The sequence below is a fragment of the Felis catus genome, chromosome X, assembly GCF_018350175.1.
Source record: "Felis catus isolate Fca126 chromosome X, F.catus_Fca126_mat1.0, whole genome shotgun sequence".
Classification (NCBI taxonomy): Eukaryota; Metazoa; Chordata; class Mammalia; order Carnivora; family Felidae; genus Felis; species Felis catus.
Genome location: NC_058386.1, coordinates 32,635,802 through 32,924,159, shown reverse-complemented (window position 1 = coordinate 32,924,159; position 288,358 = coordinate 32,635,802). Strand labels below are relative to the sequence as shown.

The window sequence follows — 288,358 nt, the reverse complement described above, 5'->3', positions numbered from 1 at the left end:
CTGAGAGAAGAAAGTGTACAATTGAAGGAGAAAACTGTATTTGAATATTTTGTAAGGGCACTATGCATGTCCAGCATGGTGACCTAGGAGGTCACTCCCATGTCTATGGGAAAGTGAGCCTAAAGGCTCAATTATATTATCATTGTTGCCCAGGGTGAGCTTGTCCCAAAAGATGCTCTGCCATACCTGCTTCTAAGACCCCCATGTTCCCACCCAGAAGCTCAAACATTAATGTTTGCGTATTTTATTTTATTTTATTTTATTTTATTTTATTTTATTTTTTGTTTGCGTATTTTAGTAAATAAAAAGTCTTCGTGTAATGTTGAAGATTCCCTTTAATCCCTGCCTTATCGCATTCTTCAGTTCTTTGTTAGAGGAAACCACTGTGATGAATTCTACACCATCTTTTTTTTTTCTTATAATTTCCCATGCACACCCACCCACATTCACCAGGGCCCCACCTCACACCACCCAACCCCCATCTGCCTATAGTTTAGAATGGGAAGATTAATTTTGCATTTTCCGTGGTCCCATGGAATAACTTCTTCTTTCATCTATGGAAATCCTGAGCTGTATGTGGATGAGGCATGGGTGGGTGGAGGGACTCCTGGATACCTGTTTTAAAATTTAAAAGGTTAGGGGTTTGCACACACGAATGAACCAGAGACCTTTATTTATTTAGGAACCAAATAACTTTATTGAAACCAAATAACTTCATTTATTTATGGCAAAACTGGAAGAAAAAAAAACTGGAACGTTTTGCAAGTGCAATACTGCAAAATGCATGCTCGGCATGGTGACCAGGGGAAGTCACCATGCACCCTGTGGCTATGGGAAGGCAGTCCCAACTCAGTTCTTGTCGCTGTTGCCCAGGGTGAGCTTGTCAAAGAGGTACTCTGCCAAGCCATCTTCCGGGGCCCCCATCTTGCGCAGGCTGGTGATGTAGCCCCCCAGCTCTTTGATGAACTTGACTTGCTCGTGCAGGTAGTTGGTCTCCAGGAAGCTGCACAGGTGGGCGTCGTTCTTGACGGTGGCCAGCTGGTGCAGGTCGAGCAGGCTCTGGTTCACGGTCTTCCCCAGATGAAAGGCGCACTCCATGGCCTTCAGGCCGCTCTCCCAGTTGTCGCGGTTAGGCTTCATGATGTTGTGGAGGCGGATGCGGCCCCCACGCTGGTTCTGCAGCTGCATCAGCTTCTCGACACGCTTCTTCTCCTCGTGGGACTGGCGCAGGAAGAACTTGGAGAAATTCTCCAGGGCCACGTCGGCGCGGTCGAAATAGAAAGCCATCGACAGGTACGCGTAGGAGGCGTAGAGCTCCAGGTTGATCTGGCAGTTGATGGCGGCCTCGCACTGCGGGTGGTAGTTCTGGCGCACTTGAGAGAACGGCGCGGTGGCCATGGCTGGCAGCACTGGCACCAAGACGAGGGCGAAGGTGACTCCGAAGCGAGGACTCCGGATTGGGCAGCGGCAAGGCCCAAGGCGGCGGCGGCGGCCTCGAAAATTGCCCAGCTTGAATGGCGAGAGGAGCCAGAGGCACTCAGTGGCAGCGGAGACCACTAGGCAGCGTCCGTTGGGCTCGGACGCGGCAGCAGCTCTGGGACAGGACCGGAGCTGGGGTCCGTTACAGGAAACGGAGGCGAGTTTCCGGTTTGGGGGAAGGGGATAAGGGGTGGGGCGGGGCCGCGCATGCTCTGTTCTAGGTTCAGTTGGAGCCTATGTGAGGCAGGGACACCCTGCGCTGAGCACCTGGTGTTTAAGTTTTTAATTTTGCGATAATATGTCTATTTCCCAAATACTTAATTTTGTTCTCCAATTCCTTCTACTGCAGCATGTTCTTATTTTATAAACCCACTGTCTTGCAAAATTCTAAGAATATGAATTTGAACTTTTTTGGTAAATTTCTATTTCTTGTAAAATATAAATACATGTGTTTGTCATCATCTTTTTTACTTTCTTGAAATACTTCAAACTTTGCACATTCATATTTAGCAATAAATGACTTATTTTATTAGCCTAGGTAATTAGCATGGGTCTGATTTACAGTCATGATGTCCATTTCACTAACAAGTTTCTCCTATGAATAGGGAGGATGGAGCATGTCAACCAGGGAGTGGTCTTCTCCTGTGGGAGTAGATGTCATGGAGCTTACAGGTAGGATAGATACTATCCCCAATGCCCAAGCATGGCATTTCTCTGACACCAAAAGGCTTGGGTAGATAGATCTTTCTTCTAGGTAGAAGTATTCTTTTGTTTTGTTTCATTTCTGCTTTGCAGGTCTTCAGTTGTCTAACGCCTATGCTAACTTGGTTTCCCTTTCTGTTCAAGTAACTCACTGTCATGGGAGTGTAGTTTAAAGAAGTCAAAGTGGTTCATTTGCCACTGTGGCTTTGTTCAATGCAAGGTTGGATGAAGGTCAGAGTGGGGGTAGGGGGGGTGGGGGGAAGATCTGTTGTTCAGAGATCAGCTCTTTAATCTCATAGTCCACCCAGGACCTCTGCTGGTCCTTGATTCTGTTCTTGAGCCTTCTTTGAGTGTGCTTGACTTTCTACTGCAGGTATTTTAACTTCTCTGGTGTTATCAGTCTGAAAGCAACTCCTGTTTCTATCTTCCAAGCATTCTTCACGACCTCTGGTTTGCTAACTATATTCATTCTGGCTTGTGTATGTGTACATAATTGTCTTTGAGTTTAGTCCACTCCCATTATTCAATTACCGCTCTTTACTTTTTAAAAATATGCTTATTTTTCAAATAATCAGTGCATTCACATAGCTCAAAAAACACACAGTTCTACTCTCTGTAGGCAACTGGTGGGGTTTACTTGTTATAGTTCTGACTTGTTATAGTCAGGGAAAAAAACGAAAAGAAGAAATAATGTTCATGTTTAGAAAAATCATAGAGACATAAAAGAAAGGAATCTTTAGAAACTTATTCTTTAGAAGCATATTATTTTTGAGTGCACATGGAGCATTTACCAAGACAGACCATACTCTGGGCCATACAACAAGTCTCAATAAACTTAAGTGGATTCAAATCATGCAAGATATGTTCTCTGACCACAATAGAATTAAACTAGAAATCACGAAGGTATCTTAAAAAAATCCCCAAATATTTGAAAACTAAGACATATACTTCTGAACAGTCCATAACTGAAAGAGACCAGGAAGTATTAAAAATTATTTGGAACTCCACGTGAGTAAAGCACAGCATATCAACATTTTTTGAGATGCAGCTAAAACCAATGCTTAGATGGAAATTTATAGCACTAAATGCCTGTTTTGGGAAAGAGTAAAAGTCTCAAATAAGTTATCTAACTTCCCACCTTAAAAATCCAAAAGAATGAAGAACAAGATAAGTCCAATTAGGCAGAAGTAAGAAAGAGTTTGTCACAAGTCAGGAAATATTTTGTAGCCTGGGACAAAACCAAAATGTTGAGAACTTTGAATAAAGCAAGGGTAAAGCATGTATACTCTTATTAGGCATTGGCCCTATGGAGAGGCCAGCAGGTCAGCTATGGGGTCTGTGGGTGGGCTGGTCATTTGGAATATAGGTCTAGATGAGAAATCTCTTTATACTGTATGGTGCCAAAGGATGCTGGATCAAAGCCATGGGGCAGAATGAGGCTTCTTGATAGGTTCCTGGCCAGGGTAAATTAAGGTGGCTACCCAAGGCTTTGTCCTTTGAATGACTTGTACCTGTATGCCTAGAACCAAGTGACTGAACAAGAAGAGCCAATTCAAAATCAAATGTTCTTTTTGTCAGTTGCCTTCCTAACTTCCTGCCCCTAGGAAACAAGATGGATATCCAACAAGCAGGCTAAAATTGCCCTTGAATAAGAATACTCCTTTCTAGACTTTCCTTGATATTTTTTTAAAATTTGTTTTTATCTGTGTCACAGTGTTCAGAGAGAGAGAGGAGAATTATCAACATGATTTCACTGGGCTCTGTGCTGGCCCACTCACTGGAGAGTAACTACATATTTATATTTAAAAAGTGAAAAAGAATAGATAAGTGCTACTGCTCTATAGAGGTGGAATGTTGGTTTCTTCTCAGGCCAAGTTTGGCACCGAGTATGAGTTTAAAAGAGGTATGGTGGTGATGGTGGTGGTCATAGTCGTGGTTTAGCGCTGGCACGCGTGAATGCGTGTGTGTAGGACAGAGTCACTTTGTTCTCTTTTGACAAAATGGAGTCCAGAGAGCTCTAGAGAGTTCAATTCAACTGTCTTAAGACCTGTGATAAGGCCACAGAATTTAGTTAACAAGTCAAAATTACTTAGAGATTAATCATATGTGCCCATCATAGCTGAGAGTACGTTTGCCTTTCTTTCAGTCTCTCTCCTTCATTCTTAGTTTCACTCTCTTTCTCTTTAGTGAGTAACTAGAGATCCAGAAAATGGCATGATTTGAGGAAAAATGGAGAACTATTTATTTAGCAAGAGAACAACCTAGGGAAAGTGGAAAATTTTTTTTTAATATGAAATTTATTGCCAAATTGGTTTCCATACAACACCCAGTGCTCATCCCAAAAGGTGCCCTCCTCAATACCCATCACCCACCCTCCCCTCCCTCCCACCCCCCATCAACCCTCAGTTTGTTCTCAGTTTTTAAGAGTCTCTTATGCTTTGGCTCTCTCCCACTCTAACCTGTTTTTTTTTTTCCTTCCCCTCCCCCATGGGTTCCTGTTAAGTTTCTCAGGGTGGGAAAGTGGAAAATTTTAAATGTTACAGTATCAAAACGAGACAAGAAGACCACAAATAGTGCTAAGGAACAGCTGTAAAAATTATGAACAAAATATTAGCAAACTGAATTCAGCAACATATACAAGTGATTATATACCACAACCAAGTGGTATTTATTTAAGGTTTGCAGTGCTGTTTCAGCATATGACGATAAATCAATGCAATATACTATTTGTTAATAGAATAAAGGACAAAAACAACATCTCAATAAATGCAGGAAAAGAATTTGAGAAGATCCATCATATTCTTATGATAAATATAGCTAACAAACTAAGATTAGAAGGAAACTTCCTAATCCTAAAAGAGACATATACAAAAACCTACAACTAACATCATACTTGGGGTCAGAAATGAAATTTTTCCTCTAAGATTAGGAACAAGACAAAGATATCTCACCACATCTATTCAACATTGTACTGGAATTTCTAGCCAAGTAAATTAGGCAAGCAAAAGAAATAAAAGGCATTCAAATAGGAAAGGAAAAAGTAAAACTATTTTTATTTGCACATTACATATAGAAATCCCTAAGGATTCCACAACAAAATTTATAAAATTAATAAACAAGTTCAGCAAGGTTTTAGGATACAAAATCAATACACAAAAATCAATTGTTTTTTTAAGTTTATTTATTTATTGAGAGAAAGAGAGAGAAAGAATGAGCGGGGGGGGGGGGGGCAGAAGGAGAGGGAGACAGAATCCCAAGCAAGCTCCGCACTGTTGCCATGGAACCTGATGTGGGGCTCAATCTCACGGACTATGAGACCACGAACTGAGCCAAAACCAAGAGCCAGACGCTTAACCAACTGAGCCAGCCTCATTTGTGTTTTTATTTTTTTTTTTAATTTTTTTTTTCAACGTTTATTTATTTTTGGGACAAAGAGAGACAGGGCATGAACGGGGGAGGGGCAGAGAGAGAGGGAGACACAGAATCGGAAACTGGCTTCAGGCTCTGAGCCATCAGCCCAGAGCCTGACGCGGGGCTCAAACTCCCGGACCGCGAGATCGTGACCTGGCTGAAGTCGGACGCTTAACCGACTGCGCCACCCAGGCGCCCCCTCATTTGTGTTTTTAAACACCAGTAATGAACAATCTGAAAGTTAAATTGAGAAAACAATTCCATTCTCAATAGCATCAAAAAGAAGAAAATACTAAGAAATAAATTGTCAAAAGAATTGCAAGATTGTACACAGAAAACTACAAAACATTGTTGAAAGAAACTGCATGAGACCTGAATAAATGTAAAGACACTCCATGTTCCTGGATCAGAAGACTTAATATTGTTAGCATGACAACTCACCTGCCATCATCAATGTTATTTATTCCATAGTCAAAATGAATCCTGCTGTCTGTCATCTTTTTAATTTTACCAGTTTATTCTCAACCCTGACTATCTCATATAAATTCTTAAAAATACAGCTTCAGCATGAGTTTATACAACAAATAACTCATATATATCAAATACCGACATATCCAGTCATACCTGTATATTGTGCACATTATTTATACTCCTATAATACCTGGGGTCATGCATTAAGAAACATTTAGTTTCTTGCACTCCTTTATTCAATATTCACGACCCAGAATCAGATGGAAATCTTCAAAGCAATCTAAAGATTCAACACATCTCTAAAAAAACAAAAAACAAAAAACACCAAATTCTTTTGGGTTTTTATTATTATTTATTTATTTTTCTTTGAAAAAATTAAACCACACTTAAAATTCATATGGTAATGAGAAAGGACAAAGTTGGAGGACTCACACTTCCTGATTTCAAAACTTACTACAAGGCTATGTTAATAAAGACTGTGTAGTACTAGTCTAAGAGTAGAAATGTGAATCAATGGAATAGAATTGAGGACCCAGAAATAAAACTATGCATTTATGGTCAATTGGTTTTTGACAAGGTTGCCCAAGACCATTCAGTGGGTAACAAATGATGGCTGCATTCAAAAAAATAGACTGACACCTACCTCACACCATATGCAAAAAATTAACTTATAAATGGATTATAGACTTAAATGTAAGAGGTAGCGCTATAAAACTTACAGAAAAGATAGGAGTAAATCTTTATAGCCTTGGGCTAGGCACTGGTTTCTTACATATGACTCCCAAAACATAAGAAACTGAAGTAAAAGATAGGACTAAAGCAAAATTAAAGGCTTTTGTACTTTGGGACACCGGGTAAGTGTCCAACTTCAGCTCAGGTCATGATCTCACGGTTTGTTTGAGCCCTGCATTGGGCTCTGTGCTGGCAGTTCAGAGTCTGGAGCCTTTTTCAGATTCTGTGTCTCCCTCTGGCTCTCTACCCCTCCCCCGCTTGCACTCTTTCTCTGTCTCTCAAATAAATAAACATTAAAAAAATTAAAAGAAAAAGAACTTTAAAAAAATAAAAAAAACTTTTGTGCTTCAAAAGATAAGGAAAAGACAATGCAGAGAATGGGAGAAAACTCACAACTAAGCAATGGAAATCAAATAATCCAATAAAAATGAGCAGAGGGTTTGGATACACATGTATTCAAAGAAGACATGCAAATGGCCCATAATCACATTAAATGGTGTTTAACATTAATAGCCCCCAGGAAAATTCAGTCAGAACCACAATGAGAAACCTCTTCACCCACACTAGGATGGCAATAATAAAAAAGATAGACAACAACAAGTGTTGATGAGGATGTGGAGAAATTGGAACTCTCATACCTTGCCAGTGGGATTGTAAAATTGTGTGAAACTTAGAAAACAGCCGGCAGTCCCTCAAAATGTTAAACATATGTTACCACATGACTCAGCAATTCCACTCCTAGGTTTATATCCCAAGAGAACTGAAAACCTATGTCCCTCCAAACTATTGTACACAAATGTTCTGCCAGCATTATTTATAAAAACCAAAAACGGAAAACAACCCAATTGCCCATCAGCTGATGAATAGATAAACAAAATGTGGTATATCCATACTATGGAATATTACTCAACAACAAAATAATTGAACAAAGTACTGATACGTGCATCAGTAAGGATAAACCTTGGAAACATGCTGAAATGAAAGAAGCCTATCACCAAAAGCTGCATACAGTATGGTTCCCCTTATATGAAATGCCAGAATAGACAAATCCATGGAAAAAGAAAGTAGACTAGTATTTTCCAGGGGCTGGAGGGAAGAGGAATGGGGAGTGACTTCTAATGGGTACACATGGGTACATGGCCTCTTTTGAAGATATGAAAATGTTTTGAAATTATATAGTCGTCATGGTTGCACTACTCTGGGAATATACTAAAAACATTGAATTGTACACATTTAAAAATTATGTGTCATATAGTTATCATAATAGGGCTGTTATTTGAAAAAAGGAACAGTGTATCAGCCAAGAAGCAGGCTATATGATGGAGATCAAATTCAGAGTAGTGACTATACAGGTCATTTGTCATGAAAAGTTATTATTTTCATGTTTGGGCAATATTGAAGGAAGCAAATTTGCATGATGATGGCTTCTTATCTACCGCCCAAGACTATGAAAAGATGAAAAGGGCATTCACAAAAAAGGGTTTTATGTTCCATAAGGGAAAAGGAACTTGTCTGAATGAAATCCACCAACAAATTCTCATTAATTTCTGTTTGTGAGGCTCTGTTCTAGCTATCGTGTGGAGGACAGAAACCCTTAAGAAACAATTCCTCGTCTATAAATACTGTCCTTAACATGCATTGAATTGGACTTGCACGCCACAGATGTTCTAGATATTTATTTTTTTAAGTTTTTATTTAATCCCAGTATAGTTAACATACAGTGCAATATTAGTTTCAGATGTGTAATATAGTGATTCAGCACTTCCATACATCACCTGGTGCTTATCACAAGTGTACTCCTTCAGTCCCATCACCTATTCAATCCATCCCCCGCCTCCTGCCCACTTCCCCTCTGGTAGCCATTACGTTGTTCTTTATAATTAAGAGTCTGTTTTTTGGCTTATCTCTTTTTTTCTTTGTTCCTGTGGTTTGCTTCTTAAATTCCACAAGTGAAATCACTTGGTATTTGTCTTTCTCTGACTGACTTATTTCACTTAGTGGAATACTCTTTAGCTCCATCCATCTTGCTGCAAATGGCAAGATTTCATTCTTATTTATGGCTAATATTCTGTTGTATATATGTACCATTTCTTCTTTATCCATTCATCACTTGATGGACACTTGGGCTATTTCCATAATTTGGCTATTGTAGATATGCTGCTGTAAACATTGAGGTGCATGTATCCCTTTACGTTAACATTTTTTAATGTTTTTATTTTTGAGAGAGCGAGAGAGTGGAGGAGGGGCAGAGAGGGAGGCGGACAGAGGATCTGAAGCATGCTCTGCGCTGACAGCAGAAAACCCAATGTGGGGCTTGAACTCAAGAACCACAAGATCATGACCTGAGACAAAGTCTGACACTTAACCGACTGAGCCACCCAGGCACCCCTAAATTAGTATTTGTGTATTCTGTAAATAGTGTAATTACTGGATCAGAGGTTAGTTCTATTTTTAACTTTTTGAGGAGCCTCCATACTGTTTTCCACAGTGACTACACAAGTTTTCATTCACACCAAAAGTGCACAAGCATTCCCCTTTCTCTGCGTCCTTGCCAAAACCTGTCGTTTCTTGTGTTGTTGATTTTCACCATTTGACAGGTGTGAGGTGGTATCTCACTGTAGTTTTCATTTGCATTTCCTTGATGATGAGTGATGTTGAACATCTTTTCATGTGTCTGTTGGTCATCTGTATGTCTTCTTGGGAAAAATGTCTATTCGTGCCTTCTGCCCATATTTTAATTGGATTATTTGTTTTTTGGGTGTTGGGTTTTATAAGTTCTTTATATATTTTGGATACCAACCCTTTATCAGATATGTCATTTGCAAATATCTCCTCCTCTTCCATAGGTTGCCCGTTAGTTTTGTTGATTGTTCCCTTCACTGTGCAGGAGCTTTTTATTTTGATGAAGTTACAATAGTTTATTTTTGCTTTTGTTTCCCTTGCCTCAAGAGACATAACTAGAACAAGGTGGCTACAGCCAATGTCAAATAGGTTACTTCCTGTGTTCTTCTCTAGGGTTTTATGGTTTATGGCCTCACATTTAGTTCTTTAATCCATTTGGAATTTATTTTTGTGTTTGGTATAAGAAAGTGGTATAGTTTCATTCTTTTGCATGTAGCTGTACAATTTTCCTGACACCATTTGTTGAAGAGAGCATCTTTTTCCCATTGGATATTCTTTCCTGCTTTGTTCAAGACTAATTGGCCATATAGTTGTGGGTTCATTTCTGGGTTTTCTATTCTGTTTCATTGATTTCTCTCTTTTTGTGCCAGTACCATACTGTTGTGATCGCTACTGCTTTGTAATGTAACTTGAAGTCTGCAATTATGATGCCTCCAGCTTTGCTTTGCTTTTTCAAGGTTCCTTTGGCTTTTTAGGGGCTTTTGTGGTTCCATATAAGTTTTAGGATTATTTGTTCCAGCTTTGTGAAAAATTCTATTGGTATTTTGATAGGGATTGCATTAAATGTGTAGATTGTTTTTGGTAGTATAGACATTTTAACAATATTTGTTCTTTCAATCCATGAGCATTAAATGTCTTTCCAATTCTTTGTGTCATCTACAGTTTCTTTCATCAGTACTTTATAGTTTTCAGAGTGCAGGTCTTTTACCTCTTTGGTTAGGTTTATTCCTAGGTATCTTAATGCTTTTGGTGCAATTGTAAATGGGATTGTTTCCTTAATTTCTGTTTCTGCTGCTTCATTATTGGTGTATAGAGGTGCAACAGATTTCTGTTCATTGATTTTGTATCCTGCAACTTTATGGAATTTGCTCATTAGTTCTAGTAGTTTTTTGGTGGTCTCTTGGGTTTTCTATATAGAGTATCTTGTCATCTTTAAATAGTGAAAGTTTGACTTCTTCCTTACTGATTTGGATATATTTTATATCTCTTTGTTTTCTGATTGCTGAGGCCAGGGCTTCCAGTACTATGTTAAGTAATAGGGGGAGAGTGGACATCCTTGTCTTGTTCCTGACCTTATAGAAAAAGCTCTTAGTTTTTCCCCATTGAGGATGGTATTAGCTGTGGGCTTTTCATATATAGCCCTTATTATGTTGAGGTATGTTCCCTCTAAGCCTACTTTCTTGAGGGATTTTATCATGAATGCATGTTGTACTTTGTCAAATGCTTTTTCTGCATCTATTGAGAGGATCATGTGGTTCTTATACTTTCTTCTAGGTCCCTAATTGTTTCCTCTACTTCTTCCAGCCTGCTTTTTATAGCATCAAACCTGTTTCCAATCTCATTTATTGTATTCTTCATCTCTGTGGTAAAGGTCTCTTTTTAACTCTTTTATCTCTGTAGTAAAGGTCTCATCGATGTCCTCTATTTCTCAAGCCCAGTGAGTATCCTTATGATTGTTGCTTTAAATTCTCCATCAGGTATGTTACTTATATCTCTTTTGCTTAGATCTTTGGCCATAACCTTATCTTGTTCTTTCATTTGTGATAAATTCCTCTGTCTTGGCATTTTTTCTAAGTTTCTGCCTTCTTCTCTGTGTTAGAAAAGCCAGTTATATATCCTGCTCCTGAAAATAATGGCCTTAAGAGAAAAGAAGTTCTGTAGTGTGCAGAGCATGATTCTTTAGGGAGTGTCTCCAGTGTGTGCTGCATGCACTATGCTGTGGTATTTTGGCTGTTGTGTCCTTCAAGCCAGTCATCTGCAGGTTCTCCCTGCCTGCTGTGAGTAGTTTTTGGCCCCTGGCCTGAATGTTGTGAGTTTTAAGTAGGTGTGCTTTGGTTTGCTCGGGAAATGAGACTTAACACCAACTCCACCATATCTGAGGCCCTGAAGAATTCTCTGGTCAGGTGACATGGTGTGGGTAGGGATGTGTGCTTGCCTTCTGGGGAAGTGGCCCACCATGCTGGGCCTGAGGCAAGCTTGACTGAGAAGGGCAATCCTGCCAGAGCACAGTGGGTGGGGTTTGGTGTAAGCAAGTTAGGCAGCCAGCGGCAGGGCTGCACTGCTTCCTCCAGGTGGCTCTGTGTTTATGGCTGGGGGGTTGGGGCAGGAAATGGCACCAGCCAGCTCCCTCTTCCTGGAGAGGTGTCTCTATGAATGCTGCCCCCCAGGGTCATGCTCCAAGAAGGGCAAATAATTTCCCTTCTTTGTGTCCCAGGCATTCTTCAGATTACTGTTTCCACATTGTCTGCCTCCAGGTTGTTTGCCTGCCTTCTCTCCAGGAGCAGTGCAGTGCCCTCCAGGTTCTATTCCAGGAAGCCCACTGACCTTTAAAACTCTAGGCTTTAGGCCCTGGTTGCAAGAACTCAAAAAATGCAGCCCCTCTCATTTTCCAAGCCAGTGGCGTTGTCCTTGTGCCTTCACTGTGTGCTCCTCTCTCTCTTGCGCTTCTCCCCAACCACAACTCCCTCCCCTCTGCAGCACCTGCAATCTGTTTCTCCCCTAAACCATGTTTCTGCACTTCCTACCTTCTTTGATGTTACTTCTTCTTTCTCTTTAGCTGTGGAGTTTGTTCTGTCAGTCTTCAGGTCGATTTCTGGGGTATTTATGATGATTTGATAGTTATCTAGTTGTGTTCATGCTGATGAGGGAGTGTGGGGCAAGCTGAGGGAAAAGTACAGGCTAACAGCAGCACCCCGCCCCTCCCCCCACCCCAGGTGGGATACTGAGATATGTGTGATATTCCTCGGATGCTCTTGGCTACCTAAAAACAGAGGAAAGGGGTGTAACTGCTTGCCATGGTGATGTGGGAAACTAAGGCAAATGAAAAATTAAATTCCCTTACTGCCTACAGCCCATTGACAAGTCCTTGAAACAGGCAGAGTGACCTCCCTATAGGAGCTCAGCTGCCTTGATGATGACACTTTGCTAGGGGCAAAAGGGAATCTTGGCTTAACATTATCCCAACCTCCAGGATCCTGTAAGTCTACTTTAACATATAAAAATTCCTTTGGAAACTTCCTTTATCTCAACTCCCCCAAGATATATGCTGGCAATCATACTCCAAGCTTATGACCCCTGATATACATCTGAAGGGTCTCATGACTGAGGTTTTACTAAATGGTTATAAATGGTGTTTTCCTAAAAGCACCTAGCCTCTCAAGGTCCTAGAAAACTTGCTTCCAAAATTCCTTAGAGACTTACTCTATCCCTGACCCCCTCCCAACCTGAAGGGTATATAATCCCACTCAAACCCCAGTGCTGCTCTTTCTGCCCATAGGTCCTGTCCCCGTGCTTTAATAAAATCACCTTTTTGCACCAAGGACATCTTCAAGAATTCTTTCTTGGCTGTCGGCTCCGGACCACCCCACCATTACCCCCTACACCTCATCAATGTGATGATATGAGCCTTGGGTCCTTCTCCTACTCTGCTGCAATCTTCAAAATGCACCCCCCCCCCCATTCTTGATATTTACCTATTTATTCATTTATTTATCTTTGACATTCTTTACCCATCATCCATCTTGAACAATGGCTCTTGGTGGCCACTAGATGGAAGCCTAACAACACTCACATTTTCAAGTGAGTTTTTGGAAAATCACTTGATTTGTTCAAACTAGGTTTGTGGTATGAACAAAAGCTGTCACTGGCTTTTAAAATCTGAATTCTCATCTCTATTAATTGCTTAATTTCCCAGTGTGAGTGATTTATTGATGTTGCTGTCAGTCACTGGAATCATCGAAGCCATAAGTCAGTTTAGGCATGGTACAGATTTGGAGACCCAAGATGGACTGAGACTAGAATCTTACCATTCGCCTTTTCCATGTCACTCCTGAAACTCTGTTGTACTCTCTTTTCCCTTATGGCAGTTTATATTATTTACTCACAATTATTTCTTCCTTCCCTTCCCGCATACTTTCCTAACTCATAATTTTGAGTGTCTCATGTCATTTGTTTTGGTTAATGCTATGTAAGAAGACATAAGGTTTGCCAAATTTGACCAAAAAATGTAAATGTGTTTACATGTTTGGACTTGGCCTCTTATGTTTCTTGAATCCACCACTTGAAGAGCATATCCTGGGCATCTTGAAGAATGAGGAGACGTGTAGAGTGGACATGAACCCAACACAACCAAAGTCAATCCACAGCCAGGCCTAGCAAGTACCAGCTGAGTCCTTCAAAAATAATTCTGTAGACCTGTGTGAATGACATTTCAAAGTTGTTTGTTAGATAGCTTTCCCTGCAGCAAAATTGCCTAAGACAACTCCCCAAAATGTAAGAGTTTCATACCTAGTTCTTTTACTAATGTAGTCCTCCCGCACGGAATGATAGTAGCCAAAATTTGATTACTCTTAGCTGTAAACATATAATGGCTGTTAGTCATTTTCAGGTTCCAATTCACTTCAGTAAATGCTTTAATAAAACTTTGTCAGAGAGCAAAAGTTTAACTTTATGTAGTTTCCATGACCCAATTACCATGAAAACACTAAGCTTCAAGTAGCACCATAACCTTCTATGATACTTGCAAAGAAAAAAATACCTCCTTAAGTTCAAGTTATTTGGCTTTAGTTCCTTACAGGTTGTGTCTAGTTTGTGTCTTTTATAAAGTAGCACGTGGTAGACAGAAGCATAACCTCCCAAAGATGTCTACACCCCAATCCCTGGAATTTGTGAGTATGTCAGTTTACATGACAAAAAGGATTTTGCGTATATGATTAAATTAAGAGCTTTGAAATAGGGAGATTGTATTAATTATATGGGTGGGCCAAATATTATCACTTGAGTCCTTAAAAAGGGAGAAATTTTCCCAGTTATGGTCAGATGAAGATACAATTATGAAAGAAGAATAGTCACATAGATGAAGCATTGATGACTTTGAAGATTGAAGAAGAAGCCTGGAAGCCAAGGAATTTGGGCAGCCTCTAGAAGTTAGAAAAGGCAAAGAAATAGATTTTACCCAGAGGCCTCCAGAAGGTGTTAAGCCCTGCCTACACCTTGATTTTAACCAGTGAGACCTGTGTCAGACTTCTGACCTATAGAACTAAAACAGATATTTGTGCTTTTTAAAAAAAAAATGTTTATTTATTTATTTTGAGAGAGAGAGAGAGAGCAAGTGTGGGAGGGGCAGAGAGGGAAAGAGAATATCCCAAGTAGGCTCTGTGCTCTGAACACAGAGCCTGATGCAGGGCTCAATCCCATGACTGTAAGATCATGACCTAGGCCAAAATCAAGAGTTGGTCACTTAACCAACTGAGCCACCCAGGCACCCCTGTTTTTTGGTTTTTGGTTTTTGGTTTTTTTTAATGTTTATTTATTTTTGACAGAGAGAGAGACAGAGCATGAGCAGGGGAGGGGCAGAGAGAGAGGGAGACACAGAATCCGAAGCAGGCTCCAGGCTCTGAGCTGTCAGCAGAGAGCCCAACGTGGGGCTCGAACTCACAGACCATGAGATCATGACCTGAGCTGAAGTCAGAAGCTCAACCGACTGAGCCACCCAGGTGCCCCTGTTTTTTGTTTTTAAAAATAATTATTTTATTTTAGAGGGAGCACAAACAAGCAGGGGAGAAGGGCAGAAGGTGACAGAGAGAACCTTAAGCAGGCTCCATACTCAGCGTGACGCCCAACATGGGCTTGATTCCATGACCCTGGGATCATGACTTGAGCCAAAATCAAGAGTCAGACGCTCAACCACCTGACCCACCCAGGCGCCTCTGTGTTACATTAGTTTCAGGTGTACAACATATTGATTCAATAATTCTATACTCAGTGCTCACCATGTAAGTGTAATTACCCATCTGTTACCATAAAACATTATTACAGTGTTAATGACTATATTCCCTATGGTGCACTTTGCATCTCTATGACTTCTTTATTTTATAACTGGATGTTTCTACCTATTAATTGCGTTTATCTATTTCACCCATCCTCCCACTCATCTCACCTCTGGCAACCCCAATCTGTTCTCTGTATTTCAGAGTCGGTTTGTGTTATTTTTAGATTCCACATATAAGTGAAATTACATGGTATATGTTTTTCTCTTATTTCACTTAGCATAATACCCTCTTGTCCATCCATGTTGCCACAAATGACAAGCTCTCTTTATTCTTTTTATTTTTTATGGCTGTGCAGTATTCTATTATGTATATATACCACTTCTTTTTATGCATCTTCTTTATCCGTTCATCTGTCAGTGGAACTGCACTTGTTTCCATGTCTTGGCCATTGTAAATAATGCTGCAATAGACATAGAAGTACATATATCTTTTTGAATTAGTGTTTTTGTTTTCTTTGTGGAATCACTGGGTCATGTGGTTAGAAATTTGCATTGTTTTTAAGTTACGAAGTTTGTGTTAATTTATTACAGAAGCACTAAATAACCAATACATACAGCAGTCTTTCTCTCAAAGGGATAGTTTTTAAAGTACTAAGAGCTTCTTAAAAGGCACTGATCTTCGAATCTCTTTATTGTAGAAAATGCGTAGATGAAATAAAATTTTGCTGTATTGAGGATTTTTATGTGGGTTTTTTTTTCCTTTTAAGCATTTTCTAAAGGTAAAAAACACATTAGAAACATTTAGAGTTGTCTTTTATGGTATCTGTCTCAGGATATGAAGTCCAATTCTGCAAATAGCAGTGGATCCTTATTTTTCACAGATTCTATCATTTGTGAATTTAACTGAATTTATTTATAACCTTAAATACTTTTGACACTTTCATAGGATTCACAGATGCAGAGTGGCAAAAAATTTGATGTGCTCAAGTTCACATGTCCACTCTGCCTTCTTCTTTTCTGGATTAATAAAATGAATTTATTATGAAACCAATCAATGGGAATAATAAGTCTCTTCTAACTAATACAAAGCAGTGTAAGCAGAGGTTACATTTGTCAGTTGCATTCCTGAATATCCACTACAGAATTCCATTTATCTATCTATCTATCTATCTATCTATCCATTTTTGAGTATAGTTGACATACAATGTTCCATTAGTTTCAGGTGTACAATTTAGTAATTTGACGTGTATACATTATGCTATTATGTTCACCCCAAGTATAGCTACCATCTGTCCTGTTACATCACTTTTAGAGTATCATTGAGTATATTTCTCATGCTCTGCTTTTTATTCCCTTGAGTTATTCATTCCATAACTAGTGGCCTGTATCTCCCTCTCCCCTGACTTATTTTGCCCAAACCACACCCCTCTCTTCTTTGGCAACCATCAGTTTGTTCTCTGTATTTATAGTTCTGATTCTGCTTTTAGTTTGCTTATTCATTTTTTTAAGATTCCATTTATGAATAGAATCATATGGCATTTTTAATTTTCTGAAGAATCTCCATACTGTTTTACAAGTGGCTGTACAAATTTACACTCCTGTCAACAGTGCACAAGTGTTCCTTTTTCTCCACATCCTCACCACTTGTTTCTTGTCTTCTTGATTTTAGCTTAACAGGCATGAGGTGATATAACTTTGTAGTTTTGACTTGTACATCCTTGGCGATTAGTAATGTTGAGCATCTTTTCATGTATCTGTTAGCAATCTGTGTCTTCTTTGGAAAAATGTCTATTCAGGTACTCTGCTCATTTATTAATGAGATTGGGGTTTTTTGTTGTTGAGTTGTATAAGTTCTTTATATACTTCAATTATTAACCCCTTATCAGAAATACCATTTGCAATTATCTTCTCCCATTCAGTATGTTGTCTTTTTGTTTTGTAGGTTGTTTCCTTTGCTGTGAAAAAGCTTTTTCTTTTGGTGTAGTCCCAATAGTTTGATTTTGTTTCTGTTTCTAGAAAAATGTTTTGTATGTAGAAAAATGTCGCTATGGCTGATGTCAAAGGAATTACTACCTATGTTCCCTTCTAGGATTTCTATGGTTTTAGGTCTTTAATCCATTTTGAATTTATTTCCATGTATGGTCTTCAAAAGTAGTCCAGTTTCATTCTTTTACATGTAACTGTCCAGTTTTCCCAGCACCATTTATTGAAGAGACTGTCTCTTCACCATTGTATATTCTTGCCTCCTTCATCATAGATTAATTGACCATACATATGTGGGTTTATTTGGGGGTTTTCCTTTAGTCTATGTGTCTATTTTTGTGACAGTACTATTCTGTTTTGATTACTACTGCTTTGTTGTATATCTTGAAATCTGGGATTGTGATACCTCTAGCTTTGTTCTTTCTCAGGATTGCTTTGGTTATTCGGGGTCTTTTGTGGCTCCATACAAATTGTAGTATGTTTCTAGTTTGGCAAAAAAAAATGCTGTTGTATTTTGATAGGAATTGCATTGAATCTATAGATTGCTTTGGGTAATATAGACATTTTGACAATATTGATTTTCTCAATCCATGAGTATGGAATAGCTTTCCATTTGTTTGTGTCATCTTCAATTTCTTTTATCAGTGTTTCATAGTTTCCAGAGTACAGGTCTTTCACCTCTTTGGCTAAGTTTTTTCCTAGGTATTTTATTCTTTTTGGTGCAACTGTAAATGATGTTGTTTTCTAAGTTTCTCTTTATGAGACTTCATTTTTAGTAAATAGAATCACTACCAATTTATGGGTATTAATTTTGTATCCTACCACTTTACTGAATTCATTTATTACTTCTAGTAGTTTTTTGGTGGAATTGTTAGGATTGTCTATGTACAGTATCATGTTACCTGTGAATAGTGATGGCTTAACTTCTTTACCAATACAGATGCCTCGTATTTGTATTTATTTTCTGATTGCTGTGGATAGGATTTCTAGTAATAAGTTAAATAAAAATGGAATCAGTGGACATCCTTGTCTTGTTCCTGACCTTAGAGGGAAAGTTCTCAGTTTTTCACCATTGGGGCTGATGTTAGCTATGGGTTTTTCATGGATGGACTTTATTATGTTGAGGTATATTCCCTCTAACCCCATTTTTTTAGAGTTTTTATCATAAATCATTGATGAATCTTATCAGATGCTTTTTCTGCACCTATTAAGATGATCATATGATTTTTATCCTTTGTTTTATTGAAGTGGTGTATGATGTTGATTGATTTGCAAATATTGAACCACCCTTGTATCCCAGGAATAAATCCCACTTTATCATGGTGAATGATCTTTTTAATGTAATGTTATATGCAGTTTGCTAATATTTTGTTGAATAACTTTGCATCTATGTTCATCAAGGATATTGGCCTGTAGTTTCCTTATTTTGTGGTGGCTTTGTCTGGTTTTGGTATCAGGATAATGCTGGCCTTGTAGAACGTACTTGGAAGCTTTCCTCATTCTTCTATTTTTTGGAGGATAGCTTGAATAGGATAGGTATTAACTCATCTTTAATTTTTTAAGTCTTTATTTTAATTCTAATTGGTTAACATACAGTATTATATTAATTTCAGGTGTACAATATAGTGATTCCCACAATCCCATATGTCACCTGGTGCTCATTACCACAAGTGCACTCCTTAACCCCTATTACCTATTTAACCCATCCCCACCCACCCACTTCCCATCTGCTAACCGTTAAGTTCTCTCGTTTTTTAAATGTTTATTTATTTTGAGAGAGAGAGAGGACAAGCATGGGAGGGGCAGACAGAGAGGAAGAGAGAGGATCCCAAGCAGATGCTGTCAGCACGTGGAGCCCGATGTGGGGCTTGATCCCACTACCACAAGATCATGACCTGAGCTGAAATCAAGGGTCGGATGCTTAACTGACTAAACCACCCAGGTGCTCCCATCAATTTGTTCTCTATAATTAAGAGTCTGTTTCTTGATTTGTGTCTCTTTCTTTTTTACCCTTTGTTCATTTGTTTTGTTTCTTAAATTCCACATATGAGTAAGATAATATGGTACTTGTCTTTCTCTGATTTATTTCACTTAGCATTACAATCTAGCTCCATCTATGTCATTGCAATGGCAAGACCTCATTCTTTTTTTTAAGCTGAACTGTATTGCTTCGTGTGTGTTTGTGTGTGTGTGTGTGTGTGTGTGTGTGTGTGTGTGTGTGTGTGTACACACAACACATCTGGCTGGAGGATTATCAACTTTATTGATTTTTTTCAAAGAACCACCCTCTGGTATCACTGATCTATTTTAGTTTTGATATCATTTGTTTTTGCTCTAATACTTACTATGTTCTTTCTTCTGGTTTGGGGCTTTGTTTTTCTTTTTCTGGCTTCTTTAGGTATAAGGTTAGGTTGTTTATTTGACATTTTTCTTGTTTCTTGAGGTAGACCTGTATTGCTATGAACTTCCTTCTTAGAACCACTTTTGCTATATCCCAAAGATTTTGGGCCATTGTATTTTCATTTTCATTTGTTTCCATGTACTTGTTGATTTCTTCTTTGATTTCTTGAATGAATGATCCATTGATTCTTGAGTAGTATGTTATTTAATCTCCATGTATTTGTGCTCTTTTCAGATTTTTTCTTGTGGTTGATTTCTAGTTTCATACAATTATGGTCAGAAAGGATGCATGGTATGACTTTGGTCTTTTTGAACTTGTTGTGACTTGTTTTGTGACCTAATATGTGGTCTGTTCTGGAGAATGTTCCATGTGCACTTGAAAAGAATGTGTATTCTGCTGTTTTAGGTGGAATGTTCTGAATATGTATGTTAAATCCATCTGGTCCAGTGTGTCATTTAAAGCCACTATTTCCTTGTTGATTTTCTGTTTGGATGATATGTCCATCAAGGTAAGTGGAGTATAAAGTCCCCTACTGTTACTGTGTTACTACTGATTATTTCTTTTATGTTTGTTATTAACTGATTTATATATTAGGGTACTCCCATGTTGGGTGCATAAATATTTACAATCATATCCTTTTGTTGAAATGTTCCCTTTATTATTATGTAATGTTCATCTTTGTCTTTTGTTACATTCTTTGTTTTTAAAGTGTATTTTTTCTGGTATAAGTATTACTACCTTGGCTTTCTTCTGACATCCATTTGCATGATAAATATTTCTCACTTTCAGTCTCCAGGTGTCTTTGGTCTTAAATGAGTCTCCTGTAGGCAGCATATACAAGGGTTTTGGTTTTTCTCCTGTCACCCTGTGTCTTTTGATTGGAACATTTAGACCATTTACATTCTAAGTAATTATTGAGGGGGGCACCTGTGTGGCTCAATTGGTTGAGCATCCGACTTCAGCTGGGTCATGATTTCACAGTTTGTGAATTCAAGCCCCACATGTGGGCTAACAGCTCAGAGCCTGGAGCCTGCTTCGGATTCTGTCTCCCTCTCTCTCTGCTCCTCCATTCATGCTCTGTTTGTCTCTCAAAAATAAATAAACATCAAAAAAATGAAAAAGCAATTATTGGTATATATGTATTTATTGCCATTTCATTCTTATTTTGTGGTTGTTTCTTTAGATTTTCTCTGATTCTTTCTTGTCTTCCTCTATTTCATGGCTTTATTTATTTTTATTTTTTTTTCAATATATGAAATTTATTGTCAAATTGGTTTCCATACAACACCCAGCGCTCATCCCAAAAGGTGCCCTCCTCAATACCCATCACCCACCCTCCCCTCCCTCCCACCCCTCATGGCTTTATTTAGTGATAACTTGGGTTCTTTTCTCTTTATTCTTTGCACATTTATGACTGGTTTTTGATTTGTGGCTGCTATTAGGTTTATATATAATATATTCTGCATATAGCAGTCTGTATTAAGTTGATGGTTGCTTAACTTTAAACCCATTCTTGACTCCTTTCCCCCACCCTCGTCTTAGGTATATGGTGTCATATTTTACATCCTTTTATTTTATGGATCCCTTGACTGATTTTTTCAGAAATATTTTACTGCTTTTGTGGTTTTTTACTTATCATACTCTCATTTGTGATCTTCCTTTCCACTCAAAGAGTCCCCCCTAATATCTCTTTAGGGCTGGCTTAGTGGTCATGAACTCCTTTCATTTTCATTTGCCTTGGAAACTTTTTATCTGTCCTCCTCTTCTGAATGGTAGCCTTGTTGGATAGAGAATTCTTGGCTGAAGATTTTACCTTTCAGCACTTTGAATATATCATGCCACTCCCTTCTGGCTTGCCAAGTTTCTGCTGAAAAATCTGCTGGTAATCTTATCATTTTCCCCTTGTAGGCAACATTTTTCTTTCTTGGTGCTTTGAGATTCTCTTTTTATGTTAATCTCTGACATTTTATGTGCAATGGTGAGGTCCTCATGGTCATCTTGTTTGGAACTCTTGCGCTTCTTTTACTTGAATGTCTATTTCCTTCCCCGGGTTAGGGAAATTTTAAAGCTATTACTTCTTCAGATAAGTTTTGTACACCATTCTCTTTATTCTTCTTCTGGTACCCCTACAATGGGATTGTTTGTTTGCTTAATATTGTGCAAGACATCTCTTAATCCTCATTTTTAAAAATCCTTTTCTCTTTTTGCTGTTCAGCTTGTAGGCTTTCCATTACCTTATCTGCTTCTAGAGTGCTGATCCATTCTTCTGCATCCTTTAATCTACTTTTGATTCCCTGTAGTGTGTTTTTTTTTTCTTTCAGTTATGTCATTCAACTTTTATTGGTTCTTTTTAATATTTTGTCTTTATTGAAGGTCTGAGTTCTTCCATTCTTTTTCCAGCTTGGTGAGTATCTTTACGATCATTACTTTAAATTCTTTGTCAGGGATATTGCTTATCTTTGTTTCATTTAGTTTTTTTCTGAGTTTTCTTTTTGTTCTTTTTTTGCAGCATATTCCTCTGTCTCTCTGTTTTGCTTGATTTTCTGGGTTTTATTTCTATGGGTTATGTGGAACAGCTACTTCTCCTAAAGTTGAGGGAGTGGTCTTGTATATGGTGTCCTCCATGCAGACTGTGTGTGATTGGAGACTTTTGCTGGCTAGCTGGAGCTTTGGCTGTGTATGCTAATTACTCTTAAACCTTGTCTTTTTACAGAGAGAATAAGGAAAAATAATAATAAAAGAAAAAAGAAAATAATAAAAGATGAGGAAGGAGAATGAGGAAAAAACAAAAGAAAAATGAAAAAAATAAAAGCAAAATAAGACAAATTTTTAAAAGTAAAAGAAATAAAAGTAAAAGCTAAAACATACACACACACACACACACACACACACACACACTCACAGCTTGTTTTATATGCCCTAACATCACAGGGCAGCTGGTGTGGGCTTGTGGATCCTGGGCTCACTGAGATCACAAGCTCACTGTGAGCCAGACCCTGCTCTGGTCTGAGCTTTTGAGGAGGAGGGGGAGCGAACATTCCTTCCCTTCTTCAGCCCTTTTAAACCATGGCTTTTTTTTCTGTGTCCCAGCATGTCTAGGGCAGGTGTGGGCTTGTAAACCCTGAGCTCACTGAAGTTGCAAGGTCGTTGAGACAACTGGCTCAGCCCTTTATGGCGTCCAGACTCTGCTCCCGTCTAGGCTGGGAGGGAAGGTGGGGTGGGAATGTAAACTGTGTGGTTCTCCAATCCCTCTGACCTGGAGAGCTTTCCCATAGATCCTCTGCCACTTGGCAGAGTTGTAGAATTGTCTATTTTATACGCTAGTTGTCCCTTTAAACTGAAGGTTTTTTTCTGTACCCAAGGACAAAGGGATCTGTTCCTGGTCCCTCAGTACTATTCCCATTGCTATTCACAGTGTTTTGGGGGTGGGGGTTCCCTTTGTTACCATTTCTTCATCTTTCTTATTCTCTTGCCATTCTCTCTGTCTTTGGTTATTCAGTATCTTTTCGGTCAGCCCTCACTTCTTCTTCAGGAGGAATTTTGTTAATAGGTGTAATTTGGTGTGTTCTGTGGAGAAGGTGAGTTTCAGGGTCTTCCTACATTGCCATCTTGAACCGGAACCCCCACTCTGCCTTCTTGATTCAGCTTTCATACTGAAAACAAGTGTTCTTTTCATGGTCTATTTTACACCAATTTTTTGTCTTGTTTGTGGGTTTTTTGGTGATTTAGCTGGTTAAAGTGGCCCCCAAATATAGTGCTGAAGGACTATCTAGTGTTCCTAAGTGCAAGAAGGCTGTGATGTGCCTTACAGAGAATACATGTGTTATATCAACTTCATCAGGAATTAGTTACAGTGCTATTAACCGTGAGTACAATGTTAGTGAATCAATGGCATATGTTAAAATAAGTTATGTTTAAACAGTAATACACAGAAAACAAGGTTTTGTATTGTCTCCTTGACAAAAAATATTGTGGCCAAAGAGACTTGCAGCAATTTAACCTTGTATATCCTCTAGGAGCGATGGCTTAATGTCCACTAATTTAGTGTTTACAGAGACTTTGTAGAATATAACTACTGCAAAGGACAAGAAATCAACTGTATTTAGCTGAATAACCTTCATTCGCTCAGTGTCTTCATTTCTGAGTAGTAAACTTGGGATTATAGTTTTGTTTCAGGTTTTTTTCTTCCTCTTGGGTCTAATTTTTCCTCACTTTTTACTGAAGTAAAACATACATACAGAAAGGTACACAAACATATGTGCAGGGGCGCATGGGTGGCTGAGTCGGTTAAGCATCTGACTTCAGCTCAGATCATGATCTCACGGTTCGTGAGTTCGAGCCCCGTGTTGGGCTCTGTGCTGACAGCTCAGAGCCTGAAGCCTGCTTCGGATTCTGTCTCCTTCTCTCTCTGCCCCTCTTCCTCTCATATTCATTCATTCATTCATTCATTCATCCTCTCTCTCAAAAATAAATAAACATTAAGAAAACAAAAGTGCAAAGCTCAGTACGTATTTCACAAAATAGATATACTCGTGCAACCATTAAGCAGATCTCAAACTGGAACATTTCCAATACCCCAGAAGCCCATGTCTTATTTCACTTCCCACTCACCTGGGGATGGGTAAGGTGAGCGTGCCCGTGAGCTCAGCAGGCCTCTCCATCATTTCATGACATCTGTGTCCTCCTCATGAGCCCGGGGTGGGCAGCAGGAAGGCTCAGCATAGCTGGTGGCCTAGGATGGGTGCAATGAGTAATCATATTGCAGGCCCCTTCCCGAGAAACAGACTCTGAGATGGCGAATTCTCACCAGAACTTTATTAGGAAGTGATTTTTCAATCAAGCTTATGTGGGGAGTGAAAGAAACAGCATTGGACAGAGGGAGGTGGGTCGCAATGCAGTCACAGTACAGACCTTCGCTGCCCCCACAGAGTACTTCGAAGCTGAGATGGCTCTGCAGAGTTGCCCCAAATTGCCCCGGTGAACTGGACCTTAGTACATTCACGTAAAACATCACTGGATGTGCACTAACATAAAGAAAGCATGACCTGAAGAAAAAGAGCTTTCTCTGGTCTAGGGAGATTGACTCCTAGAGAGGGCTGGCCGCTGAGGGTGGTCAGCCCGCAACCTGGCAGCTCTGAGGAGTAAGCGTTTTAGTCTCAAAGGCAAATGTGAGTGGCTCAGCAGAATGCCCACTACAAAGCTTTCTCCTAAAAGCATAGACTAGTTTATCATGTTTTCGAACATCACATAAATGGAATTATACAGTTTCTTTTTTTGTGTGTCTGGCTTCATTCACTCATGGCACGTTTGTGGAATTCATCCATGTTGTAGTACGTAGCAATAGTTTTTTCGTTCTCATTGATTATGAAGATGCGACAAGTTAGTTTCTTGGAGGGGGATAGATTTCACATCTTTATTCCTTTAAAACCTCTGTATTTTTCTTTATAGAATTTTTTAAAACATTTGTAAAGTTTTGAAATAAAAAGGATATATATGCTTACGCTGTACAACATGATATTTTGACATACATATACATAGTGAAATGATTATTACAGTCAAGCTAATGAACATATCCATCTCCTCACAGTTCCTGTGTGTTTGTGCGTGTGTGTGCGTGCGCCTGTGTGTGCACGTGTATGTGTGCGTGTGTCTGTGTGTGTGTGGTGGGAGCACCTAATATCTACTCTCTGTCAGAACATTTTCAGTATGTAAAAGAATATTTTTAACTATAGTCCCCCATGCTGTGCATTAGATTCTAGACTTATTCATCCTACATAAGTGCAACTTTGTAACCTTTGACCAACATCTCCCCGTGTCCCCCACCTCCCCACCTCTGGCAACCACAGTCCTACTCTCTGCTTCTATGTATTTGACTTTTTGAGATTCCACATGTAAGTGACATCATGCATTATTTTTCTTTCTGTGTCTGAATTATTTCACTTAATATATGTCCCCCAGATTCATCCATGTTGATGCAAATAGCAGGATCTCCTTTTTAAAGCTGTGTGAATATATATTTTCACACTCCATAATTTCTTTATCCGCTCATATACCAATGAACATTTATTGATCTATCATGCTATTATTGATATTTGGATTGTTTCCAATTGGGGAATGTTAAGAATAACATTGCATATAACTTTTGATGAAGCTATTCATACATTTTTGTTGGGTATATACTTAGGGTTAGAATTGCTAGGTCATAGGATACAGCTTCAGGACATGTTACCAGTTCTTCAAGTGGTAGTGTCAGTTTACACCCCCACAAGTAGCATAAAACTATTTTATTTGCTCCAAATCTTTTCCAGTATTTGATATTATCAATCTGTTCTCGTTAACGTGCTAGTCTTTCTTAGGAATGCTGTTGCTGCAAGTGTCCTAAATAAATCCAACATAAGCACAAAGGAGAAGTTGGTGGAAAGGCACTGAGGTATCTCCTATAAGCCTTGAGGATCACCAAATCTAGGAATCACCACCAGAATCTTCTCTTCCTATTGCAACTTTCGTCTATGTTTCTCTATGCCTAGAAGCCTAATTTTCTGTACTAGGTTCTTCCACGTGGTGGGGAGCATGGTTTCCAATATCTTGTAGGCTCAAGCTTTCACCCCCAAAGAAAAAGCTCTCTAATTTGAACAGTCCTTTCCGTTCATTTTTAGGGTACTCAAAAATAACCACTGTATCTTCCAATCTGATTTTGAAACCAATTATTAGACATAGAACTCAGATGACTAAAGCATAAACTTTACATTTGTAGCTAACTACATTTCTAATACTTTACAGTATCCCAAATTAGACAAATTTATGGTGGCAGCAACTATGTTTATCAAACCCCATTTCCTTTTTCTTTTGGCCACATAACTGGACTTTATGGCCTAGCTTCCCATATAATAATGTTGAGCCTTGTTCTGAGTTTTGGCTAATGGAATATGGGGAGAAATGGCATGTGCCATCATCAGGTGTAGTTTAATAACAAGCCCTCTGCACAATCCTTTGGCTTAATCGAGAAGAGGAAAAGATCTGAGATTGTGACATATACACAGGATGGAAGGAGCCTGCGTCTTTGAATGACATGTGGACAGTATTTCCCCATCACCTTGACCACCAAACTGCACTGGACTTTGATAAGAACAAAAAATGTGCTTGACAAGCCAGAGAGATTTGGATTGTTTTTTACATTTTTGTATTCTCACTAATGCTCACAGTTCTGTGAGGTGGGAATTGTTTATGATTTTCCAGCATGAGGAAACTGAAACCTACATTATAAATTACTTGCCCAAGATGACATGGAAGCTGGATTAGAACCAGATCTGAGTTTCAACTGTACCCTTAGTGACCTGAGCCACCCCTTTCATAAATGGGGTATAAACAGGGCACTGGGCCATAGACTTCCGTGAGGCCTCTCCCAGCATAAGTAATGTGAGAACAGACAGGTACAGACACAGGCAGGGAAAAGCTGCTGTGATTCCATAGAGTAGCGCAGGAACACCACACGCCCCCGCCCCAGCTTTCTTGGGACTGTCCTAACCTTCAGCAAGGCAGGTCTCTCCTGTTCAGCCACATAGAATAGTCTCTCTTTGCTCAGTTTCTACTAGAAAATGAGTGTAAGTTTTTAAAACTCATGAAGGGCTCTAGTTTGAGAATGAAGGATACTTTTCCTCAGAGGGGGCTGCCAAGCCTTTGGCCATGGGTAGGATGAGGGAAATTTAGGTTATGTGGGCTCTTCTCTCATGTGCTGGCTAGAACATCACCCTTTTGTGTTACTCTTGATTTCAATACTCTGTTCATGTTTGATAGGTGGCCATTTCTGTGTATGGAGTGGCTTTCCACCCTTCATTTGGGAAGATTGATATTTTATTGTCAGGGTAGAGAAGAGATTTGGATTGCCTTTCCTTGTAGAACTAAAACTAGTTTTCTAGAAAGTTGTTTAGCCCCCTGTTCCCAACCTGTTGTTCCTTGGTCAGTTGAGCTAATAACCATTGCTATTTGTGAATCTTTGTGAATGCTTCTTTTCTTTTCTTTTCTTTTCTTTTCTTTTCTTTTCTTTTCTTTTCTTTTTTTTTTTTTGAGAGAGAGCACACGCAAGCGAGGGGGAGGGGCAGAGAGAAAGGGAGAGAGAAAATACCAAGCAGTCTCCATGCCCAACATGGAGCCCGATGTGGGGCTCAATCCCATGAAACATGAGATCATGACCTGAGCCAAAATCAAGAGTCAGATGCTTAACTGACAGAGCCACCCACACGCCCCTGTGTATGCTTATTTTCAACAAGAATGTAATTTTGTGAGGTCTCGACAATATTTTCTTCCCTCTTCCCCCTGTAAACTGTTTAGTGCACGTAATAGGTCTCAAATAATTGCCTAGTGCATATACCTACCACTTGGATTACCTAAACCCACACTTGAAATATGGCCCACAAGTGCCCACTGTCCGTTTTTAGTCTAGGAGTGAGGCATGGGGGTGAAATGGCAAAAAAATTTTATGGCCTGCTCTCAGCATTTACTAGCTCCCATTACACTCAAGCTCAATTCTTGCAGAAATGAACTCAAGGAGCAGTGGAGATCATCACTGGTCCTTAATACTCTCCTGACAGTTATTTTGTGATTGAGCACATGCAGTTCAAGTATTCCATACTGCAGTTGTACTTTCTATTCTGGAAGGACTTCAAATTATTCTTCGGTTACATTTGGCCAGAGATGGTAGCTTTCTTGTGGAGAGTTCTAGATTAGCAATGGCTCCAGTGACCTCCTACTGCTTATCAAATGATCAGTTTCACCCAAAGAGGAGTGTGGAAGAAGCACTACAGAAGAATGGTGAATAGCAAAAATCTTGGTGGTAGGGGCTGCCCTGCATAAAGGTGCCACATCTTATTTTACACCCTCGAAGGCAGAGATTGGTTTCAAAAATGGCTCAAAGAATAGGATTATCTTCTAAAGAAATAAGTATGCAATATGATTTTTTCCTTTATGATTTTTTAAGAAGAAAAATATTTCTACTTTCTTATAACATGTATTTGTCAAGCTATATAGGACAGTTGTCCTAACCTTTGGGTTGTAGTCCTTGGTAGAGCTTTGTCTGAGGACATATAATGGCTCACCAGGGACTGCTATTTTCATTAATACGTAAATACTCTTGTAATTAAGAAAATACAAATCTATTTTAAAATTTGTTGCTGGCAACTGCCCATATACCCAGGTGTACCCTGGGGTCATCTGAAGATAGTTCTTTATGCTCTCTGCCTTAGAGATTTCTCTGTCCCCAGGAATGAGCTCAGTTCATGTATGGCAGATCAGAAGGGCTGGGGAGTATTTAATGCCCATAGGAACTACCCTCATACAAGGAAGAACTGTAGTTGGTACATAAATACTCCAGGTTCTTTGCCATGGGAGGGATAATTCTTAGGTGCATAGTTCATAGTCTCTCTGAGACTCCTCATTAGGATTGAGTCCCAGTTGCCTACAGCAGCAATGTGCTCATGAACTCACTGTATTAGACTTTTTCCCTTCCCCGCCCTACTTCTTTATTCTCCTATTGTTTCTTGGTGTTATCTCAAAAACAAACTACTTGGAATCAAATCTTTGTTTCAAGGGTGTACTTGAGGGAACCCTAAAACAAAACATTATTCTTTACTAGGAAATTTTCCTTATTATGGGCCTTCTTATGACAACCATTACTCTTTATTCTGTGTGTGTGGGCAGGGGTAGTGGATATGAATCTTGTTTTAGTTTAAGAAGGAATCCCTAGGGGTGTCTGAGTGGCTCAGGCAGTTAAGCATCTGACTTTACCTCAGGTCATGATCTCGCAGTTTGTGAATTGGAGCCCCGAGTCGGGCTCTGTGCTAGCAGCTCAGAGCCTGGAGCCTGTTTCAGATTCTGTGTCTCCCTCTCTCTCTCTGCTCCTCCCCTGCTCATGCTCTGTCTCTCCTGGTCTCTCAAAAATAAATGTTAAAAAAAATTTTTTTTAAAGGAGTCCTTAAACACAGTAAAATTAGGAGTATTGACTCAGAGAAAAGTGACTCTTTTGTCCTCATGAGTGTTCTAACACCTAAAACTCTTTTGGACATGAAGTTTAGCGATGTATGGATATCTCTGCTACTAATACTAAGTAAACCTTGCTCCCTCTCTTCCTCTTCCTCATTAACTGGCTATGCATTTTTTAACAGCCCTCTAACAGACCGCCCTCTAATATACACGAGTGCTGGCCAATTAAATTCTCTTTCAGAAAGAGAAATACATATAACCACCTATACCATAAATGCCATGAAGGCAAGGTCACCATTGTTTCAACAACACCCAGAGCAGGGCATGACACACAGTAGCAGCTCAATAAATATTAGATTTTTAACAAATGAATTATTTAACAAATGGACAAACCAACTGACTAATGAATGAAATCATATGCTCTGGACTTGGTGTTGGTCGGGACAAAGCAACATCTCTCTCAAAATGTAAACTTCCACATGTCCTGGCACCCAATAGAAATCCGCACTGATTTATTTTTCTTCTTCTCCCTGTGTCCCCAGATGGCTGCATCACCCTTGACAGGTAGGTGAAGGTGGTTATAGCACGTGGGGATGTTTCTGGGGCAGAGAAAGCACTCAACCTGGGGCTGCAGCCGCACGCAGAGTGAGTCTGTGCACACTGATTTTTTTTCCCGCATACATTTCCTTGTTTAGTTTTGATCACAGACCAAGTAGACTGTTAGCAGTGCTGGAAACACCTTCAGCGACAGCAGTTTGTATAATTGAATGGCTGGAGAACTTTACTGAGTAGGTTTTCTAAGTAAGAACGCTTCAAAGATAGACCCTAACATGAGTGCAGGATTGAAGCTCATGAAACCTGAATGTGTATGGAGAAAATTAACTAGGCTTCTTTGTTTTTCAAATTATGGAGTGAAGAGTCACCCTTGGAAGCTTACAAAAGATAGTTTCGTTCAGATTAAAGAGAGCAATGCATACTTTACATAGTAGACAGGAAATGTGAAGGACATATTTTCCCAGGAGAGTGTGCGGCTTCAAAATATTCATGATTTGAATAAACCATTAGATGAACTCATGGGTAGAAGATTACTGAGACAAGTAAAGGAGGTTTCGGGCATGATCGGGCTTTTAAAGTCAATAAAGAGAGAAAAGTACGAAATAGGGTAAAACATCAATTTGGTGCCATTAATATCATCTGGAATACTGGTTGGATAGTGTGTAGTTTTTCATATGTTATGTTGCTATGTCCTGATGAAAGTGATTAATAATACATACCTTTTTGCAAATGTGATAAAAGGCTATGAAAAGTATGTAGAGAATGAGGTCATTGAGGACATGTATGAAAGTAGCCGTCAGTCTCTGGGCCCACATGCTGGAAATGAGTCACATTATCGGATCATATACCAAACCCTTGGTATTAACTGCCCACACTCTCTTCAGTAATCACCATCAAACTGTGTCATAGAATTTAAACTTTGGGTCTGGGGTTGTGCAGGAAAATGTCACATGATAACATGTGTTGGGGAGAGGAAGGGAGGGAGAAAAGGGTGGTGGTAGTGATTGAGGAACCTGAACTATATTGTCTCTGAGGAGAGAATAGATGGGAGAAAAGCTGCATAGAGTCTGAAGTCATGGTTCACATTTTATCAGTTGGATCCCTTAATTATGTTCACAGATTAGAAACAAAATACACTTTCTAGACTCTTCCATGTTAGGAGACAAGGTTCAAATCATATTTCATTGTTTCCAAATTCAATGCTAACTTTTTTAGTCAATGGTGCCGTATGGAATAAAATTGTTGCTTTGTAAAACTGGGAAATGGTTTAAGTAGCCATGACCTACACGATACATTTGTTGTTTAAGGTAATAACTTGTAAAGTTACATTTTTGAATTTTTTTAAATTTTTTAATGTTTTTTTTTTTTATTATTTGAGAGAGAGACAGAGTCGGACAGCAAGCAGGGGAGGGGCAGAGAGAGAGGGAGACACAGAATCTGAAGCAGGCTCCAGGCTCTGAGCTGCCAGCACAGACCCCGACACAGGGTCCGAACCCACGGACCGTGAGATCATGACCTGAGCTGAAGTCAGCCGCCCAACCGACTGAGCCACCCAGGTGCCCCATAAAGTTACATTTTTAAGTGGGATGTCAAATCATTGCCTCTCATCAGCTTTTGAAGTCTTAATTGCCAAAGGGAATTGTTTTGAGTAAAGTTAATTTTGGAAGTTAAATTTAAATAATTTTTCATATTGTCAATCAATAATTCCCCCAAAAGCATAACCATATGTTTCTTATACATAAAAATAAAAGTACACACTCTTCTATTTTCTTCAAATGTCTAAAGTAATTTTTGCATACAAGGAAAGATTTATGTATTGTTGTTTTTGTCAGGAATAGAAAAATGTTTTCTCAATGTTAAGTTATCCAACAATGGTGGCATATAAATATTTTAAAAGGCTACCAGGGAGAGTTCTGTAATCTATAAAAAATGGTACAAATACTAGAAACTCATTTCTTATGAGGTGTATAAATGTGCGGGAGAACTAAGCAGATTTTATTCTCAAGTTATATTACTTATTTTAAATAAGATTTATGACCTTAGAACAGTGCTCTATAAGGACCTTAACAATAAATATAAATATTTAAAGTTGTTTTGGCAATACTTTGTGATGACACTATACCTGCATGAAATAGTATGTTTTGTTCTATCTATATGTGCTGTGGGGAGGTAGGAGGAAACAATTATTCCTTGATTATGGTCAATTTCAATTGTGCATAAAAATAGAATATTACCATAAATTCCCTAGTTCCTGTCTTCCATCTTCAACAATTATTAGTTCATGGCATTATTTCTCCCCTTCCTCCCTTATTATTTTGAAGAAACTATGAGATATCACATCATTTTACCCACAAATATTTCATTATGTATCTCTAAAACTGAGAACTCTTTGTTAAATCAAATAATACCATGGGACCTTTAAATGTGCATTTAAAAATTTTGTATTTATAACTAGAAAGGCAAACTGATCTGTTTCAAAGATGAAAACTTTGTTGCAGTTAGATGGAGCGCCTGGGTGGCTCAGTCTGTTAAGTATCGACCTCTTAGTTTTGGCTCAGGTCATAATCTCAGGGTTCGTAGGTTCAAGCCCTGCATCGGGCTCTGTGGAGACAGCGCAGTACCGGTGTGGGATTCTCTCTCTCCTTGTCTCTCTTCCCCTCCCCCATTTGCTCTATCTCTCTCTCAAAATAAATAAACTAAAAAAAAAAAAATTAAAAAAAGAGTGTCTTACTCTGGATGAATGATTGTTGCTAAGAGATCATTTCATGTAAATCGGCAGTTCCATGAGAAACGGCTCTAAAGAACAATGCACTGCAGTCAGCAAAGGGTCATGGGCTGTGCTTTCCCTTTCTTATTGGAAAAATAAAACTGCAGACTTCATACCAGTAAACATGGAGGTGATGAAGTACTTGCTCAAATTTCTTTTATATTTGCTATGTCAAAAGAAAAAAAAAACCCAAGAATTTCTAGGTCCCCTTTGTAAATATTAAGAAGACCAGTATCTTGCAATACTGGTCCAGTCATAAATATATTCCAGGAAGACTGGCTCTTAAGAGTTACATATTTCCATCCCAAGTACACAAGAGCTATATAAAAGTGAGTCTTAATATTACGGGTTGGTGAAAAAAAATACAATTGACCTTTCAACAACGTGGGGGGTTAGGAGCACTAACCCTCTGCATAGTTAAAAATATGTGTAAAACTTGTTTTTTTAAGTTTATTTATTTATCGAGGCAGAGGGAGAATGAGCAGGGGAGGGGCAGAGAGAGAGAGAGAATCCCAAGCAGGCTCCACACTGTCAGCGCAGAGCCCGATAGGGGGCTCAATCTCATGACAGTGAGATCATGACCTGAGCCAAAATCAAGAGTCAGACGCTTAATTGACTGAGCCATTCATGCACCCCAAACTGTGTCTAACTTTTGACTCCCCCAAAACTTAACTGCTAATAGCCTACTGCTGACCAGAAGCCTTACAGAAAACATAAATGGTTGCTTAACACATATATCATATCCTTACCATAAAGTAAGCTACAGAAAAGAAAATGTTATTAAGAAAATAAGAGAAAAATGTATTTTTCAATACCATAAGGTTATGCTAGATGTTATACTTATTACTAGCACTAGACATCAAAAATGAAAAGATAATGTGAAAAAGAAATTCATATTTGTTTACGGGTATATCATTCATATACTGATAATGAAGCAGCAAAACAATTGCTTTACAGTAGCCTAGTGTAGTTTTATTTATTTTTTTTTTAATTTTTTTTTCAACGTTTATTTATTTTTGGGACAGAGAGAGACAGAGCATGAACGGGGGAGGGGCAGAGAGAGAGGGAGACACAGAATCGGAAACAGGCTCCAGGCTCTGAGCCATCAGCCCAGAGCCCGACGCGGGGCTCGAACTCACAGACCGCGAGATCGTGACCTGGCTGAAGTCGGACGCTTAACCGACTGTGCCACCCAGGAGCCCCAGTGTAGTTTTTTTTAATCCACTTGATTTTATTTGAAATAATACAAGAAATTTCTCTACATTTTTTTTTTTAAGTATTGAATTTCACACATGGTTGTAACCAGTCATTGTGAGGCAGTTATCATGTTGTGGTGATCTGGAAATGTTTTCACTTGTCAGAATGTTACAGACTCTTTTTTTTTTTTTTATTTAACTTTATTTTTTATTTTTTAAAATTTACATCCAAATTAGTTAGCATATAGTGAAGCAATGATTTCAGTAGATTCCTTACTGCCCTTTACCCATTTAGCCCATCCCCCCTCCCACAACCCCTCCAGCAACCCTCAGTTTGTTCTCTATGAGTCTCTTTTGTTTTGTTCCCCTCCCTGTTTTTATATTATTTTTGTTTCCCTTCCCTTATGTTCATCTGTTTTGTCTCTTAAAGTCCTCATCTGAGTGAAGTCCTATGATTTTTGTCTTTCTCTGACTGACTAATTTCACTTAGCATAATACCCTCTAGTTCCATCCACGTAGCTGCAAATGGCAAGACTTCATTCTTTTGGATTGCCGATGGCCATCTGGATGTCTTCTTTGGAAAAGTGTCTATTCATGTCTTTTGCCTATTTCTTCACTGGATGATTTGTTTTTTGGATGTTGAGTTTGAGAAGTTCTTTATAGATTTTGGATACTAACCCTTTATCTGCTATGTCATTTGCAAATATCTTCTCCCATTCTGTCAGTTGCCTTTTCGTTTTTCTGATTGTTTCCTTTGCTGTGCACAAGCTTTTTATTTTGATGAGGTCCCAGTAGTTCATTTTTGCTTTTGTTTCCCTTGAAGCCTAGTGTAATTGATAGGATTGCCTTATGGTAGCCTAGCCTATACACTAATGAGTGAATCTTTATAAAATGTTATGGCATGCAGTACAGTATTATAGTCATATTCATGATACAGTATTGGAAACATTGTTACATTTTAAAAAATCCTCCTGTGATGATAGGCTGATACAGTTTCTCCAATTATGAGGGGAGGCATACTGTATGGTAATATAACTCTTTGAAAGCAAAGTTATAAAACAGTAGGAAAACTAACACACTATTCTTTTTATATTAAATACCACTCACCATATGCCTATGGAAGGATAGGTTGTCCACTTCCAAGTGTCGCACACAGTGTTCTACATGATGAATGCTTAGATCATGATGATGACAAAAACATACTTTTCTTGTGGTACAGTTATTAGATTTTCACAAGAAGACACTTACATATGCAACAGCTAAGTTTATTAACTGTACAGCATGGTGATTTTTTTAAAATTTTTTTAACGTTTATTCATCTTTGAGAGACAGAGAGAGACAGAGCATGAGTAGGGAAGGGGTACAGAGAGGGAGACACAGAATCCAAAGCAGACTGCAGGCTCCAAGCTGTCAGCATAGAGCCCGACGCGGGGCTTGAACTCACTAACTGCAAGATCATGACCTGAGCCAAAGTCGGACACTCAACCGACTGAGCCACCCAGGCGTGCCCAGCATGGTGATTATTTACTATCCATTAAGTAGAAGTGGATCACTGTAAAGATCTTCATCCCGGTCTCCGTGTTGAGCAGGCTGAGGAGAAGGAGGGGCTGGTCTTGCTGTCTCAGGGGTGGCAGAGGCAGAAAGAGGGAGGAGGTGCAAGAGAAGGCAGGAGACACAGGCACACCCAGTGTAAGTTTACAGAAACACATCGTAATTTCTGACATTTTTTTTTCTTTTTCGTGTCTCCAAAACTGTTTCTGTATGACACCAATCCTTCTTTCAGTGTTCCCTCTCGTAATTTTGCTTTCCAAAACAAGTACCTATATCATATGATAAAATAAAGGAAATTTTCAACATTTAATGTTTGTGGGTCCTGCTCATGGGGTCTCATGGAAGGTATATTTTAACATTTACCAAGGTCAGAATGATTTGGCAAAACATCAGAGCGTGGGTGCTCTTTCTGCCTTGAGCACACATTGTAGGTCTGATTTGTTGACAAATGACCTACAAGAGAACATTCCAAACATAAAGAGAAGAGTAAAACCTCCCTGGTGCTAATGAGACTGAAGTCATACAGATCTGCTCATGCTAAAAGCTTAAAGTAAGGTCTATAACTTTCTGGAATGTCTTATGTTATGGTGATTTGTAACTTTTTACGTAGGAAAAGTACATAACCCTACACCAAGTGTGCCTTCCCCGAAGCACTCTTTTCTTTGTGAGGATTGTGTATCTCGGACGGCTGCCCTAACTTGGACTCGAATAAAGCTCACTTCTTTTCTTTTAGAGACTCTAAAAGGTTTGTTCTTTTTGTGTGGACACACACAAGGGTCCATGTCAGAAAAGAAGTCAAAAGCAGTCTTGAATAATTGAAACCCTTCTGCCAGACTGTCTAGCATCGATTTGTGTCCTGGCACCATTACCTCTACATTTCTTCCTCGTTGTCTGGCATTGTCTGGTTTGGAAGCACTCATGTCCTGCAAGTCGTCTTCTGTTAATTCCTCTGGGGTGATGTCTGTTAGGTCTTGAATTTCTCCAAGTTCCAAACCTTGAAACCCTTTACTCCCCACAATTTTTGTTACAGACACGATCTCTTTCATGATTTCCTTGACTGGCTCTGTATAAATCCTATAAAGTCATGCAAAACACTGAACACAGTCCTCTCAAGCAGGAATTTATTGTCTTGGGCTGGATGGTTTTCATGGCTTTTCCTGTCATAACAATGGCATCTTCAATAGTGGAATTCTTCAAGATGTTCGGAGTTCTCTACCATAGTGTTGATGATCCTTCCCGTGGTGTATGTGTGCAATGAGCCGTAAGTGTCCTTGTGACCCCCTGATCCAGAGGCTGAATTAGAGATGTTGCGTTTGGGGGCAAGCAGACCATTTTGACACCATTGGTGTCAAACTCATGGGGTTTTGGGTGGCTGGGGCCATTGTCCAATATCAAAGGAACTTTAAATGGCAATCTCTTACAGGCTGGGTACTTCCTGACCTCAGGGACAAGCACTGATGGATCCAGTCTACAAAAAGGGTTCTCATTGTCCGGTCCCTCTTGTTGTACAAGTAGAAGACTAGCGGCCAGTGTTCATCTTTCCCTTCAAGGTTCCGGGGTTAGAAGCTTTATAAATAAGGACACTCCTGATCATAACTGCATTTGCACGAAACAGCAGTTAGCCTATCTCTTCCTGCCTTAAATCCTGGTGCTCATTTCCTTACTAATAAAGCATTTTTTTTTCTAGCATAGGGCACTTTTGTCTGTTTAAAAACCTATTCAGGCAGATAGTCTTTCTCCTTAATAATTTTCTTCATGGTGTCTGGGAACTCATCCGCTGCCTCTTTGTCGGCAAAAGCTGCTTCTTCTCTCTTGTCTGGACATTTTTTAACCAACTGAGCCATCGGACGCCCCTTATCCTGACATTGTTTTTTAAGCCAAACCTCTTTCTAAAATTATCAAACTATCCGTTGCTGGCATGAAATTCTCCAGCTTTAGATCCTTCACCTTCCTTTTGCTTTAAGTTGTTGTAAAATGACTTTGTTTTTTCCCAAATCCTATTAGAATCCATAGGTGTGCCTTTCCTACAGCAACCCTGTACCTACATAAAAGCTACATTTCAATACAAGATAAAGATATTTTGCAAAAAGCGCAGGGTTTTCACACCTGCTGGCATTGCTGCAGTCATGGCTTCACAAATTTCCTTTTTTATTTTTACAATGATCCTTCTGCTGGATTCATTTATCTTGAAAGAATGGGCACCTGCTGCTGCCGACCTCAATTTACAGTATATATCAAGCAATTCAACTTGTTGGAATGTCATAGCTTTTCTCTGCTTCTCGGGAACACTTCCAGCATCACCGGTGCCACCTTGTATGGATCCCATGCTGTTATTCAAGGTTTGAGGTATTGCATTAAACATGATGAAAAATACATGAGAAACACAAGAAACCACTTTTTGCCGTGATACACAATTTACTGGAGAGATAAACTGCTCACATGGAGACGGTTAATAGCTCATGGTGTTTTAAGTGAATACTCGCAACACTTGAGCTCATGACAATAGCGACAGGAGGTGGCTGTGACACTGTTACAGTCGTACAATCTGTACTACAGTTACTTTTATGCAGTTATGATTTAATATTGCATCTTTACATTTGTTTCCATTTCCCTCAACTGCAAATGGTACCATGTATGTTCTGTAAGTGTGCATAAGATTCAATAAATGTTCATTTTTTATAATAGATTTATATATTTTATGATAGTAAATGATAAAATAGGCTAATATCTATATTTAGTGCATTCCTGGTAAACCTACCTTTTTATGAATTTTTGATATGTCCCTAACACATGGTTTGTCTGAGAGATTTTACAAATTGTCACAAATCTCCAAAAATTTTTCCAATATATTTATAGAAAAAAAAATCCGTGCATAAGTGGATCCATGAAGTTCAAACCTATGTTGTTCAGGGGTTAACTATACTATGAAAACCCAGTTTTTAAATTTTTCTTGAAATAGTCATACCTTATTTAACTATGATTGGCAGTTATTTTAGAATTATCCTTAGGTGTTTGACATACTCCTTCTACATGAAGCATATGAATATATTAAGGTTGAATCATATGGAATTCTTTTGTAAATCAGAATACTTTAAGTATTGGCAAATCCATGTAGCTCAATGTACACATCAGTGACCATTTGAGGGAAAGCCTGGCATGTCTTCTCAATCTATATCAGTGGGAAGTCTGCTGATATTCTTATAAAATACCACTTTTCATCTGTTAGTAGCATATCTTTATTTCCTAATTAGTTCATAAACTATCTCCTAAAAGCAGAATTTACAAATCCAAAGACTCTATATTTGAAAGCAAAAATCACAGCTTAGAACCTGAGAAGTGTAGCCCTAGATGAGACTTCAAAGTCTATCTTATTGTGGTAAGTAAACATTGCCAATTGTCCCCCAATATTTTTTCTATCTCTTCTTTGCACTTCATAGAAGTTCCAGTATTTAGCTGGGCACGAGGCTACCCAGTACAAACACTTGTATGCCATGTATCTCTTGCAGCTAATTGGGCCAGGTAACTAAGTTCTGACCAATGGGATGTGAACTGAAGTAATAAGTTTTCTCCCCTTTCCAATTCCCTTTATCTGCTGGGTGGAATGCAGAGATGGTAGTGGACCATGTAGGCGAGGACATTGCCTTACAAAGGGAATAGCAAGATGGGAGGCTTCTGGGGCCCTGTTACCACACTACCCGCTGATGCTTGTACCTTGACATCTACATGAGAGAAAGAGATAACTTACCTCCTACCTAACATACCAGTCCAATGCTCTCAGTGTGCAGGTGACAAAACAGACTCAGAGAGATGAACTTGCCCACAATCACTCCGCCAAAGTGTGGCAGTGCTTAGAGTCTAATTGAGGCCTTCAAGATCAGTGCCTGTTTTTTCATCCTCTATTGTTTCTGTGAAAATGAGGCCGCTTAAACATAAGAATTACATGTAAAAAAGTCACTTTGAAATGTAAACTGCATTTGTTTATTGTTGATAATGTTCTTTCACTAAGAATGGAACTTTGAACTAAATTAGAAGATGATTTTGCTCAAACACAATGAAATATTAGACATTAACTTCTTTAGCTTCACTGCCACATGTAAATTTCATTTTACAATTGCCCTTCCGAAGTTTATAGCATTGCATTTAAATTTCTTTGATCATAAAAACAGAACTAATGGATGGTAGAATACGCTTGTAGGATTTTTAAGCGCTACAAATGGCTCAGCTTGCTCTAAATAGCCTGAGGGCGATAATCAGGATGAAGTTGTTTCTGTCAATTTTGGGTGTGAGTTGGAGAAGTCATCCAACTTTCTCCCTGAAGTTGACATTGTCTCTGGAGTTAGTAAATTTTGGTAGTCAAGTGTTCCATTTGTTGTTTTGTTTCAGGTAAATGAACATGTATGAGTTTATAAATAATAAACCATAGTCATAATCAAGGACTTCTGAGTGTCTAAAATAGTTCAATTTTTCAAATGAGTTTGAAAGTGGTGGCAGGAACTTGAAATTATACATTAGTGGTGTGTGTGTGTGTCTGTGTGTGTGTGTGTATGAGAGAGACAGAGAGAGAGAGAGAGAGAGAGAGAGAGAGAGAGAGCGAGCATTGGTGAGGAGGCTCACAGGATATGTTGTACCTTTATGCAAATGGTTCAGGAGGCAAAGGAAGGCAACTTCTCTCTTAATAAGATGTCTAAAATCCTGGAAGATTTATACATTAGCCCTTAATTTCACACCCCAATTTAGGAATAGGAAAGTAGACTGAAATGTTGCAGGCATTCCAAATTATACCGTATTAGAGAAATTAGTTTACTGATTGGCAGTCCTGCAAGTCTCACTCATTTACTAAATTGAACTAAAGTTTATTTGGTTTAAACAAACAAACAAACAAACCAAAAACTACTGTAACACAGGTTTTCTTTGAAAGTGGTAACAGCAAAATTTGTAAATAACTTCCTTATAGGGGCACCTGGGTGGTTCAGTCAGTTAAGCGTCTGACTTCAGCTCAGCTTATGATCTCGCGGTTGGTGAGTTCGAGCCCCACGTTGGGCTCTGTGCTGACAGCTCAGGGCCTGGAGCCTGCTTCAGTTTCGGTGTCTCCCTCTCTCTCTCTGCCCCTCTCCTGCTTGTGCTCTGTCTCTCAAAAATAAATAAATACACATTTTTTAAATAAAAAAATAACTTACAAAATAAAATTCTAAGGAGATAGGGACAACCTTAGAAAAGTTTCAGGGCAGAATCTAAACTAGTCTCAGCACATGTGATTCAGGACACCGAAATTATGAGAAGTAAAAACGTCTCTGTGTAGAGACTGTATAGTGGGTTTACCCAACAGGAGAAAGGAAACAAGAAGGTGATGATAATGGTGTCTGTCTGGTCTAAGAGAAGCATTCTGGAAACTAACCCAACTTTTCATTGTTTCCAGCTCTGAGGCTGTGACATCAATAAAGGGAAAAAAATTTTTTTTGATGAACATTATAGCCAGACCTCAAAGGAACACCTGTAGTCTCCTGTCCATAAAATGGCAAGAAGCTGAGCATGAAGTGATTTCTTTGGTTACAGAAGATCCACAGGCTGCCTCTTGCATCCAAAGAAGTGAATCAAACCTTGGGGCAAAAAGTTGGGAATCTGAGATTGCAGAATAAAGAGAAACAAGTTCCAGAGGCACCCCACTGGCACATGATAAACTCAATTCATTCAATAGTGAAAATACTACTCTCTGTAAAAATGGCACTTTTTGGCAGACAGTTACATAATGCTATGTTCTAGTCCTGTTTATGTTTCTGATAAATGTTGATTTTGTTAGTTTAAACTTAAAATATAAACAGCCATACTCTAATGTTGGAACTCACTCAGAATTCTAAGAATCAGTGATTCGGGCATGCATGTGGAAGTTTAAAATTAATTATGATGATAAAAATTGAGGAGTCCCATGCCAATTTATCTACCATTTATCTGACACAATTTTTAATTTTAGTAGCATAAGACAGTAGGGCTGCACACAAAAAATAGGTGGTTTGGAGGTTTCCATAAAAAACATATTTGATGGGGTACCTGGGTGGCTCAGTTGGTTAAGCAGCCAAATTTGGCTCCCGTCATGAACTCACGGTTCGTGAGTTCAAGCCCTGCATCAGGCTCTATGCTAACAGCTCAGAAGCCTGGAGCCTGATACAGATTCTGTGTCTCCCTCTCTCTCTGCCCCTCCCCTGCTTGCTCGCTCTCTCTCTCTCTCTCTCTCTCTCTCTCTCTCTCATAAATAAACATGTAAAAAATGCTTTAAAAAAAAAGAACATATTTGATTCCAGTTACTAATTGCTTCTGCAAAATTTTGTAGGCTTCTACAAATAGCATGTAATAAACAACATCCTCATTAAATGGTGAGTGTTATTAAATGGACTAAAAACAAAAGGGGCTTAGGATAAAAAGATACTTAGTGACTGAGAAATACATGGAGAATCATAGGGTTATAAGGGATACTAATGGTCATCTGGTCTAGTCCCTTTATTTTTTTTTTTTATATGAAATTTATTGACAAATTGGTTTCCATACAACACCCAGTGCTCATCCCAAAAGGTGCCCTCCTCAATACCCATCACCCACCCTCTCCTCCCTCCCACCCCCCATCAACCCTCAGTTTGTTCTCAGTTTTTAAGAGTCTCTTATGCTTTGGCTCTCTCCCACTCTAACCTGTTTGTTTTTTTTTTTCCTTCCCCTCCCCCATGGGTTCCTGTTAAGTTTCTCAGGGTCCACATAAGAGTGAAACCATATGGTATCTGTCTTTCTCTGTATGGCTTATTTCACTTAGCATCACACTCTCCAGTTCCATCCACGTTGCTACAAAAGGCCATATTTCATTTTTTCTCATTGCCACGTAATATTCCATTGTGTATATAAACCACAATTTCTTTATCCATTCATCAGTTGATGGACATTTAGGCTCTTTCCACAATTTGGCTATTGTTGAGAGTGCTGCTATGAACATTGGGGTACAAGTGGCCCTATGCATCAGTACTCCTGTATCCCTTGGAAAATTCCTAGCAGTGCTATTGCTGGGTCATAGGGTAGGTCTATTTTTAATTTTCTGAGGAACCTCCACACTGCTTTTCAGAGCGGCTGCACCAATTTGCATTCCCACCAACAGTGCAAGAGGGTTCCCGTTTCTCCACATCCTCTCCAGCATCTATAGTCTCCTGATTTGTTCATTTTGGCCACTCTGACTGGCGTGAGGTGATACCTGAGTGTGGTTTTGATTTGTATTTCCCTGATAAGGAGCGACGCTGAACATCTTTTCATGTGCCTGTTGGCCATCCGGATGTCTTCTTTAGAGAAGTGTCTATTCATGTTTTCTGCCCATTTCTTCACTGGGTTATTTGTTTTTCGGGTGTGGAGTTTGGTGAGCTCTTTATAGATTTTGGAGACTAGCCCTTTGTCCGATATGTCGTTTGCGAATATCTTTTCCCATTCCGTTGGTTGCCTTTTAGTTTTGTTGGTTGTTTCCTTTGCTGTGCAGAAGCTTTTTATCTTCATAAGGTCCCAGTAATTCACTTTTGATTTTACTTCCCTTGCCTTTGGGGATGTGTCGAGTAAGAGATTGCTACGGCTGAGGTCAGAGAGGTCTTTTCCTGCTTTCTCCTCTAAGGTTTTGATGGTTTCCTGTCTCACATTTAGGTCCTTTATCCATTTTGAGTTTATTTTTGTGAATGGTGTGAGAAAGTGGTCTAGTTTCAACCTTCTGCATGTTGCTGTCCAGTTCTCCCAGCACCATTTGTTAAAGAGGCTGTCTTTTTTCCATTGGATGTTCTTTCCTGCTTTGTCAAAGATGAGTTGGCCATACGTTTGTGGGTCTAGTTCTGGGGTTTCTATTCTATTCCATTGGTCTATGTGTCTGTTTTTGTGCCAATACCATGCTGTCTTGATGATGACAGCTTTGTAGTAGAGGCTAAAGTCTGGGATTGTGATGCCTCCTGCTTTGGTCTTCTTCAAAATTCCTTTGGCTATTCGGGGCCTTTTGTGGTTCCATATGAATTGTAGGATTGCTTGTTCTAGTTTTGAGAAGAATGCTGGTGCAATTTTGATTGGGATTGCATTGAATGTGTAGATAGCTTTGGGTAGTATTGACATTTTGACAATATTTATTTTTCCAATCCATGAGCAGGGAATGTCTTTCCATTTCTTTAAATCTTCTTCAATTTCCTTCATAAGCTTTCTATAGTTTTCAGCATACAGATCCTTTACATCTTTGGTTAGATTTATTCCTAGGTACTTTATGCTTCTTGATGCAATTGTGAATGGGATCAGTTTCTTTATTTGTCTTTCTGTTGCTTCATTGTTAGTGTATAAGAATGCAACTGATTTCTGTACATTGATTTTGTATCCTGCAACTTTGCTGAATTCCTCTATCAGTTCTAGTAGACTTTTGGTGGAGTCTATCGGATTTTCCATGTATAATATCATGTCATCTGCAAAAAAATGAAAGCTTGACTTCATCTTTGCCAATTTGGATGCCTTTGATTTCCTTTTGTTGTCTGATTGCTGATGCTAGAACTTCCAGCACTATGTTAAACAGCAGCGGTGAGAGTGGGCATCCTTGTCGTGTTCCTGATCTCAGGGAAAAAGCTCTCAGTTTTTCCCCGTTGAGGATGATGTTAGCTGTGGGCTTTTCATAAATGGCTTTTATGATCTTTAAGTATGTTCCTTCTATCCCGACTTTCTCAAGGGTTTTTATTAAGAAAGGGTGCTGGATTTTGTCAAAGGCCTTTTCTGCATCGATTGACAGGATCATATGGTTCTTCTCTTTTTTTGTTGTTAATGTGATGTATCACGTTGATTGATTTGCGAATGTTGAACCAGCCCTGCATCCCAGGAATGAATCCCACTTGATCATGGTGAATAATTCTTTTTATATGCCATTGAATTCGATTTGCTAGTATCTTATTGAGAATTTTTGCATCCATATTCATCAGGGATATTGGCCTGTAGTTCTCTTTTTTTACTGGGTCTCTGTCTGGTTTAGGAATCAAAGTAATACTGGCTTCATAGAATGAGTCTGGAAGTTTTCCTTCCCTTTCTATTTCTTGGAATAGCTTGAGAAGGATAGGTATTATCTCTGCTTTAAACGTCTGGTAGAACTCCCCTGGGAAGCCATCTGGTCCTGGACTCTTATTTGTTGGGAGATTTTTGATAACCGATTCAATTTCTTCGCTGGTTATGGGTCTGTTCAAGCTTTCTATTTCCTCCTGATTGAGTTTTGGAAGAGTGTGGGTGTTCAGGAATTTGTCCATTTCTTCCAGGTTGTCCAATTTGTTGGCATATAATTTTTCATAGTATTCCCTGATAATTGTTTGTATCTCTGAGGGATTGGTTGTAATAATTCCATTTTCATTCATGATTTTATCTATTTGGGTCATTTCCCTTTTCTTTTTGAGAAGCCTGGCTAGAGGTTTGTCAATTTTGTTTATTTTTTCAAAAAACCAACTCTTGGTTTCGTTGATCTGCTCTATAGTTTTTTTAGATTCTATATTGTTTATTTCTGCTCTGATCATTCGTATGGTATTTGTCACTCTCAGCCTGACTTATTTCACTTAGCATAATACCCTCTAGGTCCATCCATGTTGTCACAAATGGCACAGTTTCATCCTTTCTTATGGCTGCATAATATCATACATATTTTTGTTAAAAGATGTGTACATAGCAAAAATAAATTGAGAGGATAAAACTGGAAAATTTTGTGTCTGCTGTGGTTGTAGTGCACAAATATTCTCTTACAGTGTGTATCGTATCTTAAACTGTGTCCAGAGTATACCAGATATCTTACTGTTTTGAGCAAATATTTACTTCTCTAATTTAAACGTGGATACTTTTACCAAAACTGGCAGCCTAAAACCATACATAAAGATATTTTTAAGTGCTATACCTAACATTAAATTTTCCTAGTTTAAAACCATGAACAAATAAGCAAATACATATAAAAGAACAGCAGTGCTACTATAGGAAATATCCCCAGACTGGCAACTACCCAAATGCCCATCACCAGTAGAATGTATAAATAAATTGTATATCCACACAATGCAACATGATATGGCAATGAGAATAAATGACCTACAACTACACACAATACGTGAGAACATTTGAAAAACATAATGCTTCATAAATGGAGTCAGTCACCAAAGAGCACACATTGTATTGTTTCTTTTACATAAAGTGGAAAAACAGGATCTGAAAACAGTGACAGGGAGGGTTAGTGACTAGTAAAAGGCATGAGGATGGGGGGCTCTGGGATGCTGGTGAGCAGGACCAGCTATATAATTTGCAGGACCCAGTACAAAAGAAAAATATAGGACCCTTGCTAAAAATTACTAAGAATTTCAAGACAGCTGCAGTAGAGCGTTAAATCAAGTGCAGAGACCTTGTAGGTATGGGTCCCATGCAACTGCACAAGTCAGCATTCATGAAGCCTGCCTGAAGGTAATGTTTTTAATCTTGATCTGGGTACTGGTTTCATGGATATTTATTTCATAAAATTCAGTGAGCTGTGTATGTGCCTTTTTCTGTATGTATGCTCTACTTCAATGAAAAGTCAAAATACACAAAATGACCAAACAAGGTTTTGGATGGAGGCCCCCAAATCCCACTCACAAACACACTCTTCATGGATTACTGAACACAGGCCCTGGTCTGCTGTCCACCCTTCTTCTTTAACATTTAGATGGCTTTGCTAGCAGTAAAATTTACCTTTCTCTCAAATCAGATGAAACCTTTCCACCTAACAGATGACCACAGTTTTCTATGGAAACATTTTAAATACCCAAGAATGTGAGGAAAGTGGGAATTAGAACTAGAACAACCCTCAGCCCCTTCCTCAATGGCTGTACACTCCCAGGGACTACACTCTGGCAAGATCCAAAAGACCTTAGAACAAAACAGCCTCAACACTTCCTCTGAAGAATTTCTTTTAGCGTTTCCTTGTTTTGCTCGGTTTCATCTAAGGTAGTAAGTTGGCATTAATATATTTACATGTGGGGGTACCTGGGTGGCTCAGTTTTGTCGGACACCCAACTCTCGATTTTGTCTCTGGTCATGATTCCACCCAGGGTCATGGGATCGAGCCCTGCATTGGGTTCTTCACTGAGCGTGGAACCTGCTTAAGATTCTGTCTCCCATGGGGCACTTGGGTGGCTCAGTTGGTTACGCATCTGACTCTTGACTTCAACTCAGGTCATGATCTCACATTTGTGAATTTGAGACCCACATCTGGTTTTGTGCTGACAGTGCAGAGCCTGCTTGGGATTCTCTCTCTCTCCTTCTGTCTCTCTGCTTCTCCCCCCCTTACTCTTCTCTCCCTCCCCTCCCTTGCATGTGTACACTCTCTCAAATAAATAAACTTAAAAGGATTCTCTGCCCCTCTCCCTCACTTGCACTCTAATAATAATAATAATAATAATAATAATAATAATAATAATAAATAAAATATAATTACATGTATACTGCCAGTTTTATATTCCCCTCTCTTTTTAATTTTAGGGAAAATATGAATTTTGTCTCACAATAATTTCCTTCCTGACTGGCTTATAATGATTGTCAGTGGCAATTGCTCAGTAATTAAAAGCAGGTGATATAAACCAAAGAGGTGTATATTTAAATTTTTTTAGTGTTTAGTTATTTTTGAGAGAGACAGAACATGAGTAGGGGGAGGAGCAGAGAGAGAGGGAGACACAAAATCTGAAGCAGCCTCCGGGTGATGAGCTGTCAGCCCCGAGCCCGAAATGGGGCTCGAACCCATGAACTGTGAGATCATGACCTGAGCCAAAGTCGGATTACTTAACTGACTGAGCCACCCAGATGCACCAAGAGATGTATGTTTGTTAGAGATATTTTCAGCAGAAATTTTCATTCTTTAGTAGTGCTAGTCACATCTCATCATTGAAAGTTAAAAACAAACATAAAAAAAAAAAAAACCCTCTGGAGTGGCTGTCTTTGTGGACACTTGATATTTTTTGAACACTATTTCTATATGTTGGTGATTTCCCACTGATTCAGGCCAGAAACCAGAGCTCACCTTTCTGGCTTCCATTGTGACTACAGTGTCCCAAGATTAGCTCCTATCAATGAGATGCAGTCAAGCAAGGCCAGTTAGGAAGAGAGCTTTGTAAGGAAGGAAGAGGAGTACAGAATGGCCTTGCCTGACAACGGAACCTCGAGTTGGCAGAGGTCTCCGTGCAAGTGTTGCCTGTCAGCAGATGAGTTGCTAGCTGTGGAACCTCCAAGCCTGATTCTCTAGCCACCTCAAGGAATCTATAAGCTGCCTTATCTCCTTTAATAAATCTCTTTTCCTAAAACAATCTGGAGAGGGTCCTGTTGTTTGTAGCCAAGAACCCTAATATTCTCTCACTCCCTGGCTCTGATATAAATATCAGACATTGTTGTCTTTTACCATCAAACCTTTGTCCATTATGTTCCCAGTGCAGGAAGCAATCCTTGAAGAACACTGAGGTGACAGAAGGTCTCTCCATTTGTTTTGTGGCTCTCTTTAGAATATGAGGTGCCTGTTGCCCGTTGGTTTCTAGCGTGGCGTCCTTACTTGCCAATTCTTAGAATGTCCTAATTGGCATCCTCATATAGCTGAATGTGCTCTTCTCATAGGTGTTACCACATTGTCCTTGGTTATTCTCTTGGTGGTGGCCCTTATTACATGGCGAGTGCTTCAGGGACAGGGATTGTACCTTGCTCAGCTTTGATCACTTGGGTCTCAGGTTAAGGCCCAGCACATAGTAGGTGCTCAGTAAGTGTTAATGCCTCTCAGGGCAGACATAAATCTATCAAAGTAATTTCACTTCGTTTGATTTACTAAACATCTGTGCAAGTTGAAGTTAAAAAGGGCAGCCGTTTACCAACCTGGGGGAAATAGGCCACGACTCTACTCTGAGGATGCTTCTCTTGTGCTACTTGTTGTGGACATCAGTCTATCAGAGCAGTCTCCCTTCCTCCCCCATCTGTAAAACTTCTGTTATATGAGACACGTAAACCTTATACAACCCATATTAATCCCATTTAAAAGGGAGGAAGAGAAGTCCTGTTCTCTCTTCCCTCGATTACTTCATCATACTCTCATTTTTTCTAGTCATTATGGTTTGAAAATTAATTGGAGTTGTGTAAAATTGGCACCATTTTGACAGCCTCTGTACATTCATTCCCAGTTTATGAGCTAATAAACCCACTGACTACATTGGTGAACTATGAAAAGGTGCCCCACTGCAGTTTTCTGATTTCGGGTGGGTTATAAACTTACTTGTGCAAGTTCACTGTTACTCCCCTACCATGTCCATGTCAGCTTGCACCAATGTAAGTGGAGCCATAACAAAGCCATGATCATATGTGTGTTCTCTTAATGAACATTTCAAAAACCGACACATTTGGTAGTGGATCAAAGCCAGAGAGAGCTTTGCAGAGTGGTAATTAATGTGTGTAATCTGTGTTGCTGGATTTCCCCCAGGTTGGTAAACGGCTGCCCTTTTTAACTTCAGCTTGCACAGATATTTAGTAAATCAAACTGAATGAAATTACTTTGATAGATTTACGTCTGCCCTGAGAGGCATTAACACTTACTGAGCACATACTATGTGCTGGGCCTTAACCTGAGACCCATGCAAAGGACCTGATGGCAGAAACTGGAGAAAGAGAAGTCTAGAGTGCATAAAAAAATAATAGCTATGGAGCATCACACATTTGGAAAGCCTTATGTGGACACTGTGGCCTGAGGTTTATGCTTTCTCTGACTCTCAGAAAATTTATAATCCATACTTATTTATAATAGTATACACTAGGGGGCGCCTGGGTGGCGCAGTCGGTTAAGCGTCCGACTTCAGCCAGGTCACGATCTCGCGGTCCGTGAGTTCGAGCCCCGCGTCGGGCTCTGGGCTGATGGCTCAGAGCCTGGAGCCTGTTTCCGATTCTGTGTCTCCCTCTCTCTCTCTGCCCCTCCCCCGTTCATGCTCTGTCTCTCTCTGTCCCAAAAATAAATAAACGTTGAAAAAAAAAATAAAAAAAAAAATAGTATACACTATACTATCTCTTCTCTTGTTATCTTAAACTCCTTTTCAACCTTTGATTTGCTATTTAAAGTCTCATCTCCATAACTAGACTATAAATTCTTAGAAAGTAGAATACATCAATAACAAGAATAAATATTTATTTGGGTATCTCTTATATACCAGGCAATAATCTAGGTGTTTTCCTTATGGCATTTCTGTAACAAGCCAAAGACGTGCTATTACTTGCATTTTGTAATTTTTTATTGAAGTATAATTAATAGACATAACATTATGTTATTTTGAGGTATACAAACATAAGGATTCAATGTTTGTATATATTACAAAATGATCACCCCAGTAAGTTAAGGGTTAGTAAGATGTCTGGTTAACCTCCATCACCATACATAATTAAAAATTTGTTTTCTTCTGATGGGATCTTTTAAGATCTCCTTTGCAGCTTTCAAATACTCAATACAGTATTATTAACTGTTGTCCTCATGTTGTACATTATATCCCCATGACTTATTTATTTTATAATAAATAAGTCTGTCTGACTTATTTCACTTAGCATAATGTCCTCACAGTCCATCCATGTTGTCACAAATGACAGAACTTTTTTCTTTTTTTGGCTAAATAACATTCCACTGTGTGTGTGTGTGTGTGTCTGTGTGTGTGTATCATATTTTCTTTACCCATTTATCCATTGATGGACACTTAGGTTCTTTCCATATCTTGGTTATTATAAATGCTACAGTAAACATGGAGTGCAGATATTTTTTTCAAGCTTCTATTTTCATTTTCTTTGAAGAAATACCCAGAAGTGGAATTGCTGGATCATTGGTAGTTCTATTTTTAATTTTTTGAGAACCTCCATACTGTTTTCCTTAGTGGCTGCACCAGTTTACCTTCCTACCAACAGGATTGGTGGCACGAGAATTCCCTTTTCTCTGTCTTCACCAAACTTATTTTTCGTCTTTATAACAGCCATTCTAACAAACATGAGGGAATATCTCATTATGGTTTTAATTTGCATTTCCCTGATGATTAGTTTTATAGAGCATATTTTCACATGCCTGCTGGCCATCTGTATGTTGTCTTTGGGAAAATGTCTATTCCGATCCTCTGCCCATTTTAAAATCAGATTGTTTGGTTTTTTGCTTTTTAGTTGCATTAGTTCTGTGTATATTTTGGATATTAACCCCTTATCAGATACGTGATTTACAAATATTTTCTCCCATTGGGTAGGTTGCCTTATCATTTGGTTGATTGCTTCCTTTGTTGTGTTTTGTAGTTTGATGTAGTCCTACTTGTTTGTTTCTACATTTTTCCTTTGCTTTTGGTGTCAAATCCAAAAAAAATCATCACCAAGATGATGTCAAGGAGCTTACCACCTATGTTTTCTTCTATGAGTATTATGGTTTTAAATCTTACATTCAAGTTTTAATCCATTTTTAGTTGATTTTTGTGTATGGTGTAAGATGGTGTTGTAGCTTCATTCTTTTGTATGTAGCTGTCCAGTTTTCCCAGCACCATTTATTGAAAAGACTGTCCTTTCCCCATTGTATATTCTTGGCTTCCTTGTTATAAGTTAATTGACCATATCTGTGTGGACTTACTTCTGTGCTCATTAAGCTATGTGTCTGTTTTTATGCCAGTATCATACAGTTTTAATTACTATAGCTTTGCAGTATAGTCTCAAATTGAAGACGGTGATGCCTCCACCTTTGGTCTTCTCTCTGAAGATTGCTTTGGCTATTTTAGGTCTTTTGTGGTTCAATACAAATTTTGTGATTGTTTATCTGTTTCTGTGAAAAATGCCATTGGAATATTGATAGGGGTTGTATTGAATTTGTAGATTATTTCAAGTACTATGGAAATGTTAACAATATTAATTCTTGCAGTACATGAGCATGGAATATTTTTCCATTTTTATCTTCTTCAATTTCTTACATCCGTGTCTTACAGTTTTCAGTGTACAGGTAGTTTATCTCCATGGTTAAATTAATTCCTAGGTTTTGTTCCTTTTGATGCAATTGTAACTGAGATTGTGTGTGTGTGGTTTTTTTAAAGATTTATTTATTTTTGACAGAATGAGCACAAACAGAGAAGAGGCAGAGAGAGAGGGGGACCGAAGATCTAAAGCAGGCTCTGTGCTACAGCAGCAAGCCCGATGTGGGGCTCAAACTCACAAACTGTGAGTTCATGGCCTGAGCCAAAGTCTGACGCTCAACTGACTGAGCCACCCAGGTGCCCCATGAGATGGTCTTTTAATTTTTCTTTATGACTGTTTGTTGTTACTGTATAGAAATGCAACAGATGTTTGTATATTGACTGGGAGTGCTGCAACTTTACTGAATTCCTTTATTAATTCCAACAATTATTTGGTGGATCTTTCTTTTGGTGGTTTTCTCTATATAATATCACGTAGTCTGCAAATAGTGAGTTTTACTTCTTCCTTTTTGGTTTGAATGCCTTTAATTTTACTTTTCTTGCCTAAATGCTCTGGCTAGGCTTTCTAATACTATGCTGAAGAAAAGTGGTGAGAGTGGGCTTCCTTGTCTTGTTGCTAATCTTAGGAGAGAGCTTTCAGCTTTTTACCATTAAGCATGATGTTAGCTGGCCTAGTTTATATGGCCTTTATTATGTTGAGGCCTAGTCCCTCTATACCCACATTGTAGAGAATTTTTATTGTAAATTAAATCTGAATTTTGTCAAATGCTTTTTCTGAATCTCTTGAATTGATTATATAATTTTGATAATTCATTTTGTAACATAGTATATCATATTTACTGATTTATGGATGTTAGATCATCCTTGCATCCTGGAATAGTTCCCACTTGATTACAGCATATTATCTTTTTAAAGTATTTTTGAACTCAGGTTGCTAATATTTTGTTGAGGATTTTTGCAGCTATGTTCATCAGGGATATTGGCCTGTAATTTTCTTTTTTGTGATGTCTTTATCTGAGTTTAGTGTTGGGGTAATGTTGGCCTTGTAAAATGGGTATGGAAGCATTTTTTCCTCTTCAATTATTTGGAATAATTTGATAGATACTAACTCTTCTTTAAATGTTTGGTATAATTCACCTGTGAAGACATATGGTCCTGAGCATTTGTTTTTTAAGAAAGTTTTTAGATTGCTTATTCAGTTTCATTATGTGTAATCTATTCAGATTTTTTACTACTTCATGATTCAGTCTTGGAAGGTTGTGTGTTTCTAGGAATTTACCCATTTCTTCTAGATTTTCCCATTTGTTCACATATAATTGTTCATAGTAACCTCTTATTTTTTAAAATTTTTTAATGTTTATTCTTAAGAGGAAGAGAGAGAAAGCGAGCACGAATGGGAGAGGGGCAGAGAGAGAGGGAGACACAGAATCTGAAGCAGGCTCCAGGCTCTGAGCTGTCAGCACAGAGCCCGATGCGGGCTTGAACCCACAAACCGTGAGATCATGACCTGAGCCCAAGTCAGAAGGTTAACCAACTGAGCCATCCAGGTGCCCCCATAGTAATCTCTTATGATCTTTGTATTTCTGTAGTATCAGTTATAACTCTGTCTTATTTCTGATTTCATTTGTTTCTCCCCTCTCTCTTTTTTCTTGGTGAGTCTGGATAGAGGTTTATCGATTTTGTTTATCTTTTCAAAGAACCAGCTTTTAGTTTCATTGATCTTTTCTATTGTTTTATTAATGTCCATTTCCCTTATTTCCACTGTGATCTTCATTATTTCTTTAATACTAACTAAGGAAGTTAGCCTACTAACTTATTATTTTTCTAGTTCCTTTAGGTACAAAGCTATATATTTATTTGGGATTATTCTTTCATGAGATAGACCTGTATCACTGTGAACTTCCCTCTTAAAACTGCTTTTGCTGCATCCCATAGGTTTTGGAAAGTTGTGCTTCTGATTTCATTTGTCTCAAAGTATTTTTTGACTTCTTCATCGACCCATTGATTGTTTAGTAACATATTGTTTAGTCCCCATGCTTTTGTGTTTTTTTGGTTATCTTTTTGTACCTGATTTCTAGTTTCATATCATTGTGGTCAGGAGAAATGTTAAAATACTTTCAATCTACTTAAATTTATTGAGACTTGTTTTGTGGCCTAACATGTGATCTATTCTGGGGAATGTTACATGTGCACTTGAAAAGAATATGTGTTCCATAGTTTTTGAATGACATGTTCTGTATGTATCTATTAAATCTACCTGCTCTAATGTGTCACTTAAAGCCAGTATTTCCTTATTGATTTTCTGTGTGGATGATCTATCCATTGATGTAAGTGGGGTGTTAAAGGCCCCTTCTGTTATTGTATTGCTGTCACTATCTTCCTTTATGTCTGTTAATATTTGTTTTATGTATTTAGGTCCTTCTGTGTTAGGTGCATAATTATTTATGAATTTTATATCCTCTTCTGGAATTTACCCTTTTATCCTCATGTAATGCCATCTTTGTCTTTTGTTACAGTTGTCCCAGAGTATGCCATGCCTGACTGCCTTGGCGGAATGGCTGGAGCTGGAGTGGGTGTGGGCTGGGGGTGTCCCAGTGCATTTTGCGCTGGGATAGTCTTGGTGAAATGGCTTGGTCGACACTGTACAGGGGAGTCCTGGAGCATGCAGTACTGGAGTCGCCTTGGTGGGATGGCTGGAGCGGGGGAGCTGGCATGGGCAGAGGGTTGCCTTTGGGGGACGGCTGGAGCTGGTGTGAGCTAGGGACTTGGGACTTACTAGGGTGGCCCTAGCAGGCTGGCTAGAGTGCCTGGAGCCTGCTTCCATAACACTTGTCAAGGCGAAGATGAAACATAAACATTGGAACTTGCCAGCGCCTCCAACCTCAGAGAGAATTTCAACAGCTCCTCCACCATTTGGCAAATGCTCTAGGGTTAGTAAATGGATATCATTCATTTATGGTCTAGTTACCCTTTAAACTGCTATTATTTTGCTGTGTCCCAGGGCAGGCAAGTCTGTACACAGGTGCCTCAGTAATAGCATCACTTTGGGGATGAGGTTCCCATTGTTACTATGTTGCCTTTTCTCCCACTCTTCTCTGTTGTTTGTTGTGCAGAAGGTATTCAGTCAGCCCTCGTTCTACTTGTGGAGCACTTGCTTTATGTTTAGGTGTAGATTCAATGTGTCAATGGGAGGAGCTGAATTCAGGGTTTTCCTACACTGCCATCTTGGACTGCCTCCAATATAACTCTTTTTATAATTCACTTTTTACTAAGTCTTCTTTAAGTATTTGATGTTGTTTCTTTGTTGTGTGCTTATGTTTGGTTTTGAGATTCCTTGTTAGACATTCTACTGTGCAAATTTAGAAAGCTTGATAGGGCCAGGGTTGGGGCAGCTAGTACTCCAGCTGGTAGTGAATTTGGAGAGAGTCCGCTCATATTTTTGGTGTAGTGCTGGTTTTCTGGGTTTGAATGCTTCTTGTTCTTCCTGGGTGTGGGCTGTGGGCACTGTCCCCAACCACCTGGCTTGAGCTTCCACACGTACTGCATTCATCTAAAAGCTTTTGCTTCAATTGCTACTGCAAAGCATTGAGAGTAGGAAGAGGCTATGGGCAACAGTATGTGTTCCTCCTGTAGTACCCAACTAATCACTCTCTTCATTTACTCCAGGCTTCCTGTTATTCATGATATTTGCTACCTCTGAAAGCGGAGCAGCTATTCTAGCACTCCTATCCTGGGCATTTTGGGTTGTGATTTCCATCTTTTGTTTTGTTCCATCTAATTTCCACATTTCAAGGATTCCTTGCAGTTTCTGGTATACTGAGGGCAATGATGCATGGTTGTAGAAAACATACAAACAGAATAATAAATTATAAAATGCTAAAATCTCCTGAAATCCTACCACCCCAAACTAACCATAGTTATTATTTTGAAGCTCATTATTTTTTTTTCAAATTTTTTTAACGTTTATTTATTTTTGAGACAGAGAGAGACAGAGCATGAACGGGGGAGGGTCAGAGAGAGAGGGAGACACAGAATCTGAAACAGGCTCCAGGCTCTGAGCGGTCAGCACAGAGCCCGACACGGGGCTCGAACTCATGGACCGCGAGATCATGACCTGTGCCGAAGTTGGACACTTAACCTACTGAGCCACCCAGGCGCCCCTGAAGCTCATTCTTGTAGTCAGCATTCCATGCATGCACACATGTACACACAAACACACCACGTGCACAAATTTTTCAAAAATGGCACCATGCTTTTCTGTAACCTGAATTATTTTACTTACAGTGTATTTGCCTAGGGGCACCTGGGTGGCTCATTCAGTTAAGCATCAGACTCTTTTTTTTTAATGTATTTATGTTTATATTTATTTATTTTTGTTTTTTAATGTTTATTTTTTAAATCACAATATATTTTTTTCAGGGATAGAATTTAGTGACTCATCACCTACATATAACACCCAGTGCTCATCCCAACCAGTGTTCTCCTTAATGCCCCTCACCCCTTTAGCCCTTCCCTCCCACCCAACACGCTGCCAGCAACCCTCAGTTTGTTCTCTGTTTTTAGGAGTCTCTTATGGTTTGTCTCCCTCTCTGCTTTTATATTATTTTTGCTTCCCTTCCCTTATGTTTATTCTGTTTTGTATCTTAAATTCCACATATGAATGAAATCATATGATATTTGTCTTTCTCTGACTGACTTCGCTTAGCATAATACACTCTAGTTCCATTCACATTGTTGCAAATGGCAAGATTTCATTATTTTTGATTGTCAAATAATATTCCATTGTGTATATATATGCCACATCTTCTTTATCCATCATTCGATGGGCATTTATTTGGGCTCTTTCTGTACTTTGGCTATTGTCAATAGTGCTGCTATAAACATTGGGATGCATGTGCCCCTTCAAATCAGTATTTTTATATCCTTTGGATAAATACCTAGTAGTACAATTGCTGGGTTGTAGGGTAGTTCTATCTTTAATTTTTTGAGGAACTTCCATACTGTTTTCCAGAGTAGCTCCACCAGTTTGCATTCCCACTATCAGTGCAAAAGGGTTCCCCTTTCTTTTCATCTTTGCCAACATCTGTTGTTGCCTGAGTTGTTTATTTTAGCCACTCTGACAGGTGTGAGGTGGTATCTCATTGTGGTTTTGATTTGCATTTCCCTGATGATGAGTGATGTTGAGCATCTTTTCATGTGTCGATTGGCCATGTAGATGTCTTCTTTGGATTAGTGTCTATTCATGTCTTTTGCCCATTTCTTCACTGGATTATTTGGTTTTTGGGTGTTGCGTTTGATAAGTTCTTTATAGATTTTGGATACAAACCCTTTATTTGGTATGTCATTTGCAAATATCTTCTCCCATTCCATCGGTTGACTTTTAGTTTTGCTGAATGTTTCCTTCACTGTGCAGAAGTGATGAGCCCCAATAGTTCATTTTTGCTTTTGTTTCCCTTGCCTCTGGGGACATGTCAAGTAAGATTCTGCTGCAGCTGAGGTCAAAGAGCTTGTTGCCTGTTTTCTTCTCTAGGATTTTGATGACTTCCTGTCTTACATTTAGGTCTTTTATCCATTTTGAGTTAATTTTTGTGTATGGTGTAAGAAAATGGTCCAGGTTCATTCTTCATGTTGCTGTCCAGTTTTCCCAGCACCATTTGCTGAAGAGACTGTCTTTTTTCCATTGGCTATTCTTTCCTGCTTTGTCAAAGATTAGTTGGACATACATTTGTGGGTCCATTTTTGGGTTCTCTCTTCCATTGATCTAAGTGTCTGTTTTTGTGCCAGTACCATACTGTCTTGATGATTACAGCCTTGTAATACAGCTTGAAGTCTGGAATTGTGATGCCTCCAGCTTTGGTTTTCTTTTTCAGGATTTAAGCATCTGATTCTTAATTTCAGCTCAGGTCATGATCTCACAAGTGTGTGGGATTGAGGCACACATGGAGCTCTGTGCTGACAGCCCAGATCCTGCTTGGGATTCTCTCTCTCACTCTCTGTCCCTCCCCTACTCATGCATGTGTGCGCTCTCTCTCTCTCTCTCTCTCTCTCTCTCTCTCTCTCTCTCTCAAAAATACAAACTAAAAAAAAAAAAAAAAACAAAAACAGTGGACTTGTCTAAATTTCAAGCCTGTATCTTTGTGTTCATATATTTTATATCATCCAGGACAATGCTACTTAAAATGCTGGTCTGCAAACTCTAATAATTATTTGCAACAAGATAACACCTTAGCCCACTATGTGAATCAAATATTTCACCAAGCACATTGTTTAATTTAACTTACATATTTTTGGAAGCAAGACTTTATCAGTGAGAGAAACAGTGAATTGCTTTATATTCTGGTACAAACTTACTGTGTTGGGGACCTTCAGATAAGCATTTAAGTAGTCATGATAGAAGCTCAGAAAATTGTTTATTTCCAAAAAAATACAGGGCAATGAAAAAATCTCATTTTTGGATTATACATGACCTTTTCTTTCTTTTTTAAAAATTTTTAATGTTTATTTTTTTATTTTTGAGAGAGAGAGAGAGAGCAAGAGTATGAGCGGGGGAGAGGCAGAGAGAGAGAGTGGGAGACACAGAATCTGAAGCAGGCTCCAGGCTCTGAGCTGTCAGCACAGAGCCCGATGCAGGGCATGAGCCCACGAACCGCAAGATCATGACCTGAACTGAAGTCAGACGCTTAACCGACTGAGCCACCCAGGCGCCCCTGTACATGACCTTTTCTAACCTATACTTTGCCATTTTCCCTATTTGGATCATATTTACTTGTCAATTTGCTTATAAAACTTTCTTCTGGATATCTTTTTTCAACTTGCTTTAAATCCCAGTTTGATTTCCCTGGAATTTCCACCACTACTCTGGGAATTTTTTTAAATAAAATTTTGCATTTTTCTTACATGAATTTCATTTGTTATGATTTCCTGTGCTTAGGTTGTAAAGAGTATGCACCGTTTATCACTTCAACATAATATCCAGAAATTACCAAAGGCAAAAGGTCCTTTCTATCTTCTGGAGCAAAAGTAGTCTCCTACCTAACATTACTTAGCTTGCCTTTTGAATTGCAATAGTTTTTAGAGCCATAATATGATATTATGCATTGCAAATATCTAAGAAATGAGTCATGATATAAGTGTTTTCCAGGCTTAATTGATCATAAAATTTTTTAAAAGATAAATGTATCTCAGACCAAATGTTTCCCAAATACACAATATGAGAAATGCTGCCTTATGCCAAAAAAGTTTATGTTAGAAATCCTGTCTCTTCATTATGAACTTTCATTGGCCCCACTGTTATAGAAAAAGTACTCACACCTTTTTTTAATCAAATTTTGCTTTTAATAAGGAAAAGATGCCCAAGCACTTTACCTTCTATGTGTCAAACATGTTATTTTTAGTTGATGGGAATGTATTATGTGATCCTTTCATTTGTGAGGTAGGGGTAAGAAGCCTTCTCAGAAGCTAAAAAGCATACCACTAAGGCCATGACCCACTTACCACCTACCCCCAGAGTCATCCTGTTCAGATAATTGGCCGAAGTCAGGGATCATTTATATTCTTCTCTTTACCTCTCTCTTTGTTTCCCTGAAGATATCTAGCCCATCAGGTTGTAGAAGATTGTCACCTTTGAACCTTGTTGAGCATCAACTCCATGGCCTGAAGTAGTCAACATCACATAACCCTTTTTGAGGGTAGATGGAGAAGTCCAGATAGTCTAAAATGTAGCAATTCCATGTCTCAGGAATGAACATCTGACAGGTGATGTGACATTTATGGGAAAATAAAACAAAAATCTTCACATGTGCCCCCAAGAGAAATTGCTGAAAGGAATAAGAGTGCTAATTTATCTTCAAGGGAATTACTAAAAAAAAAAAAAAAACCTGTGAGAGCAGAGGTTAGAAAGATTATAATCCTTTTAAAATGCCAAGGTTGTTAGTTGACAGAGTGTCCAGAGGTTAAATGCAATCCAGGATAAAGAGAGAGGACTTCCTTGCTTGAGTCACTGAAGAATATAAACATCTTCTCTTAATATAAAGCAACTTGTTTGGCTGGAAGAAAAGTTACTCCCTGCCTGTCTACACTGCCAAAAGTATCTTGTATATTACTGAACTGAGGTCAAAAGATAAGGCATTCACCTTCCTATCACTGGATTTTTCTCTAGCAGTTTTTATCCAGACATAGAGTTTACAAAATAGTAGCAAAATAGCCTAAGGGTTATTAAAAGCAGAAGCTTTAGAGTCAGCAGCCCTGGGTGTGAATTCCGTATCTGTCCTTCACTATGAGTTGACCAAAGATGGCAGTTTGAGACAAGCAAAAGGAAAGTTTCTTCCTGAAATTTACTCCCTAGCCTCAGCCATCTTAGTATTGTTTGAAGTCCAGGTTGACTCAGATGATCAGATGTTTCTGAACCATGTGATTTATGATTTTCCTATCTGTAAATATTTCAGTATATATTTATAAAAGATGAGAACTTTAAAAAAATCCCTAACCACTGTTTTGGTTATCTACTTGTGTATAATAAATTATCCCCCAAATTAGATCCTTTTTTAAAAATAAGAACCTTTATTTTTATTTTATTTATTTTTTTCATCATGATAAGTGTACTTTTTAATCCCCATCCTGTCTTTGACCCCCCCCCCCCATCTCCCTTTTGGTAACCATCAGCTTGTTCTCTATAGTTAAGTGTCTGTTTCTTAGTTTGCTTCTCTTTTTTTCCCCTTTGCTTGTTTGTTTCATTTCTTAAATTCCTCATATGAGTGAGATCATGTGGTATATGTCTTTCTCTGACTGGCTTATTTCACTTAGCATTATACCCTCTAGATCCAATCATATGGTTTCATGGAATGGAAAGATTTCATAAAATGGAAAGACTTTCATAAAATGGAAAGATTTTATTCTTTTTTACAGCTGAGTAATATTCCCATATATATATATATATATATATATATATATATATATATATATATACACACACACACACACACACACTGCATCTTCTTTATCCATTTATCTATCAGTGGCCACTTAGGCTGTTTCCATGTTTGGCAATTGTAAATAATGCTGCTATAAACATAATGGTGCATGTATCCCTCTGAAGTAGGGGTTTTGTATTTTGGGGGTAAATACCCAGTAGTGGATTACTGGATCATATGGTAATTCTATTTTTAATTTTTTGTGGAACCTCCATACCATTTTCCACAGTGGCTATACCAGCTTGTATACCAGCATTGCAAGAGGGTTCCTTTTTCTCCACATTGTCACCAACACATGTTGTTTCTTGTTTTTTATTTCTGCCATTCTGACAGGTGTGGTGATAGCTCATTGTGGTTTTGTTTTGCATTTCCCTGATGATGAGTGATGTTGAACAGGTTTTCATGTGTCGGTTGGCCATCTGGATGTCTTCTTTGAAGAGATGTCCGTTCACATCCTCTGTCCATTTTTAATTGGCTTATTTGTTTTTTTGGGTGTTGAGTTGTATCAGTTCTTTATATATTTTCGATACTAACCTTTTATTGGATATGTCATTTGCAAGTACCTTCTCCCATTCCATAATCTACCTTTTAGTTTTGTTGATTGCTCCCTTTGCTGTACAGAAGCTTTTTATTTTGATGTAGTCCCAATAGTTTATTTTTGCTTTTGTTTCCCTTGCCTCAGGATGCATAGCTATAAAAATACTGCTGCAGCCAAGGTCAGAAAAATCACTGCCTTTGCTTTCTACTAGGATTTTTGTGGTTTGGAGTCTCAAATTTAGGTCCTTAATGCATTTTGAGTTTATTTTTGTATATAGTATAAGAAAGCAGTCCAGTTTCATTCTTTCACATGTAGCTGTCCAGGTTTCCCAGTACCATTTGAAGAGACTGTATTTTCCTCATTGCGTATTCTTGCCTCTTTTGTCATAGCTGTTAACCACATAATTGTAGGTTTATTTCTGATCTCTCTATTCTGTTCTATTGATCTATGTGTCTATTTTTGTGCCTTTACCATGCTGTTTTAATTACCACCACTTGGTAATACACCTTGAAGTCTAGAATTGTGATACCTCCAATTTTGCTTTTCTTTTTTTTTTTTTTTCAAGATTGCTTTGGTTATTCAAGGTCTTTTGTGGTTCCATACAAACTTTAGGATTATTCGTTCCAGTTCTGAGAAAAATGCTGTTGGTATTTTGATAGGAACTACATTAAATCTGCTGATTGCTTTGAGTGGTATAGACATTTTAACAATATTCGTTCATCCAACCCATGAGCATGAGCATGGAATGTCTTTCCATTTCTTTGCATTGTCGTGAATTTCTTTGATCACTGTTTTATAGGTCTTTCACATCTTTGGTTAAGTTTACTCCTAGATATTTTATTGTCTTTGGTGCAATTTTAAATAGGATTATTTTCTTAATTACACTTTCTGCTGCTTCATTAGTAGCATATAGGAATGCAACAGATTTCTGTACATTGATTTTGTATCTTATGACGTTACTGAATTCATTTATCAGTTAGTAGCTTTTTTGGTGGAGTCTTTAGAGTTTTTTATATATAGTATCATGTCATCTGCAAATATTGAGTTTTACTTCATCCTTACCAATTTGGATGCCTTTTGTTTCTTTATGTTGTCTGATTGCTATGGCTAGACTTCCAGTACTATGTTGATTAAAAGTGGTGAAAGTAGACATCCTTGTCTTGCGACCTTTTCCTTAGGGGAAAAGCTCTCAGTTTTTCCCCATTGAGTAGGATGTTGGCTGTGGGTTTTTCATATAAAGCCTTTATTATGTTCTGGTATTTTCCTCTATACCTAGTTTGCAGAGGGCTTTTATCATGAATGGATGTTGTACTTTATCAAATGCTTTTTCTGCATCTATTGAAATGATTGGATGGGTTTTACCTTTCTCTTCTTGATGTGATGCATCACTTTGATTGTTTTGTGAATGTTGAACCACCCTTGCATCCCTGGAATAAATCCCACTTGCTCATGGTGCATGATTTTTTTAAATGTATTGTTGAATTTGGTTTGCTGATATTTTATTGAGGATTTTTTGCATCTATATTCACGAGAGTTGTTGGCCTATAATTCTCTCTTTTCTTGTGTGTGTGGTGTCTTTATCTGGTTTTGATATCAGGGTGATACTGGACTCATAGAATAAACTTGGAAGTTTTCCTTCCTCTTCTACAAAATTTAGATCCTGAAAACAACTGCCACTTTATTATTTTTAATAATTCTACTGGTCAAAAGTTCAGACACAGCACAGCATGATGACTTATCTTTGATGTCAGCTGCAGCAGAATTCATGTGAGGATTTGAGTGGGCTAGAATATCCAAAATGTCTCACTCATATGTCTGGCACAGTGGCATATTTGTCTGGAAGGAGGAGCTCAGATGGGATGCTGGGGTGGGTAGACCTCTCTCTTTCAGTGTAATCTCAGAGCCTCTTCCTCTCTATGTGGCCTCTCTGTGTGGTCTCTCTGTGTGGCTGGTGCATGTTATCACTCTGGTGAGGCAGCTAGACTTCTTACATGAAAACTAAGGGTCGCCCAAAGTATGGAAGTGGAAGCTTCCAGGGCTTCTTGAAGCTTAGACACTGAGCAGGCATAGCATCACTTCTGCCACATTTGAATGGTTAAAGTAAATCACAGTTCATTCTGGATTCATTGTGGGAGGAACTACACAAAGGTCTGAATACCAGCAGGTGAAGATCATTGGAGCCATCTTTGGACACTATCTACCACAACCACAGTATCATTATCAGACTCAAACATATAAACAGTAATGTCTTAATATCATCAAATATCCAATTACAGTGTATGTATTTCTCTCTGTTCATGTCTTAGCTTATGTTCTGCCCCAAACAGACAAAAAGCTCTGTGAGGTAGTTTATTTGCAAGCTGATCCCAGGGAGCAGGAATGATGTATAGAAGAGTGTTAATGGGGGAAGAGAAGGCCAAAACAAGGATGTATAATTAAGTTGGCCATTGCTAAAGGTAACAGGTATGTGATCTTGGGAACCTTCTAAGTTGCCTCATGAAATGCATCTTAGAACTGTCTGCTTAAGGGACATATAAGAGAAAGAATTGTCCAATAGCAACTCCCATCTTTCATTAGTCAAGATAATTCCACATGTTTTATTTGTCTTATGCTTGCAGTTTGTACTTGCTTGAGTTGTCCCATGATTTAGCATCAGAGAAGCCCTTTGCAGGAGATGAGACACACACCGCATACTCCCAAGTAATATTCCATTGTATATATTTGCCACATCTTCTTCATCCATTCATCTGTGAATGGACACTTGGGCTGCTTCCATAGCTTGGCTATTGTAATAGTTCTGAAATAAACATTGGGTGAAGATACCTTTTCTAATTAGCGTTTTCATTTTCTTTGGGTAATTACCCAGTAGTGGGACTATGGGTCATATGGTATTTCTATTTTTTAATTTTTGGAGGAACCTCCATGCTGTTTTTCCCTATTCTCCACATCCTTGTTTTCTTTTTCATTCTGGCAGATGTAAGGTAATATCTCATTATGGTTTCAATTTGCATTTCCCTGATTATTAGTGATGTTGAGCATCTTTTCATGTGTCTGTTGGCCATCTGCATGTCTTCTCTGGAAAAATGTCCATTTGGTCCTCTCTCCTTTTTTTAAGAATACATAATTTATTTATTTAAGTTCAAGTTAATTAATATACAGTGTAGTATTGGTTTCAGGAGTAGAACCCAGTGATTTATAACTTCCATACAATACCCAGTGCTCATCCAAACAAATGCCCTCCTTAATGCCCATCACCCATGTAGCCCATCCCCACACCCACCTCCCCTCCAGCAACCCTCAGTTTATACTCTGTATTTAAGAGTCTCCTATGGTTTGCCTCCCTGTTTTTATCTTATTTTTCCTTCCCTTCCCCTATGTTCATCTGTTGTGTTTCTTAAATTCCACATATGAGTGAAATCATATGATATTTGTCTTTCTCTGACTTATTTCACTTAGGATAATACGTTCTAGTTCCATCCACACTGTTGCAAATGGCAAGACTTCATTCTTTTTGACTGCCAAATAATATTCCATTGTGTATATATACCACATCTTCTTTATCCCTTCATCAGCCGATGAGCATTTGGGTTCTTTCCATAACTTGGCTATTGTTGATAGAGCTGCTATAAACATTGGGGTGCATGTGGCCCTTCGAATCAGCATTTTTTATCCTTGGGATAAATACCTAGTGCAATTGCTGGTTGTAGGGTAATTCTATTTTTAACTTTTTGAGGAAACTCCATACTGTTTTTCAGAGTGGCTGCACCAGTTTGCATGCACATGCATGCACACACATGCACACACACACACACACACACACACACACTCACACACACACAACCTAGCCATAAAAACAAATCAAATCTTGCCATTTGCAACAACATGGATGGACCTAGAAGGTATACTGCCAAATGGAATAAATCAAAGAAAGACAAAAACCATGTAATTTCACTCATGTGCAATTTAAAAAACAAGACAAAGAAAAAATACACAAACCAGACTCTTTTTTTTTTAATTTTTTTTTCAACGTTTATTTATTTTTTGGGACAGAGAGAGACAGAGCATGAACAGGGGCGGGGCAGAGAGAGAGGGAGACACAGAATCGGAAACAGGCTCCAGGCTCTGAGCCATCAGCCCAGAGCCTGACGCGGGGCTCGAACTCACAGACCGCGAGATCGTGACCTGGCTGAAGTCGGACGCTTAACCGACTGCGCCACCCAGGCGCCCCCCAACCAGACTCTTAAATATAGAGAACAAACTGCTGGTTACCAGAGGGGAGGTTGGTTAGAGGATGGGATTTTGACTCCCTGACTTACTAGCTGTGTGGTTCCAGACTATGACACTCACTATCTTGAAACCATTTTCTCACTTGTAAAATAAGGATGATCCATATATCGTAGGGTTGTTGTGAGAATGACACAGATAATGTCTGGAAGGAATCAGAAACAGTACCTCACATATAGCAGGCACTTGGCAAATACTGAGTATTTAAAAATAAGGGCAAAAAGTAGATTTAATTTTGAATGAAGTTGAAAAATACCATCTCCTTGTAGTCGTTTCATACTTGTTAGATGAATCATAACTAACAGAATGTCCACAAAGGAACTTAAGCAATAAAGTTAACTGTGTTTATCAAGAAGCTGGAGATGGGGGTGGGGTGTGTGGAGGAAATGTCATAGTTTATGCCTCTGGATAAATTATAATAGAGCTCTATACTGGGTTCTATAATTCTCTTGGCTTTATCCTCATGGTTACAGGGTGGCTGCCCTTGCACTTGACATTATATCCTCACACCAGCATCACAATCAGAATGACAAGAATAGGGTAAAATGATTTCTTTTTGCAAAATTCATCACCTTTCTCAGGCAAGTAAAGTTTTTTCAGAAATCTAGGCTATTTCTATTTACATCTTAGGTCAAAACTTAGTCATGTAGTCAACCCTAGAAGCACAAGAGGCTCTGTAAAGTATCTTGAAATAGGAAGAAAACTTTCATGATCAATTTAGACTAATATGATTTATGCCAAGGAACTGGGCACATTGTTACTTCACAAAAACCAGGGAACACTCTTAATAACAAAGAAGGGGTGAAATGGCTGTTGGATTAATCAGCAGCATCTGCCCATACTCTCTCTGCTGAGATAATGGATTAAATCACTAGCATTTTAGATGTAATTAATTCAAGTAATTGCTTTCTTTTATACCAAAGGGTGGTGGTTGTAGAGAAATTGATGGCAAAACTGCAAAGAGCATATTGAAGATATAAAGGCAATTAAAATGTTAAAAATATTTGGCAGTTTTAGGGGCGCCTGGGTGGCTCAGTCAGTTAAGTGCCCGACTTCCGCTCAGGTCATGATCTCACGGTTTGTGAGTTTGAGCCCCGCGCTGGACTCTGGGCTGACCGCTCAGAGTCTGGAGCCTGCTTCACATTCTGTGTCTCCCTCTCTTTTTGTGTCTGTGTCTCCCCTCCCCAGCTTACACTCTGTTTCTCCTTCTCTCTCAAAAAATAAACATTAAAAATTTTTTTAAAAAAATATTTGGCAGTTTTAGATATATTTAGAGCCTGTTATGATGCACAAGGGTCAGCAAACATTTCCGTAAAAGACAAGATAATAAAAAGAAGACAAGATAGTAAATATTTTAGGCTTTGTGGGACATATGGATTCTGTCTCACCTACTACCTTTGTGGTACAAACCCAGCCATAGCATATAAATGGTCATGGCTTAGTTCCAATAAAATTTTATTACAAAGACATATAGTGTGGGGTGCCTGGGTGGCTCAGTTGGTTAAATGTCCAACTCCAGCTCAGGTCATGATCTCACAGCTCGTGAGTTCGAGCCCTGCGTCAGCCTGTGCGTTGACAGCTCAGAGCCTGGAGCCTGCTTCGAATTCTGTCTGTCTCTCTCTCCTTGCCCCTTCCCCATTGGTGCTCTTTATCTCTCTCTCAAAAATAAATAAACATTTAAAAAAAATTTTTAAAGACATAGAGTGAAAACCATAGCAAATTATTTTATGTATATCAACAAAATTATTCTAAAGTTGGTATAGAGAGGCAAAAGACCCAGACTAGCCAATTCTACAGTAAAATAGAAGAATAAAGTTGGAGAACTGACACTACCCAACCTCAAGACTTACTGTAAAGCTACAGTAATCAGGACAGTGTGGTACTGGTAAAAGAATAGCCAAATCATTTAATGAAATAAAATAGCCCAGAAATAGATCCATATAAATATAATCAACTGAACTTTGACAAAGGAGCGAAGGCAATACAATGGAGGAAAGATAGTCTTGTCAAGAAATGGTATTGGAAAAACCGGACATCCACATGCAAAAAAATGAATCTAGACACAGACCTTATACCTTCACAAAATTTAACTCTGTGATCTAAATGTAAAACACAAAATTATAAAACTCCCAGAAAATAACATAAGAGAAAACCTAGATGACCTGGAGTATGGCAATGAATTTTTAGAGACAAATGTAAAGACACAGTCCATGAAAGAAATTATTGATAAACTGGATTTCATTAAAATTAAATTTTTCTTCCCTGGAAAAGACAATGTTAAGAAAGTGAGAAGACAAGGCACAGACTGTGAGAAAATATTTGAAAAAGACACATCTGATAAAGGACTATTACCAAAATATACAAAGAATACTTAAATCTCAACAATAACAAAACAACCAACCTGATTTAAAAATGGTCCAAAGTCTGGGAATGCAAGCTGGTGCAACCACTCTGGAAAACAGTATGGAGGTTCCTCAAAAAATTAAAAATAGAACTACCTTACAACCCAGCAATAGCACTACTAGGCATTTATCCAAGGGATACAGGTGTGCTGTTTTAAAGGGACACATGCACCCCCATGTTTATAGCAACACTATCAACAATAGCCAAAGTATGGAAAGAGCCCAAATGTCCGTCGCTGGATGAATGGATAAAGAAGATGTGGTATATATATACAATGGAGTATTACTTGGCAATCAAAAAGAATGAAATCTTGCCATTTGCAACTACGTGGATGGAACTGGAGGGTATTATGCTAAATGAAATTAGTCAGAGAAAGACAAATATCATATGACTTAACTCATATGAAGACTTTAAGAGACAAAACAGATGAACTTAAGGGAAGGGAAGCAAAAATAATATAAAAACAGGGAGGGGGACAAAACAGAAGAGACTCATAAATATGGAGTACAAACAGAGGGTTACTGGAGAGGTTGTGGGAGGGGGGATGGACTAAATGGGTAAGGGGAACTAAGGAATCTACTCCTGAAAGCATTGTTGCACTATATGCTAATTTATTTGGATGTAAATTTAAAAAAATAAAAAATAAAACAAGTTTAAAAAAATGGTCCAAAGTCCTTAACAGAATCCTCACCAACAAGATATAAAGATGGCAAATAAGCATATGAAAAATGGTTCACATCATATGTCATCAACTAAATGCAAACTAAAACCGAAATGAGATATAACTACATACCTATGAGAATAGTCAAAATATAGAGCACTGCCAACAGTAAATGCTGGCTAGGTTGTGGAACAAAAGCAACTCTCATTCATTGCTGGTAGGAATGCAAAATTGCATAGCCACTTTTGAAGACAGTCTGATGGTTTCTTGTAAAACTAAACATTTACAATATGATCCAGCATTTATGTTCATTGGTACTTACCCAAAGGTATTGAAAACTTATGTCCACACAAAAACCTGCATGTAGGTGTTTATAGCAGCCTTATTCATAATGGACAAACCTTGGAAGCAACCAAGGAATGTCTTTCAGTAGATGAATGGATAAATAAATTGTGGTACATCCAGAAAATAGAATATTAATCAGTTCTAGAAAAGCTATCAAACCATGAAAATATATGGAGGAAACTCAAATGCATACTACTAAGTGAAAAAAGCCAATTTGAAAAGACTATGATTATATAGTATAATTCCAATTATATGACATTCTGGAAAAGGCAAAAATATGGGGACAGTAATCAAAAACAGTATGGTTTTGGCACAAAAATAGGCACATAGAACAGTGGAACAAAATAACCCTGCAATAAACCCACACATATATGGTCGATTAATTTATGATAAAGGAACCAAAATATAAAATGGGGAAAGAAGTTTCTTCAGTAAATGGTGCTGGGAAAACTGGACAGCATATGCAAAAGAATGAAACTAGATCACTTTCTTAAACCGTACACAAAAATCAACTCCAAATAAAGACTTGAACATAAGACCTGAAACCTTACAAATCCTAGAAAAGATAGGGAGTAAGAGCCTTGACATCAGTCTCGGTGATGATTTTTTGGATTTGATACCAAAAGCAAAAGCCACAAAAGAAAAAAATAAACAAGTGGGACTACATCAAACTATAAAGCTTCTGCACAGCAAAGGAAACCATGAACAAAATGAAAAGACAGCCTACTAAATGGGTGAAAATATTTACAAATCATATTTCATAAGGGGACAATATCCAAAATATATAAAGAATTCATATAACTAAGAAGCAAAAGTACAAACTGTCCTATTAAAAAATGGTCAGAGGATCTGGGCTTCTGGCCACCTCAGTTGGTGGAGCATGTGACTCTTGATCTCAGGGGTGTGAGTTCAACCCCATGTTGGGCATGGAGCCTACTTAAAATTAAAATCAAATCAAATCAAATCAAATCAAATCAAATCTCAAATAAATACAAAATAAATCAGCTGTCTTTAAAAAAAAAAAAAAGGCAGATGGGGCACCTGGGTGGCTCTGTCGATTAAGCATCCAATTCTTGGTTTCGGCTCAGGTCATGATCCCACTGCTTGTGAGTTCAAGCCCCACATTGGGCTCTGTGCTGACAGTGCAGAGCCTGCTTGGGATTCTCTTTCTACTTCTCTCTCTGCCCCTCCCCCGCTCTCTCTCTCTGTCTCTCTCAAAACTAAATAAACTTAAAAAAAATTTTTTTAATGGGAAGAGGATCTGAATAGACATTTTTCCAAAGAAAATACCCAAATGGCCAACAGACATGTGAAAAAAGATGCTCAGCGTCACTAATCATCAGGGAAATACAAATCAAAACCACAATGAGATGTCACCTCACACCTGTCATAATGGCTATTGTCAAAAAGAAGTAACAAGTGGGGCGCCTGGGTGGCTCAGCTGGTTAAGTGTCTGACTCTTGATTTCGGCTGACGTGATCTCATGGTTTGTGGTATCTAGCTCTGCAGTGGGGCCTGTGCTGACAGTGAGAATCTGCCTGGGATCCTCTCTCTGTCTCTCTCTGCCCCTCTCAGCGCAAGCACTTTCTCTCTTTATCTCTCAAAAATAAATAAATAAAAATTTAAAAAAAAGAAATAACAAGTGTTAGTGAAGATGTGGAGAAAAGGGAACCTCTGTGCATTTTTGGTGAGAATGTAAACTAATGCAAATTTCTTCAAAAAAATAAAAATAGAACTACCATATGATCCAGCAATCCCATTTCTGGGTATTTATCCAAAGAAAAGGAAAGCAATAACTGGAAAAGATATTTATGCTCCCATGCTCATTGAAGAATTATTTATAATTGAAAGGATATGGAAGAAACCTAAATGTCCGTTGATGGATGAATAAAGAAAATGTGATTTTATATGCACACACAACAGAATATTATTCAGCCATAAAAAGAAGGAAATCTTGGTATTTGTGACAAGATAGATGGACCTTGAGGGCATTTGACTAAGTGAAATAAGTCAGGCAAAGACAAATACCATATGATTTCACTTATATGCAGAATCTAAAAACAAAACAAGCAAAAACACATCAAACTCATAGATACAGAGAACAGAGTGGTGATTGCCAAAGCAGAGGTGGAGATTAGGGGATGGGCAACATGGGGGAAGGCGTTCAAAAGGTCCAAACTTCCAGTTATAAATTAAATCAGTCAGAGACACAGTGAACAGCATGGTGACTGTAGTTAATAATGCAGTACTGTATATTTGAATGTTGCTAAAATTGTAAAATTTTAACGTTCTCATCCCCCACCCAAAAATCTGTAACTGTGTGGTTTGGGATGTTAACCATACTTATCGTGGTGATTATTTCACAATATATACAAATATTGAATCATTGTGTTGTACACCTGAAACTACTATAATGCTATGTCAATTATATCTGAATGAAAAAATATGGACACAGTAAAAATATTAGTGGCTGCCAGAGGTTTAGAGGGGAGAAGGAAAGAATAGATGGAACACAGAAGATCTTTATGGCAGTGAAAGTACTCTGTGATACTATAATACTGAATACATGTCATTATACTTTTGTCCAGACCCACAGAATATACAACACCAAGGGTGAACCTGAATAGAAATTATGACCTTGGGTCAATATAATGTGTCAGTGTAGGTTCATCAATTGTAATAAATTCACCACTCTGGTATGGGATGGTATTAGTGGTGTAGGCTGTGTCTATGTAGGGGCAGGGCAAATCTCTGTGCCTTTCAATTTTGCTATGAACCTAAAACTGCTCCAAAATATAAAGTGTTTAAGAATATTAAAAAAAAATCCAGATGGTGGCTTGGATTTGTCTTGTAAGCCATAGTTTGGCAACTCATAGTCTAAGACAAACCGGTTTGTGATAAAACTAAATGGGTAAAATGGGGTGTGTGTGTGTGTGTGCGCGCGCGCGCGTGTGCACGCACGCATGTGCATGCACGCATACACGCAACAACAAAATGAGAGGTTTACAATTCAATAATAGCTGTTGAAGATGCAGTAAGTTTTTATTATTTTTGGTTCAGTACTTAGGTGAGAGTATGATTGAGTTTAAAGCGAGGCATCAGGATTATTTTCTTGCTCCCCAGGTGATTTCAAGCAGCAGTCAGGTTTGACAACCAGGATGTTAAAAGTACCACTCAAAATTCAGTGTTCATATTGATCACCTGGGCTCTTGTTAAAGGGTAGATTCCGATTCATTTGCTCTGGGGTAGGGCTTAATACTATTGCGGTTCTAATCAGCTCTCAGGTGAGGCTGATGCTGCTGGTTTACAACACATTTTGAGTAGCAAGGTGCTCATGCTGGTTTTAATTGCCTGGGATGTCTAGATCCTGTGCAAGAAATTGATGTATTTGGTCTGGGATGGGTCTGGGGCACTCAGATTTTTTAAAGCTCTGCAGGTGATACTTATGTACAGCAAAACTTGAGAATGTCCATGGCAACGTGCATGGAGATTTTATCATTTTTAATTATTTTATCAGTAGCCCCAAGGTGGTCTCCTCTTCCCATCCTGTCTCTCCCTGACACATTCCACTCCATTTCAGGTCCAAACATCCGATCAGGAGTAGCACTTTGTCCTATCTTTTCCATCTCTGAAGAGTGGAATGTTAGTTAAGTTGGAAAGAGGAGGCTCAGGCAACCTGGGTTTGGGAAGAATACGCAAAAAATGTTGAAGGGGGCGATTTAAGGGGAAGGCTGATTGAAACAGCAACACCCCTCCAGGCTTGGGCCTGACTTTGGGGCCTGAAAACAGCAATCTACCCTCCTGACTCCTGGCGGCACCTGACAGCCAAGCAGCTACCAAGGATTTGTCCTTCTCGGTATTCAGAATGACACAGTTGGTTGAAATGCAAGAGCGACCCCCAGTGGCAAAGTACAGATGTGGAATCTTCTCCCCAAAGGAACACCACCAAGAACTTAGAAGTGGATGAAGGTGGTGGTGATAAATGATGGCTTATGTGTACTCTGTGTGCCAGCCACTGTTGGAAACATTTAAACATATTCACTCATTTAATCTTCTCAGCAACCGATGGGGTTGATGCTTTTATTATCCCTCTTTTACATGGGAGGAAACGGAGGCACAGAAAAGTTAAATTACATGTCCACATTCACCCAATTTAGTAAGTGGCTAGGCCGGGATGTGAACCCAGGCAGTGGGAGGTTAAGAAACCACTATACCAACTGCTTCTCCAAAACCGGAAAGTAGAAAAGACCCCCAGTCAATTTCCAGTTTTGAAAACTCATATATTGATACTCACTCTATGCTTCCTCATATCTAGAGAACAGTCCCTTGACATCTGTATCTATGATCTGAGATAAAGTCAGAAGAGAGTTCATCAAATCAGGCAGAGAAAGAGTGAAAGGATCGAGTTTGACCAAGAAAAGGAAAGGGGCAAGAGCATTTTCTGGGAACTTACTCAGAGGGATACAATCCTCACTTTTAAGAAACTATTAAAGTACAGTCCTGGTGAAATGTGAAAGGATATTATGATATAACTAAGCTTGTTCTTATTTTAGTAAATGTTCAAAGCGATCTGCAAACTGTAACGAGACTCAAGCTAGCCATGTGTCCTTGATAAGGCATGACAATCTAAATTTTAACGTTTACCTTTGTAACCAACCTGGTACAGAAGAAACATGTTGTGAGTATTTTTCCTAGGCAGGAACAACCTTAGGGTTTACATGGATACAGATGTCATTTGGTCAAATTCCATGGATAGAGAGGCAGGCTGAATTTTTAAAGGTAAGCAGAAAAAAATCCATAGAGAAGTAGCATGGGGCTGGCTGTGCCACATTCTCTATACTCTTGTTTCTGGTGAACTTATCCGGTCCCATGACCTCAACACCATCTGTAGCTGATGTCACCTATGTGTGTATTTCCAAACCTGACATCCCACCTGAGCTCCAGATTCATTCTTCTGACCCCCTGCATGGCAGTTCCACTTGCATATCTAATAGGCATCTCAGGTTTTACGTGACATGCCTTCCCCACCCCTCATGTTCCCCAGAAATCATCCTCAGATTAATAAATAGCATTACCATCAAGTCAGGTGTTCAAGTACAAATAGCAGAACCTAGATAATTTCCCCCATTTCTCATTCGTCACTTCTGATCTGTGAGCAAATCTTTTTGCGTCATCCAGATGCAGCTAGAATTTGTCTCAGTCACCTTACCTTAAGCTTCCTCTCCTGTTCAATCACCAGTGTATCTCTCATCCGACCAGCTACAAATATCTCCGGACTGACTCTCCCCCACCCCCTACACATTCTTCAAAGCAGCCAGACTCACTGGCTTAACATTTAGGGGTATTTATTCTACCTCATATTCAGTATCACAAATTTGAGCTTCATTCATGATTTTGTATTTTATATGTTTCAACCCTTCTGTTGAGGGGATTTTGGGATACCGTGTTGCTTTACTGCAAGATGATAAATTGCAGTAAAACTCTTATGTGGATATTTTGTACGGCCAGTGCCACATGTGGCCTGGATACCTGGTTTAAAACTTAAAAGGTTAGGGGTTTTCACACATGAATCAACCATAAACCTTTATTTAGGAACCAAATAACTTTATTGAAACCAAATAACTTCATTTATTTATGGCAAAACTGGAAGAAAAAAACTGGAACGTTTTGCAAGTGCAATACTGCAAAATGCATGCTCGGCATGGTGACCAGGGGAAGTTACCATGCACCCTGTGGCTATGGGAAGGCAGTCCCAACTCAGTGCTTGTCGCTGTTGCCCAGGGTGAGCTTGTCAAAGAAGTACTCTGCCAAGCCATCTTCCAGGGTCTCTATCTTGCACAGGCTGGTGATGTAGCCCCCCAGCTCTTTGATGAACTTGACTTGCTCGTGCAGGTAGTTGGTCTCCAGGAAGCTGCACAGGTGGGCGTCGTTCTTGACGGTGGCCAGCTGGTGCAGGTCGAGCAGGCTCTGGTTCACGGTCTTCCCCAGATGAAAGGCGCACTCCATGGCCTTCAGGCCGCTCTCCCAGTTGTCGCGGTCAGGCTTCATGATGTCGCGCAGGCGGATGCGGCCCCCACGCAGGTTCTGCAGCTGCATCAGCTTCTCGGCATGCTGGCTCTCCTCGTGGGACCGGCGCAGGAAGAACTTGGAGAAATTCTCCAGGGCCACGTCGGCGCGGTCGAAATAGAAAGCCATGGACAGGTACGCGTAGGAGGCGTAGAGCTCCAGGTTGATCTGGCTGTTGATGGCGGCCTCGCATTCAGGGTGGTAGTTCTGGCGCACTTGAGAGGACGGCGCGGTGGCCATGGCTGGCGGCACTGGCACCAAGGCGAAGATAGTGGTGGCAGGTCTTCCGCGAGTCTTCAGGGTTGGCACTGTCAGATTGGAAAGGTCGGCAATTCAGGGCGCTGTCAGAGTGGAAAGGAGGGTGCTCTCGAGTGGGTGCTGGGTTCAGACAGCAGCTCTGGATTGATATTGGAAATGGGGTCAGTTACGCAGGATGGGGACTAGTAGAGGGGGAGATCTGTTATGTTTCTGGCATGGGGGTGGTGGTACAAAGAGGGAAAGGCAGGCGGGGCATGAGCGCTGTGTTCCAGGTTCCATCAGAGTTTGGGTGGGGAGGGTGACTTTGCGTTGAGCACCTAACATCTATTAAGTTTTAATTTTGCAACGGTATTTCTATTTTCCAAGGACTGCCTCTTATTCTCTAATTACTCCCTTTTATAGCACCCTGTTGTCATTTTAAAACCCCATTGTCCTCAAAATTCTGAAAACAAAAATTTGGATTTTTGGATAGAGTTCTCTCTTTCCTGTTTAAAATGTGTGTGCATATATATATATATATATATATATATATATATACATACATATATATATATGTATATATATAAATTGTATAGTTCATAATGATTTTCACTTTCCTGGAATACTTAAAACTTTGTGCATTTGTATTTAGTAATAAGGGGTTTGTTTGATTAGCCTAGGTAAGTACATAGATCTAACCTACAGTTGTGAAGTCCTTTTCATTAATAGGCTTCTTATCGAATGGGAGGGGAGAGTGTGTCGATTAAGGAGTGGTATTCTGTCTTTGGGATATATGCTTTGGGGCTTGCTTGTAGGTAGGCTAGGGGCTATCCCAAATGCCAAAAGCTTACCATTTTTCTTTTTTCTTTTTCTTTTTCAAGTTATTTAAATTCCAGTTAACATGCAGAGTAACATTACTTTCAGGTGTAAAATTTAGTGATTCATTGCTTACCGACAACACTCAGTGCTCATCACTAGTGCCCATCCCCCCACATCCCTTCTAGTAACCCTCAGTCTGTTCTCTATACTTTGTCCCTCTTTTTCCTTTTTTCCCCCATGTTCATCTGTTTCTTAAATTCCACATATGAGTGAGATCATATGGTATTTGTCTTTATCTGACTGATTTTGCTTAGCATGATGTACTCTAGCTCCATCCAAGTAGTTGCAAATGGCAAGATTTCATTCCTTTTTATGGCTGAATAATATTCCATCGTGTGTGTGTGTGTGTGTGTGTGTGTGTGTGTGTGTGTGTGTGTGTATAAATATACATACATACATGCCACATCTTCTTTATCCATTCATCAGTCAATGGACATTTGGGTTGGTTCCATAATTTGGCCCTTGTTGATAATGATGCTATAACATCAGGATGCATGTACCCTTTTAATCAGTGTTTTTGTACCCTTTAGATAAATACCCAGTAGTGCACTTGACTGATTGTAGGATAGTTCTGTTTTTAACTTTTTGAGGAAACTCCATACTGTTTTCCAGAGTGGCTGCACCAGTTTGCATTTTCACCAACAGCTGAAGAAGGTTCCTTTTTCTCACATCCTTGCCAATTCTTGTGTTTTCAATTTTAGCCATTCTGACACATGTGAAATGATATCTCATTGTGGTTTTGATTTGCATTTCAGTAATGATTAGTGATGTTGAGCATCTTTCCATGTGTCTGTTGGCCATCTGGATGTCTTTGGAGAAATGTCTATTCATGTCTTCTGCCCATTTTTTAATTGGCTTATTTTTTGGATGTTGAGTTGTATCAGTTCTTTATATATTTTGGATACTAACACTTTATTGTATCAGTCATTTGCAAATATCTTCTCCCATTGAGTAGGTTGTCTTTTCATTTTGTTGATTGTTTCCTTTGCTATGCAAAAGCTTTTTATCTTGATGAAGTCCCAATAGTTTATTTTTGCTTTTGTTTCCTTTGCCTCAGGACATGCATCTAGTAAGAAATTGCTAAGGGTAATGTCAAAGAGGTTACTGCCTGTGTTCTCCTCTAGGATTTTAATGGTTTCCTGTCTCACATTTAGGTGTTTAATCCATTTTGGATTTATTTTTGTGTATGGTGTAAGAAAGTGGTCCAGTTTCATTCTTCTACATGTTGCTGTCTAGTTTTCCCAACACCATTTGTTGACAAGAATGTCTTTTTTCCATTGGATATTCTCTACTGCTTTCTCAAAGATTAGTTGACCATATAGTTGTGGGTCCATTTCTGGGTTTTCTCTTTCATTAATCTATATGTCTGTTTTTGTGTCAGTACCATACTGTCTTGATCACTACAGCTTTTAATATAACTTGAAGTCTGGAATTATGATGCCTACAGCTTTGCTTTGCTTTTTCAAGATTGCTTTGGCTATTCCAGGTCTTTTGTGGTTCCATACAAATTTTAGGGTTGTTTGTTCAAGCTCTGCAAAAAATGCTATTGGTATTTGGATAGGAATTGCATTAAATGTGTAGGTTGCTTTGGGTGGTATAGACATTTTAACAGTATTTGTTCTTCCAATCCATGAGCATGGAATGTCTTTCCATTTCTTTGTGTCATCTTCGATCTCTTTCATAAATGTTTTATAGTTTTAAGAGTACAGATCTTTTACCTGTTTTTTTTTAAGTTTAGTTATTTAGAGAGAGAGAGGGAGAAAGAGACAGAATCCCAGGCAAGCTCCACACCCTCAGCATGGAGCCCAATGCGGGACTCAAACTCATGGACCATGAGATCATGACCTGAGCAGAAACCAAGAGTTAGACGCTTAACTGAGCTGAAACCAAGAGTTAGATGCTTAACTGACTGAGCCACCCAGGTGCCCCAGATCTTTTACCTCTTTGGTTAGGTTTATTCCTAGGTGTCTTAGGATTTTGGGTACAGTTTTAAATGGGATTGATTCCTTGAATTCTCTTTCTGCAGCTTCATTGTTAGTGTATAGAAATGCAACAGATTTCTGTACATTGATTTTGTATCCTGTGACTTTACAGAGTTTGCATATCTGTTCTACTAATTTTTGGTGGAGTTTTTTCATCTTTTTATGTAGAGTATCATATAATCTGCAAATAGTGAAAGTTTGACTTCTTCCTTGCTGATTAGATGCCTTTTATTTCTTTTTATTTATTGTCTGATTGCTGAGGCTAGGACTTCCAGTATTGTGTTAAATAACAATCATGAGAGTGGACATCCCTGACCATAGAGGAAAAGCTCTTTGTTTTTCCCCATTGATGGTGTTTTTAAATGTAGGGTTTTTTAATATAAGCTTGCCATTTTTCTGACACTGGGAGACTACAGTGGGTTTCTCCTCCAGGTAAATGAGTCCTTCTGTTTGGTTTCCCTTCTGTTGTGTGGTCTGCCTTGTCTCAAAACTGCTCTAATATGCATTCCCTTCCTTAGTCTTTGAATGACAGAAGGAGAATATCCCCATATCACCTATACCACCAAGGTGCACTGATCTTGAACAAAAAATAAAAATTTCCTGTATTAAACCAGTGAGACTCAGAATGCTTGTTATACCAGTTAACCTACCCTAACTAATTACCCATTTATAGGAAGTTCTGGATAAACTATAGATTATACCTATTTGGACCCTGTAGACTTACAGCGTTTCCTCTCAGTGGAAATGCAGATCCAAAAGAAGAAAAGTGTAGATAGCCAAAGCATCATGATCTATTTCTTCTGCTGAATTCACCAGATATATATATCAGCCCTGCTCCCTTTTTTCCTCATGGAGAATGGAAGGAAAAAAATCCTCCAAGGACACATGAGGAGCAAGGAATAAGCTTTTTCTTCTCCTTCAATGCTGGGAAATAGAATCAGATTGGTCCTTAGGTGCCTGACCATAAGCCAACAACAGAAGGCACAAAAGGCAAGTACCGTGACTGGCTGACCCTTGAGCCTGTCACGTGTGGTGAGGGAGATGTGTGTCATGTAAGAACAGGGGGCACCACTGGAACCACATAGCTAGAATGTGTGTTTGTGTGGAGCAGTTCTCCAAAAGAGGAGGATGCTATTCTAGAACTGGAGGTAGGACTGAGAAGATCATTCAAGGGATAGTCCCATTTAGTCTTCCCTGCTGGACTGTGAGGTCCATAGAACTAGAGTGAGTCATGTATCTGTGTCCCCTACATCATACAGCATGCCAGGCACTTAGCACATAATTCCCTGAGCAATTTGCCATTTTTGGAAAAGAGTATAGAGGGAAAGGAGCGACAAAACTGGTCTTAGAAAACCCTGGAACAACCTGTTGGAGATATCTGTGGGAAATAGAAAAGGGCTTCAACTCCCAAATACAGGCATGAAATAACTTTGGGCAGAGTTGCCTGGCAGTGGCCTCCATGAAGCCCAGGGCTCAGGAGCCTGGCCCCAGTGAGCACTGGTTAATAAAGATGACCAGAGTGTCAGTCCTGCTGCTATGACCAGATAATAAATGGAAGATGTGATGAGTCCTTACCAGACTAGTTTATTTCCTGCATTATCACTAATCCTCACAATTCTGTGAGGTGGGAATTGTTTCTTTATGATTTTCCAGCATGAGGAAACTGAAACCTAGATTATAAATTACTTGCCCAAGATGACATGGAAGCTGGATTAGAACCAGATCTGAGTTTCAACTGTACCCTTAGTGACCTGAGCCACCCCTTTCATAAATGGGGTATAAACAGGGCACTGGGCCATAGACTTCCGTGAGGCCTCTCCCAGCGTAAGTAATGTGAGAACAGACAGGTACAGACACAGGCAGGGAAAAGCTGCTGTGATTCCATAGAGTAGCGCAGGAACACCACACGCCCCCTGCCCCAGCTTTCTTGGGACTGTCCTAACCTTCAGCAAGGCAGGTCTCTCCTGTTCAGCCACATAGAATAGTCTCTCTTTGCTCAGTTTCTACTAGAAAATGAGTGTAAGTTTTTAAAACTCATGAAGGGCTCTAGTTTGAGAATGAAGGGGGCTCCTCAGAGGGGGCTGCCAAGCCTTTGGCCATGGGTGGGATGAGGGAAGTTTAGGTTATGTGGGCTAAACCCCTTTGTTGGGGTTCTTTTTTAAAATTGTTTTCATTTTATTTTTTAATTAAGTTTGTATTTTAATTCTAGTATATTTAACATACAGTGCTTACAAGTTTCAGGTATGCACTACAGTGATTCAACAATTCCATACACCACCCAGCGCTCATCATGACAAGTGCACTCCTTAATCCCCTTCACCTATTTCACCCATCCCCCCACTCACCTCCCCTGTGGTGACCACCAGTTCATTTTCTATAATTGAGAGTCTCTTTCTTGATTTTCCTCTTTCATTCTTTTTCTTTTTTTTCATTTGCTTGTTTGTTTTTTAAATTCCACATATGAGTAAGATCATATATTTGTCTTTCTCTGACTTATTTTGCTTAGCATTATACTCTCTAGGTCCATCTATAGTGTTGCAAATGGCAGGATTCCATTCTTTTTTAATGCTGAATAATATTCCATTGTGTGTGTGTGTGTGTGCACATCTTTTTTATCTATTCATCAATCAGTGGACACTTGGGCTGCTTCCATAATTTGACTATTGTAAATAATGCTGCAAAAAATATAGGAGTGCATGTATCTCTTTGATTTAGTGTTTCTGTATTTTTTGTGTAAATACCCAGTTGTGTGATTAATGGATTGTAGGGTAGTTCAATTTTTAACTTCTTGAGGAACATCTATACTGTTTTCCACAGTAGTTGCACCAGTTTGAATTCCCACCAACAGCTGAAGAAGGTTCCTTTATCTCCAATTCCTCACCAATATTTGTTGTTTCTTGTGTTTTTGATTTTAGCCATTCTGACACGTGTGAGGTGATAACTCAATGTGGTTTTGATTTGCATTTCCTTGATGATAAGTGATGTTCAGCATCTTTCGATGTGTGTGTTGGCCATCTGGATGTCTTCTTTGGAGAAATATCTATTCATGTCTTCTGCCCATTTTTTAATTGGCTTATTTGTTTTTTGGATGTTGAGTTGTATCAGTTCTTTATATATTTTGGATAGTAACCTCTTATTGGATAAGTCATTTGCAAAATATCTTCTCTCATTGAGTAGGTTGCCTTTTAGCTTTGTTGATTATTTTCTTCACTGTGCAGGAGTTTTTTATTTTTATGAAGTCCCAATAGTTTATTTTTGGCTTTGTTTCCCTTGCCTCAGAAAGCGTATCTTGAAAAATGTTGCTGTAGCCAATGTCAGAGAAATGACTGTGCTGTTTTCTCGGATATTGATGGTTTCAGGTCTCACATTTAGGTCTTTAATCTATTGTGAATTTATTTTTGTGTATGGTGTAAGAAAGTGGTCCAGTTTCATTCTTTTGCATTTAGCTGTCCACTTTACCCAGCACCATTTGTTGAAGAAACTATTTTCCTGTTGCATATTCTGCTCATTTGTTGAAGATCAATTGATCATATAATTTCTGGGTTTTCTATCCTGTTCCAATGATCTACGTCTGTTTTTGTGCCAGTACCATACTGTTTTTATTCTCCAGGTTTGTAGGATAACTTGAAATCTGGAACTGTAATACCTCTAGTTTTGTTTTTCTTTTTCAAGATTGCTTTGGCTATTTCAGGTCTTTTGTGGTTCCATAAAACTGTAGGATTGTTTGAGCTCTGTGAAAAATGCTGTTGGTATCTTGATAGGGATTGCATTAAATCTATTCATTGCTTTAAGTAGTATAGACATTTTAACAATATTTTTTCTTCCAACCAATGAGCATGGAATGTCTTTCCATTTCTGTGTTGTCTTCAATTTCTTTTATCAATGTTTTATAGTTTTTAGAGTACAGGTCTTTCGCCTCTTTGATTAATTTATTCCTAGGTACTTCATCATTTTGGTACATTGCAAATGGGATTGTGTTTTATGATTTCTCTTTCTGCTGCTTCATTATTAGTATATAGAAATGCAACAGATTTCCGTATTGATTTTTGTATTCTGAAATTTTACTGAATTCCTTTATCAGTTCTAGTACTTTTTGGTGGAGTCTCTAGGGTTTTCTATATATATAGTATCATGTCATCTGGAAATACTAAAAATTTCAGTTCTTCCTTACCAGTTTGGATGCCTTTTAAGTCTTGTTGTTGACTGATTGCTATGGCTAGGACTTCCAGTACTTTGTTGAATAAAAGTGATGGGAGTGGACATCCTCATCTTGTTTTTGACCTTAGGGGAAATGCTCTCAGTTTTTCCCCATTGAGTATGATGTTAATTGTACGTTTTTCATACAAGGCCTTTAATATGTGGAGATACGTTCTCTCTAAACCTACTTTGTTGAGGGTTTTTAATCATGAATTGTTATTGTACTTTGTCAAATCCTTTTTCCGCATCTATTGAAATGATCATATGATTTTTTTTATGCATTTTTATGTGATTTATCACATTGATTGATTTGGGAGTGTTGAACGAACCTTGAATCCCAGGAATAAAGCCTACTTGATTGTGGTGAACGATTTTTTTAATGTATTGTTGGATTCAGTTTGCTAATATTTTGTTGAGAATTTTTGCATCTATATGAGAGTTGTTGGTCTGTAATCTCTTTTTTTGTGGTGTCTTTATCCAGTTTTAATATCAGGGTAATGCTGGCCCCATAGAATGAATTTGGAAGTTTTTCTTCCTCCTCCATTTTTTGGAATAGTTTGAGAAGAATACATATTAACTCTTCTTTAAATGTTTGGTATAATTCACCTGTGAAGCCATCTAGTCCTGGACTTTCGTTTTTTGAGTTTTTTTTTTATTACTTCTTTAATTTCCTTGCTAGGTTATATATTTCTCGGTATTTATCCGTTTCTTCTAGTTTGTCCAGTTTGTTGGCATATAATTGTTTATAATATTCTCTCCTAATTGTTTGTATAACTGTGATGTTTATTGTTATCTCTCCTCTAATTTGTGATTTTATTTATGTGAGTCCTCTCTCTCTCTCTCTCTTTCTCTGATTAGTCTGACTAGAGGTTTATCAATTTTGTTGATTTTTTTTTTTCCCAAAGGATTAGCTCCTGGTTTCATTGATCTATTTTATTCCTTTTGTTGTTGTTGTTGTTGGTTTCTAGATATTTTTTTCTGCTCTAATCTTTATTATTTCCTTCCTTCTACTAGTTTTGTTTTGTTTGGGTTTTGTTTGTTCCTTTTCTAGCTCCATTTAGGTGTAAACTGAGGTTATTTGAGATTTTTCTTGCTTCTTGATTTATGTCGCTATAAACTTCCCTCTTAGGACCACTTTTGCTGTATCTCAGAAATTTTGGACCATTGTATTTTCATTTCTATTTGTTTCCATGTACTTTTGGATTTCTTCTTTGATTTCTTGGTTGATCCATTCATTGTTTAGTATCATATTATTTAATTTCCCTGTATTTGTGATCTTTCCAGATTTTTTCTTGTTGATTTCTAGTTTCATAGCATTGTGGTCAGACAGGATGCCTGCTATGGCTTTGATCTTTTGGAATTTGTTGAGATTTTTGTGGCCTACTGTGTGATCTATTCTAGAGAATGTTCCATGTGCACTTGAAGAGTGTGTGTGTGTGTGTGTGTGTGTGTGTGTGTGTGTGTGTGTTGCTGTTTTAGGATAGAATATTGTGAATCTATGTGGTCCAGAGTGTCATCCAAAGCCACTGTTTCTTTGTTGATTTTTCTGTTTGGGTGATCTGTCCATTGATGTAAGTTGGGTGTTAAAGTCCCCTACTATTATTGTATTACTATCAATTAATTCCTTTATGTTTGTTATTACCTTATTTATGTATTTGGGTGTTCCCATGCTGTCTGCATACCATTTATATTGTATCTTCTTGTTGGATTGTCCCTTTTATTATTATATAGTATCCTTATTTGTCTCTTGTGACTGTCTTTGTTTTAAAATATATTTTGTCCAATATAAGTATTGATACCTCAGCTTGCTTTTTTCATTTTTTTATCATTTAATTTAATTTATTTTTTTAAATTTACATCCAAGTTAGCATATAGTGCAACAATGATTTCAGGAGTAAATTTCTTAATGCCCCTTACCCATTTAACCCAGCCCCCCTCCCACAACCCCTCCAGTAACCCTCTATTCTCCATATTTAAGAGTCCCTTATGTTTTGTCCCCCTCCCTGTTTTTATATTATTTTTGCTTCCCTTCCCTTAGGTTCATCTGTTTTGTATCTTAAAGTCCTCATATAAGTGAAGTCATGATATTTGTCTTTCTCTGACTGACTAATTTCGCTTAGCATAATACCCTCTAGTTCCATCCACGTAGTTGCAAATGGCAAGATTTCATTCTTTTCGATTGCCGAGTAATACTCCATTGTGTGTATATATATATATATATATATATATATATATATATATATATATATACCACATCTTCTTTATCCATTCATCCATCAATGGACATTTGGGCCCTTTCCATACTTTGGCTACTGTTGATAGTGCTGCTATTAAACATTGGGGTGCATGTGCCCCTTCAAAACAGCATACCTGTATCCCTTGGATAAATACCTAGTAGTGCAATTGCTGGGTTGTAGGGTAGTTCTATTTTTAATTTTTTGAGGGACCTCCATTCTGTTTTCCAGAGTGGCTGCACTAGTTTGCATTCCTCCCAGCAGTGCAAAAAAGATCCTTTTTCTCCACATCCTTACCAACATCTATTGTGGCCTGAGTTGTTCATGTTAGCCACTCTGACAGGTGTGAGGTGGTAGCTCATTGTGGTTTTGATTTGTATTCCCCTAATGATGAGTGATGTTGAGCATCTTTTCATGTGTCACTTGAACATCTGGATGTCCTCTTTGGAGAAGTGCCTATTCATGTCTTTTGCCCATTTCTTTACTGGATTATTTGTTTTTTGGGTGTTGAGTTTGATAAGTTCTTTATAGATTTTGGATGCTAAACCTTTATCTGATATGTCATTTGCAGATATCTTCTCCCATTCTGTCAGTTGTCTTTTGGTTTTGCTGATTGTTTCCTTCACTGTGCAGAAGGTTTTTATTTTGATGAGGTCCCAGTAGTTCATTTTTGCTTTTGTTTCCCTTGCCTCCGGAGACGTGTTGAGTAAGAAGTTGCTGTGGCCAAGGTCAGAGAGGTTTTTGCCTGCTTTCTCCTTGAGGATTTTGATGGCTTTCTGTCTTACATTTAGGTCTTTCATCCATTTTGAATTTATTTTTGTGTATGGTGTAAGAAAGTGGTCCAGGTTCATTTTTCTGCATGTCGCTGTCCAGTTTTCCCAGCACCATTTGCTGAAGAGACCATCTTTATTCCATTGGATATTCTTTCCTGTTTTGTCAAAGATTAGTTGGCCATATGTTTATGGGTCCATTTCTGTGTTCTCTGTTCTGTTGCATTGATCTGTTTTTGTGCCAGCCAGCTTGCTTTTGATAGGCCTATGCATACTAAATGTTTTTTCCATCCCTTCACTTTCAATCTGCAGGTGCCTTTAGGTCTGAAATGAGTCTCTTGTCAGCAGCATATGGATGGGTCTGGTTTTTGTCCATTCTGTCACTCTATGTCTTTTGATTGGAGTGTTTAGCCAACTTACATTCAAAGTAATTATTGATATGTATTTATTGCCATTTTGTTACTTGTTTTGTCATTATTTCAGTAGATTTTCTCGGATCTTTCTCTTGCTCTCTTTCATGGTTTGCTGGTTTTCTTTAGTGATATCCTTAGATTCCTTTCTCCCTATCCTTTGCTTATCTATTACTGGTTTTTTATTCGTGGTTACCATTAGGTTTGTATATAACATCTTCTGTGTATAGTAGTCTATATTAAGTTGATGGTTGCTTAAACTTGACCCCATTCTTTACTTTTACCCTTCCCACGTTTTAAGTATTTAAGTATATGGTGTTATATATTTTTCTAGTGTTTAGTTATTTATTTTGAGAGAGCGAAGAGAGAGAGAGAGACAGGGAGGGGCAGAGAGAGAGGGATAGAGAGAGTCCCAAGCAGGCTTCATGCTGTCAGCACAGAGCCCAAAGCAGAGCTCAATCTCATGAACCATGAGATCATGACCTGAGCCAAAATCAAGAGTTCGAAGCTTAACTGACTGAGCCACCAAGGCACCCCTGTGTCACCATATTTTACATCCTTTTATTTTGTGCATCCCTTGACTGATTCTCACAGATATATTTCATACTCTCATTTATGGTGTTTCCACTCAAAGAATCGCCTTTAATATTTCTTATAGAGCTGGTTTAGTAGTCATGAACTCCTTTAGTATTTGTTTGAGAAACTCTTTCTCTCTCCTTCTATTGCGAATGATAGTCTTGCTGGATAGAGTATTCTTGGCAGCAGATGTTTCCCTTTCAGCATGTTGAATATATCATGCCGCTCCCTTCTGGGCTACAGTTTCTGCTGAAAAATTCACCAATACCCTTGTATGTAACTGTCTTCTTTTCTCTTGCTGGTTTAAAATTTATTTCTTTATAATTACTTTTTGACATTTTAATTGTAGTGTGTGTTGATGTGGACCTCCTTGGGTTGATTTTGTTGGGGGTCTCTGTTCCTCCTGGATCTGGATTTCTCTTTTCTTCCCCAGGATAGAGAAGTTTGAGCTATTTTTCCTTCAGATGAATTTTCTGTCCCCCTTTCTCTCTCATATCTGGCATCCCTGTAATACTAATGTTATTATGCCTGATGGAGTCACTGGGTTCCCTAAGACTATTCTCAAGTTGCATAATTTTTTCCTCTAATTTGTTCTGCTTGATTACTTTCCATTACTCTGTCTTCCAGGTCACTAATTCATTCCTCTGCTTCCTCTGGCTTGCTATTTATTCCATTCAGTGTATTTTTAATTTCATTTATTGCGTTCTTCATCTCTGATTAGTTCTTTTTTTTGTCTCTTTGTCAAGAGTCTCACCAATGTCCTCCACTCTTTTCTTAAGTCCAGTGTGTATCCTTATGATCTTTATGTTGATTTCTCTATCAGGCATATTACTTATATCTGTTTTACTTACAGCTCTTGCTGTGATTTGGGCCTTTTCTTTCATTTTTGATATATTTCTGTCTCCTCATTTTGTCTCTCTGTGCCTGTTTCTCTGTTAGGAAAGTCAGCTACTTCTCCTGCTCTTGACAGTAATGGCCCTGTGACGAGGAGGTCCTGTAGTGCCCTGCCATGCAGTGTCCCCTGTTCCCCAGGACTTGGTGCTTCACGAAGTGTCTTCATTCTGTGCTGTGTGGTCTCTGTTCTTGTGTCCTGGCCTCTTTTTCCTTCAGTCCAGTTGTCTGCGAGGCTCTCTTTGCCTGTTCTGGGTAGTGTTTGGTCGCTGACCAGGTGGGGCATGTTTTAACAAGGTGTGTGCTGGTCTGCTTGTGAAATGAGACCTGCCGCTGCCACCATTGCTGCTGTTGGAACTGAGGTCCAGCAAAAGGTGCATTTGGGAGATAAAGTATTGGTAGGATTTGTGTCCATCTTCTAAGGAAGTGAACCTGCTGTGCTGGGCCTGAGGCAAGCATAACTGGGAAGGGTGGATGTGCTGAAGTGTGGGAGGCAGGGCTTGGTGTAAGCAAGTTAAGTAGTGAGTGTTGGTGCAGCTCTGCTTCTGGCAAATGGCCATATATTTATCCTGGGGGGCAGGGGATCTGCCATCTCCTTTGTTCCTGGAGGGATCTCCTCGTGATCCCTGCCTCTCTGGGACATGCTTTGAGATTAGTAAATCATTCTTCCTCCCATCTGCCCCTGTTTTTCAAACTGCTAGTTCTAAACAATATCTGCACAGGCTGCTTTTCCTGCTGTCCCTTAAAGGGTAGGAACTTTGCCTCCTAAGACTCTCTGGGCTCTCCCAGAGCTGAGGCTGCACATTTTTAAAATTCCAGACTTTAAGTCCTGCTGGTTGTAAGAACTCACAAAATTCAGCCCCTTTCATTTTAAAAAGCCAAATTTTATGGGGATTTGTTTTCCCTGTGAGGGCTCCTTGGTGTGACAGTCTGTTTTTTGCCCTTCTCTGTGCTACTAGCTCCTTCCCCACTATGGATGGCCATGGTCCATCTCACTTCCAAACCATGTCCTAGCCCCCTCCTTCCTTCTTTGATGTGGCTTCTTCTCTACCTTTAGTTGTGGAGTTCTGCCAGTCTTCAGGTCATTTCCTGGGCTATATGCTGATGTGAGTGATATCTAGTGGTATCTGTGGGATGAGGCGAGCTTAGGGCCCTCCTACTCTGCCATTTTCCCAGCCCTTTATCTGGGTTATTCTTGTTTTACAATCACATACAACCACATACAATCACTGGTATGATTTGTAGGTGACATTTCCTTATAAGGTTGTGGGCTCTCATACTTTTTCATTGAGCCTAATGAATGTTTCATCCTAGGAGTAGAACAGATACTTAGATTGCCTTTCCTCATGGCATTAAAATGTTTTCTAGGGAGTTATCACCTCTCTCCCAAGCTATATTGCCCTTGGTCAGTACTCCAGATAACTGTGATATTTGTGTATGCTTATTTTCAACTAGACTGTGTTTTGTGAGGTCTTAAGATCATCTCTCTATTCCATCTCTCAATAGTTTGGTACACATAAGTCCTAAATAATCATTTACTGGTTATATGTACCTATGTGACTTAACTAAACCAACACTTCTCAAATTGACCATAATTCTTCACACCCAATTTTTTAATCTGGGGCTAAGGGGTGGGGTAGTATGTCAGATAATTTTTAGGGTCTGTGTTCTGCATTTAGTGGCTAACAACAGACTCACATCCATTTCATGTAGAAACTAACACAGAGCAATTGGGATTATCATTGGTCCTCACTCTCCTGACAGTTATTTTATGATTGAGCATGTGTGGTTTAAATATCCAAGATGCCAGTTGTATTTTTTATTCTGGAAGGAGCTCAAATGATTCCTCTGTCACATGTGGCCAGAGACTGTAACTTTCTTGGGGAAAGTTCTAGATTGGCAGTGGCCCAGTGACCACTTACTGCTTATCAAATGACCAGTTTCACCCAAAGAGGAATGTGGAAGAGCTGCCACACCAGGAAAGTGAATAGCAGAAGTCTTGGTAATGGGGGCTGCCCTATTGTTTTGGGTCAGTCTCAGCCTATCAGTAGTGATGCTATTGGCTAGAAGTGCCTAGGGCACTCACCTGGACCCATGTATGTGTGATGAGTCCCCACAGACATTTCCCCATTCAGAGCCAGTATTGTGGATGGGCTGGCCCCTTGTGGTTCTTAGGATTGCAAATGCACCTCAGCAACAACTATCAGGGAAATTTGGGGAAAAAATGTTTATTATTCACAAGTCCTAGAGGGTATGTGAGGGTACATGGCATGCTTGGGGCCATGCAGTGAGGTTGTGGGTACAAAAAGAAAGAAGGCATGCAGGCCTCGGGTCCTACTATATTGTGGTCTAGGGTTTCATGGATTCATTATTTATTGGTAAATTTCTTTTATTTATTATTTTTTAGAGACAGTACACAAGCTGGGGAGAGGGGCAGAAGGAGAAAGGGAGAGGGGGAGAGAGAGATGATCTTAAGCAGGCTACACACTCAATATGGAGCCCAACACAGAGCTCGATCCCTTGACCCTAGGATCATGACCTGAGCCGAAATGAAGATGATGCTCAACCTACCGAGCCACCCAGGTGCCCCTGTTGGTGAATTTACAACATAATAATGGGAATTAAAATGTGAGAAAAGAAAAACACATATTCAAATGATCAGTTGCCTAAACCTAAACAAACTTTAGGGTGGGGCAGCCTGGCTCTTTATCTAGTCTTATAGCTGGCATTGTGGTTATTCAAGATAAGTTTGATGTGGCTGCTTCTGCAGTCAAAAGCTCAGTGTCAGGCACTTGCATTACAATTAAAAATCCTGCCAAACACTGACACTACAATCTACTCTGTGAGGCTGAGGCATCAGAATTAGTGGTGAGGATATTAACAAATTGCAGTATTTGTAGACAGGAGAGCTGTATGGTTCTGAGGGTATATTTTTGCCTGCCATAGTGGGGAAATCTGGTACAGTGCTGCCCTGCAGTCAGCAAGGAACATCCTCATGGTCTGGCAGGCCTCTTGGTATAGGGTAGAATCAATCAACAATCACCTGGAAAATTCTGCAAAATACTATTGCAGTGAGTCATCCTCCTGTTCCATCAGGGACGTTTAGTCCATTGTTCCCAGAAAATATTAGTCCACATTGCATGTTCTGCCAATAAGTTCATTATAAACTGGAGGCTGAGGCCTTTGGGGTGAGTAGCTAAGTCTTCAAAATGGTGATATATCCCTGGATTGTTGTCTCTGGTATAGGAGGCATAGGCATTTCCCGTGGCAAACTCTTGGGCTGGAGTGATATCGTCTGAGATGATGTTCTCTCCAGCAACAAGTCTGTCTCATTCACAGGTGAGGTCCTCTGGAGTGGTGACCATGCAGAGGGGGGTGACCCTCCCGTGTGACTATCCAGGTGGAGGATTGGTCATGGGCTGGGAGTAGGCTAACTGATATAGATTAGAGGCTTCCCTGAGGACTAAGCTGCATATCTGATACCTGCAGCTAATGGAACACATTGTTGATAGCATTCCTGGGTCATAAGGGGCACATTTAGCAATGGAATAGGTGACTGCCCTTTCATTCAAAAAGCTCATCCCAAGAAAATAAGGATTCTGGGCACATATATATCTCAGATTAAGAGAGATCTTATGGATGCTCTTTAGGCCTTCCTGGGCTCCACTCCTGAGGACAATGGACAAATCATGGAAGCACAGTCCCTGTAACCAGATGGGTTTTATGTATAGGCAGTCAGGGCCCGTAGCTTGTAGCAATATTTGATGTACAGAAATTGGGGTGTGAGTGTCATTTAGACATTGCTTTCAGAGTACTCATTGCCCATAAAGGGATTCAATCCCTTTGCTACCCAGTCTCTGTGGCATGCCAGCCTGAGCCCTTCTGACAGGTTTCCTACTTTTCTGGTGGTGCAGTTGTGGGCTGGAGTGGTATTATTCCAGCATTGTATCTGTCTGTGCTTATTAGGTCTGTGAGGTCTACCAAGTAACCCTATCACCCAGCCATACAAAGCAGTAAGAATGGGTATAGCCATATAGAACATGAGGTTGGGTCCTATTCCTTCTGGATGAGCTATTTGTATATTAATGGTTGAGTATGGTTATTCTTGGTGAGAAAGTACTGGTTACCTTATCTAGTATGGGATAAGGCAATGACTTACAGCTTTCTCTCCAAATACGGTTTATGTCTACCAAATGGAGAGTTTCCCTCTTTCATACACCCAAACTCTGTCACTGGGTGGTTCCAGGGTGATCATTTATACTATATATAAATTAGTAGGGAGATTGAGTTTCATTAGCCAGCCCTTACAACCACTATATTCATTGAAAGTGGCCAGCATGGAGGTGGCCCCTTTTGGAACGTCCTCACTATTGCCAGGGTTTCCCGAGAAATAATCATGCACTAACTTGGTGGGCTTTTGTCCTGGAGGACATTCAATGATAAGGGAATCTTATTGGACTTCACCAGCATGAAGCAGATGGTGAGATGATTGAAAAATCAAAACGGGGGGGGGGGGGTACCTGGGTGGCTTAATCAGTTAAGCGTCCAACTTCAGCTCAGGTCATGATCTCACAGTCCATGAGTTCAAGCCCCACATCAGGCTCTGTGCTGACAGCTCAGAGCCTGGAGCCTGCTTCACATTCTGTGTCTCCCTCTCTCTCTCTGCCCCTCCACTGCTCACGCTCTGTGTCTCCTTCAAAAATAAATAAACATTTAAAAAATTTAAAAAGAAAAATCATAGTGGAAGGGGTAGTAGAGTCAGAGGACAAAATAAAAAGAACATTGTCTTGGAATGCAAAAGTCTGAGGATTGCCAGAGGTGACCATATGTGGAATTTTTTAGGGTGTATAATAATTGGTATGTGGGGTATGAAGGCCCAGAGGTCAGAATTAAGCAAGATGAGGACCTTAATTAAGCAAGACGGGGCAAGAGTTTGATCCATTTAGAGGACTACTTACTTGAAAGTAATTTAAGTAGAATCTCTTTAAGAAGGCTGTTAGGATACTCAATGAAGCTAGGGACCTGGGGCTGGTAACGTAGATGGAAGTTCCAAAGAATATTATTTGGAGAGCCCACTGTGAAGCCTCTGGGGAGATAAAATGGGGACTCTGATCAGAGTCAATATATCTGGCAATCAGAAGGGAACAAGAATAAATTTAGTAAGGAAGGAGGGATTCCACATAGGAGTCACCAAGAGGAGTCCCATGTAAGTATTGATGATTGTGATGACCTATCTGGAAGCCTCAGGAGAAGGGAGCAGTGGGCAGATGAAATCAGTCTGCCAGAGGGAGTATAGTTTGTCTATCCAGGGGTTATGTCCCCATATAGATAGCCTCCATTATTTGGTTTGGGAGCAGGGAATGTACTCATCTGTCAAAGCCTTAGCTGCTACTCAGGAGAGGAGGAATCCCCACATGTGAGCCCGTTATTAAAGCATGAATTCCCTGTTACCCAAGGTTATGTGGGCCCATTTTGTGAGCTGTGGGAAGGGTCAGTACCCTAAGGTGTACGTACTGGGCAGATTGTGGAGGATTTAGTGAGGGAGTCTATGATATTGTTGAAAATGGCTTCTAGTGTAGAGTGGTTAGTTGTGCAGAAATGCAAATAACAGTGATAGGAATCAGAGACACTGCTAATTCATTCCATATCTGGGCACCCTAGATGGAATGTATGAGAAAATTGTCCCTTAGCTATTGGCCAGACCAAACCACAAGACCATTAGCCACAGTGCAGAAATATTTGATAATGTGGATCTGTAAAAGACTCCATTTGGTGTCCTTATGGTGTCCTTAAGGGCTAGGTGAACAGCTACAAGTTCTGCCATTTGGGCTGAGCTGGGAGTGCCCTTCCTGACTAGAGAGGTATCTGAGGCAAGGTGGAATTCTGTGGCTCTCCAATGAGCTGCTCTGTGTGCAGTGGTGGTGCTGCCATCAATGAAGAACACCAACTCCTTGTCCATCTCAGATAGTTAGTCCCAAGGAGCTCCCCAAGTAGCCAGAGGAGGAAGAAGCAGGGATGCCACTGTTATTTCCTCAAGGCTCTCAAGTCAGTGGCTCAGCATGGGGGAATCCACATCCTCCTGTAATTTGGGATGGCCTTTGAGGTTTGGTTTAACCCTTTCCTGAAGGTACAATTTCTGTTTCACAAAGGAGACATCAGTGGCTGTGCTGATCTTCTGCTGGGAGACATCTCTATCCTGGGGCATTATAGGAACTTGTATGCAGAACAGTAGGGGGGGGGGTGCTGGTTAGGGTCTCAGCTTCTAAAAGAGCCCGATAGGATGCCAAAAGCTGGCATTCAAGGGGAGTACATTGGGCTGTCACTAGGGGTAAGCACTTAGTCCCAAACCCCATAGGAAGCCAGATGGACTCATGTCTGATTCAGAGGCTTCAGGAGTCAGTCAGGTATGGCCAAGGACTTGACTTCAAATTTGGAGCCAGAGGGCACTAAAGGTAAGTCTTGTTGGACTGCCTGCTGGGCAACTTCCAAAGCATACTGGTGGGCTTCACGCCAGTGGTAGGTGGTGGGCTTGGTGTGGTTGTGTGTATAGGGTGAAGAATTAGTGAGAGCTGAGGGATGTGTTGCCCCCAGAGCATGAGAAGACCTAGTGTTGTGCCTCACTGTAGTGAGTGGCTTAATGGTGACTAATTGATGTCTGACTGTGTGGGGAATTTCTTGGCCTTTAGAGGACCAGATGATGCCCAGAAACTTGACAGATGAGGCTGGGCCTTGGATCTTGTGAGAGGTAGTTGCCCAGCTGCATTCATTTAAGTAGTGTGTGAGGGTGTGCAAATCTGCCCATATTTTTTCCTCAGAGGGGACCCCTCAGCATCATGTCAACGATATAATGCCAAAATGGCACCTTTCCAATTATAAGATATTTAAATCCCAGTGGCAGAGGTTATGTACAACTGCAGGACTGTTTAAATATCCCATTGGGAATCTCATAAATGTATATTGAGTCCCTTCCAAAGTGAAAGCAAATTGGGCCTGGGATTCCTCCATTGTAAGAACAGAATAGAACATAATATCTAGGTCAGTGACCATGAAGGATGCTCCTTGGACCAATTATATGTCCTCAACCAGTTTTATAATATTAGGAATTAGAGCCTTATTTGGGGCACCTGAGCACTGAGGTTCTGGTTGTCAGTGGTGAAGTCCCTTTCATTAGTGGTTGGCTTCAGTACTGGCCAGATAGATTTATTAAAAGGGGAGATTATGGGCTTAATGATTCCTGTCTCAAGAATATCTTTAATGACAGAGCATAGACCTTCAGTGCCCTGTTTAAGTTGGTATTAAGGAATATTTACCATCTTGACTGAGGTAGGAAAAGTCATCGGTGTCCATTTGGCAAATCCCACTGTTGTAAACTCTAAGTCTAAAGTTCTCTTTTGGCCAGCAAAAGAGCAGACTCAGGATTAAAGCGAGAGATGGCTAATGTCTGGGAAAAGACAAGAGACCCAAATGAGGGTGCTTGCCCCATATTTATTTAGATCAGAAGGCTTACAAACATGATGGGTGTGCACAAAGAGACAAAGAAACTGTGAACATTAACTTGGAGACATGAAGAAAGAGGGGGGTTTTCAAGATATACAGTATTTGGTGTTGTGGTCAATATAAAACAAAATGCAGGCACTGGGCAGTCAGGAGGAAGGTTGTTTACAGAGGACATGAGGCAGCATCTCTGTTTACCTTAGATAGCCTAGGGGATGAGACAGATAGGGGGAATAACCTCAGGGTTGACAAGGCACCTTTTCTTTTGTTAGCTATCTCTGCTCTGGGCTGCTTTGCCTACAGTGCAGCAGTCCATAGTCCAATTCACCAATTTACCTGCCCTAGCCCTATCCTCCTGTGAAAGCAGCTTTTCTGCTATAGTACTAAATTGGGGTGCTTCTACCCTGAATATCTAATCTTATTTATTTCATATACCTATGTATTGGGCACCTTTACTCCCGTTCCTATTTTAGGCCTTTGCCTCTCCCTCTCTATTCTGGGGGCTCTGCACCTCCTCTCTATTTTGGGGTCCTTTTGTACCTCCCTATTCTCAGGGTGCCTTTACACCCCCCTATTCTTCAGGTGCCAATCTGGTTTACCCAAACTCGGGTGTGACCATTTTATGGCTTTGTATTTCTTTATGGTTTGTTAACCCATTGGTGTAAGCCCAGGGGATTCCTAAGCTTACCCCCCACATCCCACCAGGAAGGCCAAGAACTTGGACTTGTTCTGTGTGTCACTACAACCGTGTCTATAATAGGGAAAGAGAATCAGGCAGGCCACAACTAGAGGAAGGCTTTTGATGTGAATGGTCCAAGTAGTCACATCTGAATGGATTTGTACACCTTTGATTATTTTACTAGAAACTCCCTTGGGAATGCAAGCTGGTGCATCCACTCTGGAAAACAGTATGGAGGTTCCTCAGAAAACTAAAAATAGAACTACCCTACGGCCCAGCAATTGTACTACTAGGTATTTATCCAAGGGATACAGGTGTGCTGTTTCGAAGGGACACATGCACCCCCATGTTTATAGCAACACTATCAACAATAGCCAAAGTATGGAAAGATCCCAAATGTCCATCGATGGATGAATGGATAAAGAAGATGTGGTGTGTGTATATATATATATATATATATATATATATATATATATATATATATGTATGTATATACCACATTATATATATATAATGGAGTATTACTTGGCAATCAAAAAGAATGAAATCTTGCCATTTGCGACTATGTGGATGGAACTGGAGGGTATTATGCTGAGTGAAATTAGAGAAAGACAAATATCATGACTTCACTCATATGAGGACTTTAAGAGACAAAACAGATGAACTTAAGGGAAGGGAAACAAAAATAATATAAAAACAGGGAGGGGGACAAAACAAAAGAGACTCATAAATATGGAGTACAAACAGGGTTACTGGAGGGGTTGTGGGAGGGGGGATGGGCTAAACGGGTAAGGGACACTAAGGAATCTACTCCTGAAATCATTGTTGCACTATATACTAACTAATTTGGATGTAAATTTAAAAACTAAAAAAAAAGAAAAGAAACTCCCTATAAATAGAAGGTCTCCCCTTCTGGAAATTTAGAGAAATTGCCTAGACTGGCAGTGGCTTGGGCCCCAGTGTCTAATAGGGCCACAAAGGGCTGTGCATTTTTATTGTTCCAATGGCCCCTTGGACTGGTATCGGGGCAATTGTCCTCGAGAGGTGGGACAAGCCCTGGGGAGCCACTAATTTTCAGGGGTAGCATTTAGATGGCTCTCAGTCTTGGAGGTTAGGAAAGGGGGCAGAGTAAATAGCGGGGTCTGGGTTAGGGCCACAGGGGTTAGAGGGCAGCTGTGTGGCAAGAAGATGGATGACAGAAGGGGCTGTAGTTGATAAAATGCTAGTTTCAGGGCTTGGAGTTTAGAAACTGTCTAGAGAGTAAGTGTCAGCAACCTGGAGATTTCATAACTCCAGTTGAAGTTTGCCTGTATATTCCTATAAGAGGCAAAATTAAATCAGGGTTTATTAGGGAAGGAGTGGGGAACCCTTTCTGTTGAGGGAAATTTCTTTAAATGAGAACTTTATGGGGCAGTGGGAACAGAGGGTCATAAGTCTGAAATACCTGGGTGGGAATCTCCTTTACATCTATCAACCATGTCATTGCCCTCCAATGCCCTAGTGATCGTTTCAGCGGTCACAATAAAATATAGTAGCGCCATCCTAAATTAGGGGGAGTGCCCTGTAAAAAGAATTTTCTGGACTCAGGGTCAAATAGGGACTATTCAAGGTAGGAAATGAAGGAGGGCTTCATTTGGGTTTGTGTGATCATGGAAATGATAAACCCATTGGACTGTGCCAATTTTGTACAGCAGGAGATGGGCTTCACCTAATGTTTTCCATTCACTGTGAGCCTTAGCAGTGATTGCTGTGATAGAAATATGGGCATGGTGCCAGGCAATAAATAATCCAAGTGAGGAAAGGGAGTGACCTGGTATTGGTGTCTCTAGAGGCCTTTGCCTTCCCTTATCCCTCTTTCTCCTTACTAGAGGACTCCATAACCCTATCGGCTTTTCTGTTGGTGGTAGGGATGCATCGTGGAGCACGTTTCTTGGTTCTGTCCCATTCAGAGGAAAGCCAGGGGGTGCTCAGAATCCGTGGTATCTCAGAGTAAATAAACATATAGCCCAGATGGATATTTTAGAAGATAAGGGATTTTACATCTTTACAGCTACTGGCAAGTTTAATGCATTTTGGCAGCCATGAGTAACAAAAAACACAAAATAAGCTCTCTAATCTCCTTCCTGCTACACAAAATCTTTAAGGTTTGAATTTCAGTTCAGCTATAGTTTCTGATCTCAGTTTCTACTTTCTGATTTTCTCTCGCCACCTTAATCTTACATGTTGTTACCAGAAAAAATTGCAGATGATACCCTGTGGGCCCTCTTCACAGGTGGTCACATTCTCTCCCAGGTTATCCTAATTGACATCCTCAGGATTGGGGTCTGCCTATGCTAGTGCAGTATTTACAGGGTCTGTGGGAAAGGCTCCTGGGCCTCTGGAGTGTAATACATGAGCCTTGGCATGTTGATATGCTGTGTCACTGAGCATCACCCAGGAATCTTCCATGGGGTTCTACATGTATCAGGGAGCACTGGCATCAGATGTTCAGGACACTTATATTTGTCCATTAATTTGTTTTTAGCAACATTTCACCAGGGATTGGACCCATGATACCCTGTCAGGAGAAGAGTGACAGCAGCTAGTGAAGCAATGAGACATGAGACCTCTGTTGTATTTCCCCTTTCATGGTGCCATTGGTTTCCTGTTGCAAGGTTATTTCACTCTTCTGGGTTAAGACTCATAGTCCAGGCACAACCCCCTGACACTGTAGTCTCCGGTGGGGATCTGCCATCCTCCTTATCTATGGGAATATCCTTACATTGTGCCTTTAGCCAAGAGCCTTTCCTTGGACAGTGACACTACCCTTGAGATTCAGCACATCCTCCTTAGCTCCCCTTGGCCTCAAGGCATGAAGGACCCTCATGCACATTAATAGTCAATTAAGGCCTTTATAATTAATGGTCTGATTGTCTCATTAGACCATATGGCCTTGATCACGCTGCTCTGGGGAAGGTGTTGAATTATTACAGCAGCAGTAACATTTTAGGATGGATACCACAGGCAGCACATGGCATAGGCAATATGTGAAAGCGCATAGCAGTGTGATAGACATCTAGGAAGCAGTGCTCCTTTTGCACATGGTGTTACACACCTGGATTAGTCAGTAAGCCGCTTGTAGCTAAAGTGCTTTCCCTTCAGTTAATTGCAATAGCAAGCATGCAATTCTACCAACGACCCCAATTGTTTTGTGCCAGTCTCAGCCTATCAGCAGTGACCTTATTGGCTAGAAATGTCTAGGGGCACTTACGTGGGCTGGAGATGAACCCTCAGACATTTCCCCTTTCTGAGCCAGTGTTGTAGCTGGACCAGCCCTTGTGGTTCTTCTTATGATTATAAGACATACATAGACAACGACCATCAGGGAACTTTGAGAAACAACACAGTTTATTACTCACAAATCCTGGAGAATACATGGTATAGCAGGGACCACACAATGGCATTGCAGTAGAGAGAGAGAGTGTGTGTATGAGTGAGAGAGCACACACATATGAAGATTTGGGGCTCTGCTTCTATTAGGGCCTAGGGTAGGGCGCCTAGAGTTTCTCAGGTTCTCTGTTTATTGGTGAATTTAAAATATAAGAGCAGCAATTAAAACGTGGGAAGGAAAAAAGCAAGTGTCAAATGGACTGTTAGGTAAGTCAACCAAAGACCTCTAAAACAAAGGAAACTTCAGGGGTGGGTGGCTTGGCTCTTCATCAGTGTGGCTGATAATGTGTTTATTCATGATAGTTGTCTTTGAAGCAGATGCCTCAGCAATCAAAAGCGTGATGTGAAGCATGTGCATTACAATAAGCAAAACTGGCTCTTACATTTTTTTCATTACATCTATATAAAGGTACTGCGTCTTATTTTAATCCTCTAAGGCAAGGATTGGTCACAAAAATGGTTTGGTGTTGAGTTGTAGAAGTTCTTTATATATTCTAGGTATTAACCCCTTATTGGATATATATATATGAAAGTGTCTTCTCCCATTCAGTCAGTTGCCTTTTAGTTTTGTTGATGGTTTCCACTGCTGTCCAGATGCTTTTTATTTTTATGTAGCCCCAGTAGTTCATTCTGCTTTGGCTTCCCTTGCCTTAAGAAACATATCTGGAAAAATGTTTCAAAGGCCAATGTCAAAGAAGTTACTGCCTGTATTCTAACAGTTTTATGGTTTCAGGTCTCACATTTAGATGGCTAATCCATTTTGAATTTGTGTGTATAGTTTTGGAAAGTGGTCTGGTTTCATTCTTTTGCATGTAGCTGTCTAGTTTTCCCAGCACCATTTATTAAAGAGACTGTCTTTTCCCCATTGTATATTCTTGCCTCCTTTGTCACAGACTATTTGGCCATAAAGGTGTGGGATTATTTCTGGAATCTCTATCCTGTCCTATTGATCTATGTGTCTGTTTTTGTGCCAGAACCATACTGTTTTGATTACTACAGCTTGTACTGTATCTTGCAATCTGGGATTGTGTTACCTCCCGGTTTATTCTTGCTCAAGATTGCTTTGGCTATTTGGGGTCTTTTGTGGTTTCATATAAATTTTGGTATTATTTGTTCTAGTTCTGTGAAAAATGCTGTTGGTATTTTGATAAGGATTGCATTGAATCTATAGATTTCTCTGGGTAGTATGGACATTTTAACAATGTTAATTCTTCTAGTCCATGACCATGGAATCTTTCCATTTGTGTCATCTTTAGTTTCTTTTTTTTTTTTAATGTTTATTTTATTTTTGAGAGAGAGAGAGTGAGCGAGCATGAGCAGGGGAGGGGTAGAGGGAGAGGGAAACACAGCATTGGAAGTAGGATCCAGGCTCTGAGCTTTCAGCACAGAGCCCAACACGGGGCTCGAACTCACGAACCATGAGCCAAAGTCAGCACTTAACTGACTGAGCCACCCAGGCACCCTGTGTCATCTTCAATTTCTTTCATCAATGTTTTTTTAAAAAGTTTATTTTTGAGAGAGAGAGAGCAGGGGAGAGGCAGAGAGGGAGGGAAAGACAGAATCCCAGGCAGGCTCTGCACTGTTAGCATGGAGCCCAATGCGGGGCTCAAACCCACGAACTGTGTATGACCTGAGCCAAAACCAAGAGTTGGACACTTCACCAACTGAGCCATCCAGGCACCCCTTGTCAATGTTTTATAGTCATTAGAGTACAGGTCTTTCACCTCTTTGGTTAAGTTTTTTTCCTAGGTATTTTACTATTTTGGGTGCAATTGTAAAGGGAATTGTTTTCTCAGGTTCTCTTCCTGCAACTTTGTAATTAGTATATAGAAATGCACTTGATTTCTCAGTGTTAATTTTGTATTCTTTACTTTACTGAACTAATATATTCTTACAGTTTTGGGCTGGGGTCTTCAGGGTTTTCTGTGTATGGTATCATATCATCTGCAAATAGTGACACTTTAACTTCTTCCTTTCCAGTATGGATGGCTTTTATTTCTTTTTCTTGTTTGATTGCTGTGGCTAGGACTTCCAGGACTGTGTGGAATAAATAATTGACATGCTTGTCATGTTCTTGATCTTAGAGGAAAAGTCTCAGTTTTTCAGCACTGAGTATGCCGTTAGCTGTGGGTTTTTCATATACGGCCTTCATTATGTTGCATTATGTTCCCTCTAAGCTCACTTTGTTGAGTTTTTATTATAAACAGATGTCGAATTCTGTCAAGTGTTTTTTTTTTCTGCATCAATTGAGATGACTTTTATAATTGTTACTTCTTTTATTTTTCTTAATTTTTATGTTTTTATTTTTGAGAGAGACAGAATGTGAGTGAGGGAGGGGTAGTGAGAGAGGGAGACAGGATCTGAAGTAGGCTCCAGGCTCTGAGCTGTCAGCGCAGAGCCTGACATGGAGCTTGAACTCACAGACTGTGAGATCATGACCTGAGCCAAAGGGACCCCAACCAACTGAGCCATCCAGGCACCCCTCTTTGTTTTGTTAATGTGGTATATCATGTTGGTTGATTTAGGAATATTGAACCATTTTTACATCCCTGGAATAAATCCCACTTGATTGTGGTGAATGATCCTTATCTCATGTATTGTTGCATGCAGTTTACTAATACTTTGCTGAGGATTTTTGCACTTGTGTTCATCATGAATATTGGCCTATGGTTTTCTTTTGTGTGGTGGCTTTGTCTGCTTTTGTTAACAGGATAATGCTGCTCTTGTAGAATGTAGTTGGAAGCTTTCCTTCCTCTTCTGTTTTTGGAATATTTTGAGGAATATAGATAACAACTCTTCTTTAAATGTTTGGTAGAATTACCTCTGAAGTCATCTGGTTCTGGACTTTTATTTTTTGGTAGATTTTGATTACCAATTCAATTGCATTACTAGTAATTGGTCTCTTCAGATTTTCTATGTCATCCTGATTCAGTTTTTTAAAATTTATGATCCTAAAATTTTATCTATTTCTTCTAGGCTGTTCACTTTGTTGGCATATACTTCATAAGATTTTCATATAATCCTTTGTATTTCTGTGGTGTCAGTTGTTACATCTCCTTTTTTGTTTCTGATTTTATTTAATGATGTCCTTTTTTGTTTTTTAATTAAGTTTTATATTTTAATTCTAGTATAGTTAACATACAGTGTTATTACTTTTAGGTGAACAGTATAGTGATTCAACTATAGTGCAATGTATAGTTCTATACATTACTCAGTGCTTATCATGAGAAGTGTAATCTTTATTCCCTATCACCTATTTCACCCATCCCCCCACTGTCCTACCCTCTGGTAGCCATCAGTTTCTTGGTTTGTCTCTTTTTCTTTTTTTCCTTTGCTTATTCTGTTTCTTAAATTCCACATATGAGTGAAATCATATGGTATTTCTCTTTCTCTGATGAATTTTGCTTAGCGTAGTGCACTCTAGTTCCATCCATGTTGTTGTGAATGGCAAGATTTCATTCTTTTTTATGGATGAATAATATTCTACTGTATATACATACTACTTCTTCTTTGTCCATTCATCTACTGATAGACACTTGGGCTGCTTCCATAATTAGGCTATTGCAAATAATGTTGCAATAAAGATAGGGGCACATATAACCCTTTGAATTAGTGCTTTCTATTTTTTTAGTAAATACCCAGTTGTGTGATTAATGGATTGTAGGGTAATCCTATTTTTAACTTTTTGAGGAACCTCCATATTGTTTTCCACAGTGGCTGCACTTGTTTGCATACCCACCAGCAATGCAAGAAGGTTCCTTTTTCTCCACATCTTTGCCAACACTTGTTTCTTGTGTTTTTTATTTTAGCCATTTTGACACATGGGAGGTGATAGCTCATGGTAGTTTTGATTTGCATTTTCCTGATGATCAGTGATGCGGAACATGTTTTCATGTGTCTTTTCGCCATCTGTATGTCTTCTTTGGAGAGATGTCTATTCATATCTTCTGCCCATTTTTTAATTGGCTTGTTTTTTCCATGCTGAGTTGTATTAGTTTTTTATATATTTTGGATACTAACCCTTTATCAATATGTCCTTTGCAGATATCTTCTCCCATTCTGAATGTTGCCTTTTAGTTTTGCTGATACTTTCTTTCACTGTGCAGAAGCTTTTTATTTTGATATAGTTGAATGTTTATTTTGCTTTTGTTTCCCTGCCCCAGGAGAAATATCTAGAAAAATGTTTCTTTGGCCAATGTCAGAGAAATTACTGCCTGTGTTCTCTTCTAGGATTTTGATGGTTTCCTGTCTCACATTTAGGTATTTAATCCATCTTGTATTTATTTTTGTGTATGGTGTAAGAAAGTGATCCAGTTTCATTCTTTTACATGTAGCTGTCCATTTTTCCCAACACTATTTATTGAAGAGACTGCATTTTTCCCATTGTATATTCTTTCCTCCTTTGTCAAAGATTAATTGACCATATGATTGTGGGTTTATTTCTGGGTTTTCTACTCTGTGTTTATTTTTCTGTCAGTACCATGCTGTTTGGATTAGTATAGAATTGTAATAAAGTCTGGAATTGTGATACATCCAGTTTTAGAATTGTTTGTTCTAGTTCTGTGGAAAATTCAGGTGGTATTTTGATAGGGATTGTAGTAAATCTGTAGATTGCTTTGGGTAGCGTAGACATTTTAACAATATTTATTCTTCCATTCCATGAGCATGAAATGTCTTTTCATTTGTTTCCTCCTCAGTTTTTTTCATCATTATTTTATGGTTCAGAGTGCAGGTCTTTAAACCTCTTTTGTTACATTTGTTCCTAGGTACTTTATTATTTTTGGTGCATTGCAAGTGGGATTGTTTTCTTAATTTCTCTTTCTGCTGCTTCATTAGTAATATACAGATATGCAACAGATTTCTGTATATTGATTTTATATCCTGCCACATTACTGAATTCATTTATCAATTATAGTAGTTATTTTGGTGGAGTCTTTCACCACCGAAAGTTTTCTATATATAGTATGGTGTCATCTGGAAATAGAGTTTTAATTCTTCCATGCCAATTTGGATGTCTTTTAAGTCTTTTTGTTGTCTGACTGCTGTGGCTAGGACTTGTAGTACTATGTTGAATAAAAGTGTGAGAGTGGACATCCTTGTCTTGTTCTTGACCTTAGGGGCAAGGCTCTTAGTTTTTCTCCATTGAGTATGATGTTGGCTGTGGGTTTCTCATATAAGTCCTTTATTATGTTGAGGTATATTCCCTTCAGACCTACCTTGTTGGGGGGTTTTATCATGAATGAATGTTGTACTTTGTCAAATGGTCTTACTGCATCTACTAACATAATCATATGTTATTTATCTTTTCTCTTATTGATGTGATATATCACGTTGATTGATTTGTGAGTATTAAACCACCCTTGCCTCCCAGGAATAGATCCCACTTGATCGTGGTGAATGAATTTTTCTAATGTATTGTTGGACTCAGTTTGCTAATATTTTGTTGAAGATTTTTGCATCTATGTTCATCAGAGATATTGGCCTGTGTAGTTCTCCTTTTTGTGGTATCTTATCTGCCTTTGGTATCAGGATAATACTGGTCTTATAGAGTGAATTTAGAAGTTGTCTTTCCTCTTCTATTATTTGGAATATTTTGGGAAGAATACATAATGACTTTTCTTTACATGTTTGATAGAATTCACCTGTGAAGCCCTCTGATTCTGGACTTTTGTTTGTTGGAAGTTTTTTGATTACTGATTGAATTTCATTGCTGGTAATTAGTCTGTTAAGGTTTTCTATTTCTTTTGGATTCTGTTTTGGAAGGTTACATGTTTCTAGGAGTTTATCCATTTCTTCTAGGTTGTGTAATTTGTTGGCATATAATTTTTCATAATATTCTCTTTAAATCTTTTCTATTTCTGTGGTGTTGGTTGTTATTTCTCCTCTTTCATATCTTTTTTTTTTCCACCTAAAATGTGATGCTCATCTTTTTAATTAATTTATTTATTTTGAGAGAGAGTGTGTGTGTGTGTGTAGCAGGGGAAGGGCGGGGGGGAAGAGAATCCCAAGCAGTCTGTATCCTGTCAGTGCAGAGCCCAACATGGGGCTCAATCCCACAAACTGTGAAATCATGACCTGAGCCAAAATCAAGAGTCCGACATTCAACCAAGTGAGCTGCCTAGGCGCCCCTTCTCTTTCATTTCCAATTTTGTTTATTTGAGTTCTTTCTCATTCTCTCCTTCTCTTTCTCTCTCTCAGTGAATCTGGTTAGAGGTTTATCAATTTTGTTGATAGAACCAGCTCCTGGTTTCATTGATCAGTTCTTTTTTTTTTTTTCTGTAAAATTTATTTTTGCTCTGATACTTATTATTTCCTTCCTTCTCGTTTTGAGCTTTGTGGGTTTTTTTTCCTACCTCCTTTAAGTATAAGGTTAGGTTGTTTCTTTGAAATTTTTCTTACTTCTTGAGGTAGGCCTGTATGCCTATGAACTTCCCTTTTAGACCCACCTTTGCTGCATCCCAAAGATTTTAGACCATTGTATTTTTATTTTCATTTGTTTTTATGTATTTTTTTTATTTCTTCTTTGATTTCTTGGGTGACCCATTCATTCTTTAGTAGCATGTTATTTAATCTCCATGTATTTGTGATCTTTCCAGATTTTGTCTTGTGGTTGATTTCTAGTTTCATAGCACCGTGATCAGAAAGGGTGCATGGTAGGACTTTGGTCTTTTTGAATTTGTTTAGACTTGTTTTGTGATCTAATTGTGGTCTGTTCTGGAGAATTTTCTGCATGCACTTGAAAAGAATGTGTATTCTGTTCTTTTAGGATGGAATGTTCTAAACATATTTGTTAATCCATCTGGTCCAGTGTGTCATTCCAAGCCACTGTTTCCTTGTTTATTTTCTGTTTGGATGGTCTGTCAGTTGATGTAAGTGGGATGTTAAAGTCCCCTACTATTACTGTATTATTGTCAATTAGTTACTTCGTGTTTATTATTAACTCTTTTATGTATTTGGGTGCTTTCATGTTGGGTGCATGAATATTAACAATTTGTTTATATCTTCTTGTTGGATTGTCCCCTTTATTATTATATAATGTCTTTTTTTGTCTCTTGTTACACTCTTTGATTAAAGTCTATTTTGTAATATATAAGTATTGCTAGTCTGGCTTTCTTTTGACATCCATTTACATGATGTCTCTTTTTTTTCTTTTTTTAAAATTTATTCTCAAGTTAGTTAACATACAGTGTAACCTTGGCTTTAGGAGTAGAATCCAGTTATTCATCCTCTTACATTTAACACCCAGTGCTCATCCCAACAAGTTCCCTCTGCAGTGCCCATCACCCACTTTCAAAACCTCCCACTCCCATCAACCCTCAGTTTGTTCTCTGTATTTAAGAGTTTCTTATGGTTTGCTCCCTCTCTGTTTTTATCTTATTTTTCCTTCCCTTCCCCTATGATCATCTGTTAAGTTTCTCACATTCCACGTATGAGTGAAATCATGTGATATGTCTTTCTCTTACTTATTTTGATTAGCATAATATCCTCCAGTTCCATCCACATTGTTACAAATGGCAAGATTTCATTCTTTTTCATTGCTGAGTAGTAGTCCATGGTGTGTGTATGTGTGTGTATGTGTGTGTGTATATGTGTTGGCTGTGTACATACCACATCTTCTTTATCCATTTATCAGTTGATGGACATTTGGGCTCTTTCCATAATTTGGCTATTGTTGAAAACACTACTATAAACATTGGGGTACATATGCCCCTACAAATCAGCACTCCTGTATCCTTTGGATAAATACCTAGTTGTGCAATTGCTGGGTCATAGGGTAGTTTTATTTTTAATTTTTTGAGGAACCTCCATGTTGTTTTCCAGAGTGGGTACACAAGTTTGCATTCCCACCAGCAATGCAAAAGTGTTCCTTTTTCTCAGGACATCCCTAGGAAATATTCTTTTTTTCTAAGTTTTTATTTAAATTCCAGTTAGTTAACATACAGTGTAATATTAGCTTCAGGTGTAGAACTTAGTGATTCATCACTTACATACAACACCCAGTGCTCATCACAAGTGCCCTCCTTAATACCCGTCACCTATTTCACTCATACCCCCCCACCTCCCCTCTAGCAACCCTCAGTTTATTCTGTATAGATAGGAGGCTGTTTTCTGGTTTGTCTCTCGCTTTTCCCCCACTATGTCCATCTGTTTTTTTTCTTAAATTCCACATATGAATGAAATCATATGGTATTTGTCTTTCTCTGACTTACTTTGTTTAGCATACTCTTTACCTCCATCCATGTCATTACAAATGACAAGATTTCATTCTTTTTATGGCTGAGTAATATGGAAATTTAAACCATTTTTGTTTAATTTTTTTATTGTAGGGACTTACTTTTGCCTTATTATTAATTGCTTCTCTTTGGTAGATCAATTATTCCTTGTTTCTTACTCTGCTGCCTTTTTTGTGTGTGTTTGATTTCTTTAGGTATCAGTATGCTTTGACTTTTTTTTATAATGTTTTTCTGTGTACCTCTATAGATTTTTCTTAGTGGTTATCATGAGGCTTAAACAAAGTATCTTAAAATTATAACACTCTATTTTATACTGATAACTTCAATTGAATACTTACTTACATTTTTATTTCTCCTTACCCTCACATTTTAGGTTACTGATATTATAGTATGCATAATTTTTATATGGAGTAACTAGTAGCAGATTATGGTAGTTATTTTTATTATATTTGCTTTTTAACTTTCAAGCTAGAGTTTGTTGTTACAGATGGTCTTACTACCTTCATAAACCTATTCAAATTGTGAAGGGGGCAGGACTATAAGCTCTTTAAGGATAGGCACTACAACATTCATTTATTCATTTCTCTATTGTATAGTTGACACACAATGTTATATTAATTTCAGGTGTATAATTTATTGATTTAACAAATACATACATAATACTATGTTCACCACAACGATCTGTCCCATTACAGCACTACTAAAATATTTATTGTATTCTTTATGCTGTGCCCTTTATTCTCATGAATTGTTCATTTCATAATTGGAAGCACATATCTCCCTCTCCCCTTCACCCATTTTGTGCAAACCTCACACCCTTCCCTGGCAACCATCAGTTTGTTTTCTGTATTTATAGGTCTGATTCTGCTTTTTGATTATTTATTCATTTTTTTTAAATGTTTTATTTATTTTTGAGATAGGGAGAGACAGAGCATGAACAGGGGAGGGTCAGAGAGAGGGAGACACAGAATCTGAAACAGGCTCCAGGCTCTGTCAGCACAGAGCCCGACACGGGGCTCGAACCCACGGACCGCGAGATCATGACCTGAGCTGAAGTCGGCCGCTTAACCGACTGAGCCACCCAGGCGCCCCGTTTATTTATTCATTTTTTTAATTCTACTCATGAGTAGAATTATATAGCATGTGTCTTTTTCAGTCTAATTTCACTTAGAGTAATACCTTCTAGGTCCACCCCTGTTGTCTCAGATGATATAATCTCATCCTTTTTATGGCCACATAATATTCCACTGTGTGTGTGTGTGTGTGTGTGTGTGTGTGTGTGTATGTATATATATATAAAACATGGTGTGTGTGTGTGTGTGTGCACACCATGTTTTATATATATATATATATATATATATATATATATATATATACATACACACACACACACAGTGGAATATTATGTAGCCATAAAAAGGATGAGATTATATATATACACATTACATATATATATACACATACACACACACACACACACCATGTTTTATCTGATGATTCATCTATTGGGGGACACTTACGTTGCTTCCATAATTTGGCTATTGTAAATAATGCTGCAATAAACATAGGGTTGCACATATCTCTTCGAATTACTGTTTTAGTTTTTGGGGGGTAAATAACCAATAGTGGAATTACTGGATCATGTTGTATCTTTTAAATTTTTTGAGGAACCTCCATGCTGTTTTCCACAGTTGCTATACCAGTTTGCATTTCCACCAACAGTGCACAAGGATTCCCTTACTCCACATCCTAGTCAACACTTATTTCTTGTCATTTTGATTTTAGCCATTCTAACTCATGTGACATGATACTTCATTGTGATTTTGATTTGCATTTCCCTAATTAGTGATGTTGAGCATCTTTTCATGTGTCTCTTAGTTATGTGTATATCTTCTTTAGAAAAATGTCTATTCAGATCTATTCATTTTTTTAATTGGATTGCTTGTTTTCTTGGTGTTGAGTTGTCTAAATTCTCTTTTATTAATTTTTTTAATGTTTGTTTATTTTTGAGAGAGAGAGAGAGAGACAGAGCATGAGCGGGGGAGGGGCAGAGAGAGGGGGAGACACAGAATCTGAAACAGGCTCCATGCTCTGAGCTGTCAGCACAGAGTCCAACTCGGGGCTTGAACCCACGAACCATGAGATCATGACCTGAGGCAAAGTCAGACGCTTAACCGGCTGAGCCACCCAGGTGCCCCTATAAATTCTTTATATATTTGGATATTGACCCATTATCAGATATATTGCTGGCAAATATCTTCTCCCACTTAGTAGGTTAGATTGCCTTTTTGTTATGTTGATTTGGTTTCCTTTGCTTTGCAGAAGCTTTTTATTTTGCTGTAATCCTAATGCTTTATTTTTGCATTTGTTTCCCTTGCCTTAGGAGACATATGTAGAAGAATGTTGCTAAGGGTGATGTCAAATTACTGCCTGTGTTCTGTTCTAGGATTTTTATGGTTTCATGTCTCACATTTATGTCTTTAATCCATTTTGAGTTTATTTTTGTGTATGGTGTTAGAAAGTGGTCCAGTGTCATTCTTTTACATGTACCTGTCCAGTTTCCCAGCAGTATTTGTTGAAAAGACTGTCTTTTCCCTTTGCATATTTTTGCCTTCTTTGTCATAGATCAATTGGCCATATAATTGTGGGTTTATTTCTGTGGTCTCTATTACTGTTCCATTGATCTATGTGTCTGTTTTTGTGCCAGTACCATACTGTTGTGATTAGTACAGCTTTGTAATATAACTTGAAGTATGGAATCTGGGATTGTAATACCCACAGCTTTGTTCTTCTTTTTCAGATTGCTTTGGCTATTTGGGGTCTTTTGTAGTTTCATACAAATTTTAGTATTATTCTAGTTTAGTTAAAAATGCTGTTGTATTTTGACAGGGATTGCATTGAATTTGTAGATTGCTTTGGATAATATGGACATTTTAACAGTATTAATTTGTCGGATCCATGAGCATGGGATTTCTTTCCCTTTGTTTGAGTCATTTTCAATTTCTCTCATCAGCATTTTATAGTTTTTGGAATACAAGTCTTTCACCTTTTTGGTTGTTTGTTCCTAGGTATTCTTTTTGGTGCATCTGTAGATTGTGTTGTTTTTAAAATTTCTCTTTATGTTATTTATTACTAGTATATAGAAATGGTACTGATTTGTGTGTATTAATTTTGTATCCTACCACTTTACCAAATTCATTACTTCTACTAGTTTCTGGTGGAGTCTTTAGGATTTCTATGTATATTATTATGTCTGTGAAGAGTGACAGTTAACTTTTTCTTTACCTATATAGATGCTCTTATTTTTCTCATCTGATTGCTGTGGCTAGGACCTCCACTAATATATAGAGTAACAATGGCAAGACTGGATACTATTCATGACCTTAAAGGGAAAATTACCTGTTTTTCACTATCGAGTATTATATTAGGTGTGGGTTTTTCATATATGGCCTTTATTATGTTGAGGTATGTTTCCTCTAAACCCACTTTTTTGAGAATTTTTATCATGAATGGATGCTATACTTTGTCAACTGCTTTTCCTGCATCTGTTGAGATGATCATGTGGTTTTATCCTTTGTTTTGTTGATGTGGTATATGACATTGATTTCTGAATGTTGAACCATCCTTGTATCCCTAGAATAAACCCCAGCTGATCATGGTGAGGAGTCTTTTTAAATGTATTGTTGAATGTGTTTTGCCACTATGTTGTTGAAGATTCTTCAGTTTATGTTCATCAGAGATATTGGCCTGTAGTTTTCTTTTTTCTTTTCCTTTTTCTTTGCTTGCTGTGTGTGTGTGTGTGTGTGTGTGTGTGTGTGTGTGTGTGTGTGTGTGTGGTGTCTTTGGTTTTGGTATCAGGATAATGCTGGCATCATAAAAAGAATTTGGAAGATTTCCTGATACTTCTACTTTTTGGAATAGTTTGAAGAGAATTGATTTTAACTCTTCTTTAAGTGTCTTTTAAAATTCACCTGTGAATCCATCTTGTCCTGGGCTTTTATTTTTGGTAGTTTTTGATTACCAATTCAGTGTTGTTACTTGTAATCAGTTTGTGAGATTTTCTATGTCTTCCTGGTTCAGGTTTGGAATATTGTATGTTTCTAGGAACTTATCCATTTCTTTCAGATTGTCCAGTTTGTTGGCCTATAATATTTTGCAGTATTCTCTTATAAATTTCTGTGGTGTCAGTTGTTATTTTTCCTCTCATTTCTTATTTTATTTATTTGGGTTCTTTATCTTTTTCTCTTGATGAGTCTGGTCAGGAGTGTCAATTCTGTTTTCCTTTTCCAAGAACCAGCTCTTGGTTTCATTGATTTTTTTTTTTTATATTGTTGTTTTAGTCTGTTATTTATTACTGCTCTGATCTTTATTATTTCTTTCCTTCTACCCACCTTGGGCTTTGTTTCTTTTTTTTTTTTTTTTCATTATATACTGCATTCTTATAACTGCTTTCACTGTGTTCCAAAGATTTTGGACTATTAATTTTCATTTGTCTCCATGTATTTTTTATTTTTCCTTTGATTGCTTTGTTGACTCACTAGTTGTTTAGTATCATGTTTGCCTCCACATATTTGAGATTTTTAAAGTTTTTTTCTTCCAATTTATTTCTAGTTTCACACCATTGTGATCAGCAAAGATATATGGTGTGATTTCGGTATTCCTACATTTATTGAGGCTTGCTTTATGGCCTAATATAGGATCTGTTGTGGAGAATGTTCCATGTGCATTCTGTTGTTTTTGGAAGGAAAGTTCTTTATGTATCTCTTCATGTCCATCTGGTCCAATGTGTTCTTACATCCATTGATATAAGTGGAGTGTTAAAGTCCCCTACTATTATTACCATCAATTTCTCTCTTTATATCAGCTAATATTTGCTTTATGTATTTAGGTGTTCCGGTGTTGAGTGCATAGATATTTACAATTGTTATATCCTGTTATTGGATTGATTCCTTTATCATTATGTAATCCCCCCCCCTTTGTCTCTTATTACCATCTGTTTTAAAGTTTATTCTGTCTTACATAAGTATTGCTACCCAGCTTTTTTTTTTCTCACTTCCATTTGTATGATAAATGTTTTTCTGTCCCTTTACTTTCAGTCTGTATGTGTCTTTAGGTATGCTTTTTTAGGCAGAATACAGATAGGTCTTGTTGTTTCTTTTTTTTACCCATTCTGCCACTTTGTGTCTTTTGATTGGAGCATTTAAGCCATTTACATTTAAAGTAATTATCGATAAGTAGGTACTTATTGCCTTTTTAAATTTTGTTTTCTTGTTTTCGTTTTTGTTTTTTTAGTTCTCCCTTTCTTCTTTTCATGCTCTTTCTTTGTAATCAGTGAATTTCTATAGTGTTATGATTTGTTTTCTTTCTCTCTGTTTTTTGTTTATCTTTCGTAGGTTTTGGGTTTGTGGTTATCATGAGATTCATATATATTCTAAGTAAGTAGCTGTTTGTATTTATTTGGTGGTCATTTAAGTTCAAACACACTCTAAAAAAAAATCCCAAAAAACAAAACAACAAAAAAACAGAGAAAGAAGAAAACATACTTCTTTTTCTTCTTTGCCTTCTCTTCCTTTCTTTCTGCTCCATGTTTTATTAAATTCTGTCATATTTTATGTATTTGTATTCAGAATTTTCTTATATCTAATGTGGCCATTTCTTTTCCACATAAAGAGTGTCTTTGGCATTTCTTGTAAGGCTTATTTAGTGATGATAAACTTATTTATCTTTTGTTTGCCTCACAACTCTCTATGTCTCCTTCAAATATGAATGATAACATTGCCGGGTAGAGTATTGTTGGTCATGGATTTTTTTTTTTTTCCTTTCAGCACTTTGAATATATTCTGCCATTCCCTTCTGGCCTGCAAAGTTTCTCCTAAAATATCATCTGTTGGCCTTACAGGTTTTCCCTTGTAGGTAGCTTTTTGTTTCTCTCCTACAGTTTTTAAGATCCTCTCTTTTTAATCTTTGACATTTTATTATGTGCCATGGTGTGGGCCTACTTGGGTTCATCTTGTTTGGAACTCTGTGATTCTTGGACCTAGATTCTATTTCCTTACTCAGGGTAGGGAGATTTTTAGTTATTACTTCTTTAAATAAGTTTTCTACACCTTTTTCTTTTTTTCTTCTGCAACTCCTATAATGTGAGTGTTCACTTGATGTTGTCCAAGAGACCTCTTAATCTATCCTCATTAAAAAAAAAAAAAAAAAGTTCTTTCCTCTTTTAGCTGTTCAGCTTCTGTGCTTTCTATTACCCTGTCTTCCAGATCATGGATACATTCTTCTGCATCCTCTAATCAACTGTTAATTCCTTCTAGTATGTTTTTTATTTCAGTTATTGTATTCTTCAACTCTGGTTCATGCTAATATTTACTTCCTCTTTATTAAAGGTCTCACTGAGTTCTTGAACTCCTCTCCAGCTTGGTGAGTATCTTTATTACTTTAAACTCTTTATCAGGCATATTGCTTATCTCTGTTTCATTTAGTTTTTTCCTAAGATTTTTCCTTTTTTTTTTCCTTTTTGAATATATTCCTCTGTCTCCCCATTTTCCTTGACTTTGTTTCTATGGATGAGATGGCACAGCTACTTCTAAATTTGGAGGGGTGGTCTTGTGTATGGTTTTCCCTATGTAGGCTGTATATGCTTAGTGACTTTTGCTGGCTGGCTGGAGCTGTGGCTTTATATGCTAGTTACTGTTTTAGATCATGGCTTTTTATAGAAAGAAGAAAATAATAACAAGTACAACAACATCAGAGAAAAAAACATGTTAAAAAAAGACAAAATAATAAAGACAAAAATATAAGGAAAAAAAAGAGGGAAAAGGAACCTAAATAGAACAAAAATAAAACAAGACACGTTTAAAATATGGCTTATTTTCTGTGCTCCAGCACCACAAGTGGTGGGTGTGGGCTTGCAGACACTGAGTGTGCGGAGGTTGCAAGCTTACTGTGATGACTGGATCCACTTGTTATGGCGTCAAGACCCTGCTTCAGTCCATGCTTTTAAGGTGGAGTAGGAATGTAAACCTATTGTTCTCCAGTCCCTTTGACCTACTGTTCCTACAGTTCTTCTGCCTCTTTGCGGATTTCTGGTGTTGTCCCTTTTATATGCTAGTTGCTCTTCTATACTTTAGCTTTGTTTCTATGCCCAAGGACATAGGAAATTGTTCCTAGTCCTTCAGTACTATCCCCATTGCTATTTGCAGTGTTGGGGGTGGGGTTCCCTTTGTTACTGTGTCTCCATCTCTCTTGCTGTTCTCTCTTTCTTTGGTTGTTTAGAAGCTGTTCAGTCCTCAGTTTTTCGTCAGGAGGAATTATTCTGTTAATGGGTAGAATTTGGTGTTTTCTGTGGAGGAGGTGAGTTCAGGGTCTCCCTATGTTGCCATCTTGGACCTATACTAGAGTTTTAAGTGCCATTGGTTGTATATTTATCATAAGCAGTAAGTTTTACACTACCTTCTTATGTTTTTATGATGTTTATTACCATCCTTTTATTTCTACTCAAACAGTTTTCTTTAGCATTTCTTGTAAGGCAGATCTAATGTTGATTAACTCTCTCAGCTTTTGTTTGCGAAAGTCTCTCTCTCTCCATTTCTGAAGGATAACCTTGCTGGAATAACTTGGTTGAAAGGTTTTTTTCTTCACATATTTTGAATATCTCATCTCATTTTCCATGGCCCAAAATGTTTCTTTTGAGAAATTCACCCATTGTCTTATACAGGATTCCCTTGTATGTGACTCCTCTCTTTGGCTGCTTTAGAAATTCTTTGACTTTTGACAATTTAATTATAATCTGTCTTGGTGTGGCCCCATTCATGTTGAACCTATTCAAGGATATTTTGGGCTTCATGGATCTGGATGTCCATTTCTGTCTCCAGGTTTGGGAAGATTGTAACCACTATTGCTTTAAATATCTTGTCTATTCCTTTCTTTTGTTTTTCTTGAATCCCCATAATATAGATACTGTTTCTTTTGATTGTGTTCCATAAGTCCCCTAGACTTTCTTCATTCTTTAATTTTCTTCTAATAAGTTGATAATTTCAAGTCTTCTAGGTCATTTGCTCTTCTTGGTTGAGCCTGCTTTTGAAGCTCTTTATTGAATAATCAGTTTCACTTATTATATTTTTTAGATGTAGGGTTTGTTTTTGATAGTTCCTATTTCTTTGAACTTCTGTTATCATGCATTGTTTTATTTCACTGAATTGTCTATGTGTACTTTTAGTTCACTGAACTTTAAAAAGATTATTCTGAATTCTTTGACAGTTCATAGATCTTCGTTTCTTTAGTCATTTGTTGGGGATTTATTAATTTCTTTTGGAGGTGTCCCATTTACCTTACTTTTATCCTTGATTCCTTAAGTTGGTGTCTGTGCATTTGAGTAAATGTTCTCCTTTTCCAGACTTGACAGGTTCAGTTTGACAGAGATCATTCTTTACTAGTCAGCTTAGTTTGGGTTTCTGGACATGTCCAGAAACCCATGTCTGCTGGTAACATCCTTGGGTAGGTGAGGCTTGCTATTGGGTTCTGTTTTTGGGTGATGCCACTGCCCAAGCTCTGAGGTTGGCATGTAGGAATGGATGCCATGGGCTTAGAATAGTTGGACTGTCTTGGTTTCCTTCCTAAGCAAGGCTGTAGGATGGGCCCTGTGGTTTCCTAGGTTCTCTGGTCAGGCTTCCTAGATGTTCAGGGCTGGGTAGTATTCTCAGCAGTAATGGGACTAATGAATTAGTATTATAGAAGGGCAACTCTGGAAATCTGATTTTCCTCTGTCTTCAGGGTTTGTTTTGCCGTTTGTTCTAGTTGTTCGTTGGTTTAGTGATTTTTTTTAACTCATTTTGTAAAGTCTGTATTCCTTGTCACATGTGTTACTGTAGTCTTGTTTCTGTTATTATAGTGGTCAGCTAGTGATCTGAGAGTTTGTTAAACTCTCTCCCCAAAAGTATCCTGTTTTTAGCACATGGGCTCTCTTTGTGTGTTGGGGGAAACCTTCAACTTTTGGCCAGATGACATAGAACTCTACCCTAACTTTCACTTTCTGCTTATGGAGAATCTGAGGTCAAAGTTGAGAGTTTAGAGCCTCTCAGATTTTTTTTTTAGAGAATTCACTGAGCTCTTTATATGCATTTAGCCATCTAGATTCCTATGTGGAAGTTTTTAAAAGTGCTTATTCTCTTTATTCCCCAGCCTTTCTTCCCAAGGTTTTCAGTTTTCTGTTATTTTCCCCAAGTGTTATCCCTTGTCCAGGTGGTAGCACCTAATGCATTTACCTTTAAGTGTTTTTGAAAAATATCCCCCAGGTGGTTGCTTCCAATTTGGGAGAGTTCTAGGTTAGGCAAAATAAAGGCAAGCCTTTGAGCTGGTACTTCAGGAAGCCAAGATACAGGGCTGAACAATCAACCTCAGTTCTTTGAGAATAAGGTCCATTTTACTTCCTCTGGTACTAGGACCCTATACTTAGAATGTGGGCTATTGTCTTACAAGATGCCACTGAGAAAGGAAGCAGGGGAAGGCCAAACGATTAAAGGTTTTTTCCTTTCCTGGTTGCTTTAAATTATACTTAGTTTCTAGAGTTCTGATGAAGTTGATGCCCAGAATTTTTGTCAGTTTATTTGATGCATTAAAAAAATTTGTTTATTTATTTATTTTGAGAGAGAGAGAGGCAGAGAGGGCAAATCCCAAGCAAGTTTTGCACTGTTAGCGCAGAGCCTGATACAGGGCTCAAACTCACAAAATGTGAGCTCGTGACCTGAGCCGAAATCAAGAGTTGCACTCTCAACCGACTAAGCCACCTAGGTGCCCCTATTTGCTGCTTTTGAGGAAGAACATGTTTTTGGAATTCCCTACTCCATGCTATTTCATTGACATCACTGTATGCTTGTTTTGACTTATTTTTCTTATAACTTGTTTTATTTTTTATTTTTTAAAATTTACATCCAAATTAGCATATAGTGCAATGTTTGTTTTTAAATAGGATTTATGAATATATTCAAATCATTAACCACAAATGCAAAGGGACTTATTATTGAAAATGTAGCAAGAAATACGGTGATGTTGGAAGTGACATAAACACAGAATCAAAGCTATTAACATTCTTTGGCTCTCTCTTCAGTTTTTGTGGACAGTGTATGTTAGTGGTCAGTGCAGTTTGCTTAGGAGTTAGGAACTGGACTAAAAAGAGCATTTTAAACCCTAATCAGTCTGTTAGTGGAGGAGATTCTGTAAATTGTGTGTGAGGAGGTATGAAATCGGACATTGATAGATGTTATATTACAGTGGTTGTCTAATTATGTTCATGAAGTTCTAGTGTTTGCTGTGACTTGGACTGGAAGTAAGGTGAGGTTCCAAGCTTCCTATTTCTGTAGTGAACCACCAGCCTTATCAATTTAAATGCTTATTTATTTTTGAGACAGTGAGTGAGCGAGAAAGAGAGCACACAGGGGAGGGGCAGAGAGAGAGGGAGATACAGAATCTGAAGCAGGCTCAAGCCTCTGAGCTGTCAGCACAGAGCCCGTTGTGGGGCTCGACCCCACAAACCATGAGATCATGACCTGAGCCAAAGTGGGATGCTCAACCGACTGAGCCACCCAGGTGCCCCCCCCTTTTTTTAAATATTTATTTTTGAGAGAGTTATCAATTTAACATATTAGGGTTCTATGAATTTTTTTCAAAGTTAGCTACCATTGCTAAAAACTTATATAAAAATAACAACATAGACTAATATGCAGGACCATGATAAAAAAGACTGATTATAAACACAGTGGGACTTTGTGGAAAAAGAATCTGTGAGCTGGAGTGGAATTAGGATTACACTAAATTAAATTATAAATTTATCCCAGACTTGGCCTGCTGCAAAATCCCAGGGATGACATCTATAAGCACCATTATTTTCTTATGACCCTAGTTTCACACAAAGTAGGCACTTTGTAAATATCTATTACCTGAGCTATGGAAGGAAATAAAATCAGATAGGCCTGTGGGACCAGATCACAGATTTTGAAGTAAAAAAATATAGAGATATAGATATAGATTGGATATAGATATATAGATAAAATGAAAACAAAATGTCATCATACAAAGTTTAAGGAAATGGTAGGTGATAAGAACTACAGCAGAAACACAAGCATGAAGACAGAAAACTGATATTTTGATCAATACATAGGATTAAAAAAGCCCTCACTTTAAGGTATTTGATGTTTTGGAGGAAGAGAATTAAAGGGATTAAACATAATTCTTGCCCTCAAAGAGCTTCAGGTGTGTAGAAAAGGTTTAGAAGAGGAGTAGTTCAAGGAGAAGGATGGAAGAGCAGCTCTGGAACTTCTACCTTGAAGTGTTCTGAAATAAGAATTTAAAAAAGGAAGAGAGCCAAGTCCATATGGCCACAGCCAAGTATGAAATTTAAAAACCTGATCTCTTATGATAGATGTGAGAATAGTGTTATGTTTAAGGAGAGGTGTATGACGGAGCCTTCTAGGGTGCTAGAAATATCTTGATCTCGGTGTTGGGTTTCATGATGTATTATTAATCTGTATGTTATATAATTTTTAGAAATTGCTATATAGTTTTTAAAAAGTACCCTGTTATGTTTTACACAACTCTTTGGGGATTTAGACTTACAAAATGGATACTCAGACTTACATTCAAGAAGAAATTGTAGGTATAGATGGTAAGTAAATCATTTTAATTTTTATACCATAAAGATCAAGTCATATTTACATTAGCTGGGTCAATGACCTATCACATCACCTTTTTAGTCTTTGAGGTAACTACACTTAGGAAGATGCCCTGTGGTCACAAATGTTTCCATCTTGTGCTTTCCTTTCTCATATTCTCAAATGTCAAATATAAGCCGTTAAAGAGGAAAAAAACCCCCAGCTCCTTGGTATCTGCAGACAACACAATACCCAAGACTTGACACACTACACTACAGCAGGGAGGGCCCTCTGGACCAAGTGTTCCCATTTTGCATCATGCCAACATCATTCAAAAGTTAGTAGTATAGAAAGTTTTTTCTTCTGCTGAGAATACCCTGAGGTATTCTCCAATTTAGGATTACTGAACAATATTTCTTAAATATGTAAGAAAAAAGAAACAATAATCTTCCCTTGTTAAAAAGACCACAATTAATAAAAGCTTATGCAGCATGTTATCACCTTACCATAACAGAATTAATACACGGCAGAAAACAAATCTCTTGGGTTTAAAAATAGCTTTATTTAGCATACCAAAAACACAGAAACATAAGAAAAACCTTACCTAGTATAAACATAAAAATAGTTAAATATCATAATTTAATGTAAACCAAGTGTTTAAAAATGTGAATTATAATAAAACACATGCTATTTACACAGAACCAAGTTAAAGCTACCTCCACAGTTATTGTATCACATCATCAATCTTGAAGTCATCATTAACAATGAATCAAACACAACATTTGTATTTGTACTGGTCAATAAGAAAAAAAGAAATCCTTGAATTTACTTTAAACACATATAATTCATTGTGACATTCCAAGCAGAAAGGCAGAAAGTGCCAGTTCTGGGATCCCATACACAACCACTGCATCATGGAGGCCTGGAAATCATTCCATTGGAAGACTATGAAGCCCATTCTCTCGTTTAAATGCAAACTGGTTGATTCAACTTAATTACTGCTTAAGAAAGGTACTAAATATATCTGCAAAAATAAACCTTTATTAAAAACGACCAAAGGTGAATGTAATATCAATCATGTAAGAAAGGCAAAAGCATAAAAAATATTCCAGACAAGCCCCTTTAATTATAACAAATGTTAAGAAACTCAGTTTATAAAACCAGAAGGGGTAGCAAAAGGGTTTTGAAAAATGTAAAACCCAAATCAAAATCAAACAAAACGAACTAAGAAATGTTTCTTGAAGAAAGTGGTATTTTGTTATCCTGTCTTTATCACACAAATGCTGCCAGAGATCTGTGGCTGGTATCAGTATCACTACAGAGTAGTGTGTTGTCTTGGACCAACAGGCCAAAAAGCTGTATCAACTGATGAAGCGTTTGGCTTTTGCTTCAAGAATCAATATCCATTCTTCTACTGCAATTCAGGTATCATTAAGAGGCAGCATTAAATCCAATATCAAGACTTTAAAATGTAAGATAAACTTGCAAGTATATACATAGTAATAGAACATCCTGTTCCTTTGTCTGACCCTGTAATTCTAAAACTTTGGGTCTCCAGACCCCTTTATACTCTTTAAAATTTATTAGAGATCGGGATGCCAAAGAGCTTTTGTTTATAGAGTTTATATCCATCAATATTTGCCATATTAGAAAATAAAACTAAAAAAAACTGTAAGCATTTATTTAAAAATGAAAGTCTATTACATGCTAACATAAATAACATTTTTAAGAAAATACCTATATTTCCTAAAACAGAAAAAAAGATTTGTGGGAAATGGCATTGTTTTGCATTTTCAACTTCTTCTTGAGAGAATGAAAAGACAATGCCTGTGTATTATTATGAAAATAGTTTTGATCTCACAGATGTCCTAACATTCTCTCAAGGGCTCCCAGGGGTTCATGGGCCAGCCACACTTTAAAAACTGCTGGTTTAATGTAAGGCCTAATGTTAATAATCAAAAAAAAAAAAAAAAAAGCCCATAAAAAAAGGAACCTTAATTTTCCTTTAAAAAAGAGCCAAAATAGCCACACACACACACACACACACACACACACACACACACGTGTCACTGGATCAAACACTCCCACTTTCAGCTACAACTAGAAGCCAAAAGTTACCATGTGCTCATGGCCAAATTCAAGTTAATATTGTCATTTCTACTGAGATGAGGGTCAAGATTTATTAATTCTTAGTTCAGGAAAGATATGAAACCTATTAACTACATACATCTTAAACACATACATCTTAGTTTCCTTTCCAATATCTTCTTAATCCTGTTTGTGATAAGCTGGCTGTCGTCTCAAATTGGCACAGCACTGGGATAGACCAGAGTGACAGAAGTTTAATAGCAAGACACTCAGGTCAGGAACACGTTAGCCATTTATGGAGCAGTCTACTCTACTTCTCACTATGTGAAACCTCTGATAAATTTTAGGGAAACAGGGAGAAAATTCTCCCTTAAGCACAATAAGAGCAATGCTATGACCTTACATGCAGACAGCTCTTCACATCTAAAGAATTATTTTCATACACACCATCTCATTAGATCCTTTTAAAGCCCCTGGAGAAGGGCAGGATAAATGACATTATCCGTTTCAGAGTTCAAGAATCTGAGGTGTAGATATGGGTCTTTCCCACGGTACCAGGGCAAGTACCTTTTTTAGAGAACAGGATTAGAATTCGGGTCATCTGACTCCTGGTTCAGGGTTTCCCCCCAGTATTTCTCCTTCCTTGGGTTCCAGGGAAGGACTGGAGGGGGGCAGTCTGTAGGGATGGAGATGGAGGCGGCAGGATATGACTGACACTTACAAAACCTGTACTCCTTCTGCTTCATTAACCATTTTATCCAACACTAAGGAGGCTTGGGAGTGGCAGAGATATTTCCCTGACCAACAGAATGAATTTTCCATCAGTGCCTATATTAATGGAACAGCCCTCTTTTCCTTTCTGTGCCAGTTTCTGTTGGCAGTTCATTCATAGCCTGTTCCCTTTACTCCAAGAGCAAAGTAAATATCCTGAACTTTAAAAAATTTGATGAAAATACAAAATGAAATAGCAACAATGAAAATATGTGAAACTATGTGCACCTGGCACAACAGACTTTGCAATCTGCCTCCACCAATTGGAGAGCAATATAAAAATCATAGTTCTTAATTTAATGGAAAACGCCTCCTAATCATCTTGAAGCAAAGACTTCAGTCTATATAAAAACTAAGAAGATAATTTCAAGATTTTTACTAAATTCTTGGGTTCTTACAAATTCTGTGGTGGTAAGAGAAGGAGTAGACAGTAGAGTAAAAGACACTGAAACAGCAAAAAGAAAATAATTATGGTCACAAATGAGCAAATGAGAAATCTGTATCTCTTCCCTGTCATTAATACATATAACTAGTTTAGAAACTATCCTGCTGCCAGGAGATCCTCTCTGTATTTAACCAAGATGTTAATACAAATAGCACGAGCTATTCAGACACTAAGCAAACAGTGTTTAATTTTAGGAGTTAAGGGGAAGGCAGTCAAAAATAACAAAATCATTCCACCCAAATGCCACTAATGACCAATGGTATTCTTGCTATATACTATAAGTAAATTATCATTTATTGTGCCTTCGCTCTCTCCTTTTGAGATGTTTCTAAAATCAAGGTGGATTACATGCATTTTTTAAGGTAGCTGACGAAAAAGGAGGTTAACAAAAGCCAGTAAGAATTAGAAAACATACTAAGTTCATCTTATTTTCAAAATTCAACAGCATGTGGCTGGCTATGGTACAAGTTGTTGCTGTCCCCCCCCCCCCTTATTTTGGTGAGTAATGTTCTCTTTATAGGTGATTTAGACAGAAGTTAATGGCTTTTTAAGACACTTGCACATATACTGGGCTGATGTGCATACACATATGTATGCATAGAAATACATACACACATATGTGTACCTCATCACATCACATAAAGACCTCCACTAATATGTTTTTCCCTCTTCACATATTTTGATTAGCAAAAATGAGCATGGATAATGATTTTATAGTCGGAAACAAATCTAATGAAAATCAAATCAGAAAATGTGAAGTGGTATGCTGTCAGAGTCCAATACAATAAGTCAATGCACATTTATGTAGTGGTAAAGTGCTAGAAAGTTCTTTCATTAGTATTTTAAAAATGATTATAGTAAAAAGGTTACAGTTTCATTTGATGGTGGTGACCACAGGCACCATGGCAATGGCACTGGCTGAGTTGGAATTGATGATGTCCTCATACTCTGGGGGTGGGTCTAAATGAGGTTCTGTTTCACTCCTCCGGAGGGTCACCTGGCCAGTGGCTTCCTCATAGGTGGGTGGAGGATCGCAGTTGGATAGGCGAGTGGAGACAGAATCTGAGCGCCCAACTACATATTCCAGGAAGCCTGGTGACAATCCACTGCTATCAAACACTTCATCTGGTGGGGGAGGCGGAGTGATAATATTAAGGTGCTGAGGGAAAGGAATGTGGCCTTCAGTTACTGTCTGTCTGCGAGTTTTGTTTCTGAGGAAGCATCTCCAAATTAGGAAAATGACAAGAAGGATAATGAAGAGGCCAAAGATTAATGGAAAGGTAAGGTAAAACTGAAACCAGTCACTTCCTCGGTTACTCTCTCCTTGTTGGGCTTTTGTGTAGGTGTTCCAAAACTCCTTCTGAAAATAAAAGACATATTAAAAATCAGTATGATCAAAAGATGGGAAATATCAAAAGAACCAATGTCTGGATGCTCTTAACATAATGACCCAAAAACCAAAACCAGATTTGTTGGTTCAAAGGACCTACAGCCTATATATTTCATGACAAGAAATGAGAAATAAGTCAAGTTACAGTGTTCATTCTGGATCCTCTGTAAAATGGTCAGTCAGAACCCAAGAATCTTTTCAAGCCTGGGGAGTTAGTTATGTTTTCAGCTATGACTTTTTTTTTTTTTTTTTTTTTTTTTTTTAGCATTTATTTATTTTTGAGAGACAGAGCAGGAGCAGGAGAGGGGCAGATAGAGAGGAAGACACTGAATCCGAAGCAGGCTCCAGGCTCTGAGCTGTCAGCACAGATCCCAATGTGGGGCTCAAACTCACAAACCGTGAGGTCATGACCTGGGCTGAAGTCGAACACTTGACTGACTGAGCCACCCAGGCACCCCCAGCTATGACATTTTAGAAGGAAAAACAAAGCATGAGAGATTTCCTATTTCCCACTTAAACCAAATAATCTTCCCTTAAAAATGTCACATAACATTTTCCATGTCCAATTATGAAGTTTCTCAGTGAGATGTGAAACCCCATCATCATTAATGGTATGTGCTATGTTAGGCTATTATAGGCTTTCAGTAGTTAAACACTTTACAGATGAATGCTTTGTTTTCTCATGGTTGTGTTTGAAGTCTCTTTCCACCAGACCTTCAACTCCCTCTCCACCCCCAAAGTTTAGTACACAGATATTCACTGAATGTTGTAATTACACATTGCGCCTAGTAGAAAGCTCAGGCTAGTGAAGAAATTGTGTTAGGTTATTTCCTAACATAGACTATACTCCTGAAAGACACCAGGACTAGTAGTTCAAATCTTTACTATTTGTTTGGGGGGAAATACTGAAAACACAGAAAGGCAACCTGACCCAATTACTAGCTGTGAGACCTGGACAAGTTACTCTTTGTAAGCGTTAGGTTCCTCACCTGAAAAGCAGGATAATACTAACCTGTACTTTACAGGCTATCTAAGCATCATATGAGATAACATATATAACATGTCTAAGTCCCAGACATATAAACAAATAGTAGTTATTACAATTTTTGTATATCAAATCTCCGCCTCAAATTCACTGGTTAATCTATCCCGTAAGGAGACTACCCCTAATCCTAATGCTATTGACTATTTTTTCAACGTTTAAACTTAATCAGTAAGTGCTTTTCTCACAATCCTATTTATTTGCAGGCACTACAAGTCACTGATAGTAAATATATGGCATCAAGGAAGGGAACCAGGCCATTATCCAAATGGGCAAATAGAGGGAGTTGGACTAGACTGGGGATTGTATTGCCAGATGTCCCATGATAGCATGGCATTAACATAAATCTATGAATCTGGTTAAAAATAAGACTCAGGGCACTAAAGCTGCTTGTTTTATAGTTATATACTTTACTTACTTACAAAGGCTTTTAAAAAAAATTTAGCATTTACATTACCAATTCCTAGTCACTAGATCATCATCCAGACTTAATTATACATACACTGCAAGATTCATTGCTCATTACTATTTTTTCTCCATCTTCCCTGATTTTGAAGTTGCTGTTCTGATTTATTTTGTAATTGAGTAGTCCTTTCTGAAAATTTTCCATACATGAGACACATGGGAAATAGTCTATAAAATTGTACAGCTCTGTGAATAGCTTTCCTTCACCCTGACTGGTAAATGTTACCATAATGATATTTCAGTCTCAGGTTGTAGCTATTTTTTTTTCCACTTCATAAATCTAGGTAGTATTCCATGGTCCTACAGCTTCCAATGTGCAGCTAAGAAATCCCACACTTGTTCAGTGGACTTTATTAGTTCTTATTTGTGAGATTTTACTTTAATCCTTCACTTCATTTTACCAGGATATTTCTGATGCTTTTGGTTTTGTTTTCTATCACTCTTATTTTTTTTAGTAGATTATAATTGACTTTAGTTTCAGGTGTACAATAGCGATTTGAAACTTTTGTACATTACAAAATGATCATGATAGGTCTAGTTACCGTCTTTCATGAAAGTCATTCTAATATTATTGACAATATTCCCTTATGCTATACACTACATCCCCATGGCTTATTTTATAACTGGAAGTTGTATCTAGTAATCCCCTTCACCTGTTTCATCTGTCCTCCTGCCCTCTGGCAACTACCAGTTCTGTGTTTTTAGGAGTCTGTTTCTGTTGTCTTGTCTTGTCTTGATTCCACATGTAAGTGAAATCATATGGCATTTGCCATTTGCTGTCTGACTTATTTCACTTAGCATAGTATCTTCTAGGTCCATCCATGTTGTCACAAATAGTGAAATTTCATTCTTTTCTATGATTAAAAGTCCACTGTGTATATATATACTACATCTTTATCCATTCACTTATGGATAGACACTTAGGTTGCTGTTGTAAAGCTGCAGTGAACATAGGGGTCCATATATCTTTTTGAATTAGTATTCTCATTTTCTTCAGATAAATACCCAGAAGTGGACTTGTTGGATGATATGGTAGTTCTATTTGTAATTTTTTTGAGGAACCTCCATATTGTTTTCTATAGTAGCTGCAACAATTTACATTCCCACCAACAGTGTACACCCTCACCAATACTTGTTATTCTTGTCTTTCTGATACTAGCCATCCAGGCAGGTGTGAAGTGGTATTGCATTTGTGGTTTTGATTTGCATTAACCTGATGAGTGATGCTGAACATTTTTTCATGTATCTGTTGGCCATGTATAGGTTTTCTTTGGAAAAATGTCTACACAGGTCATCTGCCTATTTTTTAAATGGGTTTTTCTGTGTTGTTATTGAGTTGTATGAGTTGTTTATATATTTTAGATATCAACCCTTTATCAGATATATCATTTCCAGGGGTGCCTGGGTGGTTCAGTTCCTTGAGCATCCAACTTCCGCTCAGGTCATGATTGCATGGTTTGTGAGTTGGAGCCCTGTGTAGGGCTCTGTGCTGACTGCTCAGAGCCTATAGCCTGCTTCAGATTCTGTGTCTCCCTCTCCTTCTGCCCTTAGCCACTTACACTCTCTTTCTCCCTCAAAAATAAAATGTTTTAATTAAAAAAAAAAGATAGATCATTTCCAAATATCTTCTCCCATTCAGTAGGTTGTCTTTTCGTTTTGTTGGGTTTATTTTGCTGTGCGAAAGCTTTTTAGCTTGATGTAGTCCCATTTGTTTATTTTGCTTTTTTTAAAGTAAGCTTCACACCCAGTGTGGAGTCCAATGAAGGGCCTGATGCGGGGCTTGAATTCATGACTCTGAGATCAAGACATGAGCTGAGATCAAGAGTCAGATGCTTAACCAACTGAGGCACCCAGGTGCCCCTGTTAATTTTGCTTTCGTTGCCCTTGCCAGAGGAGACCGATCAAAAAAAAAAAATTGCTAAGACTGACATCACAGAGCTTACACTACCTAAGTTTTCTTGTAGTTTTATGGTTTTAGGTCTTACATTCTTTAATCCATTTTGAGTTGATTTTTGTATATGGTATAAGAATGTGCTCCAGCTTCTTTTGCGTGTAGCTGTCCAGTATCCACAACACTATTTATTGAAGAGGCTGTCTTTTTGCCACTGTATGATCTTGTCTTCTTTGTCATAATTGACCATGTAGTGTGGGTTTATTTCTAGGCTATCTATTCTGTTCTATTGATCTATGTGTCTTTGTGCCAATACCATACTGTTTTGATTACTATAGCTTTGTAGTATAGTTTGAAATCAGAGATCACGACACTCCAGCTTTGTTCTTCTCTCTTAAGGTTGATTTGGCTATCTGGGATCTTTTGTGGTTCATACAAATTTTAGGATTATTTGCGAACGTTTCTTGAAAAATGCTATTGGTATTTTCGCTGTGGGTAGTATGGACATTTTAACAGTATTCTTCCACTCCATGAGCATAGTATATCTTTCTGTTTACTTTTGTTGTCTTCAATTTCTTTCAATGTCTTAAAGTTTTCAGAGTACAGGTCTTTTACTTCCTTGGTTAAGTTCATAGGTACAGTATTCTTTTTTGATTCAATTGTAAACGGGAATGTTTTCTTAATCCCTCTTTCTGCTTTCTTATTTAGTGTATAGAAATGTAATAGATTTCTGTATATTAATTTTGCATCCTGCAACTTTACTGAATTCATTTATTCTAATAGTTTTTTTTTTGGTGGAATCTTTATATACAGTATCACATCATCTGCAAGTAGTGAAAGCTTTACTCCATTATAATTTAGATACCTTTAATTTCTTGTCTACTTGGTGTGGTTAGGACTTCCGATACCACATTGAATAAAAGTGGTAACAGTGGGCATCCTTGTCTTCTTCTTGATCAACAGGAAAAGGTTTCAGCTTGTCACCATTGAGTATTATGTTTGCTATGGATTTTATCATATATGGCCTTTATTATGTTGAGGTACAGTCCCTCCATACCCGTTTTGCTGAGTTTTTAATCATAAATGAATGTTGAATTATGTCAAATGCTTTTTGTCTATTTTAATCATATGATTTTTATCCTTCAATTTATTAATATGGTGTATCACATTGATTTATTTGTGAGCATTAAATCATCCCTGCATGCCTGGAATGAATCCCACTTGGTTATGATGTTTGGTCTTTTTAGTGTATTGTTGAACTTTGCTCATATGTTGAGGATTTTTACATCTATGTTCATCAGAGATACTGGCATGTAATTTTGTGGTTTTTGTCTGATTTTTGATATTACGGCAATGCTGGCCTCGTAAAATTAGTAAGTGTTCCTTCCTCTTTAGCTTGGAATACTTTAAGAAGGGTAGTTATTAATTCTACTATTTACAGCATGAGCACCAAATATGATGACTGTCAGCTCCATTATAAGCGAGGATGAAGTGCTGGCTGGCAATGTCCCTACGGGTTCCTGCTTCTCCTGTAGCCACTTTAAAATTAGTAAGTGGGTCTGCCTCAGTGTGGTCTAGGTACATTTCAGTCTGTTGCTTGGATGCTGGCTATCAGGGCAAGTGGGTTTAAGAGCAGAATCTCCATTTCCCACAGTTCTATGATTCTCCTGGTCTTAATCTCCATTGATTTTCAAAACTGGACATTTTAGGGGTTCACCTCTCCAATGCTGGCCCTCAGGGTTGGGATTTCTGATGTGGGATATAATCCCTTCAACTCTTCAATGGAGAGTACTGGTTGTGGGGTTACTACATCAGGGGTGGGTTCCCAGGTGAGGCCATGTCTCTACTTCACTTCCCCTTCTTGATACATCTCTTTTGTCATGGAGGTGCAGTTCATCTAGTTCTCAGGTCCTTTACAAAACAAAACCCCAAAACTCTATATCTGTAAATTTGTGGTATTCATGGGAAGAAGTGAGTTCTAGGTCTTCCTATGCTGCCATCATGAATCCCCTCACACACAGGCTTTGAAAGTATGGTGGGCATAAAAATGACTCAAAGCCATCTGTGTTCCACCCCTGAACTAGATCGTTTTTTAAATTTTTTTTAATGTTTATTCATTTTTGAGAGGCAGAGAGAGCATGGGAGACACAGAATCCGAAGCAGGCTCTGAGCTGTCAACATAGAGCCCCATGCAGGGACTTGAACCCACTAACTGTGACAGGGTGACCTGAGCCAAAGTTGGACGTTTAACCAACTGAGCCACCCAGGTGCCCCTGAACTAGGTTATTTAAAAGGTACGTTACTCCAACATTCTGTGATTCTAAGATAAATTTGGGCATAATATTGTATGGTCTACTAAAGGCTATGTACAGATGAAAATATATAAGGTTCAATATTAAGCCAGAAGTAGAAATAGCACACCCCAAGAATACAGCATTTATTTTAGGACAGTACCAAAACCTTAAATTGTCAAGTGATTCATTTATTTCATGAATACAAATTAAATCACAGGTCAAAATTTAGGACATTTAGGAAAAAAAAGTAAATGTGCTTCTGTATGTGTACACTATTAACTTTTTGCATAAAATTACCACTTTTAGGATGGCCAACTTTATTTCTGATTATAGGATAATATATAAACATCTAAAAAAATATAAATCATATCACAAAGGTATAATCACTATGAATATTTTATATAATTAAGAAAATGTTTTACATCTATTTTGTATCAACTAAAATTGTAATTTACTAATAATTTATTTTGGAGACCTATCAAATATCTTATTTGTGGTCAATTTTATCTGACAATGACAATTTTCTCTGTTTCCTCCTAATCTCTCAAATCATATGTATTTGGTTTTTGTGGATAATATTAAATGGGGGAGACGGTGATTTCAAACAATTATATAATGCTAACCTTAGATAAATACAATAAAAAGTGGCTCTTTTTATACTGTCCTACACTTTGGGATAATTAAGCATCAATAATGCACATGAAAATGATTTTTTTTTCATGCTTGGCTTGTATAATTAAATTTCTCTGGTTTATGTGGCATCCTGGGAAATAACCTACAGCCTAAAATAATCAACTTATATTTTTAAGTGTTACAAAGCTTAGACAAAAAGTATAAAACCAGATTTTTTTTTTTATCTATAGTAACTCAATCCACACCTAGCAATAAAGGTGTAACTATCATTCCCACTCGAAGATGAGGAAATGAAGGCAGAGAAAGGATACCTAATAATAAACCCAAGATCATTTAACACATAAGAGACCAGGCATGCACAGCAAGACAAAAAGCAATCTGCCTTGGTCCATAAGATATTCTGAACCCGTTTGGCCATTTTTCTAGAAAATTCAGTCTTCTTATATTAAATGTGTAGTCAAAAGCAAGCTGGCTCATTTTACAGATCAAAGTAACATTATCTGAATAAAAAGGTAATGACATTATTTATTTTTTGGGGAACTAGACTTAGAATCACATGAAAATTCACAGGAAGTAAGGACTAATATTATAATTGTTATTCAAACAAAAAGCCCCAGTTTATATCTCTGTAAGCTATATAAGTGGTCTTTTTAATGAAAGCAGCCAAAAGATGAGCATATGATTCATTGTAAAGCAGTGCTTTTAGAGAAAAGAGGAATTTTGTTTAATGAGTAATCATTAAAGGTCACAGTAGTTTTAGGGAAGGTTAAAATTATACAAATAATGAATGGAATCTGAAGAGAGGTCTGAACCATTTCAGAGGGAGGAGCCCCAAAAGGTAAATGTTTCATTACAGTAGGTAAGTTTCAGAACAAAATTTTTTATGTACAGTATTGTCCTTTTATAAAATGTGTGCTTTTCTGTTGTGAATTTTCTCACTGCCATTTATGAATAGTCAAATTCTATTCCAGTTGCTCAGATTTCATAATTGGAAGGAGGAGGATAAACATGTCCTACAATCTGATTAACCAGCTTAGAACATAATAAAGTTTGGAACTGGGTTTGTATTGATGAAAGGGCCCAGAAGCATTTATACCCAGTGCTCACAAGGCTTCTCCCTTTCCAGAACAAGTACAGGCAATACTCCTGTATTATCACATTTCACAGCTATTGTGTTTCTTATAAATTGAAGATTTGTGGCAACACTGTGTTGAGTAAGCCTATCAGTGCTATCTTTTCAACAGCAATTGTGTCCCTGTCACATTTTGGTAACTCTCAGAATATTTCAAACTTCGTTATTGTATTTGTTACAGTAATCAGTGATCTTTGATATCATTATTGTAATTGTTTTGGGGTGCCACAAAATGCACTATAGAAAGGGGGGGTAAACTTAAATGTTAAATATGTTCTCCTAAAGTGTTCAAGTGAAAATAAGACTGACACATCTCTCACTTTAAATCAAACACAAATCCTGTCAAAAGCCAAGACAGGCCAAAACCTAGGTTTTCTTGAAGGAAATTGAAAGTGCTTGTCCACTGAACACACAAATAACATAACATTCCCTTATGACAAAGCCTAATCCAGAACAAGGCCCCAACTCTCTCCAATTCTATGCAGGCTGAGAGAGATGAGGCAGCTGTAAAAAAAAAAAAAAAGTTGGAGGCCAGCAGAGGTTGATCAAGGAGCCAACTTCCAATTCCATGAAAGTGCAAGGTGAAGCAGCAAGTGCTGATATGGGAGCTGCAGCAAATTACCCAGAAGCTCTAGCTAAGACAATGAAGAAGGCTACACTAAATAATAGACTTTCAATGGTGAAGAAACAGCCTTGCATTGAAAGGTGCCATCTAGGGCTTACCTAGCTAGAGTACAGAAGTCAACGCCTGACTTCATAGCTTCAAAATATACACTGGGACACTTGGGTGGCTCGGTCAGTGGAGCATCCGACTCTTGATTTCAGCTCAGGTCATGATCTAGCCATTGTGAGATTGAGCCCCATGTTGGGCTCCATGCTGGGCATGGAGCCTGCTTGGGATTCTCTCTTTCCCTCTCTCTCTCTGCCCTTCCCCAGCTTGCACTCTCTCTCTCAAAATAAATATTTAAAAATATATATAAGCTGACTCTCTTGTTAGAGGCTAATGCAGCTGGTGACCTTAAGTAACTAGAAGTTACAGAATTGAAGAATACAATAATTGAACTAAAAATACACTAGAGGGGTTCAATAACAGAATGGATGAAGCAGAATTGATGAGTGAGCTGAAATATAATGGACTTCATCCCATCATAACAAAATTATAAAAATGTAGTCTATCTCCATAGAATGTACTATTATGAACCTCATGGTTACCACAAACCAAAAACCTGTAACAGATATGCTTGGATTCCTTTCTTTATATTTTTTGTGTAACACTAAAGAAAGTCATCAAGTCACAAGGGAAGTGAGCAAGAGAAAAAGAAAGGAATAGAGAAGAACCACCAGAAAACAACAAGACGGCAATAAGGACATACCTACCAATAATTACTTTAAATGTAAATGGACTAAAAGCTCCAATCAAAAGACATAGGGTGAATGACTGGATTATAAAAAAGACCTATGTATATACTGTCTACCAGAGACTTCAGATGTAAGCACAAACATAGATCAAAGTGAAGGGATGGGTAAAGATATTCCTTGACACATTAGACCAGATGGACTTAACAGATATATACAGAACATTCCATCCCAAACAACAAAATGCACATTCTTCTCAAGCACACATGGAACATTCTCCAAGATCACATATTAGACCACAAAACAAGTCTTCTATTTTTTTTTGTTGTTTATTAATTCTTGAGAGAGAGAGGGGAGACACAGAATCTGAAGCAGGCTCCAGGCTCCGAGTTGTCAGCACAGAACCCAACGCAGGGCTTGAACTCACAAACAGCAAGATCATGACCTGAGCCAAAGTCGGACACTCAACCAACTGAGCCACCCAGGCGCCCCCACAAAACAAGTGTTAAGACAAATCACATCAAGCATCTTTTCCAACCACAATGGTAAGAAACTAGAAATAAAGTGAGTAAATCACAAATATGTAGAGATTAAACAACATGCTCCTGAACAACCAATGGGTCAAAGAAGAAATCAAAAGAAATTTAAAAATACGTCTAGACAAATGAAAATGGAAGCACAACATACCAAAAGTTATGGGATGTAGCAAAAACGGTTCTAAGAGGGAAGTTCCTGATAAATGTGTATAATAAGAAACAAGAAATCTACAGAACCTACCTTATACCTCAAGGAATGAAGAAGAAAAAGCCCAAAGTTAGTAGACAGAAGGAAGTAACAAAGATCAAATGAACCAAAAAATAAATAAAAGAGGCACTAAAGACAACTGAAAAGATCAATGAAACCTGGAGGTGGTTTTCTGAAAGGATAAAGAAAGTTACAACTGATACCACAAAAATGCTAAAGATCATAAGAGAATACTAGGAACAATTATACATCAACAGACTGGACAACCTAGAAGAAATGGATAATTTCCTAGAAATATACAACCTACTAATACTGAATCATGAAAGAAAGAGAAAGTCTGAACAGACCAGTTACTAGTTAGGAGACTGGATCAGTAATCAAAAACCTCTCAACAAACAAAAGTCCAGGACTAGATGGTTTCACTGGTGAATTATACCAAACACTTATAGAAAAATTAATACAAATCCTTCTCAAAACATTTCCAAACTCATATAAGACCAGCATTATCCTGCTAGTAAAACCAGATGAGGACATCACATGAAAAGAAAATTACAGGCCAATATCCCTGATAAGCATAGATGTAAGACCCCCCCCCCCACACAATATTAGCAAGTCGTATTAAACAGTAAATTAAATGGACCATACACTATTAATGAGTGGGAATTATTCCAGAGATGCAAGGATAGTTTAACATCTGCAAATCAATCAATATGATATACCACTTTAACAAAACGAAGGATAAAAATCTTATGTCATCTCAAGAGCATTCAACAAAATTCAACATCCATTTAGGATAAAAACTCTTTATAAGTGACTATAGCGGAAACCTACCTCAACTTAATAAAGACTATATATAACAAGCACACAGCAAACATTATACTCAATAGTGAAAAGCTGAAAACTTTTCCTGTGAGATCAGGATAAGGATGCCCCCTATCACCATTTTTACTCAAGATAATTTTGGAAGTCCTACACAATTAGACCAGAAAAAGAAATAAAAAGCACTCAAAATGGAAAGGAAAAAGCAAAACTGTATTTGTAGATGCCATATTATGTATAGAAAACTCTAAAGACTATCAAAAAAAAACAGAACTGTGGCGCCTGGGTGGCGCAGTCGGTTAAGCGTCCGACTTCAGCCAGGTCACGATCTCGCGGTCCGGGAGTTCGAGCCCCGCGTCGGGCTCTGGGCTGATGGCTCAGAGCCTGGAGCCTGTTTCCGATTCTGTGTCTCCCTCTCTCTCTGCCCCTCCCCTGTTCATGCTCTGTCTCTCTCTGTCCCAAAAATAAAAATAAAAACGTTGAAAAAAAAAAGAATTAAAAAAAAAAAAAAACAGAACTAATGAACAAATTCACTATAGTTGCAGGATACAAAATCAATGTATAAAAATGTTGCATTTCTATACACTAATAACTATCAGAAATTCAGGAAACAATCCCATTTACAATTTCCTCAAAAATAATAAAATTCCTAGGAGTAAGTTTAACCAAGGAGATAAACAACCTGTACTCTGAAGCCTATAAGATACTGTAGTGCAAGCTCTGACAGCTTTTCCTTTTTGTGATTCAAGCACCTGACTTAAGGTCTGATTGCAGAGGCATCCACCTTAAAGATGGCTATCTTGAATATATTGCCTGCTATCCAACTAGATAAAGAGCCAGCCCACTCCCATAACCCTACTCCTGCTCCTTTGATTTAGAGAGAGAACTGAACATTGGGACTACTTGTTTTTCTCTTCCTGTGCTTTAAGTTCATGCTCTTATGTTTTAAATTCACAAAGAGTGAACACACAAAATCCTAATCCTGTACTCTCACTCTCTCTCACCATTGCTGTGTGCTTTCCACAACCTATAAGCACTAAATCTGGTCCGTTTCAAAGTTTCTTGATGATATTGCTGAGGGCATCTTGCAGTCATAATAAAAACCATAAGGGCTGGTCCAGCCTCATCATTGGTTACGGATAGGCTGAGACCTGCACACAACTGAGGTAGTCAGCAGGACTGCATGTGTGCCCTTGCAGTTAACTGAATGCCATCTAGGTGCAACTTGCTTAAAACCACCTAACTCAGGTGGGTAACCCTCATCTGAGAAAGGAGCACTGCTTACTGGAGGTCTGCTGCACTGCTCTGTGCTTTCATATATTGCCTCTCTCATGTGTTGCCTGTGGTATGAACCCCAAATATCACAGCTGCTATAATAATTCAATGTTCTTCCCAGAGCAGCCTGATGGAGGCCACGGGGTCTAATGAGATGATTAGACCATTAATTGTAAGGACCTATTAATGTGTACAAGGGTCTTCTATGCCTCAAGTCCAAGGAGAGGTAAGTAGAGTGGAGTGAACTGCAAAGCACTGCCCAAGGAGAGGCTCTGGGCAGAAGAAAAGGATTCCTGCCTGTAGTTGAGGAGGATGGGAAACCTCTGCCTGAAACAGTTGAGTCAGTGGGTTGTGCCTTGAGTGTAAGTCCTAACCCAGAGAGTGAAATAGCCTCGCAATAGGAAACCAATGGCCCTGTGAAAAGGCAAACACAACAGAGGCCGATGGTCTCTGTGCCACCAGTTCACATAGTACTGTTGCTCTTTGTCCTCTGACTTGATGAGCTATCATGGGTCAATCTCTAGTTCAGAATTGCTAAAAAAAAAATAATAAAAAATAATAATAGGCAAATATACACTTCCTGAACATCTATTGCCAGCACCCCCTAAGGACTCTGAGGAGGTGCACTAGCTCCTTGATAAATGTAGAACCCCATGGAAGGTTCCCGGGCATCGCTCACTGCTGCAGCATACCAACATACCAAGGCTCTGGTATTACACTCCAGAGGCCCAGGGGCTTTTCCCAAACACCTTGTACATATTGGGCTAGTGGAGGCAGACCCAAATCCTGGAAAGGTCTATTGGGACATCCTGGAAAGCAAATGCCTATGAAGAGGGTGCACACTGACATCATCCAAAACTTTAGGGTAATGGGAGAAAAGGAAGTGGAAACAGATCAGAAACTGTTTTAACTGAAATTCAAACCTTTTTGAAAGATTTTATGCAGCAGGAAAGAGAGAGGGAGGCTAACTGGCAATTGCAGGGTTTTGTTCTGTTTTTAGAAGGGGCGATGAAATGTTACTCATGGTGGCTGAAATGGACTAAATGGTCAGCATCTCTAAAGACCTTAAAACCCATAATCTTCTTAATTAAGATCCATCTGAGCTATATGCTTGATTAGTCTGAGGTACCACAGATCCTGAGCCCCTCACCTTTCCCATGAACTGGGAAAAAACAAGAAATGTGCTTCATAAGGCATCCCTGCCACCAAGGAAAAGGTGACAGGGTTATAAAAGCCTCTAGTGAGGAGGAAAAGAGAAAAGGGAAGGCAAAGGCCCTTGGAGCCAGATATTTGTACACAGGGGCCTTCCCCTCTGCACACAGATAATTTACTGCCTGGTACTGTGCCCATCCTTCCAACAGTGATCACTGCTAAGGATCACAGTGAAGGGAAAACATTAAGATGAGGCCTGTTTCCTGTTATACAAAATTGGCATCCAATTGGGCTTATATTTCCATGACTTTATTAACCCAAATGGCCCCCTCCCTCATTTCCAACCCTAAAGATGTCCCATTTGACCCTGAGTCCAGAGACTTCCTTTTACAAGACACTCCGCCCCCAAGTATGAGTCTTCACTATTACATTAGGACTGCTGAAGTCATCCAAAAGACACTACACTACAACTTCTAGTAGAAAACTTACATTCTTTCTCTGCCCCTTGAAGAAGTAAGTTTTACACGTCTTTGAAGTGTAAATACCCAAGGAGGTAAGTAAGATACTGCCCTCAATTACCTAAGACTGAAGGAAAAACAGTAGGGGAGAGCAGCTTTTAAAAATACAAACTGCTAGGGGCGCCTGAGTGGATCAGTCTTCAGCTCAGGTCTGATCGCGCCATTTGTGAGTTCAAGCCCTGTGTCAGGCTCTGTGCAGCCTGGAGCCCGCTGCTGATACTGTGTCTTTGTCTCTGACACTCACGTGCGCTCGCTCTCTCTCTCTCTCTCTCAAAAAATAAATAAACATTAAAAAAAATACAAACTGGTAGTCATGATCTCACTGTTTGTGAGTTCGAGCCCCGCATCCAGCTCTATGGTGACAGCTCAGAGCCTGCTTCAGATTCTGTGTCTCCCTCTCTTTCTGCTCCTCCCTCACTTGCACTCTTTGTCTCTCTCTCTCAAAAGTAAATAAACATAAAACAAATTTAAATACAAACTGCTATAAAAGCTCCCTTGCCCAAATCTAGTCTATAGCCTCCATAAAGTTGCTTTTCAAGGACAAATACAAATCTTAATTTCCTCCACATATAATAGTAAAAAGGCTTAGCCACTGGAGCAGGTAACTTGAACTTATTCTGTCTGCCTGGAACACAATTTGGATTCAAGTGTTAATATTAACTAGTGGGGTTTATATTGTACCTGATTCGCAGCTAAAATTCTGGAATGGAAGCTATAGAGTTTCTATGTGTCTATGTCTGTGGATGTATATGGCACATTTTTCTGGCCCTGGATGGTATTGCCAAAATTAATTTGTAAAATCTGATTTAAGTGACTCAGAAAAATAAGCACTTATCAAATTTAATATTTCTAAACTCTCTAGAATACAGAAACTAACCGAAATGCTTTACAAATTCATGTGATCTGAGATAATATCTGGTAAATGAAAGCTAGTTTAGCTATATTGGTTTAATTAAAATAGAGATGTATTCAGAGCTGTCAGCACTGAATATAATGTAGTCCTATATCTTTTATTTTACCTGAGTTAGTCAAACTCACGCTGTAGGTTTTGCAAACTTTGTTGTGATGGCTAGCTGTTTTAATCTCTCGTGAAATTTTCCTAAGTGTTAATCTGAATATGACTGTTAAAAAATAAATGAAACAGATATAATTGGGATAAATGTTTATAAGCAAACTTTAAAAAAAATTTTTTAAGTGTTTATTTTTGAGAGAAAGAGAGAGACAGAGCACAAGTGGGAGAGGGGCAGAGAGAAAGGGAGACACAGAATCCAAAGCAGACTTCAGGATCCGAACTGTCAGCACAGAGCCAGATGCAGGGCTTGAACCTACCAACGGTGAGATCATGACCTGAGCCAAAGTTGGAAGCTCAAGTGACTGAGCCACCCAGGTGCCCCCTGCCTCTACCTTTTCAGACTTTTCAATAATAATATTTATGGTAGGTCTACTTAAAAGTAGTTACCCAAATATTTTTGATAATCTAAAACTTTGGAGTTTTTCTAGGTTAAATGATGGAAATTCACTGAATATCTAGATCATTTCCAAGTAAGATAAAATACTGAAACATTACGAACACAGATGTATCTACTTTTGGCTCTTGTTACCTAAAGATACTTGGATGTTTCAGCAAACATATCTTGTGCCACATTTTGTACTATGAGGAAGCATATGCTACCAGAAATTATGAAATCTGTGCATAAATTTGCCAACCTACTAAATGTAGTATAACAATTCACAATTTCTTCTCAGGTTTTATTAGAAGTTAAGATTTCTAATGACTAAGGATTCCAGTATATATAAGTAAATCTACTAAAAATAATAAAAGAAACATCTCTATATGATGAGGGAACATAAGGCAAGCTGAAGGCCAAACACTAGCTAGTACAACTCCTCCCCCCCCCCACCCCCACCAAGGAAGGATATATGTGATATTCCTCAGGCACTCCTGGATTCCCAAGAACAAAGGAAAAGAAAGAAAACAAATGGTTAACAGAGATCACAGTCACACAGGACACCTGTCCGTTTACAAATGTCTTAGTCAATTACAAGAAAAAGGCAATCTTATTAATAGCCTAATCTCCAGAAACCTATGGACTCAGTTTCCTGGAGCTCTAAATCACCTTAACCTCCATAGTGATGTGGGGAAACAAAGGCAAGAAAGAAATGGCAGGTAAAATTAAATTTATAACCTGTAACCCATTGACAAATACTTGAGGCAAATACAGAGTATAACATTTCTCCAGGAACCCCCTACTGTCCTAATGTTAATGCCTTACTACAGGGAAAACAACCTTAGCTTGACAATAGCAAAGCCTCTGGACATCTTATGAGTCCTCTTTAGTATATCAAAGTCCTTCTGGAGGCCTCCCATCTGCCTTTACCTCCCCCAAGTCCATAGTATATAACGTCAGTCTTCACAACCCCAGTTCAACTCTTTCTGCCCGTAGGTCCCGTCCCCGTGCTTTAATAAAATCACCTTTTTGCGCCAAAGACGTCTCAAGAATTCTTTCTGGGCCGTCGGTTCTGGACCCCCACCATTCCAAAACCCGATCACATACAAATAAAGTAGGATGTGTATTAGGTAAGAAAAGGTATAAAGTATGGGATTATGGGGGGAAAATGGTGAAGTAGGAGGACCCTAAGCTCACCTCATCCAACGGATACAAATAGACAAGACTCACATCAGTGTAAATAACCCAGAAAATGACCCAAAAACTGGCAGAACAAATTCCACAACATATATAGAGAAGGGAACACATCAAAAAGGGTAGGAAGGGTAGAAATGTGTACAAGCTTGCAAGACTGCAAGTTGATCATGGGAGGGAAGGCCCCCTAGGTGCAGCAAAGGGAGAGAAATAAGACTACCACACCAGGAACACCACACAGCAAAGATGATTCTCTGTAATATTTGACTTTGAAAAACAGAGGGGCTGAATTTTGTGAGTTCTTAACAATGAGCTGGACTTAAGGCCTAGAATTTTAAAAATCAGGGGGCTTGGCTCCATGAGAGCCTGGAGGGTGAGAGAAAGTGGAGTCCCTAACCCACAAAGAGCTAAAACAACAAACAGCCCTCTGAAATACAGCATAGAAGCAGTAGTTTGAAAAATACTTGGATCATACAGGAGGGAGAATTGTTTACTCTTCTCAATTGGAGGGGCAGGGATCCCTGAGGGTCTTCCCCAAGAACAAAGGAGCTGGAAGATACCATTTCCTTCTCCCCACCCAGTGAAGGAACCAGCAGGCAGCTGATATTTACTACCTTACTTACATCACAGCCCCAACTCTTGCAGATCTGCCCCTTTCTAGACAGGCCCAAGTCAGTTGCCAGCTGGGGGTCTGCAAGGCCCCTCCTGCAGAGGGCCTCGGGCATGCAAATCTTGGTAAAAGGACTGGCCAACCACCCCACAGCTCGCATTGCAGATCTACCTCTTCCAATTGCTCATGGCCAGAGACCAATCAAACCAGGCCAGAAGTCTGGCAGTGTGTAAGAAGCCCAACAGGGGCCAATACCACTCCAAATTGATGCCTGCCCTAGGGAGAGGGAAAGGTAACCACACATTCCAGTCAGACTACAGACCCAGCAGTAGGCTAGGAGCAGAGAGCTGGTCTGATAAAAGCTTACAATGAAAGCTTTTCAGAGGACATGGCAGGGAAAGCACCCTGCAGTTTGGTGCTACTGCATCTCTGGCAAATGCTTGGTCTGACTCAACTCAAGCCCAAGGCAGCGCCAGACTGGTCCACTAACACCACAGGGCCAAAACATTGCCACAACAGTCAAAGAAAGCTCCTGCTGATCACTGGACTGAAGGAAAAAGCAGCTGACAGCAGCAAGGTGCATGCTACACACATAAGAGGTACCCCTGAAGCATCAGACTTTAGTAAGCAGGGGACAGTACACTACAGGGTGCTATAGGACCTTTTCTTTTTAAGACCACTACTTTCAAGAGGAGGAGGCATAGCTCACATTCCTAACACAGGAACAGAGACAGATAGACAAAATGAGGAAACAGAGGAATATGTCTCAAATGAAAGAACAGCACAAAACCACAGCAAGAAACCTAAGTGAAATGGAGATAAGTAATATGTCTGATAGATTAAATTTAAAGTAATGCTCAAGGGCACCTGCGTGGCTTAGTCAGTTAAGTGTCCAGCTCTTGACTTAGCTTGGGTCATGATCTGATGGTTCATGAGTTTGAGCCCCACATCGGGCTCTGCACTGACAGTGCGGAGCCCACCTGGCATTCCTTCTCCCTGCCTCTCTCTCTGCCCCTCCCCAACTCTCTCACTCTCAAAATAGTAATTAAAAAAATAATGATCATAAAGATCATACTTGATTTGAGAAAAGAGTGGAGAACATTTGTGAGACCCTTAACAAAGAGATGCATAAGAATCTATCAGAAATAACACAATAAATACAATGTAAAATACATTCGATGGAATAAACAGTAGAACAAGCAGAAGAACAAATCAGCAACCTGGAGAACAGGGTAATGGAAAGTAATCAAGCTGAGCAGGTGAGGGGGAAAAAAACTAGGCAAAATGAGAACAGACTTAGGGAACTGAGTGATTCCATCAAGGATAGTAACATTCACATTATAGGGATGAGAGAAAAAGAGGCAAAAAATTTATTTGAAGAAATAATATCTGAAAACTTCACAAATTGGGAAGGAAACAGAAATTCAGATGCAGGAGGAACAGAGAAACTCCAAAAAAATCAACCCAAGGAAGTCCACACCAAGACACAGAAATTGAAATGGCAACAAGTTGTGATAAAGAGAGAATTCTAAAAGCAGCAAGAGAAAATAAAATAGTTAATTAAATAGAGGGGAAAGCCTATAAGGCTATTAGCTGATTTTTCAGCAAAAACCTTGCAGGCCAGAATCAAGTGGCATGATATATTCATAATACTGAAAGGGAAAAATCTGCAGCTAAGAATATCCAGCAAGGCTATCATTCAGAATATAAGAAGAGACAAGAGTTTCCCAAACAAACTAAAGTTAAAGGAATTCATGACCAGTAAACCAGCCATATAAGAAATGATAAAGGGGATGCTCTGACTGAAAAGGAAAGACTATGAGAATAAGTAGGACACACAAAAGCAGTAAAAATAAGTACATCTATAAAAATTAGCCAAGTGACTCACAAAAAAAAAAGGATATAAACTAGGATACCGTATACCTAAAATGTGGCGGGGATGGGGGTAAAGCAGTAAAAAATGGGCTCAAACTTAAAAAACCACAAACTTAATATAGACTGCTATATGTAGCAGATGTTATATACGAATGGTAGCCACAAATCAAAAAATCAGTAACAGAAATGCAAAAAATAAAGACAAAGGAATCCAAATATATCACTAAAGAAAGCCAACTAATCATGAAAGAAGTGAGCAAGGGAAGAATCAGAGAGAGAACTACAAGACAACCATAAAACGAGTAACAAAATGGCAAAAAATACATACCTATCGGTAATTACTTTGAATATAAATGTACTGAATGCTCAAAGTAAAAGACATAGCGAGATGAAATGGATAAAAAAAAAAGATGCATCTATATGCAGCCTACAAAAGACTCATTTCAGACCTAAAGACACATGCAAATTAGAAGCGAGAGGATGAAGAAACATTATCATGCAAATGGATATGAAAAGAAAGCTTGGGTAGCAACAGCAATACTTATACTGGACAAAACTGACTTTAAAATAAGAGCTGTAATGAGATAAAGAGGGGTGCCTGGGTGGTTCAGTCAGTTGAGCATCTGACTCCTGATTTCGGCTCAGGTCATGATCCCAGGATTGTGGGATCAAGCCTAGATTCTCTCCATGTCTCCCTCTCTGCCCCTCTCCCCTTACTCAGTCTCTCTAAAATTAAAAAGAGAGAGAGAGAGAGAAAGAACACTACATACTCATTAAGGGGACGATCCAGCAAGAAGATACAACATTTTAAGATATTTATGCACCCAACACAGCGGCACGCAAATACATAAAACAGTTAAACATAAAGGAACTAATTGATAATAATACAATAGTAGGGGACTACAGCACCTAACTTACATCAATGGACAGATGATCCAAACAGAAAATCAACAAGGAAACAGTGCCTGTGAATGACACATTGGACTAGATGGATTTAATGGATATATTCAGAACATTTTTCATCCTTAAACAGAATACATATTCTTTTTAAGTATACACAGAACATTCTCCAGAACAGATCATGTAATAGTTCATAAAACAAGTCTCAACAAACTCAAAAAGATCCAAGTCATACCATGTAACTTTTATGACCACAATGCTATGAAACTAGAAATCAACCACAAGAAAAAATCTGGTAAGAGCACAAATACATGGAGGTTAAATAACATGCTACTTGACAATCAATGGGTCAGATGTGAAATCAAAGAGTACATGGAAACAAATGAAAATGAAAACACAATGGTCCAAACTCTTTCAGATGCAGCAAAAACAGTAATAAGAGGGAAGCTTATAATAATACAGGCCTACTTCAAAAACCTAGAAAAAGCTAAAAAAAAAAAAAAAAAAAAAAAAACAAAACCCAAAACCCTAAATTTACGCCTATAGGAACAGAAAAACAAGAAAAAACAAAACCCAAAACCAGTACAAAGAAGGAAATAATAACGATGAGAGCAGAAATAAATGATAGAGGAACTAGGGGAGAAGTTAAAATGGCGGAATAGTAGGGGGATCCTATGCTTGCCCTCTGCCTCAAACACAACAAAGTAAATACCAAATAATTCTGAACACCCAAGAAATTGATCTGAGGGCTCAAAGAACAAACTGCACATCTAGAGGGAGAAAAAAATGGCTACAACAGGGAAGGTAGGAGCTGTGGAGAGTTGATTTAGGGGAGAAAAGAACTGTGGGTGCTGCAGAGGGAAGGGAGCCCTGATCACGGAGAGAAGAGTGAGAAACAAAAAGTGAAAGCACATAGCGGGTTGCACAACAAAAACTCTTCCCCAAAACCATTGACTGAGAAAGAGAGAGGGGCTGTCCTTATAAGCAGCAGAGTTCAAAGTCTGCAGTTAAATAAATGTGTGCCATCACCAGGGTCATGCCTGACAGGCTTAGTGGTGATCCTGTGGGGAGGGAGGACAGAGGCCCATTAAGTGGACGGCGTGGTCTGAGGATCCTGTGGGTTGCACGAAGAGTAATAGTTCCTCTTCTTGAAGTGCATTTGGGAGAGGCAGCACTGTCTCTCAAGGGACAGGAGAGAAGGCGGATGCCATTGAGCTGACCCATTAATTAGCATAGCATCAGAGGCACCTGCTGACCTGGAAGCCAGCTATTGGATGCGCTCTACTGTAAACTCCTAGCCTCACATGGCTGTGCAACTGCTTTTCTGGAAGAAACCAGCATTACCCAGTGTAGCAAGATCCTCCCCAAGAGGATCAATGAGTATTTGTGCCATGCCAGGTCCCTAAAATTTGGAACTTTGAAACCCAGCAACACAGTACACACAGGAGTGTGTGTACACGCACATGGACAACTCAGACATAGAATGAAGACAGGGTTCTGATGGAAGGCTGGGACAAAAGAGGGGAGATTGTTTGTACTTCTGTGAGGGCTTCCTGAACAGCAGCAGGGGCAATCACCTCTCTCCAGTGTTGAGAGAAGAGGGTGATGCCATTTTCCTATTGCCCATCAGCACAGACTTCAGTGAGGAACACAGCACCCCCAGTGAAGGCTGGAGCAGTTTACATCAAGCCCTGTTCCACTGACTGCATCATGCAGGGCAAGTCTCCCTAAGAAGCAACACACAGGCCCCTCCCACAGAACACCAGCAAAAACTCCCCACATGCACTAAGTCTACTGATCATAGAGTGCTGCAAAGCTTCAACTCTAGGGGAAATAGGATCTAGACTTTTCTAATTAGCAGACCAAAACACACCTAGTTAAAACTTGCCACAAACCAGACTAGGTCCAAATACTCCACACTGCAAGCAAGGAGAGGACTGCAGAGGACTGATAGGGAAAGAGCAACCTAAACACAACAGAGTGCACACAGCACAAACTTCTTAAAGTGCCAAGTCCTGGACAGTATATGACCTCTTCTTCATAAAGCCAGTACTCTCAAGAGCAGGAAACCTAACAGGTTTTCCTAACACAGAGAAGACAGAGATCTGGGCAAAATGCCAATATGGAGGAATTCATTCCAAAAGAACTGGAAGAGGTCATGGCCAGATATAAGTAACATGTAAGTAATATATCTGAACCAGGATTTAAAACAAAAATCATAAGGATACTAGCTGGGCTTGAGAAAAGCATAGAAGACACTACAAAATCCCTTTCTGCAGAGATAAAAGAAATAAAAACCAGCCTGGCAAAAATAAAAAAAATGGTATAACCAAGATGCAAAACCAACTAAATGCAATGACAATGAGGATGGTGAAGCAGAAGAACAAATCAAAGGTACAGATCGTAAAATTATGGAAAATAATGAAGCTGAAAAGAAGAGGGAAAGAAAAGTACTGGATCATGAATGTAGATGTAGGGAACTCAGCAACTCCATAAAGCATAATAACATTCATATCATAGGAGTCCCTGAAGAAGAGAGAGAGAAAAGGGGGGAGAAGGTTTATTTGAACAAATTAAAGCTGAAAACTTCCCTAATCTGGAGAAGGTAACAGTCACCCAAATCCAGGAAACAGAGAACTCCCATCAAATTCAACAAAAGCCGGCCAAAACCAATACATACTGTAGCATACTCTGCAAAATATAGAGGTAAGGAAAGAATCCTGAAAGCAGAAAGGGAGAAGAAATCCCTAACCTACAAGGTAAGACAACTCAGGTTAGCAGTAGATCTCTCCACAGAAACATGGCAGGCCAGAAGGGACTGGCATGATATATTCAATGTGCTAAACGGGAAAAATATGCAGCCAAGAATACTTTATCCAGCAAGGCTATCATTTAGAACAGGAGAGATAAATAACATCCTAGACAAACAAAACCTAAAGGAGTTTGTTACCACTAAACCAGCCATGCAAACATATTAAAGGGGACCCTTTAAGCGGCAAAGACAAAAAGCAACAAAGACTAGAAAGGAAAAGAAAAAACCTCCAGAAACAGCAACTTTGCAAGTAACACAATGGCACTAATTTGTTATGTCAATAATTACTCTGAATGTAAATGAACTTAATGCTCCAGTCAAAATATACAAGGGTATCAGAATGGGTGAGAAAACAAGACCCATCTACATGCTACCTACAAGAGATACATAGGAGACCTCAAGACACCTCTAGATTGAAAGTGAGGGGATGGAGAACCATCTATCATGCTAATGGACTCCTAAAAAAGGATAGAGAAGCCACACTTATATCAGACAAACTAGACAAAACTACAATGAGATATCACCTCACACCTGTTGGAATGGCTAAAATTAAAAACACAAGAAACACTAAGTGTTGGCAAGATGTGGAGAAACAGGAACCCTTGTGCACTGTTGGGAATGCAAACTACTGCAGTTACTGCAGAAAACAGTATGGAGGCTCTTCAAAAATTAAAAAGACAATTACGATGTGATCCAGTAATTCCGTAATTGAGTATTTACCCCCCCCAAAAAAAACCACTAATTCAAAGAGATAAATGCACCCCTATGTTTATTGCAGCATTATTTACAATATTCAAGATATGGTAAAAATCGAAGTGTCCATGGATAAAGAAGATATAGTACATCTATAAAAGAATATTACTCAGCCATAAAAAAGAATGAAATCTTGCCATTTGCAACGTCAGTGGAACTAAAGGGTGTAATGCTAAGTGAAAGAAGTTAGAGAAAGACAAATACCAGATGACTTCACTCATATGTGGGATTTAAGAAACAAATTAACAAAGAAAAAGGAGACAAACAAAAAAACCAGACTCTTAACTATAGAGAACGCATGGTTACCAGTGGTAGGGAGGAAGGTGGGAGTATGGGTAAAATAGATGAAGGGGATTAAAAGTACACTTATCATAAAAATAAATTATACTCTTATCATGAGCACTTAGTAATGTATAAACATGTTGAATCACTATATTGAACACGTGAAAATAACATAACATTGTATGTTAAGTATAGTGGAATTAAAAAAAAAATTTTTGAGCGTATATGCACATATCCAACATCAGTGGAAATTAGATAGGGTTTTCAAATCTTTTAAAATATTTGCCAATTGAATAATTGTTGAAGTTACACTAAGTTTTTAGTGTGTTTGTTCCAGTATATTCATAAAGATATAATGGGATAAGTTGTTTAAGTCTGAGTATGAGTATTATTTTCCAGCATTCCAGTTTATCCCAATGTATATAGCCATGGTTAAAATCTAGGATGATAAATCAGTGCTTCACAAATGTCAGGGTACACATATTCATCACCTGGGATCTTATTAAAATGTAGATTCTGATACTGTAGGTCTGGGATGGGGCTTGGGATTTTGAATTTTAGCAGGCTCTCAGGTGAGGTTGCTGCTGCTTGCCATAGAGTACACTTTGAGGAGCAAGGTGCTCACATTGGTTTGAGTGCCTGGAATGCCTAGCTCCTGCCCCCTGAGACTGATATAATTGGCCTAGGATGTAGTCTGGTGCTAATTCTAATGTGTAAGAAAGCTTGAGAGTCTCAATGGCAAAGTGCATGATGATTTATCAATTTTAGCTATAATTTTATCAGTAGCTCTAATGTGATTCCCTTTGCCTGCTGCCTACCCTTCCTCTTATGTCAAAGTCTTTAATCCATTTTGAGTTGATTTTTGTGTCTGGTGTAATATAGGTTTCAATTTTCATTCTTATGCATGTGCATATCCAATTTTCCCAACAGTACTTATTGAGTATACTATACCTTCCCCATTATGGATTTTTGGCATCCTTGTTGAAGACTATTTGACCATATATATGTGGGTTTATTTCTGGGCTTTCTGTTTAGTTCTATTGGTCTATATGTCTGTACCATATAGTTTTTATTACTCTAAGTCTGTAATATGTTTTGAATTCAGGAAGTGTGAGGCCTCCAGCTTTGTTTTTTCTCAAGACTGTTTGGTTATTTGGGTCTTTTGTGGTTCTAAATGAATTTAAGAGGAATTAATACCAATCTTTCTCAAACTCTTCCAAGAAAATGAAGAAGCAGGGACACTTCCAGACCCATTTTATGAGGCCAGTATTACTCTGATTACAAAGCCAGAAAAAGACACTACAATAAAACTATATGCCAATATTTCTAATGAATATAAATGCAACAAATCTCAACAAACTGAATTCAACAGCACATTAAAATGATCATACATCATGACCAAGTGGGATTTATCCTTGGGGCATGAGGATAATTGAACATATGATAATCAATGAATGTGACACAAAACTTTGCTGAAAGAAATTAAAGAAACAAGTAAATGTAAAGATATATCTTGTTTGTGGAATAGAAGACTTAATACTGTCAAAACACCTGTGGTACCCAAAACAACCTACAGATTCAATGTTATCCCTAAAAATCCCAATGCCATTTTTTACAGAAATAAAATCATCTATCTTTAAAAAGAGAAGAGACTCAGATAATTTTTTCAATGTTTATTTATTTTTGTGAGAGAAAGAGATGGGGGGAGGGTCAGAGAGAGGGAGACAGAGGATTTGAAGTGGGTTCTGCACTGACAGCGGAAAACTCATGAACCAAGAGATCATGAGCTGAGCTGAAGTCAGACACTTAACAGACTGAGCCACCCAGGAGCCCCAAGACTCAAATAATTTTAATGTGAATTCTACTAAATCTTCTTAGAACAAAAAAAAACCCCACACCTATAATATGAAAACTATTCCAGAGCATATAAAAATGAAAATTATTTCTCAATTTATTTTACAAGGCCAGAGTAATCAATCCTAATACCAAAACAGGACAAAGATGGTACTTACACACCTGAAAGAAAACTACATGTTAAGGTAGAGAGATACAAAATCCTAAATAGAAGTATTAGCAAGAGTGATGTCAGCAGCATGGTGTAATAAGACATCTGTTGTTTTTGCACCCCCTACCCCAAGAATCATTTAGCATCCATCCCACAGACAAAAGTGGCTTTGTGGGAGCTGTAGGATGATCCAACTCCATATGCCAAGTGACTCAGGAAGAGTCTAAACCACTCGTGCATTGGGTAAAGGGCATATAGACTTTGTTCCCAGGTATGAACCCTATAGTGGCCTGTCAACTGGCTCCCGTCCATCTTGGCCACAGTTCAGGAGTCCTTGGAAAACAATGATTTAGACAAGATCATGACCCGAGCCAAAGTACGATGCTTAACTGATTGAGCCACTCAAGTGCCCGAGCATCTGGCAAAATTTAACATTTATGATTAAAGATTCTCAACAGATTGAGTATAGAAAAGATACATCAACATAATAAAGGTCACAAAGGGCAAGCTATGACAACATCCACAATGGTGAAAGGTTGAAAGCTTTTCTACTAAGATCAGGAATGAGACAAAGGTGCTGACTCTCACCACTCATATTCATCGTAATACTGGAAGTCCTAGCCAGAGCATTTAGACAAGAAAAAGAAATAAAAGGCATCCACATTGGAAAGGAAAAAAGTCAAATTATCTTTGCAGGTGATATGCTTTTATATCTAGAAAGTCTTAAATACTCCACCAAAACCTATTAGAGATAATCAATGAATCCAGAAAAGTTGCAGGGTATAAAAACAAAACAGGGGTGCCTGGGTGGCCCAGTTGGTTAAGCGTCCGGCTTTGGCTCAGGTCATGATTTCGTGGTTCATGAGTTTGAGCCCTATGTCGTGCTCTGTGCTGACAGCTCGGAGCCTGGAGCCTGCTCTGGATTATGTCTCCCTCTTCTCTCTGTCCCTTCCTTGCTCATGCTCTCTTTCTCAAAAATAAATAAACATTAAAAAATAAAATAAAATAAAATAAAATAAAATAAAATAAAATAAACACAAACAGTTGCATTTCTATATACTAACAACAAGAAAAAGAAATAAAGAAAACTATCCCATTTACATTAGCATCAAAAACAATAAAATACATAGGAATAAATTTACCAAGCAGGTGAAAGATCTGTACACTGAAAACTTTAAGAATTGCATGGAAAAAAACTGAAGACACAGATAAATGGAAAGATATCCTGTGTTCACTGATCAGAAGAACTGATATGGTTAAAACGTCCATACTACTCAAAGCCATCTATAGATTCACTGCAACACCTATCAAAATTCCAATGACATGTTTTACAGAAATAGAAAAACAATCCTAAAATTCCTATGGAGTCACAAAATACCCTGACTAGTCAAAGCAATCTCAAGAAAGAACTTACCTGGAGGCATCATACTTCCTGAATTCAAACAATAATATAAAAGTATATAATTAAAAACAGCATCATGCCAGCATTAAAAAACAGACATGCAGTCCAATGGAACATAATCAAAAGGTCAGAAATAAGCCCATGCATAAAGGGTCAACTAATATTTGACAAGGGTGCCAAGAATACTCAATGGGGAAATGACAGTGTCTTTGATAAACTGTGGTGGGAAAACTGGATAACCACATGCGCAAGAATAAAATTGGACCCCTGTCTTACACCATGCACAAAAATTAACTTGAAAAGGATTAAAGACTTAAACTAAGACGGAAGCCAAAAAACTTCAAGGAGAGAACATAGGAAAAAAGTTCTTTCATATTGGTCCTGGAGATGATTTTCTGGATATTATACCAAAAGCACAAGCATATAAAAATGAAAAAATTTTTTCTCATTTTACAAGGCCAGAGTAATCTTAATACCTAAACAGGACAAAGATGGTACTTACACACCCGAAAGAAAACTACTTATTAAGGTAGAGAGATACAAAATCCTAAATAAAAATATTAGCAAGAGTGATGTCAGCAAAAATAAGTGGGACTATACTAATTTTAAAAACTACTGGGGCACCTGGGTGGCTCAGTCAGTTAAGTGGTGACTTTGGCTCAGGTCATGATCTCATGTTTTGTGAGTCTGAGCCCTGCATTGGGCTCTGTGCTGACAGCACGGAGCCTGGAGCCTGCTTCAGATTCTGTGTCTCCTCTCTCTGCACCTCCCTGCTTGACTCTGTCTCTGTCTCTCTCAAACATAAAACATTAAAAAATTAAAAAAAAAAAAACAACCTTCTGCACAGCAAAAGACACAAACAGTAAAACAAACAAAAAGAAACTATGGAATAGAAGACAATATCTGCAAATCATATATCTGATAAGGGGCTAATTTCCATAATATATAAAGAACTTATACAACACAACAGTAAAAAACCAAACAACCCAATTAAAAAATGGGCAGAGAAAAGGTGCTCAACATCACATGTCATCAGGGAAATAAAAATCAAAGCCACAATGCAATATACCTCACATGTGTTAGAATGGCTATCATTAAAAAGACAAGAAATACCAAGTGTTGGCAAGGATGTGGAGAAAAGGAAGCCCTTGTGCGCCGTTGGTGGGAGTGCAAATTGATATAGCCAGTAAAGAAAACAGTATCGACATTCCTCAATAGATTAAAAATAGAACTACCATATGATCCAGCCATTTCTTTTCTGGGTATTCATGCCTTTCTCTATGAGAAAGAAGGAAAAGCTGCCATTTACAACAACTTAGATGAAACTTGAGGACACTATGTTATGTGAAATAAGAAAAACACAAATACTGTATTCTATCAATTATATATGGAACCAAAAAAGCCAAACTCAGAAACACAGATTAGAATGTTGATTACCACAAGCTGAAGGATTGGAGAAAATGGAGAGATGTTGATCAAACAGTACAAACTTTGGAGCTCTAATGTACAGAAGGGTCATTATAGTTAACAATATAATATCCTTAAGTATTGCTAAGGGAATAAATCTTAAGAAATCTCACCACCAAAAAGAAATGGTAATTACATGAATTGATAGAGGTTTTTGCTAAGGCTTTGGTGGCAATCATTTCCCAATATATCAGTGTATCACGGTACACCTTAAAATTACACAATGCTACATACATCTCAATCATATCTCAAAAAAATATAGTAAAACAAATCAACAGTGATCAAATAAGTTTCATTCCAGGAATAAAAAATAATTCCACACAGGAAAATCTGTTAATGTAATTCAGAACACTAGTAGATTAAAGGAGGAAATATACATGGTAATAGTATTTGGATTATAGTATTTTTTTTAACATTTATTCTGAGAGACAGAGTACACGCATGTACGTGAGCAGAAGGGCAGAGAAAGAGAGGGAGAGAGAGAATCCTAAGCAGGCCCCATGCTGTCAGTACAGAGCCTGATGTGGGGCTAGATCTCACAAGCCATGAAATCATGACCTGAGTCAAAATCAAGAGTTGGACACTTAACTGACCAAGCCACCCAGGCGCCCCGAGATTATAGTATCTTGAAAAATTATTTCCTGATTATTGTCTACCACTCTACACAAACTCTTGTTTTCTCCTTCTGGAATTTCTACTGAGTGCTTGTTATTATAGAAGGTTCTTCTATGACTATGAATTATTATTATTATGAATTATTTCTTTCTAGAAGATTCAATTTACCTCAGTCATTCTCAAATATTTTGATGTTCAGCATCTTTGTTAAATTTTCAACCCTTATACTGAACAGGGTTTATTACAAAGTGTACATAAACCCCCAAAACTAGAGGTTTTCTGATGGCAGCATGCATGCCTGGTACTGGTGGCCATTTGAAGTTGCACCTGTGTCTCCAGAGAAGCAAACCTAAAACACAGTTCCCATAGTCACAACAAGGGTGAACCTGCCAATCAGTTATTCCACTCTGCCAGTTTCCAGGGTCCCCAGGTTGTTACTGACAAACAATAAACATTAACATTTGTATGACTTAATCAGCTAAAAACTTCAGATGAAGTTGAAGGCTCCATTTATTTTAATCCCTGTCCAATCCCATTTTTCAATTCTTTCCCAGAAGCAACCACTATTATAAATTCTAGACCATGTTTTTTCTATACCTTTACCATATACATCCATCTACAGCAACCAGTGCCCCAAACCACCCATCTTACCCCAAACCACATCACACTATACATAAGGGGAAGTGAAAGTTTTCTAATGACAATATGCATGTCCTGCACAGGGGACCAAAGGCAAATCACTCTCATATCCAGTACGAAGCCAGCCTAAGATTAAGTTTCTCTTACCACTATTGCCCACAGTGAGCTTGTTAAAGAGGTACTCTCCCATAATGGCTTCTGGGGTCCCTTTCTTGCTATCTAGAATCAAAAAATATTAGTATTTACTTATTTTGATAAAGTAAAAGTTTTCAGGGTAAAGTAGAAGACCTCCTTTATTTTAATCCCTGCCCAATCCCATTTCCTTCACTCTTTCCCCAGATCAACCTCAGTCATAACTTTCAGGCAATGTTTTTATACTTTTACTATGCATAGGTTCCCACATTCTTCAGGGCTCTAAACCACCACCACCCACACTGCTTATGAGGGGAAGATTAATTTTGTGTTTTCCAGGGAAACCACCACCACCCACACTGCTTATGAGGGGAAGATTAATTTTGTGTTTTCCAGGGTCCCATGGAATACCTTCTCCCTCCATTTCTGGAGATCCTCAGCTGCATATGGATAGGGTTGGGTGGGTGGAGAGACTCCTGGATACCTACTATAAAACTTAAAAGGTGAAAGATGTGCATACACATCAACCAGAGACCTTTATTTATTTTCGAACAAAGTAACTTTATTGCAACCAAGTAACTTTATGGCAAAACTGGAAGGAAAAAAACTGGAACGTTTTGCAAGTGCAATACTGCAAAATGCATGCTTGGCATGGTGACCAGGGGAAGTTACCATGCACCCTGTGGCTATGGGAAGGCAGTCCCAACTCAGTTCTTGTCGCTGTTGCCCAGGGTGAGCTTGTCAAAGAGGTACTCTGCCAAGCCATCTTCCGGGGCCCCCATCTTGCGCAGGCTGGTGATGTAGCCCCCCAGCTCTTTGATGACCTTCACTTGCTCGGGCAGGTAGTTGGTCTCCAGGAAGCTGCACAGATGGGCGTCGTTCTTGTCAGTAGCCAGCTGGTGCAGGTCGAGCAGGCTCTGGTTCACGCTCTTCTCCAAGTGAAAGGCGCACTCCACGGCCTTCAGGCCGCTCTCCCAGTTGTCGCGGTCAGGCTTCATGATGTCGTGGAGGCGGATGCGGCCCCCACGCTGGTTCTGCAGCTGCATCAGCTTCTCGACACGCTCCTTCTCCTCATGGGACTGGCGCAGGAAGAACTTGGAGACATTCTCCAGGGCCACGTCGTCATGGTCGAAATAGAAAGCCATCGACAGGTACACGTAGGAGGCGTAGAGCTCCAGGTTGATCTGGCTGTTGATGGCGGCCTCGCATTCAGGGTGGTAGTTCTGGCGCACTTGAGAGGACGGCGCGGTGGCCATGGCTGGCGGCGCTGGCACCGAGGTCAAGGCAAATCTGAAGCGAGGGCCCCGGAACAGGCAGTGGCGAGGCCGAAGGCGGCGGCGACCCCGAAGATTACCCAGCTTGAATGGCGAGAGGAGCCAGAGGCACTCAGTGGCAATGGAGACCTCTAGGCAGCGTCCGTTGGGCTCGGACGCGGCAACAGCTCTGGGATAGAACCGGAACTGAGGTCCGTTACAGGAAACGGCAGCGAGTTTCCGGTTTGGGGGAAGGGGGATAAGGGGTGGGGCGGGGCCGCGCATGCTCTGTTCCAGGCTCGGGTGGAGCCTAAGTGAGGCAGGGAGACCCTGCGCTGAGCACCGTTTAAGAATTTTTTTTTTTAATGTTTATTTATTTTTGAGAAACGGAGTGAGTGAGCAAGCAAGGGAAAGATGGAGGGGCAGAGAGGGAGACACAGATTCCGAAGCAGACCCCAGGCTCTGTGCTGTCAGCACACAGCCTAGTGCAGGGCTTGAACCCAAGAACTCTGAGATCATGATGCTTAACCGACTGAGACACCCAGGCGCCCCCTGGGGTTTAAGATTTTAATTTTGCAATAATGTATCCATTTTACAATTACTTAATTTTATTGGTATAAAAAAGGGATCTTGAATGGATCCCTTTTATTATAGCCTGTTCCTATTCAAATATTCTCAGCCTTCTTATTCAAATTCATATTCCTATTCAAAGTCATAGTTTTATTCAATTCACATTCTTATTCAAATTCTCAAAATTCTGAGTATGAATTTGGCTTTTTTGGTAACTCTGTTTCCTGTATTTTTTTTAACCTCAGAAATCGCTCTGTTCATGATCTTCTCTTTCACCTTCCTCAAATATTTCCCAAACTTTGTCCTTTCATATTTAGGAATAAAGGGCACATTTGATTAGCCTACATAATCAGCATGTATCTGATGTACAGTTGTGATGTCCATTTCACTAATAGGCTTTTCCTTGGAACGGGATTGCACAGTATGTCAATATAAAGAAGTAGTCTCCTCTTTGGGGGTACACGGCAGGGTGCTTGTAGGTAGGGTAGGGACCCTTCCTCTTGCCAAAACAAAAATGGCATTTCTGATGATGGAAAAGTAGTTATTTGTCCCTTCTAGGTAGATGTGTGCTTCTGTTTTATCCCTTCTTTTGTGCAGGTCTGCATTTGTCTCAACCTCATTCACTGTCTTTGGAGTGTAGTTTGGGGAGCCTAAAGGTCCAATACTACAAATGCTTACTTCTAATTTAAGTAGGGTTTGGGGACATTTCAGAGCAGGGCAGATAAAACATCTGCTGTTCATAGTAGCTCTTTAATCACATGGTTGACCTGGGGACCTTCTGCAGTGTAACTGTTCAAGTTTCTATGCACATGCTTGGTTTTCTACTGCAGGTGTTTTGAGTTATCTGAATTAACTAATCTGATAGCACCTGCTTTTCCTGTCTTCCAAGAATTCCTCATAATTTCTGGTCTGCTACTCATAATCCTTTTGTTTGTGTGTGTAGATTTTGTGCGTGTTTTTAGCCACCACTATGATTCAGTTATCATTCTTTACTAAAAATTAAATAATTGTCTGAAAAGGTAATACATTCCCATGGGTCAAAAACCACACAGCTGTCCTCTCTGCAGGCAACCAGTGTGGTATTACTTGTCACAATTAGGAGGAGGAAGAGGAAGAAAAGAAAGAAAGAATGCTGGAAACAGAAGAGAAGAAACTTTAAAATATATTCTTTAGAAGTGCCTTCTTCTCAAGTGCACATGGATCATTTACGAAGAAAAATCAAATTCTGGGCCATAACCAAGTCTCAATAAATTTCAAATGATTCAAACCCTATAACATTAAAAAAAGAAAACAAATATCTGAAATTGAAAATCTAAAGTTCTACCTTAAGGAACTAGAGAAAGAAGAGCAATATACACACAAACCAATCAGAAAGCAGGAAATGATAAAGGAACAAAAAATTCAGTGAAACACAAAACAAAAATATGTAAAACTAAATAAAGCCAAACAGAGATTCTTTGAGATTAAAAAAAAAAAAGATAAATCTCTAGACAGACTGATCAGTAAAAAAAGAGAGAAGACAGAAATTACCAATATCAAGAATGAGAGAGAAGACATTACCACCAGTTACGAAAAGGGAACAATATTGCTATGACTGACTTAGGCTAATTATGATTTATCTCTAGCAACTAGATATGTTACTACTCCCCTAAACTGGGGTTCTCTTAGCAAGAAAGAAGGAGGTGAAATAGTTTTTATATCAGTAATCAACAGTTTCTGCCTCATTTCTATTCATTAGTAACTTAGAATACATTAATTCAAGCAATTACTTTCTTTTCTCTCCAATTATGTTGGTGGTAGGGCAAGTCATCATCAAACTGCCATTGAGCACAGGATTTCTAAGATAATGGAAGTGAGTGATACAAGAGCTGGCAGAGAAGGCAAAAAGAATGGTGTATATTGGAATAAATTATCTTTTTATGCTAAGTTGAAGAGATACTAAAATCCTTAGTAGATAATTATTTATCTCTGCTTTCGTCTGGAGTTTGCCCTGAGTTTTAACATTTTAAAATAGAAAATAAAGTGGGAGAGAACGGTTTTAATGAAAAACTAATATAAATTCTAGGTTAATGGGTAATTATTATTTTTGCTAGTTTATCTCATTTTAGTTATTAGCATGCACCTGAGTCTTTACAATGTAACGTCTTTCAAAGTAATAAAAATGAATACCTGTAGAACTGAAAAGTTTCATTAACTTTAAATAGAACTAATTCTTTATCATCTCCTCTACCTCTTCAGACATCACTCTAGAATCATAATTAAACCTCATCAGTTTATTTAGCTTCAAGACAGCTCCCTTGAAAATGATCTTAGCGTCAAACCAAACAAGTTCAGAATTGTCTAGAATTTCAAGATGCCACTTCTCAGATAATAACAGGAAACCTCAGACTACGTCTATATTCATTCTTAACTGGCCCTATTATATTGCAAGTTTTATTAGGTTTTCTTCTCTTCAAGACATCCTGCCTTATGCTCCGGGTATATCGGCTACATGGTATGGTGCTTATAAGTACTAGATTAGTAATCAAAAGCTACAAGTTCCAATTCCAATCAGAAGTTGCATGCATCATTCGTCTTTTTGGCGTTCACAATATTGGTCCAAAGATGAAAAGAATATTACCTTTGCCTGTCCCAAATGGTATTGTTTCCAAGCATTTTAAAACAATAAAATTAAAAATCTAGCTAAAAGTAGGTGCCAGCCACCAATTTTTCCATTTCAATCATATCTGAACTTGAAAAAACTAAGTTGTTTCATTGGAAAACCCCTGGCACAACCATCAATTAAATTAGGAGAGAATTATGTTCAATGCAGAAGGAGGGGATGGGAAGGGAGGGAAGACACTGAATTAGGAGACCTGGGTCCTATTTTCGGCTGCACCAATCAGTATCTCGCTATGGAAAAAGGAGTAAAATGACTTCTGTGGGGCTATTTGAAAAATGAAGAGCTTAACCTATTTGGTTTTCATGGACCCTATCGATTATAAATATAATTGGTCTATTCCATGAATCTTTCTTCAACAGTGGAATGGAAAGAAAAATCAGCTTTTAGTCTATTCATGATAAGCAGTGACTGGTAGCAAATATTAGCTTTGGGAATGGGATGATACCTTAATGTTCAAATAATCATGCTGTTCTAAGTTATGGCATTAGTGCCACTCTCTAAAATATACAATTCAAGAAAAGACAGAGCCCTCTTTTCTCAGTTGGTTGTTGTATGTACAGTGGAGGAGCAGATCCTCTGTTTCATCTTGATGGTACCCAGGCTCCCAATGCAAAGGTATATGAGGTAAACAAAATTAGGCATGCAGGGCAAAAATGCCCCCCAATTTAGTACTGTACCAGAAAAGCTACTTTCACAGGAAGAAAGGGCCAAGTTAGGTAAACAGATAAATTGAGCTATAGACCGCTGCGTTGCAGGTGAAGCAGCCCAGAGAGGAGATGGTTAACAAAAGAAAAGGAGCCTTGTTAACCCTGAGGTTATTCCGCCTGACTGTCTCATCCCCTAGACTAGCTAAGTTAGACACGGCACCTCCTGTCTGCCATTAACAACCATCTGCCCATCTGCCCGGCGCCAGGATTTTGTTTTATATTGACCCAAACCCCAAACACTGTATATCTTCCAAATACCCCTCTTCCCTCACATCCCCAAGTTAATGTTCACAGTTTGTCTCTTTGTGCCGCCTATCACATTTGTAAGCCTTCTGATCTTAATAAATACAGGGCAAAGACCCTTATTCAGGGCTCCTGTCTTTTCCCAGACATACGCCATCTCTCACCTTAATCCTGTGTCCTGCTCTTTTGTTGGCCAAAAGGGAACTTTAGACTTAGAGTCTATGACACCAATTTCCTTTGCCACTGATTTGATTGTATCTTGGAAGTGGCTAAATGGAATTTTATTTCTACAGTTACTGATATTCAAACTATCAGGGCCACTGTCAGCCTTGTCCTGGGGAGACTATACCCTAACACCCATGTGGGAAGAAACCAAGGACAACCCCAAATATTAAAGGAATCAGCAGCTACCTACTATAACAGAAACTGATTTACAGTAGTGACCACACCCAGATGGGAATTTCTGAGGAGTGGGCACGAGAGGTGATTAGCTGCTGTATTTTATTAAATATACCATGAATCGAAAAGCACATTATTTTTTTATGTATTAAAAAAGGAAAAAAGGAAGGAACGCCTGGGTGCCTCAGTCGGTTAAGCGTCCGACTTTGGCTCAGGTCATGATCTCATGCTTCATGGGTTCGAGTCCCACATCAGGCTCCGTGCTGACAGCTCAGAGCCTGGAGCCTGTTTTGTGTCTCCCTCTCTCTATGCCCCTCCCCTGCTCACGCTTTGTCTCTCAAAAATGAATGACCATTAAAAAAAAAAAAAAAAAAAAAAGGAAAAAAGGGGCACCTGGGTGGCTCAGTCAGTTAAGCATCCCATTCTTGATCTCAGCCCAGGTCATGATCTGGCTGTTGGTGAGTTCAAGCAGGGTGGAGCCTGCTTGAGATTCTGTTTCTCCTTCTCTCTGCCCATCCCCTGCTTGTGCTCTCTTTCTCTCTCAAAATAAATAAACAAAAAACCTTTAAAAAAGGGGAAAAACATGCTTTAAACTAATCCATGATGTCACTGATAAGCTGAACTTCAATTTCAGAGAAAATGTGAATAAATGATCAGAGAATCAATGAAATATGGTAATATTTTTTTACTCACTTGTCTGAATACATCTATCAAAGTAGACACTTTTAAAATACTCATAACTGTTTAAACTTTTTGGTAATTTATTTGTGGCCTTAATAGTCTACAGTATTATGTAGACACAAAACATTAATAAAGAAAAAAATTGTCATTTTCTGTTGGATATTGTGTCATTTTACATTTCGGTCTCATCCTAAAATGGGTGGTTTCCAACTTTTTTTCTTTCCCTTTTTGGAGTGGGAGGTTTAGTGTATTAGACTAAGGAATATAATTGCTTGAGAAACAGGTAAACCCCACTTCTGAATTCATAGCTAACCTCCTCCTAGCATGCTATGGGAGGCATGTGACATCATCTTTCAAATGAAGAGATGCATAACCATTTATACCAAGCAAAGTTGCTGATCTAGGTTTCTACTCACATCCCAATTTGAATGTGAAAGTTTTATTCTCATCAATTACACTGACTGATTGCAGCTCACTGTTAGATAATGTGAGTCATTTCTAACAAGGACAGTACTGTCTACCAAGTAGTTAAGCATCCCAAAGCAGCAGCACAGTGGCTGACAGGGCCACTAGAATCACTACTACACATGCTAGGCTAGTGTGTCACATTTCATGGATTCACAGTTCTTGTTTAGACCCTAAGACTTTGAACAACTGAGGGGAGCTCAGTTATTCCAAGAAAGTCAGTTACAGGATACATGTATGAAGAGAGAACACTAATATTTCATTCCCTGAGTGGACATCTGCTTAAGCTGTGGAATAGCTGATGTACCCCCAATACTGCACTCTATGCCCATATGAAGGGCAGGGTATATTTGAGGAAAAGCAACAGAGTCAGCGATGGTATAGATCTTTCCCAAGGTGGAAAACAAGGGTGTTCAAGGGGCACCTGGTGGCTCAATCAGTTAAGCATCCGACTTTGGCTCAGGTCATGATCTCACGATCCGTGACTTAGAGCTCTGTGCTGACAACTCAGAGCCTGCTTCAGATTCTGTGTCTCCCTCTTTCTTCATGCCCTTCCCCCACTCACACTCTGTATCTCTCTCTCTCAAAAAATAAATAAACATTAAAAAAAAAAAAACAGAAAAAAAAAAGGGTGTAGGAATTTTCCACCGGTTCAGTGGATACTGTGGAAAACCTGAGCCATGTTGCAGCTACTCTGCACCAGAGGGCTGTTTGCCAGGCAAAAGGCCCCAACAAGGATATGAAGCATGCATACTAGGATAGAAGCCAGCTGGGGAAGGGGTTGGTAGAGGCCAACACAGGACCATAACTCCTATTTCTGGAACTGTGTTGTACAGAGGTTTCTTTTAGGACCCCCTGAAGAACACCATGCACCTCCCACCCAACTTATAATTAGGCCCACCAAAGATTTAGTGACAGACAAAAAGAGGATACAGCAATACCAGCTAACTTAGAGACCTCTGTCCCCTTCTACCTCATTCCCCCCAAAATACTAAAGGAAAGAAAATGGGAAGGGTAACGTTAAAGGGCAAATCATGCTCCTCTCTTTGCTTCATGATCTTAAGGTCAAGGTCTAGCAGGAGCTGAAGGAGCAAAGGAGAAAAAGGTGGGCATAAAGCAAACCTAACAGGAAGTTTTAAATGGGAGAGAATGGGGCACATGGGTGGCCTAGTTGGTTAAGTGTCCAATTTTGGCTCAGGTCATGATCTCACAGTCCGTGGGTTCAAGCCCCGCATCAGGCTCTGTGCTGACAGCTCAGAGCCTGGAGCCTACTTCAGATTCTGTGTCTCCCTCTCTCTCTGCCCCTCCCCTGCTTGCACTCTTCTCTTCTCTTCTCTTCTCTTCTCTTCTCTTCTCTTCTCTTCTCTTCTCTTCTCTCTCTCTCAAAAGTAAACATTAAAAAATTTTAAAAAAACATAAATGGGAGAAAAGGTATGAGTTTTTATGCCCAAAAGTGCCCAGAAAGGTAGATCATATCTCCCTATCTCTAAGGAATAGGAGTTTAGACTGTCAAACTAGGGCGGCTACACAAAGCAGGGTCTCTTTAGACACCTGAATCATCATTTATGTGACCTGAAATTCTGGTGCAATATTGCCATGGAACTCTTGGATGTCCACCAGATCCATTAGAAGAATATCTTCTGCCAAATTAATTCTGATGAGGTATACTGATGAGTTCTGAAATTCTATGTGTCTTTAGTGTAACCATGGGTAAATAGCATATATGGAAGTTAAACAGGGCATCATTAACTAGATATTGTTGCTTGTAATATGCAGAGTTACATTAACTATATGGTGGAGATGACTGTACAAGTGACAAAAATGGGCCCAGTATTCCTGCCAGGAGTCTATGAGGACAGGTTTGAAAAAGATTAACTGGCAGTAGGAGAGGAAATGAGGTAACTTCAGGTCAAGGTTAACAAACTGCTCGCATGTCCACTGCTTTGGTAATATATATACAGTCTGAAACCCTCCAAATTAAGTTCGGACCATAACCTGAAAGGAATAATTGAGACTAGATAAGATTCATAATCTATAAAAGGGCCTGAATGCCAGAGAATAAAACACCACTAATTTTAAAAGAGCAACTAGAATATAAAGGAACCAGTCCTAGAACCCTTTGGGTTGAAGGGACTAGTGAGCCCCACTATTTACATTCCCTCTCCACCTTGACTGTACAGATGGGAGTAGAGTCTGGGCGCCCCAGCCCACACCAGCCCCAGCATTCCCAATAAGGTGACCCCAGCAATGCACACACCAGGACAGCCCTGGACAGTGTCCACTATAGCTCTAGTCATCTCACCAAGGCAACACGGGTACAAAACATCCCAGGACACCCCAGCATTACACCCACTTGATCTCCAGGGGACTCACTGTGGCACCCCCTATGCAGAGTGCCCCATGATATCCTAGACCATACTGGTTTCAAGTCTACTGTGTTTCCAGGGTACCCTCTGCCCAGAAAGCCCCAGGACACCCCAGCTTGTGCCCACTTCAGTTCCAGCTGTCCAACCTGGGTGGTCACAGCTTGGAGTGCCTTGGGACTGCCAGCCCATGCCCATTAAAACTCCAGCCAACCAGCCAAAGCTGCCAGGGACACACAGTCTAAAAAGGGGATGTCCCTACACAAGGCCATTCTTCAAGTTTAGGAGACGTAGATATTCTGCCTAATTCATAGACACAAACACAGAAAGTCAAACAAAGTGAGGAGACAGAGAAATATGCTCCAAATGAAAGAATGAGACAAAGCCCCAGAAAAAGAATGAAATGAAACAGAGGTAAGCAATCTACCTCATAAAAAGTTCAAAGTAATAGTCATAAAGATGCTCACCAGACTAGAGAAGAGTAGGTGAACTCAATGACAACTTCAACAAAGAGATAGAAAATATTAAAAAAAAAAAAAAGAATCAGAGTTGAAGAATACAGTAAATAAAATGTAAAATACACTAAAAGGAATCAACAGATTAGAGGATGCAGAAAACAGAACAGCAATCTGGAAGATAGTGTAATGTTAAGCACACTGCTGAACACCAAATTAAAACAGAATTCTAAAAAGTAAGAACAGAGTAAAGGGCTCTTTAGGACAATATCCAGCATATTAACATTTACATGAGAGAGATCCCAGAAGAAGAAAGAGAGAAAGCAGCAGAAAATAACGTGAAGAAATAAGAGCTGAAAATTTTCCCAACCTAGGGAAGAAAATGGACATCCAAGTCCAGGAATAAAAGAGACCCCCAAATAAGATGAACTCAAGGAGGTCTACACCAAGACATATAATAATTAGAATGTCAAAGATTAAAGATGAGCAGGGAATCTTAAAAGCACCAAGAAAAAAGCAACCAGTTATATACAAGGGAAACCCCATATGGCTTTTCAGCTGATTTTTCAGCAGATACTTTACAGGCTAGGAGTGGCATGATATGTTCAAAGTGCTAAAAGGAAAAAACCCACAACCAAGAATACTCTACCCAGCAAGGTTACCATGTAGAACCGTGGAGAGGAAGAGTTTCCCAGACAAACAAGTTAAAGGAGTTCAACACCACTAAAATGGCCTTACAAGAAACGTTAAAGAGACCTTTTTCAGCAGAAAAGGACATAATTAGAAGATAATTATGAAAGGAAAAAAATTTCACAAGTAAAAGCAAACATACAGTAAAGGCAGTAGATCACTTATAATGCTAGTATGAAGGTTAAAGACAAAAATAGTAAAATCAGTTATATCTAAAAAATAGTTAAGGTGATTCACAAAATAAAAATATATAAAATGTGACAACATATGCATAAAATGGGAGTAAAAATAGTTATTTTTTAGAATGTGTTCAAATTTAAACAATTATCAAATTAATACAGACTCCTATATACTTAGGATATATGAACCTCATGGTAACATCAAACCCAAAACCTATAATAGATACACTAAAAATAAAGAGAAAGGAATCCAAGCATAACACTAAATTAAGTCATCAATTACAAAGAAAGTGAGCAAGAAAAGAAGGAATAGAGAAGTAGTACAAAAACAACTAAAAAAATTAACAAATGGCAATAAGTTTATATCTACCAATAATTACTTTAAATATAAAAGTCTAAATGCTCCAATCAAAAGACACAGGGTAGGGGAGCCTGGGTGGCTCAGTAGGTTAAGTGTCCAACTCTTGATTTCGACTCAAGTCATGATCTCATGGTCAATGGGATCAAGCCCCGCACTGACAGCATGGAGCCTACTGGGATTTTCTCTCTCTCCCTCTGCCACTCCCCCAGACACACTCTCTCTCTCAAAAATAAACATTAAAAAAAAAGCCAGAGGGTAAATGAGTGGATAAAAAAAGTAAAAAGACCCATCTATATACTGCCTATAAGTGACTCACTTCAGACCTAAAGACACATACAGACTGAAAGTGAAGGGATGGAAAAAAATTTTCCACAGAAGTGGAAGCAAAAAAAAAAAAAAGCCATACTTATATCAGACAAAACATATGGCATTACTAATTACAAAAAAGGCATTACTAATGACAAAGGGATCAATCCAACAAGAGGATATAACAATTGTAAATATGTATGCACCCAACATTAAAGCACCTGAATACATGAAAGCACCTAAATATTAAGACAGAAAGGGAGAAATTGACAGTCAAACAGTAATATTAGGGGACTTTAACACCCCCCTTACATCAATGGATAGATCATCCAGTCAGAAAATTAACAAGGAAATAGTGACTCTGAATGACACATTAGACCAGATGGTCCTAACGGATATATACAGAACATTCCATCCAAAACCAGCAGAATATACACTCTTTTCAAGTTCAAATGGAGAATTCTCCAGGACAGGTCATAGCTTAGGCCATAAAACAAGTTTCAATAAATTTAACAAAACTGAAATAATATCAATAATATCAAGCATCTGTTTTGATCATAACAGTATGAAACCAGAAATCAAGTACAAGAAGAAAAGTGGAAAAACACAAATATGTGGAGGCTAAGCCAAATGCTACTAAACAACCAATGGGCCAATGAAGAAATCAAAAAGCAAATCAAAAAACACATGGAGACTAATGAAAATAAAAACATAACAGTCCAAAATATTTGGGACACAGTGAAAGTAGTTCTAAGAGGAAAGTTAATAGTGATATAGGCCTACCTGAAGAAACAAGAAAAATCTTAAATAAATAATCTAACTTTATGCCTAAAGGAACTAGAATAGCAACGAAGCCCAAAGTTAGTAGAATAAAGGAAATAATAAAGATCAGAGTGGAAGTAAATGACATAGAGACAAAAAAAAAAAAAACACAAAACAACAACAACATAAGAAAAGATCAATGAAACCAAGAGCTGGCTCTTTGAAAAAATAAAATTGATAAACTTTCAGCCAGACTCATCAAGAAAAAAAAGAGGACACAAATAAACAAAATCAGAAATGAAAGAGAAGTTGACACCACAGAAGTGCAAAGGATTATAAGAGACTGCTGTGAAAAATTATATGCCAACAAATTGAACACCATGAAAAAAATGGATAAATATCTAGAAGTACACAATCTTCCAAAACTTAATCAGGAAGAAAGAGAAAATCTGAACAGACTGATTACTAGTGACGAAACTGAATTTTATAATAAAAAAAAAAAAACTACCAACAAACAAAAGTCCAGGACCAGATGGCTTCATAGGTGAATTTTACCAAACATTTAAAGAGTTCATCCTTATTCTCCTCAAACTATTCCAAAAATTGAAGAGTACCTAACACTTCCAAATTCATTCCATGAGGCCATCAAAGACACTAAACGAAGATACACAAACCACTAAACAAAAAGAAAACTACAGGCTAATATCCCTGGTGAAACATAGATACAAAAATCTTCAATAAAATATTAAACTGAATTCAATAATCCATTAAAAGAATCATTCACCATGATCAAGGGGTATTCTTACTGCAGGGATGCAAGGATGATTGAATATTCGCAAATCAACCAATGTGATACACCACATTCACAAAATAAAGGATAAAAATTATATGATCATCTCAATAGATACAGAAAAGCCATCTGGCAATATCTGATATCCATTCATGATAAAAACTCTCAACAAAGTGGGTATAGAGGGAATATACCTCAACATATTAAAGGCCACAAACGATAAACCCACAGCTAAAATCATACTCAATGGTGAAAAACTGACACTTTTCCCTCTATGATCAGGAACAAGACAGGGAATTTCAAAATACACACAAAATAACATACTTTGGCCCTGCCTAATTTACTCTCTCACGAAATCCCGAAAGAAGTAGTGAGGAAGCCCCACTAGGAAGCCCCAGGATGGGCCTAAGGAAGATGTGGATGAAAATGAAGAATATGGCTAGGAGATGGTGGCAGCAATGCCCCACATTTGCCTATGTGTCTATGCCCAAACTTGATTCCTACCTCCTTTCTTTACTGAAGTCCATCATCCCTCAAAGGGCAAAGTTCTGAATCAGTGGCTCGAGTGCCATCAGAGGCTAAGTGAAATAGGAATTTCCCTGATGATGCCAAAGTATCTGAGTTTGGGCCTGAAAGTGTGATGAGAAATCTCTGGGCAACTAGCGACTAACTCTAAAATACCTCAGACACTGAACACTTCTTGTAATTACTATTCCCACCCAAAAGTGTTTACATCCTATCTCCTGCCATAGGCTCTAAATTGAAATCTCCGGTGTAACTTTTGTAACAAAACCTAGTATTAAGGGGCGCTGCATAGTTTTTTCTTCAACTTCTCTTTCAACAATTTTCACACAAAACAAATTTAAATAGCAACACTTTGGAATGACAGGTATTATCAAAAAAGCAATAGTTGGACTTAAGGTCTAAAACGCCTGGATATGGGGCGCTTGGGTGGCTCAGTCGGTTAAGCGGCCGACTTCGGCTCAGGTCATGATCTCACAGTCCGTGAGTTCGAGCCCCGCGTCGGGCTCTGTGCTGACAGCTCAGAGCCTGGAGCCTGTTTCAGATTCTGTGTCTCTCTCTCTCTGACCCTCCCCTGTTCATGCTCTGTCTCTCCCTGTCTCAAAAATAAATAAAAATGTTTAAAAAAAATAAAAAAAAAATAAAACGCCTGGATATTACTGACTCAGTTTCTAAAATGCAACAACAGCTTGGGGTGGAGTAGAGCATGGAGCACCCAGGGAATAGGAATAAAGACTTGCAATGATGCACTCAGACAGGACAATCATCCACACCCCTGGGTATATCACACACTGCAAAGCTTTTTGAGTATTCCAACTAAGAGGTTTTAGTTGAACCACTTGCTTCACAATGTTATAAAATGTTATCTGCTGATCACCCACCTTAGAATCCCTAAGACTGCTCATGAAAAGAAGTTCCCTGGCCCCCTGGAGACCTACGGACCCTAAAATGTGCTTTTTTAAAATAAATTTTATTTTGTAGTAATTCTAGATTTATAGCAAAGTTGCAATGACAGTACAAAGTACCTTCCTATACTCCTCAGCCAGTATCCACTAACATTAGCATCTTACATTGGAATGGTATATTTGTTAGAAATAGTGAACTAGGGGCGCCTGGGTGGCTCAGCTGGTTAGGCATCCAACTTCGTTCAGGTCATGATATCACAGTTTTTGAGTTTGAGCCCTGCATCGGGCTCTGTGCTAACAGCTCAGAACATGGAGCCTGCTTTGGATTTTGTGTCTCCCTCTCTCTCTGCACCTCCCCCACTTGCACTCTGTTTCTCTCTCAAAAATAAATAAATACTGGGGTGCCTGCCTGGGTGGCTCAGTCAGTTGAACATCCAACTTCAGCTCAGGTCATGATTTCACAGCTCGCAAGTTCAAGCCCCGCGTCGGGCTCTGTGTTGACAGCTCAGAGCCTGGAGCCTGCTTCGGATTCTGTGTCTCCCTCTCTCTCTGCCCCTAACCCACTCGCATTCTGTCTCTGTCTCTCTCAAAAATAAATAAACATTAAAAAAATAAAATAATAAAATAAAATAAATAAATATTTTTTAAAAATTTTTAAAAAGAAATAGTGATCCAAAACTGGTCCATTATTATTAACAGCTGATTTGGATTTCAGAAGTTTTCCCACTAATGACTATGATCCACAATCTAATGCATACTGTGTTTATTTTTTTTTTAATTTTGTTTAATGTTTATTTATTTTTGAAAGAGACAGCATGAGTTGGGGAAGGGCAGAGAGAGAGGGAGACACAGAATCCAAAGCAGGCTCAAGGCTCTGAGTCAGCACAGAGCCCTATGCGGGGCTCAAACCCACAGACTGTGAGATCATGGACTGAGACACCCAGGTACCCCAAATCCACACTGCATTTAATCATCATGTCTACTTAGTCTCCTCTGGTCTGAGACAGCCTTTTCCTCTTTTTCATGATCTTGCCAGTTTTGAGGAGTCAAGTATTTTAGAGAATGTCTCTCAATTTGGATGTCTTTGGTAATTTTCTCATGATCCCATCGAGGTTATGGGTTTGTGGGGAAAATACCACAGAAGTGAATTCCCTTCTCATCACATGATATACATCATGACATCACTGATGATACTAACCTTGATCACCTGGTCAAGGGAGTATCTGCCAGGTTTGTCCACTGTAAGTTCTTTCCCAGCACTTTCCATACTCTATTTCTTGGGAACGGATCCTTAAACCCAAGCTACACACAAGAAAGGCAGAGAATTAAGTTCTGCCTCCTAGAGATGGGAATATTTGTATACATAATTTGGAATTATTGTGTACTATGTATTTTTCTCACCTATTTATTTTTTTCACTCATTTATATCATTGGGGACTCTGATGCATTTACTATATGCTTTGGTTTATAACCCAATACTACATTACTTGTTACTCAAATTGTTCCAGCTTTGGCCACTGGGAGCTCCTTCAAGTTGGCTCCTGTGTCCCCCTGACATCCTCCCACTCTTTTTTTTTTTTCTTTTTTAGCACTTTCTTACTTTCTAGTAATACAATATACTCCAATTCACCGTGTATTCTCATTGCCTCAGCCCTAGAATCAGCCATTCCCCTCAAAGAGTCGTGGTTTTTTCTTTTACTGGTGGAATAGTATTAGAAACCCGGATCAAGATGCTAGGTAGAACTATGCAGTTTTGACAAGCAGCCAACCTGATTCTTGTGCACTCTAGTCAACTCTAAGGACAACTATTTTGAAAAGTCAAGCACAAATAAACTAGAAATAATTTGTGAAGAAAAGTTCTGAAATAGGTGTTTTAAAGAATCACTAATACTTTATTCATGTTAGCTCAAAATTTAAAGTTCTAACATGCAAAGCACCCTGATGGGCTAAGAGAAAGGAAAAAACAAAATAATGGAAGAGATCAAGTAAGGATTCCTAAATAAAGTGACTGCAATTGAGCACCTAAAAACTAGAATAGAATTTATTTACTGGGAGCATTCTCTGTGCCAAGCACTAAGCTAAGCACACAGCCACAAACCTAAAGCTGTAGGTATAATTTCTCCTTTTTAAAAGATACAGAAAATGATGCCTAGAAAGGTATAATGTTTGCACAAAGCAATACCAGTCAGTAGGTGGCAGAGTTGAGACACCAAATCAGGTCCGTGTCATTCTGAAGGCCAAGGATTTTGGCACAGAATTCTGATAACTACTGCTTATGTGAGATTCTGTGTGTACACAGGCTGTCTCTATCACATCTCAAATGCCATGATGGAAGGTCAGCTTAATCATTGTTTTATGTCCTGTGTCTGTTATACAGCAGGTACTCAGCAGATAAATCTGATTAAGTCTGGCCAAATCTCTACATGGTGAAAATGAGAACCACAAAGTACATTTGCTTCCATTGTATGTTATAATTAGACTTGTGTTCCAAATTAGATAAAATATGACGAAAAAAACCCCACCCCATCCTACTGAAAGAATACTTCTAAATTAACACACTTCAGATTTGGGGATGATGAAAATAAGTATGAATAAACCTGTTCTGAGTAATAAATTTTAGTAAACAAAAATATAGTTATTTAATAAGTAGTCTAACAGTAAGCAAATCACAAAAGTCAATCATTTTCTTCACTGTCGTAATTAATCAATCATGAACTTCAAAGATGAAACTGTGTTGTTCAGTGTTTCTTAATACAGAGCAGATCCTTCTTAACATATAACAAACACTGAAACAGATTAAGGATTAGAAACCATTTCTATTACACTATTATATAAAGAAGGAAAGGAACCTAACACCAATAAAAAAAAAACTTTTAAAATTAAGTCCACATGTATCAGCTAATTTGTGAATAAGTTTTAGATCACTACTTCCTATGAAATAAATGTATCTCATAATATGCCAATCCAGTTGTTCCTTCTTTCATTCATCAAATATTTAATTAATTCCTATTACGTGCCAGCACTGTTTTATATTGTAAGGACCATATCTATGACCAAAACAGACAAGAAATGCTGCTGTTATAAAGCTAACAGTTCTCAAGGGAGGGTAACAATAAATAAAAACAACAAATGTCAGATGGTGATAGGTGCTAGAAAGGAAAATTCACAGAAGGGGCAAGAGGTTGCAATTTAAGGTAAGATATGTCCTCATTGAGAATGTGAACTTGACCTGAGAGTGGTGAGCGAGCTCAGACATATCTATCAGGAAGAGGAAAATACAAGTGCCAAAGTCATGAGGCAGGACATGTTCTGTGTATATGTAAGGAGCCACAAGAAAGCCAGAGCAAAGTGAGTGAAGAGTGGAGTGTCACAGGAGATGTGGTAAAGAAGAAACTGCAGCCACAGTGAATGAGTGGAGTGGAGCAAGATGGGGACTGCTAGCATAGTGCCTTCTGGGTGATTCTGAGTACTTCGACTTTTACTAACATGGAACACCATTACAGACAAGGTACTTTAAAAGATCACTCTGCCTTGCTGTTTTGAGAATCAACAACAAAAGGGGGGGGCAAGAAATCATACAGATGAGAGAGTGATGGCTGGGATGTAAAGTGGTAAAAGTAAAAAGAGCTAAAATGTGGTTAGGTTCTGAATATATTTTCATGTTAGAACCAACACTATCAGCAGATGAGATGTGAATATGAAATAGAAGAGTCAGGAATAACAACAAGGTTTGGGGGCTTAGTAAAGAGATGGCTGGAAAGACAGTTACCACTTACTGAGATCAGAAAGGCTGTGGTAGAAGCAGATTGTTTTGGAAGGGACATGAATTTGTTTATGTAGAGTTTAAGGATTCCAAGAGGAGATGCTTAGTAAGCAGTCACATAGTTTTGAAGTGCAGGGTGGCCCTCCAGGATATACATTTTGGAATCATTACCCTTTCAAGCCATGAGACTAGGAAACCCCATCAGGGGAGTGAATACAGACAGAACAGAGTTTCAAGACAGAAGGTAGTTGCTGGAGGGGGATGTGGGGTGAAGAGAGGTTTTTTTTTAAAAGGCGTGTAGACTAATGAGAATGAATCTATCAGAGGGGAAAAGATGATGCTGGAAAGTGCAGAGAATTGCTTGAGCAATTGCTGAAAGAGTTTCGTCTATGTGCTTCAAAGAGTGCTGAAATGCAGCATCCTATCTCTATGCAGAGGAAAGGACACATAGAAGCACTGAGATGCATAATGGCCAGAAAGCTAAGCATTAAAAATATTGTTCACCTTGAAAGCAATACAAGGGGTCAGAGGGGTAAGTAAGATATACAGTTAACACATAAAAATCAATAGCCTACTAAACATGTATCTGACAATGGATTTGTATCTAGAATATATAAAGAATTCTCAAAATTCAATAATAAAGGAAAACAATCCAACTAGAAAATAAGCAAAAGACATGAAGGGAGATTTCACAAAAGAGAATATATCAATAGAAAATAAATATATGAAAAAATGTTTGACATCATTAGCCATTAAGGAAATGGAAATTAAAACCACAATGTGACATCACTATACACCTATCAGAATGACTAAAATAAACACCACCAAGTGCTGGTGAGTATGCAGAGAAACTGGATCACTCAAATATTGCTGGGGGAAATGTAAAATGGTAATCTGTATAATGACAAATTAGTTTGTCCGTGCCCTTAAGAGTTATATATATACTTACCACACAACCCAACAACTATATTCCTGGGGATTTACCAAAGAGAAATAAAAACTTAGGTATACAAAAAAACCTACAAACAAATATTTACAGCAGCTTTCTAAGTAATAGCCAATATTGCAAACAACCCAGATGTCCTTCAATGAATGAATGCTTCAACAAACTATGGTACATCCATACCAATGGACTACTACTCAGAAATAAAAAGGAATGCACTACTGATACATACAACTTGGATGAATCTCAGAAGGATTATACTGAGTGTAAAAAGCCAATATCAAAAGATTCCATATCATATTATATAATTCCATTTATATAACATTCTTGCAATGACAGAATCATTCTTGCAATGACAGATGTCCTTCAATGAATGAATGCTTCAACAAACTATGGTACATCCATACCAATGGACTACTACTCAGAAATAAAAAGGAATGCACTACTGATACATACAACTTGGATGAATCTCAGAAGGATTATACTGAGTGTAAAAAGCCAATATCAAAAGATTCCATATCATATTATATAATTCCATTTATATAACATTCTTGCAATGACAGAATTATAGAGGTGGGGAACAGATCAGTGATTACCAAAGGTTAGGGATGGTGGTGGGAGAGGAGGTATGTGACTATCAAGGGAAGATTTTGTGATGATGACAGAATTCTGAATCTTAACTGTAGTGGTGATGACAAGAATCTACCCAAGTGACAAGATGGCACAGAACTATATACACAGAGTGTACCAATGTCAGTTTCCTAGTTTTGATACTGTACTACACTTATAGATATAACCACTGGAGAAAACTGGGTTAAAGTCTACAATGGGACCACTCTGTATTATCTTTGTAATTTTCTGTGACTCTATAATTATCTCAAAATAAAAAGTTTAAAAAACAGAATGCATCTGTGGAAGTATAACTTTGACCATGAGATTTCTTAGGTCTCATATCAAAATAAATATATGGTTTGTTAATTTTAAAAAGTCAATACCTATTCGGGGTCTTTTGTGGTTCCATACAAATTTTAGGATGGTTTGTTCTAGCTCTGTGAAGAATGCTGGTGTTATTTTGATACAGATTGCATTGAATGTGTAGATTGCTTTGGGCAGTAGAGACATTCTAACAATATTTGTCCTGCCAATCCATGAGCATTAAATGTTTTTCCATTTCTTTGTGTCTTCTTCTATTTCTTTCATAAGCCTTCTATAGTTTTCAGAGTACAAATCTTTTACCTCTTTGGTTAGGTTTATTCCTAGCTATCTTACAGGTTTTGGTGCAATTGTAAATATGGAAGTTCCTCGAAAAAATTAAAAATAAAGCTACCCTACGACCCAGCAATTGCATACTACCAGGTATTTACCCAAAGAATATAAAAATGCTGATTTGAAGGGGCACATGCACCCCAAAGTTTATAGCAGCGCCATCAACAACAGCCAAATTATGGCAAGAACCCAAATGTCCACTGACTGATGAATGGATAAAGAAGATGTGGTATGTGTGTGTGTACACACACACACACACACACACACACACACACTACATGGCGATCAAAAAGAATGAAATCTTGCCATTTGCAACAATGTGGATAGAACTAGAGTGTTATTATGCTAAGTGAAATAAGTCTGTCAGAGAAAGCCAAATATCATATGATTTCACTCATATGTGGAATTTAAGAAACACACCAGATGAACATAGGGGAAGGGAAGGAAAAATAAGATAAAAACAAAAAGGGAGGCAAATCATAAGAGACTCTTAAAGACAGACAACAAAATGAGGGTTGCTGGAGGGGATGTGGGGGGAGGATGGGCTAGATGGGTGATGGGAATTAAGAAAGGCACTGGCTGGGATGGGCACTTGGTGTTATATGTAAGCGTTGAATCACTGGGCTCTACTCCGGAAACCAATACTACGCTGTATGTTAAAAAACTTGAATTTAAATAAATATATTTTTGAAAAAAGTCAATAGCCTAGCACATGAGTCTTCACAGCAGTTTTATTTGTAACAGCCCCGAATGGAAACAACCCAAATGTCCATATACATACAGTAATGTACTACTCAGCAATAAAAATGAATGAACTATTGATATGTGCAATATGGATGCATCTGAACATAATCAATGCCAACTAAAAGAAGTCAATGCATGATTTCACTCATAGAAAACTCTAGAAAATTTAAACTACAGTAACAGAAATCAGATCAATTACTGCCTGGGGTGGTGGTGATCGTGGGGAGAGGAAGGAGGAATTATAATGAGGCAAGAAGGAACTTTTGAGAATGAAGCATTTGTTTACTATGTTGGTTGTAGTGATTCACAGTGTGGTATCACAGGTGTGTGCATATGTTAAAACTTACCAAATTGTACACTTTAAATATTTGTGGCTAATCATAAGCCAATTTAACTCAGCAAGGTTTAAAACAATTGGTAGCTTACACATACACAAATAATAACCAGTTAGCATATACCATGGAAAAGAACACCCCATGTATAATAGCAACAGAGTAATAATACTTAGGGGCCCACCCAAAAAATGTGCACAATTTGTATGATGCAAACTACAAAACATTCCTGCAAGACAGAAATGTTGATTTCAACCAAAAGAAAGAAATTTCCTCTTGGAGAAGGTGATTTAATATCTTCAAGATGTTAGTTCCCCTTAAGTTAATTTACAGACTAAAAGAAATCCCAATAAAAATACTGACAAATTATTTTTTCTGGAGCTAGACAAATTAATGCTAAAATTTATATGAAAAAGCAGGCATGCAAGAATAGCTCACAAAACACTGGAAAAGAGGAGCATATAAGGGGAACTGGTTCTAATTTATACTAAAATACACTGAAAATCCTCTCTAATTAAAGCAGTGTGGTAATGGCATTTTAGCAGAATGATGGACCAATGAACTAGAATATAAAATCTAGAAATCAATTTAGTATATATTGAAATTAGGAATATGATAAAGGGTAACTAAAATCACTGAAGCAAAGAAGGATTGTATAAAAAATGGTCTTTGGACAACTGAATAGCATGTGAAAAAGATTATATCCATAATTCATGCCATACTCAAGAATAAACAGTGAGTGAAACAGAGATCTCAATGTCAAAACTCAAGTATATTTGTAAGAAGAAACTGTGAATTCCTCTATCCCTAGGGTATAATTAAGATTGTTGACTATGATCAAAAATCTATATTCAATAAAATATGTGTTTAACTTATGGCTATAATGAAAATGAAAAAAAATGCATTAAAAACCCATAAGCAAAGTCAAAATATAAATGACAATTGCAAGCAAATATATGAAATACACATCACCAATAAAAACAAATATCTCTAAAATACTTTTTAGAAACTGAGGGGAAAAAAAGATCAGAAGCCGGATAGAAAAGTGGGCAAAAGACAAAGACAATTCACAAGATAGATATAAAAATGGCCCGTAAAACACATGGCAAAATATGCCACTTCACTCATAAGCAGAAACAACATCAAAATATCACATCTCACCCAATGACTTGACAAACATGTCAAAATTTTCTAGATACTCTCTGCTGTTAAGACTGTCATAAAATATATATATTTCATTCTCAAATATCTGGTGGGAGTACAAAATAGTACAACCCTTATTGAGGGCATTCTGGCAATATCTAACAAAACTACATATGCATTAACCCTTTGACCACCAATCCACTTGTAATTCACCCTGAAGATCCACTTCCAATAATGCAAAAATACAGAAGCACAAAATTATATATTACAGCATTATCTGTAAAGTACAAAAATACTCAAAACTAGTTAATACCCAAATACAGTTGACTGGTTGAATACACTGGCACATCCTTATAAGAAAGTAGTATACAGCTTCTAAAAAACAGAATAATCTCTGAATACATATGGAATGATATGGATGAATGAATGAATATAAAAGTTGTCCCTCTCCCCACTATGGTATTAGTATTTTAATTCTGAAACCACTCTGTGTGTAGTGTAGGACTGAGTAAATGAGATAATATATTGATGTTATTGGGAGCCACGGTTCTCACTGTCAAAAAAACAGAGAATATCTCCATCTCATCTACAAATACAGAAAGGGGAAACAAATAAGAACCCTGAGGGGTACTGGAATTGGAGAGCAGCAGGATGAATCTGTAAGTTCACATTTTTGTACATATACATGTGTTTGTGATTTTTTTTCCCCCAAGTTCTGGTGCTGGAAGGCCCAGAAGCAATGGTACATTCATAGCAATGAGAATATACTAGCTACTACATCTTGATTTCTAAATACTATTTCTAATAAAAGTAACCAAGGCTCCTCACAGAAAAAGCCAATTCCAAGGCGGGGGCAGGGAAGTACATGATGATCCTGGAACATTTGGCTCACCCAAAAAGTAAAAAAGTGCTTTAAAAAAATGATAATGTCAAAGAAGCAGAGAACCAGTCTGAAGAAACTTCCATTAGCCAAATATGGGACAATGTGACCAAAACATTGACAATAATGGATTATAGCTCTTTAATAAAGTAATCTTTAGGTCTGTATAGCTAGCTAGCTAGATTGTTCCTGCCCATAGTGGAATGTCAACTAACAAATGTACACAGGATGGAGTTAGAAATCACCACTGGAAACTATAATTGATTCAGTCAAAAATCATCAATAGCAGATATTAAAACTAGTGAGCAAAAGTCTGATGAAGAACAGAAGACTTACATAGTTTCAAAGTATCTTCCCACTAAAGTTCTTACCTTTCCTTTAAAGGAGAATGACAAAGCAGGATGAAAACTCTGGCTTTATGAAAATGATAGAATACCTAAAATTTGTATTTTTTGACAAAAGATAATATCAAAAACTAAGTTTTGCTTGTTTTAAAAACATGAGCCAATTTTTATTAAAAACTGCATGCTACAAAGCACTATTTATACTACAATACTACTGTTCTTTAAAAATTACCTGTGTATGGGGAACCTGGGTGGTTCAGTTGGTTAAGGGTCTGACTTCAGCTCAGGTCATGACCTCGCGGTTCGTGGGTTCAAGCCCCACGCTGGGCTCTGTGCTGACAGCTCAGTTTTTGATTCTCTGTCTCCCTCTCTCTCTGCCCCACCCCTGTCTGCACTCTGTCTCTGTCTCTCAAAAATGAATAAACATTAAAAAAATGTTTAATTATCTATTTATTAAAAATAGGCCAGAATATATACCAAAATTACAAAACTGATGATGCTAAATATTGAAATGATTTATTCATTTCATGTTTTACTATATTTTCAATTTCCCTACAATGAACATATATTAATTTTATAAGAAGAAAAAAATAAATATGTAAAATAAAACAAATAAGGACTAAGCAGATGCAGGGGGAAAAAGGCAAAAAGAAATTAAAAGCCCAATAACAGTGCTTTTGTGAGTGCATGATGGGATTATGGATGATGATTTTTTTGTTTGTTTTTTATTGTGGGATTTAAGTAAGATTTAAAAACTACTTTAAACAAATAGACAATCAAATTTAAAAATGGGCAGAGAATGTGAAAAGGCATTTTGCCAAAGATGACATATGGATGGCCAACAGACACATAAAAAGATGCTCAACATAACTCATCATCAGGAAAATGCAAATTAAACCACAACGAGATAACACTTCACACCTTTCAGATTGGCTACTGTCAAAAAGACAAGAAATAATGTGTTGACAAGGATGTGGAGAGAAGGAAGCCTTGTGCACTGTTGGTGGAAATGCAAATTAGTACACCAACTGTGGAAAACAGTATGGAGGTTTCTCAAAAAAAAAAAAAAAATAGAAATATAACCCAGTAACTTCCACTACTGGGTATTTACCCAAAGAACATAAAAACACTAATTTGAAAAGATATATGCATCCCGATGTTTGCTACAGCATTATTTACAATAGCCAAGATATAAAAGCAACCTAAGTGTACAATGATAGGCAAACAGATAAAGAAGATGTGGTACATACACACACACACAATGGAACACTACTCAGCCATAAAAAAAGAATGAGGTCTTGTCATTTACAATAACATGGACGGAGAGGGTATTAAGCCAAGTGAAATAAGCCAGACTGAGAAAGACAAATACTCTATGATTTCACTTACATGTGGAATCTAAAAAACAAAACAAATGAATATACCCTTAAATACAGAGAACAGGCTGGTGGTTGCCAGATAGGAGGTGGGTGAAGGGATGGGCAAAATAGATAACTGTATTAACAGATAAAAACTTCCAATGATAAAATAAGTTAAGTCAGTCATGAAAAGTACACCAGAGGGAACATAGACAATAATATTGTAATAACAATAACTTTGTATGGTGGCAAAAGATGACCACACTCATGGTGGTAAGCATTAAATAATGCATACAATTGCCCAATCAATATGTTGCATACCTGAAACTAATTAGTACTGTATGTCAATTATACTTCAGTAAAAAAATAAAAACATAAAAACTGATGCTCACAGTTTATCAATTTATACACTCTGTTTTTGCTATGCACACTGGAATACAACAGTGATGCTTCCCTGATCCTCTCTCCTGGAGCTCCTTCCTCTTACCTCCTGGGTCCTTTTCTACATAACAAAAGATCAAAACCCCTTTCATTAAAACTTCTGTATCTGCTGCTTCTAAGACATAAATGCTGTCCCTCTAAGCACATCTGACATCACTTGTTTAGCACCCAGTGTAATTTTCAAGGTCGGTGCACGGGAATGGATCTTTATATGCTGGCTACCTCTGGTAATGTAATTTCCAAGTGCAGAGCAGTTCCACAGAATTTACACCACTGCCGTTTGCATTTCCAGCCCTGCTCTCCTGGAAGAGCATGCCCTCTAGAGTAAAGAGTGGTAAAGAGGGGTTTTTCTTAAAGCGGGGAAGGGAGTTGAGTTCAAAAATAGATATGTCTTTTCTTTTGTACTGCAAGTAAAAGATTTTTATTATTTGTAAAAAATGTTTTTTAATGTTTATTTACTTTTGAGAGGGACAGAGAGAGAGAGACAGAGCAAGAGCAGGGGAGGGGCAGAGAGAGAGGGAGACACAGAATCTGAAGCAGACTCCAGGTTCTGAGCTGTCAGCACAGAGCCCAACGTGGAGCTCAAACCCACGAACCATAAGATTATGACCTGAGCGGAAGTTGGACGCTCAACCGACTGAGCCACCCAGGCACCCCAGGAGTAAAAGATTTTTAAAACCGTGTCAGCCTCTATTAGGTTCCTCCACTCTTTCTCACTGATTAAGCAGAGTCAGGTGATGATATCTATATTCTTCCCCAACAGAGCCTTGTGTGAAACAAGTGCTTCCCCCCTGCCAGGATGATCCATCTGAGCTCAGCAGAGTCCTGTGGAAACAGGGCCCTGGAAGACAGACCAACACACGGGGAAGTGAACCTGGCTTTGCTATCCACAGAGTATTCTTAGTTAGATGCCACTTGCAGAGTTCTTCACAAAGGCAGTGTGGGATCGATTTGTAATTGGTAGCAATGCACGCCATTTGGGAATGCAGACTGCAGACATCCATCCAAAAGGTAGGCAAAGCTTGTGAACGGCTCTTAAAAATTGCCAGTGTACTTACAGTTTTCTCATTATTTTCAAAAGCTTCTCTTGCTTCTTCAAATGTGCAGATTTCTTCTTTGCATTCACGCTCAATGTTGCCCTGTCTTATTTCTTCAAAAAGTCCATTAGCTCTTGGGTAGCGTTTCAATACTGAATTGGCTTTTTCTCCTGTGAGGAAAACTAAGGAGAGAGAAAATAATAAGCATAAAATTATAATTTAAAAAAACACGTGGAAACTTCATACACAAGGTGAAAACGGCTGGGTGCTCTTTAGAAACCACAGCCAACATCCTAAACCTCTTCCCGTGAGTCAGCAACAAAGTAACATTTAGCTCCAAACCACCACCTCTGCTGTCTTCCTCATCACATGAGCATGTCCTTTCAGTAGCAGTTGCCCTGGGCAGGGACAGTGACATAATTAGCTGTTAGATTCAGACTTTAGCACATTCCTGCCAACCATCGGCGTTTTAAATATAGTAATAGCGATTCCACTGCTTATACTCACTGTTGTAAGTAGATTACCTCCCGGGCATTCTGCTGTTGCACAGCAGCAACCAAATCAAAATCCAGTCTCCAGACTACCAGTCTTTGTCCCTCTAAATAAACCTAAATAAAGCTGCAACTGACCTAGCAACATAAACCCAGAGAACCCCTGCTTGTATGAAGGGAAGGGATGACAAAATAGCATCAAGAAATTAAGATAAATTTGGCCATAATTCATTCCAAGGAACACTAATTATTTTGTTCTAAGTACACTTAAAGTAAATATATTGTGATATTTTAACATATTTAACCCAATTTCACTGTCCTACAGAAAAAAAAAAAGAAAAGAAAATTCTTCTGCATAAACACTAGAGACATTTCATATAAACACTCAAAATGCACATTTATGATACCCAGTAAAATAAATAAGGCACTAGTTATATGTATACTTATGGGGAATTATTTCTATTTTAACATATTCATTTTATTTTTTTAATTTTTACATTTATTCATTTTTGACAGACAGAGAGAGACAGAGTGTGAGCGGGGAGGGACAGAGAGAGAGGGAGACAGAGAATCGGAAGCAAGCTCCAGTCTCTGAGCTGTCAGCACAGAGGCCGATGTGGGGCCAGAACTCACAAACCGCGAGATCAAGACTTGAGCCAAAGTCAGATGCCTAACCAACTGAGCCACCCAGGTGCCCCATACAGATTCATTTTAAACTATACTTCAATTTCACTTTTCTAAAAGTGTCATACTTGTTCATATAAATAAAATGCTACAAGAATTTAATCTCTGCTAATGCAAAGAAATCAGAAAACTCTCTAATCTTACTGACTTCTAACATAAGAGAAGGCATATTACAGATAATTTTAAGATATTAAAGAAAAGTCTATATTTTACAAAGAACATTTTGAAGTAAATGAAAAATGAAAAACAGTTAAGTGCTCCTTTAAAGATGGCAACAATAGGGGTTCCCAGGGTGGCTCAGTCGGTTGAGCATCCAACTCTTGATTTCAGTTCAGGTCATGATCTTGCAGTGTGAGTTCGAGCTCTGCATCAGGCTCTGTACTGACAGTGAGGAGCCTGCGTGGATTCTCTCTCTCCTCCTCTCTCTCTACCCCTACCCCGCTCACTCTGTCTCTCTCAAAATAAATACATAAACTTAAAAAAAATTGTTTTTAAATGGCAACAATAGCAATGAATTTAAGGTTTACCTCATTATAGAAATGTGTATTTCACTTTACAGAAGATATGGATTCATTACTTAGGATTCTTCAAAGTATCCAAATTGATACCAGATCGAAAACTATGAGCGGGCTTTCATAAGACTTTCCTTCCTTCTACACCTCAGAAAGATAACTATCTATAACAATGAATTATAGAGTCCTAGAATATCATTAAGAAGAAACTGTAAAAAATAAAAGTTGTGGCAAGTGCTAGAAATGAAACTAAAAGGGTGCTCTGAGTTGGAAAATAGCAGTGAAATTTTTTAGCACTACTTCTCACAGTGGCAGCATGACAATTCCCTGCATGAATTAAGTCATACAGATTGCTGGGCCCACCTCCCAAAGTTTCTGATTCCGCAGGTCTGGGGTGGGGCTAAGAAGCTGTATTTCTCGTAAGTGGCCAGGTAATGCTGACGCTGCTGGTCTCACTACCATAGTCTGAGAACCACTACCGAAATGTGAGCTTCTTAGAAAACTAGTTCTGAGGAAGGTGTTTATGGAATGTTGGGATTAACAAATTTAACAAATCTGTTACTGTGTGACTTTTGAGGGTCCTTAATATATATTTAATCTGTATCTGCAAATCTCCAAAAAAGGAATACATTTGTCATATTTATTTGAATACGGGCTCCTCTGAGCCCTTTATCAAAGGACATTTCACTGAATTAACAACTTCCTAGCCATTGGTTGTGCCCTCTGAAATGACATACAATTCTCTTCCATGTAACAGGTCACCTAATACATGAAGATGGTAAATGATTTCCCCTGAAGTTTCTCTTTTCCAGGATAAACAGGTCTAGTTTCTTCATGTGTTGGGCACATAAAATGGACAGGAGTCTCTGTACTATCTTTATCTCATAAAATACAGTGTCCTACACTCAGGGCAATACTCCATAACATTCCTTTTTAAACACAATGTATTAGTACAGTCTAAGATATCCCTGGCTTTTGGGACAGTTTTCTTTAAAATAAGCCAATCAATCAACAACAATGTATTTTAAGATTTTTAAGAGAAAAAACTAAATTCTGCTTAGAGAAAACTTTCTTTTATGCTATCTACATGGAAAAGGGGGTCAAGGAAAGCAGGTAACTCTTGTAGCCAGAAAGCAGGCTAATTCAGAAGGTTAAACAACTAACTGTAAGTAAACCTATAGTAGGACACAGCTCTTCTAACCCCAGTCTAATCAAATTACCAAGAACATTCCACAAACACATTCTGTGTATTTCTTGTACTGAGAGGAAAAGTAATATAATACTGAGAACTCTAGAATAAGCTGGCGAGTAAATTTTATGTTACTTGCCAAATCTGGTCAATTAGAAGATACTACCTGGAATAAGAATCTGACCCATAGGAAAGACACTTATAGATTAGTTATGTCTGCCATATGCTAGGGAACAGAAAATTGTGGTAGGGCCTCATCAAAGCAATTTGGAAATCTAATGAACGATACCAGAATTAAGATATTTTCAATGTGGAAACAAAATAAAGGAGAAAGTGGCAGCTTGGACCTATAGGAGAAGATCAGACTATCTTTTCCAAAAATACTGGGCATTTCCTGTGATGCAAGGGATTGTATTTGGACTTCAAAAACTAAGGCAGTGATGTTTAAAACTAAAGTTGATCACTTCCCTCTGACTCCTTCTCATCAAAGGGTGTGAGTCAGCCCACAGCTGTCCAGAATCATGTGTATGCCTGTATCAGAGATTAAATAATGTGACAAGTATACAGAATGAGAACACAACACTGAGGTGTTATTCAAACATGTAATTTTCTCATTAAAGGAAATAAAGAAAAACCTAAAATGTATTCTTTAGGTTCAGCTGGGAAAAAGCCTTACTAAAGAAAACATTTAAATGTAAGACTGACACATTCACACCCACCAAATAAGTATATTTATCTTAAAAATGTAACTACTTTTTCATGATTTCAAAACTAATAGCTCTCACCTGTGCTTTCTCTTCAAAAGAAAAGAATAAAAATAAATGAGAATGGCTCATGTAACTACCTATATTACTGCCTTAAATAAAAGAGGTAGTTGTAGAATATATTTCTTAATGCATTGTAGGATACTAAAACTGATATTTTAATGCCAAAAATCTTTAGCCAAGTGCAGTCATGTACAAAGATTTCCTGAAAAACAGCAGATGATAAGGCCTGAAAGTTAAGAACCACCTTTGAAAAATCTCTACTCCAATTATCTAATCAGTTCTTTCACCTTGGGTCTGATTTTGCTAAAGGAACCACTATTTAACATTACAAATGTTGACATTTTTCTCTTAGGTGAACAAAATTCTTTTTCTTAGGAAATATTTACTGAATACAGACTATGTACAAGGAGATCATAGCAAGTTACAAAAATGACTAGCAGAGGCCTCTGCCCACAAGGTTCTTCAGTGTAAACGATAATGAAGATAAAAGAGATATACCAAGAACTCTAATACAAGACTAACCATGGTGGATGCTCCTCAAGGTGAGAAAGCAGGCATAGTTCTATTGGGTAGGTATGTTTAGATGACCTAAAGGACCCCTGCAAAGCTTTTTTGGTCTGGCCTTTTAAGGACTGGTAAGATTGGGATGTGCAAAGATGGTGAGGAAAGACATCCTAGGAAAACAAAACAGTGCGAGGGCTTGGAACTGAATAAAACAAGGGACATAAATAAGGAACAGTGAGTGGTCAATAGGTGCAGAGTGTAAGAATCAAAATGGGAAGTGAAAAATAAAATTGGAAATGGGGGCCAACAGCCATATCATGGAGGCACTTAATATTAAGCTAAAATATTTAAACTATTTGATGGCATTCAAGATTTTAGACCAATACTTCATTACTTAGAAAAATGTATAAATACAACAGATTTATGGGTAGGCTGAAGAGAAAATTCAAGGGAGAGAGGCTAGGTAAGAGGCTGCTGACAAGAGACCAGACTGAGAAATAATGAGGCCATGTGTTAGAACAGAACAGGAATGGAAAGAAGGGGAAAGATAGGAAAGATATGGCTATTGGGCAATTTCTTCAGCCACTACACCTACCATGCACCTTATCCCTCCATTCAAACCAAATCTTACCATTCTCCATTTGTTTCATGCCTAATTGTGTACTAATATTTCATCTGCTTAATGAACTCCTATTCTATTCAGATGTAACAGCCTCTAAAAACTTTCTCCAGGTTCTACTATCCGCGTCATTAGACAGAGGTGCTACAGACTCTAGGTATTTGCATATAACTCAATTAAAGCAAGTAATTAAACTATATTATTATTTTTGATATGCCTATCAAAACTCAAGACTGTAAGCTTCCTGAGGGCAGAGTCTGTGTATTATTAGTATTTTGATCCAACCAGTCTTTCATAATACCTGGTAAAGAACTTGGTAAGAATAGAATTTGATAAGCGTCGAATAAATGAAAACGCACAATGGGAGGAGCTTTAAGACTAAGTCACTAGAAGCTGAGAAACCATGGACTGTGTCTCTAATTATGAAGCAGCACTGCAAATGTAATACATGATTGTGAAATAAATACATTTAGGGCCAAGTTTCTAATGAGACAGCACTTGAACATCCTTTTTTAGCAAGAGAAATTATCGTTTGAAATGTATAGGATACTTCTATTTATGCTCCCCTTGGAGCAACATTTTTTGATCTGAAATAATCATATGATTTCCCCTAATAGTTATGTAGAAGTGGAGTAGCTAGACACATACTGTTTGGGGAAGAGGGCAAAGCCAGATGCTTCTTGGTTTGGCAAGGAACTAGCATACTGGTACCCAAACTATGCACCAAGGGCCCCGAGGGTGCTGCAGCAAATTCATGGAGAATGAGCAGATATTTTGTATTTCTGAAGGAAATGCATTGATATTCGAGATCTGTTGCACACCACACAAACTACCAGCTTAAGGTAGTTAACATTTTCATCATTAGATAGTTCCAATATTCATTTCCTTTGTGAAGATGGATTTTCAGCCGTGGTTAAAAAAACATACTGTAGGGGTGCCTGGGTGGCTCAGTCAGTTAAGCGTCCGACTTCAGCTCAGGTCACGATCTCGCAGTCCGTGAGTTCGAGCCCCGTGTCGGGTTCTGGGCTGATGGCTCAGAGCCTGGAGCCTGTTTCAGATTCTGTGTCTCCCTCTCTCTGCCCCTCCCCCGTTCATGCTCTGTCTCTCTCTGTCTCAAAAATAAAATAAAAAAAAACGTTAAAAAAATTAAAAAAAAAACATACTATATGAAAAATCAATATGGAATAGGAAATGGAGGTGACCGTATCCAATACAATTCCAATGGTTAGGGAAATTGGACAGTGCCCGAGAGGCACACACAACCTATAAGTAACTGCATGCCTATTTAAAGTTGAAATAAAAATATTCCTTTCTTTCAATTTAGGTATATTACTTTTCCAAATGGCTACTAAGCTGTCAGGATATAAATACTTATTAAGTTGTTTGGACCTAATTACTTAATAAATGGAATTATTAGGCATTTATTTCAACCTATGGCTGCTATGAAAAAAATCACTCTGACAATTAAAGGCACCATAAATTCAGAAAGTTTGGGAAATTCCAGCCTGGAGACACATGGAATCTTGCCATTGGTCTCCCAAATTTATTAGGCACTCCAAGCTTAAATGGGTGGGGAAGTTCCTTCTCTGAAGAAGGAAACAAAGATCCTTTGGAAGATTCAATGTTACAGAACCTCTCATATAAATTACTCATAAGATTAACATCACTAGCCACATCACTCAGTCGTAGATTATACTAAGTTAGCTTTTCCTCAGTTAGCCACCCTGGTTCTAGGAGTCTGCCTATAGAAGAGACCAGAGATATAAAAACTGAAACAACAAGGTCACTAAATGGCTGAAACACTGGGAAATCAGGCCTACTGTATTATGGAGTGGGCACAGGTAAGTGAAATGCTACATAAAAAGGTTCGCTTTTCATTTTCTAGCACTGCTAGAAATTACTGCCAGCCCAGCTAGGGCAACTTATGTCTCAATTACTGTGGTGATTCCGTTAGTGTCCCTGGAACTGTTCTGGGTACCAGAAAGCCTGGTTTAGGTGCCGGGGTTTTGATGTAAGACTACATACTAGCAACAGTAGCAAGAAGATCAAGAGTAACAGAAAATGGGGACTTTGCACAAACTAATCTAGCATTCCATTATCTTTTCTTCAATGCAAGAGTCAAGACCTACTCTTCTAGACCTAATGTGTAATCCTAGAGTTCTTAAATTTCCCGTGGGAATGGGGTCTGACAAGGAAAGAAGAAAGACATTCTTGTATTACCAGGGGCTGTGGTTGTTTGAGTAACAAATGTGATCTCACTGGTATCCCAAGCTTGTTCAGTGGTGGACATCAGTTCCACATTTATAAAGTTAAGAAAAAGTTGTTAGAGTAGACAGCTATGTGAGAAAAGCAAAAACCCTAAGCTTGCTTTCTTCATCTGTGAGATTGAAATAATAGCACCGATCTCATAGTTATAAATGAAGTCATGTACATAAGATACTTTGCTCATGGCTTGGCAAAGAATGAATGCTCAATAAACAGTAGTATGACTTGTCACTGTCACAGTGGCAGTTAATCCATAAAAGGAAAAACAAGAGATCTGCCAAACTGATAATAAAAATACAGTCAGAAAATACACAATAAATGAATAAAGATAGGGTTAACTTGCAGGGAATCCGAATGCTTAACACTAGGGATGCCTGGGAGTTTGGTCTCCTAGGTCAAGTTTGAAATGAAATGAACTAGCTTTATAAAGTGCTGTTTTAAGTCTGAAACTCTCTTGGAGGCACTCAGCACTAGTCTGGACTGTTTATTAAAAATGTACAGATTGATGGTTTGCATCTGACTTAACTAATTATGCAGCCTACTCTCAGCTCTATGATCAGTAGCGTAGCAAAGATTTTCAGTAAACGTGTGCCTTGGCTCCCCAGAAACCAAGGTTATCTTAGACATTTCTTGGTGGTTCACAATTGAAGACAAAGCATGTCCTCTGTGACTAAAGATGGCCTTAGGAGCCATTTTTCTCCTTCTGCACCATACCTTTAGCCACTATTAAAGCCTTATGAGAATTTCATAGGTTCTTGCAATTACCTAATGTTGCCTAGTGGCTACAATATACTTTGATGATTAATAAATATTTGGGAAATATCATGAGATTTTAAAATTTCAGAAATTCAGGGCACCTGGGTAGCTAAGTCGGTTAAACATCCAACTCTTGGTTTCAGTTCAGGTCATGATCTCATGGTTTAAGAGTTCGAGTCCCGTGTTGGGCTCTGTGCTGACAGCGTGGGGCCTGCTTGGGATTCTCTCTCCCTCTCTCTTTGCCTTTCCCCTGTGAGCACACACACACATGCACGTACTCTCTCTCAAAATAAATAAACTTTAAACAATTTTTTCAGAAATTCTTCAGAACACAAATTAAGGTCTATTTCTAGTCCTTATTTATAAGGATCTAACACTTGTAACAAAATCATAAGGAAGCACCCTTTACAATAAGTTATATGCTTGCTTTTATTAACTTCAAGTTTGATCATGTGTACGCGGATAGCCTATCATTATTAGAATTTTAACAACAGAGGTGTGTGGGGGGCTCAGTCAGTTAAACTTCTGACATTGGCTCAGGTCATGATCTCATGGTTCATGGGTTCAAGCCCCACATCACACTTTGTGCTGATAGCTCAGAGCCTGGAGCCTGCTTCGGAATCTGTGTCTCCCTCTCTCTCTCTCTGCCACCCCTCTCCTGCTCGTGCTTTGTCTGTCTCTCTCAAAATTGGATAAAATTTAAAAAAAAATTTTTTTGAGAATTTTAACAGTAGACCACAATGAAGCTCTTAAGGCTAGAATAAGAAATGGAAATTAAACACAAGGGGCGCCTGGGTGGCTCAGTCAGTTAAGCGTCTGACTCTAGGTTTCGACTCAGGTCATGATCTCAGTTTGGTGAGTTCGAGCCCTGTGTCAGGCTCTGTGCCGACAGCGTAGAGCCTGCTTGAGAGTTTCTCTCTCCCTCTCTCTCTCTGTCCCTCCCCTGGCTCACGCTATCTCTGTCTCTCTCAAAAATAAATAAATAAACTTAAAAAAAAAAAGAAAATTACACACATGACATATATATATATGACATATATATATATGTCATATATATATATAAAGAGTATAAAGAGTACATAAAGAGTATATATATATAAAGAGTATATATATATATTATATATTTATATATATATATATAAAGAGTATCAGGAATAGCTACAACAAAATATACTGAATAATTATTTTCTATTCATTTTGAGGTTATCTGACAGTTCAGGTAGCTATTCAATATTTTACATAATCCTTGTGATAGTAATATATCATTTATGCAGAAAACACTCAAATAAACTTAGTCTCATGAACTCAGAAACAAGAGATGACCCCTTAAGGTCTTACATTATAATTTATCTTATGCTTTACCTACAGGAAGCCCCAGCTCCCTTAGACTCATCAAGGATCAAATTACTCAACCTTCATCCATAAGCCTGACTATGAGACTTGAAAGCCTCACTGCACATTACAGCTAAAAGGTAGAAGGGGCAGAGGTGAGCTGAACTAGATCAACACACAGACAGCAACAAGAAGTGAAAGCTGATTAATCTGAAGGCAGAGGAAAAGAGAGAAGACCCTTTGAGGTTTAGAGTAGGTTCTAACCACCTCCCATATTAACAACTCCCAAAGCTGTGAGCATCAGTGATTATGTTTATAATGAATCTGAGTTACTAAGAAAGGGCCATATGATGTTCATATTGTTTAGGAAGGAAGTAGATTATAGGGTCTGTTTTAGAACCAGTTCCATAAAAAATGCTTTTTAGAAAGTTTTTTTTAACACTTATTAATAAGGTAAGCAACAGAGATCTGCAAAGTCTATTTATTCTAATGGAAAGTTTGTTCCTAGACCATGTCTGTAAATGTTGGCACACCAACGACTGAGTCTATAATAGATCCACACACTAGCCAGGAAGCTGTTTTTCTTTTCTGAATGAATCTCTAATATCCTGTTTAGTTGTGAATTTCTCATAAAAGACAGAATATGCTAAACCATCCACTTATTTGAGCTTTTCTGTTTGTCACATAAAAATTGTCTTTTGAGACAAACTTTTTGAAGCCAATATCCATTTACCACTTTCAGCAACCGTGTACTAAGACCAATGAAACTGCAGCAAATGATAGGAGTGTGATATGGTGAAAAGGTCCTTAATTTGTACTCAGAATATGCAGATTCCTGTTTCAGGTCCAGCACTAAACTGGCTACATGATTCTGAATTTTCTTGCTTAATTTATCTGGGCCTTTCTCCTAATTAGTGAAGCTAAGGTGTTGTATATGATTTCTTAGGCTCTTTCAGTTGTAACTCTGAAGAATTTTATAACTGGAAAGGTTTTTGTTGAGTAGGAATAGTGTATCTTATCCAAATCCTTTTGAGATACTAATACGCTATTTACAGCCAAGCAAACACCATCCCCCCCAAACCATAAGTATGTAGGTAAGTAAATAAATAAATAATAAGAGAAAATCAACAAGGCATGCTCCCCAGCTAACCCCGTGCTCAGGTTTATATAAAAAAATAATCAAGTGTCATACTCATAATTCCTTGTTTTGTTTGTAAGCCATTTTGTACTATTATTTACTCAGTTGGGCATGCATACAATGCCTTCAAGGTTTTTTCTGGCTGAAAAAGGTATTAAATGGTATTTCTTATCACAGACTGATGGAAATAACTTTCCCTAGGAAAACAAATTCCCACATTCCAAAGTGACATTTCACTTACTAAAAAACAAAATTATGCAAACTAAAAAGATGCCAGACCATCTTCCTATTTCTTGATAAGGTGAAAAAAATAAAGTGTTTCCCAATTGTACTTCACCTCTGTAACCTATCTGTAGAATTTAAAGGTTAATTTTTTTCATAGCAGGTAGGTTTATAATTCAAAATTTGTTGTATGGTGGTGTTCATGTACCCAATAAAGATATCACAAATGTACAGCTTAGTTAGAATGGTATGTAGAATATACATGTTTTCATGGAAATTAGGGAGCTGAAACCCATATAAGAAATCAGATATTTAAAAAATAATTTGAAGTGACAGGACTGAGCTAGTCAAAGTGGGAAGTCTCAGGGTTTGAGAGAAGAAATAATTGTTGCTAGTATCTTTAATATCCCGAAGCTGCTTCTTAAGGACAATGTGGTGGTTATAATCTGTACCTAAGACTTGAAAAAATATGTATCTTTGTGCTTCCGGAGGTATGCAACAAAATGCCAGATGATAACAGGCAGGTTTCCGGGAATAAGTGTGGAGCAAATGCCAGAAATGGATTTCTATAAAAGAGAAAACAACAGAGGTAATGTATGTCTATAAAGTCAATATTCTTTAAAAACAAAATAAACATGGTTCTCCCCAGAGTGAGTCTTACTAACTCAATATGGTTTTCTTAAAAGCCAAATTTTACATCATATATTCAGTTGTCTCTTGTCCAATGATTTTATCTATTTTCCTTAGTGTTTTATTTATTTTTTAAGAGAGAGAAATAGAGTGGGAGTAGGGAAGGGGCAGAGAGAGGGAGACACAGAATCTAAAGTGGGCTCCAGACTCCAGGCTGTCAGCACAGAGCCTAACGCAGGGCTCAAACCCACGAACCATGAGATCATGACCTGAGCTGAAGTTGGACACTTAAACGACTGAGCCACCCAAGCACCCCAATGATTTTATGCTTAATAAGGAATAATGAGATACAGAGAAATGGTAAAACAGATTCTCTCACAAAGAAATGTAGAAGGCCAAGTTTTCTTTGAAGGAATTTTATAATTTATAGCTCCTTCTTATTAAAAAATTCTTCATGAAATGGTAGATGGCAGCACTCAAATCAAAATTAAGCACACAATCAGGTGAAATCATCAAAACAGAAGAATTCCAAAGATAGGTATTTCTCCTATCACTAACGTCTTGATTGTATCAGCAAGAAGATCATTGGTTTTAGTGTTTACACTTCTTACAACCATAAAAATTTCTTTTTAGTTTATGGATTCTATCTACATTGATTACAGTTCTGTCCCATATGGAAGAATATGGAAATAACTATAACTTATAATCACCATTTAATGGGAAAAAGAGATGTAGACAGAACTCACCAAATATGAAATATGGTATTAAATACCTGTGTTATAGTGAATGCTTTACAACTTGTCAACAGACAGTGTAATACCACCCATGTGATAGTCGGCTGTAATCTAGACTGTAGGAGTGGATAAGTGTCCTAATAGAATACATTCTACAGTTAATCAAAAAGTCACATTTCAGACGGCAAAGATTGCATTCAGCTACCTTTTTCTTCTGCCAACAACAGCAGAGCATGATGGATTTAAAAAACAGACTCTCGATGACAAATTAGCGCCTTTGTTAATTAGCACATAGATTTCAGAAATGAGTTTTTACTGGTGAAATTAATACTGTTTGTATGTGAATTTTCTCTAGAAATGAAAGCAGAATGCAAACTTTTGCTTTCTCTATCTGAAGGGGAGGTGCTACATACCAGGAGCACTTTGTTTTCTTCCTTTCCTGTAAGGTGGCTCCTCAGGGACCCTTTAGAAAAGTCGGTGCTTCACTGAGCATACTGGAAACCACGGACCCATTTCAAACCCTTCATTTTACTGACAAGAAAACTGAAGTCCAGAGGTTAAGTAACTTACCCAAGGATACAGCTGCTTCATTATAGAACCAGGGCTATACCTTGGTTTCTAGAACCATACAATGCTCTCTTCTTTAGACTCAAGGTACTTCTATGAAAAACATCATAATATGTGAGTTATGGCTTATCTCTAAAGATTTACTTTCCTTTATTCTAAACCAGTGGTTCTCAGCCCAGGGCAATTTTGCACCCCCAGGGAACATTTAGCAACGTTTGGATAGATTTTTGGTAGTCACAACTTGGAGAGGAAGGAACCACTGGCATCTAGTATGGAGATGCCAGTGATGCTGCTAAACATCACTAAACCGCTGCTAAATGTCACTGAGTTGTACACTTTAAAAAGGTCACTTCTGTGTTACGTGAATTTTGCCTCAAATGAAAAAAATGTCAATAGTGAAGCCTAACTTATGTACCAAAGGTTATTTTCTTGTTAAATAGGTAAAAGGCATCAAAGACAAAAAGCATCAAGCATTACAATGAGATGTTCTGTTTTGTTTTGTTTTTTAAGTAGCTTGACCCTTCGATAGTTAACTCATTTTCCTAGTGGGAAAGACTTGCCAGGAAAAAATAATGGCTGTTGTCAACCCCAAGCAGATCTGTATTACTGTTATAAAATTATGAAGATAAGGGTTTACGATAAATTGGTGACATCATCTAAACTGCAGAGGCATGAATATGCTACCGTAATAAAGAGACTCTGAAATTTAATATAGGCCAGAAAATGAAATAATTAATTGTCTTTAAATGTGTGCCTTTACTTGAACTATAAACCAGGGAGCTGTGAAATAAAATTAGACACTACATTAAGAGACAGTCACTTTACAAGGCTTGTCAGTTTGAATGTTCATTCTCTGTTTGACAATATAGAGCTGTATGCTCAGAGTTAAAGTTTAGGATTGGCCTCAACTGAACAGTAGTTCAGCACTGAATCCAAGAGCTTAGAGACAGATATACTGTGGTAGCTGTAAACCATCTTTCCGTCCACTAAGTCTTGATAAGTGGGGGAACATCTCTGGGTTTCTTGGGGTAAAAGGAGCCAAGCACATCCAGGGACCCAATGAAATTATGCTGCTACGTTTTAATAAAAAAACAGAGACTGTAACTGGCACATTTGCCACTTTTTTTTATAGCACAATGATATGTTCATGTATACTAGAACATCAAGGACATTAAGCTACCATTAGGTATAGAATATGATGACACAAACTGACTTTTTCAGATTAAGATTTTACAGACCCTGGGCAGGGTAAGAGCTATTTTCACAGACTAAATAATGAAAGAGGAGAAACAAAAAGTGCTAAGCTATCTTCATATTCTTATTTTAATTATTCTCCACAAATAAGACCTGTCTGTTTGCCATCATTCAGCTCTTCCAGACATTGTTCTCTATACAACAAAGCAAAATTAACCCTTTTGAAAATTTATGGCTAAATATTATTCCTATTTTGTAAGACAGGTTTGCTATTATTGAGACAGCATAATGAATTTCTACCATAAGCACTGTTCCTAACGTAAAGACAGTAAATTTAACAATGAATAACTATATATTAGACTAATAAATACCATGAACTGCTGCTAGAGCACTTAGAACATACAGTAAGAGAACTACGTTCTAACAAAAAAAGTTCAGATGCAAAACAGGTATGACTTAAAAAACCACATTTGGGGCACCTGGGTGGCTCAGCTGGTTGAACGTCCAACTTCGGCCTAGGTCATGAACTCGCCCTTCCCAAGAGTTCGAACCCTGCGTTGGGCTCTGTGCTGACAGCTCAGAATCTGGAGCCTGTTTCAGATTGTGTCTCTCTCTCTCTCCCTCCCTCTCTCTCTCTGCCCCTCTCCCACTCATGCTCTGTCTCTCTCTCTCAAAAATAAACATTAAAAAAAATCAAATTCTACTCAAACATTGTACAAAACAATAACCTCCAAAATTTTTAGCAAGAAAAATCCCAAGAAATTGCTTTGTGGAGTACTGAGACTTGTCATTTTGTCATGAATATACCAGTTGCTCAGGGGGTGGGAGGTAGAAAAGGTAGAATAAAGTTTTAATTTCCAACTGTAAATAATAAGTACTCGATCATTATGTACATAGTATTTTGTGAGCCTATTATACACATTTGTAAAATATTCACATTCTCTTCTTTGTGCAAATAGTAATTCTCCACTAAAATCTTATGATTTTATTCATACATGCTGTTCCTTTTTGTAACAGCATCTCCCCTTGTTGTCTCATACTATTCTGGTGTTCCATAATGTATTATATTCTTCCTGTTAAGAAAAACCACAACGACAAAAACCTATCAATCAAGAAGGGTGGCTTTTACCAGGTAAGTGGTGTCTTAAGCCTCTAACTTTAGGCACTTCACACTGTGGGCTGTGTGCCCCGCTGCTCAGAAGACTTTGATATTTGAGGCACTCCACCATCTGATACACATGTTTTAACTGTTATCATAAATGGTGAGCCAAATTCTCTTTGCCCAACTGTCCAGTCCCCTATGCTTCAAGAAATATATGAACGTCACTGTAGATCTTTGAAAATATTTTCTTCCAAACTTTTCAAATCAACAGATAGCTCCTAAGTTTTTAATTGACTTTATACACTACTAATGACTAGGGCATTCAGAACATGGTTTATTGAAAGAAAAGAAAAACTGCATAGGACATAGGGACACCTAGGTTTGCATTATGGCTCTTCATTTTATAGAATGTGGGCTTCAGATGCGACTTTCTCTCATGACCCTCAGTTTTATAATATATAAACTAAAGATAATATCCCTATTTACATCACAGAGTTCTCTTACAACTCAAGTAAGATAACATATGAGAAATATCTAAGAGTTATGAAGTGTTCCACAGATACTTGTTAATATCAAAATAATTATATATTCTTAAAAGTCCTAAATACAGGGGTGCCTGGATTGCTCAGTCAGTTAAGCACCTGACTCTTGATTTCGGCTCAAGTCATGATCTCACAGTTCGTGGGATTGAGCCCCATGTCGGGCTCTGCGCTGACAGTGCAGAGCCTGCCTGAGATTCTCTCTCTCCTTCTCTCTCTGCCCCACCCCGTTTGCACTCTCACTCTCTCTCTCAAAATAAATAAACATTAAAAAAAGTCCTAAGTACAAAGCCCTAGCTCAGAACTCATATATATATATATTTAAATATATATTTAAATATATATTTATATAAATTATATAAATATATAAATTATATTTATAAATATATTTTTATATATTTTTATATATATTTACTATATATATACTATAAATATTATACTATATACTATATATAGGATAATGTAATATACATACCACACATTAAATATAGTATATAATAGATAATTTACTGTGCTATACTATATGAAATTACTATCAATATATATTTAAATATAGCATATTTAAATACCATGTACTATTATATAGAATATAAATATATAGTATATTATTATATATAGATATATATATACATATATACATATATATATACATATTTATATACATACATATCTACATACATAGATATATATATACATATTTACTACATATATATATAGTAAATCCCATTTTACTATATATGTGTGTGTGTGTGTGTGTATATATAGATCCCATAAATACATATATATAACATATATGGGATATATGTAAATGGGATTTCAAGGATATAAAATGGACAGTGATGGTGGTCTCATAAGAAATTAAATACAAAAGTGTGTTCTTAGCCTCCCATCACCATTTGTAAGACATGGCTTACAATTTTTTTCATGTCACATAAAAGAATGATTCATTAACATATTTATAAATAATTTCTTCATCCAGTATCAAAGGATACTAAAAGAAATTCACCTCAATATTAATTTTAATTTTTCACCTACACTGTTTGGTTTCCCAGCTGTGTTCTTTGTTTCCAAGCCTCCTCATTAATGAGGCTAGTGCCATGTCTTTGTGATATTTTCCTCTGCTGCCTCTTTGTATGACACATTAAGCTATGTTTGTCAGAATCTTTGCCAAATCCAGTAAAAAATTCATTGTATGATGCCAGAAAAGAAAAAAAAAATTACCACACAGTACCATCTTTTTTCTCCCACTAACAGTGACAGCAATTAGCAAGTGAAATCAGGCAAGCTAAGTAAAGCTTAGAGAGTAAAGGATGGAGAGGCTTCAAGACTCAGGATGTTAAGAATGCTTTTACGGTGGACAACACAAACAGTCAAAATGCTGCTATTATAAGTTTCCAGGTGTTTGTAAAGTAGCATTTTTGGGAGCACTTCTCTTACTTCATCTCCAGGTTGGAAATATGCCCATCTTTGCAAATAACAGTACCATGCCCTATCCTTTATCAAGAACTCTTATTAGTTGCCTGAACATTTAAATAAACACCTGCTGAAGCACCTTTAACGTAAGCTCCTAAAGATCTCCTTGCTAATGACCCGAGGATCATACTGAAAAGGAAGAGATGAGACAAGGAATGTGTTGCTCTCAGTGCAGCTTTCTTCTTCATGTGGTCATGATGAAATCCAACAATCCAAACATTATCAAAATCCACCTGAAGCCTAAGATTAGGTAAGGACCAAGCCACAATGAGTTACTCCAGAAACTTGTGCTGACAGCTGACTTAGGGTTAGAACATGGCATGGATTAGTCCCAGAATTTTCAACAGTTCTTTTTAAATGTATTCATTTTCTTATATTTCTAAACTAAATTTATTCAATTTTTTTACACTTCTAAACTATCAGGAGATTGACATATTTTGTGGAGGTTGGGAAAAAACCAAAATCCCTGGGGCTAATCAATCCTTAAAGAAATCACTGGAGAAAAGAGGCAAAATCTGACTCAACAAGGTTCAGGAAGAAACTTTCCATCACTGATCCATAGTCCCTGGGGCTACCTTCCAGGGCCCATACTAAGGTGAGGCAGGCAAAGTGCTTAGAGCACAAAATATTAAGGAGGTACTATCACTTGCATAACCCTAGTCCCATTCCTGCTGCCTACAAAAACATCTGATCAAAAAACTTCATTTTAACTGTTAAGAGACAAAACCAATGAAAATACACTTATTCAATAAAGACAAGAATGAGCAGATACCACTGCTCTCTTCTATTATACTTCAGAGTTCCCAACACACTTTTATATGTATCATTACATTATGCCAACCACAACTTCCTGAAGCTGGAAGTACAGAATATACGAACCCCACTTGAGGTGGACAAGCAAATATAGGGAAACTCTAGGAATAGATCAAAGTACTATAAGTAGAGTTTTTTTCAGGCTTCTGACTCTATGCCCAGTATTCTTCTCACTATACTACACAACACCAAGTCTCCCTCTGAGGTTTTTTATGCATCTGCTTTTATGGTCTATGTTGATTAGGATTATTTATGAAGTCACTGGTGGTTGGTTACTATTAACAATAAAATGACTTTGAATTTGTCTATTGTCTACTGCCCATAAATAGTCTCATGAGAAAGGAAAAATCAGAGGAATTCACCTAATGGTTCTTAATGCCAGGCTTTAACATTTTAGGAGAAATCAAAACCATTTATAAATCAACCTAACAATGAATTTTTTAATACTGTCATTGGTTGCATAGCAGAATCATTTTTTTGTTTATTTAATTATCAACAAGGTTTAGGAACCAATGGAAGCAAATGAGTAACTTTCCCAAGAGTTGCAAAGAAGCTCGGATTAAGGCAGGTCTATAGATAACAAGCTTGAGCCATCTCTCCCTGTACTGAGAGATGTTCAGAAAAGAGGAAAAACAAAAAAAAAACTTTGCCAATGAGCAGCATGTGGTCTGTTGGTGTTTCTCTGCATAGCCCTGCTTCAGACAAAAACTTTCTAACACTAACCAGAAATACAATTTAGATGTTCACAAAAAAAACATATTGAGTTGCAAATTTGATTTCCTGTATATATAGATTAATATGGAGAAAGTCTAAATTATTTAAAAGCAAGAGAAACTTACTCCTCCCCATGTTTTCTTGTGGTCTCTGGCAGGTCCCTGGATGATGATTCCCTGTATAAAACACAGCGCATACACATAGTCAGATTCACAGAGACTGAGTCACTATATCAAATAAGTTCCATTAAAGCTAATGTGGTCAACATGAGCATTTCATTTTAGTGCATTCCAATCTTGCCCCCTTACACAAATGTTTTCTTCATCACAAATAGATATCTAACTTTAGAGAAACACAGCATTCTGGAGGCATGGACTCTATCTGTTATCAACTTACTATGTCCTTATTTGTCTACCATTAGTTTCTGCCCTTGCCATATGAAAGTCATCAAATTGGTCACATGCTTATTTCTTAGGAAGGCAGTGATATAAACAAAAAATATTGGATAAAAAAGCCAAAAAACCCAATTATAATAGCCAAGCTAGGATGTTATTAGTTTGCCTATCCCTGGCTTCTCTTCAGTGTCATTCTGTGACAAATCCAATACCCTTTAGGGTATAACACTATCTTGAATAGTGTCAAACAGCAATACCCTAATTAAATAATCCCTGAGGCAAAGCAGCCCACAGAGTTATTACCAATAAAGACTATGAATCAATAACCATGAATTACTAACAACAGAGATTTTGAAGGAAAAAACACACAATCCAAATGCAGGTATGCATGGAGGAACAGCAATTCTGTATTTAAAAGTTGAAAATGTACACACAGAAGCCAATTCATACCTTAATGCTTCATTTTCTTACAGGGCTCAATAATAGAATTACCACACATTTATTGTTCACCTGCCACATTCCCAACATGGAGCTAAGCACCAGAGAGGCAAAATTATAAGACGTAATCTATCTGTCCCATTAAGGAATGTATAGCCTACTTGAAGTTAAGCATATAGGAGAATGGTATCATCAAGATGGCCATACAGGTCATTCCCAACTATAGTCTCCCTCACAAGAAGACCAACAGTCAACTATCCATAGAAAAAACACCATTGTCAAAATCCCACATTAGAAGGGTAAGAGGACTGGACACACTCTGACATCACTGCCCTTCCCCTACAGTGGCACAGTGACACAATGAGAGCCCCCCAACAGGGCCTACAGTTTCTATAATGGGAAAAGAGAGCCCGGGGCAGACATTTAGCTCCCCCAGCACATGGGACACTTCCCAGGAAGCCCATTCATGTCTTGCCTCACAGGGGTCACTGGAAGAATGTGCAGGGCTTGACTACTGGGGACAGAGATGGAGAAGGGGGTGGGGCTTACAGCAAATTGTGTTCAGGTCTTGGCTGATGGCTTTCCTGCTTGCAGCAGCACTCCTAAAAAGAGATCCCAATCAGCAGCTCTGGCCATCCACAGAGCTGAGCCAGGGGCCCCCTCTGGCTTACAGAACTTGGTTGGGAGTTTTGCCTGATTTGGATCCCCAGTCAGTGGGCCATACTGACAGGGGGGCCTGTTCTACCACCTTGCCCAAGAAGGGAGGCAAATTCCCAGTCCTGCCCTAGCACTGAGTGTAACCTCCAGCTCCACCCATCCAGGAAGCCCAGCCAGGGAACTAGAGCGGCCACAGAGCTCATCCTATAGCTCTGCTCCCCCAGGGAGTCAAACCAGCAGCCATGCCCAACTGTTCACCAAAGCCTCTGACCCCACATAACCAAGGAGCCTGAAGAGTGGCCTGGGAAACATGGGGGCACAGCCTATTGTACTGTGAGACACAGCCTAGCCTACAATCACATCCAGTTGAGAAGCTTGGCCTACAACCCCGATAAGCAGAGGAGCTTAGACTACTCACCTTGTCTAATTGTTGAACACAACCTGTGGCGTTACCCAGACAGGAAACCAAGCTGTTAACTCTACCCAATCAAGGAGCATAGACTGTGGTCCCAAGGGACAAGGAAGCCTAGCCAATGACCTTGCCCACCACCTGAGCATAGCCAATGGCTTACATGATAATGAAGACAAACATGCAGCCTCACTCAACTTTAGGGCACGAACTTGCAAGTCCCATATAAACACAAGAGTTTAGCCAGTGGCACCATATGGTTCTAGAGCCCAGTCTGAGACCCCATACAACCAGGGATGATTGCAGAGCCCAGTCTACAGTCCTGCCCAATCAAGGAGTTCAACCAGTGGCACCATACTGCCAGGGAACACAGCCTGGGACTTCACAGAACCCAGCTAGTGGCCCCACCTGACTGCAGAGCACAATTAATAGCCCCATGCAGATGCATGATATTATACATGGAAAACCCAACAGACTCCACCAAAAGTCTGCTAGAACTGATACATGAATTCAGCAAAGTCGCAGGATACAAAATTAATGTACAGAAATCAGTTGCATTCTTATACACTAATAATGAAGCAACAGAAAGACAAAGAAACTGATCCCGTTCACAACTGCACCAGGAATCATAAAATACCTAAGAATAAATCTAACCAAAGATGTAAAATATCTGTGTGCTGAAAACTATAGAGAGCTTATGAAGGAAATTGAAGAAGATACAAAGAAATGGAAAAACATTCCATGCTCATGGATTGGAAGAATAAACATTGTTAAAACGTCAATACTACCCAAAGCTATCTACACATTCAATGCAATCCCAATCAAAATTGCACCAGCATTCTTCTCAAAGCTAAAATAAGCAATTGTAAAATTTGTATGGAACCACAAAAGACCCCGGATAGCCAAAGTAATATTGAAGAAGAAAACAAAAGCAGGAGGCATCACAATCCCAGACTTTAGCCTCTACTACAAAGCTGTCTGTAATCATCAAGACAGCATGGTATTGGCACAAAAACAGACACATAGACCAATGGAATAGAATAGAGACTCCAGAATTAGACCCACAAACGTATGGCCAACTCATCTTTGACAAAGGAAAGAATATCCAATGGAAAAAAGACAGTCTCTTTAACAAATGGTGCTGGGAGAACTAGACAGCAACATGCAGAAGAATTAAACTGGACCACTTTTGTACACCATTCACAAAAATAAACTCAAAATGGATGAAGTACCTGGATGTGAGAAAGGAAACCATCAAAACCCTAGAGGAGAAAGCAGGAAAAAAACCTCTCTGACCTCAGCCGCAGCAATTTCTTACTTGACACATCCCCAAAGGCAAGGGAATTCAAAGCAAAAATGAACTATTGGGACCTCATGAAGATAAAAAGCTTCTGCACTACAAAGGAAACAATCAACAAAACTAAAAGGCAACCAACGGAATGGGAAAAGATATTTGCAAAGGACATATCAGACAAAGGGCTAGTATCCAAAATCTATAAAGAGCTCACCAAACTCCACACCCAAAAAACAAATAATCCAGTGAAGAAATGGGCAGAAAACATGAATAGACACTTCTCTAAAGAAAACATCCAGATGGCCAACAGGCACATGAAAAGATGCTCCATGTCGCTTCTCATCAGGGAAATACAAATCAAAACCACACTCAGATACCACCTCACGCCAGTCAGAGTGGCAAAAATGAACAAATCAGGAGACTATAGATGCTGGAGAGGATGTGGAGAAATGGGAACCCTCTTGCACTGTTAGTGGGAAGGCAAACTGGTGCAGCTACTCTGGAAAACAGTGTGGAAATTCCTCAAAAAATTAAAAATAAATCTACCCTGTGACCCAGCAATAGCACTGCTAGGAATTTACCCAAGGGATACAGGAGTGCTGATGCATAGGGGCACTTGCACCCCAATATAATTTGGCTATTCAACAATAGCCAAATTATGGAAAGAGCCTAAATGTCCATCAAGTGACAAATGGATAAAGAAATTGTGGTTTATATACACAATGGAATACTACTTGGCAATGAGAAAGAATCAAATCTGGCCTTTTGTAGCAACGTGGATAGAACTGGAGAGTGTTATGCTCAGTGAAATAAGTCACACAGAGAAAGACAGATACCATATGTTTTCACTCTTATGTGGATCCTGAGGAACTTAACAGAAGACCATGGGGGAGGGGAAGGAAAAAAAAAAGTTAGAGAGGGAGAGAGCCAAACCATAAGAGACTCTTATAAACTGAGAATAAACTGAGGGTTGATGGGAGGTGGGAGGGAGAGGAGGGTAGGTGATGGGCATTGAGGAGGGCACCTGTTGGGATGAGCACTGGGTGCTGTATGGAAACCAATTTAACAATAAATTTAATATTAAATAAGTAAACAAATAAATAAATAAGTAAAAGCCCCATCCAAACAAGAAGATAGTTGCCCAGTCATCCTGCTTGAACATGGAGCCCCAACCTCAGAGCACGGGCAATGGCCGCACCAAACAAGAGACCCCAACAGCAAACCCTGCCTTCCCACAGAGGCTACCAGAAGACCTGTCCAGTACCCCCAAGCTGTAGTGACAGGTCTTTCCCTGCTAAAGTGAACTTGTAAAGTCTGAAAAAGGAGACTGCTTAAACAAATGCAGAGATACCAATGCAAAGAACCAAGAATCATGAAGAAACAGGTAAACATGACACCACAAAAAGAAACTAATAAAGCTTCAATAACTGACCCTAATAAAATGGTGATCTATGGATTGTCTGAAAAAGAATTCAGAATGATCTTCTTAAAGAATGTCAGTAAACTACAAGAAAACAGATAGCTAAATTAAATTAGGAAAACAGTGGCATGAACAAAATGAGAAATGTAAGAAAGAGAAACCATCAAATCTTAGAGCAAAAAAAATATGACTGCAGAATTCAATAGAACAAAACGGCATTAGTAAGTGCTTACCCATCAATAATTACTTTAAATGGATTAAATTTCCCAATAAAAAAATCCACACAGAATGACTGAATGGATTAAAAACAGGATCCAAATGACACACTGTCTACAAAAGACTCACTTCAACTTTAAGGACGCATATAAAATGAAGTAAAGGGATAGAAACAGACATTCCAAGTAAATGATAACCAAAAGAAAGTAGGGACAGCTATACTTTTATCAAACAAGATAAGCTTTAAGCTGTAAACAGTCACAAGAATGAAGGTCATTATATAATGAAAAAAGAGTCAATTCATTAAAAAGATATAACAATTATAAATATTCACCCAACATGGGAGCATGTAAATACATTAAAAAAATGCTACCACAACTAGAAGGAGAAATAAACAGCAATACAATAATAGTTGAAGACTTTAATACCCACGCTCAGTGATGGATAGACCATACAGACAGAGAATCAATCAGGAAAGAATAGATTTATACACTATAGACCAAATGGACCAGACAGACATAAACAGAACATTCCATCCAACAGCAGAACACACATTCTTCTCAAGTACACATGGAATGCTTTCTATGATAGATCATATGGTAGGCCACAAGTCTCAACAAATTCAAGATGACAGAAACTATATCAACTATCTTATATAACCACAGTGGTATGAAACTACAAATCAATAAAGTTAGAAACTTCTCAAATACATGGGAATTAAACAACACACTCTTGTCCAATCAATGGACAAAAAAAGAAAGCAAAGGGGAAATTAAAACAAAACCTTAAGACATAAAAATATAGAAACACAACATAAGAAAACCAATGGGATGTAGCAAAAGCAGTTCTAGGAGAGAAGTTTATAGCGATGAAGTTTCAAGAAAAAAAAAAAATCTCAAAAAGGCAACCTAACTTTACACCTCAAGGAATAGTAAAACAAGAATAAACGAAGCCCACAGTTAGAAGAAATAAATACTAAATATTAAAGCAGAAATAAATAAAATATAAGATAGGAAAACAATAGAAAAAATTAACAAAATAAAAGTTGGTTCATTAAAAAGATGAACAAAATGGACAAACCTTTAGCTAGACCAATAAAAAATAAAATCGGAAATAGGACACATTACAAGTAACACCAGAAATATGAAGGGTATGACTACTATGAACAATTATACACCAACAAATTAGACAACCCAGAAAAAACTGATACGTTCCTAGAAACATATAACCCACCAAGGCTAAATCATAAGGAAATAGAAAATCTGAACATACTAATAATGAGTAGATAGAATCAGTAATCAAAAACTTCCCAACAAAGAAGTCCTGGACTAGGTGGTTTCCCTGATGAATTCTACCAAACATTTAAAGAAAAATTAATGCTAATCCTGCTCGAACTCTTCAAAAATAAAACAGAAGGATAAAAATCATATAATCATCTCAACAGATGCAGAAAAAGCATTTGATAAAAATTCAACATCCATTCATGGTAATTTAAAAAAGAAAACTCTCATTGAATTGGGTATGAAAGAAACATGCCTCAACATAATAAAGGCCATATAAGAGAAGCCCAAAGCTAACATTATACTCAATGATCAAAGACTGAATGTTATTCTTCTAAGATCAGGAACAAGACAAGAATGCACATTCACCACTCCTACCCAACATAATACTAAAGACCCAGCCAGAGCAATCAGGCAAGAAAAAGAAATAAAAGGCATTTAACTTAGAAAGGAGTAAGTAAAATTATCTCTGTTTGCAAAGGATATGATCCTGTATACAGAAAATCCTAATGATTCTTCAAAAAAAAAAAAAAACCCTGTTAGAATAAAATAATTCAGTAAAATTACAGGACACAAAATCAACATACAAAAATAAGTTGTTTCCATAGCCTAACAATGAACTGTCTGAAATATAAAGAATAACTCCACTTACAATAGCATCAAAAAAAAAAAAATACTCCCAGCAATTGCACTACTAGGAAGTTATTCAAAGGATACAAAAATGCTGATTCAAAGGGGCACATGCACCCCAATGTTTATAGCAGCCTTATCAACAATAGCCAAATTATGGAAAGAGCCCAAGTGTCCATTGATATTGAATGGATAAAGTAGATGTGGTGTATATATATACAATGGAATACTACTCAGTGATGAAAAAGAACAAAATCTTGCCATTTGCAACAACATGGGATGGAACTAGAGGGTATTATGCTAAGTGAAATAAGTCAGCCAGAAAAAGACAGATACCATATGATTTCACTCATATGAGGAATTTGAGAAACTCACCAGATGAACATAAGGGAAGGGAAGGAAAGATAAGATAAAAACAGAGAAGGAGGCAAACCATAAAAGACTCTAAAACACAGAGAACAAATAAGGTTGCTGGAAAACGGGGGGGGGGGGGGGGTAAATGGGTGATGGGCATTAAGGAGGGCACTTTTTGGGGTGAGCACTGGGTGTCATATGTAAGACATGAATCACTGGGTTCTACCCCTGAAGCCAAGACTACACTGTATGTTAACTAACTTCGAATTTAAATTTAAAAAAATGCTAATTAGCAATGTGATCAAAGTATAGTCTCTCAGTATATTTGGCTACATAATCCTTTTTATAAGTAGTCAATATTTCTCAGGAGTCCTTTTCTTTGGAGCTGAATTTGGGAAACTGGACAAGGTAACTATGAAAGCCTCTTGCAGCTCTGAAATTTCATTATTTTCTAACAAGGTATTAATTGTATAGAGCAAACTAACATAAAGTGAATCAAGAAAAAAGGGGGGCTGTTCTCAGAGAATTTTGGAACCAAAAGGAACTTTAGAAAACATCTAATGGTTTCTCTCATTACTCTCCCACCTTTAAAGCTGCAGACCAGTCTCAAAAAATCTTATGCAGAACACCAACTTATAAAATGGGTTAGGGTCAAACTCTTCAGGTTGACTTGAGGTAGACAGCTGTAGTCTCACCCACTGGGATTTCCCCCTGAGACAAACTAGATATACCTCATCAGAAAGCCAGCACCACAGGAAGCAGGGTCTGAAATATAGTGACCCCTGACCCTTCAGATGAAGCTATTCGGGGAAGGATCTAGCAAAGAGCTGGAACTCTCATACATATTCACAGGAAGGTCATTTACCCTTCCCAAGTATCATCTTAACTTTAACTGTAATTCCTCCAAGTCAGATAAATAAGTACTGTGCAAAGAATCCCTGTATAAATGAGAAATCATGAAAGAGTTAAGCAGACAAGTCATATGGCAAAATTTGGAATTTGAGAAGGTATCTCTGATGGCAACAGGGAAAGGAGATTTGACTGATGAGAGTACAGTGCTATCAGAGATGCTAGGTAAATCCGATAAGACTTTTTATATTTTATTTCTTCTTTCTTCCTTAATATTTAATAAAGCCTTTTTGAAAAGAATCAAGCCTATTTGCATTTGTGTCAGAGGACCTACAAAGGAAAGGGTTGCCAGGAATGGGCCAGGACTTTCAAAGAGGACTTGCCTCTCCAGAGGTCAACATAATGGAGGGAACAGGTATTGGAAGCAGCTCTCTTCCAGGGGAAGATGAAACTAAGGAAGCAAAAATCAGTATTACCTGTCAGCTGCCTCACCAAGTATTCTAGTGGTAAACTTCCAAAGATCAGAACTTGTTTTAAAGAAAACTTCCTCACAGAGATATGAGGTTCAAGGCCTATAGTCCACATTACTCCCAAACCCTGAACTCCCCCAGTTGCAGGTTACCAACATGCTTCTTCTGATGACCAGGATTTAGCCTGCTCTTACTGCTCTGATCCCCTGTTGCACTGTTCTCTTTTGTCAGGTGTGTGTGTTGTGTGCGTGTGTGTGTGTGTGTGTGTGTGTGTGTGTTCTAGTTTTTATACCTCTCCGACTTTGAGTAGGAGCATTTGTTAATCTTGATTCTCAGGTCTCCGTCCAAGCTAAATATTACTTCTATAGGAATGGTAACACACTTAAAAAACACACACACAGGGGCACCTGGGTGGCTCAGTCAGTTAAGCATCTGACTTCAGCTCAGGTCATGATCTCACAGGGAGTTCAAGCCCCACATCTGGCTCTGTGTTGACAGCTCAGAGCCTGGAGCCTGCTTCATATTGTGTCTCCCTCTCTCTCTCTGCCCCTCTCCCGCTCATGCCCTGTCTGTCTCTCTCTCTCTCAAAAATAAATAAACATTAAAAAAATTAAACACACACACACACACACACACACACACACACACACACACACGAACAACAGAGCAACTGTTGGCCAGACTTTAGGAAATAAAAATCACTGTTCCATGGATTTAACCAGCCTGGCATTAAACACTCTTTATAACCAGGTTCCACCTTTCTTAACAGTTATACCACACTCCAGCCAAAATGGCCTCCGCTCATCCCTTAAATATGCTTTAAACTCTATGCCTCTGCTCTCTTCCTCTGCATTATCTACACCTGCTAAAATTCCATTCATCCTTCAAATTCAGTGAAGCCCTTCCTCATTACTTCAACAGGAAGTAATCTCTTTTTCCTCTGAACTCTCATACAATATGAAATTTAGGTGCTATCTCATACAGATGTGCATACCTTACAGTATCTCTCAGACTGTCCAATTCTCAGAGGGTAAGCAATTTGTCTTCTACATCTTGTTTAGTATGTGCAGGGCACTAGATCATTCCCAATGAGGGTTCTAATGGCCTATACAAACCAGACTTAGGAGAAGTTGTCATACCAGGTATATTTAGGACACACTATGTTTGTGTAAATTTCCCTTAGTACAGATCACTGCTTCAAATTACAGTCATTTACATACCACCTTAAGCAATCTCATGATTTTTGCTAAATGTATTTATCATCTGTGCTTATTTAACTTCGTGTGTTTTTACTTCAGTATCCACTTTAGCCCTGTCCTGTAAAATAGTACATGAAAGCATGGGTTTGATATGTTTTTTTTTCTGATGCATATAAAATGTGTAACTATTAAAACTCTCAAACTTTTTCAGGGTTTCCTCCAGTTATTTCGAACATCACAAGCAGTACACTTTGTAGAACAATGTTTATTCCTGTCGTCAATTACAAAATATTTACGGAGTGTCTTTTACTTGCCAGGCACTGCTCTATTCTTTAGGACAACTATTCTCAACTAGGGGCAATCTTCTCACCAAAGGACATTTGGCAATATCTAGAGATATTTTTGTTTGTCACAACCAGGGAGGAGTGCTACTAGCATCTAGTGGGCTGAGGCCAAGGATACTGCTAAATATCCTACAATGCACAGAACAGCCCTCCCAGAACAAAGACTTATTCAGTCCAAAATGTTAAAAACATCAAGGATGAGAAACTTTGCTTTAGAGAAACCACAGCAAACAAAAGAGACAAATTCTTTTTTTTGGAACCTACAATCTAGTAAAAGAATGCTATATATACTCTTCCAGTATAATCAGATTCCACAGTCTACAGTTTAGAGGATTTCTTCTCTGTGTGGATTTCTTATATATATGGATGGCATGCTGGAACAAAGCTGATTTCTAGTACCACCGCCTTTCAAATAGTGGTAGGTTATACGCATCCTGACATAAGTTCCACCAACAGGTCAGAGTATAGGCTTTGCCACCACACACACCGGGGGTTTGAGGTGTGCCCTGCCAATTGCTAACTATCTGACCTTGGGCAACTTATTTAACCTCTTTAAGCCTCAGTTTCTTCATCTAGAATGGGGTTATTAATGGTAACTCTAATTCCATAGGCTTGGTAGGAGCATTAAATGATAACACAACAGTTCTTAATAATAAATGCACATTAAGCAGGACTTATGACAATGATAACAATTTTTTTTTCCCAAAATGTCTTGGTTCAATCTAGTTCTGGTGGTTCATTTTCTAGTTTATCTATCTGGTTCAATACATGAAGCATTACTATTGCTACTTAAGACAGAGGATAAAATAATATATATTTTATGAGCTAAATTTTTAAGAATAAAATCTTATTTTAAGGTTCTAGCTTCGGCTGCATGTACTATTTAAATTTGGAACGTGTACCATCAGTTCTTTAAGAGCTTCCCCTCTCACTTTTCATGCCCCTTACATGTACTTGCCCCTCTTTTCCCAGCCTTCCAGTGACCATCATAGTCTGGAAACTCCTAATCCTGGTAATGATTCCTCTTCCAGTAATCCTGAGATTCAATTATATCCAGCTCTTTATTGGTTTTGAAACACTACAAGCTACATTTTAATTTGTAGAGAAGCAGCACGTCAAAGCTGGCTTTATTTTTCAGCTACATGTCTCTCTCATAACTGGTTAGGTAGGTCAATCACTTCACTGTCCTCCACTGTACTCAGACACACCATTACATTAAGTTCTGGCCATCTTAGTAAGGGCTCTGCCAGTCCTAGTCTCCTGCTCTCCCCTAAGCCCCAAAGCTCCGTCTTACTTTCAAGGCTAAGAGGGCCTAAGGGTCCTCCTGCATACGCTAGAGATGAGATGGAGTCCATTCTTTCCTCATAGTGTCTCTTAAAGCCCCAGGTCTGGTCAGCTGCGTAAAGGGCTCTTCTGTAAGAGATGGGTTTATTCTAACTAGGTTTCTCAGTGCTTCCCCTCTGCATCTTCTCCGTTTCAAATAATAATGACTCAACGAGTACATGTTTTATATCTACAACATTAAGGCAGTTTCACATGTCATCTTATCAGTGCTTACAACAAATGAGGCAGGTACAATAAGATGTATTAATAAATGATAAAACTAAACTTCAATGAAATTGATTCACTCATGTTCACATAATTAGTAAGTAGGGGCACCCCAGGATCGTTGTCTCTGACTTATCAACATATTCACATCTGAAGTGCTCAGGCTGGGGCACCTGGGTGGCTGAGTCAGTTAGTGTTCAATTCTTGATTTGGGCTCAGGTCATAATCTCACAGTTCATGAGATGGAGCCCCACCATCATGTTCTGCGCTGACAGTGAGGAGGAGCCTGTTTGGGATTCTCTCTCCCTCTCTCTCTGCCCCTCCCCCACTTGTGCACCTGTGCTCGCTCTCTCTCAAAACAAGTTTTTTAAAAAGTGCTCACATTATAACTGAATATCTCAATGACTTCATAAATACACCTGCATTAAGTGGCATCTAGATCAAGACTGAGAACACATGCCAGGATTTTAATCCAGAGTTTCTGACACCAAGTCCAGTGCTCTGTCAACCATGTATGTAGTCATTCCACACATATTTACTTACCACTTACTACATTTCAGTAATTTTGCTAAGCACTGGGGATTTGATGGTGAGTAAAACAGATGTGATTCCTGTCCTAATAAAGCTTAGAGGCTCTGGGGAAGTCATAATTTTTTTTGTAACTATACATAAAGGAACATAAGGTATTAGAGGAATGAAATAAGTTTAGTCTGGCTTCACCATCACCAGCAAGAGAGAAGAGGTTGGAGTCAGAGACAAATGGTCAAATTGTGCAAAGCTTTACTGGGGGAAAAGTTTGGATTTTATTCTAAATGTAGTGGGAAACCACTAAATAATACCTCTACATTTATAAAGAAACCTATTCCCAAAAAGGCTGTTTAATTAATTCTTCAATTACCCTTTTAGGTACTTATTATGTGCCATTCACTTTGCTAGCCCATTATCCTCAATGTATAATAACTGACATAAAGGCTTGAGAAACAAATACTTACAACAAATAAGTAGTATGTATTGAATATATTATAAAATAAATTATAAAATCATAATATATAAAATAAATTTTTAAATTAACATATGCAATGCATTAATATTTTTAAGTTTATTTTTTAAGAAATAGAGCATGAGTGGGGGAGGGGCAGAGAGAGAGGGAGAGAGGATCCCAAGCAGGCACCACACTGTCAGTGCAGAACCCAATGTGGGGCTTTAACTCACAGTGAGATCACGACCTGAGCCAAAATCATGAGTCCAAGGCTAACCAAATGAGCCACCGAGGCGCCCCTGCAATGTATTAATATTTATAGATGCTGTTCCTTCCAGTGATATACACAAGGCAGCAACATCCAAAGTGCAGTCAGGTCTTACCGAATTCCTTGGATACTTAACCTTTTAAAATCTAGAAAGCAAAATTAGGCAAATTATGCAAATGAAGAAAATAACACTTTGTTTCCATCTGCTTGTCAGTTATCCTCAGATTTGGGTAAAGTAGTATGTAGCAGATTCAGCAAAGTCATCTTTTCAATTCAACATATACTGTGTGACTACTCTAATACATTGTGTTTCTACTACTTGCCTAGGTGCTGGGGAGACAGCAGAAAACAAAAGAGGAAAAAAAATCCCTGCTCTCATGAAAGTTACAATCTACATGGGAAGAAAGACTGTGCTTGTTTATTTCAACAAGCAAAATGTCTACATGTTAAATCATGACAAGTAATGGTACATACCAAAGGGAAAAAGCAGAGGAGGGCAGAAATTATTTAAAGATGATTTAAGAAACAAAAGAGATGAATACAGGGGAAGGAAAAAAAAGAGGGAGGTAAAACACAACAGACTCTTATCTATAGAGAACTGAGGGTTGCTGGAGGGGACGTGGTGAGGGGGTGGTGCTAAATGTGTGATGGGGATTAAGGAGGGCACTTGTAATGAGCACTGGGTTTTAAAGGTAAGTGATGAATCACTAAATTCTACTTCTAAAACCAAAATCACACTATATGTTAACTAGAATTTAAGTAAAAATTTGAAAAAAATAAAGATGATTGTGTAAAATAATCACTTTTTAAAATACTATTCTTTCAGTAGCTGTAGTAACTAGTAGCTTTCAGTAACTAGTCAACACAGCTGCTGATGTATACCAGAGGTCAGCAAACTTGTTCTATAAAGGGCCAGTGAGTAAATATTTCAAGCTTTCTGGGCCATACAGTCTCTGTCGCAACTACTCAACTCTGCTATTGTAGCACAAAAGCAGCCACAGAAATTAATTTGTGTGTGGCTATTTCTAATAAAACTTTATTTATGGATACTGAAATTGGATTTTTATATAATTTTCATGTGTCATGAAATTTTCTTTTAAAAATTTTCAACCATTTAAAAATGTGAAATCCATTCTCAGTTCATAGGCCGCACAAAAACATGCAGCAAGCCATTATTTGCCAACTCCTGGAGTGTACAATGAAACAACTTATGAGATTTTCATAAATCAATAAGTCAAAAGAAATTCAAGAAAGACCAGGGTAAATATTATTGAAACATAAAGATCCAGTGCTATCAGTAACAGCAGTTAGAAAATTCCCTATATAACTTTTAAGTTAGAGATATTAATTTTATATGACAGTGGGGCTTACATTTCAAGTACACAATAAAATATTAATGATAATGGTGTAACTATCTAAATAGATCATGCTAAAACTATAGAAATACCTCAGAGAATAAAAAGTCATCACAGACTACATCAAATAATCTAGATGCCCCATAAATCATTTGATGAAGTCATTTAGATTTCCTAACAAAAATTATTTCATCCACAGTGATGTTTCAATTATCACTTCCACCTCAATAAAATACAAAGCTATATATCCAGCCTTGACCTTTCTCCTAACTTCCACAGTTCCAAATGCCAGAGAAATCTACACCTGGGTATCATGCCACCACCTGACACATCATAGATCTAAAACCAAATATTACTTTCTCCACCACATATATAAAGTAGCTTCCCCTCTGAATTCTATAATTATAGTAATTATATCTTCATTACCTCATTCAACCCATGTGTTGTAGAATCAAATTTTAAGATATTTAAAGTTTTATTTATCTCAAGAGTTCACTTTTTTTTTAACTCCTTACCTGCTACCTCCCCCACAAATAGCTAACCCATTCTGTTCTCATTGTTTCAAATGAAAGATAAACTTTGGTCAGAAAAAAGGCAAAAAGCAAATTTTCCTAACTTTGTAATCCAAGGTACCTGGGGGAAATGAGAGGTCTTCTAGCAAAATCAGTAAGATTGAAGAAAATAATGAGAGCAAGGGTTCTCCCTTCAACCCCATTTACTCATTTCTCTCTCCCAGTCCAGAAAGGCTCCCTTGGACTAAAGGGAGGAGAGAAGTCAGTGGGGCCCAGTATAGGCCATACCTGAAGGTACCAAACAGATTTAAAACAACGGGCCATTTTTAGTGAAGGGCACTGCTTGAATGCCAAGGAGTCCCTTGGGAGTAGATTTAGCATCAAAAGACCGTAAGAGCAAACACATGGACAGAATCTTCCTGATGATATATGGTGAAGGCTTCTCTCAGACAGTAGTCATCGCCTTGCTGATGTCTTCCTGCTAGAAGGATGCCTATTCACGCTTGAAGCTTTATTCAGTACTCATCCAATTTGCCCCATGCAGGTAGCCCTCTCTGTAACTTCCCTGGACCATATGCCCTGAAGAACAGAGCCCTGGATACTCCATGGTGGTGATGGTGGTAATGGCAGTTATAGTGATAAAGGCAAGTCTCACACTTGGAATACACAAGGTGAAGAAAAGGGTAGGTAGGCTTGAGGTGGGTGTGTGGGTATGTGTGTGTGTGTAGGCACTAGCAACCACTGGCCTGATTTCTTACACTATAGATGGGTTTTGCACGGTTTTTTGATCTTTGTATAAATGGAATCATAGTGTATACTCCTTTGGAGCTGGCTTCTTTCACTAAACTTCATGTTTGTAAATTTCATTTATATTGTTACATGTGGTTATGGTATTTATTCTGACTACTGACTCCTTGTTACATATATTTGCTTTGTATTCATTCATTCTACCACTGGTAGACATTTGGGTTGTAGTCCAGTTTAGAAAAAGTAGTAAAATGCACCCCTATAACATGGGTTTACAAGAGTGGCGCTAACATAATCAATCCGTAAGACCTACTCAGTCTTCCATTGCCGTATCTCTAATACCTGATGCCCGTCCTTCCACACTCACTACTACAAAATCTAATCATGTTTCTTCAAGTTGACAGTAAACTTCCCAAGGACAAGAAATATCTTAATTCTTTGAATCTTTCATACAATATATACTTAGTATATGTAAAAGGAATAGCTATTATACATGCATAATCACTAGTATCTAAGAGACCACTAATGACTTTCAATGATGAAATGTAAGTGGCATTTTGACATAAAGTCTTGGGATTTTTTTTAAAGTATCCTATTTTAGGTATCTCTCAGCATACGAAATGTCCCAAAGATATTACCTAAATACTAAAAGATCCTAACGTTAAGTACATACCTCTCCTCACTTTTAGTAAAGACCTCGCAGGGATGTGATACAGAAGTGGTAGCGAAAGGAAGAGGTAAGTGCTGGTAGGATATTAGAATGTAGGGCCCTATCAACTCATAGCTTTGATATTATCAGGAGAAGCTTGACAACCTAGGCTCTTAGCATAACAACCCATGAGAATAATAACAGCAGACAATAATGTAGTGCTTGGTTATCAGATCAGCAGATACATTAATTACTTTAATCTTTGCAATCTTGTAAGTTAGGTATAGTACCATCATTAGTACTGGTGTATAGATAAAAAAATATATCATGCAGAGTATTTAAGCAATTTGCTCAAAGTCATATGTGGTTTGTAAAGTGGCAGAGCTAAGATTCTAACTCAGGCAATATGGCTTGCATGTTCTTAACTGGGGAGGGGGAGATTTCTTCCTCAAAATGGAGTGGAAGTTCGACAATTCAAACAAAAAATTAGACCTACTTGTGGGAAATATTTAAGCATGGATTTTAAAGACACTTTACATATGTAAATAAAGCTTTTCAGCCATTAAAAAGGATGAGAGGGGGGATTATAATAAAGAGACATGAGGAAACTTTTTAGAGTGATAGATTACTCATTACTTCAACTGTGATAACAATTTCATGGGTGTATACATACTCAAAAATTCATCCAATTGTACACTTTAAATATGTGCATGTATGTCAATTTTGTATGTCAATTATACTTCAATAAAGCTATATGCAAAAAAGATGAAACAGAACTATAGATGACCCAATCATTTAAAAAAGATGCCCTCAATGTATTGAGCAGAGAAAAAATTATGAGAATGTGCGCAATTTGCTAAATACATACAAACACATGTAAAAACATATTTTATACACTCACATACCCACAATGTTACCTGTGGGTTTTGTTTTCTTTTTTTAGTCTGTGGTAAAGAGAGCTTTCACTGAGGCCTCTGTCAACAGATAGGTGACAGGGCCACCTTGAAATAGATCCTCCAGCCCCATTCAAGCCTTCACATGACTGCAGGCCTGTAGGCCGTCTAATAGCAACTTCATGAGAGACCCTGACTCAAAACGACCCAACTTATCTGCTCCTGGATTGCTGACTCCCAAAAACTATGTGAGACAGTATAGGTTCATAATTTTAAGCTGCCAGGTTTGAGTGTAATTTGTTATGTAGCAGTAGATAATACAGTATTTATTAATCTTTTATATAAAATACTATTAAAATATAGTATGCATACAAAAAAGTGCACAAATCATAGGTACACTCCTTGTTGAATTTTCATAAAGTAAGCACACCTATGTAACTAGTACCCAGATCAGGACACCAAGCAGAACATTACCAGCACCCCAAAGTAGCCCCCCTTGTGCCCCCTGCCTGGTTACTATCTCCCAACTAGCCTAATTTCTTGTATCACAAATGAGGTTTGCATGTCTGTGAACTTCGTGTGAATGCAATCATAATATATACTCTTGGATCTAACTCCCTTTGTTCAACATGATGTTTGTAAGATTCAACCATGTTGCTGCCTATAGTTTTAGTTCATTCATTCTCACTACTGATTCAACATTAAGTACCTATCCCCATTAATGTACTCATTTTATCATTTGATGGACATTTATATTATTCTCAGGTTTAGGTTCATTAGAAACAATGCTGTGAACATTCTTGTACATGTCTTTTTATGAACCTATATCCCCATTTTTGTCAGGTATATTCCTAGAAGAGGAATTACTGGGCCATAGGGATGCCTGTATTCAGCTCTACTCATTACCTGATAAACACTTTTCCAAGGTGGTTGTACCAATATTCATTCTCAACAACAGTACAGTGTACTTCCAGTTGCTCCACATTCTTACAGACTCTTAGTATATTCTTTTTCATCTTCGCTATTCTGGTGGGTGGTAATGGTATTACACTGTGCATTTTCCTAATGAGTGATGAAGTTGAACACCTTTTTGTACGTTAACCAGCCACTGGATATCTTTTGTGAAATGCCTCTTTCAAGTCTTTTGCTCGTTTAAAGAAATACTACCTTTAAGATCAACAAAATGCCATAATATTCTAAAATAATGAGTTCTTTGTATTGTTGTGAAAATAAGTGCCTTTGAGCCAGCAGAACAAAGTCATCAAAAAGAAAAAGAAAAACAAACCTAATATAACAGGAATATGGTTAGGTATCTCTTCTAAATCTAGAAATGTTTTGAGAAGAGCAATAAGAAAAGCAGTAAGGCAGAAGGAACCCTTTAAGAATGAAACAAAAAGGGAGAGGCCATTATGAAGATGATGCATGTGGGTAGGGTTTGCTTCACTTTGGTGAATGGGAAGGAAGTGCAGAACAGAGCTCAAGAATCATGTGAGCCATAGTCATTACCTACAAAAGCTTTTCTGTGAAAAACAAGGGGGCGAGATAGGCTTTAAGCCTATTGTGTAATGCCATATAATTCAGTACAGTTCAGTGTTAGTATAGGGAAAACAGTAGGTATTCAGCAAATGAAAAAGTGTATTACCTGTAAGTGTGTTCCCATTACATACTTCTCAAGAGAGGAAAATTGGTAACTTATATATACCCTTCAATAGCCAATAAAATATATACTCACCTTCCTTTAACCTCACACAATCTACATTAGGCTTTACTTTTTTTTTCTTGTCTTGTGAGTTACCAGAATGCACTATGGCATTAGCTGCTTATTTTTAGTTTACTGATTAAATTTTAATAAGAGTCTTCAGATAGCAGAACAATCAGTTAAAGAAAGTTAATATTACTGGACAAGATCAATGCATAATGGACACCATGTGTGAGTGAAAAAGTAAAATAAACAATGTGGCTTTGGTTGTATTATCTTAGGCATACCACAGCACCAAATCTCAGCCCTAAATGTAACAAACTGGTGCTTTAAATGGGATCACAGAAGAAGTTTCACTATTACAGTTTTTTTTAAATAAATGGGGTCAAATATACTAAATCACTTCAAGAGCTCAACATTCACAATTCAACCAGAAAAAAAAGGTTCTCACACCTTCAATAATCCCATTGTTCTACTTTATATGCACATCACAAAAAATGGCAGTGAAAACTAATCATAAATACTATATGGAATAAATTTGATATCGCTCTAGGCTTTACAAGAAGAGGTCTTTCTATAACATGTAATACTGTTGCATCACTAACAAAATACATCACTGTGGCGAATATGTTCAAGGATATTATATTAAAGCTGCCGGGAGAAACAAAATTAATGGTTTAACACAACTAGAATATTAACCTCAATTCTGAAGAAGGTATTATTTTGTAGGATGAAGTTCTTAAACAAGATTTATAGCTTTCTTCTACAAAAACTATTCCTGAATAAAGGTCCATTCCCAGTATCATTCAAAGTTTTTAAAGGAAAATTGTCTCAAGAACAAAATTAAGTTGATAATGCCTCACAATAAGAATTACATTCTATAAAAGCATAAGTATGGGTTTGTTGTAAGGTAAAATAAGAAGGCCCATGCAGAAATGCTTTTTTTTCCCCCTGTATTAATTAGTACTTTCTCCTGCAGGAGCAGCCCAGATAAAATCTCAAGAATGGATTCCTAGGAAAAACTATTACACTGATGTTGTTGGGCAACAGTGACCACATAGGTTTAAAAAAACAAAAAAACAAAAACTAAGGATGATGGGGAATGCTAGGCTTGAATTGTCTGTTGCTACTGTTTTTAAACTCCACTGCTCAATCTAATTGAACTGGAGAGCTCTGAATTCTCAGACAAAAAGCAGAAGAGAAATGAAAACAAGGTCCTGGAGAGTCCACAAACCAGAAAATGAGCTTAATCACATTTGACTAGAAATCATCAAGCCCCAAAGGGAGATTTAATTTTATAATGATGTCCTATTTTGTTTAATGCTGGTCAGGGATCATGTATATCTTGTTTGATGCTATATTCCCATACTCCTCACTACACCTGACATACTAGACATGCAAAATTTATTGAATAAAATATTGTATTTTAACAAGGTGAGCTCCTATGATACTCCATTTCATGTCAACTTGTTTTATTCATACATTGTAATAATCTTTCTATAAAAGTAAATACTTCATGAACAGGATTCTTAATAACTGAATTATATTCATGCACCATAATTTAACTATTTCCTAAATATTCTATCATTCAGAAATAAACTGTTACATCCAATAAAAATTATGCATACATTAAGAATTTATTCTATTTTTGCTGCCATAAAGTAGCCATGTATTTTTTAAATATAAACTGTTATTTTCATTTTTTATATTTCCTTGGGACAGATAGTGGGAGAACCTGGACATAGACATCTAGAGATAGAGCTATCTTATCCTTTGGGGGCAACCAAGTATATGTTACTGGGAAAATTAGGGAGTGGTTATTAGCTCTTCACACATATGTAAATTAATTTAATCAGCTTCCTTCTTAATACCTAGCTGAAATAGACTACAAAAACTGGAGTTTTCCTATTGTAGCAACAGTCTGGCAGTGAAAGAGTTGGATTATATAGGGTACATATGGAAGAATTTATCCTGACCAGGGAATACGCACGGGGCTTATCTTTTGTTCTGTTACTTAATCAGTTGTGAGACATTTCTGGGACTTTGTTTAGTTTCCTGTAAAAGGCTTCCTGGTGAAATGAAATAAGACTTGGAGAAGCTTGAGAGGAAAGGGCCAAGATACAACTTGTGCAAACCTTGAGGTGTTCTCAGTAGTTACTGGAGGCATATGATCACTTCTTGCTTTACCCCTCACACTAACTTGTCTAAATGTTCAATTGTTATATACTTTTGGACATCACCTAATTAGGCACCCTAGGTCATCACCAAAGCACGATAAACAAAAAAAGCAAAAACAGATACCAATTCAACACATTAAACTTAACATTTCAGTATCAAATTCATTTTATTTACTTATATCCTATTATGTCATAAAAGATAAAAATTAAAAAAGCATTTGAGAAAAATGTGACAAAGAGAAAAATCAAGAAGATTCAGAATAATAAAACCTGAATAGACAGGACTCAAGTTTGTATATAAAAGTCTTGCTGAAAGGTGGAATTTTTGCTAAAGAGATAAACCTCTTAGGAGCCAATGCCAAAAGAAAAACACAATTAGTTACATGAGCCACAGTATCCCTAAGATAAAAAGAAAGTAGTTACCCAGAAGCCTCATTACTTATGATTTTAAGATTAGAGAGAAAACTTATTCCTAGTGTCTTTAAAAGAAGAAATGTAATGAGTAACTTCAACATCCATATCATAAATACAATATGGTATTTTATAGCACAATTTCTTATAGCTTCTTTGTCATAAGTAGACCAATGACAAGATAGCAGAGAGGCAAGGTACCCTATGTATGTGTAATATATTTAGAAACTGACCCATCCACAGGCACCTGGGTGGCTTAGTCAGTTAAGTGTCCGACTTCGGCTCAGGTCGAGATCTCATGGTTCGTGAACTTGAGCCCCGCATCAGGCTCTGTGCTGACAGCTCAGAGCCTGGAGCTTGCTTCAGATTCTGTGTCTCCCTCTCTCTCTATGCCTCCCCTGCTCATGTGCATTCACGCGTGCGCACTCTCTCTCTCTCTGCCCCTGCTCGTGCTGTGTCTCTCTCTCAAAAATAAACAAACATTAAAAAATTAAAAAAAAAAAAAAGAAAGAAAGAAATTGATCCATTCAAATGGCTTCCTGAAACTGCGTAGATACAACTGAAAACACACCAGGCCCAGTGGAATGCCTATGCCAAAGGAAACTCATTGCACCTTGCTGATCCAGACAAATATCCTGACGGCCACTCTACAAACAAAACCTAAATGATCTGACTCACTGTGCTGGCCCTTCTCCAAAACACAGCAGCAGTCCTGAAAGAAATGCTGATAAGGAACCCCAGTGGCCAAGAGAATTCAGAATATCATTCTATTCTAAATAATTAGAATAGAGGGACTGTAGTTCATCTGTGGGTAGCCTTAGATCCCTAAGAATTACTACTCCCTGCAGGTACATTGTGGAAAGCTTGCCAAGTTGGTTTACCAAATAATCAGTCAGCCCAAACAAAAGATGTTATGATACATACAGTAATGGCTGAAAAGTAACCCCAAAAACTTAAACTGGAGTCCAATTGTCTGGGGACAATGCACTAGAGCTTCTGGTACTGGGTGAGGGGAATACTGTTCTGGACTATCACCACTTCAGTACTCAATTTTAAATCAAGCCTTGGTTTGGTTACAGAATCACTACTTGGTAGATCCTGTAGCACATCCCAGGTCTGATTCTCACTCTAATACTGTCCCCACTGTAGTAATGAACCAAGAATGTAAATTTTACAGTTATCAGCTTTATTTCATATGTCCTACAATGGATTTTCTAATACTAAAATGGCTGTTTTTGTGACTTAAAATTAAAAGCAACAAATACAAATGCATGAAAACCTGAATCAGAGGTCCTAAGACAAACAAGGTTGGCATCTTAGGTTGAGTTGTAGTCACTTTTATTTGCTTTTCCACTCCAACAGGAATCCTACAAATCAAGTCAAGCTAGCTCTCTACAAACACTATACACTTTCTCCCTTCCAAGCCTTTGTTCACATCATTCCCTTTAATTGAAATGTGATGGCCCCATGGGGTGCCTGGCTGGCTCAAAGGAGGATGCAATTCTTGATCTTGTGAGTTCCAGCCCCACGTTGGGTAGGGAGATGGATGGATGGATGGATGGATGGATGGAAGGAAGGAAGGAAGGAAGGGAGGGAGGGAGGGAGGGAGGGAGGAAGGAAGGAAGGGAAGGAGGAAGGAAGGAAAGAAAGATGTCCCTTCCTTTTGGCTTATTTTTATTCTAAAGCCATTATTAATGACAGTATAATTCCCCCACCTGCTTAGAAAAATATCTCTATCAGTTTAGGAGGATAGAATCTGTCTGTCCTCTGAATTTTTATAGCATTCAAATCTGTAGTACTCATTTACCAACCATTACTCTTGCTTGTTTACTCACCAGTTTTTTGCATGTGTATTATTTCCTCCCCAGACTGTAAGCTGCTTGAGGGATGAGGCCATCACTTGGCCTTTCTGCAGTGATGATAGTATCTAGCACTCAGCTGACACAGAGAAACTCAGTAACTGATGGCTAAGACATCAAGTCTCCTGAAGAGCCCAAACAACCAGCTGCCTACTTAACTATCTTTCATTATCAACTCAACCAGTCTTTTAATTTCCCATTTTCACTTTTACCTTTTTCTAATTTTAACTGTCTGAAACACAAAACCAAATTACAGGTTTTAACATAGGATTGACTACAGATTCTTGCATGACATGTATGGGGAATATTTTCTATTCACCAAACTGAAGTATACTTAAAGCAAACAACTTGAAACATGCATAAATTGTCATTGCTGTTTTGTAATCCACCATGTTTTTTCATTGACTTAACTAATCCTCGACTGATGTTCATTTAGGATGGGTTCATTTTTTTTTATTATAAATAACACTGATAAATGTACCTACCTATACTTGTATGGGTATCTCTTATCATTTTCTGAAATTAAATTCCTAGGGCGATATGTATTGCTAACTTGCTCTCCAGAAAACTGGAAGCAATTTCATTTTTACCACTGATGTCTGAGCATGCTTGTTTGCAGAGAGTGGTTGCCTGATGTTGCTATCAGGGGGACAGTGAAGGAATGAGGAAGAATCAGATTAGGGAGGGTCAGGTCTTTTTAAAAAAGATCCAAAAAAATGGTGGACACAAAAGTTATTATTATATTGGCCTATTTTTGTATGTTTAATCTTTCATAATTACAAAAAAACTTACAAACTGCCTATTCCCCATACTTGTCAACAATGGGGAGTATGAGCATTTTGTTTTTTTCAAATCTGTGAATTCAATGAATGAAAAATGGTTATGTCATTGCTTTAGTTTACAATTCCTTGATTGATAACCTGTCAGGTTGAATAAGTATGTATGTGTATATGTACATATCTATCTATCTGTTCTTCTATAAACCTATAACTTTTAGTTAAAATTCTGTGTTGTCTCTTCTTTATGGGTGTATGCACTCTCTGTTTTTAATTTCAGAAGAATGCATGAGGAACATTTTCTCTCAAAAATTAAACTTCTACTTAAAAGAACTATCCTCTAAGTTAAGATCTTTCTTTACATGTGAGGCCCTCGTTTGAGCTCTTCCTCTTTTATATATGTGGCTCTCAAAGGAAAAAAAAAAACTTCTCCACTACCAAATTGGACATACATCCTAGACATAATTCAAAAATAGAGAAACCTGCAGAAAAGTTCCTGCCTTTCCCAGAACAATTAAATGGAAGGACTGTGGAGGAAAGCTTGGTCTCTGAGGAAAAAGATCTAATATATATGACTGTAGGGTTTTCCTATGTTGTGGTAAGTAGGAAGAGAATTTATGGCTGCAAACAAATGTTTTGTATTTAGATCAAGAGACATTAAAATTCACAACTACCTAGAGAACACAGTAAGGAACACATGTAAACTCATGAATCACAGGGAGGGAGGGCCCTAAGGTGGCAACAGAGAATAAGAGCAAGGGGAAGCAGCAGGTATTAGAGGGTCCTAAGAGTTCCCAGTTGCCCTCAACTTCATTCTTAAAGCTTAAAGAAGAGGACACCCAGAGACTCTTTGTTGATACAGAAATTACATAAGCTCACACTACAAGTAAGGGGGCACAACAAGTGCTGCAGCCTCTCCCTCTATCAAATGCAATTCACAGGAGGAGGAAGAAATTGAGAGCTAAAGGACATCTAAAAATGACAGAATCCTAGGAAGCAGACAGATTATTTCTAGAGTCCATCACTTACAGGATTAAATGGTTTCCATGCTGCTGGAGCCAAGTTCCTGGAACCACATTCTCTTGTACTGCTGCTTATTTCCATCCCTGACCATATCCTCCATTTTGGAAATGACCAAAGTAAGTTTAACTTGAAACCACAAGCCAGGCCATACTTCTAAAACAGGTAACAAAGAGTCTGAAGCAATAGCAAAGGAACAGATTTTCTTCTTGATATTTAATATGGTAAGCTTACTGTTCAATGTGTGACATAACTGCCTGGACATGTACCAGAACATTTTTGAGGGAGATCCCAATCATGAACACGGCATTGTAGACTACCTACACAAATGCCATCAACAATGCCTTTGCCCCCTGCCTTTCTCTAGTATAAGTACCAGAAAAGCTCTCAGACTCCCTTGAAATAAGGGTGGCCATGTAACTCAGTTCTAGCCAATATGATACAAGGGGAAAGTCTTCATTTCAAGAGGACATACTGCTGGCAAACCCTTCTGCCATTTGCCCTATTTCTTCTGCATGGGATAGTGATATGAGATGTGGAGCATAGCTGTTATACGATCATGAGAATGAGAACCATATGTTAAACTTGGTGGGCTAAAAAAAAAAAACAAAACAAAACAAAACAAAACAACAACAACAACAAAAAAAAAACAACAGAAATATTTGTGCCCTTGAAGACACCTACCCTTGAATTTCCTACCTCCAAAACTTATTCTGTAAGATAAATATACCCTTCTCTAAACTTCTATTAATTGCATTTCCTGCTAATTGCAGCCAAACTCATTCCCACTAATATACTAGGAATAGACAAATAGTAATTGAGTTCTCCACTATGACAGAGACAGATACACATCAAAAATACAATAAAAGGGGGCACCTTGGTGGTTCAGTCAGTTAAGCATCTGACTCAGTTTTGGCTCAGGTCATGATCTCACAGCTTCATGGGTTCGAACCCCACATCAGGCTCTGCACTGGCAGCACAGAGCCTGCTTGTGATTTATTCTCTCTCTCTCTCTCTCTCTCTCTCTCTCTCTGGCCCTCCCCTACTCACATGGTCTCTGTCTCTCTCAAAATAAATAAATAAATAAACTTTTTTTTTTTTAATGCAATAAAAATGTCATCAATGCTGCAAAAAAGGTAAAGGATACATTAAGGGAAAAGTGGTCAGGTCAATTAGACCCAGGAATGATATGAAGGCTTCACAGACAAGGCAACATTTGAGTCTTGAAATATGAGACTACGAACAGAAGAGACAGAATACCTTGTCTTCTGTCCAACATGGTTACCTCTATTCCTATGCTAAAACAAGTAAAGAAATCTAGGACACTGTATACTTCTCATTCTTCCCTACCACAGCCAAGCATTGTGCCAGGACTCAATGATGACCAAAATGACATAAAACCTACCCTCACATTGCTTACAGTCTAATGGACATTTTCAAGGTTATCTCAATAAAACAAGAAGTAATAACTCTGTGGCTGCATGACTACAGCTTAGATATATCACTGTGTTTGGCCAATAAGAAGTCTGATATTCCAAGTGTTCCAAACTAAAACTTACTCTTGTTTCCTTATCATCTAGGAATCATCTGTCTCCTGGAGTAAAAGGAAGAATACTGTGTTGCCATCTGCGAGTATTAACAATCTCAGTGTAACTACTAACCTGGCAAAAATCCTAAGAGATGAAATCAGCCTATTTTGTAACTCACAGCTTCAAAGCCTCTGGAGACAACCAGGATCCAAGAGTTTAAGAAAATTACCTTACCATCTATTCACCACCTTGGAACCTGTTTCTGAAATGTCTAGCTGCAGTTTTAGTTACCAAGGAAAGTCAATGTTAGGGAAGGTCCCTTCCATAAACCAATTTGAAGAGAAAATTCTCTTTGGAAAAGCATTTCACCAAATTTCATATAAGCATTATAGGATGCTATTACCTCATGTAGCTTATTCTAAAACAGACTTTCTCCCTGTCCTTCTTATCACACAGACACCGAGAAACATGAGAAATAATTTCTTGAAAATATACCTCCTCGGTGAGCCTGAGTGGTTCAGTTGGTTGAGCGTTCGTCCAACTCTTGATTTTGGCTCAGGTCATGATCTCATGGTTCATGGGTTTGGGTCCCATGTCAGGCTATACACTGGCAGTGTGGAGCCTGGCTTGGGATTTTCTCTCCCTCTCTCTCCCTGCCCCTCCCCTGCTTGCACACATGCACTCTCTGTCTCTCTCTCTCAAAATAAATAAATTTAGAAAAAAAAAGAAAAGAAAAAGAAAATACACCTCCTTACATCTCATTCAACTGAAGCATTCATCTACCTCAGATACGTGAGAGTAAGATGAAGGGTAGTAATGAAGGTGGTCTGGTACAGAACTAACAGAAATGGAACAGGATGCTCAGAAGAATCAAACGTAAATTTGTTAAATTATAAATGATCTCTGAGAATCGTTTGAAGAAAAATTAAATTCTGCTGGCAACATGCATGAGTATCCATAAAAATATTCTTTGATCTCACTTACCTTGTTATTCTGGTCTATGATTATTTTCACATTTTTAGTGCTCACTCATGCAATTAGGACCTCAAAGAAGCTTGGGGGCACTGGATTTCAACCCAGGTTATCTGAGAAAGAAAGAGGCTGCATACAGGGGGATCTGTAGTTATGGGTCACTAAAACCAAAAGCAAAACAGCTACCACAGCCCCTTAGAAGTCCTAAGCCTTCTCAGGATTCACTAGTCTGCCTACAGCACTGAGTAAACAGAAAGCAAGGACAGAGAACTGAAGGGAGTTTCTGAGTTATGATGCTGAATACTTGGATTAATTTCCCTGAAATAGCTCCATACTATATCTCTCTTACAATAATCACACTAACAGGTCAATGCTAACACCAGCCTCTAACTTTAATAACAGACCAACGTGGCTGCTTTGGTTTCATTCCCATTATATAGAGAGTAGCACGTATGAAACAGCCTGTGATTTACTATAATGATATCAAGACCCTACATAATCTCTTACATATAAATTAACAAGAAGGTATTGAGCTCTAAGTGTTGCAAGTTGTATTTTGATGAATTCTATACTTTGTATGTGTGTAGACATATGCTCCAGAACACTTTAGCCCCAAGATTAGAAAAACTTTAATCCTTAGCTATTCTATAACCTAAATTCTTTGATTATTTCTATAAGCCTACTTGCTGTATGCATTCTTAAGGTGTTCAATAATCTCATTTCCTGTGGTGTCATATTAGGTGGAAACTAGAAAACGAACTTTACTTAGCTCACTATTCCCTACAGTCCTACAAATGAGTTAGAAGAAATAACCATTACAGGATTTTCCTCCAAACAATTCATATACATAGCACTAGATAACAAACTATATCATAGACAAATTAATCTTTTATTTTAAATGACTTTATATATACTAGCCATGTATCTACATTAGAAGAAACATACACAAATATTTTCTTTCATCATATTTCTGAGATAATCAAAATACTCTTAGCTAATTTATTAATGGTGAGTGATTTATTATGGTGAATCCATACATAATTAATGGATTCAAATAACATTTACGGAATACCTACAGCAGGCACTGTACTAAGCAAAGGAGAATCTAGCATTTAGCTCAAAATAGGTTTTTAAAACTTACCAAATTTTATGAAAATTTATTCTATTTTCAAAACAACTTAGTGAGGTGGAATCACATAGGTTGCTCACAGTCCCCAAAGAATTCTGCTTAACTCTAAAATGTCTTCCTCTCCTATTCCCTTTTTTTGTCATTAGATACAGTGTTCAATTTTTTTTCTTTTCATATTATTTTTTTTAAGTTTTTATTTAAATTCCAGCTAGTTAACATATAGTGTAATATTAGTTTCAGGTGATTCAGCACTTCCACACAACACCAGGGCTCATCACAACAAGTGTACTCCTTAATCCCCATCACCTATTTCACCCATCCACCACTCACCCACTCACTCCCCACCTACCTCCCTTCTGGTAACCATCAATTCGTTCTCTACAGTTAAGTTCTTGGTTTGCCTATCTCTTTTTTTTCCCTTTGCTCGTTTGTTTTCTTTCTTAAATTCCACATGTATGAATGAAATCATATGGTATTTGTCTTTCTCTGATTGACTTAATTCACTTAGCATAATAGTCTCTAGCTCCATCCATGTCATTGCAAATTACAAGATTTCATTCCTTTTTATGGTTGAGTAATATTCCATTGTATGTCTGTGTGTGTATGTGTATAAATTCATTTTTATCTATTCATTAGTCAATGGACACTTGGGCTGTTTCCACAATTTGGCTACTGTAGATAATGCTGCTATAAACATCAGGATGCACATATCCCTGTGAACTAGTATTTTAGTGTTCTTTAGAAAATATCTAGTAGTGCAATTGCTAGATTGGAAAGTAGTTCTATTTTTAACTTTCTGAGGAACTTCCATACTGTTTTCCACAGTGGGTGCACAAGTTTTCATTCCCACCAACAGTGCAAAGGGGTTCCCCTTTCTCCACATCCTCACCAACACCTATTGTTTCTTGTGTTCACTTCGGCCATTCTGACAGGTGTGAGATGATATCTCATTATAGTTATGATTTGCATTCCCCTGATGATCAGTAATGTTGAGCATCTTTTCATTTATCTGTTGGTCATCTGGATGTCTTCTCTGGAAAAATGTCTATTCATGTCTTCTGCCCATTTTTCAATTGCATTATTCATTTTGGGGGGTGCTCAGTTTCATAAGCTCTTTATATATTTTGGATACTAAGCCTTCACTGGATAGGTCATTTGCAAATAGCTTCTCCCATTCCACAGGTGGCCTTTTAGTTTTGTTGATTGTTTCCTTTGCTCTGCAGAAGCTTTCTATTTTGACATAGTCCTAATAGTCTATTTTTGCTTTTGTTTCCCCTTCCTCAGGAGACAAATCTAGAAAGAAGTTGCTACAGCCAATGTCAAAGAAGTTATTGCCTGTGTTCTCTTCTAGGATTTTTATGGTTTCAGGTCTCACATTTAGGTCTTTCATCCATTTTGAATTTATTTTTCCGTATGGTACAAAAAAGTGGCCCAGTTTCATTCTTCTGCATGTTGCTGTCCAGTTTTCCCAACACCATTTGTTCAAGAGACAGTCTTTCTTGCATTGGATATTTTTTCTTTCCTGCTATGTTGGAAGATTAATTGGCCATATAGTTGTGGGTTCAGTTCTGAGTTTTCTATTCTGTTCCATTGATCTATGTGCCTATTTTTGTGCCAGGACCATACTGTTTAGATTACTACAGCTTTGAAATGTAACTTGAAGCCCAGAATTGTGATGCCTCCAGCTTTGCTTTTCTTTTTCAAGGTTGCTTTGGCTATTCAAGGGTCTTCTGTGGTTCCATACAAATTTTAGGATTGTTTGTTCTAGCTCTGTGAACAATGCTGTTGGTATTTGGATAGAGATTGCATTAAATATGTAGATTGCTTTGGGAAGTATAGACATTTTAACAATATTTGTTCTTCCAATCCATGAGCATGGAATACCTTCCCATTTGTTTGTGCCATCATCAATTTCTCTCATCAGTGTTTTATAGTTTTCAGAGTACAGGTCTTTTACCTCTTTGATTAGGTTTATTCCTAGATATATCTATCTTGTTTTTGGTGCAATTGTAAATGGGAGTGATTCTTTAATTTCCCTTTCTGCTGCTTTATTATTGGTGTATAGAAATGCAACAGATTTCTGTATGTTGATTTTGTATCCTGGGACTTTACTGAACTCATTTATTAGTTCTAGCAGTTCTTTGGTAGAATCTTTTGGGTTTTCTATATATATCCTACTCCCTTTTGTGTGGAAAACAAGAGGCTAGGACATCACAAGATTCAGTCTTACCAACACTCATTAAAGGAACACATGGTCTTGGTTTCTAAGAGATGATTTGGTAAAAATTTTTTTTTGCCCTGAAGAAAATATGATAGGTATGATAAACACAGAATCTATAGGATTCTCTCCATCCCCTGCACACATACACACAGAAAACAACTACAAAACCTGGTTATAGTAGAAAGAAAAACAATCTTAAGGTACTGGGAAGTGAACAAAAGCATACAGGCTCTCACAGGGAACTCATACTTGCTAGGAGGAATAGAGACAGGGAGCTAAACAAATAAATTTTCATCACCATGACTTTTAGCCTAGGGCTTAGTGCAGCACTTGGGGTGAGCAGCAGTTAGAGGGGGCACACATGGGGGGTAAAAGTCATTATTCAGGCCTAGGGAACCAGAAAAGTTGAGCTGGGAAAATGCTCAAGAAGTGGAGGAATCCCAGAATGAAGAGAGCTAGAGAGGGAACCCCCCAATTTTGTCTATCCACATCTTTAAACCGAACCTTGGACCATACTGGTGTAAAACAAATGCAAAGCAAAAGAACAAATTCTGAACTAAGACTACAGTTGCCACCCAGAAGGTGCAAGTGAATGAAAAGAAGCAGACAGACAGAGGGGAGATGGTATGCCTGTTAGTCTGGGACCAGGTGCAGCCCACAGCAGAAGTGAGTGAACACGTATTAAAACAAAACAAAACAAAACAAACAAAAAGTCATTCAGGCATTGATAACCAAATAAAAGGAATCCAAAAAATCATGAGCGTTGAAGAGAAACAGCCAAAGAGTAGATCCCTAAGTCCTGATTACCCACATCTCTGACTAAACCCTGAACAATGCTTGCACAGACTAGACTCCTAGCAGCCCATCCCAAAACAACAGATCTGAACAAAGACAAGAGCTACTGCACAAGAAAAAGTTAGCTGTTCAAACCTAGCCAGAAAAAAAAAAAAAAAAAAAAAAGACTAGCTGCTAAAACAAAGGAAATAATACTTATTTCGGGGAAAAAAAAACACGGTCCAGAATCTCATCACTTTAACATTCAATAATGAAGATATAATCCCAAAGTTCTCAGTATACAAAGAATCAAGAAAATATGCTATCAGGAGGAAAGAAAATCATTCTTGGCCAACTCAAAGATGAACTAGATGCTGGAATTAAAAGAGGAGAATGTTAAAGTGGCTATCATCAATGAAATACGAGGCGTATTTTTAATTCATAAAAACTTTACTTCCAGTTTCTGCTCTAGTAAAAACCTTAGAAGTCATAATTCCCATTCTTACAGCAAGAAAAAAGGTAAAAAAATGAAAATCAACAATTCCTCCTAGATCCATCAGGAGATTGAGGTCACAGGGCAAACCACTGCCCCCCAAATTATAGAAACAGACAGGCAGACACAGAAAATCCAACTCACCAAAGCAGAAGCCCAGAAACAGAAAAGTCCAGAACCAGTACCAGCATCATGGATTGCTGGAAGCTCAGTGTCCCAGTGTGAGAGTTAAAAACTCTAGGGACACCCCATCTTGGGGGACCTTCACAGTGTTGTGAATTTTACCTCCAGGGGCCCTACCAGGTTCCCACAATGAAGATCAGAGAAAAATTTCTTCAGGTTTCCAAGCAGGGGTGGGTAGGAGGAAAGTAGCCATTTTTTAACATGCCCAGAACATTTCTTCTTAACAAGACCTGCCCTCAAGAGACCCTAACCAATTCAATTTACCAGACACTAACCAATCCTGGGAAAGTAAAATACTCAAACTGGCTCAGAATAACCAAATACCCAGCTGGCTCTAACCCCCTCTAGCCTTCCACATGGATAAAGGGAAATACCCATTTCTAGCTCCCATTTAGCCTTCCTGTCTCACTCAATGAGAAGCACTTGTGAAGGTCACAGCCCAGGGGCAGAGGCTCACTGCAGGCCAGAGACCCAACTGTGGGATTACAGACACTTCCTCTCTTCCCACATCTTACCACATCAATATGACTCCTATATAATAACAGGGGAATACTGAAAAGAAATGGAAATAAATTCACATCTCAGACTTTATTTAAGAACAAGTCCCTAGGGGAACCCAAACACAACAGAAGAGTCAAAAACAAAGACAAGGGAAATTTTATCCTCTGATACCTACCACTACAACAAACACTAAACACAGCCTAACCTAACCTCTAGCCAGATAAAAATCAAACCTCACATTAAAAGCCTATTTACCTCAGTTCCTTTTACCCAGTACATCATGTCCATCTTTCAACAAAAAATTACAAATCATAATAAAATCAAACAAAAACAAAATGAAACAAAACCAGTCTGATGAGACAGAGAAAGCATCAGAACCATACTTAATTATGACAGAGATGTTGAAATGATCAATTCATGAAAACCCCGGCACAGAGAAACAATTGAGAAATTTTAGAACAAAAAAATATATAATTTCTGAAAAAAAAAATCTGTAGATTGAATTTACAGCCAAATGGACATGACAGAGGAGGTAAGTGAACTTAAAGACAGATCAAAAAAAAAAAATCACAAAAACTGAATAGGGAGGAAAAATGAAACAAAATGAACAGAAGCTCAGAAACCTGTTAGATGATATTAAACAGTCATAAATAAGTATAATTAAAATACCAGATGAAGAGGAGAAAAAACACATTTGAAGAAATAATGGACAAAAATTTCCCCAAAATGATGAAAGACAGAAATTCACAGATACAAGATACTAATTGAACACAAAACAGAAAAACACAGAGAAGCCCAAAGTATGTAATAAACCACTATTAGCCAAAGATAAAGAGCAAGCCTTGAAAGCAGCAAGAGAAAAATGACATATCAAAGTCAAGAGAACAATGATCCAACTAATGGTTGATTTATGAGAAACCATGAAGGAAAGACTGGAACATCATATTTAAAGTGGGAATAAATATTGGGTGGGAAAATGTTACCCCAGAATTCTGTATTTAGCAAAAATATCATTAAGGAATAAAAATGAAATAAAGATATTTCAGATAAAACTAAAAAGCATTTGTCACTGACAGATTGGCTCTATAAGAAGTGCATTTGTTGGCAGAATTGCACTGTAAGAAATACTAGAAATTATTTATATGGAAAGGAAATAATACCAGATGGAACCGAAATACTCAAAAATGAATAAAGAGCATCCAAAATGGTAAATGGCTGAGTAAATGAGTAAATGCAAAAGACTATTATTTTCCTCTACATTTCTTTATAAACCAAATAACTATTTAAAACTAAAACAGTGTCTTGTGTGGGTGTATGTAACAACTATAACAAAAAGGACAGGGATGTGGGCCTGTAACTTTTAAGATTTCTATGTTTTATTTCTGGTACATTAACTAATGTATTAAGTATTACATTAATTAAGTGGACTGTGAAAAGTTATGTCTGTACATTGTAATCCCTAGAGCAGCCACTACAAAAAAAAAAAAAGTACAAACAGTACAAAAAAAGAATAGCTCAAATATCAATAGAAAAAATAAAATAGAATTCTGAAAACATATTCAAATACTCTAAAGACAAAGAAGAGGAAGAGGGGAGGAAAAACAGAGATGTGTAGAAAATACAAAATAAAGGAGTAGGCCTAAGCCCGATCATGTCAGTAATTAAAGATTACCAAACTAAATGCTCCAGTGATTGTCAAAAGGCAAAAGTAAAACAAACCACACAAATATACACTGCTTACAAGACAATGATTCTAAATATAAATACACAGATTAAAAACATACCTCACAAAGAGTAAGCAAAAGGCTGGAATGACCATTAATATCACAAGACAAATTTCAAAGCCAAATGTATTACCAGAGATAAAGAAGGACTCTTCATAATGATAAAAGGGTCAGTTCAACAGGAAGGCATCATCTCAAATGGGTATGCATCCCATAACAAAATTTCAAATACATGTATTAAGAATCAAGAGAATTAAGGAGAGAAAGAGACAATTCCCCAGTCATAGTTGGGGACTTTAACCCCTATCTCAGGAACAGATTGAACTTGGGAGGGGGGGAAATCAACAAAGGCACAGAACTAAAGAACATTACTGGCCACTTTGACCTTGTGGATATTTATAGACCAATATACCCAATGGTGGCAGAGTACACATTCTTTTCGGGTTCACATGGTATACTTACCAGGAAAGACAATATTGTAGGTTATAAAACAAGTCTCAAATTAAAACAATGAAATCATACATAGTATGTTCTCTGACCACAATAAAATTATAAATTAGATTACAGTGTAGGGCACAGGACCACCCTTAGATTTGTGACTCACCAGAACTCAACAGGTTATACGCACAGCTAAGATTTATCACACCAAAGGGTACAAAATAAAAGCATCAGGAAAAAGACATGCAATAGGAAGAACCCAGAGAGGCCAGACATAAGCTGCTTACACATGCTTTTTCTCTAGTAGCAAAATACATAGACATGCGCAAAATATCTCTGTCCAAGGAAGGGCGGAAAGAGCATTTGAGTCAGCATTCATGGCTTCTACAGAGGGCTAGTCATGTAGGCATATCCTGCTATGCAACAGTCATGGTAACTGAAACCTGGGGCCCCAGTAATGAAACCAGGTACACATGATCAATCTGCATGTTTGTACAAAACAATTCAGACAAACAGGTACAGCACAGTCTATTGCTCCTGATGCACTAAACAAAATCAACCATTAAAATAAAAACATTCAAAGAACCACATTCCCAGGGGTTGACCAAGAATCAACCATGCTTCCAGGTTCCCTCAGAGACATGGAGTCAGCAACCAGACCCACTGTGTTAACATTTTTGTCACGTATGTCAATATGAAAACCAAGGAAACCCAACATATTTGAAAACGAAACAATAAAACTCAAAATAATCTTTGGATAAAGAAATAAATTACAAGAGAAATTGGGCAATATTTTGAACTAAGTGGTAATGAAAATACAGCATCAAAATCTGTGAAATGCAGTTAAAAGTGCTTAGAGGGAAATTCATACCTTTAAATGTCTCCATTAAAAAAAGCACTGCAAATACAGAAAAGTATTAGAGAAAAATTTCTAAAAATATATAGGTAGAAATTATCCTCCATAGTATCTTCTATTTTTTTTCAGAGCTAATGCCAGAATAGGAATGTTTTATAGATGCTTGCAGGGTAAAACATTTAGTTTCTTTGGAAAGCAAAATACTATAGACTGAAGAGGCCACAGGATCTACGAGCAGGAGGCAATTCCTGAGCAGGAACACGCCATTTAAAGTACACCACTATGAATACGCCCAAACACTGTGATTATGCTTTGTTTCCTAGCACACTGAGGGGTGTGTGGTGGCAGGGGGAGGCAGGCAGCTTCAGAATTTGTGTGGTCCTTCCAGTTGTATACATAAGACTTTCTGACGAGCAGATCTTGCTATTTTCCTTGGCCTGGCAATGTGAGGAAAGGGTAATTCCGTTAGAAAGCCCTGGCTTCTATCCACCTGCAAACTGGGGACCCCATTCTGCCCAGACACAAGTATGAGGCCCAAAGAGCACACCATGGTGCATAAAGCAGCTGAGTATTTATTTGCCAGTGAGAGTCCCAGTATGTCGCTTAGTCAAACATTCCCAAAGGAGCAATACGATGGCTGACAGGACCACAAGTATTACTACTACAGCTAGTAGGCTGGCTTGGCACACTTCAATAGATTCAGCAGGGAAACAGAAAATAAGCTCAAATGGATTCAGACAATTTATTACTTACATAGACAGCAAAAGCAAAACCAGTATGCTGTCAATTTCTCTAGTTCCCACAGGATGACATCAAACAGGAAGGGCCAGATGACACAGTCCAAGCGAATGTGTCATGCTGCTGTCAAGGAGGGACCTCGAAAATGAATCCAAGCAGTTTTATAAACTTACAAAGATACTTGAAGTTATACCGCACAGCATACAAGGTGGAAAGTCCTGCAACTCAGCTGAACCCAGAAGATGGGTGAGAAATGTCCTGATGGCAGTTTCCCACAAGATATGTTATGAGAAGCTGCCTATCACCGCTATCACCCCTCACTCTAAGAAGCATCATGGCATTTTGACAGGACTTAAGTCAGATTATGGTCAAGCACTGCCCCCGTGGCCTGAGGAAGACATGCAAGGCTGCCAAGGTGCAACACAGAGAAGCTTTTCTACAATATGCTGAACTTAACCTGCTTCTCTGTAAACCCAAAGTACTAGAATGATGTTCAATGCCAAGATTTCTGAAGCTCTTACTAACAGGAGACAGAGTATCTCACCTGGGGCTAAGTTAGTTAAAAGAAAGTCATGGTGAAGTAGGATGAGTGTGAATTTTTTAACAGAATATCCTCTGTCATCTACCTGTACAGACTAATGGAGTTAACCACTCCCTACACAAGCACCCTTGAAGCAGGGGGCCTATTTGTGGGAGGTATGTGCAGCCCACAATGAAGGAAGCACTATACCAGCTATACATGACTTCCCTAACTACTCACTCTTAGTCCTACAGATACTCTTAGGGTCTGGTAATACTCCCTGGAATTAATACTGCTGCTTCTGGTTAAGTAAGGTCATTCAAAGGTTAGGGTTCTGAAACAACCAGAAACATCTACTCCAGAGAGGGCTAGAACCTTAGGTTGTAAACAAACTTGTATCAGAGCTCTCTGAGATAGTGTGCCTTAGTCCTGGCTAACTGGAGAACCTACACCAAAATGAATTTTGGGGCTCCTCGGTCCACCTCTTGATTTTGGCTCAGGTATGGAGCCCCGTGTAAGGCTCAGCGCAGATCCTGCTTGGCAGAGACTGCTTCGGATTCTCTCTCTCCCTCTCTCTCTGCCCCTCCCCCTCCCCCTCTCATGCTTTTGTGTGTGTGTGTGTGTGTATGCGCATGTGCACTCTCTCTCAAAATAAATAAACTTTAAAAAAATGAATTTGAATTACATTTCTTTAAATACAGATATGAACAGATTATGAATGATCATACAGCAAGTAAGATTTACCTATGCCAAATGGAGGCTAGAAGTGCATTAACTTTTCATCATCTTAAAAGAATCCAGCATCTGGGTGGCTCAGTTAAGCTTCCAACTTCAGCTCAGGTCATGATCTCACGGTTCATGAGTTCGAGCCCCACATTGGGCTCTTTGCTGGCACTGTGGAGCCTGTTTGGGATTCCTTCTCCCTCTCTCTCTCTCTCTCTGCCCCTCCCCTACACGCTCTCTTTCTCTCAAAATAAATAATAAAAAAGTAAACTTAAAAAGAAAAAGAATCCATAGCTTCCATCAATATTACATAAGGAGTTAAACCTCTTTGGAGTAAAAAGGATGAAATATTCCTTATAAATTTCTAATATGACTATAGGAAGAGAATGCTGAAGTTTTCTTTGCCAACATTACACAAAGACATTTAACTTAATTCAAGCTGTTTGAAGATAATTCATATACTGTTTTAGGCGAATAGGTCCCACCCAGTGTGTGATGAAGGAGAAAAAAGAAGCAAAACCACATGCCATTGTAATAATGTAACAGGAAAAAAATAACACTATCAGTTGAAGTCCAGTAACTGTAGCACAAGAAGGAGAAACCATGGATAGGCCTAGAGAAGCAGGTAAGAGTTAATGGCACAATGTCACCGGGCAGGCCCTTTGTAAGGACTGGAAAGAAAAATAACTCACAAAACAACCAATGGTCTATTATCCAGCTAAGAAAGAAACGGACAATGGGAGAAAAATCCACACAAACCCTGGGAGACTTCTGTGCAAGTGAAAGCACAATGAAGATTCAAGATAACATAACTGTCCTCATTAAGGGCTATAGATAAAGAATGGGAGAAGCTAACTTAAAGTAACTTACCAAGTCATGTGACTCCTGTAGTCAATTAAATATTTGATGAAAAATTATGAACAGTTTAATCCCACGACTTGTATTTTAGGTAAAATTTGGAAAGAGTTTTGTTATAAATGGTAATCAGACTACATTCTCTCATACATTATGCTTGATAAAAGGAGGTAATGAAAAAGAGGCCCTTCTCCTGCCATCCCTGCTTGCATTAGCAAGGAGGAGAAGGTCAAAAGAGCACAGAAAAGCACCAAAAGACAAAAACTTCTTTGAAGGGCGTGATGCAGACTCCGGTTAGCCCCTTAATTTGGAGGCCCTAAGGCTAGAACCAGGACTGCTATTTCTCCTAAAGAAAGGCTAAGAGAACGCCTTCTGTCACATTCATGCTTTTACATTCAGGCTGCTTCTTACCCAGAGGTGTTTATTCTGAATACAGAGCTTCCTTCCCCTTTAACAATATGAGACACAAAGAAGAAGCAGATATATTTGTGGGGTAGTGGATGAAACGGAGAACAAAGGCAAAAGAAATGTAGATAAAATTAAATTTCCTTACAACTTGCATCCCATTGACAAATACTTCAGACAGGCAGAATAGGACATTCCTCACAGAACTCACAACTGCCTTAATGTTAATGCTTTGCTAGAGGCAAAAAAGCAACCTAGGTTTGACAGGATCCAGACCTCCAGGATCCTGTCTTCTTTAAAATATGAAAATCCTTTTGGAAACTTCCTTTATCTCTGCCTCTCCCAACTTAAAAGTATATAATCAATTGCTCCTCACATCCCAGTGCAGCTCTTTCTGCCCACGGGTCCTGTCCCTGTCTCCATGCTGTAATAAAACCACCTTTTTGCACCAAAAATGTCTCAAGAATAATTTCCTGACCATTCACTCCCAGAACCCCACCGTCACATCAGCGGGCTGGGGAAGAAGTTTTATTTAAGAATTTCAGGGGTGCCTGGATGACTCTGTCGGTTAAGCATCCGACTTCACTCAGGTCACACAGTTTGTGGCTTCAAGCCCCATGTCGGGCTCAGTGCTGACAGCTCAGAGCCTTGATCCTGCTTCAGATTCTCCCTCTCTGCCCCTGCCATGCTCGCTCATCCATTCATTCTCTCTCTCTCAAGATAAATAAGCGCTGAAAAAAATTTTTTGAAAAAAAAAAAAAAAGAATTTCAGTTTAAGGTAATCTATATGAGCCTGGATGATCAAGGAAAAATTCTGACTAGATACAGCTGTGGGAACTGTCAGTATGCAGAATGAAGGTGAAGTCATGGGAATGGATGGCATTATCCAGGGAAAAGGGCAGAGGTTAAGGAAGGAGTTTTAGGGACTGGATAAGAGATGCAGTAAGATGAAGTCAGTAAATGAAGCCTTCTGGAAGTAGAGTTCATCATATGATATCAATTACTTTTTGAGGGATCCAAAGGAAAAAAACACATCTTTACATCACCAGAAGGCTACTCTGACTTAAATACTTATACTTATCATCACCTGTTTTAACAGAAGACTACAGTGGATAATCTAATTAAATCAAAGACCATTTGAATGGATAATCTCATCAATACAACCAATATTTTTTTGGGGTGCCTACAGCATGCCTGCCACTGTGTTAAACACAGGGAGATTAGCCTTTCTAACTAATTTACATAGTACCCTTTCATTCATCTATTCAACATTCATTAACTACTTAATGCTTGCTAGACCATGGCTGATGCTTAAAAGGCACACATAGTAAGCATTCAATATATATTTTCTCTTCCTAAATACAATTTCACTGTGTACTCACGAAGTAAAACTGAGAATGGGAAGAGGCAGCCCAAAAGCATGCTTCATGCAATGGGGCCTCCTGGAAAAAGCTCCAACACTTAGTGCAAGGGAGACTTGGATTCGAATTCCAGCTCTACCACATATCCCAAAGTGACCGGGGGCACTTAACCTCTCTGAACTACAGTGTCCTCACTGTAAAATGGAGATAAATATCATATACCATACAGAGTAATAAAAATAATGAAAGTAACATATCTGGTACAGCACAGAAGGGTTACTGTCATTGCTGTTACTATTCTTGTTGTTATTAAGAAAGATAATCCATGTGGCCAGGAGTGGCTTATCATTATTATTATATTATTATTGTTATTATTATTATTAAAGAACAGAACACACATAGCCAAGAGTTGAGAGATGAGAAGAAAAAATAGTTCAGGAAATCTTCTGAATAATAAACTCAGTATACTCCTGTGAAAAACATAACTGCCATAAACAGGTTTGGGTTTCAGAGAAAAAATAAAATCTCACTCTACACAGGATTTGCCCCAGTCCCTTCCTGGTCTTCTGAGGATCCTGATACGAGATGTTAAAGGAGACTGGAGAATACCCACTACAGACGCAAGGAGTCCAGGAATATTCAGCATCCTGACTCCTGGTATTAGGAACCAGACAGAGACCAAGTAGATAAAGACAAAATAGATGCTCTGACCTCTAGCTCTAAGGCTGAGATTGTAGCAGAGAAGTGGCCCCAGCTAAATAGTTAAGAATTGAAATGCAAAAGAGGAACTCAAATAGAAAAAGCTGAAGCCAACTCAGAAAGGTTAGGCATACACAGCCTTTGAGAAAGTGAATAGTTGGATCTACAAGGGTGGATGGGGCGTTCTGAAAGCACTATGAAGGGCGGTGTCTATAAACTGGAGGCTTTGAGTACCTGTGGATGGGCAGATTCAAGTTAAAGACTGGTAGACCAGTAAAAGTGTTAGGAAAGAAGTAATAGTGTTAGGAAAGAAGTAATAAAATCTGAACTAGGACAAGAGCAGTGGGAATGGACTGGTCAACTTTGCAAAGGTCAGTTCTATAAACTGGGTAAACATTCATAGTTTAGACAATAAAATATACAGAAAATGGTAATAATAAATATTAACATCTACCATTAGCACTTTAAAGAAACTTTAAAATTCAAAGAACACATTGATTTTGCAATATAATTCATATCAATGCAACAAAAACATTTGGACACTGACATCTGAAGACTGTTTATGGGTCTAAAGAAACGTTTTCTTTAATGTTTATTTAATTTGAGAGAGACTGTGAGCGGGGGAGGGGCAGAGACAGAGGGAGAGAGAGAATCCCAAGCAGGACCTGCGCTGTCAGCACAGAGCCTGACAGAAGGGTGCAATCTCACGAACCACAAGATCCTGAGCCAAAATCAAGAGCTGGACACTCAACCAACTAAGCCACCCAGTGCCCCAAGAAAATATTTTTTACTTCCATATGTAATACTATTTTCTTGATAAATCCTAAGAAAAATGAGTGAGATACTGAAGCATGATAAAATTACATGGGAAAGTAAATGTATCCTTGCCAAAATCATTACTCTGGTCCCATGAGTAAGACTAACACAGAGAGAGAAACTAGAATATATTCCATTAACTTTTTTTTTTTTGCAGTGACAGCAAATTTTAAAGCTAGGCATATGTTTCTAACTTTGCCAGCTTTCTCCCTGAAGCAAACATGTCAGAGAGGATTATTGTGGTGAGTTAGTCATATGGATTTTTTTCTCTACAAAATTGGAATGCATAACATTAGAAACCAAACCACAAAGAACAAGCATACTAGAGACAGATTGTGGCAGATATGCAGAACACATAGTGCTCTGAATAACCAGGCTTTGCCACTCAAAAAGGAAGGGTTTAATTACCTAGGACTCCAGAAAATAACAAACACCTTCTAAGACACAATTTTGAAAGAAGAGAGAAAATAAAATATAAGAAATCTTACTCCAAGTCAGGGACATAAAAGATAACACATTTTCCTAAAGAAACCCCAGGTTCTAAATTCTGAGGCACTAAACCTAAGAAGTTCACATTGTCATTTAAATTATGACCCATTTAAATGCCCAGCCTTTCAAGAAAATAATGAGGGCTATCAAAAATTCATCATTAGTATCTGAATGAGCTTGAAAATAAGTATACCAATTATTACCACCCAATAATGGAGAAAGCAAAGCAACCATTGAGCATTTTTAAAAGCTTTGATTATCCCTGTCTTCTGGTACCTTATTTGATTCTCACTTCATTATGCTTAATAACATTCTTTTTTTCCTCAATAACATTCTTGAGTATTTAAACTTCTCTTTTATAAAAGGTAAAACTAGTATACATGCTCCTTACACAGCAAAGGTGTTCAGTAAAGGCTGAATTACAGTTTGACATATATTGCATAAAGCCATTTCTTTAGGACTCTAATAAAAGTCCACTTCTACTGACAATACTATTTCTATGGTTCCCAGGGTTTTCAGGATAACCAAATTACTATGTCATTGTGGAAAAGGTGTTACAACAGCAAGAAGCTGTCTTCTAAGCCCTGTGAACAGGGGGAATAAATTCAAAACAAAACACCTGAGTTATTACTTCCTGTCAAAAGCTCTGAAAAAAAGTTACCTTATTACTCCCCTACATACCTAAGTGAGCACACATACATGTACACATGTGCACCAATTTGTCCTTTCAATTTTACCTTACCAAAAAATTACCTATATATAATAACCTACAACTAAAAATGCAATGTGAGAAATTTTACAAGACTATCTTGCTAATATTTTATTCAAATACCATGTTCAATTTACTATATTGACGACAATATCCATTTTAAATATAAAGTAACTTGTTTCCTCCAAGCCCCAGTTCTGGAAAATGATATTTGGCAAAGGATAGTTTCCCATATCCTTCCTATTCCAGCAGAAAATCTATACAGATTACCTGAGGTATACAAAGCATACTGAGCAGTTGAAAATGGGCTGAACTAGAACCTTATTATTACTCCAAATACAGTCTATGGGGAAAAAAACATCAGCATCACATGAAACCTGGTTAAAAAAGCAGAATCTAGGATACATCCCAGACTTGCCAAATCAGAATCTACATTTTAACAAGATCTGTAAAGGATACACATTCACATCAATGTTTGAGAAGTATCAAACTAATGAATTTATCCCACAAACGTAATGATGAGCAAAAGGATATATATACACGAGCACCTGGGTGGCTCAGTCAGTTAAGTGTCCGATCCTCAGTTTCGGCTCAGGTCATGATCTCACTCTTTGTGAGATTGAGCCCCTACATCAGGCTCTGCCTTGACAGCGCAGAGCCTGCTTGGGATTCTTCTCTCTCTCCCCCATCTCTCTGCCCCTCCCACTCCTTCTCTCTCTTGCTTTCTCTCTCTCAAAATAAATAAATAAACTCAAAAAAAGATGTATATACAGATGATCCCATTTATATAAAGGTCGAAACAGGCAAAAACCAAACAAACCCACTAATATTACAGACAATTAAATGATAAAAGTCTCAAGAAAAGCAACAGGGAACTTCTAGTTTCCAGGCTGGCACATAAGGAGCTCAGAAGTCACAACTCTCTCTTAGTTAACAGGTAAAAAGTTGATCAAACTGAAAATCCAACACTTAAGTCCATCAGAGAAGTGAGATCACAGGGCAAACTGCTGCCCCCAAACTGGAAAGACAAGCAAATACAGAGTAAGAGAACCTAAACAAGCAGAAATCCAAAAGCAGAAATCTCAGAGGTAACCGTGCCAAGGTAGGACAACCTGAACTGTAAGTGATGAATTGTTGGAGGTGGCAGTATAGACAAGCAGGAGAGGTAAACTCTTCAGGTGGACCCAGTCATGGGGGGGGTGGGGGGGAGGCCACACTTTTGTGAGATTTACCTTCAGAAGCTAGACCTGGTTCCCACATTAAATAGTGAAGAAAAATTCCCTTGTGCTTCCAGGGCAGGGAGGGAAAAGGGAGTCTTTTTGAAATATGCCAGAGCACTCTGTTCTTCGTAACAAGGACTTCCCTCAGAAGACCCTATTTTACCAGAACCTAACAAGACTCAAACCTACTAGAGAGAGGAGAAATACACAACTCCAGCCCCCCCCCCCCGCCCCGCCCCCAGACATACCACCACCTAAGGGGGAAAAAATACTGAGAAGCACTGGTGAAGTTCACGGTACAAGCATTACAAGCTCACCAAACACTGAGACCAAATCACAGAACTATACACTTCCCCTACCCCCACACCTTACTACAACATTACTAAAGGCCTATTTACTATAGTTGCTTTTACCCAGTACATCATGTCTACCCTTCAACAAAAAATTGCAAGGCATATGAAAAGGCAAAACACAGTTTGAAGAGACTGAACAAACATCAGAACTAGAGTCAGATATGGCAGGAATGTTGGAAATTTCAGACCAGGAATTTTAAAATATTAGGATTAATATGCTATTTGTTTTAATAGAAAAAATAAGCAACATGTGGAGCGCCTGGGGGGCTCAGTCAGTTAAGCATCCAACTTCCGCTCAGGCCATGGTCTCGCAGTTTGTGAGTTCCAGCCCCGCGTCAGGCTCTGTGCTGACAGTGCAGAGCCCGGAGCCTGCTTTGGATTCTGTGTCCTCCCCTCCTCTCCCTGACCCTCTCATGCTCATGCTCTCTGTCTCTTGATAATAAACATTTTAAAAAAATTTTAAGCAACATGTAAGAATAGATGTAATATAACCAGAGAGATGAAACTGCTAAGAAAGAATTTTTAAAAATACTACCAATCAAAAATGCTGTAAAAGAAATAAAGAATGCCTTTGATGGATCATTAGTAGATTGGACATGGCTTAGAAACAATCTCTAAACTTGAAAATAGGAGAACAGAAATTTCCAAAACAGAAAAGGAAAGAGAAAAAAGACTGAAAAAAAAAAATCCAAGAACTGTGGCACAAGTACACAGGGTAATATATGCATAATGAGAATATCAGAAAGTGGAAGTAAAGACAGGAATAGAAGCAATATCTGAAGCAAGAATGACTGAGACTTTCTCCAGTAAATGTCAGATACCAAATCACAGATTCAGGAAGCTCAGAGAACACCAAGCAGGATAAATGTTAAAACAACAAACAAATAACATGTAGGCAATCATTGTCAAACTGCAAATATCAAAGATAAAAAATATTGAAAGAAGCGGGGGGGGGGGGGGAGGGGAAACACCTTGCCTCTAGAGGAGCACAGGTAAAAATTGCAACCAACTTTCTCTCAAGCACCACACAAGCAAGAGAGTAAAGTGAAATATTCATTAGTGTTGAGAGAAAAAACACACGCCAACACAATTTTGTACCCTGAAAAATTATTTTTCGAAAAGGAAGGAGAAATAAAGACTTTCTCAAACAAAAATTGAGGAAATTTTTTTGCCAAGTACATCTGCCTGGCAAGATATGTTAAAAGAAGTTTAGAGAGAAGGAAAATAATATAGGTCTGATATACATAAAGAAAAAAGAACATAAAAAAATAAAGTAAAACTAAAAAACTTTAATTTTTCTTATTCTGAATTGATCTAAAAGATGATGTGTTCAAAATAGCGACAATGCATTCAATTATGAGTGGTTATATATATAATATGCTTATGGAGAACTGATATGAATGACAACAATGATACAGGCATGGGAAAGATAAATTTGGAATATTCTGTTATTATAAGGTACTTGAATTACCCATGAAGTGGCACAGTATTATTCAAAAGTAGAATTGGAGTAGTTGGAAATATGCATTTTGCAAATGCTAGGGCAACCACTAAAAAAATCTTTTAAAGAGCATAATTAATATGCAAGGAAATGAGAGAAAATGGAATCATAAAATGCTCAATTAAAACCACAACAAAAGATACTGGGGTGCCTGGGTGGCTCAGTTGGTTAAGCATCCAACTACTGATTTTGGTTCAGGTCATGATCTCACTGTTCGGGGGTTGGAACCCTATATTGGGCTCCACGCTGACAATGTGGAAAGTGCTTGGGATTTTTCTCTCTCTCCCCCTCCCGCCCTCTCAAAAACAAACTTTAAAAAAAAAAAACACAAAAGGCAAAAAAAAATGTGGAAGATAAAAACAAAGAACAAGGGCAACAAATACAAACCAGTAACAATACAGTAGATATGAATCCAACAATGATCTAAATATACCAATTAAAAGAGAATGTCAGAGTGGATAAAAAACAAAACCCAATTAAATGCTGTCTATAAGAAAACCATTTTAACTACAAAGAGACATATTGATTAGAAGTAAAGGGATGGTTATATTAACTAGAATTTAAATAAAAATTTGAAAATAAATAAATAAAAGCAAAGGGACAGAGAAAGATATACCATGCTATCAACCAATCAAAAGAAAGCAGGAGTAGCTTATGTGAATTTCAGATACAGTAGACTCAGGGCAAAGAAAGTTATCAGAGATCAAGAGGATCATTACATAATGATAAAGGGGTCAATTCTCCAAAAAGACAAAACAATCCTTAATGTGTATGCACATAACAATGGGATGTCAAACTATATGAGGCAAAAACTGACACAACTGTAAGGAGAAATAGAATAATCTCCTATTATAGTTGCAGACTTCAATACCCTTCTAACAGAAATGGACACACTAGGCAGGCAAAAATTCAGTAAGTACATAGTTGAACTCAACAGCACTATCAATCAATTGGATATAATTAATATCTACAGACTACTTCATCCAACAGCAGCAGAATTCATGTTTTTCTCCAGTTCAATGGAATATGCACCAAGACAGACCACATCCTATGAGATTAAAAATACCTTAACAAATTTAAAATAATAGAAATCATTCAATGTCTATTCTCAGACTACAATGGAATTAAACTAGAAATCAATAACGGTAAGATAACTGAAAAAATTTCAAAATACAAAGCAGTTAAGCAACTTACTTCTAAATAACACACGGATCAAAGAACTCTCAAGAGAAATTAACAATATTTTTAACTAAATGAAAATGAAAATACCACTTATCAAATACTGTGAGATGCAGTGAAAGGAGTGCTTAGAGGGAAATTTACAGCATTGAATATATATATTAGAAAAAAAGTTCTAAAATCAACCATCTAAGCTTCCACCTGAGAAAACTAGAAAAAGGGCAAATTAAAAGCAAAAAGATAATAATAAAAATTAGATAGCAATTAAATGGAAAACAAGAAATCAATAGAGAAAAAAAACAAAACCAAAACCTGATTCTCTGAAAAGATAAAATCAATAAACCACTAGCCAGGCTAAGAGAAGACACAAATTACAGTATCAAAAATGAAAGAAGAGACATCACTACAGATCACATGGACATTAAAAAGTTAATAAAGGGTTACTATGAACAAATCTATGTCTACGAATGTGCTAACCTATACGAATTGAATGGATTCCTTACAAGATACAATCTGCCAAAACTCACCCAAGGAAAAAATAGACAATATGAACAGGCCTATATCTATTTAAAAAAAATGAATCCATAATTAATAACCTTCCAAAACAGAGAGCAGTAAGACCAGATGGACTCATCTGTGAATTCTATCAAACACTCAAGGAAACATTATACCAATTCTCTACAACCTCTTCCAGAAGACAGAAACCAAGAGAATATTCCTTTCTCATGAGGCCAGAATTACCCTAATACCAAAACCAGGCAAAGACATTACAAGAAAACTATAGACCAATATCACTCATGAATATATCATGCAAAAATAACAAAATATTAGCAAATAAAATCCAACGGTGTATAAAAAGAATTACAGAGGCATCTAGGTGGCTCAGTTGGTTAAGTGTCCAACTTGATTTCAGCTCAGGTCATGATCTCACTATCATGAGATCAAGCCTTGTGTTGGGCTCTGCACTGACAGCCCAGAACCTACTTGGGATTCTCTCTCCCCCTCTCTCTGGTCCTCCCTCACTCTCACTGTCTCAAAATAAATAAATAAACTTAAAAAATTTTTTAATTAAAATAAAACAAAAAATGGTTTGACTTACTTTAAAAAAAAAAATTATACACCATGACCAAGTGAGATTTATCTCAGGTATGCATGGTTGTTTCAACAAAGACTAATTAATGTAATCCATTACATCAACATGCTAAAACAGAAAAATCATATGATTATACCAATAGATGCCAAAAAAGTATTTGACAAAATTTAGATCCCATTCATGGTTAAAACAAAGAAACAAAAATAACCTCTCAGTAAATAGAGGTTCTCAACTTGTTAAGAACACCTTAACAAAAAACATACACATGACATCATACCTAATAGTGAAAAACTCAAAATTTTCCCACTATCAGGAACAAGACAATAATGTCCCTCTCACCACTCCTTTTCAACACCATACTGGAAGTCCTAACTAACGCAATAAGAAAAGTAAATAAAAGTTACACAGATAGGGAAATAAATCAAACGGTCTTTGTTCCCAGATGACATTCTCATCAATATAGAAAATCCGGAAGAATCAACAAAAAATTCCTGGAACTAATAAGAAATTATAGCAATGTTGGATAAGATTAATATATAAAAATTAATCAGTTTCCTATATACATCAATAAGTCAGTGGAATTTGAAATTAAAAATACACTACCATTTACACCAGCACCCTTAAAATGAGTTATGTATAAACCTAACAAAGTATGTACAGAATCTTTAAGGAAAACTTCAAAACTGTGATGAAAGATATCAAAGAAGAACTACATAAATGGAGAAATATTTCATGTTCATGGATAGAAGGACTCAGTATTGTTGAGATGTCAGCTCTTTCCAAATTGACCAATAGTTTCAACATAATCCTAATCAAAATCTAACAAGTTATTTTGTGGATAATTACAATCCTACTCCAATATTTATATGGATAGGCAAAAGACCTAGAACAGCCAACTCAATATTAAAGGAGAATAAAGTCACAAGACTGACACTACCTTATATTTACAGATTAAAAGGTACAGTAATCAAGACTGTGGTATTGGTAAAGAATACTAAGACATGAATGGAATAGAAAAGAGAGCCCAGAAATAGACCCAGACAAATACAGTCAACTGTTGACAAAGGAGTAAAGGCAATACAATGGAACAGACAGTCCTTTCACCAAATGACCTGGAACAACTGGACATCCACTTACGCACACACAAAAAAGAATCTAAACGCAGACTTTCCACCCTTCCCAAAATTTAACTCAAAATGGATCATAGACTAAATGTAAAATGCAAAACTATAAAACTCCTAGAAGATAACACAGAAGAAAACCTAATTGACCTTGGGTATGGTGATGACTTTTAAATACAACACTAAAGGCATGATCTGTGGGAAGAAGTCATTGATAAGTTGGATTTCATTAAAATTAGAAATTTCTGCTCTGTGAGAGGCAATGTCAAGAGGACAAGGCACAGACTGAGAGAAAAGATTTCCAAAATAGACATGTGATGGAGCATTACCCAAAGAACTCCTAAAACAATAAGAAAATGAACAACCTGATTAAAAAATGGGCAAGGGACCTAAAAAGAAACCTCATCAAAGAAGATAAACAGCAAGTAAACATATTAAAAGATGTCCAATAGGGCGCCTGGGTGGCTCTGTCGGTTAAGCATCCGACTTTGGCTCAGGTCATGATCTCACAGTTTATGAGTTTGAGCCCCACGTCCAGCTCTGGGCTGATGGCTTGGAGTCTGGAGCCTGCTTTGGATTCTGTTTCTCCCCTACTCAAGCTCTGTCTCTGTCTCTCTCACAAAAATAAATAAACATTAAAAAAAAATTTAAAAAAAGAAAAGATATTCAATACCATATGTCATTAGTGAATTTCAAATGAAAACAATGAGATACCCCTACACACTTATCTGAATGGCTAAAATCCAAAACACTGACAAAACTAAATGCCGGTAGAAATGTGGAGCAACAGGAATTCTCATTGTGAGGGAGAATGCAAAATGGTACAGCCATTTTGAAATACAGTCCGGCTGTTTCTTACAAAAGCAAACATACTGTTAAAATAGGATCCAGCAATTGTCCTCCATAGTATTTACCCAAAGGAGTTAAAAACTCATGTCCACACAAAAACCTGCACACAGATGTTTAGAGCATCTTTATTCACAATTGCCAAAGCCTGGGAGGAACCAAGATGTCTTTCAATAGATTGATGGATAAATAAATTGTGGTGCATCCTGACACTGGAATGTGAATCAGCACTAAAAAGAAATGAGCTATCGAGCCATGCAAAGACATGGAGAAACCTTAATTACATACTACTAAGTGAAAGAAGCCAATAGGAAAAGGCTACATACTATGATTCCAACTATATGACATTATGGAAAACGCAAAACTATGGAGACAGTAAAAAGATCAGCGGTTGCCTGGGGACAGGAGAGGCTGGGGCAGGTGGTGGGGGGGGGGGCAGGAGGTGAGGTAGTGAGGTAGATAAACAGAATACAGAATTGTTTTAGGGCAGTGAAACTATTCTGTATGATACCACAGTACATACAGTCATTAAACATTTGTTCAAACCCACAGAGTGTAAAACACTGCGAGTAAACCTTAATTTAAACTATGGAATTCAGATGATAAAAATGTGTCAAAGCGAGAATGGGGTGCCTGGGTGGTTCAGTCAGTTAAGCACCCAAATCTTGATTTCTGCTCAGGTCAGGATCCCAGAGTCATGGGATCCAGCCCTGCATGGGGGCTCCATGATGAGCTTAAAATTCTTTCTCTTTCTTTCTTTCTTTCTTTCTTTCTTTCTTTCTTTCTTTCTTTCTTTCTTTCTTTCTCTTTCTCTCTTTCTCTCTCTCTCTCTCTCTCTCTCTCTCTCTCTCCCTCTCTCCCCCCCCTAAAATAAAAAACAAAATGTGTCAATGTAAGTTCATCAATTGTAACAAATGTACCTCTGTGTTGCAGGATGTTGATGTGGAGGAGGTTGTTTGTGTCTAGGGACAGGGGGTATATAGGAACTCTCTGTATGTTATGCTTAATTTTGCTGTGAACCTAAAGTCCTCTAAAAGTAGTTCATTAATATTTTTTAAAGCAAAAAAATGCAAAATGATTTTTCCTTGTAATGATTTGATCCATTCCCAGAGCTTCCTGTCTACACATACCTCTCTCCTGAATTCCACCCACATATCAAAGTCATCTTGAACTCAGCATGCACAGTACTGAACTTTTTATTCATTTATTTATTTTAGATAAAGCACACTCAGGAGCAAGGGAAAGGGGCAGAGGGATGGAGAGGGGGAAAGGGAGGGAGGGAGGGAGGGAGGGGGGAGGGAGGCAGGGGAGAGGATGGGGAGGGCAAGGGCGAGGGCAAATCTCAAGCAGGCTCCATATTCAGCACAGAGCCAACAAGGGACTCAATCCCACAACCCTGGGATTATGACCTGAGCCAAAATCAAGAGGCACTCAACCCAGTGAGTCACCCAGGTGCCTCCATACTGAATTCCTGATCCTCCTTCTCTCAAAGTTTCTCCTCCTACAATCTTCCACATCTCACTAAATGGCTACTCCATCCTTCCAATTGCTCAGATCAAAATCTTGGACTCATCTTTTGTCACATTCCCCTTCCAATTTTACTTACAATTAAGTGAGCATTATTGTGATTATTGCGACACTGATGTTTGAGAACCACTGTGTTAAGCCACCTGTTTTAGATAATAGGAGGGATCTACAAATACAGAACTAGAGTTTGAACAGTGTAGGAGATGTCAATACAACCACATTTTAAAAAAATGTTTAATGTTTTATTTGTAAGAGAGAGAAAGAGACAAAGTGTGAGTGGGGGAGGGACAGAGAGACAGGGAGACACAGAATCCAAAGCAGGATCCAGGCTCTGAGCTGTCAGCACAGAGCCCGACGCAGGGCTTGAATTCCACAAACTGCAAAATCATGACCTGAGCTGAGGTCGGACTCCTAACCAACTGAGTCACCCAAGTGCCCCAATACAATCACATTTTGGAATTAACTGCTACTGAAATTATATTCCTCATAAGAAATGGCAATTACAAATAACAATAGTACGTGGGGCACCTGGGTGGCTCAGTCAGTTAAGCATCGACTTCAGCTCAGGCTCAGGTCATGATCTCACTGTTAGTGTGTTCAAACCCTGCATAGGGCTCTGTCCTGACAGTTCAGAGCCTGGAGCCTGCTTCAGATTCTGTGTCTCCCTCTGTCTCTCTGACCCTCCCCCACTCACACTCCATTTCAATCTCTCAAAAATAAATAAACATTGAAAAAAATTTTAAAAAAACAAATAACAATAGTACCATTTTTAGGGCAATTAGTATGTGTTAAACATTATAAACTGTAATATTCCTGACCTCACTTACCATGTAAATATTATAACCATTATTTTTATAAATGAAGAAACTGGCAAAGAAGTTTAACAAATGCCTCCATATTCCATGCCCTTGATGATCATATTGTATCCTGCACAGAGTGGGAAAGAGAGTCTTGGACAGACCCTAAGAAGATGGCTTAGTGGAAGTGGCTGGGGTTGTCTCGACAAAGAATGAGAGGAAAAAAATAGAAATATGAAGAGGAACTCTAGGTGAAGAAAGTTTAAGAAGGAAGACTTGGGGCTCCTGGGTAGCTCAGTCAGTTAAGTGACTGACTTAATTTGGGCTTAGGTCATGACCTCACAGTTTGTGGGATGGACCCCAAGTAGGGCACGGAGCCCACTTGCAATTCTCTCTCTCCCTCTCTCTCTCTGCCCCTCCCCCTGCTCAAAAACTCTCTCAAAATAAATAAATAAACTTAAAAAAAAAAAAAAGGAAGCCTTAACCACATTGGTTTGGAGTATCTTTTTCAGTAAGTGAGTCTAAAGGCCAAAAAGGATGTATGTAGAACTTTGTTTATTTTTGAGAAAGAGAGCTCATGCGCACATACATGAGTGTGAGCAGGAGATGGGCAGAGGGGAGGGAGAGAGAGAATCCCCAGCAGGCTCCACACCTGCCTAACCAGCTGAGCTACCCAGGAGCACCCCCCAATCTTTTTTGGCAGAGCTTTTTTTTAATGTTTATTTATTTTTGAGAGAGAGAAGGAGGGGCAAAGAGAGAAGGAAAGAGAATCCCAAGCACTGATAGCGCAGAGCCCGATGTGGGGCTCCAACTGAAGAAACATGAGATCATGACCTGATCCAAAATCAAGAGTCGGTAGCTTAACCGACTGAGCCACCCAGGTGCCCCTGTAGAACTTCTTTTAAAAAGTTTCATGGACTCTACTCATCCTCTCTGAGACCCAAGGTTTTCTCATAAAAACCAGGTACTAACTTGAAGTGTTTGGGGGTGAACAATGGTTAACATTATTATTTTTTTTTAAGTGACAGAAAGAAAAACTTCACATTTAGATCAAGAGGGAACAAAATGAAAGGAGTAAAATAGAAGTCAGTTATCCGCTTTGCTGGGATGAGACAGACTAACCAAGTAGCCCATCTTGACTCATTTTCAGCCTCGTGTCAATTCTACTCACTTCTAAACTGAGTGATCATTTTGTTCATGATATTGTCTCCAGTCAGTAAATCCACTGAGGAGATGAAAGCTAGGTAGGGGGTGATGAGCTTGAGTGGTAGGGAGCAAAGGGAAGATAATTCCTTTCAAGAGCCAAAGGTGACTGTAAAGACAATGATGATGGTAGACTTAAGACAGATGTCAAAAACAGGCTGCAGAAATAGTGGGGCCAAGCCTATTGAGGGTACTACAACATGAAGAGGCCCATTAGCCAAATGTTCAAACCACCTTAAGATTTATAAGTATTCCTTCTAAACACAACTGATTAGACTCTCTAATTGGTCTAATAGGTAGTTTCTTTAGTTACATTATTAGCCTTCAGAGGATACCATCTGGCCAGCTTGATTCACTTGCAAATTCCTAAATTACAGCAGTACCCAGTTACTGTCTTTCTACAAGAGATTAATCTTCAGTTTTATGTTGGACTTTTCACTAGTTTCAGTATCAGAAGCTGACCTGTTTTAAATTTTGCCCTTTTCTGATGCCTATTTTGCCTATATTTGCAAAGCTTTTCCACCTCTTTTAGAAGGATAAACCAGACTAATAAATGGGGACTTACTGCCACACTTTTTCTTATCCACATTCCAAATAATGTCGTTCAATTACATATAATTTCAGTATTCCGCATTTCTTTTATTATCCCATTAACTTTACACAATATGAATTATCTTCTAACAGCATTTATTAACATCTACATGTAAGTGCATTTATTAGGAACTTAATACATACCCAGAAGCCCTAGGTTTTGGGGTAGCACAGAAGACTGAGGTTCTAGTTCCAAGAGAGAAATAAGACCAGTGGTATTAGTTTAACAGAAAAGAAGGCGATTAATTCATTCTGGGAGAGTTTGCAAATTTTTCCAAGAAAAATTTGGGCTGAGTCTGAAAGGATGAACAAGGGTTCATTAAGCACTGGAAAAGGAGAAGGTATCCGTAACACCTCCCTCCCCCAAATTGGTAATGTTCATGGAATTTAACTTAAACAGGAAAAGAAAGAGTAAAATGACAACACATGAAGAAATCCTGTTCACTTTGGGGGTGGGGGTGCCTTTAAACACTTTAGATCTGAAAGTTAAATGTTTATAAAACAGGATTCACAATCAAGGGAAAGGGGTGGAGGAGGAAGAAGTTGTTTGTTTTGTTGTATTAAGTTAAACAGATGAGTAAAAAAATCAACATTTATGCTTGAAAACACACATACTACTTTTCATAAAGACTCTAATTTTGCAAATGAAAGCCCTGGAACCTTATCCAATATTACAGTATTTGCCCTAGTGTTTTATATTCTCAATATCATTTGTAAGGGTTCTAAAGTGAGTCTATCCAAGAACTTGGCAACACCTCCACACACACACATCCAATAATTCCCTCTTGATTGAAACAATCAACAGCACCCTAATCTCCTCACTTCCCCTGACTTGCACACCTTCACATCCTTCAAAGTCTGGCTTTATTTATACTATGACTACCAGAAGGCATTAATTTAGCTCTAAGTTTTGACACTCCACCTCTTCACCCTTTCGTTCAATTATTTCCTCTTCGATTTCATTAGTTTCGTTTTTCTCCTTCTGAAGGGACACTTAGAAAATACATCAACAGCACAGTTACAAAACCAACGGCTGCAGCCAGAGTCCGAACACACACTGATTTCCAACCATATCCCTCTTGAGGCTGTTCTTACCACTGATCAAAATCAGCGGACCAGGAAGAAGGAAAAAGCTGAGGCAGGAAGGTTGTTCCCTTCCTTCCACTCCCTCCACGCCGGCCCCCGCCCCCGTCCCCCAGGACCACACCGCGACCTCGTACGCGCCCCCCTCCCACTGACCCGCCCCCGCTGTCACCCGCCACTGCCTAGAAAACAGTCATAGCCTTTGTTAAAAAGTCCATGAGCACAATGTACCAGAAGACGGACACATTCCCGGAGGCGGGGTGAAGGAAAGTCACACGAACGCCACGCCCTCCTTGGCACTAGCCAGGGGCGAGAGCCTACCTTCCCCAAATCCTCTCCCCCCAAACCAGGAACGTTCCTGGCAACTCCGCACTCTGAGAGGCGGGGCGGGGGAAGGGATGGGCCCGGGACGCCGCTCAGGGGCACCCAGAAGGGGATACTGAACTTGAAGCTGGGACACCCTCCAGCGCCCTTGGCGAGCCTCCCGGTCCTGCCAAGCCTGAGTAAGGACTTCAGTCTCTAGAGCCCTTCCCTCCTATTTTTCTCCTCACACAAACCCTCACCCACTCCCGCCACCACGTACTCCGCTCCCCACGCGGCCGGAGCTGGACACTCTTAGGCAGCGCGGCCAACTCCCCCTGCCTCACGTCCGGCCAATTTCTCTTCCCGGGACCGAAGATTCCCCGGGCACTCACCCGCACACTCCCCGAACCTTGCCGGGATGTTCGGCGCGAACCTGGTTCCCCAGCCACAATCCCGGCGCCAACACCTCACTTACCGCGCGCTCCGCGCCGCTACTCTGCGCTCTGCGAGCCTCCAGCCGCGCCTGCGCGCTCCCACTGCTGCCGAACCTAGCAGGAACCAGGAGCCGAAGGGAATGGTGGTGGGAGGTGGCGAGGGCGGGGCCCGGGCCGGGTTAGGAGAGGAGAGGCGTGGCCAGGCGGGGTGGGAAACCGAGGGGCGGAGCCGCGGCTGCCTGGGTCCGGAAAACCGAGGGCTCCGGGCACTGGGCTGGAGTTTTCCACTCTTGAGGTCTGTTTATAACACAGGCAGAGAAGTTGTCGAGTCCTCTCGGTGCACCCCCACACTCATCCTCAAGAAAGCCCGTTTGGCGCGAGGCGAAGCTAGTCAGTCCCCGGGGGCCACCACGCCTCTCCCTGGAGCCACCTTGGATCCTTCCTAGCTAGCCTTTTACCCTTTTGCACGCCTATCTCCCCACATATTATCCGCCCTCCAGAGGTGAGGAATTTAGGGATATCTCATGCACAGACCTCCTGTGCAGTGTATCCTCGTTAACGTGACTCTGCTGTGTGCCAGCCCAGAATGTAGTGGGTGATTATCCAACTAGAGACAGCTGTTAAAGCTCAGCCCTTTCCCTGAGAACTGTTGCTGCTGTTTCTGCACTTTCGGTGACAATAATCCGCTTTTTCTTAAAAAGAGAGTTGAATAAGCCTACCCAAATATCTTGGGAAGAAGAACACGGGTTCTCAAATAAGACGCATCTTTGACCCTACTTTTTAGGTAGCACCTTAGAATTTGAGCCTTCTAAAAGCCTGTCTGAGAAACAGAATTTTCGGCCTGTGTTGTTGTGTGGACTTTGCCCTAATGGTTTCAGGTTTTATGGCATTTAGCATTTTAAGAAGCCTAACTTGATTATTATTCCATGCTGCATGCGTGCTTAGTTTTAAGTTCTATGCTTTTCTATTTAGAGTCTGGTCAGCTGGGGTATCTCACGTGCCTTCAGATCAGCTATTAAAACAAACACACCTGAGTGAATCCAACATGCCTTGTCCTGTGGGCCTAAAGTGATATATTCCAAATTACTTTTCCTTTCTTCTTTTTACTTTAGTTATGATAGAATTGAGAAACATTTGGCTTATTAAGAATAAAAGAATTGTCACAAGGCCACACCCCTAGTCCTGCCTAGCAACTGTTTTGACTGTGATGGCAGCATTTTTGGGGAGAGTCTGGTAATTGCCCTTAGAGATCTGAATATCCTGAAATTCTCCCCATTAACCTTTGTGGTCCTTCCATTTGTGTATTTTACAAACCAGACCTTCTTGAACTCATTTCTATTTTGCATTTGTCAAATAAGTACAGGGGGATTGTAGTGAGGACATATTACAGGAGGGTATGTACATTGGTAAACATAAACACAGACTGTAGGATGAATAAATCTGTGAATGCCTGGAAATGGACTTTGTCCTATTCATTTCACTAATAAAATGTTTCACATACAGAAGGTGCCCCCAAAAAACCACTGGGTTAATAAAGGTAATTTTTGCATTCTTAATAGATGTGTATATATGTTCACAAACTTTCATTCAATTATGGGTTTATTTTCTTATTTTGTGTCTGAGTTTCTCAGGATATTTTGATTAAAGTGACCAAAAGTAAAATGAAGTATCTTAGGCAAAAAAGAGAAAGTTATTGTGTAACCCAAATTGTGAAGGGGTAAGTCTATGATTGGCTTTAAGAATAAATAGAACAGGGGCACCTGGGTGGCTCAGTCGGTTAAGCGTCCGACTTCAGCTCAGGTCACGATCTCCTGGTCCGTGGGTTCGAGCCCCGCGTCGGGCTCTGGGCTGATGGCTCAGAGCCTGGAGCCTGCTTCTGATTCTGTGTCTCTCTCTCTCTGCCCCTTCCCCGTTCATGCTCTGTCTCTCTCTGTCTCAAAAATAAATAAACGTTAAAACAAAAAAAGAATAAATAGAACAAGTAACGGGAATGCTTCAAATTCCAGGTTAGGCTCTCAACCCAGCCTCTCTGGACAGAGTCATTCCTTTGGAACCTCTGAAAGTCATGTTCTGCAGGCTTAGAACCGTGGTCTCTGATAAACTGTGGGCTCACACCTGTCACGTTGTTACCAGACAGAATGGGCCTCTCTTCCCTCAGTTCCAATTTTTAGAACACCAGATAAGGAGCATGATTGGGTAAGATGAAGTAAAATAACCATTCTCGGAGAAAAAGTATATCTATGACATAATATTGACACCCCCGGGGGTGCCTGGGTGGCTCAGTCGGATGAGCATCCCACTCTTGATTTCAGTTCAGGTCATGATCTCACAGTTCATGAGCATCAGGTTCTGCACTGATCATGTGGCCTGCTTGAGATTCTCTCTCTCTGTCTCTCTCTGCCCCTCCTCACTTGCTCTTGCTCTAAATAAATAAATAAATAAACAAACAAATCAATCTTAAAAAAAGAAAAAAGAATGGCACCCCCAGTAGAACCACAGTTGGAGGACAAAATAAAAACAAAGTGTGGGGGGAAGATGCTATTTCTGGAACAAGAGAAAAGTTGCTTGACAGATTTTTTTTTTTTAAGTTCACCATGGAACAACTGCATAAGAAATACAGCCTTGGAGTTATCTTTTACCTCTCTCTCTTATTCAAGTATTAACCATTCTTAATAATAGTTTTCTGTGGCTGCTGTAAAAAAATAACCACAAACTTTAGTGGCTTAGCACAACACAAATTTATTATAGCTCCAGAGGTCAGAAGTCTGAAAAGGGTCACACTGAGCTAAAATCAAGGTGTCAGCAGAGTTGAATTCCTTTATGGAATTTGTGGTTCTAGGGAGAATCCTTCTTGACTTCTCCACATTTTAGAGGCAACTTCCTTGGTTTATGGCCCCCTTCCATCTTCAAAGACAGCACTGACATTACTCTGATACACTGACAATTCTGCCTACCTCTTCCACATTTAAGGTCCCTTATGATTATATTGGGCCTGTCAGATAATCTCAAATAATCTTACTTTAAGTTGATTAGCAACCTTAATTCCATCTGTACCTTTAATTCCCCTTTGCCATGTAACATAAGACTGCCTAGATCCTCAATGGTGGTCTGCCTCCTAGTTATAATCGCATTCTTACCCCTGGCTTCTGTGAGGTACCACTGCATTCTCATAAGAATGTCTTATTTAACTGAAGCTAGTTCAAATTATTTTCTCTTGCATCAACCCCAGAATGTTCTAAGTAATACATGATGTGAGCTTAATTTTCATCCAGTTATTGTTTTATGATACACCTCTTGTGTAAGAAATAAGGCAAGTTCAGGGGCGCCTGGGTGGCGCAGTCGGTTAAGCGTCCGACTTCAGCCAGGTCACGATCTCGCGGTCAGTGAGTTCAAGCCCCGCGTCAGGCTCTGGGCTGATGGCTCAGAGCCTGGAGCCTGTTTCTGATTCTGTGTCTCCCTCTCTCTCTGCCCCTCCCCCGTTCATGCTCTGTCTCTCTCTGTCCCAAAAATAAATAAACGTTGAAAAAAAAATTAAAAAAAAGAAATAAGGCAAGTTTAGGAACCAAATGGTCAGAGTTGGTATTCCAGCTCTACTTCACTAGCACTGCATCTCCTGGTTATCCCATATTCTTCAACCACTCCTTCCTCTTAATATTTACTCAAAGGCCCAGAGGGGCCTCACAAGTTACCACAACCTAATCCTCATTCAATACTTCAGTCTCCCTAAGACACACCAGTTGGGTATAGAGCTAGTTCTCGGCTTAATTGATATCAAATAAATCTTAATGACTTGCCAATCAAATCTCTAGCCCTCAGCCTTCTCCTCATCTTCAGATCTATAGTTACAGCTGATGAATGGATAATTCCTCCTCAATTTATAAGACACAAAACTCAATTTTTCTTCTGCCTTTCCTTCTGCATTTTCTTTCCTTCTTAATGAAACCACCATGCATCCCATCACATACATTAGAAATAGTAAAGTCACCCATGATCCCTTATTTTTTAAATATTTATTGATTTTGTGAGAGAGAGAGAGAAAGAGAATCCCAATGCAGGGCTCCATCTCACAAACTGTGAGACCATGACCTGAGCCGAAATACAGAGCCAGTCGCTCAGCTGACTGAGCCATCCAAGCACCCCACCCATGATCCCTTCTTTTCTATCCTCAGTTGTTGATTCACTCTACCTTGTATAAGTCTCACATCTTAATCCCTCTGTCCTGCCTGATTCATCATTAATCGCCTGACCTACAACATGGTCTCCCAACTAGTTTCCCTGTCTTTAGTTTCTTCCAAATCCAATCCACCCTTCTGAATTCCACAAGATAGCTTTACAAAAACAAATATGATTAAGCCACTGTATTTCTTAAAAACATTTCATGACTCCTACCCACTTTAACATAAAAGGTAAGCTCCCCAAGCACAATCAAATTTTCTAATTGTTTGGCTCTAGCGCATTTTTGCAGACTCACACCCCAACCCATCATATACATGATAAACTACTCTCTATATTTACCTTATACTCTCATGCTGGTAGGACTTTTCTATTCTCTCTGTATGGCAGACACATTTTTAAAGATCCAGCTCAAAATACAGCCAATATGTAAAGTCTTCCTAGTGCCACAGCATGCAAAGTAAATTAGTTATTTCCACTCACCTTGCTATCACAGTACTTGCATCCCCCTTATTCTTAACGCTTATGTCTTAACTCATTTATGCCTGAATCTCCCTCTTTACTGAGAACTCTTTGAGAGGAGGGGCAGTACAGCTCTGACATTAATCACAAAGCCTGACACATACAAGATTAGAAAAACATTCTTGTAGAAAAAAGGAGAAGAAATATAGGGAAGGAAGGAGATTCCATGCTGTTTTCTGTTTATGACTTGCCCAACTTTTTTAAAATCCCATATGTTAAGTCATTTCATTTATTAGTGCTCCAATTTCCAATTCAATAGTTTACCTCCAACACCTGTTTCAAGAATTGGCTCAAGAAGCAACTGGTTGGCTCAGTAGGTTGAGTGTCCAACTTTGGCTCAGGTCATGATCTCGTGGTTTGTGAGTTCGAGCCCCATATTGGGCTCTGGGCTTGGAGCCTGGAGCCTGCTTCAGATTCTGTGTCTCCCTCCCTCTCTGTCCCTCCCCTGCTGGCGCTCTCTCTCTCTCTCTCTCTCTCTCTCAAAAATAAACATTAAGAAAAAAGAATTGGCTCAAACACTGATGTCTACAGAGTGGAGGGATGCTCACTCTGAATGAATCCCTACTTCCAACAAATCCTTTTCTTTTGTTATTATTATTATTATTAATTTATATCCAAGTTAGTTAACATATAGTGTAATAATGATTTCAGGAATAGAATTTAGTGATTCATCACTTACATATAATAGCCAGTGCTTATCCCAACAAGTGCCCTCCTTTATGCCCATAACCCATTTAGCCCATCTCCCCCCACCCAAAACCACTCCAGCAACCCCCAGTTTGTTCTCTGTATTTCAAGAGGCTTTTATGGTTTGTCTCCCTCCCTGTCTTTATATTATTTTTGCTTCCCTTCCTTTATACTCATCTGTTTTGTATCTTAAATACCACATATGAGTGAAATCATATGATATTTGTCTTTCTCTGACTTATTTCTCTTAGTATAATACACTCTAGTTCCATCCACATTGATGCAAATGGCAAGATTTCATTCTTTTTGATCACCAAGTAATATTCCATTGTATATATGTACCAAACTTCTTTATCCATTCATCTGTTGATGGACATTTGGGCTCTTATCAAACGTTGGCTATTGTCAATAGCACTGCTATAAATATTGGGGAATATGTGCCCCTTCGAAATAGCACCCCTGTATCCTTTGGATAAATACCTAGTAGGGCAATTGCTGGGTCATAAGGTAGTTCTATTTTTAATTTTTTGAGAAACCTCCATACTGTTTTCCAGAGTGGCTACACAAGTTTGCATTCCCCCCAGCAGTGCAAAAGGGTTCCTCTTTCTCCGCATCCTCGCCCACATTTGTTGTTGACTGAGTTGTTAATTTTAGCCATTCTGACAGGTGTGAGGTGGTATCTCATAGTGGTTTTGATTTGTATTTCCCTCATGAGTGATGCTGAACATTTTTTTCATGTGTCTTTTAGCCATCTGTATGTCTTCTTTTGAAAAGTGTCTACTCATGTCTTTTGCCCATTTCTTCACTGGGTTGTTGTTTTTTGGGTGTTGAGTTTGATAAGTTCTTTATAGATTTTGGATACTAATGCTTTATCTGATATGTCATTTGCAAATATCTTCTCCCATTCCATGGGTTGCCTTTTAGTTTTGCTGATTGTTTCCTTCGCTGTGCAGAAGCTTTTTATTTTGATGAGGTCCCAATAGTTCATTTTTGTTTTTGTTTCCCTTGTCTCTGGACACATGTCAAGTAAGAAGTTGCTGTGACCGAGGTCAAAGAGGTTTTGCCTGTTTTCTCCTCTAGGATTTTGATGGCTTCTTGTCTTACGTTTAGATCATTCATCCATTTTGAGTTTATTTTGGGGTATGGTATAAGATAGTGGTCCAGGTTCATTCTTGTGCATGTCTCTGTCCAATTTTCCCAGCACCATTTGCTGAAGACACTATCTTTTTTCCATTGGATATCCTTTCCTGCTTTGTCAAACATTAGTTGGCCATATGTTTGTGGGTCCATTTCTGGGTTCTCTATTCTATTCCATTGCGTATGTGTCTGTTTTTATGCCAGTACCACACTGTCTGGATGATTACAGTTTTGTAATAAAGCTTGAAGTCTGGAATTGTGATGCCTCCAGCTTTGGTTTCTTTTTCAGAATAGCTTTGGCTATTCAGGGTCTTTTCTGATTCAATACAAATTTTAGGATTGTTTGTACTAGCTCTGTGAAGAATGCTGGTGTTATTTTGATAAGGATTGCATTGAATACATAGATTGCTTTGGGTAGTATCAACATTTTAACAATATTTGTTCTTCCAATCCATGAGCATGGAATGTTTTTCCGTTTTTTTGTGTGTCTTCTTCGATTTCTTTCATAAGCTTTCTATAGTTTTCAGTGTATGGATTTTTCACCTCTTTGGTTAGGTTTATTACTAGGTATTTTATGGTTTTGGTGCAATTGCAAATGGGATTGATTCCTTGATTTCTCTTTCTGCTGCTTCATTACTGGTATATAGAAATGCAACCGATTTCTATACATTTATTTTATGTCTTGTGACTTTGCTGAATTCATGGATCAGTTCTAGCAGTTTTTTTGGTGTAATCGTTTGGGTCTTCCACATAGGGTATCACGTCATCTGCAAAGAGTGAAAGTTTGACTTTCTCCTTGGTGATTTGAATGCCTTTTATTTCTTTGTGTTGTCTAATTGCTAAGGCTAGCACTTCCAACACTATGTTGAATAACAGTGGTGAGAGTGGACATCCTTGTTGTGTTCCTGACCTTAGGGAGAAAGCTCTCAGTATTTCCCCACTGAGGATGATATTAGTATTGGGTCTTTCATATATGGCTTTTAAGATCATGAGGTATGATCCTTCTTACTTTCTTTACTTTTTTTTTTTTTATCAAGAAATGATGTTGTATTTTGTCAAATGCTTTCTCTGCATCTATTCAGAGGATCATGTGGTTCTTATCCTTTCTTTTATTAGCGTGACATATCACATTGATTGATTTGCAGATATTGAACCAGCCCTGCATCCCAGTAATAAATCCCACTTGACCATGGTGAATAATTCTTGTAATGTATTGTTGGGTCTGGTTGGCTAGTATCTTCTTGAGAATTTTTGCATCCATATTCATCAGGGAAATTGGTCTGTAGTTCTCCTTTTTAGTGGGGTCTTTGTCTGGTTTTGGAATCAAGGCAATGCTAGCTTCATGGAATGAGTTTGGAAGTTTTCCTTCCATTTCTATTTTTTGGAAGAGCTTCAGAAAAATAGATGTTAACTCTTCCTTAAATGTTTGGTAGAATTCCCCTGGAAAACCATCCGGCCCTGGACTCTTGTTTGTTGGGAGATTTTTGATTACTGAATCAATTTCTTTAGTGGTTATGGCTCTGTTAAAATTTTCTATTTCTTCTTGTTACAGTTGGTAGTTTCTATGTTTCTAGGAACTTGTCTATTTCTTCCGGATTGCCCAATTTATTGGCATATAATTGCTCATAAAATTCTCTTATTATTGTTTCTATTTTTGCAGTTTTGGTTGTGATCTCTATCTACTCTTTCATTAGTGATTTTATTTGGGTCCTTTCTTTTTTCTTTTTGATCAGTCTGGCTAGGGGTATCAATATTGTTAATTCTTTTAAAGAACTAGCTTCTGGTTTTATTGATCTGTTCTGTTGTTTTTTTTTTTTTTTTTTTTTGTAAGCATTGATTTCTGCTCTAATCTTTATTATTTCCTGTCTTCTGCTGGTTTTGGGCTTTCTTTGCTGTTCTTTTTCCAGCTCTTTAAGGTATAAGGTTACGTTTTGTATTTGAGACCTTTCTTCCTTCTTTAGGAATGCCTGGATTGCTATACACTTCCCTCTTAGGACCACCTTTGCTGAATCCCAGAGGTTTTGGGCTGCAGTATTTTCATTTTCATTGGCTTCCATGTACTTTTAAATTTCCTCTTCAGTTTCTTGTTTAACCCATTCATTATTTCGTAGGATGTTCTTTAATCTCCAAGTATTCATGGTCTTTCCAAATTTTTTCTTGTGGGTGATTTCGAGTTTCAGAGAGCTGTGGTCTGAAAATATGCAAGGTATGATCTTGATCTTTCTGTACTTGTTTAGGGCTGATTTGTGTCCCATTATGTGATCTATTCTGGAGAATGTTTCATGTGCACTCAAGAAGAATGTGTATTCTGCTGCTTTAGGATGAAATTTTCTGAATATATCTGTTAAGTCCATCCAGTCCAGTGTGTCATTCAAAGCCATTGTTTCAGTTGACTGGGCATCCAACTTCGGCTCAGGTCATGATCTCAAAGTTTGTGAGTTTGAGCCTCACGTTGGGCTCTGTGCTGATAGCTCAGAGCCTGGAGCCTGCTTCGGATTCTGTGTCTCCCTCTCTCTCTGCCCCTCCCCCACTCATGCTCTGTCTCACAAAAATAAACATTAAATTTTTTTTTAAAGCCATTGTTTCCTTGTTGATTTTTTGCTTAGATGATCTATCCACTGCTGCAAGTAGAGTGTTGAGGTCCCCTACTATTATGGTATTGTTGTTAATGGATTTCTGTATGTTTGTGATTAATTGATTTATCTATTTGGGTTCTTCCACATGGGGCATAAATATTTACAATTGCTAGATCTTCTTGATGGATAGACCCCTTAATTATGATATAATACCCTTATTCATCTCTTGTTACAGTCTTTATTTTAAAATCTAGTTTTTCTAATATAACTATGGCTATACCAGCTTTCTTTTGGTGACCATTAGCGTGATAGATGGTTCTCCATCCCCTTATTTTCAATCTGTAAGTTGTCTTTAGGTCTAAAATGGGTCTTTTGTAAGCAGCATATAGGTGGGTCTTGTTTTCTTAGCCATTCTGATACCCTATGTCTTTTGATTGGAGCATTTAGTCCATTGACATTTAGACTAATGAAAGATATGAATTTAGTGCCATTGTGTTGCCTGTAGAGTTGGAGTTTCTGGGGGTGTTATCTGGTCCTTTCTAGTCTTGGTTGCTTTTGGTCTATTTTGTTTTGTTTCATCTTTTTTCCAAAGAGTCTCCGTGAAATTTCTTCTAGGGCTGGTTTAGTGGCCATGAACTCCTTTAGTTTTTGTTTGTCTGGGAAACTCTTTATCTCCCCTATTTTGAATAACAGCCTTGCTGGATAAAGAATTCTTGGCTGCATATTTTTCCAATGTAGCACATTGAATATATCCTGCTACTCCTTTCTGGCCTGCCAAGATTCTGTGGATAGGTCTGCTGCGAACCTGATCTGTCTTCCCTTATAGGTTAGGGACTTTTTGTTCCCCTTGCTGCTTTCATAATTCTTTCCTTGTCTGTATCTTGTGAAGTTGACTATGATATGCCTTGTTTATGGTCGGTTTTTGTTAAATCTAATGGGAGTTCTCTGTGTTTCTTGGATTTTGATGTCTGTGTTCTTCCCCAGATTAGGAAAGTTTTGCACTGTAATTTGATAAAATAGTGAAAAATGGGAAATAAAAGAAACAAAAGAAACAAAGTACAAAAAAATTTAAAAATTAAAAAGTGCATATAATAAAATAGAATAAAATGAAATAAAGAATGTGAAATAGAATAAAAATTTTACAAAAAATAAGTAACATAGTAAAATTTTTTTCAATTAAAAAAAAAACAAAAGAAAAATAAATGTTTCTCTTTCTGTACCCAAGAAAAAGAAAGTAGGGGGGGAAAAAGAAAAAAAAAAACATTTAAACAAAGACAGAAGCAAAAATAAAGCATAACCAAAAAAATCTAATAGATGAACCAGTAAAAAGAGTGAAACCCAAATGAAGTTACACACAGTTTCTCCTAGAACTCAAACTATGAAGCCCTCTATAGTCTGTACACTAAGCTGGCAGAGAGGCTTGTGCTAGTTGGCTAGGGGATATGCTTGGAGGGCACAGTTGGGCGGGGCTTGGTTTACTAGCTCCGTTTTCCACTAGGTGGCCCTGGTTAGCTTACCGGGGTGGATCAGTGTGGTGCACATGCGTGGGCACATGTATGCTTGTGTGAGGGAGAGGTGGAAATGGCTCACCCAGCTTTCTAGTCCCTGGCACAGGAACTTTGCACTCTCACCGACCTGCAGTCAAGCACCCCTTCTTTGTCTCAGGCCTCTGTTCACTCCACTTCACCACTGTCCATGTCCAAGCAGTCAACATGCTAGGTGGCACCTCCCTCCAGGGTTTTATCTCAGATGGGGCTGTGTTTCAAAATCCCTCACTTCAGAGACCCCTGCAGCTTGGACCCACCCCGACTCTCTTGGGGAGGGTCTTGCTGACCAATGGCTGGGTGCTGACCTGCACCAGAAAATGTTTGTGCAATCACACAGTGGCAGAGATTATGGCAAATCACAACACACAGCCAGCACTAGGTTTCAGCATACTCTGATGTCTTTGTCCCAATACCAGCAAACATGGTTGCTCTCTGGGGTCCGCTAGGACCTTTGCCTATGGGGGGTTGCTGTATGGCTTCTACCAAATGCTCTCCAATCAGAGGAACTGCTCCCCGTTTGGCACACAGACCCCTCAGACCTCGCTGCCTGCTCTTGGGGATTCACCCTGTTTCTTCACCAGAGCACTACCAGGCACTGAGCTCTGTAACTTCAGACTCTGTGCTCCACCATTTATAGAGTCCTGTAGTATTGAGACCCTCTCCTTTCTCTGTGTCAATGGTTTTGGGGAACTGATTTCTTGTTCAGTTCCTTGTATTTTCACTCTCTTTCTCTCCAGCTACTTTCAGGAGAATGTTTTTCCTGTATTCTCCAGGTGCACAGCACTCTGTCCCTCTTTATTTATCCTCTCTCTGCAAAAACAGCTCCCTACCCTCTGTGTCTTTTCTCTCCCACAATTCACCTCTCCATACCACGCACCTGCCAAGTTCTGTAGCTCAAGTTATATGGATTGTTGTGTTAATCCTCAGATCAGTCTCCTAGGTGTGCAAAATGGTTTGGTGCTGATCTAGCTGCATTTCAGGGAAGAGACAAGCTGAGAACTTCTAAGCTGCTCCACCATCTTGCTTAACCAATCCTTTTCTTTAGAACTTTTCATTGCTGATGTGCTGAGGTATCTCAGTCGGTTAAGCATCTGACTTCAGCTTGGGTCATGATCTTGCAGTTCATGAGTTTGAGCCCTGCATTGGGCTCTCTGCTGTCAGCACAGAGCTTGCTTCAGGTTCTCTGTTCCGCTTTCTCTCTGTCTGTCCCCAGCTTGTGCTCTATCTCTCTCTCTCAAAAATTAAATAAACATTTAAAAAAATTTTTAATGTTTATTTAATTTTTGAGACAGAGAGAAATAAAGTGTGAGCAGGTGAGGGCAAAGGGAGAGAGAGAGGGAGATACAGACTCTGAAGCAGGCTCCAGGCTCTGAGCTGTCATCAGAGAGCCTGATGCTGGGCTCGAACTCACGAACCGTGAGATCATGACCTGAGTCGAAGTCAGAGGCTTGACTGTGCCACCCAGGCACCCCACTAAACATTTTTTAAAAAAGAATTTTTCATCACTTATGTGCTTAATTCACACAAGTGATATAATTTTAGTTTTACCTGTATTTGACATATTGTTCCATGTGTTTATATTTTTAACTCCTAAGTGGTTTGATAAATTACAAGAAAGGGTTTATTTTTTGTATTTCTTTTGTATCTTCTTGAAAATTTTTGATAAACATACAGGTAGCATGATTGATCATATGATAGGCCATACAACCGGTGTCAATAAACTTAAAAGAATTGAAATCATGCAGAGTATGTCCTCTGACTACAATGAAATTAAATTAGCAATGAATACAATATGATAGCTAGACAAAATTCACATACAGTTGACCCTTGAACAACACAGAGGATTGGGGCACCAACCTCCACCCCGCTATACAGTTGAAAATCCACACATAACTTTTAACTCCCCCCAAATTTAAACCACTAATAGCTTACTGTTGACTGGTGACCTCACCAATAACATAAATGGTCGATGAACACATTTTGCATGTTATATGTATTGTATATGGTATTCTTACAATAAAGCAAGCTGAAGGAAATAAAATGCCATTAAGATGATCATAAGACAGGGAAAGTACACTTAAAGTACTGTCCTTTATCAAAACAAATTTGCAGAGCACCTGGCTAGTTCAGTCGTTAGAGCATATGACTCTTGATCTTGGGGCTGTGAATTCAAGCCCCACATTGGGTGTAGAGATTACTCAAAAAAATTAAATCTCGGGCACCAGGATGGCTCAGTTGGTTGAGCAACCAACTTCAGCTCAGATCATGATCTCATGGTTCATGAGTTCAAGCCCTGTATCAGGCTCACTGCTGCAGAGCCCTCTTCGGATCCTCTGCCCCCCTTTCTCTCTGCCCCTCCCCCCTCCAAAAATAAATAAAACATTTTTAAAAATCTAAGAAAAAAAAGTATGTGCCTTAAAAAAATTGCATCTAAGTGGACCCATGCACTTCAAACCCATGTTGTTCAAGGATCAACTATATTTGGAAATTAAATAATGTAAAAATCAGTTGTTTTATATGTTAGCACACAATTAGAAAATACAATTTAAAACCCATTTGATTTACAATAACATCAGAAACTATTAAATAGGAAAAAAATTAACAAAAGATAGGTAAGACCTCTTTATTATAAAGTACCAAATACTGCTGAGAGAAATTCAGCAAGACCTAACTAAATTGAAAGATATACCATGTTCATGGATTGGAAAACTCAATAATGTTAAGATATATTTTTCCCAATTTTGATTTTAGAGTCAACACACTCCCAGTCATAATCCCAGCAGACTTAACAAAAAATAGTCAAACTGATTATGTATATAGGAAATTATGTATATAGGAAATTAAAGGATATGAAACTGTAAAGGAATAATCTAAATTATCCAAAGCAATTTTGAAAATGAAGAACAAACTTAGCGGACTCACAATAACTGACTTTTAAGACCTACTATAATGTCATACTAATCAAAATAGTGTGGCATGATGATCAATAAAAATATCAACAGAATTGAACAGAGAGCCCAGAAATGTCCTCCCACTTGTATGGTCATTTGCTTTTTGACAACATAGCCAAGGTAACCCATTGAGAACAAGAAGTACATTTCTATGAATAATGCTGGAACTGGGTATTAATATATAAAGAAATAAAATGCAATTCCTACCTCGCACCATAAACAGAACTAATTTGAGATGGAACATAGACCTAAATATAAACAGTAAAACTATAAATCTCTTATTTGAAAACATAGACTATTTTTGTGACTTGGGGTAGACAAAAGTTCTAACATAGAAGAAAGCAATAACCATAAATGAAAATAATGATAAATTAGTCCACATAAAAATTTAAAACTTTGAAAGGCATCATTTAGAAAATTAATGAAAAATCTTCAGGCTGGGAGAAAAACTTGCAAAACATATAACTCACAAAGTACTGGTATCAATATGCATACAGAATTCTGGAAACAATAAAAGTAAATAATTTGAAAATGAACAAAAAAGTTGAGTAGAACCCTCACAAAGGAAGAGACACAAATGTCCAAAGAGCACATGACACTGTGTCCAAGACCATTAGTCATCAGCAAAAATGCACAATAAAACCACAATTGGCTAACAAAACACACCCATCAGTTTGGTCAAAATTGTAAAGACTACCACCACTGAATGTTAGTAAAAATATGGAGCCATTGGAACACTCATACATGGTTGGTGGGAATGTAATACCATACAACTACTTTAGAGAAAGATTTGGCAATTTCTTCTAAAACTATACATAAGCCTACCCTATAATCTTGATGAGTCCTCTCATCAAGAGAAATGAAAAAAATATATACACAAAGACTATTAGAAGAAGGTTCACAGCAGCCTGAAATTGGAAACACAGGCCTCCATCAGTAAGACAACGGCTAAATAAAATGAGGCATCTTCACACAATGAGATATTACTCAGCCATAAAAAGGAAAGAACTACTGAAAAAAGTAACAATGTGGATGAATCAGAAAAAAAATATGCTGAGTGAAGAAAGCTTTACGTGAAAGAGTATGTATTTATATTAATTTCTAGAGCAGTTAAAATTCATCTGTGGTAGGAAAAAAAGAGAATGATATTTTCCTGTGGAGTATTAGAAGACTGAGAAGTGGTAAGGGGGCACAAGATAACTTTACGAGATGGTATTAGCATTCTACATTCTGATTGCACAGATTTGTTCATTTATGGAAACTCCTTGAATGGTATGCTCAAGACATTTGCATGACATCATATAGAAATTTTACCTCAAGGGACACCTGGGTGGCTCAGTAGGTTAAGTGTCTAACTCTTGGTTTTGGCTCAGGTCATGATCTCACTATTTGTGGGTTTGAGCCCTGCCTGGGGCTCTGTACTGGTGTGCTGGCAGCGTGGAGCCTGCTTGGGATTCTCTCTCTTTCTTTCTCTCTCTGCTGCTCCCTTGCTTGTTCGTGCATGCTCTCTCTCTCAAAATAATAAATAAGCTTTTAAAAAAAGGAAATTTTACCTCAAAAAAATTAAACTCTAATTAAATCTAGTGTATTTTGCAGAAATATACTGATGTATAGAATTTACTTTCAAATACATTAAAAATAATTTGGGGGGCACCTGGGTGGCTCAGTACGTTAAACATCTTACTCTTGGTTTCAGCTCAGGTCATGGTCTCACAGTTCATGAGATCAAACCCCGAGTTGAGCTCTACACTGACATCATGGAGCCTGCTTAGGATTTTCTCTCTCCCTCTCTCTCTGCCCCTCCTTGGCTCATGTGTGCTTGCACTCTCTCTCTGTCAAAATAAATAAATAAATAAATATTAAACAAATAAATAAGTAATTTGGACTGATTCAAGGATAGCAAAATGGATAGACTGATAAATGTGATAAAGCAACTAAAGTTAAATGTTACTTGTAGAATCTAGGTGGTGAGTGTTCACTGTACAATTCTTCCCACTTTCCTGTATGTTTGAAAAACGTATAGTAAAATGTTGGAAAAATACTGAATAAAGTGTGGCATACTTAGGATATGTTAAATAATGAACTCTTTTTTTTTCTATGCACATTTACTGGGTCTCATCAGAATACAGGGAATGTCTTTTGGCTATAGACTACCAAAGTTAGTTACATAATGCCTATGACTGACATTTGTCTGAAAATTAGCTTACTTAAATCTTTAGATTATCTAGAGAACCAATATTCATATTTCTTAAAATGTCTTAGGGAGCCAAGGGGGCTCAGTTGATTCAGCATCTGACTCTTGATTTTGGCTCAGGTCATGATCCTCCAGGGTGGTGGGATTGAGCCCCACATTGGGCTCTTCGCTGAGCATGGAGCCTGCTTAGGACTCTCTCTCTCTCTCTCTCTCTCTCTCTCTCTCTCTCTCAAATTAAAAAAAGAAAAGAAAAAAATGTCTTAAAGTGAATTTGAAATTTCAGTATATATCTACAAGTTTCAATCTGCCTGTCCATATATCCCCGTAAAAATATTTGTGGAAGAATATCCTCCAGTTTGCTGTCATGATGAATTGAGTATGGCTTTACATTTCTAATGTCTGTGGTTTATTTTGCTTACAGAGTAATTCAAAAGCCTAGCCTATCATCCTCCTGAATTCAGTAAAAAGGATATGTAAAAAACATATTTCATTTTCAATGAATGTTTCATATACCCCACTGACATGAAAGGTTTTATTTTATTTTATATTAATTTATTTTATTCCAGTATAGTTAACACAGTGTTATATTAGTTTCAGGTGTATAATATAGTGATTCAACACTTCCATACAACAACCAGTGCTCATCACAACAAGTGCACTCCTTAGTCCCCAACACCTATTTCACCCATCCTCCACCCATATTCCCTCTGGTAACCATCAGTCTGTTCTCTATAGTTAAGAGTCTGTTTCTTGGTTTTCCTATTCCCCCCCCCCATGTTTGTTTGTTGTGTTATTTAAATTCCACATATGAATGAAATTGTACAGTATTTGTCTTTGGCTGATTTATTTCACCTAGCATTATACTCTCTAGCTTCATCCTTGTCACTGCAAATGGTGAGATTTCATTCTTTTTTATAGTTGAATAATATTCCATTACATTATTTTATATATATATTCAAATATATATATATACATCATACATATATTCAAATATATATATCATATACATATATATATCATATGTGTGTGTATATATATATATATATATATATATATATATATCTTCTTTCTTCATCTATTGATGGACACTTGGGCTGCTCCCATAATATGGCTATTGTAAATAATGCTGTAATAAACATAGAGGTGCATGTATCCGTCTGAATTAGTGTTTTTGTATTTTTTGGGTACATAGTAGTGTGATTACTGGATGGTAGGGTAGTTGAAAGGTATATTTAAAAAAATTTTTTATGTTTATTTATTTTTGAGAGACAGAGAGAGACAGAGTGTGAGCAAGGGAGGGGCAGAGAGAGAGGAAGACACAGAATTTGAAGCAGGCTCCAGGCTCTGAGCTGTCAGCACAGAGCCCTACATGGGGCTCAAACTCATGAACTGCAAGATCATGACCTGAGCCGAAGTCGATGCTTAACAGACTAAGCCACCCAGGTCCACCCAAGGGTATAGTGTAAATAATCCCTCACCACATGATAATTGGGCAGTATAGACCATCTTGGAATATACTTGGCAGTACAGATACAATGCTTATCCTCAGAGAACCTGAAAACTAATAGAGAATGCTGTTTTTGTATCTAACATATGTTTACAATAATAAAAATATGACTTTAAACTTATGAATTTTAATTCAATGCAAATTCTGAGTAAAATTTTATGGCAAGGTACATCAGCATTTCTATTTTTTATTTTTTAAAGACTTTATATTTAAGTAATCTCTACACCCAATATGGGGCTCAAACTCACAACCCAGAGATCAAGAGCGACATGCTCTTCTGACTGAGCCAACCAGATGCCCCAGTACGTCAGCATTTTTAAATGCCAACTTCATTGTTATATTTGGGAACACAGGAATGAATATTTACTTTCCTCTAAAAATAAAATAAATCAACTTTTAAATATATTTTTTAAAACTTTTATAATTTATAATTGACTTAAAATTAACAAGTCAAGAATTTGGTAAAATACATTCAAGAAAAGACGTAAAAGCTTTAAATTACAAAATTTTAAATTATATAGGGCATGAAAAATAGGAGAAATTCTTATTCTAATAAACTATATTGAAGATTTGTATATTATGGGCTTTAGCAGCCATTCAGGTGTACCATTCAAATTTTCCTGCAAAACAGAAAATTGTTCTAATACTAGAAGTAGAGTTAGCTGGCAGCCTCATGCTATATCACCTACAGGATGGACCTCAACTTTTCATGGAGGGTGAGGGTGATACATGCTTCATGGGTAACCCCTACCAAGTGATTGGGCATGGTGGGCCACTGGCACCTGGTCATTCCTACCCAATGCACGACTCCTTTAAGAAGCAATCCTTGTTCTGGAGCTCCCTCTTGGGTTGGCTGAGACTTTATCGATCTGCATTTTGGTCCGAGGTTGCCTTTCCAAAGTGTCAAATCAGCATTTCAGGCTCAAGGTTTTCTCTGCCCAGTCCTTTCACCTTTGCATTTACCCACCTACCTTTCACAGATGTTACTTTTCCATCCTTCCCCAAACCTCTTGTAATCCTGATTATCTCAGAGTCAGCTCCCTGGAGGACCCAAACGTACTCTCACTAAGCCCTAACCTCATTTAATTTGGAAATTTTTTTGGTGGCTAAACAGGTCTTAATTGTTGGGCAGGTATAATCAATATTAACCACTATTGCTAATATTAGAATAACAGCTAAAACTGGAGCACCTGAGTGGCTCAGTTGGCTGGGCATCCAACTCCTGATTTCGACTCAGGTCATGGTCTCATGGTTTGTGGGATCAGGCTCCAAGTGGGGCTCTGCACTGACAGTGGGGAGCCTGCTTGGGTTTCTCTCTCTCCCTTTCTTTCTGCCCACCCCCCCTGCTCTTGCTCGTGTGGGTGCATGCTCGTTCTCTCTCTCTCTAAATAAATACATAAATGTAAAAAAAGAATAAAAGCTAAAATAACTACTGTAAATATAAGTTGCATTTCTGCATATTCATTTATTTCCATGGCTAATTGTTTAACTTATGATTTGACAGAATGGTTACTACACAAAAAAATATTCACAGACCCTGGACATTCACATGAAAGAACAAGATCTGTGATGAAAGATTTGATTGGCTAGGGTATGGTCATCCTGAGTTTTACCTTAGAGTACCAATATTTCTTTAGAGGCTGAAAAATTATAAATAATAATTCTTAAAAATAGCTCCTTTTCAATGAGCTAATGGCACCAATTCTGACACTCATTCTTTCCTACCAGTCTCTCTAACCCCCTCCCTAACACATGAATAAGTAAATCACAGTTAATATTTGTTGAGCACTTGGATGTCAGACACAGTGCTATGCTCTTTACATGTTATTCCATGTAATTATTACTTCTACCCATGGGAGTTTACTTCTGTTTTACAAAGAGCAACTCCAAGACTAGGGAAGCATTGTGCCCAAAGTCATAGCTGGTAAAGGTCAGGGTCAGTAGTGTCTAATTCCAGTTCACTCATCTCTGAAATGTTATGTATCTTCAACTTAATACTTAGTGGAGCTGGGGTTAGAATCCAGGTTTTTAGACACTTCACTTTGTGCTCTTTCCTCTAAGTATCCCTTATTAATGCCAGAAGTTATGACTCTTTTTTTTTAAACATTTATTTTCGAGAGACACAGAGCATGAGTGGGGGAGGGGCAGAGAGAGAGGGAGATACAGAATCCAAAGCAGGCTCCAGGCTCTGAGCTGTCAGCACAGAGCCTGACGTGGGGCTTGAACTCACAAACTGTGAGATCATGACCTGAGTCGAAGTCAGCCACTTAACCAACTGAGCCACCCAGGTGCTCTTATGACTCTTAATCTAAAATGTATGATTGATCCTGAATTCCTTTAGTCAACCAAACATTCAGCTTTCAGGCAGACACAGAGAGGCAACATTTAATAATTTTCTATTTGCTCTCTATTTAGTCTCAATGTTTGTTGCCCATTTTGTTTTTCGCTCAAATATACCTTTAGTTTCATCACCATCTGAGTTGATTTTCCTAAATCCATTATCTCTGGGAGAAGAGGGACCAAGTTCCCTTGAATTTCTGGAAAGAAGCACAACAGAGCCCACCCTTAATAAATGTTACCAGACAACACTTGCTTCCTTCGTATTTAGTCTTCCTTTTTGAGCAACAGCTGTAGACTTTGGAGTGTTTTTCCCCAATCTGATCCAAAAAGTGGGAACATTTTGTTCCCAAATAATTAGAAATTTCCAATATAAGACATTTGAGAAAAGCCCAATTCCTAATTACTAAAACATTGACATGATTCTATCAGAAGCAACCTGGGATTCCACTACCTTCTTCACTTCAGCCCTTTATTGTCTAACCAGAAGTAGTTATTAAGTTACTATGATCCCAAATAAGAAAAAGGATATTCTGTTTATTTTGTCAGAAGGCAGTGGTTCATGGGGCCCCTGGGTGGCTCAGTCGGTTGGGTGTCCAACTTCGGCTCAGGTCATGATCTTATGGTCCGTGGGTTTGAGTCCCGCATCGGGCTCTGTGCTGACAGCTTGGAGCCTGGAGCCTGTTTCAGATTCTGTGTTTCCCTCTCTCTGCCTCTCCCCCACTCACACTCTGTCTCTATCAAAAAATGAATAAACGTTAAAAAAATTTTTTTTTTTTTAAAAAGAAGGCATGGGGCGCCTGGGTGGCGCAGTGGGTTAAGCGTCCGACTTCAGCCAGGTCACGATCTCGCGGTCCGTGAGTTCGAGCCTCGCGTCGGGCTCTGGGCTGATGGCTCAGAGCCTGGAGCCTGTTTCCGATTCTGTGTCTCCCTCTCTCTCTGCCCCTTCCCCGTTCATGCTTTGTCTCTCTCTGTCCCAAAAATAAATAAACGTTGAAAAAAAAATTTTTAAAAAGAAGGCAGTGATTCACTTCTCTCATTTCTGGTGGATAGGTACCTCTGGGTGACCCAGGGCGCTACTAAACGCTAGGTCTTAGGAGAGTTCTAATACTGTTGACTTCAATATGATTCTGTAAGGTAACAACAAAGATGCAACAACATTGAAATGTTTGAAAGCAGATGCTAATGGATCTTTCTGTACCAGCTACAAAAGGCAATTTCAGCTTGAAAGGACCCTGGCCCTTATTATCATAAGATGAATGGTGCACGGAGACACAAGAGCTAGGCCAGAGTGGTACAGGATGCCATGGGCCACAGGCAGATTGTCTTATTGTTTTAGACTTAATCTTAAAAAAAAGTATATGAAGAAAGGATTGGGTCAAGTGATACTTACAGGTCACAGGAGCTTTTAATTTTCATGTGATTTTGGGTCTTATGCATGTGTTTTTAAGGTAATAATTTACAGAAAAACAAACCAATTTATAGGAGAATCCCTCATCAGAAGCGATTAGGATTGGAAATGGTTTGTTAATTGGCAAAGTTGGCTAAAGTGGAGAATTGAAGAATCTTTTTTAATATAAAACTATATGAGTATTTAGTTGTCAGTCTTTTGACATAAAGCCCAGGACTCTTCTTTGAGTATGATTCCACTAATAGATGGTCCAGATAGATATTCTCGAATAAACCACATATATATTAGCGGTAATAGTATTAATAATAATAGTTGAGGAGCACCCGGGTGGCTCAGTGGGCTGAGCTTCCAACTCTTAATTTTGGCTCAGGTCATGATCCCAGGGTTGTGGATCGAGCCCCATGTCAGGCTCCACACTGAGCATGGATCCTGCTTGGGATTCTCTTTCCCTCTGTCCCTCCCCCGCTGGTGCTCACTTTCTCTGTCTCTCAAATTAAAACAATAATAATAATAGTTGAGCACTTACTATGTGTCAGGCACTTTTAATCCTTCCTGTATCTCTTTGAGGTAGCAAATATTATTCTCACTTTACATATGAGGTTAAGAAACTTGCCTAAGGATACACAGACAGTGAACGGTAGAGATAAGGTTAAAACACAGGCTGTCTGGCTTCCAAGTTTACATTCTTAACCAGCACATCATCTCTAATTTCTACTTCTGAGTGTCCGAGAAGGGCTTTAAGAAACTGAAGACATTTATGAAGCAATCTAAGAATCCTTCCATATTTTTATGATGTTTTTCAAAACCTTTAAGTTGTCTCCCCAGACATACTCTAACAGCAATTCTTATGAACTATTCATTTACATTAAATCTTTCCAAAGCATCTTCATGAAAATAACAGGGCTTTTTCAATATATATTTTATTAATTTGTGAAACACTTAGTCTAAGTGTAGAAATAAACTGTACATATAGAATCACAATATTTGCGGGGTGCCTGGCTAGGTCAGTCGTAGACCATGTGACTCTTGATCTTAGGGTTGTGAGTTTGAGCCCCATACTGGGTGTAGAGATTGCTTAAAAATAAAAATAAAAAAATATTAAAGGGGCACCTGGGTGGCTCAGTTGGGTAAGCCTCTAACTCTTGGTTTCCACTCGGGTCATGATCTCACTGTGGTTTATCAGCTTGACCCCCCCCCCCACCTTGGCCTCTGCACTATCAGTTTGGGATTTGCTCTCTTCCTCTCTCTCTGCCCCACCCCTGTTCACACATGCACGCCTGTGCATATGTGTGTATGTGTGTGTGTGTTTGTGTGTGTGTGTGAGCACGTGCACTCTCTTGCTCTCTCAAAATAAACATTTAAAAAAATAAAATAAAACTTGAAAATATTAAAAATAAGAATTCTAATCTTTGTGATCAAATTATGGATGTATATTATTTACTGAAATAAATTGGTTTGGGAAAGAGCACAACTATTTTTAGAGCAGACAGCTTAACTGGTGGGATCAAAAGTAGGCATGAGTATTATTGCCCAGGAATATTCAATATGCTGTGGACATCAGTTAGTATGTTTTACAGTTGAAATGGAGATCATCAATTAATCCACATCTCCTTCAGGAGGAGGTTGGTTAAGAGAGTTTCCATCATATTTAAATTTCATCTGTGCTTTAGTACAATCACAAGTGATAGAGTAATGGATTCTCAGCTTTCTGGCTGAGACTGAGAGTAGTACAAGTAGTATATAATGTTATGTATCTTAACAGTACCTTCATATGATTCCAGAGCAATGTGTTGTATTTTCTGTTTTTATTAAAAGTCTAACACGTCAGATATTTGACTTCATAAATATGTATATATATGAATAGCCTTTTTATATAAATACGATAGCTTTTTTATATACATAGCCTTTATGTATGTATATCTATGAATATATGTAGAGAGAGCCTTGAGCTTTCAGATCTTTTTAAACTGGCTTGCTGTATCAGTTTCCTGTTGTTGTTTTATTATTTTTAATGTTTAAAATATTATTTCATTATTTTTTTACTTATTTCATTATTTCATTATTATTTATTTCATTATTTTCATTTTGAGAGAAAGAGAGAGAGTGAGCTGGGGAGGGGCAGAGAGAGAGTGAGACAGAGGATCCCAAGTGAGATAGAGAATCTGCACGCTGACAGTGCAGAGCCTGGTACGGGGCTCGAATCCACGAACCATGAGACCGTGACCCGAGCCGAAATCAAGAATCAGAAGCTTAACCAACTGAGCCACCCAGGCGCCCCTCCTGTTATCGTTTTCACAGATTACCACAGATTTACTGACTTGACTTGAAACAATATATATTTATTTTCCTACAGTTCTGGATGTCAGAACTGTCTAAAATCTTTAAAAAGTCTAAAATTAAGGTGGTGTCAGGACTGTGTTTTTAGAGACTTGAGGGGAGAACTTGTTTTCTTGCCTTTCCATTTTTTGGAGGTCACTTGGATTGTTTGGCTAGTGGCTCCTTTCATCTTCCTTACATTGCTCAGATCTCTTGCTTCTCTCCAGCCTCTGCTTCCTGCTTCCATTGTCAGATTTCCTCTTATGTTGCCAAGTCTCCCTGTTCCTCTCTCTTACATGAGACGCTGTGGTTACATTTAAGGCCCGCTTACATAATGCAGGCTCAGCTGTCCATCCCAGATCCTTAACTTAATCACATCTGCAAAGACCCTCTTATTCTGTTAGACAATATATTCACAGGTTCCTGAGATTCGGATATGGATATCTTTGGGGGTCATGGTTCAACCTATCACACTTGGCTTAATTAGAGACTAAAAACTAATTTCCAAAAGTACACCGAAAAACTAATCAGGTCAATGTTTTAAACAGGAATGCCTAGAATGCCTGCACCGTGAAAAATGAAACAGTAATTTAACTTTTAAAAGCAATTTAAGAACTTCGGTAATGGAGATTTTTAGATTGAATTTGGGAATTTGTTGCATACATGGCTCATTTCTCTCAAAAACAAATTCTACTTCAGGGCATCTGAGTGGCCCCATCGGTTAAGTGCTCAACTCTTGATTTCGGCTCAGGTCATCATCCCAGGGTCCTGGGATCACACCACGCATTGGGCTCCCTGCTGAGTGCAGAGCCCGCTTGGGATTCTCTCTCTCTCCCCTGCCCCTCTCCCCTGTGCGCACGTGTGCTCTCTCTCTCTAAAATAAAAAAAGAAAAAGAAAAAAAACCCAAAAACAAAATCTATTTCAAACTTAAAGAAAAATCCTCCCTCTCATCTCCCTTCCCTCTTTCTGTCCTTTGCTCTTATTCTGTTCCCAGTCTTCTTTCCTTTTCTCAGTTAGGCTCCTCTATAAATTATTTAATGGTTCTATATAAGTTCTTGAGCTTTTACAGTCATTTCTTAGTCAATTTTGAACTCAATAATAAATAAACCTCCAGCTTGGATGTGCATTTTTCTGTTATCAATCCTAAATGGAAGGGCAGTGCTTATTTGAAAAAAGATGCTAGACTTACATATAAAATATATAACCAAAATTAATATAAACAGAATTATTTATTTATTTATTTATTTATGCACCTAGTGAGGAAATTGCCCGATTGCTCTTTCCCAAGTGGGGCCATAAAATTAGATTAATTACTTTTACCTCATGCTGTTTATTTCCGTCAGGAAGAACACTCTGAAGCACTTTGGCTTTTAGGGCTAATGTTATTGGTCTTTGGGGTGACATCAGTTTTTCTATATTGGGGGCTTAGGAGCCATGTCCAGCTTTTTCCTATCAAGAAATTAGCATTAGGGATTTTTCTTGATCTAAGAGATTTTGCTTGTGGCTTATCACTTCCTTTCTTATCCCTTAAAAATGTTAAAACTATACTTTTAGAATATTTTTATTCCTTCTCATTCATTTGCTTGCTTTATGCTCTTCTAATGTCAAAGTCTCAAATCTCCATTTCTACAGACTACCTCCTCAGCTAACCAGATGTTCATGATTTTGTAGTGGATTGCTATCTACTTAGCATCATTTTCAGTGTAAAAGTTTTTAAAATTGTAAACAATGATTGAAGGATGGGACTATGAGTGATTTTTTTCTTCTTGTGACTCTTTGGGGTATTTTTGATGTACTTTATATTGTATATATTCTAGAACATACTGTATGTAATATAATTTATATTAATATAATAATACATATTAATATAGTATAAATTATTTAATAAATCAATTTCTATTATATTTTTATACATAATGTATATAATTCTAGAAAATACTATATATTATATTAAAATAATAAAATTATTTTTGCTAAAATTATCTATGGGGACAGAGACATTGGCTCTTTCAGAAAAGAGTTTTCGATGATTTCTGCACAAAAATACTGCATTGTGTATAGAAATCCAGTCTGTTCCTGTGTCTTTTAGTCTCTCTCTTCTCCCTTTCTGTAGATAGGTATGAAAGGAGTTAAAATATATAAAACTAAGTATGCTAAACATTTAGTAAAATTGAAGAAAGAGTTTAAAGTTAGTTACAAAAATATAAAGAAACACACCAGATAAACTATGAAAGATTAGCTAAGATATTCTAAGTTAAAAAAAAAATTAAAACCCAATTATAACAATGAAACAGTCTGTTCACAGTAAGTCCAAAATCCAAGATAGGAAATACTTTTCAAGGGAGAATCAGTAATGACTGGAGAACCTTTCAGTCTTTGGGAGTCCTGAATGGGTTATGCGCAGGCCTCTCCCACTTGTTAGGGCAGATAGCCCCAAGAGAGAAAGATCAAAGCCCAGCCAGCTAGCCTCCCTGGGGATAAAGGGCAATCAGCAGAAAGGCAGTCCCTGCTGCACCAACCCTCAGTGGCAGGTTCCCAGTGCTCCTACCCTCCTCAGTCTGGGCTGTGGATTATCCTCTTGTGTATAACAACTATATATATATATATATATATATATATATATATATATATATATATACTATATCTCTTATTGTACACCAACCACACACTCTATGTTGCCCTTGTAATATAGAGCAAGTTGCTAAGAATGCTGAGAAACGGAAGCAGAAGTAACATCTTCTAAAATACCAGAAACCCCCAAACATCATTCTGTCTGTAAATAAAGATATTGTTTATTGTCAGTCAGCCCCTTTGCTCGCTTTGGATCGACTGCATAAATACTTTTCTGAGGTAATCCTTGTCCTATCGATATTCTTGTAACATGCAAGAAGTAGCCATGTGGAAAGTAGTCCCTCTCTTATTAAGAAGAGAAATGTGGGGGCGCCTGGGTGGCTCAGTCGGTTAAGCATCCGACTTTGGCTCAGGTCAAAATCTCGAAGTTTGTGAGTTTGAGCCTGGCATCGGGCTCTCTGCTGTCATGTGGAGCCCGCTTCGGATCCTGTCTCCCTCTGTCTGCCCCTCCTGCACTTGCGTTCGCTCTCTCTCAAAAATAAATAAAAAACATTAAAAAAATACCCTCACGATGAATATAAAGACAGGGAATCTCAGCAAAAAAATAGGAACTATAAAAAAACAGTGGAAATTCTAGAACTGAATTCATATAGAGTTGTAGTCTCTCAATTATGAATTACAAAGTAAAATTAATTTTTCATAAAATGGCAATAAAGGAGCAAGATACTCCCCATCATTCCCTACCCTTTTCTCCAGATTCCTATTATGAGAAGAGCCTGAGGGTGTGGGAGAAAAATATAAGTACAGAGTTATGGATTCACTTCCTTTCCTTAATGGAATTTAAAGTCTTAGAAAAGAAAATTGTGAAGCTAAATCCACTCACCTTTATCCCGAGAAATGGAACAGAGATAAACATGTCTTTGTTACAAATGATTTCTATATTTTAACTGGACTGAGAGTATGGGAAAATAATCCTTTCTGTGACAATATTGAAATTCTTTGATAGACATAATTATTTGTCAGAGCACTTCTATTTTAATGACAAGTCATTCAATAGGCTTATGCATTACAACTAGAGTAACTCTCTACTAGTGATACAAATGTATACACAGTCCTCAAACTACTCATCACTCTCACTACCTTTCTCCTTTTAATCCTGTCTTCTTGCAACTATAGAGACCAAGGCAGGCCGCCCCAGAATGGGCCAGTTTGGCATCAAGAGTATTTGGAATTAAAAAGCAATCAAAACCAAGCAGATTCAGGAAAAGCTCTTTGTTCCCACCTCCAACTGCCTCAAAAGAATTTAGACAGAGGACCTCCTCCAGGAAGAGAGCTAGAGATACCTATATTATGATATGAACTAGGTATGATGGACAGGGAAAAACCTAGCAAGGCCTGTTTGATCAAAGTCCTCTGTGTCTCATTGTTTCTGAGTGTCCCAGCAAACATTTGTTTACCAAACATTTACTCTTTTTTTCGTCTTCTTGTAAATTGTATTCTTTCCTTTTGAAGTCCCAGACCCGTACCCACTTCTCCTTAGTTCAAGAGGACATATATACCTCATTTTGCCTGTCTTTGGAATTTCCATGTCTGTGGGGATTCCCTGTACATGCAATATTAAATTTGATTTTCTCCTGTTCATCTGTTTCACGTTAATTTGATTTTTAGTCTGTCTAGAAGGACCTTGAAGGGGACAGGAAATCCTTGGTTCCCAACACAACTTTCTCTCAAGCCCCACTTCCCCTTAAGGCTAGTATTTAACTTTTCTCCCATTGATGAATCATTTAGTTTATAGGAAAAAAATAAATTACCAAGTGGTAAGTGGATGGCAAGGGGAGAAAGGAAAAGAGTCTCGAGCCATCCTCTCAATACATCAAATCTCTTCCTTAAATTATTACTCATTTTCTGAGTACACCCTGTGAAGTTATATAAAATGTGTTACACACTCTCATAACATTGCATTTTATACACTCTGAAAAATCACATTGCTTTAAAGGATGAAAAAAACTTAACAGTGATGCTTAGAAGATACACATTGCATTACTGTTTTCCAACATTTTATATTGTGTTACAGTAGCTCTTCATGACATATTTATTATGGAATTGGCATTTTAATTCTGTCTGATGTCAGGCATTGGCATTTTCATTCTATCTGATGTCAGGCATCTTTTCTTTTAATGTGATGATCTCAATGAACACTGCTTTGTTCCTTTGTTTTCAATTCAATTTCAGAACATACTGTGTGAATATTTTTCCTTCCTTTGTTCACAAATATTTAACAGCCCTCCAGCACCTAAAAAGAAAACTAGACAAAACACAGACTGATGTTGTAGTAAAGGTAATACTATAATTTTAAAAGATGACATTCATTAATAACATGATCCCTTGCTCTCTGCCCACTTTCTCCCACGGCTGCTGTTTTTGGAAGTCCACGGGAGACCTTCCTATGGCTTCTTAGATTTTTTTTTTTTCACAATTCTCAGAACAAAGAATAATTGTGCCTCAAGGCTAAAGGAACAATGACACTTCTGCTTATTTTTCTTTAGAAGTGCACTATTGTTTCTGCTGTGTACATTCCCTTGCCTTCCTGATTCCCTTCCAGAATTTCTTACTGTGTAAAATGTTTGTTACAAGCTGATGCAGTGAAATCAGATTGCAAATATATTTGGAGTTCTGTTTATCTTGTCAGAACAGGAGTGAAATGTCAAGTCTTTTCCACAACTTTCTGATGAAACACCTTAATGCAGTACTGCTTTTTAAATTAAAGCCTGTGGAGGTAAACGCCTGCAGAAAGTGGCTATGCCGAGCGTCTCCAAGACTACCCCTACATCCGGAGATTCACTAAGAGGACTCACGGGACTGGGCATATAGTTTTACACAAGGCTAAGGCTTATTTCAGTGATGTAATAAGGATATACAGCCAGATCATGAAGGAAAAGACACAAGCAGAATCTGGAAGAACCCACGTGTAGGCTCTCTTTCTCCCATGAAGAATCACTCAGAGCAAACCTTCCCCCAGCAACAAAAATGGAGGAATACATGCCTGATGTTTCTGCCCAGGGAAGCCCATTAAAGACTCAGCATCTGGGGTTTTTACTAGGGGCTGGTCACATAGGTACCCTCTGCCAATCATCTATCAAGTTTCTAGATTTCCAGAACGGCAGCAGGAGTTCAGCATAAACCATGTCATTTGCACAAATAATTTACATACAGTAAGCCACCCTTATCAGTTCTGGGAATGGTGTGAGCCCTCCTCAAATCCAAGTTCCCAGATGCTATCCAAGATCCAGCCTCACAAGCAGACTGTTCTTAGGCTAGCCATCTCAGGCATGGTATCTTAACTTTGTTCTGTACAGAGGCTAACCAAGCTAGCCTTGCAAATAGAAAATTCTTCAACATGAGCAATATACCTAAAAATAAATGCCCTTTATATTGTAGGCTACTCACCTCAGCAAACTTATTGAAATAACAATTTATTTTCTGGTTACAAATTGATTTTCCAATGCAATTTCTTTATGAAGCTTTTCTTTATGAAGGGAATGTAAACTGAAAAGCCACATTAAAAAACAACTAATCTTACACTCTCCTGTCAATGGTCTCATTAACCGGCTTGTCAAGGTATTTGGTTGACAGGATGTTGGAATTAACATGAGTTAAGATGTAATTCATCTCTGATCCTATTGCAAACTAAAAGCCTAATATGATACTTTGGCTACTTAAGTCTCGTGGCATGCCTGGAGGTTCGCTTTTTAATAGGTGAGTTGAAGCTACAGCACTTTCTTTGTCACTTACCTCTATGTTTAATAAAGAAGACTTTGACATACCTATCAAGTTTAACTCAAATATTTTTATAGTTATTTTTCCTTTAACATTAAGAATTCAGTTGTTTATCTTTAAGCACAACTCTTTTTTTCATTCTTTTAGTCTAAAAGCCTGCTACTCACTACTTACATACTTTAAATGGAGACATCATTGTACTGGACTCATTCTACTAGTGGGTAGGTGACAAATGACCCTTTGGGCGAGTTATTTCTTTTTTTTTTAATTTTTTAATTTTTTTTTAACGTTTATTTATTTTTGAGACAGAGAGAGACAGAGCATGAACGGGGGAGGGGCAGAGAGAGAGGGAGACACAGAATCGGAAACAGGCTCCAGGCTCTGAGCCATCAGCCCAGAGCCCGACGCGGGGCTTGAACTCACGGACCGCGAGATCATGACCTGGCTGAAGTCGGACGCTTAACCGACCGAGCCACCCAGGCGCCCCTGGGCAAGTTATTTCTACTCCTATCTCATTGGGACATTTTGTCTGGCCCTATGTAACCTTTTTTAAAAAAATTATTTATTCAGGGAATCCATGTGGATAAGTGCAGTTGAATAATCAAAACTGTCCTATTTCACTTCGTGGGGTTTGGTCAGACTGAGCATAAGTAGTATTTAGGAGCACCCACTCTGGGGCCAGGGAGATTGGAATCTAAGCGCTTTCCCTGCTACCTGCTGTGTGACCCTTGGTTAGGTCTCTTAACCTCTCCTCAATCTTCAAATGTGTGAAATAGAGGGGAAATAATAGCTCCTCCTTCTGAGCATTGAAAGGACTAAGTACATAAAACTTAGTAAATCAAGATCTTGTTTTCATGCTGCTGCTGCTGCTGCTGCTGCTAATGATTCCATGACTATGGATCTTTCAGAGTTGGCTTTAAATGCAAACACTGAATTGTACAGCTGGTTTTACCAATGTTAACTAAATATATATACACAGTCCATGCTTACAATTTAGTAAACCTTATAGATTATATATATATAAAGACACAGGTTATATATAGCTAGAGTATATATAGAATATACTTCCTAGTCAAAGTGAATTTTTAAGATATTCCTTTGGATTAAAGCAATTTGAATACTGATATGCACACACTAAACACCAGGAACAAAAGACATTAAAGATAAATGTACTTTAGAAATTACATATCTATGAGTTTAGGACAATACAAACCACTCAGGGGAAAATTCCACTTCTCTCTCCATTGTCCTAAAGTGGGAACAAGAATGATCTTTTCACGCAGTTCTTTCTCAGACAACTGAAATGTCTGAAAATTATACAGAGTGGTGATCATGCTTGTGATTATGGTTTCAGAAAAGTATACTAATTATGAAATTTTAAAGACTGAAAAAAATTGAATTTATATAATTTGAGTAAGGTTTGAGATTACTAATTTCAGGTTGATTTGTATTTTTATACTGTTAAATATTAAATATATCTTTCTTTTTTTATTTTAGAGAGAGAGAGTGTATGTGAGTGAGGGAGAGGGGGAGAAGGAGAGCAAAGAGAATTCTAAGCAGGCTCCAAGCTCAGCATGGAGCCCAACATGGAGCTTGATCCCATGACCCTGAGATTATGACCGGAGCCAAAGCGAACAGTTGGCCGCTCAACTGACTGAGTCACCCAGGCGCCTCAAATATTACATATTTTTAATTACTGCCTTTGAAGCAACATTTTATGTTTGTGGTTTTTAGAATACGGCTTGAAAGATTTCACATACCCTGTTGAAGTTAAGCATAGACATCTGACTTGTTTTAACCAAAAGAATGTGAGCAGAAGTGACTCATTTCTGGGCTATAGCTTTAATAGCTAGTATATGATATTTGCCTCATCCCCCTTTTATGTGCCATGGTGATAGTATAGCAACTCCCCAGATGTTGGTTGCATCTGGAGATGCATCTTAGGCTGCTCAGCCCAAGTCAGCTAGAGAAGAGAGCTTTGGGGTGGTGACTCAGCCTCTCTGTGACAGACAGGTTATGTGAGCAAGAAATAAGCTCTTGCTGTTATACGTTGTTACAACACTGAGCTTCTTTGTCACTGTACAAGACTTTGCCTATCCTGACTGATACAGTCTGTGCATTATGTTGGCATGATTTAAAATTTGTTTTTGCTAGTTTCTACTTTTTGCATTTCCATATACTAAAAGGCTATATTTCCAGGTCATTAAAGGGACTCTGTTATTCTTTCACTTTCCTGCCATTTCATTAATGAACCCATGGTCAGTGAAAGAAGACTGGAGGTACTATAGGTGCAGATGGGGTGTGGCATTTGGGGGAATCTCAATGTTTATTTCACCTCCAATCAGTAGCCTCTGTCTTCTCCCCTAATTATGCTTACCAGGAATGTGGTACATGTCAGGTGAGAGATGGAAAGTGTGAGAGGTCAAAGATCCAGGGCAAGGAAAACAATCACCACCACAATAATAATAATTTCCATTTGTGGTGTGCCCATCCTATGTAGGGCACAGCTGTAAGTGCTTGATATTTATGAACTCATTTAATCCTGAAAGTTACCCAATGAGTTAAGAACCATTATATTTACATTTTACTGAGGAGGCACTGAGATGCTAAGTGACTTGTCCAAGCTAATAGAGTTTGGAAACGGCAGAACTTGGGTACAATCAGCTCTCAAGGAATATGTTTCAGGAGTTGTAAATTGGGTATGTCAAAATTTGCATGTAAAAACATCAAGAAAGACCATTTCTTTTGGTCTTAGAGCTTCCAGATCTCCCAAAAAACAAAACAAAGGAAAACAAAAAATTAAAACTTAGATAGTCTCAGTGAAAAGCATATATAGTCTCTTGTTTAGCAAGATAAAGAGGACAAAATTTCAATTTCTTTTTTTTTTTCAATTTCTTTAAAGAACAGTCCACTCCTCTCTTTTAGAGGCCAGGCAGATGGATGGGTTGAACCATGCCCTCCACCTTTTCTACTCCCTTTGCCTCCCTCATTCACTCACAATAAATTTGTTTCCTCTCTGATGGGCAGGGCACCTTGGCAACATCACATCCAAGTTCAACCAAAGGAGGAGCTCACTGTTTAGAGAGACAGGGCTCAGTGTGCCTATTTAGGCCCTTAGTTATATTCAGGAACAACTCTTTACAACTCTACCAACTGCCTCAAGAGAAATCAGACAGAGGACCTGCTCCAGGAAGCAAGCTATCACCACAGAAAACTACATTATGATATGAACTAGGTATGGTAGACAGGGAAGAACCTAGCAAGGCCTGTTTGATCAGTTCTATGTGTCTCATTGTTTCTGAGTGGTCCAGCAAACATTTGTTTACCTAACACTTACTCTTTTTCATCTTCTTGTGAATTGCATGCATTCTTTCCCTTTGAAGTCCCAGACCCCTACCCACTTCTCTTTTCTTTTAATTTTTTTTATGTTTACTTATTTTTGAGAGAGACAGAATGTGAGCTGGGGGAGGGGCAGAGAGAGAGGGAGACACAATCGGACGCAGGCTTCAGGCTCTGAGCTGTCAGCACAGAGCTGGATGTGGGGCTTGAACTCACGAACAGCGAGATCATGACCTGAGCCAAAGTTGGACACTTAAGCGACTGAGACACCCAGGTGCCCCCCTACCCACTTCTTAATTCAGGACGACATATATACTTCATTTTGCCTGTCTTTGGTATTTCCATGTCCACGTGAATTCCCTATATGCATGTTAAATTTCATTTTCCCCTGTTAATGTCTCATGTTAGTTTGATTCTTAGTCTGACTAGAAGGACCTTGAAGGGCAGAGGAAATTCCTCTGCCCTGACAATGCTGTTCTGCATTTTAGCTCCACTAGGCCTTCTAGTCCTTAAGTTTCATTGCAGGAACAGCAACTCCACTGTGCTCTTTGTTGGAGACTAGGACTCTGCTGGTGAATATCAGAGATTAGCGGACCATAATCCAAAGACTAACCTTCCAGAGGCCAACGTCTCTTCTGTACCACCATACAGGTGTGTGCTCTGCTTTTTTTTTTTTTTTTTTTTTTTTACCTGTACTGACTATTTGCCTGAACTGCAACTGGAGAAACTCTGCCCTTCAAGGAGCAACTTCTCAGTTAAAATATATTTACTGAGCATCTCTCCTGTGTACAGTGACCAGAAATCTAATCATCTAACACTGCACAGTGAAGGGAGTGCAGTTAATACTCAGGCCAGGACGAAGAGGCATAACTGGGACTGCCCTGGCAAACCAGTATGGATGCTCAACCTATGTTCTTTTTATTTTTTGTTAAATTTTTTAAAAAATATTTTATTTATTTTTGAGAGAGAGAGTGGGAGCAGTGGAGGCACAGAGAGAGAGGGGAACAGAAGATCCAAAGTAGGCTCTGTGCTGACAGCAGCCAGCTGGAAACAGGGCCTGAACTCACATACCATGAGACTGTGGCCTGAGCCAAGTCAGACACTCAATCAACCAAGCCACCCAGGTGCCTGTTTTTTTTAAAGTTTAGTTATTTTGAGAGTGACAGAGACAGCATGAGTGGGGGAGGGGCAGAGAGAGATGGAGAGAGAGAATCCCAAGCAGGCTCCATGCTGCCAGCACAGAGCCCGATGCAGGGCTTGAACCTATGAAGTCGTGAGGTCATAACCTGAGCTGAAACCAAGTCAGATGTTTAACTGAACCACCCAGGTTCCCCA

At 38.3% G+C, this 288,358-nt stretch overlaps 4 protein-coding genes and 1 non-coding gene across 6 annotated transcripts; all 5 read right to left on the bottom strand.

The window, feature by feature from the left end:
* Positions 1 to 673: 673 nt before the first annotated feature.
* On the bottom strand, positions 674 to 1,648 carry LOC101082471 (ferritin heavy chain-like). The gene has a single exon (XM_045050619.1). The coding sequence runs from the start codon at positions 1,396 to 1,398 to the stop codon at positions 850 to 852; it is 549 nt and encodes a 182-aa protein (XP_044906554.1). The 5' UTR covers positions 1,399 to 1,648; the 3' UTR covers positions 674 to 849.
* A 28,705-nt stretch (positions 1,649 to 30,353) lies between these two features.
* On the bottom strand, positions 30,354 to 30,480 carry LOC111558863. Its single transcript, XR_002739989.1, has one exon. It is a non-coding gene; the product is annotated as a small nucleolar RNA SNORA77 (small nucleolar RNA).
* Positions 30,481 to 74,645: 44,165 nt separating this feature from the next.
* Positions 74,646 to 75,464, bottom strand: LOC101082216 (ferritin heavy chain-like). The gene has a single exon (XM_045051102.1). It carries the CDS (start codon positions 75,366 to 75,368, stop codon positions 74,820 to 74,822), a length of 549 nt encoding a protein of 182 aa, XP_044907037.1. The 5' UTR covers positions 75,369 to 75,464; the 3' UTR covers positions 74,646 to 74,819.
* Positions 75,465 to 119,327: 43,863 nt separating this feature from the next.
* On the bottom strand, positions 119,328 to 254,148 carry PRRG1 (proline rich and Gla domain 1). 2 transcript variants are annotated; one of them, XM_004000393.6, is made up of 4 exons: positions 254,019 to 254,148; positions 197,869 to 197,919; positions 179,520 to 179,680; positions 119,328 to 123,449 (listed from the first exon to the last, which is right to left on the bottom strand). In XM_004000393.6, exons 2-4 carry the CDS (start codon positions 197,876 to 197,878, stop codon positions 122,964 to 122,966), a joined length of 657 nt encoding a protein of 218 aa, XP_004000442.1. In that variant the 5' UTR covers positions 197,879 to 197,919; positions 254,019 to 254,148; the 3' UTR covers positions 119,328 to 122,963. The 2 variants fall into 2 exon arrangements, with proteins under 2 accessions (XP_004000442.1, XP_019679283.1); XM_019823724.3 differs by having other exon boundaries at positions 253,936 to 254,026.
* Positions 153,452 to 154,606, bottom strand: LOC109496472 (ferritin heavy chain-like). The gene has a single exon (XM_045050510.1). It carries the CDS (start codon positions 154,470 to 154,472, stop codon positions 153,642 to 153,644), a length of 831 nt encoding a protein of 276 aa, XP_044906445.1. The 5' UTR covers positions 154,473 to 154,606; the 3' UTR covers positions 153,452 to 153,641.
* Positions 254,149 to 288,358: the final 34,210 nt, after the last annotated feature.

What these genes read in the sequence shown, in the direction of transcription:
- LOC101082471 (XM_045050619.1), bottom strand. Translation starts at nt 1,398, where the DNA reads ATGGCCACCGCGCCGTTCTCTCAAGTGCGCCAGAACTACCACCCGCAG.
- LOC101082216 (XM_045051102.1), bottom strand. Translation starts at nt 75,368, where the DNA reads ATGGCCACCGCGCCGTCCTCTCAAGTGCGCCAGAACTACCACCCTGAA.
- LOC109496472 (XM_045050510.1), bottom strand. Translation starts at nt 154,472, where the DNA reads ATGCGCGGCCCCGCCCCACCCCTTATCCCCCTTCCCCCAAACCGGAAA.
- PRRG1 (XM_004000393.6), bottom strand. An exon ending in TTGAAAATAATGAGAAAACT is followed by an intron (nt 123,450 to 179,519) that starts GTAAGTACACTG and finishes TTTTATTTTCAG; the next exon opens with AAGGAGTTTTGGAACACCTA.